Source organism: Contarinia nasturtii, unplaced genomic scaffold (genome assembly GCF_009176525.2).
Source record: "Contarinia nasturtii isolate CC-2019 unplaced genomic scaffold, AAFC_CNas_1.1 Cnas_scaffold_1964, whole genome shotgun sequence".
Lineage (NCBI taxonomy): Eukaryota > Metazoa > Arthropoda > Insecta > Diptera > Cecidomyiidae > Contarinia > Contarinia nasturtii.
The window spans coordinates 121,377-351,000 of NW_022199294.1; the positions used below are offsets into that span (position 1 = coordinate 121,377).

The 229,624-nt window shown below is 34.3% G+C and overlaps 21 protein-coding genes and 1 long non-coding RNA gene across 34 annotated transcripts in view; 10 read left to right on the top strand and 12 right to left on the bottom strand.

Moving 5' to 3' along the window:
* LOC116347614 (cadherin-87A) overlaps positions 1-12,281 on the top strand; it is a 127,499-nt gene extending 115,218 nt beyond the window's left edge. For all 4 annotated transcript variants that reach the window (XM_031778289.1, XM_031778290.1, XM_031778291.1 and 1 more), the window contains 16 exons: positions 57-806; positions 936-1,129; positions 1,249-1,378; positions 1,892-2,015; positions 2,384-2,444; positions 3,794-3,924; positions 4,145-4,572; positions 5,887-6,055; positions 6,413-6,652; positions 8,895-9,085; positions 9,269-9,673; positions 9,759-10,611; positions 10,680-11,346; positions 11,459-11,543; positions 11,610-11,828; positions 11,900-12,281. In XM_031778289.1, the coding sequence (XP_031634149.1) occupies positions 57-806; positions 936-1,129; positions 1,249-1,378; positions 1,892-2,015; positions 2,384-2,444; positions 3,794-3,924; positions 4,145-4,572; positions 5,887-6,055; positions 6,413-6,652; positions 8,895-9,085; positions 9,269-9,673; positions 9,759-10,611; positions 10,680-11,346; positions 11,459-11,543; positions 11,610-11,828; positions 11,900-11,983 (4,731 nt within the window). In that variant the 3' untranslated portion in view covers positions 11,984-12,281. The remainder of the gene's footprint in view (positions 1-56; positions 807-935; positions 1,130-1,248; positions 1,379-1,891; positions 2,016-2,383; positions 2,445-3,793; positions 3,925-4,144; positions 4,573-5,886; positions 6,056-6,412; positions 6,653-8,894; positions 9,086-9,268; positions 9,674-9,758; positions 10,612-10,679; positions 11,347-11,458; positions 11,544-11,609; positions 11,829-11,899) is intronic.
* Positions 12,282-12,827: 546 nt separating this feature from the next.
* On the top strand, positions 12,828-13,970 carry LOC116347606 (mediator of RNA polymerase II transcription subunit 8). The gene is made up of 4 exons (XM_031778268.1): positions 12,828-13,083; positions 13,168-13,330; positions 13,406-13,458; positions 13,545-13,970. Exons 1-4 carry the CDS (start codon positions 12,919-12,921, stop codon positions 13,884-13,886), a joined length of 723 nt encoding a protein of 240 aa, XP_031634128.1. The 5' UTR covers positions 12,828-12,918; the 3' UTR covers positions 13,887-13,970.
* LOC116347605 (tyramine beta-hydroxylase) lies at positions 13,957-22,184 on the bottom strand. Its single transcript, XM_031778267.1, has 9 exons — positions 21,323-22,184; positions 16,695-16,924; positions 16,466-16,600; positions 16,132-16,328; positions 15,604-15,995; positions 15,336-15,502; positions 15,037-15,219; positions 14,593-14,780; positions 13,957-14,393 (listed from the first exon to the last, which is right to left on the bottom strand). The coding sequence occupies exons 1-9, from the start codon at positions 21,390-21,392 to the stop codon at positions 14,090-14,092; spliced, it is 1,866 nt and encodes a 621-aa protein (XP_031634127.1). The 5' UTR covers positions 21,393-22,184; the 3' UTR covers positions 13,957-14,089.
* Positions 22,185-25,036: 2,852 nt separating this feature from the next.
* LOC116347619 lies at positions 25,037-26,625 on the bottom strand. Its single transcript, XR_004201700.1, has 3 exons — positions 26,356-26,625; positions 25,320-25,592; positions 25,037-25,246 (listed from the first exon to the last, which is right to left on the bottom strand). It is a non-coding gene; the product is annotated as an uncharacterized LOC116347619 (long non-coding RNA).
* A 167-nt stretch (positions 26,626-26,792) lies between these two features.
* LOC116347546 (probable ATP-dependent RNA helicase CG8611) lies at positions 26,793-41,340 on the top strand. The gene is made up of 7 exons (XM_031778166.1): positions 26,793-26,974; positions 27,044-28,911; positions 29,027-29,111; positions 30,368-30,558; positions 30,685-30,839; positions 40,611-40,800; positions 40,894-41,340. The coding sequence occupies exons 1-7, from the start codon at positions 26,924-26,926 to the stop codon at positions 41,066-41,068; spliced, it is 2,715 nt and encodes a 904-aa protein (XP_031634026.1). The 5' UTR covers positions 26,793-26,923; the 3' UTR covers positions 41,069-41,340.
* An 11,604-nt stretch (positions 41,341-52,944) lies between these two features.
* On the bottom strand, positions 52,945-54,540 carry LOC116347579 (protein seele). The gene is made up of 4 exons (XM_031778230.1): positions 54,051-54,540; positions 53,787-53,954; positions 53,564-53,718; positions 52,945-53,479 (listed from the first exon to the last, which is right to left on the bottom strand). The coding sequence occupies exons 1-4, from the start codon at positions 54,187-54,189 to the stop codon at positions 53,315-53,317; spliced, it is 627 nt and encodes a 208-aa protein (XP_031634090.1). The 5' UTR covers positions 54,190-54,540; the 3' UTR covers positions 52,945-53,314.
* An 8,827-nt stretch (positions 54,541-63,367) lies between these two features.
* On the top strand, positions 63,368-66,076 carry LOC116347596 (atlastin-like). Of its 2 annotated transcripts, XM_031778257.1 has the most exons (7): positions 63,368-63,448; positions 63,515-63,902; positions 63,965-64,744; positions 64,807-64,962; positions 65,042-65,170; positions 65,249-65,404; positions 65,508-66,076. In XM_031778257.1, exons 2-7 carry the CDS (start codon positions 63,630-63,632, stop codon positions 65,991-65,993), a joined length of 1,980 nt encoding a protein of 659 aa, XP_031634117.1. In that variant the 5' UTR covers positions 63,368-63,448; positions 63,515-63,629; the 3' UTR covers positions 65,994-66,076. The 2 variants fall into 2 exon arrangements, with proteins under 2 accessions (XP_031634117.1, XP_031634116.1); XM_031778256.1 differs by having other exon boundaries at positions 63,377-63,902.
* A 6,553-nt stretch (positions 66,077-72,629) lies between these two features.
* On the top strand, positions 72,630-77,981 carry LOC116347559 (homeobox protein B-H1-like). The gene is made up of 3 exons (XM_031778195.1): positions 72,630-73,186; positions 73,399-73,630; positions 77,229-77,981. Exons 1-3 carry the CDS (start codon positions 72,868-72,870, stop codon positions 77,743-77,745), a joined length of 1,068 nt encoding a protein of 355 aa, XP_031634055.1. The 5' UTR covers positions 72,630-72,867; the 3' UTR covers positions 77,746-77,981.
* Positions 77,982-99,841: 21,860 nt separating this feature from the next.
* Positions 99,842-139,303, bottom strand: LOC116347617 (homeobox protein B-H2-like). The gene is made up of 4 exons (XM_031778297.1): positions 136,566-139,303; positions 111,024-111,258; positions 101,878-101,930; positions 99,842-101,673 (listed from the first exon to the last, which is right to left on the bottom strand). The coding sequence occupies exons 1-4, from the start codon at positions 136,903-136,905 to the stop codon at positions 101,213-101,215; spliced, it is 1,089 nt and encodes a 362-aa protein (XP_031634157.1). The 5' UTR covers positions 136,906-139,303; the 3' UTR covers positions 99,842-101,212.
* A 24,184-nt stretch (positions 139,304-163,487) lies between these two features.
* Positions 163,488-168,341, bottom strand: LOC116347572 (glutamate receptor ionotropic, kainate 2-like). Of its 3 annotated transcripts, none has more exons than XM_031778223.1 (14): positions 168,201-168,341; positions 167,655-167,801; positions 167,119-167,591; positions 166,854-167,063; positions 166,626-166,793; positions 166,263-166,553; positions 166,093-166,190; positions 165,983-166,016; positions 165,827-165,911; positions 165,596-165,734; positions 165,190-165,526; positions 164,362-164,569; positions 164,006-164,295; positions 163,488-163,917 (listed from the first exon to the last, which is right to left on the bottom strand). In XM_031778223.1, exons 1-14 carry the CDS (start codon positions 168,271-168,273, stop codon positions 163,786-163,788), a joined length of 2,685 nt encoding a protein of 894 aa, XP_031634083.1. In that variant the 5' UTR covers positions 168,274-168,341; the 3' UTR covers positions 163,488-163,785. The 3 variants fall into 3 exon arrangements, with proteins under 3 accessions (XP_031634083.1, XP_031634081.1, XP_031634084.1); XM_031778221.1 differs by having other exon boundaries at positions 164,362-164,593; XM_031778224.1 differs by lacking the exon at positions 163,488-163,917 and having other exon boundaries at positions 164,125-164,291; positions 164,362-164,593.
* A 154-nt stretch (positions 168,342-168,495) lies between these two features.
* Positions 168,496-174,373, bottom strand: LOC116347535 (glutamate receptor ionotropic, kainate 2-like). The gene is made up of 19 exons (XM_031778146.1): positions 174,214-174,373; positions 173,596-173,742; positions 173,393-173,455; positions 172,896-173,326; positions 172,643-172,828; positions 172,414-172,584; positions 172,082-172,347; positions 171,613-171,673; positions 171,424-171,531; positions 170,971-171,070; positions 170,756-170,894; positions 170,671-170,684; positions 170,274-170,596; positions 169,769-169,850; positions 169,587-169,711; positions 169,262-169,286; positions 169,120-169,185; positions 168,861-169,057; positions 168,496-168,780 (listed from the first exon to the last, which is right to left on the bottom strand). The coding sequence occupies exons 1-19, from the start codon at positions 174,296-174,298 to the stop codon at positions 168,586-168,588; spliced, it is 2,784 nt and encodes a 927-aa protein (XP_031634006.1). The 5' UTR covers positions 174,299-174,373; the 3' UTR covers positions 168,496-168,585.
* Positions 174,374-174,590: 217 nt separating this feature from the next.
* Positions 174,591-184,290, bottom strand: LOC116347513. The gene is made up of 34 exons (XM_031778109.1): positions 184,061-184,290; positions 183,759-183,905; positions 182,734-183,407; positions 182,516-182,668; positions 182,200-182,450; positions 181,933-182,122; positions 181,784-181,867; positions 181,581-181,720; positions 181,287-181,503; positions 181,059-181,204; positions 180,929-180,987; positions 180,738-180,860; positions 180,621-180,644; positions 180,290-180,561; positions 180,002-180,203; positions 178,766-178,912; positions 178,641-178,703; positions 178,144-178,574; positions 177,891-178,076; positions 177,652-177,822; positions 177,327-177,589; positions 177,145-177,205; positions 176,968-177,081; positions 176,766-176,865; positions 176,562-176,700; positions 176,484-176,497; positions 176,296-176,419; positions 176,038-176,236; positions 175,853-175,937; positions 175,674-175,795; positions 175,541-175,565; positions 175,402-175,467; positions 175,141-175,337; positions 174,591-175,080 (listed from the first exon to the last, which is right to left on the bottom strand). Exons 1-34 carry the CDS (start codon positions 184,134-184,136, stop codon positions 174,901-174,903), a joined length of 5,445 nt encoding a protein of 1,814 aa, XP_031633969.1. The 5' UTR covers positions 184,137-184,290; the 3' UTR covers positions 174,591-174,900.
* Positions 184,291-186,345: 2,055 nt separating this feature from the next.
* On the top strand, positions 186,346-190,167 carry LOC116347536 (neprilysin-2-like). Of its 4 annotated transcripts, none has more exons than XM_031778147.1 (11): positions 186,346-186,443; positions 186,510-186,602; positions 187,029-187,522; positions 187,613-187,789; positions 187,885-188,261; positions 188,324-188,739; positions 188,864-188,908; positions 188,994-189,080; positions 189,145-189,263; positions 189,345-189,531; positions 189,860-190,167. In XM_031778147.1, the coding sequence occupies exons 1-11, from the start codon at positions 186,401-186,403 to the stop codon at positions 190,009-190,011; spliced, it is 2,190 nt and encodes a 729-aa protein (XP_031634007.1). In that variant the 5' UTR covers positions 186,346-186,400; the 3' UTR covers positions 190,012-190,167. The 4 variants fall into 4 exon arrangements, with proteins under 4 accessions (XP_031634007.1, XP_031634008.1, XP_031634009.1 ...); XM_031778148.1 differs by having other exon boundaries at positions 187,032-187,522; XM_031778149.1 differs by having other exon boundaries at positions 189,897-190,025.
* Positions 190,168-190,569: 402 nt separating this feature from the next.
* LOC116347538 (microsomal glutathione S-transferase 1-like) lies at positions 190,570-191,383 on the top strand. Its single transcript, XM_031778153.1, has 3 exons — positions 190,570-190,793; positions 190,974-191,056; positions 191,118-191,383. Exons 1-3 carry the CDS (start codon positions 190,653-190,655, stop codon positions 191,359-191,361), a joined length of 468 nt encoding a protein of 155 aa, XP_031634013.1. The 5' UTR covers positions 190,570-190,652; the 3' UTR covers positions 191,362-191,383.
* A 518-nt stretch (positions 191,384-191,901) lies between these two features.
* LOC116347537 (GTP-binding protein SAR1b) lies at positions 191,902-194,852 on the top strand. The gene is made up of 5 exons (XM_031778151.1): positions 191,902-192,053; positions 193,077-193,240; positions 193,787-193,906; positions 194,011-194,312; positions 194,441-194,852. Exons 2-5 carry the CDS (start codon positions 193,198-193,200, stop codon positions 194,555-194,557), a joined length of 582 nt encoding a protein of 193 aa, XP_031634011.1. The 5' UTR covers positions 191,902-192,053; positions 193,077-193,197; the 3' UTR covers positions 194,558-194,852.
* Positions 194,853-195,786: 934 nt separating this feature from the next.
* Positions 195,787-201,489, bottom strand: LOC116347534 (glutamate receptor ionotropic, kainate 2-like). 3 transcript variants are annotated; one of them, XM_031778143.1, is made up of 20 exons: positions 201,379-201,489; positions 200,640-200,812; positions 200,164-200,577; positions 199,853-200,081; positions 199,605-199,789; positions 199,271-199,519; positions 198,803-198,941; positions 198,696-198,738; positions 198,599-198,626; positions 198,452-198,523; positions 198,365-198,377; positions 198,128-198,293; positions 197,955-198,065; positions 197,683-197,887; positions 197,383-197,611; positions 197,271-197,324; positions 197,125-197,186; positions 196,896-197,045; positions 196,141-196,287; positions 195,787-195,995 (listed from the first exon to the last, which is right to left on the bottom strand). In XM_031778143.1, the coding sequence occupies exons 1-20, from the start codon at positions 201,455-201,457 to the stop codon at positions 195,816-195,818; spliced, it is 2,928 nt and encodes a 975-aa protein (XP_031634003.1). In that variant the 5' UTR covers positions 201,458-201,489; the 3' UTR covers positions 195,787-195,815. The 3 variants fall into 3 exon arrangements, with proteins under 3 accessions (XP_031634003.1, XP_031634005.1, XP_031634004.1); XM_031778145.1 differs by lacking the exon at positions 196,896-197,045; XM_031778144.1 differs by lacking the exon at positions 196,141-196,287.
* Positions 201,490-210,782: 9,293 nt separating this feature from the next.
* LOC116347533 (glutamate receptor ionotropic, kainate 2-like) lies at positions 210,783-216,828 on the bottom strand. Of its 2 annotated transcripts, XM_031778140.1 has the most exons (21): positions 216,790-216,828; positions 216,499-216,713; positions 215,679-215,851; positions 215,191-215,607; positions 214,762-215,125; positions 214,617-214,682; positions 214,288-214,397; positions 213,997-214,221; positions 213,632-213,838; positions 213,496-213,566; positions 213,420-213,433; positions 213,279-213,355; positions 213,138-213,213; positions 212,994-213,051; positions 212,857-212,922; positions 212,584-212,774; positions 212,302-212,522; positions 212,202-212,235; positions 212,030-212,145; positions 211,194-211,340; positions 210,783-211,060 (listed from the first exon to the last, which is right to left on the bottom strand). In XM_031778140.1, the coding sequence occupies exons 2-21, from the start codon at positions 216,629-216,631 to the stop codon at positions 210,884-210,886; spliced, it is 2,943 nt and encodes a 980-aa protein (XP_031634000.1). In that variant the 5' UTR covers positions 216,632-216,713; positions 216,790-216,828; the 3' UTR covers positions 210,783-210,883. The 2 variants fall into 2 exon arrangements, with proteins under 2 accessions (XP_031634000.1, XP_031634001.1); XM_031778141.1 differs by lacking the exon at positions 211,194-211,340 and adding an exon at positions 211,619-211,765 and having other exon boundaries at positions 216,499-216,790.
* A 625-nt stretch (positions 216,829-217,453) lies between these two features.
* LOC116347626 (aurora kinase C-like) lies at positions 217,454-218,662 on the top strand. Its single transcript, XM_031778305.1, has 2 exons — positions 217,454-218,255; positions 218,315-218,662. Exons 1-2 carry the CDS (start codon positions 217,526-217,528, stop codon positions 218,587-218,589), a joined length of 1,005 nt encoding a protein of 334 aa, XP_031634165.1. The 5' UTR covers positions 217,454-217,525; the 3' UTR covers positions 218,590-218,662.
* Positions 218,663-219,039: 377 nt separating this feature from the next.
* LOC116347646 (kelch-like ECH-associated protein 1B) lies at positions 219,040-227,470 on the top strand. The gene is made up of 6 exons (XM_031778334.1): positions 219,040-219,765; positions 224,634-225,206; positions 225,275-225,957; positions 226,023-226,145; positions 226,223-226,315; positions 226,376-227,470. The coding sequence occupies exons 1-6, from the start codon at positions 219,736-219,738 to the stop codon at positions 227,436-227,438; spliced, it is 2,565 nt and encodes an 854-aa protein (XP_031634194.1). The 5' UTR covers positions 219,040-219,735; the 3' UTR covers positions 227,439-227,470.
* On the bottom strand, positions 221,510-223,261 carry LOC116347648 (BAG family molecular chaperone regulator 2). The gene is made up of 3 exons (XM_031778337.1): positions 222,966-223,261; positions 222,529-222,671; positions 221,510-222,469 (listed from the first exon to the last, which is right to left on the bottom strand). Exons 1-3 carry the CDS (start codon positions 223,055-223,057, stop codon positions 222,111-222,113), a joined length of 594 nt encoding a protein of 197 aa, XP_031634197.1. The 5' UTR covers positions 223,058-223,261; the 3' UTR covers positions 221,510-222,110.
* LOC116347647 (DNA-directed RNA polymerase III subunit RPC7) lies at positions 223,435-224,511 on the bottom strand. The gene is made up of 5 exons (XM_031778335.1): positions 224,272-224,511; positions 224,180-224,195; positions 223,985-224,116; positions 223,710-223,910; positions 223,435-223,628 (listed from the first exon to the last, which is right to left on the bottom strand). The coding sequence occupies exons 1-5, from the start codon at positions 224,403-224,405 to the stop codon at positions 223,500-223,502; spliced, it is 612 nt and encodes a 203-aa protein (XP_031634195.1). The 5' UTR covers positions 224,406-224,511; the 3' UTR covers positions 223,435-223,499.
* A 148-nt stretch (positions 227,471-227,618) lies between the features above and the next one.
* On the bottom strand, positions 227,619-228,774 carry LOC116347649. Its single transcript, XM_031778338.1, has 3 exons — positions 228,425-228,774; positions 228,240-228,353; positions 227,619-227,909 (listed from the first exon to the last, which is right to left on the bottom strand). The coding sequence occupies exons 1-3, from the start codon at positions 228,548-228,550 to the stop codon at positions 227,700-227,702; spliced, it is 450 nt and encodes a 149-aa protein (XP_031634198.1). The 5' UTR covers positions 228,551-228,774; the 3' UTR covers positions 227,619-227,699.
* Between the last annotated feature and the right edge of the window lie 850 nt (positions 228,775-229,624).

Here is a 229,624-nt window from a genome sequence, read left to right on the forward strand (position 1 = left end):
CGCGAAAGGGTGAGCATTTTTGAAACTGAAAAAACAACATTTCTGTTTATTTAAAGATAATTGCGGAGGAGACAGAGACCGTACAAAAACTATCATCAACAGCAACATTGACTGTGACCGTTACCGATGCAAATGACAATCGACCGATTTTTGAACAAGAATCGTATTCGTTTGCAGTAAGCGAAACCGCACCAGTAAATCATTTGATTGGCACTATAACGGCCAAAGATTTGGACTCGGCACAATTTGGCACAAATGGTATTCGATATTCATTATCCGGTGCTGGTTCCGAGCTATTTCGTGTTAGTAATAATGGTGCAATAACAGTTGCCGAGTGCCGAAATCCACAAAATGGTCACAATACCGAAAAGGAGTTGCATCGCAAAAAGCGTGAAATAAACAAACCACTGACAAATGCCAAAAAAGTGAATTTAACGATTGTTGGTGAAACGGGTGTAATTGATGTTGATGATGATGCGACAAGCAGTACCACTGAACTCTATTATCCATATGGAAATGTTGAAGAAGTGACATTTCGACCGTTTTTCAGCGTAAACGATGATTACATGGTAATGAGCGATGACAGCGATGAAGAAACCACAACCACCACCGTTGCCGCATCCGAAACAATGCACGAAATCGATGAAAATCATTCAAATGAATTGAACAGAATTGATGCACAACACTCGAGAAAAACAATAAAACAAAACAGCACATCGACGACAGCACACGAAATTAATGTGGGTGCTGGGCACGCACCATGCTTAGATTATGAAACGCAGCCGGTCTACTTTTTAACGTATAAGGTTTGTTGAATTGCATTCATTAATTTTAATCAAGCAAGTTGTACGGTTTTATTTTCGTCTGAATTAACGCTCCATTTGCGATTTATTTCGGTTCCATTTGCGTAATTCCATAAAATGTGAATCGTGTAGGCCACCGATGATAACGGCCTTGGACAAACATCTGTTGTTTCATTGCGAATAACGCTAACCGATTCGAATGATTCGCCGCCAGTGTGCGAAAGTGCGCTTTATCGTGCTTCACTTGACGAAGGTGCCATTTTCTTCGATCCGCCGCTATTCATTAAAGTTCGTGATGCAGACAGTATATCCGACATTAGCTTCAGGTAATAAAAACAAATTTGAAAAACACCATCGAACATTTCCATTGAACATTTAAGCGCAAATGCGATTGAAATCCATTTAACAATACACCAGAATAACAATTGTTGTCAATTTAATTTAGGATTCGCGGTAATGACAACGTTCTCGATTTATTCACTATCGACAAACATACGGGTCAATTGTTCATCAAGGATACGGTCGCATTAGATGTAAACCATTTGAATTCGGAGAATATATTTTTCAGCGTTGAGGTAATTTACAAATTTGATTTCAAACATTTCATGGAAAATGATTCGAAGCGAATTCTTTCGACTTCAATTAATTGAAAAAGCGAACATTCTGCGTGACCAATGGTACCGAAAAACAATTTTCACATGAAAAACGGTTGCTGCTTGTATTGGTTTCATTTTCCTACCAAAACTAATCATTTTAACTATGGGAAATTCACGTTATGGCAAAATGAAATTTCATATTGATAAATATCCGTGAAACAATTTTTTTCTACGCTTACAAACTATTGCATCAGAAAAAATATGGGTTATAACTTCAAATGAAAACATTAAATTACATTTTCTCGGTGTTTTTCAATTAAAAATGCATTCTACGCATATTCCAACAAAAATGAGTTTGCACTCGTAGTGCACACGCAGCTGCTGGTAAAAATGTAATTTGCACAATTTTCCCAGCCAATGTTTCGTGTTAACAAGCATTTTTTTTATTTTTTTCACATATATGGTTTGTTTTTTCTCTTGGCTTACTCACAGGCTGATGACGGCGTATATTCCACTGTTTGCCATGTAAATATAACAATCCGCGACGTAAATAATCATGCACCAAAATTCGTTCGCGACAATTACATGGCAACTATTGCAGAGAACACAGCAATCGGTAAGTGTGCAATGCGTCTATTTTAGTGTATGTTTTTACGCAGATCGAAGCAGTGGTTTTTTGCTACATCTTTCTCTTTTATTCCGGCTGGCAGTCAGTTTCGATTACTGCCACAAAATTGCGTTCACATGGCTGCGAGTGAAAAAAAAATTGTATTCCTCTCTACTCGCACGAATCTTTCTGTCAATACAAAATACTTTGTAATCAGTGTGGTTGTGGAATGACTGCTCTTCAGCTTCCTATCTCGAAACAAATTCGCGTTTCAAGCAAATAAGTTTGTGTTTTTCAAATATAACACAACATCAACTCGCATTCAGTGTAATCGGTAATGATACTTGATTTATACGGTTTTTTGTTTCTTTTTCCAGGTACTATTGTGGAACGTGTTGAGGCAACCGATTTAGATACTGGAATTAATGCGAAAATTCGGTAAGGAAAATCGATTTTTTTTATTATTCACACTTACTTAGTTTGCATTGAGATTACGAGGTGGATTTTATTTTTCGAATTTTTTTCCTCACTCACTCCTCGTACACGGAGTGGGAGAGAAAGGTATTGTTCAATGAATATACACTTATGAAAGTGATATGAAGCAATCAGAGATAATAATGTAATTTATGAAGTGTTAATCAGCAGTAAGTTATTACTGTTACATGTTTTATGCATATATTTTATTACATTGTTTGATACACAATGAAGATTAAAGTTTAATTTTAAAGTAAATTAAGTCAACGTCAACCATAACATAATAAATATCCAAAACTGTAGCGTGCGAGGTCAGATTTCTAGGGAGGATGATTTACAATTCGTGTAAAATTCTATGGTAAAACTCCAGAATTGTGCAAATACCAGAGTGGTAAACTCCACTCCCCCATCACCCCCGTTCGCACAGTACTGATGCAAAACAAGCAAGTTAATACATGAAACGGTATCACGGTCACATATGTAAACTACAACAAAAGTGACAAGTTCGTATACTTGTTTCCTTAACATAAATGGACGATAAAATCAAGGGGACCGAAATTGTTACATTTGATATTTTATGTGTTTGTATGAATTTGAATACGGGAAGTGCTATTTGAAAGTTTGAATAGGACGCCCTGTTTTTTATGATATTTGGCCAAAGCTCTCACAAAGCTTTGAAACATTTATTGCCTTCGAATGAAATATTTCCTTGAAGAAAGTCTGAAATTTACTGAAAAATCAACACTTTGAGAAAACATCATGTTTGTTGATTGCTTCAATCTTACAAAGTCAATACATTGCATAACCCGAAGCAGTACAAGCAGAAAATAAGTTTTTAAATCTCAAAATTTTATACAAACCATGTTGTTTGGCTATCGCTTTGAACTTTGTGAAAATATCCTGCAACTATGTTTGGTCCATATTATGCAAAACAATTTGAATTCAGGCCAAAATAATGAATCTATCCAGTGAGATGCGATGGAAAATATAATTTAAATGATTTAACCGATAAATGGTGCTGAGCTATTCATTGATATTACCAAGTGTGCTTATATAATCTAATTCTCTTAAAATAGTTTACTAAATTCAAATTGCATATTAAGCAATGTTATGGACATTGGACACGCTGCAAATCTCTTACTAGTGACTTAATCTCCAAATAGATATTTGATAATCCATTTACTGGTTTAAAATGACAACCAAAAACCTCATCGTGTATTATGGTTTTTTGGTCCGTTGTTGCAGCGAGCAGGCATTTTCATTTTTCAACTAACGTTTTTTTTTTTATATTGCGTAACGAATGTCCCGGATAGGTACCGGATTCAACAGGGGAGTTTCGATGATTTCACCATCGACAACCAAACCGGATTAATATCAATCGCCCGAAAATTGGACTACGACAAACGGGAAAACTATCGCATTGAAGTGGTCGCATCGGATTTGGGTAATCGAATTTATATAATCAACTCATTAAAATTGCATAGAATACAACAAAATTGCATAAACAATATCTCGATTCTCTGAGTTTTAATTGAATCAACTATTTATATAGCCTTGTGTTGCTCTTGCATGATTTATGCATTTTAATAAGTGAAATTAAATATTTGTATGATGTATTATTCGAATTGATTCAACAAATACGGTAATAAATTGGCATTTTGCAGGTATACCAAGTCTATCGGGAACGGCAACAGTTTCGATTAATTTGATAAATAGTAATGATAAAGATCCATTTTTCATTCCGGCCACACAACGAGCTGAAGTTCGTGAAGATGCTCCGATTGGTAAACGAATTTATCAATTGGTCGCTCATGATCCAGATGTTGCATCAAATGATGTTCTTACGTATGAAGTGACCGAACCAATAACAGCTGTCAATAAAAATGGAAAAGAGGTCACCGACTCGCAAACATTCAAACATTTATTTGCTGTCGATCGATATGGAAATGTCACCGTCAATGGTTTATTGGACCGTGATTTCTTTGCTGTCGTTCGTCTTACGGTTGTTGTAACCGACATCACCGCACCCGAACTGCAGCAGGGCAAAGGGATACTCATCATTACCATAATCGAAGTTAATGAAATGCCACCGGTGAGTGACGTGCATTTTTGACTGTGCATTTTTTTTTTCTTTTTGGCTATAATTTTAAATCAAATTAGAATCAGACATGAAAAAAATCAACTTAAATTGTCAATTCGGATCCAAAAAAAAAAATAATCGTCATTCATTGTCGCATGTACGAAATATTGATTTTATCATAGTGAAATTTATCATAACGCATTTAAAGAACAGATATTCTGTGTTCTGAATGTAAATGCACGTTCCATCATGATTCATTGAAATTCCGATCAAATATTAATGCATTTATGTTCCTGAAAAAATCGATAGCTTAACAATTGAAGCCTTTATTTATGGGACTATAACGATCGTAACGAAAAGAATTCATTGGCATTTTCGCGTTTATAATCCGTAAAAAACGGATAGGTTCAATAAAACTCAATAGCCAACAGATACTCTCAGTTTTCGACTTTTTTGGAAATATTAATTATACTTTCATATTTTGGCAGTATTTTTAATTTCGATGTGGCAGGTTTTCTACCCTGCAAACAAAAAACAAATAGAAAGCCAGCGAAATTTTTAATTAAATATTTATAAAAAATGACAATTTAAACTCGAGGGCTTTGGTTTATTTGACATATGATTCGAAAGAGTCGGAGCTACAGTAAGAAGAATACATGTTTTTATGTGAATAATAGACACACTAATACCATGAATCGTAGTGTACAAAAAAAGTGACTGACTATTTTGGAACAAACTGACTGACTGTTGACTGTAAAAACAAGCAACCTTAGTTAAATTTATTTAACTTCAATCAATTAAAGTAAGCTATGGCTAACTGCAACAGCTAACTATAGTTGACAATAATCATAGTCACCCGATAGTCAAAACGTCCCAAAATAATCGCCTGACTGACTGAGTAACTATAGTCGATTGTTTTCCATACAACATTTTAAAATTCATGAATATAGCTAACTATAGTCACTTACAGTCAATAGTAACTTAGTCACTTTTTTTCCAAACGGGAACTAAAGGAAAATGACTTATTCATAACCTTATCAATTTTAGAATGTCAGACAGTAAATAATCGTACTGTATAATTATGGAATGAATGATTTTCGGTTGGATTAAAATTTAATTAAATATAAATATCCAAAATAATGATGGAATGAGAATTCTATGGACAAAATTTAATCAAACATTGTAGCCATATGTGTACTCGTGTGGTTGAGTATAAATTCTTGGAATCGAATGGTTCATTTGTGCTTTCAAAATAGTTTACTTGGAATTTGGAATTTCATTTTGGAGTAATGTTTGTAAAATAATGTTATTGACATCGCTTTGTAGGTATTTGCTTTGCCATGGACGCCATCAACGCCGAAGCTCATCTATCAAATGTTGGAAGAACAGCCGATTGGTACAAAATTAACGCAACTTCAAGCAACAGATAGTGATTCAAATATCGAAGCATATCATCTGTCGGCGAATGATTATCTTGAAATAAATAACCTTACAGGTAATATGTCTGATAAATGAGAGAATTGTAGTGCGTTTCGTAGAGAAACGGTGCGTAATAAACACATTCATCATTCTGAATGACGTCGGTTTTTCGCATGAATGGAATGAAAAAGAAAATGAGGGGCTGCTTTTGCAAAGGCACAGCATCGAATGCTGTCATTAAACACATTACAAGTCACTTGAGCTGTGGAATCCCATTTGGTTGCTATATGCACACGCACAACCACAACATTTTGCACAATTAATTTCTCCTGAAGTGAAAAACGTTATATTTTTTGCTGGTTATTGTGTTCAAATACCGGGCATTAGTTTCAAAGTAAATTGATCGTTGTGCTTTTCTCATTTCTGTTTGCAGGCATCATTACAACAAAAGCTCGCATCGATTATGAATCAATAAAGCAAATTTATGTGAATGCGTATGTGACGGATACGGGACTACCGCAATTAACATCCACCGCTGAAATTATTGTCGATATTGTCAATGCAAACGATAACGAACCGCACTTTTCACTGTCAGAGTATCGTTTTACAGTGGCTGAAAATTCACCGAAAGGAACGTACATCGGTGAAATCAATGCGAAGGATAATGACGATGGTAAGTTTGAATGAACGAGAAAAAAAAATTATTCCACAAGCAGCCACAATAAGCATCTGTTAACAAAACCGCCGAGAATAATGGAAGTTGATTTTATTATTTATGCGGCTGTGCATGTTGTAAATCAAAGACAGAAAACGTTTGTGATAGTCGGATATACAAATGGCATGTAATTGACTGCAACGTAGCTAAAATATATACATATCTATCTCTCTTTTGCAGCCGTGTATGTGTTCGCTATCAGAACGGATATACTTTTGCCTATTTTGGTCGCAACACGTTGACATTTATCAGCTTGTCAAATTCATTTATTATAAATTTATCTCAACATAAAAGCCACCCACTTATACCAAATGATAGTGATTTTTTTTTGCTCTCGTCTTGAGTGCGCGTGACTTTGTCTCTTTCACCTTGTATATCTCAGTAGAAAAAATTCAATACATTCAATTGCAGAGTATGAAAAATGTGACAGAATCACAGTGTAACGATGTTACTAATGATTTAAGCCCATATGCAAATGTGTGTGAGAGGAAAAAAGTGTCGTTTACGCACAAAATACCTGTCATACACACCGAATGGATGTGCGTAACGACATTTCAGGAAGTAAAATTGCTCTTACAAGGTACAAACTCTCAACTCATTCACCAGCAAGCAATCTTTGCCCGCAAAAGTGTTTCACCGAAGTTTTTGCGGACAATGTGTTTGCATCAAGTTCATAAGTACAAACAACGTTGTATGACATCCACGCACGCATACACGGTGCACAAAAATGGAATTATATTACCATTTATTTGAGAAGTTAAACATATGAAATGACATTATTATTTTTTCTTTTTTCGTTTTGAGTAAAACGGGAACAAAGTCACAATCTTTTTCATCGTGCATCTGTGTCAAATAGTACCTGAACGAAAGTTGTCTACAACAAAATACGTTATTTGAAAATTTACAATCATGTTCGGTGTAACAAAATTTTGCACGAAGCGCTTTAAGACGAAAAAACCGCACACATGCACTCACATACATTTAACCATAGCAATGAAATTATGAAAGCTCCTATAGCCTTCATAATATCAACTTTACATTTCAAGCAATAGCATTTCCAACAAATTCAAAACAATTTAAAGTGATTTTTTGTGCTTTTGCTTGAGTTTTTTTTGGGTTCAAAACTTCAAATTTGACAGCAGAAACATTCGGTATATGTCAAACAATTTATTTTTGTTGCACTAATGAAAATGAGGCTTTTAAAATTACAATTGCGGCAATTGTAAACCTCAACCCGTCACTCAAACCGTTTTGTTCCCGTACAATTTTCGTGATGTGAGTGTGTGTGTGTACGTGCACCGAATCTATGCATCAATTCCATTGCTGGCGGGAATTTAATTAAAAACCCACAATGCAACCAGTTTATTTCATTAATATTAACTTTTTAAGATTGATCCAAATGCTATGTTTATGAAAATGGGGAATTTTGTTCAAATTTCACTTCTTTTTGTTAAAATTTTTTTGTTATCGGAAATTATGCGATTCAATAATATAATCATACGATTTGGATAGATATCAATGTGGAAAATCCTCACATTACACATCAAATGGCGTTGTATTTTCAATAATGTCATAAACGAAAATGATTTCGTATGTCCGAGAAAACAAAAATAAATCGACAATTTCCTTCGCATCAATTTTTTATATATATCGGTCACAATATAAAGTTTATTGCCGATTTTCCATTTCAAAACTTTTCTATTGAACGGTTGTTGTTTTTTTTTGTCTCGGTTGATTTCGCCTGGTCGCAATCTAAGCATATTTTTTGTCATTGTAATTTTTCCAATTCAACAATGTTCGATGGGTTTGTTTTTATTTTTATTGCTGTCGCCACCGCAAAGATAAAATTGATTGCAAATCAAATAAAAACCAAAATGAAACATACTATCTCTCCCTGCTCCCTCTCCAGAGCTATTTCGATTGTTTTGCTTCGCACCAAGAACTCTTATACCGAATGAACTTGAGTGTTTCTCGATTTTTGTTTTATTACAATTCAAATATTGTACGAAGTACGTTGGTAGTAGAAACCATGGTTTGCAAGCATTTATTACATTCAGAATTTTCTTTGTTCTATCGTCTATCGTTTTTATTGCATATATAATGGGAAAAAATGGCAATTTTATTTCAAATGAACAATATGCAAAGAAGTTTTCATTGTTTTTTATGAAACGTTCTTCTTTTGTTTGCTTTCGTTTTGCAGGAATCTTCGGAAATGTAACTTACTCTTTGATTGGAGACCATAGTAATAACTTCAATGTGGATTCCATATCGGGGGTGATTACCGTGCAGAATAGTTCATTTTTAGATCGAGAACGGTTGCCAGAAGTAAGCTTTTCAGCAGTTGCCATTGATAAAGCACCAATCACCACAAGACACTCAACTCATGTTCCGGTATGTATGACTGTAACCAGTTTTGAATCAAGACTCTTTTTATTCGCTTTCTTACTCTATTTTTCTCTCTCAAAATTCACTTTAATATTTTCATACGTTTATGCAAACTCAATTTAATTTTCATCAGAATGAATTCACTCCAACATATATAAATTCTCTTTCTCTCCATTTCGTACACGTTAGATTTACATTACTGTACAAGACATGAACGACAATAGTCCGGTATTCACACAAAAAAGTTACTATGCTTCCGTGGCTGAAAATGCACAATTAAATCCACCAGCAGCAGTGCTCCAAGTGAATGCCGTTGATGCCGACGACGGCATTTTTGGTGAAGTAAAGTATGCTGTTGTTGGAAATGACAATATGATGTTCCAATTGGATCCAAACTCGGGCATTTTGTATCCGTCCCAAAGTCTAAAAGGCAAAACGGGCCAATACAAACTAACTGTCGAGGGCCGAGATGGCTTGGGTTTCGGGCCAAATGCCGACAAAGCGGATGTTGTGATTGATGTACAAACTGTGAACAATTATCGACCGATTTTCATTATGCCAGCACTTTCGAATGCGTCCGTTGAAATTCAGGAAGTATGTTCATACAATGTTTTTCTTCTCTTTTTTTAGCAACGGAAATTAATGTTTTTTTCTTTTGAACATTTTCGATGCAATTTAGAATCATGCAACAAGTAATTATCTCGTAATGACAGTAAAAGCAAGTGACGAAGATACCGGCGATAATGGTTTGGTCAAGTACTATTTGCAAGTGAATAATCAAAATGTATTGGAAACAGATGAATTTAAAATTGACGAACACACTGGCGAATTGGCATTGAAAAAGGATTTGAATCGTGAAAAACAATCAAAATACGAATTAGTACTGGTTGCCAGAGACCAAGGAACGCCATCATATTTCGAGAGTTTACGTTTTCTAACGATTTTAATCGTTAGCGTAAATGAAAATAAAGCCGAATTTCCGGACGCTTCAAATCCATATAAATTCTTTGTTGTGGAGAACAGCGACCGTGGCATTCGTATTGGTAAAATTCAAGCATATCTTCGCGATAAAGATCCACACACACATGTCTATTACTATATGCTATTGGGCAATGAGAATGGTGCATTTTATGTGGATAAAAAAACGGGTGATGTGTTCACGAATCGATCGTTAGACCGTGAAGAAGTGGATACGTATCATTTGTACATTTTGAGTAGCAAAAAATCGGATTTGCATATTTCTCGGCGCCAACGAGATGAACTATCGATTGAGCAACTAGAACGTGATAGTACCGTTGCAAAAGTACAAGTTAAAGTGAACGATTTGAATGACAATGCACCGAAATTTGAACATGACGTTTATTATGCTGGAATAAGTGCTGAAGCAGCCATCAATCACTTGGTGACAACAATTAATGCAACAGATGCGGACATGGGAACAAATGGCACATTTGACTTGATTATTGTCGCATCGAATTTATACAAATATGGATCTAGTCGATCGGTTGGTTCAATTGTACCGAGCCCGTTCAGTAAGTTTCAATAAATTTGACCCCCGTTTTTCGTAACTTATCATGTGTTGTTTATTGTTCATTTATAGAAATATCAAAGGACGGCCGGTTAACAACGGCAGCATTTATGGGTGAATATGACCAAGATCGATTTGAGTTGACAATCGTTGCTAAAGAAATCGAACATCCCGGCCGTGAAGCATCGACAAAAGTTGTGATTTGGGTAATTCGACAAGAGCAATTGGTGCGTGTAATTATGTCACGACCTCCAACCGAAGTGATGATGGAGCGAGAGGAACTTGTGTCCGAACTACGAAATGCGACCGACAAACGTATTGTTGTCGATGAAATACGGCATCATGTCAATAGCATGGGTCGCATTCGAATGGATTGGTGTGACATGTATTTTCATGCAGTCGAACCAGATACCAGTTTAATTGTACCCGTTGACGATGTACTGAAAGGCATTGACAATAATTATGATTTTTTGAAAGATTATTATGCTGGATTTGCAATCGAAAACATTATTCCGGCCCATGCTAAATTCGTTGAAGAAGAAATTGATTTGGCATTAGTTGGATTGTTGGCACTTTTAGTGGTGTTATTCATTGGTGCGATAAGTTTTATGGTGCTTTGTTGTTGCTTGAAAAATTGGAATATGAACATACCACCGCAGACACGTCGCAAAGAAGCACTTATCAAAAAACAATTTATTGATGAACTCAGCACAACCGAAAACCCATTGTGGATCGAACAGTAAGTTCAATTCTTTTTCATCGACATTGTTTTCATTCAATTGAGTTTCCATTTAATTTTGCTTGCATTATCTTATGTTGATTGACTTTTTTCGATGTCATTTTGATATTAGAAAAATGAAAATGTACGAAGAACAAGAGCTAACGATGCAGGTGTTCTCCGAACCGGAAATAGCGACCAATGAAAGTGACGGAATTGTAAGTTAAAATAAATCCGAATGTTTTTTCATCTGTTTTTTAAATAATTTTCTTTCATTTTATTAGCAACCGGCATCTCCGTTTGGCCGTCGAGATTCGTACGAAGTATCTCAAATGGGTGACAATACATATGCAACCATTCAGCCGCGACACGCAACACACTCGAATGGCAACAGTACTGGACCACGGCTACGTAATAGCAGTTCAGTGTCAACGATTGGAAATGGAGAAATTGCTGATTACGCCACACTTAGAAATGTTACTAGTGTGCATCCTCCATCGACGGTAAATCTATTTCACTCAAATTAACTCAATCGAACGAAATTAAAAGAAAAACTTTCCATTTTTTCATTTAGACGCCACATTATGAGTTTACTGGTTCCACGTTCCAGGCTCTATCTCACAATGATGACGGCACCTATGTGGCCGAAATCATTTGACATCAAAATGCTCAACTGAGCGATTTTATCGTTTGGTAAACATCGACTCAATCAGTCACACGAAATCGCATATACAAAGACGTAAATCTATTGCCAATAAAAAGAAAACAAAACTCATTTTCAATTTTAATCGTTAGTGAATTTTACAAAGCATACTTTTTATGTAATGTTAAGAGTAAACTGATTTTAATTTAATGACAAAATGATGATGATTGTATGTAAAAAGTAATGAAAAAAGACAATAATTAAATGGAAAAAAGAAATAAAAGAAGAAAAGATACTGATTTTATGTAATTCACACTATGAATGTTACAACACTCTATCGAGTAGTTTTTATTTGTCATTAATTATCAATTCGATTTTATTTATTGTTGACAATTTTCCAAACAAAAAAAAATCACGAAAAACAATTCTGTATTACAAAGAAAAAAAAATGATAAGCAAATGTGTATAAAGTTCTTTATTGAAAGAAAATAAAAAAGAATCTGATTTGATCCGTTTTCGATCTTCTACGAATGACATGAAAAATTAATAATAGATGATTTTCCATATAGATAAGTGTATTCGAACAATTGTCTTATAATAATGTAATGTAAAATACAGTAAATTATTTTAAAACTAAATTTTGCGAAATTCTTATTGAAATTCTGACAGGAAAAAAAAGATTTCTTTGCTTTGACCAAAACTGGAGTGGACAATTTTTTTAACGAGAACTTCAGATTTCTCTTGAAGAACAACAACGCCATCTGTTATCACCTTGGCGAATGCATTTGCTGAATTCAAAGCAATCGAACTTCAACAAGTTTTGGGGTTGCCATTTGCACTGTGTCAATTGTGACAGCTGAAGAAGTAAAATTGTTTACGGATTGCAATAAAACACCGCCAGTGAGAAGTATTTTTGATATTTTTGGTTTTTCAACACGTAAATAGTTGCAATGCAACGCGAAGAAAAGCAATTGGAAACATTGATTGATGCGGTTTTAAGTCGATTAAACGACTTAAAACTTTCGATCGGTGCAATGATTCATAAAATTGAAACCGAATATGAAGTCATCAATTGGCCAACATTTTTAGATAATTTTGCATTGATTTCCAGTCATGTAAGTTACATACAAACCCCTCTCTCAAATTATTTAGCGATGTGTTTAAAACAATTGTTCTTTTTTCTGTGTTTGGATGTGTAGTTGACGGGATTGTCGAAAATTCTTGCACATGAGTTGGGTCCGCCGCTTCGAAACCTTACCGTTCTTCCACTGCAACTGTCTCAAGAGAGAGACGAAGCCATTTTTCACTTGACAGAGTCGCGTATAGCAATTTTTGCGCATGATTTGGTTCCAGACTATTTACGTATGTTTAGATCTCATATCCATATGCCTTTTTCATATCGATTCAAGCTTAATTTCATTCATCTCATATTTTTAGGCACAAAACCAGAACCAGCAGCTGAACAGCGAATGCTCACACATGAGCAAAAAGTGAGTTTGTTTACCTCAAAGTTTCTGCAGCATATTCATAACAAAAATACCCCGAACTTATTTCAAATCTTGATTTTTCGCCGTAGGCAAATAACATGGTGCCTGACACAGCGGCAAAACAAGTCAGCCAATTCACAAAAGTGATTTCACATGTTTACGATATGGTGAATAAAGCGCGAGAAGAATGGGACGTCGAGGCTTCATCACGGGCCGGTATTCAACAGACAAGTAATATCGGTGACACACATGCGCTGGTGGCCGCAGTTGGGATGGGCAAAGGATTGGTACCAGACAGTGGAAGTATGGTTCCACCAGTACGGCCAACGATGCCAACCGGTCCGGCGCCGGCCACACAAACTGGCAAAGCACCTTCTGCTATTAAAACAAATATTAAATCGGCCAATCAAATTCATCCGTATAGTCGTTAAGTAGATTTTGTGTGAATATTACACGCGTGAATATTGTTTGAGGCGGAAAAAAATGAAATAAATTTTAACATTAGACAAACGAAAAGAAAATTTCAACAGTGACTTTATTTGAATAGATGGTGCTTAAATGTAGATTTAATGTGATGGAATTTGAATTTATCTTAAAGCTAATGGTAAGCATGGCTTTTATTATCTTCTCTGCTCTAATAAATACATTCGCCTAAATAACCGCATTCGCCGAGTTCAAGCGGTATAACGCCGTAAGGATTGTAATTTTCACAAGTTTCAAATCGTCGTAACGCCACTTGAATAGTCGCTTGTGTAATGGGTGCACCTTCCCATTCAAAACCCGGGAAACGATGGCCGTCAGACTTATTGCACTGCATACTTAATGGCTCCTGTACATACATTCCATATAGTTCGTCAATGTGTGGTTTGGTCCATTCAATTGAACGATAATTTTCAGAGCGTGCACCTCTTAGCGACACTTTATGCTGATGCTCGCGCCTTTGTTGAATAAAAGTGTTCATAATATAAACGGAAATATGGTAAAAAGAAACATAACAGAAAGAAGAAAAATCCAGAAAAAAATATATAATTACTTTTTTCCTCTCACAAAAACAATTTCTTTCTTTGAATTTCTTTATATCACGGAAGAGCCGAGAATAGGGTGAAGAAAAAAAGAGTACAAAAATTAATAGCATACCGTTTCATATAGAAGAAATAATCTTCTAAAGTTTTCTCAGACACAGAACTTTTGCAAACTTCAAGTTTTGTAGCTGGATAATATTGAATGTAATTCACACACATTTCATCGCTTATGGAAAAACCGCCCAGAGTTGTGTTGTTGTAGCCTCGAGTGTCATAGTAGCAAGTAGTAATCAAAGCATCTCCCTTTGCACAATAAAGAAAATGAAAATGGATAGATGGATGAGAAGAAAAATCAACATTTTCACGAAGATGGAAAAGTGGGAATACAATCGAGACAAGCCATAAAAAGAACACGAAACGAATGCACACAGAAACTAACGAATTCACAGCGATGCGAATTGAAATGTTTGCAATGTGTGTGTGGTGCTCAGTGCAAGTGAAATATAAAGTACAAAAACGAAATACATATAATAATGAATGACAAAAACTATCAAATTACCGGATAAACTTTAACTTGATTCCGTAGGTAACGAATTTCTTGATAGTGATGGCTATAGTAATCGTCTCGGTTTAGTTCTGGTAACTCGATGTCGTCACGAAAATGCCGTGTCAAAACTCGAACACCACGAAGATGTGTATGCAACTGCGACCCAAAAACTGTGATACCAGATTTTGGCAAAGCCTTCCATATACCATCGCCAAATAGTAAATCGCATCCAATAACACACATACGCACGCATTAGATATAAAATGTAAGATGAGCCAACGGAAAAAAAATGGTGAAAAGTCATAAATTACCGTTTGTGTGCATTCAGCGATGCAGTAACCACTCAGAGGAAATCCTAATATTCCGGGCGGTATAGCCATCTTATCCGAATACTCTAATCCAAGTTCCATAATCGCAGCGTCGTGTTTCCTAAGCTTTGACACCATTCTGATTCGCATGCCCGAATGATCGATTAAACCTATATCCCATAAGCAAGAAAAAAAACGAACGTTTGAAACACTACGCTATGTGGGTTGTTTATTTACTTGAAAAATGTTGGTTTTAATGAGTTTTTCATACCGCTTTTTAATTCGGGATTATTAAAGTGTACTTCTAAACGAATGAATGGATTATAATTTGAGCCACCAATTGGTAGTCCAGCCTCTTTTGGATATGTGAATGCACTCGCACCCATGGCCCACAGCGATATAACTCGATTACAAATTTTCGCTTCTTCAGGCAATTGATTGCAATCACCATTGTACAACGGTATCTCGGCTTCAACATTCGTTTCACAGTGGAACACCTCCATGTGATGTACAATGTCTTCATTTGTAATGAGCGGTTCGAATTGCACAATGTGATGTTTTTGTTGGATAAAATCGCCTAGCTTTTGTATGTGACACCAATAAGTGGTTTCTTGTGCAGGTATCGTAACCTCTTTCAATGTAACATCCACCTCCATGATGTCCCTGTAACAAAATGCAAACATACGTTGAACATAAATAAATTTTTAAACGAGACGACAAAAGTGGCTGCAGCACAGCTATACATTTTTTTCAGAGACATAGACGATGGCAGAGAAAAAAAAATAAGATTTATATTTACCTTTCCGGAATGACAAGTTTATCAGCACGTAACATTTGCGCCATCACCAAACCATCGTTGGCACCATTTCGATGTGGCGATGAATGCGAATGACCTTCGCGCTTGTGCCGGTGTGATGATGTTCCATTTATTTCGTATTCCATTGGGAAGTTAAGAATATCCGCACCGCGCGACCATAAAATGAACATGGTTCCCTCCTGTTAGTAACGATCAAACACAAATTTAACACATAATTCCGTCTCAATAATTTCTTTTTCTCCATTCAATTTATTATTATTGTTGTCAGTGAATCGACAACGGTGTGATTTTTAAAGTATCAATATTGAGTACTAACATGCATGGCGAAGTCTTGTGGGTCACACGTATCAATTTTACGTTTGAATGCCACTGAGCGATCGTCTATACGGAGCAATTCACAATCTTGTTGTAAGTCTCGGTACACTTTTTTATCGCTTCCGACGTACGTGTCCTTCGATTTTTTGGCGGATATAATAACGTAAATAGAACGAAAATAAACGGTAAACATCATTATTCGCCCGTTAAATATATACACTGTTACTTACGATTGCTTCATTATATGATTCATCGTCGTAAATGCTTTTGACAAAGTAGCAAACATCGGATCCTTCGATTTGACCACGTTGCGAAAAGCCAAAAGAAAACCAATCGGTGTCATCGGTGAATGCGTCATCAACATTAAAGAGGACTTCTTTTTTTGGCCAATCGATGTACCACGTTAATTTCATGCTATGATGATCCAACATAAGTGTATGTAACTTGGTACTTGGTAGCTCTTCATAGTCCAAGTGCAAACAAGACCAGCGATGCCAATGCCAACGACAACATCAATAAAGAGCAATTTGTTATTGCAATTGAAATGAAAGAAGATGAAAAAAGTGAGAAAGAGTCAAAATGGGTAAAGCAAACAGAGTAGCTCACAGTACAGTGTGCACAGACATTATTGAATATGTATGATGGAAATTCGTTGAAATGGCTTTTGCTTTGGGGCCTTTTACTTTTGTTTACTTTTCACAATAAAAGAGGATATTAATTCATTACATATGTAATGCTATTTCATTTTTTTGCCCATAGACACATACACGTACAATATTTGATTGCATATTTCATTTGCTTTTCGATATGTGCACGCGCGAGTGTGCGAAATAATAATAAATAAAATCCAAATAAATATAAAATGACATTTTATCTCTCGCTCTCAATGTCAGTCTCTCTCTCTTTCAATCAATCCAATTGTTGAAATTGCTACAATAGTAACGAAAATGGTGAATATACACTGTTGATAAGCAGTGGGAATAAATGTTCATTTGATACGTGTTAGTTTTTTTTTTTCATTTTGCACTTGCTCCCAAGCGTCGAGCATTCTAGTAAATACATCGCCGTTGAAATGCGGTGTCAAAGCTTACAATGTGAATAAAAAAAATAAAATAAAACCGAATAAAATTATCGTCATAACGCAAACACAAATAATCCTTTTTCCATATTCACTTCTTCGAGCAAACAATGCAGTTGTTACCCGTGCTTTTGTCTATTTCTATATTTAACATTCCCATCTTTTTTCTTCCCACTCTCACTCTCAACACTTTAGCAGCCATATATTTTCCAACTCGTTCATTTTCATCGAACATTCAAGACAAATATCATAATCGTTTCGTTTACTGGCACAAAATGTTGTGCACAATTTTCACATTTTCAAACGTAGAACAATCGGCATCCGTTCCATTCATGCTGAACAGACAAAAAGAGGGACGAAGAGAGAATCTGAGGAAGACACATTCATTCGTGTCGATCGTGTGGCACGTTGAAATAACGAATACAACGGAGCGAATAAAAAAAATTATTATAAAATTCAGTGGCATTATGATGTGGCTCGCTACAAACACACATGCCACACGTTCGCCTCTATTATATGTGCTTATGAGTAACGATAAAATGTGATGGAATTTCTTTCTCCAGAGTCATATTTGCTATTGGTTATATGTACGGTTGCCGCCACCGTGTGCGCTCTCCCCCTGCTCTTTTTTTCACAACGGTTGTTGCCGTTTGGTGTTTGTCATGACCCTGCTCTTTTATTATCTCTCCGCCATTTTTCGTCATTCAAACGCATCATTTTGTTGGGAAATACTTTATTTGTATGATGTGTGTGTGTGTGGTGTGGTGAGTTGTAGTTCATATTTAAAAGGAATTTATTGCTTTTTCTTGTTTTTTTCTCGCAACTCCCTCTCTATATATATATCTATCTACGTGTTGGCTCCCGAACTCACATTTCATTTTCAAATCACCAGTTCGTCATATCATTTTCACTTTTACTTGGAATTTGTGTGTGTGTGTTTGTCTCTTATTCATAGCTCATCGCCACTTCATAAGCGGCACACTTGGAATAAATTGCACCCGAATAACGTGTAATGGATAGTAGAAAACCGCGAAACGAACAAAACACCATCATTTAATGTTGGCGAAGGCGATAGAATGGAAAAATATGAGATGGAAATAGAGAACCGTACGGTTCGAAGGTCTTAAACCATAGACATATTTCACATTCCCATCATATTTTCGGATAATAAGACAATCGAATGAAATCGATAAAATATGCAAGCACGCATCGAATATAAGCACTTTTCGAACTCATTTACTATGGACGGCTGTATGTTGGGTATGTTGGGACTCGTGGTTACCCCATGTCTATCTGTCTTTACACCCATCTATCTACCATATACTATACATTAAGCAGGTGAGCACGTTGCTTCGAAATTAATTTTGTCATTACTTTGGTATTTGCAATTTCCAACATCCTGACGCACGGACCATTCGATTTATAGTGTGATTTAATCCCAGCTATTGCTCTTCTTCCATGCATCATACATAGCAAACAAGTGGTGACGATGTTTTCGAATATGGTAGAGGAGGAAATGAAGCAAAACCACTGCCAAAATGACGAATGGCCGAACAAAATCAGGGTTCAGGCCATCGTCGACCCATTTTGTTATAGCTTTAATTGCAAACTCTCTTCTCTCGCACACACACACAAACACATTTCGGAATTTTTTTTATTATCTTTCAAATGATGAACACAACAAGGGCAACCGTTCGATAAGCAAAAGCAATTCCGAGTTTTCGGTTGCCATGTGTTGCAATGTTTTGTTGAACATTTTGTCATATTGGTTTCACTTTCTTCATCTTTTTTTCATTCTTGTCTGACTTAATCAAAGTTAGTGTTAACTAGTTGCATTTGTGCTAATGCGCCTAACTTTGTTTTTATGGCTGTTGCTTTTCGCAGCCACGGTTCATAATCATAATAATTACTTAATGTGTTAGAAGTTAGCCCATTACCCAGGTTTTCTAATCAATGTGGCGGCAACAACACAGAATTACATAATCGTAACCAACCAACCCGCATATGTTTATGTTCGGGTCAGGTTTTATACGTGTACATTTATGTTCTCTCTCTCTCTTCTCTCCTTGTATCGTTTGCCACCGATTTAATTTTAAAATATTTTCAGTTTCATGAAAGTTTGCACGAAGCACGATGCTCCGAACATACACACATACAAATTCGAAATGTGGGCAAGTGGCGTGATTATACATTTGGTGTTGTTATTCTTGTTGTTTTTGTTGTTGTTATTGTTGCCTTTGAATTGCGTCCCATGATTCAGCGAGAACAACAGAGAGGATGCCTCAACATGTTGAATATACATAATATCTGTAGTGCAAGTGCACATCTACTTCGGTAAATTGGGTGTAAGATAAGCGCACGTAAGGTATTGACAGACGATGGAGTCAAGGGATTGTTACAAACAAAATTATATTATAAATGATTTTATCGCCAACGGGCATGGTACATTGGTTAAAGCATACACATACACACACACCAACACACGCTGGAATGAGATGAGTTTTGCTGGCTTAGAATCAAAGGTCGACTGAGAGAGAGAGAGAAAGAGGGAGCAGGAGAGTTCCGCGTGTTATAATCAAAGGGTTTTTGCTTCTATTAGTTTATTTATTCGCTCCAAGAATCTTTTGACGTCGATATAACTTTGTAAAAGAATCCTGGTTTTGATCACATTTTCGCTCAGTCTCTTTTGACTAGCTGTGAAGTATATCTATATTTTCAAGCGATAAAAATTATTTGTACGATGAAAATTAATCGTTTGCCATCATACGTCATGCTCACAATCGACAAAAGAGCTATCAAAGGAGCTAAGAATCGACACGACAACAACATTCTTTGGCCATGTAATCGATGTGCACCGAAACAAGCTTATATTTTGTTTGCTTAAATTTCGATATTATAATTAATCAAGTTCTACGTTATCTTTGATCTCCAAAAACATGCATTTCCCCATTCGGCCCGGCTGTCTTCTCTCGGATGAGCAGTATTACCGACCATTAATTTTTCCACTTTGTCCAATCCATCTTTCTCGTTCAATTAGCACAAATCCAAACAGTGTTATCATTGGCCACAAAGCACTCGCTTGCTTTTGCACTCATGCCACCGCCATATTCACTCACGAATATTAGTGTACGGTAATTCAAAAATCAACGAAAAATGAGTCGCACATAAAAATAATTCAATTCAATCAAGTAAATAAATAACGTGCCAAATAAGAGCACAACGATGGTTTGAAATTCGGGACGGGCGAGTATCGTGTAAATTTAATAACGTGCCTCTAATCAAATTTAATAGTTAAAATGAACACCAGCAAAATATATACACATATATTAATGCTTTTTGACACATATTCTATTGGGTTTTGCGGGGCAAAGCAATAATCAAGCTACGGAGTGAAAGAGAAAGAGAGAGCGAAAACTTTTTTTTCACACCAGTAATGGTGTTCGCTTTGTATGTGTATGTGTGTAAAACATTTGTTGTTTTTCTGTTGATTTAATCGAATATGCTGTGTCTATATGTATATAGAACAAACTTTATCGCAATTATTTTTGTTAGAGAAAATTGGAAAATTTCAACCACCATTCCACCACCATACACGGTTATATTAATGATAATATTTCGGTTGATTTTTCGAGTCAATGTATTCATTTATTATATACAATGTGGAATTTATTACAATGTTGGGAAATTTTATTATTATCGGGTTGGAAAATGGAAAATAGCTAATTGATATAATTTTTTTGTGAAACATACCGCATTGAATGTTAAAAAGTTTCAACTTACTTTTGGTTGCTATCACAACACCTACAAACATCTCCAGCGCAATTATCGTGTAAATGGTGAAACATTTCATTTTCCCGCGGATTGCTCAATTTTCAATGTGTACAGTATCCGACAATATTGTGTCGGTTTCGCTTTAATTAGCAATTTATATATATTTTGTTGATTTGACTGCAAAGCAAACGACTATCCTTCTTTCTATAATGCACTCGTTTTTTCCTCCATAGAGCGTTGAATTTGCGCCGATCTCCCGCGAAGTTGTTGTTGTTACGCCAAAAAAATATTTGTCTCAAACAAATTGTGCTTTTTGTTTACATTTCATTGCACCGAAACGAAAAAAAAGAAGGAAATCTTTCCAAGCTTTGAATAGCTCACAATAGCACGACGATGATAGTAATAAATATTCATGAATTTCCGTAACTTTTCCAGCACACCAAAATATGATTTCGACGTGGTAAAATAAATATAACTGTTGTTTGAACAACTCTTACACACACAACTCCTTAAAATATATTTATTTCACTTTTATACTTGGCTCACAGTTTGGCGATACTGAACATTCTGTTACTTCAAACATGCACACACATAGACACACAGTCGCACATAGTCATCTCAATGGAAATAGTATTACGAATGAAATGTGTTTTTTTTTCTCTTTTATTGTTTATTCGATTGCACGTTCGTCGCTGTGTTTTCTTTTGAAACTTGTTTATGTCGCGGCCTTATTGAATTTCACATGGAATTTGATACTTCGCATCACGGCACCATTATCATGCGGGCACACCAGCTCGTCTTTTTCATCACTACCAACGACTTCGAATTCAAAGTGAGTCAGTTGCTCTGCAACATGTTGTTGAATGATCGAGTGTCCTTAAACGATTAAAACGTTTTGTTCGGTGTACGCTCCTTTTATATCCATCTCCACTATGGTGGAGCACCGAAGAGAGAGAGGCGCGCGAACGACAAGTTAGCGCTCGCTGTCGATGGCAAAAAGTGTTTGTTTTCATTTTATCATACGATAGTACTTAACGACATTCATGCAGAAAATAATAAATGGTAAGCCGATTCTACACCCGAGCAATTTGCACATTGTTTATACAATATTTCTGTTTATGATTTCAATGTAAAGGAATTTTTTTTTTCATTATTTATTCACATGATGCTAAAATTGGGCATCGCCAAAAAACCGAGGTCGCTGCCATTTAATTCAATATAATAAATTACAAATGTTATGATAAATCGAAGCAGCTGCGATAAACGTAACGTTATTATCGAAAAAGTTAGTTTTATCGTAATGCATTTTATTTGTTTGGCACAAAGTTTTGCCTCTCACATTATGTTTGGTATCGTGCGTTTCGTCTCAATCGAATATGATTGATAATTGGTTGGAGGGGAAGAAAGGATTGAAATTTGAACTTTATCCAATGTCTACAACGACATCTAGTCTTTCGGATAACAACTAGGCGCGAAAAGTTCACCGGTCGAAAAAAATGGGTCTTCACAGAAAAAAATCCAATTTAAAGATGAAGCCGAACTTTCGTTTCGTTTGTGACGGTTTTCGCTCGAAAATATGATTTTTCAATGACAATTTAAAAAAAAGATTAAGAATTTGGCTTACTTTGAATTTTGCTTGTATTGACAAACAAATACATATATATTTTAACCATATGAAATGACAAGCAGTGATCACAGTTTGCATTAGAATTCTGCTCACATTTTAAAGTGTCATTTGAAAAATAGGTATTGCATTGACATTTACATACCGGAATATTTTACGCATTAGAATTTGTAGCACGGTGCAGCTTGGTTGACAGTTCACATTTGCAACAGCATTTGATTTGCTACACATTCAAACATTGTCACATAAGTAAATCGATATAAGATTAAGAGTTTAGGAATAAAATTGAAAAATTTCTATCAAAAAATGTCATCAAAAAATTATCGACTGTTGAAAGGATCGACTGCCACCTTTTTTCTCAACGCAAATAGTTTCCGTTTCGATGTTGATTTGTTGGAGACAATGTTTGATGTTCAAAATATGGGTGATTTGTTGGATTCAGCGCAAACACGTGACTATTTGGAAACGATCAAACCTCACAAAAAAGAAAAACCGGCGGTCAAAGAACCCAATAAAATAATCCCGAATGAGGTAAAATGGGCGGTGAAAGAACAAGTAGAAAAGAAGAAGTCGGCCACCAAAATATTAGCAAATGATGTCATGAAAGTGTCAACTATCAAAAAAGATGTGCCCATTTTCGAGGTCGAGGACGAGCATATGTACGATGCAAAAGATCTATCACCACCAGCAATGCAATTTATGTATTTCAATAATGAACTAACGGAGGTTTATAAGGAACCCGAACCTCGATTGAAACAAATATCAGATGCCGCTGGTAAAAAGATGCTCGTCAAAATTCGAAAGCAAAAGCAAAAAGAAGGTCTTGCAACGGAGATAACACACAAAAAACGGAATTGGAGAAAACAACCGCTCGAAACCATTGATCCACATTTGGGAGAAATGTTTTTCATCATATAATCACCGTAAACAACACAAACATCATCCACTTTGGCGATAAGAAATCAAATTAGGTAGATAAATGAAAATCTAAATGTAATGTCATAAAGAAGGTGGACAATGATTGTGTTGTAATTGTTTGAAATATTTTTTTTCTTCTATTCAAAGCGTTTTCGCTAGTCAAACGAAATATAGTATTAAATGAATTACACAAAAACTAAAATGGCCATATTTCGAACGTTGATTTATTTTTATGGATCAATTTCGATGGATATATATGGCATCGTAATGGCGCCTTAGCGACTGTATTTTATGTTAACTATGAATAATTTTGTGAATAAAAGAATTATTTTTTACTTTGGCTTAAGAGAAGACGATTGCCTTTTATTTAACGATAGATTTGTCTATTGTATGCATTTTACAAATGATTCTGCGATAACAATGCACAACTTGAAATGTAATCGATTCATAATAACAGTTTGAAAACATTTTTGTGTTTCGCTATGCAAACCACATTTGATGCGATGAAAGTTTGAGGGGACATTTTATTGCCAATCGATGAACAATTTAAATTCTTTCGGATGCGACAAATGGCAACAAAAGAAGAAGCGAAAAACCATCTGAAACGATGATCCCCACGATATTTGGAATAAATATTCTTTTGAATTGCAAAGCATTCGCTTACAAATTATTTCATTATGTATTGATAATAACAGTTTTTGAAAGGGAAATTGATCTTTTTGTCGACGATACGACGAAAAAGTTTTTTAAATTTGTGCCATTGTTTGCGATTGACAATTTTATCGCTTAACAGCTGGAAAGGATTGGCATTTTTTTTCGCTCATCTTCGACTGTTGTAAACTATAAAGTTGTTGCAAAGCCATAAAAATAAATTCATCAATGTCGATGTCATCGTTTAATTGTTTTCCGTATTTAATAAATAAAGTAGAACTGGTTCAGAATGGCTACAATGTACTACAAACGAAACAAAGAATTCAAACAAAGTATTTTCTCTCTTTATTATTTAAAACTATATGTGCCGTCCATTTGTCCTTTCCACACCATTGGCCGACGTCCATTTTATTATCGGAACAAATTGGCCCACACAAAAACAGCACATCAGTTTTGCTTTTCAAAAAAACGTCAAAAATGCATCCTATTCGCATTACGTATTCCTATAGAAAATAAAATGCTTATGGAAATCATTGGAAATTGTTTATTTTTTTGGTGTGCATGTGTACATTCGTCGACCATTGGGCCATTGTGTGAATATGTGAAAATTCAATATAACCTCCACCATATCCGAATCAATTTTTACAACGGATATTCATATTGGAATGCATAAATGGTGAACAAACATAAACCAAATCAAATCACACAAACATTTGCAGCCTGTTTGGTGCGCTGCGAATCTGATGGTCGAAAAGAGAGAATAAATGTAAATGCATAAAGCCATAAAACATAATAATTTTTATATTTCCTTACAATTTATTTATTGCCAGTGTTGTCGTGCACCAGGCATTCGTCCATTGTTCGCATCTAAATGAATTTTCCCATTTTCACAATAAACTGATTTCTGTACACAATTTCCGGTTTTTCGCTGTGCTCGTCGCCGTCGTCGTTTGCCATTTATCGCATTTTGCCCATTTTGCTCGATTCAACCAGACACACACACATGCACACCCCTCCTTGTCTCCGTCCGAATTTTTTCTCTCTCGTCAGCTCTATTCCAAAGAACTCCATTTTTCGGCAATTCATCTGCAAAAGAATCATTTCGATAACAATAAAATAAATTTATTCATTTTATAAATATACACAACAGAATGGAAACAGATCGGTATTTTGAACGCAGTACACAATATATTATTCGTAACGAAGTCTAGTGAATCGCAAACTTACACAAAATTCAAATCGATAGTTTGTTTTTTTATTTATTTGAAATGAATTTTGGTTGTTGTTTACACACATTTCCGGTATTTATTTCCCAACGAATCGCTCGATTCAAACAGGATAATCATATAAATGTGCACGCGTATGTTTCTGTATTTGGAGGAGAGAGAGAGAGAGGGACAGAGTGAATAAAGGGTTCTTTTGTTGAAACATCGAATTAAGGTCAATTCGTAACCAGAAGTTTTGTTATTGCCACTTTTCTTTTCACAACAAAGGAATTTATATCATAAAAATTGCAAATAAAAATGTAAAAAAAGAACTAACGCAGTCAATATAACTTAAATTATTATTGGACGATTGCGCAAATCAATCGTGAGATCATATAGATTTCCATCAAATTTGATTGTAATAATAAGTTATTCAATTATGTGAACTCCAATAAAAATCGGAACTTTGATGCCTAAAAATAGATAAAAAAATCAAACCATGAACAATATTTTTATAGCAGTAAAGATTTTTCATAATTCAAGACCGTTGAAACAAAATGTTCGTAAATCATCATCCATTGACAATACTAGCAGTCAAATAAAAAAAGTTTAATTTCAATAAAAAAAAATTATGGTTCACTTACAAAATAGCAATTCAAACCCCCACAACATTTACGCGTACCGAATTTGTTGTCATGAGAATATATCATGTTCTACATCGTCGATGATGTTTGGCAACCTCGTGAATATACTGTCTATAAGCATCGCGGTTCTGTTAAGAAGCACACCAGACAATGGCGATGGTATATCTTTCACTTTCAATGAATTTTCAACGATAGAAGCAAAACCAAAGACAAATATGTCCATTTGCGGTATGTGACTTGTATTATGAAAGTGATAACGATTTGAATTGTTTGACAGGTGATTTATAAACAAAAGACGATGTTGTTCTCACGTACAGCGCGTCCTCTAGTGATATTAGTCAGCAAGCATATGACGGTTGTGTACGCATGTCAGCAATTCAGCATATGTTTTTCGCTGCACGACAAACATGTGCGCTTGACATATGACGAGTGCTTTTAAAAATGTAAATAGTGTGTCGAAACCACTGGAATTTTGCCGAATTTTCTTGTTTTTCGTGTTTTAATTGAATTGAAAAATATCAAGTTGCTCTTTTATGATTTTAATACATTAAATATTACAATTTAAACCATGGATCTGTCATTGAATATATCAACATCAGCGAGTAGTAGCAAGTCAACTGTAAGTTGTGTGTTATCAACACGTTTTTTTTCTTTCTTTTACTCATTAAAACATTATGTTTCTCCGTAGCCAAAACTAAAACTACCGACAGTGGGAACGAAGCGAAAATCGAATATTGGTGGTTTTGATTTTAATTTCGTGAAAAATGACAAAGTCAAAGCAATCGTAGCTCGAAAACGACCGCCACAATTATTGTTGGCCAAGAAATCAGCAGCAAATAAAGCGTCCACTGAGAATTTGATATCGAAACCCATTCAAAAACCGGTAGATAATTCAAAACAGACCCAAAACAAAGTGAATACACCACAAAAATCAACGCCAAACAAGAAAAATGATGATATAGATTCACTTTTGAGTATGGCCAAGGTTAAACAACCAGAAGATGAGGCATCGTTGAGTCTGAATATATACACCAGCTTTGATTTGACTCAAATGTCAGCGAAAAGGTTTGGCGAAAAGAAAAAGAAATTATCACGAAATGAGCGCAAAGAGCGAGTTATGCAACGACGAATCGACGAAGCTCGTGGTAAGCAAGAGAAGAAAACACCAAACGCGTTTGCAAAACAATCGAATGTCGAAGCTGGCCCAAAAATAAATCTTCAGAAAAATACAGAATCAACTAATAATGTGGAAAGAAGGCCGAAAATGTTTGAGAAAAAACCCGAAAACAAACCGATGCGAAAAGCAGAAAATATATTCAAAAATACTCCAGATGTACCTGTAGTTGGACAGCGTTTTGTTAAACCGGTCAATGAAATTGTCTTCACCGGGTTGCCAATGAGTTCGATTGGTTTACATCCACATTTGGTGAAAACACTAGCAGATTTATTTGGAATAACTGAACTAACGAACGTTCAACAGCGAGCCGTTCCTATCGCGCTAGAAGGTCGTGATATTTTAGTTCGATCACAAACCGGATCTGGCAAAACACTGGCCTATGCTTTGCCTATTGTACAGCAACTACAAGATATCAAACCGAAAATAAATCGAAACGATGGCATTCTTGCGTTGGTTATCGTTCCAACTCGCGAATTGGCCATTCAAACGCTCGAAGTTTTCATCAAACTTCTGAAACCGTTCACATGGATTGTGCCGACTTATATAACGGGCGGTGAAAAGCGAAAATCAGAGAAAGCCCGACTTCGAAAAGGAGTCAATATTTTAATTGGAACACCCGGAAGGATTTGTGACCATTTGCTACACACTGAATCATTTAAAATAGATAAGGTCAAGTATTTAGTATTGGATGAAGCCGATCGACTGTTCGAATGTGGCTATGAAAAAGATGTCAAAGTCATTGTTGACGCTCTCAACAAAGAACCAGAAGCGAAAAATCCATTCGCAAAATCCAATGAGGTTGAAGAACCACAAGTAAAACGAATATCAAATGTACAAACTTCACTGTTGTCTGCGACTTTGTCATCGGCCGTTCGTCAATTAGGGAATTTGGCATTGAAAAATCCACTTTTTATCGATACCAGCGATAAGAAGGACATTGAATTACCGAAAACAATTCCGATTGCTGGCCAAAGCGAAGACTCAATTGAAGCGATCGAAGAGAGTTTGGCCAATGAAAATATTGTTATTCCAGAGAAAGTCACACAAAAATATATTTTAGTGCCACCAAAACTACGTTTGGTCACTTTAACAGGATTGATTTCGAAAGAAACATGCGATGGCAGTAAATCGTCAAAGATTTTAGTATTTTTGGCCACCGAAAATTTAGTCGATTATCATTATGATTTAATGACCGAAACATTGACCAAGAAAGTGGTCGACTCAGATGATGAGGACGATGGAGACGATGATGACAATATGGCACTTCCGGACGGTGAGAGTGATTTGGAGGATGAAGATGGATTGTTGGATAAAGTAAGAACAAAATCGAAGAAGAAGTTCAAAGAAAGACCGTTGCTAGCTGATGTGAAATTTTTCAAGTGAGTTTACTTCCATTTTCACACCGATCTGATTGAAACAATTTTTCTTAAGCAAAACTTAAAAAAAGACAAAAAGTACAAAAAAACACATAAATTGCAATGCTTTTTTTTCCAGACTTCATGGATCGTTGACACAACATGAGCGCAGTGCCATTTTCAAAGCGTTCAAAGAGGCAAAATCTGGTGTATTGCTGACAACGGTGAGTTTATTTAGATTTGGTACATTTCCAATCGATTTTGAATAATAACATGTAAATAGCCGTACAAAATGGGCATACATGAAAATGTCATGGAAATTGTTTTCCAGCGCGTATCGCTCTACGTGAAATCAGGTCAATTCCCCGAAAAGTAAACATTCTATTGTGCTAGTTCAACATTCTTGCTAAAAATGTGTTTTAAACAAAATACGTGTTTCCCACGAGTCTCGTTCTAATCGTGAAAAAATTATAATCACGTACCATGACACATATGTACTGACTGAGGTGATTGAAGACTGTATTAGTAAAACCGTAAGCAAAATCGATTTCAAACCATTTTATTGAGAAAGAACACATGAGTGGAGAACAAAACTAAAAGTCATTGTCCGAATCGCAATTTTTTTTTATTTATTATTCATTCTTTCTAAGCGTGTCATCTGTTTCTCAAGACAGAAATTGCTTTCAGAAAGTCACAGAAAAATGGCCACAGTTAAACAATTCCAATTACAATGAGAATATGTGAAAAAATTATTTTCTGGTTACGCCAATGAAGCGAATGAAATCAACTTCTTCAGCAACGTGATCATTTTTGTTTCACACGGATATATCGTTCGTTTGTTTGCCTCGTAGAAGATTCTCTCTTGAAGAATTTCGATTTTTTTCTCTTTAACATCGAAACGAATGATACGCAGTTTGTCAATTTGTATTGACACCAGAATAGTTTCTAAACGACCTGCAAATCACACCGAATTTTCGGTTGAAATGTGACTCATGCTGAGCAAATGATTGGCTGTTTTGGTGGTCAAAAACGCACTTTTGCCATCGTTTAGTCACAATCGATGGAATTCTTTTTGGATATTTTCGATCAAAGACATTCCATTCCGCAGGCCAGAGAAATACTCCATTCAGTTATGAATTAACTTTAGATGCTACTGGTGTTCAATTACATTAGATTAGATGGATATCTTTGGAGAGTGAGAAACGAAGTGAAACCACAAACTGTGTTTATGGTTCGATTGCTTGAAAGAATGTTCACATGATACATGTTCACAAGGCAATTAAAATTTCTTTATTAATGACCACAACGATTACTTAGCATTATGGGTACGATGAGTTATATTGTGGGCCACTTGAAATGACGGTAAACAACCTGCTGTGTGAGCCTCTCAACAAATGCAATGTCATTGTTTTGTGTCGCATTCCATTTCTTGGCAATATAAATAAAATCACTCATTTTTCATGATATCTTTGGAATGTAGGATGTGACCGCACGTGGAATTGATGTGCCGGCGGTAGATTTGGTGGTTCAATTTTCATCGCCGCATAAATTGGCCGATTACGTGCATCGTGTTGGCCGAACAGCCCGTGCTGGACTAAGTGGGCGCGCCATACTATTTTTATGTCCAAATGAAGTCGAATTCATTCGAACACTGGAATCAAAGCGGATTAGGTAAGTTCCGAAACATCCTTCCCTTTTAATGCCTCCTTAGCTGAATAAAATCGTGCCGTTTAGTAATACTATGAAGCCGTGTGATTTCATTCTTTTTTTAAAACTTTTTTTCTACCATTTTTACAGAATTGCCCAAGATGACTACAAAACGTATTTAAAAGCCATCCAAGATAATAGCGAATTAGTGACGGGAACATTAGAAGAAATGGCTTCTGAACAACAGCGTAAATTCGAACTACTAGTCGCCGACGACAAAGAAATCTATGAGAAAGCTTGTAAAGGTGAGTATTTTTTTCCATTTAAAACTAAAGTTTTGTCTGCCATCGTGGACACAAATGTTGTGTTTTTGTGTTAAATAATAGTCATTAAGCGAGCAGCAAAGGGGCCATCAAATAACATGAGCTTGTGATCACGATATTTTTAAAGCTATTCTAACTGTAATTAATACAAAATCGATTGGATTTTCCTCCGACGTTTATTCAAAAAGCGTTTGAAACAGAAGTTGTAAATAATCTCCATCCACTTGTATACAATTACTTGCCTTAGATGGTGGACAGTTTCAAAGAAATTATCGCTTACACTCGACCGCTTTTCTATTGATACAAACAAAGCCACTGTGTTTAAAATGTAATCCCGACTAAACAATAACAAGACCATATATTCATATCATTCCGAAGCACCGAAGAATATGGGGAGGGGGGTTAGAAAAACAACCATCACGATATTATTGACACAAAATTTACGGTTTGAGTGAAATGAAATGCGTGAATTATTGGTCGAAATATTTAATTAAATGTAAACCGAAGAGGTGTATGATTTACTTGAACAATTCGATTTTCTTTGGAAAATTTAATTACTCTCGTTTCGTTCGTATTGAAAATTCTTCGATTTTCCATTGTAATTGCTTTGAAATGTACACCACGCCATGCCCACATTGAATCGTCAAAACAAAACACCAAAAACAAAGAGCTACGTAATGAACACTTTGAAATGGAAAACAAATCAAACAATGTACTAACGAAAAATGAAGTAACAAATTTCCCGTAATTACATTTCTGTATTTCTTGTGTGGGCTTTCTTTTTTTTATTTCTGTCGTCGTCGTTGCCGTCGTTGTTGTTGATGTTGTTTTCTTTTTCGGCTTCTTGTTGTCAGTTTGCCGTATAATTTTAATTGTGATACTTATTGTGGTTGAATTTGATATGTAATCATATTAGGATGGCATTGTCTGATGTGAATGGATAATGACTTGATTCCCGTCCACACTTGTAATATATGGTTCAAATAATGCAATTGTGTGCTCCCTGTGCTTCAACAACCGCACCAAACTCGGATTAATTTCTATTTTTGCTTCCATTTTAAAATGTTGTCATACTTAAATTCAAACGAATATATATACAATTTGGCTGCGTTTTAACTTTGTTCCTAGTTTCCGTTTTTTGCTACGACAATAACATTTTCCTGTGTGGTTTTATGTACATAAATTGTTATCCATTTACGCAAGTAAATACGATGTAATGCATACATAAAGAGCGACTTTGTATTCATTTTTGTTTCTGTTGTTATTTTATCCAAATTGAAAATTTATCAAATAGTAAGTTTTTCAATGTGTCGGGAAATGTGTATATAATACACATTGCTGTCGCAACTGTTGGTAAATTGGATTACCGTTAAAACGTAATTGGTTTATTACGAACTTTATGTGCACATACTCACTCACTCACAGAAAAAAAACCCGAAACGCAACGAAGTAAAACACATTTTGAAAACGATCTAAATGCCACATTCAACGCCAATATTTCACATTCTGGGTGTCTTCTATCGTCTTTTGAAATCGAGTTAAAACCGTATGTGAATCGTGTGTGCGTTTCCAAGTATAAAAATAACTTTCGTAGGTTTCAATGTTTCTTTGTATCATCGCGTTTACCCTCTCAAATTCCCCCGTTTAGAATATTACTTCGTGGTTTTCTGCTTTCAATTTGGCTAAAAATTGTGCACATATTACTCATTCAATTATAGTCGAAATTTCAATCACAAACATTCTTGCACAACGGATAAAGAAAAACTTCCGTGATTTACATTGCGCACGGTATAATTTCATCATAAATCTCTCGTTCTCTATGTCGTTAAGCATGACCATATTTTTGGTCATCAAAACTCAAGTTTAACGAAACAAACTTTTTCAAAAGAGCGTTCCAACGATAGAAGAGAGAGAGAGAGAGAGAGAGAGAGAGAAACACATCGGTGGATTTAATTAACATGATATTTCAGTCTGGCTTTTAATTATTTTACCTTTTTTGTACGCATAAACGGCACGACCACTACATCAAACCATATCTCACAATCGAACATTTGTTCGTACCAAAAACAGTGTAATTTCGAATAAAGTCGATTTCGTCAATTCGAATTTAATTTGTGTCGTTTATTGTGAAACTTTGAAAAGTTGCTTTTAACCAGTTCGGTGTGCCGTGCGCTCAACGCAGTGAGTTAAGAAATAATTTATCGATATATACAATCGAATTCGATTCGCCGCCCATTTTCTGTCATTTGCTGTCTTAAATGACGATTAAAATGTCATTTCCTCGAAACGTAGGTGAAGGCAAGACATTTTATGTCAGTGTTTGTGTTCAAAACAGTTTGTGATGTGTGTTACCGCCTCTTCGATTTAATCCCGCATTTCTGCCTCTGACGAGAGGAAAAAAATATATTTATTGAATTTTTCTTATGAGTGCCCAACTTGATCGCGGAATGAATAATTAATTGATTCTCTCCTTTTACGTCAACGACAAATTCATAATTTATTAGATTTTATTTGAACGTCGATGTCAAGAAAGAAGAAAAAAATATATATAATGGAAACTTTTAATCATCCAAACTGGCCAATTTTGGAACATTAGCATCGCATTCGAATTATATACATAAAATACTTGAACTTTCTTTAGAAATAACAACAGGGAAGCAAATTGTATACTTTCCCATCTATTTTATACGGCTAAAAGGTAAAAGCGGTGACGACTGTTTGATTTATTGCTCCTGAATGATTACCGATTATCTTATTATGTACTAGTAGTATGGATAATGGTGCCGTATGCCTATTTTAAGGATAGTGAAGGAAAAACGTCATTCGTTTTCAATTTTCTCATCGTTTGCTCAGCACGCCGAATGGTGTGTGTGCCTTTGTAACCAATAAAATTGCCTAATTCATAATTAACCATTATTATTATTTTGCGGCGAAAAGTTACAATTAATATTGTTCACAAAACGAGCGTTTCTTGAGAGGGTTTTTTCAAATTACCGTTTATTTGTGTTGGGCATGACATTTGTTTTGGATTCGCGTTTTTTCTCTATAATGTTTGCATAATAATTGTTCGGTAATCGTGAATTAAAAAAAAAGTCACATGGAAAACGCAGTCCGAGCATAATCACCGACGCAAATGAACAGCGAATCTAAAACAGTCCATAAAACTTCAAACAGAATAAGCATATTTCGATTGTTGTTCACATGAAAGCGATTTGTAACATTTATTACACGTGACTACTTGACTTCCTTAAGTGCTTGAACCTTTTTTTCTTCAATCCAGCTCTCTCTCTCGCCCCGCTATTTTTCTGGCCGTTTTTTGTCTAATGGTCTTTAATGGTAACCCCTGGAGGCATACGGCGAACTTCCATTTGTTCGACTTGAATTATCATCGATATCGACATCGGTGTGGAACGACATTAGCGTACATTATGGATTCGTTGGCTTTTCTCTCACAGAACCGCCCAGCAAATACAAAACCATCGACTAATATTCACTTAACTCATTTCCCCCTCTTTTTTTATTATTCAGCCAACGCTCATTTCAATCGTTCGTTTTTCATTTCTACTCTCTCTCTCTCTCCCTCTTCTCATAATTTTTCTGCAATAAATCAACAAAAATTTGTGTCGCTAGTGGACCATTTCCATATTCATTGTTAGGCAAAATTGTACATTTTCCGATTTGATTTTTCCTGCTCTCTCTCTCTTTGTGTGTGTTTTTGAATTTGGTGAAGTGGTGACGATAAGCGCATTCATTTGTTCCACTTTTCAAACAACAAAACAATCCAAATTGAACAATTGCTACAAATGTGTGCATAGCAAATGCTCCCATAATTTGACGATGTTGCTGCTATTGTTTTTTTGTTCAGTAACAAAATGCCAAGCATGTAATTAAGAGAAAATATCCTTGAAAACAATACACATTTTGCTCTTTTAACGATCATTTCTCTTTATTTTATAATGTTTCATTTTTTTTCCCGTGGCCTTATGAATTGGACGAACTAATTCGCATGCAAAACGAGAACAAAATGAACAAAACGGATTGGAATTTTAGGCGCAATGCATGCGCTTCACTTTTGTTACAATTAACTAAAACAAGCCAAATGAACAAACGAACAAATAAAAAAAAACGCAACCTAACAACGCGGATGGCTGGAACAAATGCGAATGTGCAGCACACACAACGAATGTGCACTTCGATGGGAAATTGAATTTTAATGCGAAAACAATGCAATGCAAAAAAATAACCACTCGACGGCGTTAAAAGGACACTCATTACATTACCACTTGAATGTAGTAGTGGCAAACACAGCAACGCTACTTGGCTCAAGTGGTTTGCTGTTTTCTTGCAATAATATTTTCCTTTCGTGTTTCTATTTATTTGCCATTTCGCCAACCACTTCAACCACCACAACCAGCAAATCGCGCGCTATAAGCACATCACTGTGTTTGCGAATGAGTGGAACGCACATTTGTGTTGCGGTTGTGCATTCTTTGTGTGGTCGCTTTCGCTCTCTTCCGTTCTGGCAAAACCATAAGTGAATATAAAATGCTCAACGCAATGAACACTGCACGCAACAAATACAAAAAGAAATTACAATTTCAGATATCAAGTACAATTAAATGCGAACTAATTGCATCTCACTTAGTATTTTCCCCCTTTTTTTGCCCATTGTGTGCTGGACGACGCGCTCACTTAAGCTTTCACATTTTTATTCGTTTAGTCACACGACTCTTTGTTACTATTTCGAATGTTTTTTTCTTCGAGAAAAAAAATACATTTTTTATATAGAATCTTTGTTATTGAATTTGGCTTTCGAGAGAAAAACAGTTCAAGTACACTTTTGAATATATCGAATTGAATCAATACGAAAATGAAACAGTCTAGCAATTCATTGTTTGAATTGTGATTTTTATGCTACGGAAATACGATGTATGGTGTCGGGGTTTAGCGAAATATTCAGACATTAGCTAAATAATTTCGTCTACCACGTTGAAACTTTTTAAAAATAATCGCATATAACACACGATGGCCATAGTTGAATGAGTCTGTCTATTGGTATAAATCGAGTTACCTCCTGCTAAACCTTACACGACGACGCATCAATTGAATATTTACCAACTGCATTGAGTGCACTATATAAATGTGACTGCATTGGAGTGTCATACACTGCACGCGTGTACCTAATAAATCTTTCCGGCATTCGTTCGATGTTTACAGCGTAAACTTAACGCTCGACCGATTGAATAGTTGTGCAGTGTAGTAGTTTTTGCTGATTGTTTTCACCCTCATTTCATACGCTTCAGCGAAATTGAATCAAACATGGTTGAATGTAATTTGTTGAGTGTCGATTTTAGTTATTTACCACTTGGACATAATCAATATGAATTGTTGAAATGGACAGCACACAATGTGACAACATTTCCATGGGAAATACGAATGATTTAATAGATTTGAAAATGCATTGCACTCATCATGCCAATATGTTTAATGTCGATAATTGCTGAATTGACAATTTGTTCAAATGGATTGTTTACGACATTGTCGACGGGAATTTCAATTCAATTATTTCAAATTTTACTTAAAATACACCCGTCCGTGGATAGATCCGAAAAAAAAGACTTACTTATTCCGAGCGCAAAGTGTTAAAAATTAATTTTCTTTCATTTGTTAAACTAGCTCTTCTCTTATTGAAAATTTTTCTCACTGTTCCTTCGGCAAATGAAGGAGCTGTGTCATTTAAATAGCCTGAAACCAAAATTCAAATTGGTTGGCCATTGTTTGGGCTCATTTAAATTTTGCACTTCGTTAGTTCGAAAGCACGAATTATGATTCTTTTCACATATTTTTTTGTCGTTCCTCTCCTCATTTGGTTGGCGTTATAATTTTTGTTGTTTCATCTGTGCGTGGCAAAATAAATATTTTAATATTAATGGCTGAATGGCGAATCTCATGCGATGCGTGTTCGTGTTCAATGATTTCAGTCAGGCGATATAATTCGTTATAACAATGGCAATTATTGTCGTCACTCAGTGGCCGAAAATGTGCATTAATTGCTCGTGTGTGTGAGTGTGTTTTTTCAAATATGTTCATTGGCGCATTGATGTGTTTGTATGAAATGAAATCGACATGTGACATTTTACTGCAGGATAAATTTGTTTATGTTCACTAATAAAACGATTTTTGTTTTTTTTTGCCTGTGGCAAACCTTAATAATTGCCAAATTATCTTCCGGAGATATGAAGAAAGAAAGCGTAAAAGCAGGAACCCCCAGCTGATTTATTGAATATTTTGATATTGTGATCAATGCGATTTCACATTTGGAAATGGACCAACCCAATGCATTACTCTCAGCATTACTACTATATTATGGCAATAGTCAAGAAAAACGAAAACAATTGGTAAAACGAAACATTCGGTTGGTCGTGCACGCGCCCCTTTTCTCTCTCTGCATATGCACAAAGGCAGCAGCAGCATCAAGAGAAAACTCTTGGTACTTTTTTTTGGAAACTTGTTGGCAAATTAAATCGGCTAATGTTCTATGTATTTTCGTAACATGCAAGAAAAATACTCGAAATTGGCTAACGATATTACATTAACGGTTCGTTACTCTGATTTAATTATCCACATCATTCTGTTTTTTTTTCATCACCGACCGAAAGTCCATGTATATACATTCAAATATGGCATTTCATTTGTTTCTCGACAACAAAACAAAAGCAGTTCGATTTTCGGAGGCTACAACGATTCATTTGATGGAAATTGGCTTTTATGTTTCGAATAATGATATAAAAATCGAGTTTTGAGATAAATCGAAAAATATTGCTCATTTTCGTATTCGATTTGGCTACCGTTTTACATAAATGCACACGGATCTTTGTTCTAACTGTAGGGTTTCGAGCGGAAATCTTTCATTTATTCGAAGCCAATTTGTGTGGCTAAGAGATACTCATTACAATGGAATCAAGTCTGAAAATGAGCTCATACATTTCCCTGCACGAACGAGAAATAACAATCGTATTTACGCTTCAACGCGCTTCTTTTTTCATTTCGATTGGTATTTTGTTCTTCTGCGAATAGCATTGGCATCAAACATGATTTCATCGTTCACAATAATAGGATTCATTTCTATCATTTAGATCCCTTTTTGTGATGAAATGAATCGCACCAAATGTATACAGTTTTTTTTTAGTTTTCAATGAAAGAGAGCTGCTGTTCCGATTTTACCCTAGGCTGAGGAAGATAGAAATTACCCGTTTTTTTATAATCATAATTAAAGTCCAATTAAATTTTTGCATCAACGAAAGAATTCGGGACGGCAATCGTCATTTCCAAAGGATTTCTCTGAATCGTTTTAATGCAAAAAGGTCTCGCAAAGCGCCATTAGACCGAAACTATTAAAATAAATCCCCGATGAACGTTGTAATTATCAAGTAGCAACCGCGAGAACATATGTAAACAGTTAAACAACGTTTTTGCGATTGTTTTCGTTTTTCTCGTTCAAACCGATTTTATTACTTAATGATTGCACGTGAGTTAGAGGAAAGAAAAAACGAATCGCGAATTAATGGTATGCCATTTGCACAACCAAATCACATCAAAACGATTCTAATCGCCGGCACAGCAGCACTCGGATCCCTTTCGGCATTGGAATTCAACCTTGCAAAACATTTTTATTAAAATTTAATTGGTCTAGCTACCTCACAACAAGGATTCGAAGAATCAGCATGAAGTCATAAAACATTTTTTAAATTGTTTTGTAGCTTTTGAAATTGTTGTTCTTTTTGTAGTTTTCCGTTAGTTTTCTTACAAGTGTAAAAAACTTTGTCTCAAAAATCAATATTCACATTGACTCGTGCAGACAAAATGTTCTAAATTTATTCAATAGTTATAATTTCTGTCGATCATTATTGGTTTTTAAACATATCTATTAAGGTTATATGAATTTGATGTCGATCAAAATCAAAGAGATAATTACAGTTTGAGGAATTTTGTCATTGGTTTGACATTCAATCGTGACGCATTTAATTGAATCGAATCAGTCTATAAATGACTTAATTGGAATCACTTTTTGATTTATAATATCAATGATAAAAACCGAGATTCAAAGAGTCTTAACACTCCAATCTCAATTGGATGGCATTTTTTAATAAAAACTTTGTCTCAATATCAGTTATTGGTTTTTAATTTGTTTGATGATTATAATTCAGTCACTTTTTCGATTTTTTTTACCCTCTGGTCTCATGAATTCATCAATGCGTAGCCATTGAGTCACCGAGCGTCTGAATGTTCACTGAATGCCACAGTTCAATTATAATAATTATCGAAAAAAAAAAAAAAATAATTACAATTGAGAACTCGAAGACAAGACTAAAATAGAAGTCGCGACTGAAGAACGTATTCGTGTGTAATGATAGCAATTTGTTGGAATTCAATTTTGAGCATGTACAGTTTTTCTGGCAATTATTGCTTTAGTGTCATTGAGTTTTGTTCCGTTTGACAGCATCGCGAATAACACCCAAAAACTAATGAGATATTCAGTTGTTTCGATTAAATTTGAGCTCGATTGGTGCGTGTGTTGTTTTTAAATACGGGTTTTCTTTTCTTCGGTCTAATTGCCAAACGTCTTTGACTCTGTCGAATCGACTGCGGTGTGTGTCATTTGTCGCATTCATCATTTTAGTAACCATTAAATAATGTCAATTTGTATTTCTTTTCAATTGGTGTGAGCATGAGTAGTAATTGATCGAATGGTGCCAAAAAAGGTGCAAGTATTAATATTCCAAACGTTTGATACTAGTTTCGACGAGAAAAAACCCGGCCGGACGTAAATAAAAAAAATAGAAAAATCATTATTGGTTTTTAAGTTGTTTTTAATGGTTTTCTCTTGTGTAAAAAATAATGTCATTTGATCGGGCTGCTTTGGACTTGGTGTTGGTCGTCATTCTGTCATGTGATTGTCCGTTTATACAAATGTGTTATGATGATTGCCGCGTCTTTTGATGTGCTCTCGTCGCATTTATAGTCTCATTTTGTCTTCGGATTGCGCCAAGTGCTCGGACTACAATGGTGAGAGCATCTGTTGATGCATTTCATTCACAATATAAATGCAAACCAATAATTATATTACGTCCTTCTTGAATTTCCGATTTTATTTCTTCTTTTTTTTTATTCTTTCGTTCATTCCAAATGGAAATACTCAGTTACGATAATAAAGTCAATTGTTTTAGTTATACACTCCCTCTTGTGTTTTGTGTGCATTTGAAGATGCAACATTGTGTACATGGCGAGAAAGTGAACAACACCTTGGAAGATTGTCTTTTATTTTCTTTTTAAATAAAATAATTGGTGAATATTCTTCTTCTTTACTCTTTCGGTCGATTCAAATGCGATATACACTGTGCTGGCTCGAAGCACGCACAACTGATGATAGATTGAGGCAATGGAAACAACATTTTCCAAAATATATATCAACAAACCGTCTCATTGTTGACGGTGTGAATACAGAAGGCTGTGAAACACTATTTTTCATCATCGTGTTACTCGGATGATTGACTTGTTCCTCTTTTTTTTTCCTCAAAAACACAGACTTTCGCTCTCTTTTCTCTATCCCAGCCGTGTCTCTCTCAAATGAACGTTATAATTTTTTGTTATGTTTTCAGTCACCAAATTGCTACCAAAAACACAACATTAATTCTATTAAATTTATTAAAACGAAAGCATAATTTCCGTTTTTTTTTTTATTCTCATTAACAGCATTCGTGTCATGGTTACGTTATATATCATCGTTTCCAAAAGATTTGCGACACATTTTCAATGTGAAAAACACACACATGGGTCATTACGCAAAGTCGCTTGCATTGCGCGAACCACCAAAATCATTTACGAAAGAGTTTAGCAAACCGAAGGCACCGTTGCCACAGAATCGATTAACCTATACGGACAGGTAATTAAGCAACATAACTTGAAATCACAAAACGATCTATTTAACAAGATGAAATTTCAATTTCCTGTTTGTTCTTCTTTTGTTTCCATCTAGATCGACAACGAAAAAATCGGAACGAGTAACTGATTCAAAAACTGTGAAAAAGAATGGAATGAAACGACCGTCAACGACTATGACCGGTCTCGGCAAATTCGTATCCAAATCAATTAGTTTATCAACATCGGAATTCGACAGTGGCTTACCGCCGATGAAAAAACGAAAGAACTAACCAACCGAAATTAATCACAACCAAAACCAACAATCGCATAAACAAAAACGTTTTCTTGTTAACGGAAACATCGTTTCATTTAAACAATTCGATATAAAAATTGTTGTAATTGATTTTGACTGAGTTCTTTTTTTTCACTCCTTTCATTGTTAAATAAATAAAATCAAATAATTCATTTGAGATTGTATATGGTATGATCCGTTCAACTCGTTGATACGATGAACACAAATGCATAAATAAATTGACGTAAAAACAAACGATGAATGATTTGATTTGGTTCGTTTTTTATTTATTTTGTACATACTTTTCGTTCTTTTTACGGTAGTCATTGTATTTATTCGAAATTCAAAGTACCTTTCCATCGACGATGTTATTTCGGTCGATTGTTTTCCAATTATCGCCAAGAAAATCAAGTGGAGAAAATCGACTGAATGCTCGAAAATAAACAAGACCATTTTTTGTTTGTTTTAAATTGAAATTGTTTTCGAAAGAAAGAAAATGGTGTTGAACGATGATAGAAAGTACGGGTAAGGCACATTCGGAGAAAATCAAAATAATTGAAGTGAAACTGCAGTTTAGTCTGAGGAAATAAAAGGTGAGTTTGAAGGCCAAAAAATGAAGAGAAAACAAATAAAATCATTTTTGTAGCTTTAAATTTAGCAAAAGACTGAAATTGATTGAATTTTCAAATGGAAAGAAAGGAATATTTGCCAAATCTAAGAAATAGATTCGCCGAACTCAAGTTTCCTTCAAGCAAAACTAATTAAAACTCATCTAAATTACATTGAAAATTAACAAAAAAATTGTAAATTCATATGGGTGTCGCTCATCATTGGCTTTTATCCAGTCCTCGTTCCGCTTGATTGCCAGTACAATAGACTCGAGTTTGGAATCAATAGAAAAATATTAGAGTGTGAAAAATTTCATTAAATTGCATTTTTCGAGATTTTATCTGTAAAACGGTGTGGAATTTTCAAAATCGGGTGCATACTACATAAAGCACCTTGTACAAAAGATCCAAATAATAGTGATGATGAGATAGCAATTATGGTAAGAAAATCAATATCTACGACATTGTTTATCAATGGTATACCGTGACAAAGTGCAAACAATGCGATACAAAACTGAAACACACACCCAAACCACAAAATATTAATCATAATTACAAGCTGAATATAAATACACTCGATTGTATGTGAATAAATGTGAGTATATGAGTATGTGCGTTTGTCAAATAATCTTATTTAGAATCCACTTTAGACGAAACGACAACCAACGAAAGAGAAGAATATCTTTTAAATTGCACAATTATATCGATATATTCACACAATCAAATTCAAATTATGTATCCATTTGAACGTTTTCATCCTGTTTAATGTGTCGTCTTTTATCGTTAAAATGTCGTAATTTGAAATTCGGTTCATTCATTCGTCTCGTTTTGGCCATTCAAATACATTTTTGTCCATATTTTTTCCCACTGACAAAATTCGAATGAGGAAAAAAAGAAGATAATGGGTTGGTGGACAGAGAGCGCAGAAGATACAGCAAAATGAAAAAATATTAATTTGAATGATTATGCTGGATTCGGTGGATGCGAGAGAAAGAGAGAGGGAGAGAGAGAAGGTGAATGATGGTGTTTCTTTTTTGTTGATTTTGCGGCGTTTTCTTTGAGTTGTGTGTTTTTTTAATGATGCCGTTTGCCACACCTCTGGTTAAAGATACGATTGATGCGAGAGCGGAAAATCATATGTATATACTATATGTGCGCCGGAATCAATCTGATGTATTCGATGAGATAAACTTTCGAGTTAATCTTTGTTTTTATACATTTTCTTTTGTTATAATGAAATGAAATCTGATTTTTTTGTTCTCTTAACACAATTCGAAAATTGATTCGTTGAAAAATAACCGTGCGGCATTTTTTCTCTGTTGTCTATCGTGTCCTCAAACGTACTAATCAATAGTCGGACTAAAATTGGTTCGTTTGTACGTCTTGATTTGAAAATTAAAGGCTTCGACGAGACAACACAAAAAAAAAACCTTCAAATAGACAAACTCATTGTGACGCGTTTAATATTCGTTTAGATCTCGAAGGCAACCACTTGAATTGCAACTTTAATTTTTCAATGGAAATCCTCCTTTTGTATTTTCATTTAAACAACCAATTTCCAGACTGTAATTGAAATAATAATTGTTGTGTATGATTTGCGTCTTTTATCTCTCTCTCTTGTTCAATTGATTAATGAAAAATTCAAAATCAATTTTTTTTTCTGCGCTGTGCATGTCGGCAAATTAAAAAACCCATCCAAACCCGTTGTTCTGTGTGGTAATAGTGGTGACGCGGAAAAGAAAGACATCAAAAGCCACACATCGAGTGACCCAACTGAAAATGGCTTGCTTCAGACCGCTCAATCTTGTCAAATGTTAATGAGTAATTTTTTGTTGCATTTATATAGTTGTTCAAAAACTTCAGTCGATATCTTGTTTCGAAAGCCGCCGCTCAAGATAAAAGAACGATACAATCGAAACAGGAAACTATATGCATCTAGAGCGAACAACATCGTCCAAAATGAGAAAAATGTTAAAATTGATTTTGTTGATACTTAAGAATGGTAATTGCTTATCAACGCTTTAGAACATGTTTTCCAACACCAAATCTCGCCCGATTACTATACAATCGAATTGACTTATTTTATACATGTGTGACTTTATTTGGATTTGACGATTTTTATTGATTTGTTCGGAGACACTGCGGCTCTGTTGTTCTAGTCGATTGATCGTAATGCTTCGACAGCCTCAGTTTCAACGACAATTTTTTATTACTTTAAACAAACCATTAAGAAACATTTGACACCCAAATCGTCGCGGCACAATATGACCCTTTGGCGCTATCGCATTTGATCGCTGATTGACAACATTAATCATTGTATCGAAATGCATTAAAGTCGATCTTAGATAGCCGCATGTGATGATTTTTCGATACTTTTCAGGGAAAATGGTAAAAAATGAAAAGAATTACACGAAAATATAGGCAAATTCACTCGAAAATGTTCATTTTTCAAAAAATTTGATGCAATTTGCACGTTGATTCTACCCCAATTGTTTGTTTTATAATTGATAGTTTCATGTTGATGATGGTAATGGCTTCTGTTGAAGATTCGCTTAATTTTGAACAAGGTATTCTCCACAGGACCATATGTGCTCAAGTTTTTTTGTGTATCGAAAATCGAATTTTTATTGATCAATTTGGTGATTAATTAAAATCAATTGAAAGTGTGAAGAATGTTCTTTTCTCTTGTTTGAAACAGAAGTGTTTTTTGTCTTGTATGACGGAAGCTTAACGGTTTCGTCATCTGTCAGCTGTGGTTTTTTTTCTTCATTTTAGTAATCTATAAATAATCGATGATTTGTGCGATTCCCAACACCAAAAATGTTCGAAATAAAAAAGACCAAAAACTCGGTTAAAAAACTCATTGTGGCTTGTTCATTTAATCGAACAAAAAAATATGCTCGAAATAACACGACATATTTAAATCCTTCATTTGTTTGTAATGCATTTCTTTTTACGAATATTTGGTAATGCGTGTGTGATTCATTTAATTCAATTGTTCGACTGAATGACAAAATACGTTTTTCGAGTTTCATCTGTCAATTTATGATTCTACCATTCACAAGTAACAACCATATGCCTGACAAAAATCACTCAATCGATGCAAAGCAAATAAGTGAACACTAAGTGAATGTTCACGATTTCGTGTCTTTTCGTTCCTGGTGAATTTATGCCCTTAGGTTTTGCATTTCGAATGCCTGTGTTTTCAATTAACAAAAAACCCAAAATTACTACTTACATTGCCATCAAGATAAACGAAAAACATTTGAATTTCGATGTGTGTGCATACACAAAATATGTTTTTGTAAATGCTGAATGGAGAGAAAAACAGTGTCATTTATAGCTTTAAATTAAAATGACGTGAAATGAGCAACAGATGCATTCAGCGCGTTAACGTAAAAATACCGAATAAAAAAGCCAAAGCGTTGGCGAACGGTCTTTGTCATCGTACAGCAATTGCTTTCTAATTACAGGCTTTTTTCATAATTACAATCGAAAGAAGGAAAAAAAAGTATATATACATCGATGAAAACAACAACCGCAAAACGGTTCCTAGATCATACTATGCACTCCGATGGCTTACCGGCTGCCAACAGTTGGTAAATACAAGGCGTATATTTTGATTTTTTGATGACAATTTTTTTTAGTGTCGTCCAAAGATAGAGAGGGAGAAAGAGTGAAAGGAGTAGAGTGCTTTGTTCGATTTGTCATATGAGCATTTCAGGGTCAGCAATTACCGTACGCTGATATAATGCATGGTCTTATTGATATTATGTGATTGATCTACCAGTTGGCTGCCAGACGAAATATGAACTGTTGTCGTTTTGAACGATTTCAAAACCAAGGATAAACGAAAAAAATCCGTTCAAAAACAAGTCGGAACACTGTGATCTCTTTTTTCTGATATGTGACAACGAACAATGCAAGAGTAATTACTGAAAATACTCGAGATCGTATCGATATTCAAAATATGATTCACACACAATGTATATTATACATGAGATCGTGAATGTTTGAAAGAAGAAAATTGCAGTATTGCCTCATGCTATCATAATGATCGTTCGTTGATTTTCGGATATAAATCACGCAAAATGTTAATTTGTTGACAGGCTGCTTATGATGCCATATACATACCAATTCCCATATTATCCTGAATGAAACTCAAAATGAACAACACTCAAAAGTACGGCATTGAAAATATGGCTTTCTTGTTGTCTTCTTTTCTGTGGACGACTTTTGCTGGACGTAACCCTCATTTGCATGCAACAATGCATATAACTCAATTTATAAAATTGCAATTCTTTTGTTTTCACTAACGAACAAATTAGTTGACTATATGGACACTCGCCCAAATGTCGGACTATTTGTTTGAATTTTCAACTTCAATTTAATATTTAACATTTTTGATTTCATGAAAAAATATCACTTTATACACAATTCGATGCAGAATTTAATTGTGCTTCATTTCACGTTTCTCAAAAGATAGTAATTTCCAAAAATGTATTATTTTTTTCCATTTTTTCGTCATAACATCGAAAATTCCAAATGTCGGATATTCGTCGTCCAATTCTCGGCTCCCTAATCTCGACATATTTCATGCATTTTCACTACGAAACTTGTAAACTTTAAGTTTTGACAGCCCATGAACGCACTATTTACATTGAGGTAAACAATACAAAATATTGGAGTTAAAATTATTAGATTGATATATTTTTGCTCCATATTTTATTTTACTTATTTTTCTATAGTAAAGTGGCAAAAATATTTAAAAATATTACGTTATTTCACTGATCTAGAATATTTTTGGTTTGAATTTCACAATGATCCAAATACGACTTTAACTGTCACATCTGTCAAATCCAAAGTGTTTCACTTGAAACTTCGGTGCTTTATGTGTCGGCAATTGGACGATTTATTCCGGAATAATATTACAGTGAAAAATGAAAAATAAATATAATTGTTTTTCTTTATATTTTCAAAATTTCTGTTCAATAATTAAATTAAACTATCTACAATTCGCCGATATAATTTTTTTTCCAAACTAGTTATTTTTTCATATAAAAAAACGCATTTTACCGGCTTGTCTCAAAATGACATAGTTTAACTTTTGACGTGAAAAAGTGATAAAAATGCCGAATTTTTTTTGAACGTAATTTGTGAAAGCAATAATAGATTTTTGATTAAAATTTGGATTATAATAAAGAGATTTGATATTGATCTTTCATAATTTACTTTTAAAAATGCAATTCAAATGAATTTTCAATTTTTAATTTCAATTCACCTCTCGGTATTCCGACATTTGGTCTTGTGTCGACATTTGGCAATCTACTGTACTAATTTTGCATTCATACGTTATAATTTGGTTGCTTGATGTCAGCCGGAGACCCTCTCACCACCAACTTGATTATTAAAAACAATTGCTATCATTTTTTAATTTATGACATATCGTCACAATGAATGTATGTCACATTTTATTTACTTTGTCGTGTTTTTTGTGTGAATTATTATTGCCGGTTTGGTGTGTGAAATTCTTTGGAATTTCCGTTTTTTTTTTTGTTCAACACCACAAAATTCAATTAAATGTGACGTTGCAAAGACATGTGCTGCATGCAAATTAATTGATATTTGAACGCAAAAAAAAAAATGAGAAAAACAAAAAAAAATGGTTTGGTGCTCAAAAAATATCGCCATGCATCGCAATTATTCAGTGAAATTTAGTTATACAGATTCACAAAGTGGCACAAGGATGCAATAAAAGAAAGTCAGACAAATTGAAAACCGACCGAATATAAAAAGTCAAACGTCCACTTGCACAATACCAAAAAAAATCATGTGAAAAGAAAAGTTTTTTTTTCAATCCTTTCACTGAATCAAAAGAAATCGAAAAAAAAATTCCAAATGAATGAAGGAGAAAAGAGACGACATTCATTTCCTGTGTGGATTTGTTCATCAATTCGCTTTAAATCGGCAAATTATATGCTTTTCATCCGTGAATTAATACGATGCCATAACATTTCATTTGGACCAAAATGCTTTCAACAGACTTAAGCCCAATATTCTCTCGTTGGAACCGAGTTTCTCAATGAATTTTTGATGGTTTTCACATGATGAGACACGGCTGTCTTCTGATAAGTTAGATGTTTAAACGATGTATTTTCATTGCATGATCCTTTCTCATCAGCATCAGATCGATGCTGGGAGAAGTGGTCTTTTCATAGTTCATCATCCGATTGAAATTATAACAGAGTTCATAAATTGTCATTTAAGTTGTTTGATTGTATACAATTTGTATCGCATTGAAAACAGTCTGCAACCATTTGGAGTATATCGCTTAAGACATGTCGATCACAATAATGAATAAGATTTATGTGGAAGAGAAATGAAAAATGCCCGATCATTAGCGAGTAGGATAAAGATAAAGAAATATTGAATTAATTTGCTGGGTAGAAAGTTGTGGCTTTGCATTCGAAATGGTTGGTGTGCAATTTTCCATTGGATCAGACACATATTGGATGGACGAAGGCAATTTAAATTGGCATTCATCACGATTTGATAGAAATTCGATACAGCCCAGCAAATCATTTCATTTAGGCGCGCATTAAAATTGTGAAAGAGCACTCAAATCCTTGTCCGCTCCATATATTTCATTGCCGTCATGGGTCAAATTGCAATATATTACGAGACGAATACAAAAGAGCTCTACACATGGATAAAAATCAAAATGTGGAAAATGATTTTAATTTGAACAATTTTCATCGTGATATCATGAATGTGGCGTATAACCCATTTACATTCGAAAATAAAAACAAATTTGTGGTTGCAATCATATGTCCGGCAATTTGACTTGGTGATTTTGTGTTGTTCGGCCAATGACGAGCGACCAATTCAGAATGCTACAGTAATTTTCCGATTGCAGAAAACGTGATTCTTTTCTCATTCGATTGCAATCGTTGGCAGTAAGGCAAAAAAAAAATCGCGTCGATTTTGATTGAACCTTAAATATCAACATCGTTCATTTAATTTTCGATTTGTGGCACACCTATTTATTATATTTATTAAATGCGAACGCTACGTTGATTGGTCCAAAATGATCGATGATTATATGGATGCAAGCATCGATGTGCGAGCAGCGATCTGAGAAACACAAGACAGAGAGAAAGAGAGAGAGAGAGAGATATGCATTTGATTGCAGTGAAAAATTGCCAATCAATCGCTCGATGTCGATGCAATATGCCGGGGAAAACATAGACTCGCGACCTTTTAATATCTACCGTAAAGTAGGAAAACATGTCTTTAATTATGATATATTCGAGTCGAAGTCGTAACTGAAAATGCTGTGTATTGCTTTTTTATAAATGATATAAAAAAAACCTGATACGATTATTTCACATACGTTTGATACTGTTGACCAATGCTTGATATCGATACGATCACGTATTTGAATCGTGAATTGATTGCGTTCGAATGTGAAGAGAGAGAGAGAGATAAAAAAAACATTCCACGGCGATTATCCAAGTGAAGCAAATTACCCCAAGAACTATGAACGTACGCAGAAAACATGTAAGTCAGTTAAATTCAACGGCAATTAAAAACATTTAGTTACACATCGCAGAGGCAATAAGACGGTTGAACATAATATCTGACTGATATTTAATACGAGATCGGTGATGTGGAGTGTGAGCCGTGTATTTCAATGGGGATCTTTTTTCTTTCATTCGTAATACATAAAGGATCGTTTATTTGCCACCTGTTGTTTTTCACCATTCAAAATGCTGCTGAAAACTCAATGAAATAAAGTCACATCTTAGTACAGAAATAATCGGTTGCTAGTGCATGTATATGACTGCGGCATATTTTGACTTTGTGAATTGTTGATATTATCCGAATGAATTGATGACTAATGATGATGCATGCAACGAAATTCAAAAAAGAAATTCCATACCATTGTATGCCATGCATTCAATAGACCAACCATACGAACATTCTTCGTTCTTTCTTATTATTTTCAAACGCATACTGTCCAATCGAATGGTGTTGGGTGCTGGTTTTGTATGATGTATGCGATCGAGAGCAAAGATTCGATTTGACGATTTTTCAACCGATAATTAATAATATAATAACCGTTTTCATCACATTAAACCACCATCTATTGAGCGCGGCAATGCATTTCCCACAACTGCATTTGCATCGAAACGGGCAAAACGAGAGTCAGTCACACAATATGGCCCGAAGACGATGTGGCTGATACAGAACAGCAGTAAACGGCAAACCGAAAACCAATTAAGACCTCCTATTGAGGCATTAATGATGTCATATTATCTCTTTGATTCATTTATCAGAATATAAATTTATTATTTATGGCTGCTGTTGCGGTATGTCGGTGTGCCGTTTTACTACCGATCCGCACAAAGTGTTCGAAAATACATTTTTCATAATCAACACGCACCTAGACAAAACAACACCCGAGCATTGTTCATGCGTGCAATTGTTTTCGGTAGTGTTGTATCGAATAAGAACATAATCCAAACATACGGCATGTTTCTATTTGTTAATGCGCTCCCGTAAAACTATTCATTCCTTCGTCGAGAAATACACCGAAAATATTCCACTCGCCACTTTTTTATTTAAGAAAAAAGTGTTCAAACGGCAATTTGATTGACATTTGAAGGCTGAAAAAAAACGGCGCGTTTGTTCTGCTTTGTTCAATCACTCTATTCATTTATTGTCGAATCGATTCAAACAATTTTATTGAAAATAAATAGAATTATAATTCCATTGAATTCGTTTTTCTTCATCTTCTTTTGCTCGTTGTTCGTGGACTATTCGGTTCAATTTTCTTGTTTGTATTTTGAACGGTGTGCTCTTTGAACATTTGATAAGAAAATTCGATTCAATGGTCTGGAATCGAATGATCATTAGGCAGAAAAATGATCGTGATGATGTCCGTTCATCAATTTCTTCTTTTTATTCTGTATTTATCGGAATGAAAAGGAAGTGGTGAACGCAACGATTAAAAGCCTACTGATTTCTAATTCATTCGATGGCATTCGATGTTGATGCATTTTTATCCTATCCGACGACGGTGTGTTCACTGAACGATTCGTTTTGTTTTCTTTCAACATCAATACAAGCACCAGAAATATGTGGAAATTCCCATTGAAATGGTGAATAAAAATGCATCGACAAGAAAACCGCATGCCGGTTGCCAATGCACGTAGCAAATGCTTGCACCGCAGGTTTTAATTAAATTAAAAAAAAAAAGAAATAATTCACTTCAATGCGCACAAATTCCAACGTGTTTTTGTTTGAGTCGATACATTGTTGAAAATATTTTACAATAAAAAAGGGATCACATTGAGTGAGGGGTTGAAAAATGCTAAAATCAGCGACCACCCACACAAGGAAATCGTTTCGTTTTATTATGACCAAAAATGTAATTAAAGTCCAAGTAGACAAAAAGCAGCACTTTTGAATGAGGTGCCATTGACTAAGCAAATATTATTTTGACTGTCACCTTGCTGTGGCCAGGTGCACACGCTTCCAGCAAATTATTAATGTGTCAGTACAGTGTTGTTCAAATTGGTGAGGGATTGAAATGAAATGCCACTTCATGCAACATTAATTTTGATTACATTTCACCTCCACAACAGAGCAATGTTATTTAGCGAACGCACAACTCACGAATATGTATGTAATTGCAACCCTTTTACGAATTGTTTGTGGTCAAATAGAAAATATAATTGTCGCATCGAATAAAAGCCCATTGAAGAGTCCATTACGAGCTACATCATTTTACACATACGTAATCGTCGTTATCATGATTTAAACACATCGTAAATATGTCGCGACCGACTCAATTGATTCCAGTGCCGATCTATATATCGAATATGTCACAATGACTATGATTGATGACCAAAACATTACCTAATGGATTCAAAGTTGGACATTATACTCAAAAACATTGGTAAACCCATATAGGAACTAAATTCAAATAAAACATGCATGAACGAAAGTTTTAACGACAAAAAACCCAAATTATCAGAACTTTTTTCCTCTGTTGACGACATGATAACCATAATTATAACGAATCTGTCCCGTCAATATGCTTCATATATCAGTTCTTATTATTGTGAATTTCCCGATTGTTTTGAATAGTTTTTAATTTTATTTGTTTATCCGAAAAAAGGTCTAACAAAATACTCCTCGTTGCATTTTGTTACGATTGTTTTTTTTATATTAGTTGAACGCATCATCGTTTTCAGTGTTCTTTATCGGCTGTTTTTGGGATTATTCTTTACCCATTTTCCTAACTCATTGCCTTTCTTTTGATCCTAATTGAATTAAATCACACAATTTAGGCGAAGAAGGAAGACAATATTTGTACTGATAATGAAAAAAAATGATCAAAAGTCAAAATAAAACATCATTTCGGTTCATTACATTTATAAATTCAAATGCTGAATACGAAATTTATAAATCGCTGACTCTTTTTGTCAGTTGAAATGCCTTCAATCTTTCTATTCAATCGTATTTTCAGCGGTATGTTCTTCGGATCATATCAATTTATCACAAATGGCATCGAAAAAAGAGCAAAGATGCGTCCTTTTGTTAGCTGTCACTGTTGCATCAACGTTTTACATTTATAATGGTCTTTTTTGTTGTTGCTTAGTATTGTTGAGACCTTTTTTAGCTCGACGATTTTTCAAAGTTCACTTAATGCAGGAGAATTGATTATGGACATATGCGTGAATAATTGTTTGATGCTTGAAATATATAAGCGATGAAATATAGAATATGATATTTATAACGATTTCCAAATGAAAACAAAATCTCTTAAAGAGACCAAATGGAGAGAAGCTAAAGAGAAAGAAAATGAAGCTAAAGAACAAAATATAGTGATGCGACTTTTGTCGTATTTTAGCATATAACATTTAGCGAATGCAAATACATTTTAAATGCAAATATCTTTTGTACACGTACATCGGACTTTGTTCTTGATTAAAACGCATTCTCAAAAAATACACGTAGCAATAAGCCATAGTCACGACAACCTATCGATACCTAGTATACTGATACCTGTTCAAATTCAATCCAAGTAATAGCTTCTCACCAAAGCACAACGATAATGACAGCTGGTCGTCTAATTAAGTAACTCAAATTTGTCTTTGACATCATCGTACTTTGCTTCTCACCAAAAAAAATTTTGTTATCAATTTTTACGAAATATTGAGTAAAACTTTTTTCAATTTCAAATAAAATTAAACCATTTTTTAATTTAAATTAAAGCACATTGTGCGCCCTAGTTTTTATTTTTAAAAAAATCGTTCATTGTGTCATTCATTTGTTTCACATACATAATAATTGCATTTACTTTAATGTTTAGAATATTGTATGAACCGTTTTCTTTAAAATTTAACATTTTGATCGATTCAGTTGGATGGAATTTAATGATACATGTATGTTATAGGCATACACTGGGTTGCTGCAAAACACGTATCACTGGCGCCCTCACTGTATTGCATAGTGAAGTAACTCAATAGTACGTGTGTGAAATGTGAAGATTTTTTCTCGCACGAACTAGATGGCGCTAATAACTAAGTGTCTTTGCAGCAATGGTGTGTAGGCATATGTTGCGTTCAAAGCTCTTCATGTTCTTCAAGTACATAGTCATTTTCTGGTAACACGTCATCACAGTATTTGGCCGCTACTGTACACACTTCAATGTCAATGTCATCGGAAATTTTCTCTTGCATCAGCGACTTAAGTACATCATCTTCATTATCTTCTAAAACCTCCAAGCACTTTATCACACAGAAAACACGAACAATTAAACCAAATGCAAAAAAAAAAATCCAGTCATTTATTTATTGAACAGAGTTACTTACAAAATGTTTCAAGCTCTTGTTCAAATCACCATCTTGAATAAAATCAACCAAGCTCATGTTTGGATTCATGCCACCGTCTGGTGTAGTCATTTTTATTAAAGTCAGTGTACCATTCGTCTTGAATCGTGCCTTTGCGTAGTCGTCCATCTTATCACCTATTGGAAACGAATCAAATTAATAAGTTTTCTCCACATCATCATTCGATAATGGTCGAAATACTCACAAATATTTTCCATTAATTCAGTCAAATATGTCTCGGATTTTGAGAGTTTTACGACTTTTTTTAGGGCATTTCCCTTTGAATCCAAACGATAACCACCAATTTCGACCGTTTTCTTTGGATCAACTTTATTTACAGTCGACAGCATTTCGTCTAATGTTGCCTTGCAAACTGTAAACAAACAAAATCAATAGCAAAACAAGTTTATGGATCGAACACAGAATCAATTAACATTCAACAAAAATAATTTCGTACACATCAACTTACCTAAACATTTCACTGCTCTTGAATCGGTGATTTTGAGTGTTTCATCCAAAACAGGTGGATAATCCATTTGTGCGGAAATCAATGAACATTTTAACAAAATAAATGCTATGACCGATGAATAGGCAATAAATTTTCTCATTTTGATTATAGACGGTTCAACAGAAATTTAAAATTTTAACAAAGTAAACGTTGTCACCGAAAAAACGGCTATAATTCAAATGATTTAACCGGGCACAAAAACTGAAATAAATAAAATGCAATACTTGCACACTACTTTATTGTCGTCAATGCAAAATGTAATCAAGTGTAGAAATGTTTTGTTCAAATGGGTTTTTACTCAACTACATGAACAAATACACTCACTCACACATAATTGTGTTCATAGTTGGACAAATAAAAATTAAACACGTTTCACACTTTATATTATTTGCGATAATTTTGAGCACAGCTCTGGGTTTTCTTTATCTCTAACATTTGAAGCACACGTCATACATATTAAAATTGTTTCGACTAGTCGCTGTCACAGTAAACGTCAAAAAAAAATACACGCACATAGAAATAACATGTTTTCATAAGTGTGTATATGTAAGCTGGTTTTTATGTTCGGGTTGAGTGTGCTTTGGAGTTGTCATACATGTCGGTGAATTCAGCATGTTTTGATGTGTGCGTGCAAGCATTTGACGTTCGTTCTGACGAAGAAGAAACGTACACGGAATTGTGGATACAACAACAATTACTATGAATTCGCCGTAACGACTTCTTAATGTGAGACCGAAGCATTAACGTTGGTTATATTATAGACGTTCTACGTAAACAAGTCGCATTTGTACGATGTTGTTGTGCGGCGTAAAAAAACGTCTATTGGGTTTTCAATCGCTTACTTTATTATTTGAATTTGAGACATTATTTTACTTTTATTTTAAAGAAAATTGTAGGTGTTTCTAGGAAATTTGACGGTATAGAAAAATTGTATGTAAATCGATTGCCAAATTTCATTTGGTTTCACTGCTAATAGTTGAATAATAAAAACACACATACAAAAATGATAAGAATTCCCAAATATGATACGAACAAAATGAAAGCATGACGTGTTTTTGAGATGGCTCGGAGTATTGTGTAGAAATTGTGAAGCGTTTATGAAACTGCATTGAATTGGGTAATTCTTGACTGAAAAAAAGTCATGTTTTTTCCAATTCTATCATTGTTGAATGAACTGTTTTATTTCTGTTAAAAGAACGATTGAAGATATTGCTTGATAAATGAAATCGAATCGCTGATCTCTTTTCAAGGGGAAAAATGTTTATTATTTGCACTGAAATAAAAAAACCAAATAATTACAGTCCGATCAGCAATTTTCGCCACCTAATGTAAAAAATTGCGTCTTTGGTATTTTCGGGCGTTGTTCAAACGGCGCTTGTGATCGAAGCATTGACATTATAATTTCTCATTTATTCAACGCAAATCACCTTTAAATTAGTAGTCCCTTTCATAATATATAAAACATTAATCACACTGTGAGAACCAGATGGAGTAAACTTTGCAATCCACTTTCAGTCTTTTTGTGATCTAGTTAGCCATTGGCTCGAATTATTATCGTTGCCTATTCTTTTCTTCTTAAAAAAACAAAACTGCTGTAGCGATTAGAATCAAAGATATTATATGCCATTAGTAAGAAAAAAATTAGATAATATAATTCATTGCGTCAATTAGTTTGTTTGAGTTTGATTGGGATGTGGAAAATGCTTTGAACGTCCATAATATAATTTCTGTGTAAATTCTTCTGATCTTTTGATGTGAGAATTTCGGCAATCGTCATAATTTGTTTATTATTGTCCGAATGGACCCAATACAAAACGAACAAAAGTACAAAACGAAAACCGAAAATGATCATTGGCGCAACTAACAGGAAGTACAATTTAAAAGTTTTTCTTTACTCTTTCGTTTTGACCATTACACCCATTACAGGGAATTTCTTTTCTTTCCTCAAATTTTGTGTTCGCGTTAAAGTATAATTTTGTTGTTCAAACAAATGAAGTGTAAGCATATTTAGAAGAATTTAAATACACATACGAAAATTATTCCATACATTAATTTTGTTGGCGGCAAGGAAAACATACAAATACGTTCAGCGGAACAATCAATTCACATTCTATTTTCTCTGTTTGAATATTTCTTTGTTTCAATGGTGGAAAAATAATAGTGACAATGTGATTTTGGTTCGAATAAATTGAGCCGTTTGAAGATTCATTGTCACTCTTTTTTTTCTTTTTCAAAACGATTTTATTACACGATTTGAATCTCATTTCCGGCTGATGTAATAACTCATTTATTGAACGAATTGGTGTGTTAAATGGTCAGAGAAGAGATGAATTTCATTATTTCACCAAAAGTAGTAAGAAAGTTTGCAATTCTTGACACATTTGAATCTTCGATTTTATGCGCAAATCTGAAAAGATAGTTAGTTCAAACAAATGGAGTAAATTCATTTAATTTCTCAATGAAATCGAAAAATATTAAGCTGGACCGGCAAGTCTTTTTGACATAGATCTTCGGTTACTTACTTATTTGATAATAATTAAATACAATAGGAATATTTGTGTTACAACCAGGCGATGTTTTTTCACACTGAATGTTTACTTTTTCTAGGAATTTTTTCGCCAACAAATCATAATAAAAAATGCTTCGACGAGAAGTCGGAAAAACAGGCACTCGCTTAATTTATGAATGTTGAGAAATCATGCATTGAAAGGAGATTCTCATTTGAGTTTTGTATTATTCTCTTTGTTAAGTTAATTAATTAACAAGTGTTGATTTGTTTGAAAACACGTGATTGTGAGTGCATAATCGATTAAGTAGTTTTGCATTGAGTTTGTGTGCCATAGAGACGTCTAGAAAGCTTCAGAAAACATTGTGTTGTCAAATTCTAGATCCGAGTGTTTACTTCTATTTTTATCAATATTTTATTGAACACAATTGAAAATCAAATTGACATATTTGCTCAAAAACAGTTTTTCCTTCTTATTGGTACATTTAAAATAATCTACGACACATAAATTATGAAGTATGATACAGTCAACAGACAAAGATGCATCGTTTAAAATATATATGTAAATAAATATGTTGTGCTAGTGAGTATAATACACATGACTTAATAATATGATTTTGTTTATTGGCATAGAGTGTTCTGATTTATTGCGTTTAAGTTTGGATTTTCGCTAAATTAGTTGTAATAAATTTTGAAAATAAATAAATAAATAAAATGAGATCACTGACAGTTTTTGTGATTGTAGTAGTATTTGTGCTCTTCGATGAAGATGAAGACACTGGTGCACATTATTACTACGTATTGGAGAGAGAGAGATCAATGTAATCATTGTTTCTATTAATAAAAAGGAGTTTGCGTTTACTTTATATTTGCGTTTATTCAAAGTTTTAAATGAGTTAGATTTTACAATCGTACAAACAACTTTTACAAAATTATTCGCGACGGAGAATAACTATGTTGAAAGTGCGTCCTTTCTTAAAACATTTTATTTTGAAATTTTTTTTTTGAAAATTCACTATGAAATTCGTAGTGATTGGCAAATTTGTACTATCAATTGTACACTTGTCAATTCAAGGCATCATTCTTTCTATCAAGTTAGTAGCATTAAAGTAATTTTTGAAATAAATTGAAAATATTCATTTCGTTACAATAAGATCTCAAAGGAAAGTTCAATGCAACAACAATTGAAAAACAATTTGTTGAGGCAACAACCGAGCAACAAAGACAAGTTAGTATTTTGTATAACTACATTTAACACAAAATGCCATTGATATTTCCATTCTTTTATTCTGTAAAAAAACAATTCAACTTTTTAAAAATATGCCTCAGAGATGTCAAAAATGGTAAATTTAATTCGTTGTTGGTTAATTTTATATTAAATCTACCAAAATTGAATAAAAAATACCACATTTTTTCTTTCTGTGTAAGACAACTGAATTATTTCAATTTTTTATAATGGATTCAAGCGAAATTGCACGAATTTCTCGGTGAAAGATCCATCGAATCCATTTTCTGAATATGTTCTGTGCAAAAAGGCAATGCTACAAGACAGCGCAGAACTTCCGATCCTCTCCATTCTGAATGATTTTGAATATTTAGGATCAAGGGTAGAAGAGCATGAACTTGATCCGAGACTTACAGATGAGGAAGGATATAATGACATGACTGATGGGCCTGATCCAAATAAAATCTTTTTCGTCGACGATCATCTAGAACATTACGTAACTTATTGGGATAGAGTTAAATACTCACTAGGAATAAATTGGTTATTGGGATGGTTTGGAAAATGAAAATAAGTTTTCAGTGAATTTTCTTCAATTTTATCAGATTTTTCTTGACGATTGATTGAATTCATAAATGGGGATAAAAATGCAAAAAAAATTAAAAAATTCCGTTTCAAAATAAATAAAAAATGTTGTTCTTTTAATGCTAGTTCACAACAAATTCATAACTTATTTACGCAAATACTATTATTTCAGTCCAGTCAACTTCTTTGAGAATATTAGCACGTTTTAAAACATGAAACTCATTGTGCAGAAATTCAATCTTGTGTAATTCAAAAATGGATTTCTTTTGATCTCTGACGAAACATGTTCCGGTGTTCAAGTTTACATAAAATAGAATTCAAATCATCCATTCAATTTACGTGTGAATAGTACCATATGTATATGGGTCTTCTTTTGATTAGCGGCTGTTTGGAATTTGATGTTCAACTTACATTTGATATACGAAAACAAACAGTGCCACACTTGTTAATTTGCTTCATTTAAAGAGATCAACATACGGAATCAACATAGAAAATGTTCTCTCTCTTCGACTGACCATGGATCCAATTAACGGTTTCAATTTGAATTGATTGCGAGATGGTTTTGGTTCTTCTTTTGTTCGTAATTTGATCGAAACGGTTTGGTATGTATTCTTCTTTTCATTGCGATTGAAAAAACAAACACGAAAAAAAGAACAGTTCATATGAGCACAAGACTCATGATGTTCATTTCGTTTTACATGCATTGTGGTTGTTGTTGTTATTGGCGGCTTAAAAGCACAAAATTGTATTTCAGTCGATGTCTTCATTCATTTCGTAGTATGATTAAACATTGTCCACATTTGTGGTATGTAATTCGATCACCTTTAAATAACTCAATATTTGTTTTGGGAAAAAAGCAAAATGCAACAGTGACAGTCGACTATATGCCGCACAACTACGATACATACACACATGATGTATTCACATCATACGCTTGATTAATTTCGAAGTTGCTGGCTTGTGTTTTTTCTTCTTTGAATTAATTTTTAGCGTTTATATATCGATTGTTAACTTGTTATTACTGCCCCATTGAAATACTATATTCGCTTCGTTTTTGGATATAAATTTTCTTCATTCACATTTTAACTGGCGAATGAGAAACTCTTTGCAAATCGATCAAAGAATTTAAAAAATGTGACAATCAGATGCGTTTCTGTGCCTTTGGGGTACGTCGTGCATGAATTCACTCTTGAGAAACAATTTAATACATGCTTCATAATTTAAGGTTTAAATTACTCACGATGGCCCATGAAACACACAATGACATTATATATCGAATGATGCTGGACGAATGGCCACGAATCCAGTTTGCATGCAACGTGAGAGAGATGGAGAAAAAAATGCAGCGATTTGATATCGTGTAATTCAAACCATTAGTGAAATGAGTTCATAACACTTGTTGTGCAAAAGTTTTGTCATTTTTTTGCTATATATTTTTTTCTGCACTCTTTTTTTCTTGAAGCCCGTTTCGTTCTCATATTGATTTTTAATGCCTTTTGAAACGGCATTTTCATTCAGATTCGGTGCCAAAAATCTGGTTTGCACGAATCGGTGGAAAAAAATTGAGCCGTTGACAAAAATGCTGTAATCGATGTGATATGGAGTGCATCACTGATACATGTATTAATTTCGGGATTTTTGTGATCAGTTTTTTGTTGGTTCGGTTGTCAATTTTGATCAGTAGTATCGCAGGTATCATAATGTATTTAGATGAGCAAAGTTGTGAAAATTCATTGTTCGAACATCTTTTCGAATGGAATTTGTCACGAAAAATAAAGAGACAGGACCACCTGTGAAGTCACTCGAATTTTGCCGCCTTTTTGTTCCATTGATATCGTATTTTGAACGAGTTTTGAATTCGTTAAATTCATGAGTATGGAATCTTCGCATAATTCTTGACGAAAAAATCGCATTTCATCGGAATTCTTCATTTTTTCTGTTCATTTTTATGAAATGATTAAATCAATTACGAATCCAGATTGAGTTCGGTCGTCATTTAAACTCATAATTGTTGTCAAAATGAACATTTTAATCGAAAAAGTTTCGATCGGATCAAAAGAGGATAAATATACGTTAAATCTTGATATGGTAAAATGGCTTGAATGGTTGGTGTGTGGTTTTGTTCACGTAACTGAATTGCAAGCTGATATGATTTTTCCGACCTCACTTTACTAACAAGCCTCTAAAGTGAAATGCCGCCTTCTGGCAATGGGCAAATTAGTAAAATAAATAAAGATTTTTCAGTTCATAAATTTTGTGAAAATGAGCAAAACTCTGTTGTACACGTATATATACGCTTCAAGTGTCTCCCTCCTCAGAGTGTGCTGTGAAATGGCCATAATCGTAGAAAATTTAAATGAAACCACAATAAACGAAATGTGTTTTCATCACTTTTTTGGCTTCGAGTGATTTTTATTGGATTTTTACACGCGAGACAACCATCATGTTGTATGTATCCCGGAAGCCGCAAATTCGACTCTACATTTTCAACCACAACCATTTTTTTACCATATATATATATTTTTCGGAGGGAAAATTTACTGCACCATCGATTTTCTAATTGAAACGATGATTGATTCGAATTTCGAAAGCCACGAAAATAAAAACTCTCAACATCGAAAGATAATTGTCACGGTTCTGTGTTAAAGAAGTAATGAATTGAAATCGGATTGAATTTCACCTGTGGTTTGGTGCATTGTTTTTAATTTGACACCGCAGGACACAGTCGTGTATCTTCCACATGCACAACGAGCAACTTCCATTTCGCCCAAAATCCCATTGAAGGCGGACAAGAGAAAGAAAGGCAAACATACAAATGAATAATGCGCTTCTGTTCATTGTTTAAATTGGCCCCGCGCTCCAAGTACCGAATTTAATACTGATTAACACTGATTTAATCGAAGAGAAAAGGCATGTAGTGAAGTGATATTGTGTTTGAAAATTCTTTCTTTTCAGCGCAATGAATGAATGAAATTGAATTGAATAAATTACCATAATGATGATAATTGTCGATACATTTCTCTTAAATGAGATTTCGATCAAAGAGAAAAATCCTAGAGCGTTAAGTAGCCAACACCTTTTACTTGCTCTGTATTTTTTTGTGTGTGTGTGTATTCAAGTCAGCCACTTTGGTTGAAAGAGTTTCATCAATTTATCATAATTCATAAGTGTTGAACCGCATTTGATCTCATCGTACTCAGATCCGACAGCAAAGATTTTTATCATCATCATTACCATACCGAACGCATCAAGTAGGAAGCATTCGAAAACAGCTTATGCGATGACATGAAAAGAACATCATCCAATGGAAATCTCCGCTCAAAGTAAGAGTTCGTCTTTCTATCATCACTTCATTCAAAATGGTTTTTAAAGAGCCATAAATACATATGGAAATCTTATATTTCGTTGTGCGCACTCTTAACAATGACACATGTAGAGTACGAGTAATCCGTTTATTGTATTTTCCAATTCTGCTCTCTTTTATCGGGGAAATAGAATGAGAGGTGTTGTTCGTGCGCCCTACGCATCATAAGTATTGCCATTGTTGCTGCTCGGTTGCTCGCTGTTTTTGTATGCACACGCTGAATGGAGGAAAAAAAGCCCACTTCATGTATTCTAATGATGTTGCCGAGACTTGAGTTCGGAAAATGTGGCAATAAAACCATTTTGAAAAAGCAATAAGTTAGCCACTTGACTGAATGAAAAGCATTTTATGAGTTAAACCTTTTGTCCAGTCAAAGGCCAACGTGTACCGGACCCAGAAAATCCGTGGGATTAAATACTTGCCAGACATTCGAATGGACAAGAATGATCTTGTTCTTTGGAAAGTAATTTAATGGAAAATCCCCACATAATGGCAACCAATCATATTGCAAACAAAAACCCGACCTCACATCTCAAAGCACGTACAAAATATTTAAAATACTCTCGACGGAAAGTAATCTACATTAAATAACAAACGTCATTTTAAATAATTGCCTACCAACAAACATGTGCACCTATCATGATAGGTCAATTTGAAACATTCACAAATCTATGTCACTGATATGGTTTAATGACTCAGTGATTGTTGACTTTTTATCATTTTACAGGCTCAAGAGCATATTGTCATCGTTTTAATAATAGATGACAAGTGATTATATCGCATAGAAAATGAAATGCTTTTTAAAATCCTTATCGATTGGACATTTTTTTTATTACTCTGTAGATTTTTTTGAATAGTCGATTTAAATACTCATTGTCAAGATATGTTTGATGCAAAGTTTTCAAAATTATCCATTTCTTGAGGAATGTCTCTCATCGATCGATACTAGGGCGGTTACAGTCAAATACAGTGTCGCTGAACTAAACGTCGGATCGACAAAATAAAAATAAATTGAAAACAGCACTGAGAACGGTTTGAATCAAAGAGGTGCCTTTCTTCAATCCACGACAAAAAATTTATTTGACATAGGCTTGTAATAACGATTTCATTGTTTGTTTTTAATTTAAAAAATCATTTACAATGTGAATGTTGATGTTTTATTATTGAAATGAAAGCTAAATTTACTACGGTAGTAGTATTTCATACAATTCAGCAATTCTAAGGGGAACAACGACCAAAATTGACACAATTTATTTTTAACTTTTTCCGTTCTTCAAGTCAATAATATAAAAAATTACACTTGGCTTCTGTTTTTGTTATTGTATTCATTGTCATATAAACATAATATAAACTTGACTCGCTTTTGAACAATTTCAATTCAACAATTTTTTTTATCGATAATAAATTTGAAATTTTTTGTAACGAATATGTGTTGATTGTGACGAGCGCCACATTGGAATGGTTAGTTTGTATTGAAGTGTTGGTTTCAATGGAAGAGTCATAATTCATCAGTGTTATTGCATTTACATACAATTCCGTGTAGTTTCAGTTCGCTTATGGTGCATATTTGTATTCACTCACTTTTCGACGATTAAAGAGAAAACATTTTCGTTGTTCAGTTAAATTAAGTTTTATGTGCAAAATTTGTGCAATAAATTGTGTCATCGTTTTGGCCATATAAAGTGATTATAATTTTTCAGTTCGTTCTATAGTGTCCAATTTTGTAACTCTATGCTTGTTTTTTATAGCAATTCTTTAAAAAAAACCACTGTGACTATCATTAATTGATAACTAAGAAGTATCAATACAGCCGTTTAAATACTACAATCGGCATTTCAGTGATACAAAAAGTGTTATACCAACATGAAATCAACCTTTGTACTAGTTGTTATTGTGTCAATCTCCGTTGGCCTAATTCGCAATGTTGCAGCTGAAGATTCCGATTCGGTGGCAGGTCCCATCCAAATTATAAGGCCCGTTAATCATACGCTGCAACTACAGTTGGAAGATTTAAAACCAATTCTCGAAGCAGATGACATAAAAGATCGACACGTTGTGGTCGTTTCAATTGCTGGTGCATATCGCAAGGGAAAAAGTTTTTTGCTCAACTTTTTCATACGATATCTTGATGCGCAGGTAACAAATTGAATTTTTTTCCTGGTGTCCATCACTTTGATATCCATCTTTTAATTTAACAGTATAAAAAGCACGATGTCACCGATTGGATGGGTGAAAATATGAATAATAGTGTAGTAAGTGGTTTCAAATGGCGCGGTGGTAAAAAGATCGAAACAACTGGAATTTGGATGTGGTCGGATGTGTATACGCACGATTTTGATAACGGCGATAAAGTGGCCATCATAGTTCTAGACACTCAGGGTATATTTGATGGTCGGAGTAATGTGCAAGATTATACCCAAACGTTTGCATTGAGTATGATGCTATCGTCGGTTCAATGTTACAATATAAAGGAACAAATTCAAGGTGATAGTTTGCAATATTTGGATTTATTCACTGAATACGCTCGATTGGCACTGGAGCAACTGGAGGAAAAACCATTTCAATCGTTGCTTTTCATCATTCGCGATTGGCCATTTCCGTATGAAAATTCATACGGCTGGCAAGATGAAAAACTTATTAACGATTTAATGAATGGAGACGAAGAGCAAACCACCGAAACGAAAGAATTAGTGAAGAGGATTCGGTCGAGTTTTAATAAAATTGACGCATTTTTAATGCCACATCCAGGAATGGCGGTCTCAAGACAGCAAAATTTTACAGGCGACTTAAAACAAATTGACCCGAGTTTTAAGAAGTACGTCAAAGAGTTGGTGTCCACTTTGTTCGATCCCAAAAATCTCGTTGTTAAAGAAATTGATGGCCGCAAAGTTAGAGCACGCGATCTATTGAAATATGTGCAAACTTATTCCAATATTTTTAATGGAGGAACATTGCCATCGCCGAAAACTGTCATTGATGTATGTATAAACAAATCAGTTGGAGTTTTCAGGAAATGTAAATCATTTTTCATTTAAAATAGGCTATAGCTGAAACGAGTATTTTGATTCTGTACAACGATTCTCTAAGTCTTTACACCGAATCAATGCGAGACAGTTTCGATAAAGTCCATCCATATTTCAAAGAATCAGAGCTGCTTGACATCCACACAAAGGCCAAAAATGAATCATTTGAAATGGTAATGGACTCATCTTTATTTTTAGATTATTTCATTTGAATATAAAATTTCAAACTTTTATTCCTCAAATTTTGAGTAGTTCCAGAATAAACGGAAGTTGGGCACTGATGAACTGAAATCGACCTACCTACAAAAACTTGACAATGCCATTGAAATTAAATTCCAAGCGTACCAAAAAGAAAATAATAATACACGAAATATATTTGTGGTAAGCATTTTTTACAATCGATATCAATTCATTGATTTCAATTGAAAATTTAATTAAAATTATGTAAAATCACCGTAGGAAAAGGCCAATTTATATAATGGAAAAATTATCGCCGAAATTCGAATGGTATTTGAAAGAAAAATACTGGAAAAAACTTCCAATGAGGATCTAGAAATGACTGCCAAAGAGTTAAACGCACTATTTTCAAAAGCCAAACAATGTGCACTTGCTGAGGTGAGCTGTCAACTTTAATTTGACTTCTTTCTCTATAGAGTTCGACTCCATATAATTGAAACAAATAAAAAGTATTTATTTGATTTATTGCAATCTCTTACAGTTTGATGCGAAAAAAATGGGCGATAGCGAAGTTACAGCGGAAATTCGCAGAAATTTCAAACAGGATCTAGAGGCTTATCAATCGAAAGTGGCTGAGAAATGGACGGTTTCGTTTAAAAAATATGGGAAATTGACAATTACTTTTGTGGAAGCGACAGCAGCGTCCCATGCTGACGGCAGTCGGTGCGATATGGCCTCTCCATGCGATTCATATATAAAGCTTTTTATCGACAACAAAATGGTGTATCAAACAAAAACCATTTGGGATAAGAAACATCTGGTTTTCAATGAAACATATACAACACCGGACAATATAAATAAAAAGGCACCGATTACCATTCAATTGTGGGACTTTGATAATTTATCCAGTCATGATCCGATTTTAACTTGGGACACCAGCGTAAAAGAACTACTTAAAACAAAAATTAAACACGGACATGGAGAAAACAAAATCAAAATACGAGCATCGTGGAAAGAAAAGAAGTAATAAGCAATTTTTTTATTTAAAAGCAATGTTTACTCATATAGGCCAGTTGTTTGTTAATCAATATTTCATTTCAGAATAACCTTGCCAAAAAATGTAATAACTTTAAATAAATGTATGTTCAAGCACAAGATATATTTTTTCGCCCAGTTTTGTGGTTAATTCGTACACATTTTTAGCGGTTTATAGAGTTGGTCCTCCAGAAGTATTATAAGACTTTACAGAACAACTATTTTTGTAATAAGTAAAAAAATTGAAAGAAATGTGAGGATTTTTTTGGATATTGTTGACTTTTGGATGTTTGTGGTTAACTTTTCGATTTTGTATGAAAATACAGTATAATACTGTCAGTATTTCGTGACCATTGTTCAAAATTGCCCAACTTGACGTCCGTACGCCCAAAAAGCCTTACGCTATTCTCTATTGATGGTTTTTCTATTGTTTGCACTGCTACTCACTGCTACTTCTCTTGAGTGTTTCGTTTATTTGATTTTTTCCTCATCATTTATTTTCCAATGTCATTGAAATTTCATCTATTAGGCCTATTTCTTCAGCATATTGTCATGTCAAAAGTAAGAAGACACCGACTCGAAACGTACGATTTGCGCGAAATGCTCTATTATTTATTTGAAAGAAATGAACGTACGCATTTGAGATCGTTAATCAAGCATAATTGTTAAGAAATGTTATTGTTGTTCGAACGTAAATGTGAGGTTTGTTTGGTTCACCGCATGTTCGTAACTACTGTAGAATCACCGTTTTTATTATATATTTATCTTGGTTATTTGGCATTTGTGCGTGTTCTCTCGCTTCTATTGATATGCCAAGGTAATCGACCACAAAATGCCCGCGATCTCAATGTATATTTATTGATGCTTTTTGTCAAATCAAATCTGCTTTTTCGCTGATCAACATGCGTGAGCATGTTTGAAGTTAGATTTAATGTAAATTAACTCGATATTCTATTTATTACTAAATTTTTCTTTATAGTCATGAATTAAGGTTAATTTTGAGTCAATGAACACCTTCTGGGTGTGTTTGATCTGCTTCTCATTTTATTTATTTCATTTCGATATTCACGGCAATTTTTTTTTATATATGTACCGTTGCCATTTACGAATGTAATGAATGCCGCTCGTGTGGCTTGTTTCCATGGGCGGACGTTTCGATTTATGCTTTATTTATTTCAACTGATCGGTTTTTGATCGCCTTTCAGCGCAAAACGACCCAGCATTACCATTTCAAATGACCACTCAAGAACTGAGAGCCCCAATGAAACGTTTCCTTCTCTCTCTCTTGCTCTCGTCTTTCACATTTATTGCGCGTTTGTTAATTTGAAATCGACATTTTTATTTCTGCCATTTTAACTCGTTTGAAATGTTCTCATTTTTTTTTTTTTCGTTTCGTTGCTTGACGTGCAGAAATTTTGCTCTGTTCAACATACGTAATTATATTAATTTAACATCGAACCAAACGCGAAATGAATCCGGCCAACGCAATTCGAATGACGAGCACAAAAAATACAAACTCTTTAATCGCTTGAATTGAGACAATTTAAATTCAGATAAGTTGCATTCCATTAAACAAAATTACATTCATTTCAATTTTGAAAGACGATAAAAAACAACGAGAGAAAACAAAAACTTAAAAAAAAACGCACACCAAATACCTTCAATGCCCAATTATGTGCATATATATATTCTATGCATCATTGCTATTTCAGTCTCATATGGAATAAAAACATCTTCAAAACACTTTTATTGCCTTCCTTTTCGACAATTTTGCAGACAATGACGAAAAAAATGCGAAATTATCGCAAATCATTGTGGTGAATGAACGAAATGAATTGACTGCGAAATGAACTGACTAAAGCAAAAGGGGCTTTTTTGTAACAGCGACAACTCATCTTTCGTGCTGGAAGATATTCAACTGTTTGGCTTAGTTTTTTCTTCATCATTTGTAATAAAAATGCCATTTAATTCTTAGAAAGGCGAATATTTTTATTGCGATTTTTTTTCAAAGTAGGTATTTGGAAAACGAAGATCAAAACTTGTAATTAATATTTTAATCGTCAAAAAGCCGTAAATTATGAAATTAATTGAATTAAAGCGATTAACATACTACGAATAGAGGTAATAATATGCATAAATTGATAAAGGCCATAAAGTAATAACTATTTTTCCGTAGAGTGACAAGTGTCATTCATCAATAAAAAATTGATGTAAAAACATCTGACATAGACTCATTCAGCGATCTATATATACCCAATATGTTCTTATTGCTCTTTTAAGTCTCTAATTAGTTACCTCCAATTCTGTCTGTGCAGAGAGAAGAAACCAAAATTGTCGATTTAGTGCATTAAATGTGAGTGTCTTTTTATGTCCTTTTGTCCATATTTGATTCATTTAATCAAACAGCCGGTGATTTAAAGTTGTGTGTTTCAGAAAATAAATGAAGCGACTCATTCGTTCATTCATTTATGGTTCAATATTTAGCTGCACTTTTGTTCGATTAAATCATCTCTTTTTCGTTTGTGTGCTTGGCATCGTCTCTCTGCATCTGCTGTCCATTCAAATGGATTGAACAAACGACGGCGACGAAACAAAAAACTATATAATATATTTGTGTGTGTTGGTTGAGCATTTATTTTCCTTTTTAACGCGTAATTGCTGCAGGCAGATTGTAATTTTACATTTCTGCAATTTTTATTATTCTTCGATAATAAATAAAATCGTTTGTTATGGACAGAAATTCGTTTTATAATTTCTCGAATGAAATCAAAGGGCTTTTAGAATCGAAAGCATTAAACTTTCATCAATGATGATGCACACACACCGTTCAACACACACTATATAAATGCGAATCTTCGTTTTGTTTGGCAAAACCGAGAGAAGAAAAGATTCCGGCAAAATAATAAATTGCCGGTTGTCCGTGCGCTTCATCGTCTTATCATCCGTCCACTAAACATTCATTAAAAGTCGGCGGAAAAAAAATGGCCGAACATTTTGCATCCGTCACAAATATTAATCAATGAATTCATCATTTTTACGTTGACATTGAATGCGGCCGTTTGAACTTGTGTCTTTGCAATTTTCAGTCGCTTATATTTCATTCAAAAGAATTCTGATGTTGCGAGAAATAAAAATCGAAAGCGATCACAAATGAATGGAAGAATAATGCGATTTCATTGTTTTCAAATGTTTCTGATTTTAAATTTTATTTTTATTTCTTTATCCTTTATTTGCCATCAGTCATTCGAACGTCAACATTAACGTCTTTTGATTGTGTGCCATTGTTACACTTTTTTTTGATGTTTACTTCATCTTAAAAGTAACATCTTTATCGTGAATTTATTCTGTTTGGGCAGAATGAATTGACTTTATAATCCAATTTTGATTCTTTTGTGCAAAAGTTAAAGGCATTTTTGCCGGCTTAATTCTCAGCTACTATTTTGTTAAGTGCCGCATTTCCAAGACTTAATTGCAATAAATGTAGAATGAAGTTGCATTTTCATTGCGAATAAGGGGAGATGGTTTTTTTTCTCTCGCTCGATTCTTTCATCATTAATCGTTTCAATTCATATTGGCCGTGAGAAATTTATTAGCTCGCAAAAAGCATCGATTTAAATGTACATTATAAATTCTTTTTATAGTGTTTATTATTTGATGGGAATTAAAGGCCATTTATGATTTCCTGCTGAAATCGGTTTTGAATCCTTTTACAGTTTGATTAACAGCAATTTCAGCGTATATATTTGTGTGTGGGGTTGTTGTTTGCCAGTGCACTTGTTTAGATTTATTATTATTCATCAGAAATATCCACAATGTCAACACGTGTCACCGCAATTAATATCCTATTTTCTAAAAGCGGGCATTGCTCTTTAAAAGCCAAAAAAAGGTTGCGCGTGATCGAAATCGAATTGGTCTTCAAATGCAATTCGATTCCAAAACATATAACGTCGCCCAAACACATCGCACCAAATCACCGTATCAAACATCATTTTTCCGTAATGCGTGTATTAAATTCGACGTACGCAGTAGATTAGTTACGGTATTTGTTGCAGATTATTATTCATTTATTTATTTCATATACTATGTCAACAGTTTGAGCCGATGACAAGTCGAACGATGAGTGCTCTGCCACAAAAAAAAACATCAGCAAAAATACCATACCTTGGGTGTTTGTGTGGCGTATGTTTCATGTCAATCGTTTTGATTTATTGGTTTCGAGCGTGTTATGTGCCGAAATTTGTTAATGCGGAAAAGAGACACGAAATATGAAACAAAATTCCAGAAAAATGCGCAACGGAAGAGAGACGAAAAAAATCATAAAAATCTCTCGGGTGATGCGAAAAATTAAAACGAAAATTGACTGTTTTTTTCTTGTTCTATCGTCCTTTTTATTGGATGACATATACTTTGTCAAGTGGTTTCTTGACGGTTTAGTCGGTGTTATTCATTCATAATTCGAGTTTGGTTTCATGAAGAAATGTCAAGAGAAAGAGAGGGAGAGAGAGTGAAAGAAAAAAATTGTGCGGTTTACTGCTTGAGTTAACATCAATGTATTTATGTTCATAATCTCAAGAGCAAACATTTATTTTATATTTGTTCATTGTGCGCGCACAAATTCATGCTATTTTGATTCGACTACTTTGATCGATTAGATATGTTTTATTCGGTGACACCACATCAACCGATTTACAGACTAAAAGAGCAGCACGAAAAAATCCCATATACTGAAGAATTGAGCTGTGTTTTATGTCTCCCAAATAAATATTTCATGTTATGCTATTATGACGCTTAATAAAGATGAGGATGAAAACAAAAAAAAAGTGGCGGTAAAAAAGGCGAGGAGAAAAATTGCGTTAAAAAAAACGATTATAAATGGTAAGCTCAGCGAAAAATTGCTCTTTTCACAGAAAGTCAAGGGAGACGACGATGGCCTTTTAAATAAATATTATTTGTTCGCTCGTTGAAAATGTAGCAATTTTCCGAACACGTGATAACGTCATTCAGAATTATCGCGCTTCAATTACACATACACAATTTTTCTCTCTCTCTTCGTTCTTTCAAGTGTAAAAATTTAATGCTTTGCCGACCTAACAAGCAAAATTCTTACAGACAGAAAAAAAAATCGAATTAAAGAATTGACAAACTCATTTTCTTGTTCGAAATTTTTTTTGTGAAAATCTCTTTTAATGGAAAAAATATATGAAATAAACGTCATGTCAATGCGCATTCATCGAGAAGTCGGTCGATCAATCGATACACAGTTATTGCTATCGATTGAATCGCGACTCTTCCAAGTAAATTACTTATTGAATTTTAATGTTGCATGCAAAATGTTCACATTACTAGTTTTCTATACTCGGTTACATTTTTTCATTCGTCTCTGTATTACTAGAGCAATATCGAAGAGCCCAAGAAAAATCCAATACAAAAAGAGTAACAAAAAAAATGTAGCAACATCTCAAAACGGTACATAATGGAAGAGAACAAGCGAAGGAAGTAAGAAGGGAAAAACGGATGGCTCGATACGCATATTTATCCAAATGCATAGAATTTTTCCACATAAAACAACCATTTCCTTTTCCATTAAATGAAATATCAACCCAAGTCTCTGAATAGATGAAAATACTGTAAAAATAGCATTTTATATTTGTATATATAGATGGAAGATGTGGCGTAACTTCTTCCTCTCGTTTGCCATCGCTCACAAGCATTAACTCGCCACTTGCGCTCCAAGAATATCATCGAAAAAAAAAGAGTCCAATACAATGTCTACACTCTCACCGTGTGCTATAGGGTAATATTCTGATGGATTTCTTTGCTCTTACTCTCCTCTCTCCCCTCGATATTCTTCTTGTTTCGCTGTTCGATGATGAAAATTTAATAAAACGATACTAAAGAAAAGAACAAACGAAACGACAAACGATGAAGTTACAACAAGGAGAGAAAAAAAGAACAAACGCAACTAAAACTAGCTAACCATCCACTTATCTGGTATTCGAAGGCAATTCAACATTATGTTCGAAATCAACGATACAACATTGCAGCGCGCACCAAACGCTTCGATCAATTTCGCGTTTGGTTCGTGCGTTAAAATTTAGTATGCAGTGCGCGTTTCAATCGACTCTATCTCTTTTCTTTCGTTTATCGCATTATGTATATATGTGCGTTTGCGTTTATTACATAGAAATAACGAAATGGAGGGAAAAAAGAAATCCATGCAGCAAACACCCATTCTACGCCAAACAAACAACTCATTGAAGAATATAAATGCCAAGTAAATAGATATATTAATAAATATACGATGCCCTGGAGGCGGAGCCCATATTCCACTTGTATATTTGCTTTGCCGCAATGTTCTCGATTCGATACAACAACAATGTTACGCATATATACATAGGTATTGCATATGCGTATGTTGGTGATACACACACTGGTCCCGCAAAGCAAACGAATCAAGGGGAATGAGGCAGAATTATTGTTAGCCGTGTTCGTGCTAGGCAATTCACCACTACTTTGCTGCACATATATCCAACGCACACATTGAAAGCAATCATTTCATTTAGTTCGTTGTTCGTAGCATTCGTTCGGCTCTCGTGCTCGTTCTTTAGTCAGTATAAGTTCAGAATTGGTTGGGTGATGTTATAGCGCATTTATTCTTCGGACGAATAAAAAAAAAATAAAACATTTATTTCTCACGATTTAAGTCTTTATTACAACCATTAACATTTTGTGCGTGCACACACTTGATCTCATCAATCACAATACACAAAAAAGAAGAAAAGAAATCGTTCTTCGGTTTTTTTTTTGTTCGTTTCGTTCATAAACATTTATTGAAGTGCAAATATATAAAGTTATAAACATTGAAAATGACAGTGTATGGAAAATCGAATGAAAATAGCAATATGAATGCAGCACAAAGTCGCAATTTAGTTGCTAATCGACCGAGTTTTATGATTACTGACATTTTATCGAAGGCTGCTGCCGTTGAAAAAATACCGCCGTCAACGCAAACATCACAGTATTTACAACATCTTGAACGATTTTCGGCAATGAACCATGGCTTTGGCATGATGATACCAGAAAAAATACAATCAACCCAGCGAAAAGATACATTTTGTGACAGTGACGACGATGATTTTCATGGATCCGATGATGTTGATGGACACAGCACTGATGGAAGCAATCGTGAGTTTACATTACTTTATTTCAATTTTTGAGTTTTTTTTTTTTTTCAAAAATTAAGTCTGTCATTTTTATGTGCATAAAAGTTCTTTAAATTTTTTTTTTTTTTTTTTTTTCAATAATTTCTTTCGCTAAAATTTCGGTAATTTTTATAAAAAAGTGCTTTCGACTTAAATTTCATGTTATTTGTGTGTTTTTTGGTGATTTTTTTCTAGATGGCAAAGATGATGATTTAAATGAATCAAATCGAAGTGGCTCATTGCCATCAGATCGATTAATTCATAAAAAACAGCGTAAGGCTCGTACGGCATTCACTGACCATCAATTGCACAGTATGGAGAAGTGTTTCAGTCGCCAAAAATATTTGAGCGTTCAGGATCGAATGGAATTGGCGAATAAATTGGGCATCAGCGATACACAAGTGAAAACATGGTTCCAAAATAGACGGTAAGTGATCTGAATTCAGTTATGTTTTTTTTTTGTTTCAATTTTTCTTGTCTCGAATAACATGATTTACGGAATTTATTGTATTGAGCGTGCGAGTGCGCGCGACCGTGCGCGATTGCTCACACGTATGAGAGAATATAATATATTATGAACAATGGCAATCTATGATGCGTAGTTTTGCGGTGATTCGGTTCGGTTATTATCTTTTGTTGTGCAAGTGGGAGCAAAATAAATTGTTATTCAATGGAAATTAGTTTATTTGGTTTGATTTTCCTTGTGGTTGGAAGAAAAAAAAACAACCTCCAACTAAAAGTCGCTGAAATGAGTCAGCCACTTTTGTATCGCTTATCGGTTAAAGTGGCAACAACAAATTCTGTTATTCGCATTTCGATTCAGTGCAGCACAAATTGGTATTAACTAAATGATTCATATTGACGCCTTTTCAATTACGGGCAAACCGTCGAGAGCAAAAATAACGAGCATAATGCGACAAAATGTCGAACAATATTTTACGCTTGGCAAACACGAAATGATAAAGCTATTCAACTTTATACATACACAGGCCCATGCATTCATTTATTGAATGCGTTCGCATAAATTCGTGTCTATGGTGAGTGTAATTTCTCGAAATATGGGTTCATAAATCGACGCTTTTTGTCTATGGTCGTTCATTTCGTTCTGCCACTTCGAAAGTTATTCACCACCATTACCATTTCAATAAATTAGACACACAAAGTGTGTAAAACACTCAATTCCAATGAGCAATGAGAGGGATCTTTCACTTTTTCAGCGGCAAAAACGCGACGCGACAAAATAATAAAATCATTTTGGTTTTTCGCATGAGCGGATTTCTTCAAAAAAAAAAAAAATGTTATGTGAAAGCGTTTGTCGCCCAAACGAATATTGGTATAACAGTATGAAATCGAAATTACAATTTTCACTTACAACAAAATGTGACAAACGAGAAGAAAAAAACTCAATTATAAACTCATTCGATTGACTGAGTCGTAAATCTGATAAACAATAATTTCGCTATTCGAGAAAGAGATTTGCGGGTCTTAATGCAAATAATAATTTTCTTATTTGACCACCCACGAAACGATTAAGATGAAATGTTTATGGCATCAAAATGTACACGCATACCATGCCATTTGCAAGTCGAAAAACCAAAAGAGATAACAATAAACGAAAAGGTGTGACACTCTCACACCAAATTTCCGTTATTTTATTGGATTCTCTTTGGCTTCACACATCCTTTCGCATTCTTCCTTCCCATTTTGTAATCGCATTTCGTGAGAGTGAGATTGCCCAAATAATAAAGAAACACAAACGAACAAATGACACAAAGATCAGATACAGAGAGCATCCAAAAGCGAGAGAGTCAGGCAAGCGCATCGAAGGTGCGTAGATGCGTTGAGGTGCCAAAAATCATTTAGACATAAAATAATATAATGGCATTTAATAAGGACAGTTTAACAAACAAAACAACAATAGAGATATGAAATTTATTTATGTAATCCCTCTTTCTCTGCCTCTGTCTCTCTTTCGTCTCCTGCTTCTTCTTCCTTCTCTCGTTGTTTTTTCGGCAATATAATTTCTTTTATTTTCTTTTGGTTGGATGCTGATTTTTTTTTTCGAGTGGGAGTTTCATCTTTTATGCAATTGCCATTGTTGAATGCACTTCAAACCGCAACACAGCGACGAAAACAATTCAAAGCACCTCTATTTATTTAGATAGAGATTATGAAAAACTCTTAGACAGGCTAATGTACGAATTTACAGAGGTTTTTCTTTCTCTCTCTTTCTCAAATCTCAATTTCATTCTCTTTTCATGTTATTTCGTTGTTTTTGTTTCTCGGTCGCTATTTTCGTTCTCTTTCATCTGTTTACCTGTGCAATGCACAATTTATGCGACGTGGCGCCTGGCGCTCGACTCTTACCTCAAAAAGTAATGCACATTTCTGTTATTATTATGATTATCTATTTATGTTTTGAGCCTTCCTTTTTTTTCCTGTGCGTTTTTGGTCTTTCCTCAAACCACATTTGCTTTCATCATCATCATCAACAGTGTTGTCATTTATCTGAAAATGAAAATTGCCGTGCGCAATGTTTGATATTCCCTTTGTTTCGTTCCTTTTTTTTTTTCTCTGTTTTCATATTTGGCATGAGTTCATGTTGTGTGCATTGTTTTTTCTCTCCTTAATTTTTCTGTTCGAGATCAACAAAAGCCTATTTGTTTTATAATTTGCTACGCATTGTTTAAAAGGCATTTTGTTGTTGGCAAGAAAGAATCTTTTTTTTTTTTTCAACTCTCGATGTCGACTTGCTGTCGATGTTTCAACATTCTTCGATCACTTTGAAGAGTACCAGAAATGTGTGCATGATTGATTACTCGAACTTGGCAGAAACACTTCTCTCATCGATCCTAGGTATACAAAGTCTGAAAAAACAACTGATTTCGCATTTTGATGTACACAAAATTTGGCACTGGAGACATCGAAAATTACGGAACGTTTTTCGGTTGGTTTGGGCGCCTGTGTTGCAAACCTACTCGACAGGTCAATGATAATTAACTATGATTGACGGTTTGATGCGAAAATAGTCAATTGACGCACTTATAATAGATAAACGAAACGGACATGGCAGGATAATTGCTTGATTTTGGATTATTTTTCTGCAACAATTTTTTTTTGATGAATTTCACAAAAGAAAAATGATATTTGCTCGAATTTTGGCGCCGTTCGGATGTGTGCATATTGTTCATGTTGTGCAAGTGTATTGGCGCCACTCGATCCGGATATTCGTTTCATTGATATACCTTACACATTCATATAGGCATGGACAAACAATTGCATCGTGTCCATTTCGAAATTCAGTCCGTTTCGGTTACTTATTATTGCTATAATTAGAGATAAATGAAGATTGGGAACGGAACAAAACCAGCGGCTGCAAAGTCACAACCGAGCCATTGAAAAGAGAGAGACAGAGAGGGCATATTGAAAAGGAACAATAAAATACCAGAAGTAGAGATAATAATTTTAATTTCTTTAAGACAAAGCTCTTAAACGACCGAATGGTCATAATTAAAGACTTCGAAATAGAAAAGAGAGGGAGAGAAGAGAGAAAAAATATGATTTGTATAAAAGACCAAGTTACCGCTACCTGAACGCACCGAAAACCTTTCGCTCTGTTTAAGCTCATGGTTAGCACTTTATTCATATTATTAATAAATCGTTTTGTATAAATCCGCTGCCACTATTTCAAAGTTTTATCGCTTTTTTGCTTGACCGACTTCCAATATAGTGAGTGTTTCTTTTTCATCTACTGTTTCTACCTGTTTGCAACTCCGACACTTCCATATTTCGATCGACTCCGATACCCGGATCTAAAACCATTCTTTTCTCTTCTCCGCTTCAGTTTTGCTGTTGTCATTCATCATTTCATTTCAATTTTCGAAAATCACACGCTCGATACGGCTATAAATTCGATTTTCTATCAATGAAATTGACTATAAAAACTTGAACCTAATTCCTTTTTCTTTATATTATGATTATTTATTGATCTTAATTCGATTTTGTTATATTATTTATGATTTTAGAACAAAATGGAAGCGTCAAACGGCCGTCGGTTTGGAATTGTTTGTTGAAGCGGGCAATTATGCGGCCTATCAACGTGCCTATGCATCACGATACGGTCAAATGGATGGAATGCCATCGTATCCAGGCAATCCATTGATGATGGCAGGTGCTGGTCATCCGATTATGCCGCCATCAAACCTATCGTCCGTTGAAAGTTACTATCAACAAATTCTTCAAGGTAGCATGAATGGAATGGCAGCGCCAAATATGTTTGCAGCACCACATCGACCATTGCCAATGGTACCGCAAATTCCTGGTGCCGCTTTCTTACCGTTAAGTCCACCAAACAGTTTATATTCCGCATCGCGATTACCGAGCACATCACCTTCGCAACGTCTTAGCCCGCCAGAACAACCACGACCGCATAGTTTGAGCCCAGTCAACTCAAGTCTGCCATCACATTCGCCAAAAACATCATCGCTACAACCACAATCAACACACAATGCAACAGACGATGAATCCGACATCGAAGTGTAAATTTGAGTTTTATTCTTTTAAAAGAATTTAGCTGTATTTTTTTAGAAACTCAAACTTTGGAAAAGTTATAATATAAGCTGGCTTTATATGTCGTTCGTAACGTTAAGATTTAAGCAAATTTAACCATCATAATTATTTTGTATGTATTTCGAATTTATCGTTATTTTTTTTATAGAAATTATTGTGTTTAAGTTGATTTGTGAAAACATCGATTAAAATTCAGTGGATAATTTAAACTATGGTGTTTTTTTTATTTTCTTCATTCATTCACTACAGAGAATTTGAATTGAAAAGAAAAAAGTTTAGAAGAACAAGTGAAGTCAATACAATTGAAAAAGGTAAATGTATAAAAGAAGCCAAAACAAATCGAAGGAAATTTCCTTTATTTTGAAGTAATTTTTTTGGATTTAAGAATTCTTCGAATTATACAATTGACTGGAAAAACTATTTCCTTGCATGGTATATTTTATTCGTTCATATTTTTTTTCGTGTTCTGAGCTTGAAAATTCAATTATCGTGTTATTTTATGATTTCATTTTTCCATCGATTCGATTTAATATTTGACGTTGCAATCCCTATATAAATGCGAGCATAAATCAAATGCCAAACATCAAATGGTCAAGTTAATGCGCTATCGCATGATCTGTCAAATGTCTTGGTTTTGATTTTCGACGATTTTTCTATAAAAAAAATATCAATATTGAATAAATGCTATATGGACACACGTACGATATATGGATTCAATTTAATCATCAAATTACCGTCTGTTTTTCAAACCGACTACGTTGTAAATGCTGGTGCATTTGATTGCTCGATATCCAAATAAAATATTTAGTCCAATGCCAAATGAAACGAATTATTCGAATCAAGCATTTATTTGTTGGTGCCATGTTAAACGTTACATCGTTGTGCAGTTGGTTCATTTGATCGAAGTGATTAGGTTTTATGTGTCGACTCTGCGTCATAACGAGAATCCATAAAAAAATGTACAGAACTGAACAAACAAAAGCCGCGTTCACTTCGCATGCACAACGAAATGCAATGAATAACCGAAAATGCATGGCACCAAATGAGAATAACCGAACCAATTGTTCCTTTTTTTGTATGAGCGCTGCTATGGCGGTCGTATTAAACATTTCCGTCGCATACACAAATTATGATGATCTAATATTTATTATAAATGTTTGATTTGGTCTATCACGCAATCCTATCATCTGTTATTCAACGGACTGAAAGCGAAATGGACAACAAAAAACTGAGACACAAACAAACTCAAATCAAAGCCATTGCCTTAATAGCATTTTTCTTGTGAATGAATCCAAATTACGGTTTTGTGTAGTAAAAAATTTTGAGAAGATTTTTTTTTTGTGTTAATTCGCGAAACTGACCGAAAACACTATGATATAATTTGTTTTGTTGTCTTTTCGAAAATTAGACCGAATTCTCTGAAAACCTTTTGATTTTTTGGTGTATGCTTTTTTTTATTTATTTTTGCACTAATCGAAGCGGTCCGAAATTGGAACCTTGGCGCACACACACATTCGAAAGGGAGTGAGAGATAGATACTAATTTCTGTGCCATTAACATTTTTAATTTGAATTTTCGGACCACGGACATTCAAGTTTAAATTAGCCACAAATTATCCCTCGCCAAACATGCTAACGAGAATTTCGGCAAATGGGGTTTGCTTTATGCGGCTGATGGCACTAAAATATACTTTTATTACAACGTGACCGAATGGAAGAGAACGAATAAAAAAACGAAACATTCGAAGCAAAAGGACGTGCATTCAAGAGAAGAAGAAAAAAATGACTTCAAAATACGATTCCATATGTTGGTGTAAACCTCATTGCTTACAATGCCAGTCTTAGCCCCGAAGAGAAATAAAAAACCACAGCATTTTTCAAAATGATTATTATACACAATTGGATAAGTACATTTTCGCTTTTCCATATACAATGGTCTTTCTTTTTCTAATTGCATTGAAATACCTTATTCTTCACCTATCTATCAAACCAAATTTGTGCTCAGTATCAATATTAATTTGACGTTCAAACTGAAACAAATTTCATTTCTTTCCCGTTCACACACTCACTCTCTATTCAATTCATTTCGTTCCCCCTTCAATAAAATAAATGTTTAATTTTTAATTTGACTTTTGTATTTTACCGTGTGTTGAAGCATTCCATTTGTTGATCGAATTCATTTATTGCCGTTGTGTCAATACATATAGAATACATTTTACGCACGCATATGAAGTGCTACTCATGTTTGTTGAGATGGAGAGCAACCAACAGTTGGTTTTTTTTTCCTACTTGCACTAATCATTGATGTGGAAACGACAAAATTTACAATGTGCTAGAACATTTTACGCTTAATCGCGCCACTCACTCTCTGCTCCTTTTGTTCACCAAATTAATTAAGGGAAAGAGAAAAAAATTGAATTTTCTCCGATGTATATGCATTGTATTTGATCAAGGTGTGTATCAGCAGTGTATTTGATATATTTATTGACAGTAGACTAATTTGAATTGTATGTCAATTTGTGCGTTCGATGTTCAATCAGGCGTATGAGTTAATTTGATTTTGATTTTATGACAATTTGTGATTGAATTCACAAATACAGCGGCAGCAAGAATGTTGATAAATTAAGTGGACGTCGGTGCCCACTTTCATTCGATTAAATCGCTTGATTTCGGTGTCAAAACAGTGAAATTTATTCATTTTTTTTCTTTCATTCATTCAACGATGACACTGACCGGCATACATTAAACACCTCTTAAGTCAATCGATCCTTATCAGACACTGACTACATAAACTCACTTGCCCAATATAATTCAATTTAAATTTGTTGACAGTGTTTTCTTTTTGGTGATTAATAATAAAACGAATGCTAGTGGGATGCAATGGACATGTGAGATCTGATAGCAGCACAACTAATTAAAAACACACCGAAAAATAAATTATCCTGAACTTCAATGTATGTATAAGATCTCAAGTATGTAAATTGTTTGATTAAGAAAAACCACAAAATGAAAAAAAAGAAGAAGAAGAAGAATGCAGCACAATAAACGTCTTGAGTGCACACAAAATGCTACACCCCGAGCAATAAAACAGGTGCAAGAATTGCACACATTTCATCCATGACACATGCAAAAGTCGAAAATTTCGAAAATAAGCGCACACATGTGTGCGCGCGAGAGAGTGATACTTTTATGGCATCTTAAATGTTTCATTGCTGTTTGTTTGTGCATAATTCTTTTTGAAATGTGGCCATAAAATGAAGAAACTGTAAACATACATTTGTGTTTCGATTTGGGATTAAGATCACATTTTTGTGGTGGCAAAAATTCATTGATTTTTATCGTAGCCATTTAGAGGTGCCAGAAAGCGTCTAGCATCGAATCACTGAGAAAATGGTTTCCAGGTATAAATCAAATGACCAATTCCAATTTCACACCCTTTGGTCTAGCGAACTTCAAAATGTGCTCTGTCGCTTGCCGATATAGCGAAACGGAACCACAAGTCAAGAGAAAAAAGTATCAAATCAAAGGGAAAAAAGACGCAAATCTGTTGTTTTCAAACGAAACGAAAACAGAGGAAAAAAACACAGATTATTAAAGGTGTAATCAAATAAATTATACGTATTTTCTAATGAATGCAACTGCATACACCGAATGTGTGCACTAGACAAAAATCTAATTGATCCATATCTATTTTATTACACCATGTTTTTCTTTCTCCATTCATTTGTTTCCTTCTTTCATTATTTTTTCTCACTTTTCACAAAACTGCGAAAATGCCGAAGAAAGAAATAGTTTCATATCGGTTTTGTATGTGTGACTATGGCTGACGGTTTCGGTGAAGATGTGAGAAAAATGCAACAACATACGTACAAAAATAAGTGATTTTTTTTTGTTGTTGGTTAGCCTAGTACCCTTATTTTTTGAGATGTGTCGATGCACGAAGAAAAAGAAAGCCAAAAAAAAAAAACGGAGATTGGCGTCACTGGAAGGAGTGTGATGTAAACGAATCGCTGGCGTCAAACAAAAACAAAACAACAGACAATGTCTACTGGTTTTGTCTTTTTGGTATATATTTGGCCCTTTCTTTCCACCCGACATCGGCCACATCAAGCCCATTTGGGAGTGTAATCATATTGAAAAGAATTATAGCAAATTATATCGGATTATTTTCATTTGCTTCACATTTCCTCAATGTGTCGAATATGTCGGCTTCTGAATCCCAACGCTTCCAATTCCATTCATAAAAAAAATAACACGAGAGAGCCGCACGGCACGAAACAGCAATCACAGCGAAAATTATTATTTATTTTACCAAAATTGACGGAAAAAAAATTTAGATGAAAGAGAGTAATCAAACAAACATATCTCTCATTCGTACGATTTCCTTCATGGCAAAAAACATGAACTGGATCACAAGAAGAAGAAGAAAAAACGCATTGCACATAATTAACTTATGCAATTTCATCTAACTAAATTGCAATTAACTAAAACAATGGAAACAAACATGCGACTTAACGCTGCGATAAAGCGACGATGGTGAGAAGCTGGTGTGTACGGCTTGCGCATTTAAATTGTGTATGTAACATATTTATTTGATATTTGAAAAAGTGGTACACACAACAAGCGTTTCAATCATTAGTATTTTTATTTTTTTTTTACCTTTTAGTGTGAGTAATTGAAATGTCTTCTTCATCGTCATCATCGTTTTCACGTCAAATATAATACAGCTTGAGGTTTGCGATGTGGAGGCACGCATAGAGTTCATCATTCATCCATATTCATGTTGTTTGCACAACTACCGCGTATTTAATCGTACAATTTCTCCTCTCTTTCGGTGTTCAATTTCTTTCTTGTTGCACTCTTTTTTTTTATATGTACGATCATTTTTTTTATTTGTGCTTCACGTTGCTCAATCGACTCGATTGCCGTTCATTACACAAATTAAACGAAATTCTGCAATTTTTCGTCGGCAATGAAAAGCAGAAGCGAACGAAAGAAGGCATCACAACTCATTTTAATTGCATATTATATTATCTGTGTGCAAGTGGCAACGACGCGCCATGAACCACAAAGTGAAAGATGAAAATGAAATAATTATTTTGCTATCACACAACATATGCATAAATAGATTTTACTTCTCGCGCACTTCGGAACGAGTTATTATTAATTGTTGTTATTTTAATTTCGGTGCTTGTGTAGCGAGCGAGAGATGGGGAGAAAGAGCGCGTAAGAAAAGAGACCAAGAGAGAGAGTGAGAGCGATTGAGTTAAAAGAGTACGTGCGTCGAATCGATGCAGTTCTCACGGCAGTAATCTTCCCTTATTATTTAGATGTCTGCTTAACAATTCATATCAAATGGAATTTGAAATAGATTAATTGTTGTGAGCGATGAACAAAATGTATGAACAAACATCGAAGTCGATGGTGTTTGTTCTGGCGAAAACATAGAAAGGTATCCATGGATCTTTTTTTAGCACGTTCTACATAAATACAACGATGATTGAGCAGAGAAGAGAAAAAAGATGATTGGTGTGGTGTATCAGTTGGCATAGATCTTGTCTTCAGTTGGGATTAACGGTGTGCGCCCTTTAACACAACAACGCTACATTCACAACGGTAATTTAATTGTTCGTAATTGTTTGCACTTTTTTTTTCTTCGCGACTATGCATACACATATTTTTAGCGAAAAGATGAACAACAATGCGAATGCGAATGATGCTTTTTCAGAGCAATTATGTTGTTTTTGTTTGTCGAGAATAGTGTCGAATTCAATTAAAATGCACACCTATAGCAGGAAAAGAACTAAGTCATCATCAGCAAACTATTTATCAATTTCATCAACGGAATGCCACCAATTAAAGCAGCTACTTACTTTTTCGTTCAATACATATTTAATTGGAGCTTGCCATGAATTAAAAAAATACATTCTCCATCTCATTTTGTTGGCTGCTTTCTCTGTGCGCACTTTTCATTTAGACTCATTTAATGAAAAAAAGAATAATTGTTGCTTCGATTGTGCACCGACAAATATTCATCATCGTTCTCTGATATCAAAACTTTGCTTAGAATCAATTAGATTGTATTGCTATTGTTTTATGCAGCAGCGCAGCGGCAGAGACGCGCACATTTAGAGAAAATAAATCACACAAATGCTGTTGTTATAAGCATTTCTGGTATGTAGTACATGATTAGTTCGTGTTAACTAAGACGAAAAACAATGCACACCAGTCGAAGAAAGAGATAAGCCAATCTGATCTCGATATTTAAAACTTATGTTTGTCTTGCACGAATTCGCAAGACATCTTTATATTTAAACACAATTTCACATAACGATGCTTTCGATAAAAGTGAATTTAATTCTATTTCCATATGCGCGCGCATTCACCATTTAATAACAACATTTTTTTTCCACGCCGTTGTTTGTTTGATTCAATTGCCGTGTTTTTTCTTTCTTGCACTTTTTTTGTGCGCATAACGAACAAAAACTTGCGAACAACACAAATGAATGGTGTTCAACTTGTTATTTATGTGAATTCAATTTTACAAATGAAAATATATGTGCCAGTTTCCGTTTTTCCACAATTTGATTGGCATAATTCTTGTGCTTGCATATTTTTGAGTGTTTTTCTCACTTTTTCTCGTTGATTGACGATTTCCATGAAGGAATTTCTTTTGCATGAGGAAATGTTGTGTGTTTATCAGTGTTGTGGCGTACATGGAGGAAACAATTCCAATCAATCTTTCTCTTGTTTTAATCTCGTCAGTTAAAATGACGAACGATTTTAATGAGACGTAATTAGTGATTTGTTTGTCTAACCATCAGGTCCGAATGCTGTTTCCGATTCAAATTGAATACAATTAAAATAAAATCAGAAAACAAAAGCGTAAATTGTAGCGATGCCGCCAGTAATCATTCAATTCGAATAGGAGTTGGTCGAAGTTAATTCGAATACCATGGAATGGATTCAAACGATTCTGATCGAATTTTATTATTAAAGTAAGCCGAAAAGTGTACCTCATTCAAGCAATTAACAATTTAATAAAAGAAAATTACCGAATTCACACACATACACAGCCCATACACAATGAAGACGAACAAAACATTTTCAATTGCCCCGGTATTGAACGGTTTTTGAAGTATTCAGCTCGGCAGAGAGGCAATTTAATCATTTGAACACCGTTTTACTCATCTTTCAAAGACTGCCCATTTCATTCAATTTTAAAAGCATAAACGACCAAGTTTGCTCGTGGCGATTGAGTTGCGTTGGTTATTGAAAATGATTTTTTAAAAGAAAGATTGACCATTTGATTTTAGCCGCAGCAACCGTTTCCGGTCAACAAGATGCGCCTTTTGTTTTCAAACTTGATGAATCCATTCAAACTTTTTTTCGTGTTCGATAATGTTCGATGCATAATCGAATTTCTCAGCCATAAAAAAAATCGAAAAGATAGACCAAAAAGGCATAAATCTTCGGCATAACTAGAGCCGATTTTGAGATAGGTATTTTTTTTGTTGTCCATGTATCGACAGTAGAGATTTGATAATTGTTGACGGTCGATAAAAGAAACGAATCATTCGTTTTCATTTCACCTCTTTCAGCCCGAGAAAAGGGTTTCGGATAGTCCAATTTATCTAGGTTTTATTTTATTCTAATGATAGACACTCAGAATTTGGTTTTTCGAACGAAACAAATGAAATTATTAATAAATTAAAATCAAATCAAATACAATTTCGGATTCAGTGTTTCCTTTTTCATGATTGTTTTGTTTTCGGGGATTGAAATCACACTCGAAAAAGAGGAAGTTTTAATTTGATATGTGTTTGATAAAACACGAGCTTCATGTTTTCGATTTATATACGTGACGATGAGAGAAGGTGAAACGGAAAAGGTCGATCAATGATTATGATGAGAAATGTGTGTAAAATGTTTGAAATATAAAACCGTTTTCGATTCGAATCGGTGACTGGCGATGAAACCGTATTTAAATGATATTTTTTGATTGACACATTCATCGAGTGCATTTTTCCGCCGTTGAACCGACATTGTGTGTTTGTGTGTGTGTATTGTTCTGCTCAACCGTTTGGAGAAATTGGATAAATGTTTACATTTAATGTGTGCTTTCTATACTGCAATTACTGTTTTTGACCAGTTTGTTGTAATGCAATACATACGCTAATACAAATACATATACTGGAATTATAGTGACTGTGCGAGGGGCGATTTTTCAATGCAAACCAGATATCGTTCACAATTATTTATTGACTATATTCCGATTTTCGAAAATTGAATGCCACTAAATTATATTCGCCTCGAATTGGTTGTTACATGTACACACGCGAAACATACGTAAATGCGTCCGATTCCTTGGGCCAGTGGTTTGTGTGCACGTATATTTAGGCGTTCATGTTTATTGGTGCATACATAAAAAGTATTCTAACCACTAAATAACCACTTCCGGAGTCTGCGTTTTGGAAAATTGCTCGATTTGGCCGCTCGAGACAGTCAACAAATTTTTCAAGTTAATATACAATTTCTATCCTCTCTCTCTTGATGCGGTCAAACTCCATGACTGACATATCGCCCATTATAATATGCTAATGCTATTACACACTTACACACACATACGAAACGAACAAAAAAAATCGTTTCCTTGTTCTGTCTGAAGAACAGAGAAATCGGACAGTTTGTGCATGTGCGAATGCAGCCCTTTGGCCTTTATATTTTATCCACTGCACATATCAAGTGCACATTTATAAAGTACGAACGTTTAATTTTCGTTTTACAAAACATTGAAATAATTACATAGCATTACATACTGAATGGAAATGAACAGAGCAATTTGAAAACCTCAAATTTGTCCAGAATGAAATAACAAATCATAAGCAATTATATGAAAGGAAATAGCTTTTTCTAATAGGCCATTTGTTGTAAGTATTTTCAACGCGATTCGTTTCGATTTTAAATAGATCATTTTGTACAACACAGAACAGTACCACAAAGAAGGAATGAATCCAAACAAAGGAGTCAAGTCAAGAAGAAATTTTGTGCAAACGCATGACCCCTTCGAAATGTACAATTTGATTGAAACACACAGAGACCACATATCAATTAATTTAGCGCATAAAATATTCATATGAAATAACACCAAATATTCCGAGATGTTATTTGTGGTAATTGTTCATTGCTGCTCTGGCTCTGGCGGCTGCGAAGAAATGTTTAATGAGAACTAAAATGGTTTTATTGCGACAATTCGGATGATGACAAATGACTCCGAAGGGTTGAAATAGGTAAATGAAATATGCTACTATAATACCATTTCGGTGTCTCTCTCTCTCTCCCGCTCACTCGTTTTTGATTTCTGTGTATGTGCGACGGTGCTGTTCTTCATACCAAACATAAAAATATGTTTCAGTTTCACTGATCTTCAAGTAAGATTAATGATTTGATTCTCATTTTGTTACATATTTCGAATGCATAAATATTTTATTGGTCTCGATGTTTATTACACACGTTACGGCACAATTTGAGAACTTTATCCTGTCAGCGCGGCATTCATAAATTAACCAATTTATTTATTAATTGAATAGTTTTCCTGCATTTTGAACATACAATTCCATTTATCAATGGAAATGCGTAAATGTCTCCGTTTTCATCCACACTTTATTCGTTGGATTTGCTACAACGACAACGGTCTTTTTTCGGTATTTTTTTGATCCTTAATAAGTGTTTGTTTTCCATTCTTTATGTTCAGTGTCATCGAGCGCAGCATTTTTGTCAATTTAGTATTGTGATTGACAATTACATCGCAGTACCATTCAAGCGATACCTGAATGCGTCGCATCAACCGACAATCCTGTGTAAATCTTAATGATTTTCATTCAAGCGATGCTTTTTGAGCGGCAACAATATCTCTAGACGAAACAACAATTAATCATTATGTCATCTTTTTGTTTGAGTTTAGTTAAGGAGTTGATTTTCATTTTTCTAAAGGAATTACATTTCAGAGACAAAATAAAAATTGGACAGAATCATCTCGCGAATAGTTGAAATATTTTCAAGTTATGAATGAAAATTCTTGAAATTTGAATTGTCTTGTCCATACTCAGTCATTCAACCGAATACAGTCATTTGAACAAGTTCATCCGCGATTCATAAAATTCCAACATTAATGAATGAACTGGACGGCATGCACTCAAACTCTGCCAAACAAATTACAAGCTAACCGCATGGCATTAATCTTGGATGGGGTTTTTTTCTTTCGAGAGAAAAAAATGAATCGATTTACCGACACCAAAATTGGACCATAAAAAACGCCATCGTATTTCATCTTCATTAACAAACGCGGCTCCACTCTTTGAGCTGGTTGAATGTTGCGCAGCAAATGGTTCACGATACGAACCATTCACGAAACACACACTTTTTATATCATCATCCAGCAAATGATTATGATTAAAGAATATCTGAAGATGAGTTAAGACGTTCCATTTCATGCATTAGTTTTTTTTTAAATGTTCATTTTAGTGGCTCCAATACACATTTTTTTTTGCTTCAAGGTAATTAAATAAACAAATAGCCACCAAATCGACTTAAATTCGTGTTTATCGGTACATTTTGACTCTGATTACTTCAATTCAAACAACAAACAGCATTTGATTAACCATTTTCATGTGTAACGCAACATAATTACAGCTACGAGCAAAAGAACATAGTAATAATCAACGCCTGCCATTTTTTCATGCTTCATGACAACAGCTTCTGTTACATTGTAACGACCATTTCCGTTTTATGAAAAGGAATTGCTCATTTTTAGTATGTTATTTTTGTTCTGATTCCAATCACGATAGACAAGTGGTCAAGTGATATTATAGTGATTTTTCATCACATGCAATCTGTAATATTTCATTTTGAAAAGGTTGAGAAATGAAATACATTCGTTCGACATTGTTCCATTTGGAAATTGATATTTATTGTAATTGTTCTAAGCCAATTAATAATAGTAAACATAACTTTGTTATATTAATCATCAAGTGATATTTTTAGTATGCGCACTCAATGACACACGGGAATTGTTCAACTACTCAGTCAACCTTGATTGGCTTTGTTTTAATCTCTGATTAAACCATATCACACTCGACAAAAGTTCCGATATAGATTACCTTTTTTTTGCTTTTAATGTTCCCTTATTTTACTAAAATTAATAGATTTCAATTGTATATTTGAAGCGATTTTTTTCAAATGCAAAGATTTAACTCATTCAGAAGCATTTTTTCGTTTCAGATTTATAAATTAAACAGCGTACACAGCAGTACAGCCGTTAACACACGCCTCAATGCTGGGTCTGTGTCACAAAATGTGTTTTATCGCTTGCTTCTCTTTCTTGAGTATTTGCGTTTTCGATTCAATCTCTTATGTTTCAACACAGAAATAAACATACAAACACACATTTAGAATATATATAAAAATATGGCATTCTATAATTTCTCTATTAATGCCAATGACCAATACATATCGAAATTAGTATGTTTGATATTTGTATTGTTCAACTCACATTCGCTTAATTTTGCGAAAAGTTAACAGCACATCTCACTCTTACATTCATAAGAGTATACAAACATCGTGGAATGTCGTATTTGATCCAAAGTCTTTATATGCATTTGTACTTTCTGTGCATGTTGTTCATACAGAAAGAGAATTTAATTTTTCAATAAGCATATTTCATTATGATTCACTAAAATAATGTCGGTAAGTATTTTGTACAAATAGACTTTGATTCCATAAATTTTCAGGTGTTCGTTGCTATCTCAGTTTCAGTATCTTCGATGCTATAACCTAAAATGAATGTTACATGTGCATTGCAAACTTTATAAAGGTATACACTTTGCAGAATGACTGTAGAAACAAAATTGACCATCATTTTTTTAAATATCAAAATATGTATCGAATAATTGTTCTAAATCAATCAAAAGGAATATATAAATCCATTTTTATGTCATGATGATATCTGCATTTAATAAAAAAAGATTTTTCAACAGTCGAAGATCGAACTCGGTTTTTTCAAAAACTCCCTTGAATAATACATTCTGTGTTTTCGTCACATCTTACTGCGACATTATTCTTGTTATTGCTTTTATAATTTCTTGAGTATTGAATTTTTAACTCAATATTTTCGGTTGCCATACACAAATAAACAGAATGCGGTATTAAATAAAAACTCTCTATATGTATTTGAATATTTTTCTACTCTTTTTTTTCTTGTTCAGACTGAAATCGTTAAAATGTGTGTTTTTCAATTTGTAAATTTGCTTATAATTCACTAGAATAATGTCGGCAAGTACTTTGTACAAATAGACATTGATTTCATACTATTCGATGTGGTCATTGGTTTCTCAGTTTCAATATTAATGAGTCTGTTTTGGAAAGAGCGACCAGCCCCCTTACTATTAGCTACAGTATTGTGCAGGCAGGACAATCATGACAATTCTACTGCAGAAACAAAACTCGACCACCACCTAGGTGATATTTTTTTCCAATGTCAAAACATATTTCGAATAATTTTTCTAAATTACCAATAAATCAAACGAATATTATAGATGTTTATGTCATGATATCTGCATTCAATAAAAAAAAGATTTTTCAACAGTCGAAGATCGAACCCGGTTCTTCCAAATACTCGCTTCAATAATACGTTCTATGTTTTCGTCACATCTTGTTGTTACTTTTATCTCTCCTTGAATATTGAATTTTTGACTCAATATTTTCGGTTGCCATACACAATTAAACATAAAATAGAATGTGGTATTTAATAAAAAGTCTCTATATGTATTTGAATATTTTTCTGCTCTTTTTTTCTTGTTCAGACTGAAATCGTTAAAATGTATGTTTTTCACTTTGTAAATTTCCTTATAATTCACTAAAATAATGTAGGTAAGCATGTGATATAAATAGACTTTGATTCTATATCATTTTGAAGGTGGTCGCAGATTTCTTAGTTTCGCGAAAACAGACGTGTTTTCGTATAGGAGTGGACGTCCATCCGATATTTGTTGGAAAGGAGTGGAAAACCCTCCGATAACAAGACTTAAAAATAGAAATTGACCATCTTTTTTATTTGAATAATTTTTTCAATCATACTATGTTTGATTTTTGAAATGTTTTTGTATTTGGTCAACCGATGTGGCTTAGTTTTCGGTAGACAGTGGAATTATTGTTATTGTTGAAATTTCACTTGAAATGAGCAAGTGAAATCATAAGTGGGCCCAAAAAACTCTATTGATGAAAATGTGTACAAAACGTTTTGGCCGTTTTCAAAACAAAAAACGAATTAAAACGTCCGGAAATGGTTTCGAGATGAATAAAATTCGAATTTCGATGAAAAAGTGTGTCGAATTCGAAAAGAGTGAAAATGGAAAAATGATTATTGTATCCGGAGATATGGAAAATATTTTGAACAATGACGAAGTTTCCGTTTTTTCAAGCCGAACCATTTTTCAAACTACTTGACGGCACAATTTAAAACTCTTTTCATTGTGATGTTAAACGTTTTCACGAATCCAACAATAGTTTCCATTGAATGTGACCAATGAATATATATATCTCAATGCATCTCTCTCCCTCTCGACTATTACTTGCTTCATTCAATTTCGGTGGACAAAAACCTGAGCGAATTAAACGGTTTTTGTTTTCTTTTTATTTGCATTTCAATGTCGATGGCAATTGTGTGTCTCGGTCGGACTCGGCAGACATAAGTGCTCCGAGTGAATTACATTAAACGCGCAATATGTATGAAGTTCGTCATTTGTTTAATGAAATAAACATTGTAGTGACTGTATAATTGGAATTAGTGCATGCTAAAACGTAATTAACTCATTGTCCAGTGATTTCCGGGATTTTTGTGTGGCAAATATGGAAACATACGGAGAGAAAAACGCGCGGCAAATGAATTTTAATTTAAACACCATTTATACAGTTTCATTTGCGTTGATATTTGATGACGTGCGAGTTTGTCGCACGAAAAATGTGTTTAAATTTAATTTTCCCATTTTATTATAATAATTTTTTTCAATTTAGCTATTGAATGTGAAGTTTCATGGTTTCATTGTTTGGGTGATATCGAGATCAAAATAGCTGCCTTCATTATGAGCTCTATTGTTTGTTCTCGGGTAAATTTCATTGCACAAGATACAAAACTGTGCCAAAACATGAGCACATTGTCATTTAATTTATTAATTTAATTTTTTTTACCTCTGAGTTCAATTTTAAAAATTCTCATGGTTGAACAATTTTTTTGCTTTTTTATTCACAAATTGTCTACCATTTTATTGCACGCACAAAAACTCAACCATATTCGATACACCAAAAATTGATTAAAGAGGGCGATAAACACCAATTTTTGTTTGTCATATAAAAATAACTGTTATGACGTTTATGGCCAACAATTTTTGCCCATGACAAGTCACCAAATTTGCCGGTTCTATTCAGTTTATGTGGATTTATTTCTAGTCCAAAATTCACGGTGAAAAAAAAAACACAAAAATTATGATAAATGCGTTGCGATTTGTCGCTTCCAACCGTCTTTGGTGTTGAGCAGGTGCTACATTATCATTCCCAATCAAAAATGAAATAGTGAACACAAAAATGCTGGACAATAACGAAACCCCTTCGCTTACACACTCTTAAGTATAATTAATTGCTTGGCTACTAGATTTTTTTTGTTTTTATTTTTTTCGAACAGTGGCAACATTTATATGTTGTAATGAACAATCGTTCATCATCTTAGCGTTTAGCTGTACATTTTTCAGTTGTTTTCTTGCATCAAAAAACCGCTTAATGACTTTTGACGACTGTGCAAGTGTGTCTATGGTTATGGTGGTGTTACGAGTTTCGGTTTTAATACGGATAATCGAGTTATATTCAAATTCGTGGCAAGCAGCCCGTGTAAATCGTGGTCTTACTGTTAACCTTTTAACATGAAAAATCATATATTTTATCATAAGCCATTGTTCAGACCGAAAGCGAAAGAAAAAAATGTGAATGAAATGCTAGATGAAATGTAGTAACGCTCCTTGGCATGTGTTTGACTGTGTATACCTTTATTTGTTGGTTTCGTTCATCAATAACCGTGTGTTTTTTCTTCTTCAACTTTTTATTGACCGTTTAGAACCTCATTGTAGGCGAACGCAAAAATGGACGAACATAAAATTGATTCATTAATTATGTTCAGCGTGACGCTTAAAGATCAAGATGTTTGAAGCACTTTTTTTTCGCTTAAAACCCATTCTTTGACACCATATCCACATGGCAATTAAAACGATCGCTTAATACAAGTGCCGGGGCGATCTGGTGCGTTTTTTTTTATAGTTTCGTTCAAATGAAGTGAAAACTCATTAAAATCCTTCCGAATTGCTGCTTTAAAGAAGTGAAAACCAGACGGTGGAATTCACGGGAAAAAAGGTGTTTAAATTGGTTTAAGCTGTTTTTAATTGATCAAATATCGCATTGAATTGACTGGGCAATGTGAAGAAATTAGCGCTCCAATTTGCTTGGCATCTGTTTCTGTGCCTGTTTTGTTGCGTGCCTTGTAATTGTTTATACTCAATCAATTCAATTGAGATCAAATGTGAATTACATTCAGCACACACATGAATTGGAAAAAAGTGCAGAGTAAAAAAAATAACCGACCATTAAAAGATCGCGTACAAATCGTGAAACTCTAATAGACGATTTCTTTTGATAGAGGTAAGAGAAGTGAAATAAAAAAACGATGTTCGTTATACGCGACGAGCGATAAACACGTTGAAATTCAATCAGATCAAGTCGTTGTTGTTCACATTAACTTTTTGATAGAGTTTTTCTCTTCACTTACCTGGCTGGACCGCAAAAGATAATATTTGTTTAACAAAACATAAACTGATCCATCATTCGATCGATTTCGAGTGAATAGCGCGCTCATACACACACACACCATGTATACGCACAAAAAACCGATCAAATTACGACGAAGCCGCCAAAATGATTGTTTTTAATGGTGACGCACCGTTTCGATTCGAAGGAACGAACAACATCAACAACAACAACAAAAAAATGTATGCAAAGCGTAAAACAATCCCGTAATACCTCATCTCGTAACCATATGCTTTGTTTAACCACACGTAATTGATTTTTGAAATCACAATTTGCCATTCAACGGCAAATATGAAGATCTCGTTCAATGCGCTCAACATCATTGGGCAAAACTGATGATTTGACTTATTGCGAGAGACAAATTGAGATCATGCATGCAACAGGCGATATTTACTCAATTATCAAGACTGTGTAGTTAAGGTAATTATCAAGTATTGTTAAGGTAAAGTGATGCATTTTATGCAAATCGATCTTTGATTCATTTCTTCACATCTTGATCTCAATAAAACGCACTTAAAGTGCCTTTTTATTGGATTCAAACCAATTTTCGATAATCACAATTCGAAAATTACAAGTGCTAAGCTGTACACACCTAAGACGAAATTACAACGAATGAAGTTATGAACGCCCTTTTTCTGATTGATTCAATAGAAGTCATTTAGAAGTTTGCAATATGTTCTTGTCGGGGTATAATACATGCAGCATGTCATAAATCAATCAAAATTGAATTTTCTCCCTATAATTGATGGCTTGATTGACAGAAAAACCGCGTGCATTTGCATTCAATTTCATAAATATTCGTTTAAATAAATTTGTCATCGATTCAAAGTTGATTAATTAGATCTTGGTTATTATTTTAACACAATTAAATCGACTAAATGAAAATCACTTGAAATGCTTTGTGGTCGTATGAATATGTTTACGATATATTCGCTCGGTGCAGTCGACCTAAGGCTGTAAGGCCTTTTTCATTATTATCGACCATAATATTCCAATTGATTGGGTTTCATAATTTTATGGAAAGTCGTTTCTCATACAAATATTCAATTTCAAATTGACGTAATGAACAAGCACTAAGTCTAGTCACTCCATCACTATCCTCGATCATCGAATCGTTTGCGCGATTTTGCATGCACCTAAACGGGGCTTTTGTTTTCAATAATAATTAACCACATCTATATGCAGATCCATGAACGTATTCATTTTCTTAGAAACCAAAATCTCCAGGTTAATTTCAACGAGCAGTCAATGGAATAATCAAAGTCATTTGCTAAATGTCAATTTAAACAAACACCGTTTACTATGAAAATTGAGAATTTGTGGTTTAAAATAAAACATATATATAAGCATCTCCTCTCTCTCTCTCTCCCTCTCTGCAGCAGATGTAATCAGTCTTGCGAATATAATAGCTTTGTTTATTGAAATGAACAACTTTGTTTATTGAACGTGAGACAAACATGAATTTAAATCTATTTTAAACACAGAATAGATTTCATACCAGGGCTTTGAAATCACTGGAATATCATCACAAAATTTCAAAGCCAATCATAATTATCGAATATTATAATACATACCTTCTGTGACCATAAGGAAGAAAATTTGATTAATATTTGATAATTTATTGTCTAAAATACAAAAAAATAGTTGGATATAGCTATTGAAATGAGAAAATTCTTTTTAATTTTCATCTCTGTTCAAAGTTCTTTACATTCATCCATTCTTTCAAAGGTTCCACTTTAGCACAATTTCAGTCGTACACACTCATCATGCTGTAAAAAATCGCGATTATAAAGAAAAACCTGTATTCCAGTTCCATGTGTTGCGAATTCTTGTTATATAACACACTTTTTTTACATTTCATTCTTTAGTGATTTTGTTTCATATACATTTGAGCAGAAATTTAGAACGAGGAAATTGATATAACACGACCCCTTGTAAATGTATATGAATGCGATCAATCAACGTTGTGCTTTGAATTTTGTTATTTTACATGGTTGTCGCGTTGCATTATGAATCAAATCACAATCATCGTTCATAACTGGAATGGATTATTAACGTTCCGTTTTATAAATAAAAACTTCAAAGATGTACAAAGAGATTGAACTTCTATTCACAGCCATTAGTGTTTTGCTCTATTATAGAAGACACGGTGAAAATGCAGATGATGCGCAAAGAACCAAGTATGAACAAACATACGGTATTCCGTTTTTCGTTTCATGAGTGAATCAGTTACACGTATAAAAGTTGATGCCTGATATTGCTAATAAAACATCAATACCGAGTGACAGGACCACCAAAATTGAATAATGTTGGCGCGGTCAGTATGTCATCGAGTTTTACTTGTAAATCAGCACTTTTATGAGCGCAAAAAAAGGAAATCGGATAGCTTTTGAACGGTGTTGATAACGCCATGCATATTTGATGATGATGCAGTATCAATGTCTTCACTCGATAAAACAGGCCGAAAAAAGTCATGCTCATCTTACCAAACGCAGTTTTTCTCATTCACAAGAAGAGAGAGAGAGAGAGATAGAGAGAGAGGGAGAAAGAGAGAAATTTGCTCAAGATTCAATATTTGCTTTGGACTACATAAAATGTAATGATGAACCGATTTGGGTGAAGAAAATAAATAAAATTCGATACGCATGTTGCCAATTCTTCTTCCATCATGTTCGTGTATGGATTTTTTTTATTCTTTCATTCGACACGTTAAACAATGATTTATATGTAAACACTTGTTTGGGGTTATGAGTTCAAATGTGAAGAAGAGAGGTGAAGAAATAAAGTGGCGAAACGAAATCGCATTCGACTTTTAGCAACCTGATTCAATATTGCAATAGCAAAGCCATCGACTGACCGAGACAAAAAGATATGGAGAACGAAAAGTGCGATATTGAATATTATCATGGGAAACAAATCTGAATACAAAATCATTGAGCAGAAAAACTAGAGACAATCATCGTAAATGATGTTCAGAAAAAAGTAGGTATCCATTTATGTGTGATCTGACCCGGTGTTAAGGTTGAGTACCAATTTATGCTATGAACGTGACACATTTATTTTCAATCATAAAAAAAACACATTGCATTGTTTCGTCGAAATATACCTGACGAATTCATTTGATATCTTTGAAGTTTTGAATTTTAAATATTCATGTATATTTGTCACTGAACCGAATGAAAATCAGTTAAGTATCGAAATGCAACACTTTGACCGGAAGCGGCATTCAATTCACGAATCGCTCGTGTTAAAAACATGATTTAATAATAATATTTTGTTTCAAACGTTGGGAATTCGAACTCATGTCACTGCGGATAATTATAATACATGATCGTGTGGTGCTTTTTCTTCATATTTTTTTGCCCTGTGATTATAATCATTAGACAACATTCAAAATGTGATTTCAAATGGCACTTGCCATCGCTGAAGGTTCACGAAATATCATTTTCATTCATTGAAATTTAAATCACAAAAAAATTATAATTAACCGTTGTAATTAATTCCATTTGTATTTTCATGTTCTATTGTTGGTGGCCATTGTGTGTGTATATGTGCATATGTTACGAGCACATCTTTGGATAAAATTAAAGGCCGCATTACGTTCCGATCACAAATCAATAGAATCACAACGTTGTTGTGTAGGGCACCGATTTTTGTTCCTTTTGTTTACGGACAGCGATTGATATTCCGATTCACCCGCAAAATTGAAGTGTATTGTTAGTGTTTTGTCATCATCCCTTTGTGATTTGATTTCGACCGGCCACAAATGAACAGAAGAACAATGATGAAAAGATCATAAACAGGTGACACTCCAATTTAAAATCCATCACATTTTCACAGTTCAACAATTGGGCCGATGAAACTATATCATTTTCTTTTATTGAAGTGGAAAACAATAGAATGACACATTGGCCTCGTAGTAAAAAAAACAGAGAGGGTTGTACCGATTGTATTCAATCGAATTTTAATTCGAGGACATTTGACAAATGCAACTATTCATCAATCGACAACCGATTCGACCTCAATAACCGCAACGAAACAAAATGCAAGTTAATAATTGAATTTTAATTGGTTCAGATTGCACCCTTCGTCCGAAAAAAGAAAATTTTCCACCCGAGTTTCGTGGTTGTTGGTTTTTTTTTATTCGAAACACAATGAATTCGATCACAGTGAATTTCGAAGGCGAGAAAATCGGTTTTTCTTCTAAATCAGATTTGTGTGATAATAATATGTCGAAAGAGCGAGTGGCGCCAAGCATCTTCCGCAAACAAAATGATATTGCGGTTTTCTGGTGCATCATCATTTTTCAACCACGATTCCGAATGAGAAAAAGGTGCGGCTGGAAAAGAAGAGATGATATAAAAACCATCGAGCATTGCAAACAAACCAAATCAAACAGATTGGGTCGTTTCGCTTGATCGATCGAAAATCGTCGATATGCAATAGCACAACAAATTGATTTCGTGAAATCATTTTAATCGATCACATCACAAAACTGATGAAAATTGGGTAGTGATGTAACCGATTTTGATTTCTCTCTCTCTCTCTCTCTGCCTTCAATACGATCGAGCGTATCGAGCATAACAGGAATTTCAAGTCGCAATCAAAATAAACCGCCTCTTTTTCTACTGTTTCAATTGCTCGCGAATTGGTTTCGTGTGCATCTCAGCTTTCAGCACAAACGAATGAACAAAATGAAGAAAAAAAGAAGGTAACTTCGTTGAGTGCGAAACGTTCCGTTGCGGCAATCGTTGATTTGGTTTTATGTCGCTGCGATTATGTAATTTAAGCGGAAAAATGTAAAAAAGTTCAGGAAGCCCGAATGCAATAACATTTTTCAAATTCGATTCATTTAGTGTATGTTGTGTATACATTGTTCCGTTGTTTTGCCAATTGAAACCCGGTTTTTTTTTTGTGTCGCCTCCTTTCCATATTATCTCATCCTCTCGGCTTCGACCGTTGTAAAAACAAAAAGACCCAATAAAAACGATAGCATGCCGAATGCAGTTGCGGCACGGCAAATCAACAATCACAATGATAGCAGCAACCAAGCACATTATTAGCGATTTAATTACCTTTAAGTTTAATTTTTTTTCTCTTACCTTTTTACTCCGCACACAATTCAGTGCGATTTTGCTCTCTTTCATTCTCGTTCGTCGATAGGAATAGGTCGTTTAAATTTTCGTTCCTTCAAATTATAAATGCGTACTTTTTTTATTATGTGTACGTTGTTTCAAGTTTGTTCAAATTGCCAATTGGATGTGATGTATATACAACTTTTACATACATAAAAAATCTAATCCAAAGTTTATTGCATTTAATTGTTGTTTGTCATGCAAAATCTCATTGAACCAGCAGTTCATCCTGCGATTACAAGTGTGCGATTACGTGCTCGCCACATCCAATACGTAAAGTGAGCGAAAAAAGACGAAGCGACAAAGAGAGACAGAGCTCAACACACAGAGAGACAGAGAGCAAATAGAGAGTCATGAACACTATTTATTGCATATATATATCCAATGTATTTAATAGCGGTTTTAATTGAAACGGATTTGCTTAAACAAAAGCTCGTAGATTAGATTAAAATCTTTGCAATCGTTCGTTGGTTGCTGAAAATTATTCCAATCAACGGTAATCGGGTAATCGGTAATTATTTAAACAAAGAGAGTTTTTTTTGTTCAGATTCGAACGTGAATCGAAGGCTCGCGGGACTTGGGCTCTTAATTTTTGCATTATCGCTTTTCTACTCTTTCTTCTATCGTCATGCATTTTTTCTTCTTTCTACCGTTGTTGGTGCTGCTGCTGTTTTGTATGCATTGCAAATCTGATCAGATGTAAACGAATGCTAATTCATGGTTTGCACTCTGCAGCACAGTTTAATGGTTCCTTGAGAAGATCGGCGCATATACACAGTGCATTGGGTGAGTGTATACGAGCGAACAAATCACTGACGGAAATCAAGCATACTTACTTAAATGCCAAAACATTGAGCTGTCACCTCATTAGTTCCCAAGCAGATTATAACCAGCGCACAACGAAACCACATCCACCTGAATAATTCACAAATAATCGAAATAAAACTCGCTTCACATCTTTTTTTTACTATCATGTAATTTTTGTTTTGCTTTATTTCATAATTGTAATAATAATTTATAATTTTTCTTTGTAAAGTGTGTTATTTTAAGAGCTAATATCTGTATGTGTATGCATATTTATTTTTCTTTTACGTTTTTTTCAATTAAGTTTATCAATATTCCATAATAATTATGAATTTCCATAGTAATTTGAATTTTATAGTAATACATCAATATCGCTTCCTCTTCCAGATTTTTTTTTAATTTCTTTCAAGCGGTTTTCACTGCCATTTCTATTTCGAGCGAGACTTTTTTGTGACGTTCTCTGATTTCATCCGAAAAATCTTTCGAAATCAAGCAGAAAATTCAAGATTTTTTTAATGAAATAGATTTTTTCAGATCGCATCATTGAATGTTGAAGATTTGAATCAGAAAACATCACAAATCTCCTCGTACTGAAACAAATCCTTTAAATAATATACATTACATACATTTAGATTGATATATTCAACATCGATTTTTTTTTTCAATTATAGTTTCTTAGTCATATTTTTTTTAAAAACCAATCATTTGCAAAAATGGGCAGAAGAAAATAATGCTATGAAGATTTTTTTTGTGTGGGATCTGAATGAATGGAATCTATAGATTTTTTGGCGTGTTCATTCACCAGAACCGTGGAAATAAGGTTATTTTGTATTTTGTTCCTAAACCTACACATTAAATTGTAAATAATATTCATTGAAATATCTGGAATGTGTTCAGTTTTTGAAAGGAGAATCATTTTTTCATTGATTTTGTCTTGGGTAATTAACTTAAATCTATTATAACATCTAAACAACTACAATATTTAGATCCAGTTTTTGGAGTGAACATTGCCAAACGGGATGGTGAACAATGATTTTGTTCGAATCGTCGTTTATACAAAAATGTTCGTTCCGGATCTTATTTACAACACAAATTTATACAAATTGTTTTAATAAAGATTTAACCGTTTGAATTGTTGCTGAAAAGTGAAATATTTGCCGAGAAAAAAGAAAAAAATGCAGAAAATCCCGAGTATTCTCTTGATTAAAATAAATGAATTTTATAGAATTTTTGCAAATTTCCTCACTTACTTCGAATGTGTGTGTGTGTTTCATATTGATTTGAACATTAAACCTACGATAAAATCATAGAAATTCTCCTTACTTTAGCTACTTTCATTTTTATATATTGAAGAAAATAAACAATTACAATCAAAACTTGTTGTGTGTGTGTATCATTTTAATGAATGAACGAAAACTAACAGCACTTGTTATAAAATAAAATTACAAAAAAAAACCACTAAATAAAATTCGATTCAAACCATGTTTGAACTGAATAGATTAGCTTAAAGGAGGATGTAGTTAATTCATTTGTTAAGCATTTGGGGGGAAGTGAGAACCAAAGAGATTAGAATGAAATAAAAATGAAACGTTCATGTACTTAAACGTTGATGGTGCTGTCTTCATCGTCACTGGGTGGTATGCTTTGAGCGCGTCGAGCTGGCGGGCTGCCTGGATTGAGTGGTGGGCTCGGTGTTCTTCTTGGCGAATGATCACTGCTACCACCATTTGTGGTGTTACCGTTGGCGGCCGAACCATTTAAGCTATTATTTGCCGAATTTTGATAGTAGTTGCTGAGCGACGATAGTGAACTTGATGCCGATAAATGGGAAAATGGTGCTGCCGGTGCCGGAATGCCTCCCAATGAGCCAAGCGTCGGCATTCCCGGATACAAACGATATGGTAGCGGTTTTTGTAATGCAGCGGCTGCCGCTGCTTGTCTATAGTATAAATCTGCTGCGGACGGCGGTGCTGCTGAGGGACCTTGACCGGCAGCGGCATAGGGCCATGCACCAATATAAGGCGGACCACCATACAATCTTTGGAATGCGGCATAATTACCTACAGGAAAAAAATCGTAAATTTATTTTTTTTTCTCTAAATTGAACATTTGCACTCATTTTGATTAATTTCATTGGAAAAATAATAGAAACTTAGTTTTTATTCTGTATAAATAATGTAAGGGCATAATAAAAACTTTTACAATTTCGTAGAATTTATTTATACTATTCTTATCGATATAAATACAAGGTAGTAAAAACTCACCAGCTTCGGCCAAAAGTTCGAGTCCAACAGCAGTTTGTCGTTTCCATTTTGTTCTGTAAAGGCAACAAAAAAAGATGGCAAACGTTAATTAAACTTCGATTTGGTTTGGAATAATGCTCTAATAAAATCTGTATGCTGTTTGCAACACACAACAAACGCGATGAAAGAAATGTGCAATTATCGTCGTTTACAATTTTACAATTTTGTACTGGATGAAATTGCACTTAATGCATTTGGAAAGCATTTGCAAATGGGCGCGAGCGCCTGAATAGTGGAAAACGAAAAATCATGATCGCTTGGGGACGTTAAATCATCATCACGAATAAATCGTAGTTTTCATACGGTTCAACCATTTTTCGTAAGCAGCAATTACAAAACACAGTTGCATTAAATCGTTCGTTACCAGCCATGGTTGGTGCTGCTTTTATTCAGGCGCTTCACAACATTCAATGCAATTTAACCATTTAAAATGCAAAATTGTGCACATTTGGTTAATGGTAATAAAAATATGGACAATCGTAAATTTGCGCCCGGAATAAGATTTGTGCGATAAAAATCAAAACGCAAATTTTCCAATGATGGATATATGGTTAAGTTATTGGATGCATCAGCCGAAAGCGGTACAACCGTCACTGCTGATTGCCGACATACTTTTATCGAACGGTTATTTAATGCATAACATCGCGTATGGCGAGCAATTTTGCAAATAAAAACTCCAAAACTGTGTACAACACAAAATGCCAGTCCGTCCAGCAACAACAGACAATATACGATATGTATAATTACGGAAACGTTTATTTGAGGCGGCTCCAAACATTTACCATTTCCAAACAGTCTCTATCTCTCACTCCCTGTCTCTCATGCACGCACACACAAACAAATTATGTACCCACACTTGGCCAACAACCAATGTCGGCTTATTTGCTCATTTTATCGCGAATTTTTGTTGTTGTTGTTGTTGCTGCTCTTTCTCATGTTCGTTTGCTGTTCAACGCTCAAGTCTTTTACGTAATAGTTTTCCGTCAATGCCACAACAATGAATGGTGGTTATTCATCGATTGTGCTGGCAAAAGAAAGAAAACAAAAATTAAGCATAGTTCTTTTTTCTTTGTCTTCATTCTGTTCTTGGCTCTTTCTTTCGCTTTGCATGCCATATAATGATGGATTGAAAAGCGAATAAGATCAAACAGCGATAAATCGCCACCACATCGCTCCCGCACACCATTCGACCGCGCACTTCAGCCGAAAAGACAAATGAACACGAAAATGCATAAACGCACATTTGCAATCGTTTAATTCTCATAGCATTTACGTGTTTTTACCAAATTATAGGCCAATTATTGTTTAACATTGGATTTTCATTCGGATTATATTTTGCGATTGTTGTTGCTTAGTTTAGTTAGCTTGTAAACGAAGAAACGGTGGGTTTTTTTCGGCGAATCCAAGTATATGTTACGACTTTCCGTTCATTCCTATTATATTTTCGCCCGGTTTTACATGCATGGCAGTAGTTCAAACACCATTTTCGATGATTTCAAAACATTACAGATGGTTCCGTTAATTTGCGTTGGTGTATTGTGTGTACGCCAAGCTGCCGAATTGCATGTGAACCGAACGAACACCAACAAATAATTTGCATACACCGCACACTCTATTTTTTCATCCATTTCGTACAATTTCCACAATTTAAACGGCCATTGAAACTAGGACATGAATTAAGTATAAAATTATCGACACAGTTAAATGTTACAAGGAAACTGTAAATGGTCAAATATAGAACTAATTTTTTTTCATGCATTTTTATTTAAAAAGTTAAAAAAATGGTGGAAAATTCAAAAAGAAAACAACAGAAAAGTAAAAAATAATGCGCTAAAAATGCACGTTGATTTGATTGCCATTTGAACAATAAGTCATGCTTAATAGATTCTCTTCATGATATCCACTTGGTTTGACACTTTCTACCTCCATTCCAAGTTCTAAAGCAAAGAAAATAAATCTAGTTTTTGCATACTTATATTGATTAACTGCATTTAAGTGGTCGCGCACCCAGATGACTAAGTGGTGGCGATTCGGTCACCACAATATGAATTATGGCGTGGAAAATGGTCACAGTGTAACACGACAAAACATGCCGTGAATTTTCTAGATTAGAAATAACAAAAAAAAATTGTACTGTTTGTGTATGTTAAATTTTTAGTGCTTGTCGACATTTGTTGTTGTTGTTCTTTGTGGGTTTGATTGCATTTCACATGAAAGCATTTGTGCAAAATGTATTAGCGAACACGAAAGCCAATTAAGCTGTTTGATTAAGTCAACTTTCTGTGGATTTTCATTTTATGTGAGTTTCCGTGAAAAGGCTTTGTTTTTATAGCCATCCAACGGCAACGGTTGTTGGGTGTTAGTTGAAAATTTTTCAATGTGTATTCAATATGAAGTGAAAGTTTAAATTGTTCATTGTCGCAAAATGGGGTGGCAAAATCAAGGGAAAACTTCAATCCAAACAATCTAATAAATAATCTATGTGTTGTATCCGACAAAAAGTTTCAAGGCATGGCACAGAGGCTGAATGAAAATTGGATTGCAACCGAATATATACACGGAATAGTGAATAGTTTACGAGTTTGTTTTGGCAATCAGAGAGAAAGAAAGAGCGCCCACATACAATCAAAATGGAAAAGAAAAAGAAAAACCAAAAACTGACGACGGGCGCCAGTCTTTAAATTTCGATAAAATGAATAAAGCACATCCCATTTGCTCATACAACGTAGCAATGCGAATGAATGAATTTTTCGGGGGTTGTGAAATATCTCTTACATAAACAAAAAAGAGGCATTAGGCGATAGAGAACGAAGAGGAAGGAGGAAGAAAGAGAAATATAATTTAAACAAACTTAAATTGAGTGTTTTGGTTGCAAAGCATGGCGCCGGATATTGAATCAGCAGTTTTCTCTGTTCTATACAGTGTACGCGCCCATCCACAGCTAAATAGCTCTTAGCACACATACACAAAAGCATAAGAGCCGCCACATTGCGGCCGCATCATTCAATGGATAAAAGAGAACAGATTGCGGTAATTAAATACCATAATTAATAAATAAACCAACACCAATATTTTATTTATTCGATTGCCGACCGTTTTGAGGCATTGAGAGAATGTATGCGCGCAAAGGGTATGTATACTATATGCCGTCTACATTTTGCTGTCTGCCTTATCCGCCAACCTTCTATAGGATAATTTCTCTTCATCATCCCTTAGATTGCCGTTTAAACTTTTACAAAATGAATAATTGGAACATGAAAAGATAAAACAAGATGCGCTCTAAATACCACTTTACACAATCCGTTTATCGGATCTTTCTCATTCATGCTGTGAGTACCACATATAGAAAGAAAAAACTGCTCTGTGCAAAAGTTCTATTTGCAATTTTCTTGTCTTGCGTATGTGAGACGACGACGGTGAGGGTCGAACCGAACACATTTTCTTCCATCAAATATAAATAAATGACTTAACAAATAGCATATTTCTTGCCAACATATTGGCAACAAATTGTCAAAAAATTCACATAATTATACGCTTAGGGCAAAAAAAAACTTCAATGAAAGTGGTCGTTTTTCCTTTTTTCTACTGCTTTTGTCCAACCATAGTATTTTTTTGCCGATTTCTGACCACTTGGTATCCCAGTGAGAAAAACAAAAAAAAATTACCGGCTTAGTGTACTTGAGAGTTTTAAAACCAAACACAGACTAAACGTTGATCAAGCGCGCAAACCTTTTTCTCTCTCTTTTCTGTCTGAACAGAGAGAGAGTTGCATTGGTCGAAATTATTCGAAAATGTAGAGAAAAAAAATGTAATCCTGTTAAAATGCAATTAGAGCAAAAAGGTATCATGCCGAGACATATCATTGGTCTAGATTTGGCTGGTTTCGAAGCGGATCGGCTCCAGTTAATAATTTTCCCAAGCCCTGTGCACAGGGCTCAGCACATATTGATCACGATCTGAATAGTCGCAATGATAATGAAGATTGTTTTGTGGCGCAAATACCAATGATATACACTAAAGAGGTGTGATGAATAGTTTGTTGTTTTAACTATAATTTACCGTGGCGCAAAGAACAAAAGGATACACAAAGTCGACGGCATCAGTCCGTCGAAAACTCAATGAAAAATGATTGCACATAAATACAGACAAAATCGAAAAGAATGAACCGAACAGTCAAAGAATAATAATAATAATGAAACGGTCGAGCGAGAAGGGATATCAAAAGAAATTCAATGATGATCTATTTCAAATTTTTGACGAATTTTCTGTTGTTTTTCTAAATGATTAACACAATGGAGGAAGAGAGGCGAGATCGTGTCGCGTCACTGTGTATTAACACACATAACTCGATCGAAATTGTATAAACAATGTTAAGAAAAGAAAGCGCTTAAAATCCGACATGAAAATAATAGAAAATCACCATTTTTTTATTTATTTTATCCCATTGAAAAGAGATTATCGATTGATTTGTGCTCATTCGATGTATTGAAACAAAAAAAAACAGTCAAAGCAGACTCACAGAGAAAAAAAACACTTCAAAATGACTTGGCAGAAAAAGCAGTGGAAATAAGTAGTAACAACAGCAGCACCAAACAGAAACACCAGAAGGATGAGAGAGCGATGCTTGCTGCATTTTAGTTAACAATACGCATGATGATCAAGATTATTTGAAAATAATACATGTGAAAGAGAGTAAGCGAATCTTGTTTTTGTTGCTCATTAAAATCGATTATTTACTTTTAACATTTGTTTCGTTCCGAAAAATTTGAGTACTAATCAAATGATTCGTCTTGACGATACGAAGAGAGGAAAAAAATGCAGACGAATTTTTTTTTTGCTGTATTCATTTTGGTGTAACCTTAAACAATCAATTTTTCTCTTCACCCTTTTATCCACATATATATTCGATCAATTGCCAGCGATTACTTTGCATTTTGATTCGTATCCAATGAGTAGTTGAAAGTATGAAACAATTATCGGTAGCTCGTAGTTGGAGATGCGAGAGTGAATTAAGAAAAAACAACCGAACCGCGCACCGCTGTAACGAAATATGAAATGTTTGAGCTTCTGTTTGCGGTATGTGCCGACGATGTCTGATCAGTGTTTGTCGGCATGTTATATATCACTTTTTCGCTTCTGAATCGGTTTTATTGGAAATCGTTGGATTTTCACTCTTTCTTCACTTTATGGCTGCAAAACTGTGTGCTCATCTTCGCCTAATAAAATGGATGTCGGTTGCTGTTTTTTTTTTATTAAACTTTGGCTTCAATGAGCTATTAAATGAATGATTATATAGTACGACAGCGATAAAACACGAATCAAGTATTGGTTTTGAATTGTGGAAAAATGATTACATGATTATTCGAAGATGGTATGAGAATATGGCCAAATCGAGTTGAATACAATTATCGGCTTTCTCTCTCGCTCCTCTGTGTGCATTGTTAAATAAGTGGTCAATTTTCGATTGTAATCACAAAAGAGATTTTGGCCTCTCTACGGTTCAAAAGTAGAGTGAAAAATGTAAAATAACTGAAAAAAGAACCCATGTACATGTTCAAAGTATAAATGTTACTACTAATAGGATCTATTAGTAATTTCGATGGAGCAAATACTGCTTTTTTCAAATCCATATAATTACGGGGCACAAAACTGAAATATTAATTTTTTTGACCGAGAGAGAACAAAAAAAATGTAAGCGCAGGTACTGAGCTCATGGACAAATTATATACAATGTAAACGAAAAGTTTAGCTAAAATATATGGTATGATGTTTAAAGCGATTAACCCGTACCATTGCCCACTCTTTTCACTCATTGCATTCGATATGATCAATAACTTTCGGTTCATTAAAATATGCCGCATAGTTTTATGGGTGCCATAGTTTTTTTCCCCAAATACACACAATGCGGATGTAATTGGCGCCCTTCGAAACTAACATCCAACCTAATTGGACAAGTTCCAATTTGAAATCAATGGATGAAGAGATGGAGAGAGAGAAAAAAAAGTCCACCGATAATTAACTAATAGTTTTTAATTGAATGAAAAGGCGCGCATAAAATCGAACACAATCGCAACACACCGAAGTTTTTCCAAGTGGCAAGTGAGCACGAAAGAGAAACACGAACGTATTGTCATGAATTATAGGCGTATTTGTGGACGTTTTTTTTTCTGAGCGCTTTTTGTTGTAATAAAATAACATCAAGGTAACCTTTGCACACCCGAAAAACTTGAAATGAAAAAGATTAGCTCATCTCATTTCTTTGGAGCGTTCATTCTTCAATTGAATACAAATCAATTAATTTCGAAGCGCTACTTTTTTTTGGTCGCTTGTTTTTGTTTGTGCTACCGCTAATAACAAAAAAATCGAAATTGATTACGTAATTCATGAAAGATTTCATTTTAAACGGTTGCAAAACGGTTTGATTCAAGTAACCGAAGTCAGATTCTTAAGCTGGAAGATTGAAACATTTATCGAAATCGCCACATTTACGAAGATGACGTCGTATTTTTAAAATATCCATCCCATTAAAAACTAATGAAATAAAAGGTTTTTCGATATTCGAATTGATTTTTCTCATATAATTATGAGATTTGTTTGTGTCTCAATTATGCAAATGGCAACAAAAAAAAACTGGAAATATTTTAAATCAAATTCAATTTTCGGCCGAAAAAAGATCGAATTAAAAATGGACGCCCTTTTAATCGAATGCATCGGGGCAAAATTGACGATACATTAATAATATCAAAAGGTGTGAATTTTAAACGAAACTATAAAAATCGGTTTTTATAAAGGGATTCATAATATTGGGAAGAGAGCATGTGTTTGCAAATGGAAAATAACAATAAAGATAATTTTAATCGCCATCATCAACGTTTCCTCTGGAATTATTACACACACAGACGACGAAGAGAAAAACAATCAAATTCATATTGGTTTTTTTTATACAAATAAAAAAAACCCTGTGTCGACTTTTGAGTATCCATGTTTACCGCTCACGAACGTGCTGCATCAAAATAGCAAATTCACCAAAGTGTTAATAATTTATACAAATGAACCACAACGGCACAATAAAACGCGCCGAACAATTATGAAAATGTGTGTTTGGTTTTCTATTCCAAATGGATTTATTAGCACATCGTCACCAGCGATGCGTGTTGTCTATGCCACAACGATTATAATAGGAATTTTATTGGCTGCATGATTTGTAATTTGCATACACACACAGTGGATATAATAATAAAGATATGAAATAAAAACATGCAAATCATATTTAGAATCGCCGAAAAAGAATGTCTCGCGCACACACAAAGAGAAATGAGAAGGATGTGCCCGAAATCCCGAAATGCCACTTTCAACCCGATACATGAGAATAATTACAGTAATTTAATTTTCATTTTGAGCTTACTAATGAATTGATTTATTGTAAATTGAATGATGAATGAAATAGTTTGTATATGCAAATGAAGCCATTTGCTCGCGTTCAACCAAAAAAAAAATATGAATGAACAAAATAGAGATATCGTTATTATTTAAACTCCTTTTTATCCATTCAATGTCGGGGTACAACTTTATGATTCGCTTTCTTTTTTTTCTTGCGCCGTTGCTGTGCTATTGTCGGGGCATTGGCTTGAATTAGACTCTTGTTTGTTTTATTGCATGTTGAGCTCGTGCAGACATTGTATACGCCAAATCTGATATATTTTATGGGTTCCATTTCGTTTTGTATGACGAATTTTAAATGCCATTCCGAAACGATTTTCCAAATATATCCATTTAGAAATGATATCGTTTTTTAAAAAGCGTTTTGCACAGCAGTACAACGGCAACATAAAATCCGATTCACATCGTAATACACACACACAGAGAGAGACACTCACAATGGCTTGGCAAAGAGTAAAAATCCGACCAAAACTAAAGAAACCACCATAAATCATAATATTGCTTTTTTTGTTGTTTGTTTGTTTGTTGCCGTTGTTATTCTGTTGCTCTTTTTCACTCGCTCAAGTAGTCATACTTGATGCGCCCGTTCATTCAATGTTCTTTTTACAACATTTTAACTGTTTGTCGACTAGTAGCTGCATCAGCAGGGTAGCATTCGACTCAACGGTCGAGTGTTTAAGTGGCAATCATCGAGTGTTTTGAGAGCGTGCAAATCTTTCTATATATATCATCACCATCGTATCCGAGTGTGAGTGTGTGCGTTTGTTGACTTTCTCTCACTCTCCTCGGTTGCCGTGCCCCGGCAGAAAAGGAGGACAAAAAAATTCGCGTCATCGAGTGTGAGAAGTCAATAAACATGGGTAAATCATGTAACAGCAGCAGCTCATTTGCTGTGCTTTGAGAGTATCATCGTTTATTTGGAATTTATGGTGAACCATGCGACGACTGTTTTGCTACTGCTTTTTTTTCATTCCATTCGTTTCGAATGTTCCCTATGTTTCATAGTTGTTCAATTGTTTCTTGATGTTGATTTTAATATTAAAACGGCTACCAACCACGAATTGGCTGGTTTTGTGCGCTGGCATTATTTCTTCTTCACTTCGTTATATTTGCATTGCATGGCAAATTGTTGACAGCCGCCACATGATTTATTGGAATTGGCTTTGAATTTTGCATCTTTCGCCAAATGAAATAAAATGTTTCATATGATTGTTTTTTCTTATTTTCAATTTTCAAAATGATTATTATGTGTTTTTTTCCACTGAATTTGTTTGTGTGAGGTTTTTTTACTGTTTCTTCAGCAGCTTCTGACACTAGTTTTTATTCCGCAAGCATGGCGCAATTCTTCGTCGGTTTTTTGCGCGTGACCACAACAGAAGCCAAAATGATTCACCACACAATTTCGATTTTCAACGCGGTTCACTCTAAATTTATTTATCTTACATTGTATGTGTGTGCGTTTGATGCTTTTTTCCATCATTTTCGCAAATTACTCTGTTTGTTCTGCTCTCGCGCAGATTGCTTGTTAGCGTGCGTGATTTTGTGAAATGATGATGGCTCTACCGATACGGTCTTTTGTAACATCTCAATTCAAATTGGAAACACGATGAAAGCAAATAAATCGGAGATAAAAAGAAAGAAAAGATGAAAAAGGAAAAGAGACTCACCTTCGATTCTGATACCATGTCTTCACTTGTGTGTCGCTTAAGCCTAATTTATTCGCTAATTCCATGCGATCCTGAACACTTAGATATTTTTGTCGTTCGAATGATTTTTCGAGCGTTTGTAGCTGATGATCGGTGAACGCTGTTCGGGCTTTTCGTTGTTTTTTGCTCAATCCAGATGATCCCGATAGACTTCCTAAGCCACTTTTAATACTGCCACCGTCATCATCTTTGCCACCTGGAATTTTTTACATAAAAGAGAAAATGAGAAAAAAATGCATACAAAGATCCGTGAATTGTTGTAATAAAAGAATTCAAAAGTAATTAAAAAGGCACGCACATTGCCAAAGGGACCAAATGCCCATTAAACACTCTTAATAATACACACAGCATGGTTTTTTTTGTGTGTGTAAAATAAAAATAAAAGAGAGTGAGAGAGAATGGCATGCCGCACAGAGTCACCCTTAAATGTTTATGTGAAAATAGTTATTGATTATGCGTCGGATGACATTGCAGAAATATTGAATAGTTGCGGATAGAAAAAAACGGTTCCACTTCACATTGAAATAATTACGATTGTATGGTTTACTAATGTGACTGGGGGCTGTTTTTTCCTTTCGCTTTCGAAAGTTGATTTTTGCCATTGTTCAACATTGTTTATTCAATATTCAAAGTTTCTATTTACTCATTTTTCTCTCTTTCAGTGTTTTTTTTTTCTCAATGAACTTGTCTTATGCATTGTCATGTTGAGTGCGGCAGTTTTAACGACAATTTTCACATTTTATTCCCTGGTATTTTTTTACGGACGGAGAGTGAGAGAGAAGATGCCATTTAGACTCGATTAAATACAGGAGCAAGCAGCTTTCATGGGAAGCGAAGAGGGAGCGTGTGGTGCAAATAGGCTAAATTATGTGATTATATTGCTTTTAATGACATTCAAATACACCGTTAAATAATCCTGTACATGATTTCATTTAATTTTCTCTCTCTCCGCTTCGTTTTTTTTACATAATCCAATGAATAACTGTATCATTTTTGTGGTTCCTTTTTAAGTGTGTGTGCGTTTGACTGCCGATTTGATGAATAATTGAACAGAGTGGCTGGCTCTCGAAACGAGAAAGTTAATGACAAATACTGTATATTTCGATGTGCTTGAGTCTATCAATTATGATTACATAGCAGTTTTTTTTTCTTCAGTCGGTTAAGCGTTATGCCTTCAGCTGTTTACATTCGAGATAATTTGGTATTATTTTCAAATAGCGCATTTTGTGTGCTTGTCATCGTCTATGGGAATGCAATTTAATGAATATGTCAATGGAACAACCGAACGGCAAACGGACAATCGAAAATGATTATTATTGGAACATTTAACACAATTTTTCATTCTTCCGCTTTCACCGTGCGCTCTGCACAAAGCCCATCAACAATGGTAATAGAATTAAAAGTGTATAGTTAATGGGAACAATGCCACTGTAATGACATTCGGTAATATACATGTTCGAACAATAAAACAACTGACAAAAAATGATTATCCATATTTGATATTCGATATTGTTATCTCTTGATGAAAACGATTATTTTTTTGTTCATGAATTTATTCGGGCTAATTTTTTTTGTATCTTCATCGTTGTCGACAATTTGTTAGTGGCCCATTGAAAGCTGGTGAAGAAGAAGTGGTTATTGATGAAAATATGGTCCGTTGTTCCGGGCTAAAGCGTATCAAATTGAACCATTACGACGGCTATTGTTCTTCTCAAATGCACATAATTCTCATTGAGAATTCCTTCAATGGAATGCCATATTGTGGTCGCATTGTCTATTTCTTTTGACGCGCACAGTTTAAAGATGAAATTCTTGCGGAAAAAATTCGCTTTAAAGTTGAAAGACACTAAATTCTTGTAAAATGTTTCATCATCATATTTAAACGGAATTGTGACAAAGCATAAACTTTCATTTTTCCATGAATTTGGTCAATTCGCTCGTGATCATTCACCGGAAAATTCACAGTTTAATAATCAAATCAAATGTTAGCTGAAACAAGATAGAAGACAAGAAAAAACTGCTCATGAACCAAACACTGTGTAAATTGCCATTTTTCGGAGTAAATGAAGTGGCATTTTTCCATCGATCGAATAGAAAAATGCGGAAAAAACCGAATCGAACCTCTCAATAAATCTCAATCGATAATCTCAATTATTTTCTGTGTAATTTTACGGCATTTCCATTGTGTAAAATCATTAAAGCGATACCCAGATCTATTATAATATTTCGTACACAAATTATCATAATGAAAATGATAATTGTTGCAGTTTTTTTTTACTTCAAAAGTATTTTTGGTGTCGGCGTATCACAATTAACTTAATCGACAATTTATGCTCCAAATAATGATATTCGGTGTAAAGTGAATTGATGTTTTTAGGAAGTTGAATGGCCACCAATGCTGGTAACAGTTCATTGATGAATGGTGTCAAGTGGATTTTGCTCTCTTTGTGAAAGCCACAATTGAAAATTAAATTTTGAAACGGTTTACATTGAAATCTGTTTAATCAGTCCGCACAAAAGTCTCATTTCATTTGTTTGCTATCATCGCGATCTAGTTCGTAATTTCAAATGAACAATTATCCAAAAAATTGTTGGCATGTTATCACTCGCTTGAAATCTCTCGTTTTTTACATAAAACATTTGAAGTGGAGCAATTATGTTGTGGCAGCAGCAACAACGTTGACTTGGGTTTGTTCATATGCAGTTGTTTTTTTTGTTATGTTCTTCCACACACAATTTCCCACGGCAATTGGCTTATTCATGTTATGTGCGCGCACAGCGTCACCATTTTCACAAAATGCTGCGCTTTACCAATGAACAAACGAAATAAATTTGAGACTAATAAACGCATTTAATTATTCGTAGATTTCTTTTCCAAAGAGTCACTGATATGCGTCGACGAAAAAAAAACAAACGACGAGAAATTATTATATTTGCCGCAGTGTTTTTTCTTCTCGATTTTTTTACATTGTTGAACAGATGGATTTTCCGTAGGTTATGCGTACATTGATCGCTGTTACTTTGTTTGTTTGTTCGTGTTCGATGCATTCAGTTCTTTGCACCAAGAGTTTAGCATTTGTGGCAGTGGTGGTGGTGTTCATTTGCGTGTTTATTTTTGTAATCTATGCTTGTGATCTAGAAATACATCGGAACCTGGTCGTTTGTTTGCATTCGTAACTGCATCACAAACTGACCATGGCCGAATCGTGGAGGGTTCGTTTTTTTCTCTCTCGATACACCAAACGAAACTAGACAAATGGGAATATTCATTTGCGGGGTAAAACGTGTAAATTTGATTTGATCGACGCTTGAGGTAATTTAATGTAAATTTTGGTTTGCCATACGAATGGGAAAAATGTCGGCTCCTCGTTATGGTTAGAGCATATTTTATTTTTTCGCAAGCCAAAAATTTAAAATTCATCAACGATAAGAAAGAAAAATCCACCTTTTTTTTTAATTCTTGGATTGATTATGTTGGCGGAAACTCAACATCGCCAACCAAGTGAATAGACCAATAAATGCCTATGGACACGTACATATATTTGCGAAAATACTACAGTATGTGCACAACCTTATGCATGTTTTTTTGGTTCAGTACGCAGTGGGCGAAATAGAAAAGGCACCGTTTTTCCACCGTCGACGCAATTAACTCGGTACAAAACAGTTTTTCATCTTTAATGATTTCGTTTTTCATTCTCTGTTTATTCGTTTGCTTATTGTTTTCGATTTTTCTGTTTTCTTGCTCGAGCCAACCGTTGGAATGCACCAAGAATAAAACATAGAACGTAACAAAAACAGAAATTTAAAAAAAACCATGCAAGAAACGTACGAACAAAATGATCTAATTTCATATTCTAATTGATGCGCTTTTAACTCGGAGTAAGTTTGAGTGCATTTCAAACAAAATGCTGCTAAAACGACCGACTCTAAAATATCCGATTCAATTGACTGACTTTTTCCCAATTCCGTTCTTCCTTCATTCCACCAGAAAGAGAGTATGCAATGGTCGAATCGAAACGAAATGATTTTCGTTTAAGATAATGTAAATCTGCCGTTGGAAATGTTCATTCAAATTAAAACGGGGGGTGAAAGCCAAACCTGACAAAGACAGTGTAAATTTATTATTGGTTTATGTGCGCATTCAAAGTACACGATGCGCACGTTTGATCTGCATATTTCTCGCGTCTTCGGTGTGTTCTTTTTTTGTTGTTTTCACAAAAGAATGAAGATTGCTAAACAATAGCGTGTGATTGACTAAGCTGGAAGAGGCTCACTTCACCGAAGTAACAAGAACCCGAAGAAAACCGAATGAAGAAACAAAAGAATAACCAGAATAAACGCACATTTAAATCTTCTAAGCAACTCGCTCTCTCTACATCGCTCTGGTCAGAATTGATACAATAAAAATTATAATTATTGCGCGCTGGTGTGTAAACTTTGTGTGTAAAATTAAGAATATTTAACGAACGAATGCTGGTTGTGCGCACGAAGAGGAAAAATACGAGAATGTTGTATTATCGTTTACGGAAGAGTAGCAATGCTGTGGTCAAACTCGCGCGCTTTCGTTTCATTGTGAACCATAGCTACGTCGATGTGTATGTGGCAACTGAGCAGAGCAGCAGAATGTGATAGTCAGATCGTTTGCTGTGTAATTTTGTTTAAAATTAATTTACATTAAAACTCTATTAATCTTTTTGTTATTTCACCAAAGTGACGGACATACTGTTGGTTCATTACGTGATTCGGTGTAAACGAACAAAAAACTCAAAATTCACTTCAGCATTTGGCCGTCAAGCGTGCGCAAGCACAAAGGAAATGGATGATAAAGAATTTAACCAAATAGAAAATTATAGAGCGCACGTTTATTTGACGATAATTTTGAAATGCTTTGCGATCTTCTCATATTTCCTGAAAACAATTCTAAGATTCATCGATGCCCCGGCCACATCAAGATTCGAATTAGATTGTGTGCACTGTGTGTGCTAAACGCAAACAAATGACCATTTATTTAAATTTATACAAAATTTATCGCCAGTTAATTAAAACTTAGAAATAGAAATTGACGATAGAATTGAGTGAAAGAGAGTTAAATAAAAAAGAATCACATTGTTCTGGTCTGATCGGCAAAATGATGTTCGATACCAAATGTATGTGGATTGCGTCTTTTCGGATCGTAATCATTGCTCTTAATGACTCCGTTTGTTTACAACGATCGTCATAAATTTTCAAACAAATAACGTTATAATTGGTTGTGAAAACACGGAAACTATTATCATTATGTTGATCACATGTGATAAACGTGGCCAGAGAGTTTCTTTTCATAGAGTTGTCAGCAAACCGAAGACGTTCCGAGCACAGTATCCGAAGCCAAAAATCCAACGCGGCCACCTTTTGTTGGACAAAGAGGAATTTTTTTATGTTTGAGAAAATGACCCCCCGAAGTGGCATTTAAAAAATAAAAATTTTTTGCTTCCGTGTAAAAGTGTGCTTGCGGCTAAAAATCAAGTTTACATTAAAAGTTTATGTAGTTTTTATTTTTATTTTTTTGAAATAAGATCCACATTTAATTGACTCCAATGGTAGCATTATTTTAACGCTTGCTACTGTTATTGTCGCCATTGCGGAAGAAACTCAATTTCGAATGCAAATGCAACCGCTTTGCGCAAGCAAAGTATTGAAATTAAATCCTCATTTAATTGCCAACTGTAACAATTTTCTATTTTCACTGCTCTCTTGCGTTAATTTCCATCAAATTTCTTTGTTTCACCCAATGTGCGCTTTTATGACTTGATACGAGCAAAAACAAAATAATGATTCATTAACTGTTTGGCTGACTTTAAACGGCTCCATAGCATACTAAATGACGTTGCATTGTTTTTTTTTTCGTATTATTTTCTATTCGTTTCTGCATATATGCCAAAGAGATAGCTCGACGATTTGCATTTAAATATGCTTTTGTGTGTGTGCGTTGCCATTGGTACATGTGTATTTGTGCGCTTTGCGGATGTTGGAGAATGTTTAATACTGTAGTGCACAAAATGGTACAGCTAAACAATGTATGGATGCAAAAATCCGTCAGCAATTGCAGCAGTCGGTGCTTGGTTTAGTTCTTTTCACGTGTTTCGTATTGTTTTGACTGTGTGTTTTTTAATTGGTGTTATGCATTGTTAAACGGTTTTGTTTTTAATTATGACATGCCATGCTATTGCGTTACATTGTGAATTGTTAGATAATCCATTTGGCTGTTCGTGTCTATAGTCTCTCTCTCTCTTTTTAGTTTTTTTTGTTGTTGTTCAGCTTTTCGTGTATAATTTTGATGGCTGAATTCTATAATTTCCTTTTATTTAAATTCACTTTGTGTATACGATTTGCGTTTGTGATCCATTTTCTTTTCTGTCTATTCTTTTGTGTCTGCCAACCTAACCGAATTACAGTGTTGTATATGAGCATGCGTTGCGTGTCGTGCGTGTTTTTAGCGAATTGAATTGATAAGCAACCAATAAAATTGGTTGTGTCATTTACAACGGTTCACTGTTGCAATTAATTTAAAGCTTAATCGCACTTTTTCAACAGTTCGACTCAATTGTTTCGTTCAAATTGCACGAATGACGATGTTCACAAAATTGCAACTAATGATTGATGAAATGAAGAAAAAGCAACAACAACAACGATTGCATCTCTATCAATCTCGTCATTAACGGATGTTGTGAACATAAACACATTCCCCGAATCGATGATAGAAATCAGCGGCTTCGCTGCTGCTGCATCAACGTCAATCGAATGAAACAGAAACAGCCGAGAACATGTTGATTTCTTTCAATTTTTATGTCTTCCATTTAAAATAGATATCTATTCGGCTCGTCTTCATTAGAACACTTTAGAATTTCTAATTACAATTTATATCACGTAGAAAATGCAGTGTTGCAGCTGCTTGCACAAATTCTTTAATGCGATTATTAAACGCAAAATTTAATCGCTGTTGAATAATGACAGAGTATAAAAAAAAATAACACGACGGCAACCACAACGTTGTTGAATCAAGAATTCACCATTCATAATTCGAAGTACAAAACGCGATTGCATAGCGTTTAGGTGGGTAATGAACTAATTAACAGTATTAAATGGATGCGAAAGAACACACGAACGCAAAACCTGCTAGAGCGAGAGCGAACGAGAGTGCCGATAGAGAGAAGGGGGAGAAAAGGAGCAATTTGCAAGCAACGACACGAAAAACAAAACAAAAAAAATGCACATAGTGAGAAATTATAAATACATAATCATAATCATAAAAAAAGGAATCCATTGCACATTAAATGTTACCGCGTTAGCGAATTGCGACCAAATACAAAATGTGACTCGAATGTTGAGCAGAGTGAAAAAATATATATGAAAAACAACAGCACGGCCACACACACAAAAAAAAAACGCAAAACGGAACACAGGTAAACGCATGCAGAATATTTTATATATATACATTTTTGTATCATAAACTATGCGGCAAACGAATACGATTTCTAACTGCCATTCTAATTGCATGTTGATTTGCATGTTTTGCTCGCATTATAACATCAAATGAAGTGGACTGCTCTAAGTGCAGTAATTATTTATTTGATTTGAATATATCGCATTTTATGTGCAGCCAGCACACAGCACGGCACAAAACGCATATCAAAAACCATTTTAAATTGTATAATTTAGATTAGCCAAACGAACATAAAAGAGAAAAAAAAAACAAACTCAATCCAAATTGCATGGAAAATATGTGGAACCCAATTTTTCTCTCTCTCTCTCTCTCTCTCTCTCTCTACTTCCATCTCCTCCGCTCTCTTTCTTTGTTGCTTTTCTTGATTGTGACCAGCCACAAAAACACACAATTGTTCACCTCGCCACACATAAATTCTGTGCGGCTATAAGGTGTTAATGCGAAATTGTACAATGGGAATTCTTGGCACATAAATTGTCGATAGTTAAGCAAAAATATAATAAACAAAACAAAAAAACGGAACGAGAAAGTAAATTTATTCCGTAAGGGTTTATTTACAATTAAAGTCTAAGGGCATTTTATTAATTGATTTGTCAAATCTGGAACTATGTTTCGTACTGTTTTTGAATATATGTATACATTTTTTTTTTCATCATAATTTCAAGTGTTTGGCATTTCTTCTGGCCCATTTTTATTGATATTTCGGAGAAACAGAAGAAGAAAAAAACACGCATATTTTTTATGTGAGTTTTGATGAAACGAACAAATGCAATCAAAGCCATTTAGCCAATGGTTGCTAATGAAACCATTTCGTCGAAAATGTTTATGACGAAATGGTTTGCGGCGGTGGACGTCGTCGTCATCATTTCCAGGTTATCCAATGTCCAGATAAAGAGAGCGAGAGAGAGACACACAGAGAGAGAAAATGCCCAAGTGAATCACAATAAAACCGATAATAAACGCTACAATATAATTATTGCACGCAACCCGTAACGGGCGCACTGAGACAGTGGACAACAACGGTGAACACACACTCACACAGGCCGGCTGCAAGTGGCGCGACTGAATTTCATTCGAAATGCTGAACATTTATAATTCTCGAGTAAAATTAAGTGGCAACTATAAATGACTGTTGTGGAGTATGAAGTGTGGTTTTGTGTGTGTGAGTATAATATTTGTTGCTTGATCGTAATATGACATAAAACACGTTACGAATGATAAATGGTTCGTTCTAGTGTTCGATAAAGTAATTTATATAAACTGTAATGCACACATTTCTAGCTTGGCATTTGATGCGGTTCGACTTTGAAATGAAATGAGAGAGAAAAAATGACGTGCCGTGTGTGTGTATGTAGAATGTGCATTAGAAAAAGGTAGATAGAACAAGAAAACAACATTGTATCGCGCGCATATATTCTTTTTCCAATAGGAAATTAATTTTTATACATATAGTATTTCAGGTGGTTGTTCAACTGCGAACTGCGTTCACTTGCAGTTGGCTTAATTTACCGGAGCACTGCATTTTACTATTCTTGTCATTCTGTTTTCTGCTCGTCTCCGCGACCGCAATTCAGCGCATGCTCTTTCTCTCTCACTCTCTCCTCGTGCATTCAATTTACTTGCGCGCACTTACATTTTATATTACACACATTTATTCATTAATTTCGTATTTGTTACCTTTTTTTCCGCTAATGATGGCAAACAATTACAATTTCTGCTGTTTCTTCTTCGATTCATTCTCATTAAATCGCATTTTTATGCGCTAAACACCAATTGCCTTTGAAGTTGTTCTGACTCCAGAAATCTTCGCTAAAAATTTGTTATGTAAAAAGTTTTTCTATTTTTTGTTGTTGTTTTACTATTAAAACAGCAAAGCAATGAACCGAATGTGCTCACGTGCGCGAGCGTGATTCGAGTCGAAGCGACTGGATTAGAACGAAATGCGCTCGATGTGTAAATATGGAAGTGAACAATAACAACTAGAAAAAATGCAATGGAAAGAGGCAACAATTAAAATACGTGGAATTGTGCACATTTTGTTACATTTATGCAAATGACTTTCGAACGAAACTTTCAAAATACTTTGTTTCAATTTGAGAGAAAGAGAGCCAAAGTGAAAAATTCATTCGAGCATTCTTTCTCTCATTTCACCCGTTCTTTCTTTCTCTCTGCACACACACTCTTGACCGTGTTTGTATTTTTATTGCAGAAGTCGAAGAGCTTCAACCATCTGGAAAATTCAACAGAACTTGTTGTAACTCAACGTCGACCGATTTTGAAATGACGTGATGACTTCAGCGCAGCGTGATACAATGTATTGGAAGCAATTGAAAACGGGATTAATGAGCATACACTTACACCTCGTGCAGCACATTCGCACTCGCACAACACAGAGCCGCTGCTCTCTTGCCCATATTCATAAGTGTAATGGTGAATTTCCTCTTTTTGCGACGAATTGCCGCTGGCTACTCATAATTTATGTGCGCTGCCGTGTCAGCTTTCATAGCCCGTAATTTCGGCAAAAATGCCTACAAAATATGTCACGCGAAAACGATGAAGCGTATACAATTTCGTTTAAATCAATAGTTTCTGAATAACAAACACAAAAAAACCGGTGTACATGGCCAAAGTCAACCAATCAATTTCACTTTTGAAGCACTTTTCAAGAAAAACAAAAATGCAAATGTGAATCGCGCGATTTTTTTCTCTTCACGTAAAAGCAATCTGAGCGGAGGCAAGATAAGTGATTTTTTTTTGCTGCTCGGTGAAATGACTCCGCCTTTCTTGTACACTTCAAGCGGATAGCTATGATTATTCAAAGAGATTTGCTATTTTTCATATAGAGAGCAACAACTTATGTATTTAAACGACATATTCCGACTACACATCACCCATATATAGCGACGGTACACTTCGTGAGAACAAATTATCCATGTAATGTGTATGCATTTGCAAACGGAGAAAATTGATTTGAATATAATACACTAATGAATGCCAATGAAATGAGTTAAATTGTGTTCAGCCAATTGTGATATGTTTGCGTCTAATGACGTGCGAGTCAATTGGAATGGCAATGGTGGCCTTGCATTATATCGCGTACGCATTGAAACGATTCACAGATCGTTATCGATTGTGTCGTTTGTTTTAAACATTATATTCTGCATTTGATTGCACTTAATAATGTTCATAAGTTGCTTGTTTGCTCGTTTATTTCTCTCTTTTTTTGTCCGCCAATTTCAATATAATCGAAGGTTGGACGAATGGAAAACAAGCATGCAATTGGCAATTTTCTGTATGCGAATCGAGTCGATCTATTTCAATTGAATGTGAATTGTTTCCTTGTAATTTTGACACATTATTTGCCCAAACATTTGAATGGAAAAGGCGCGCGCACAATACCACACCTCTATTATGGTGATGACGGCGACGACGACAATGACGATGGGCATGCAATGTGTTTAATCGATGTTTGTTTTAAGCGTTCGAACTCATTTTGGTGTTGCTACTTCCAATTGTATGTCAGCATTTGCAACGCATCGTTCGACTCTTGTATTGGTTGGAGTGTTTGTGTCAGCGTGTGTCTATTTCACGAATGATTGATTTCAATTTCTCCATCCGTTTTTCGTGTGTGCGTTTGTGTTCGCAAAACTGGTGGTGGCAAAAGAACTGTTGCCCTCGCGCGCATGATCACACTTATATCTTTGTTCTCAGAATCCTAGCGTCAGAGAACAAAAGATGTGGCCCGCTAATTCTTCTTTTTTTCTACCGTTCTTCGTCGAGGCCATTCATAAAACGAAAAATTAGCTGTTTCGTCAAGCGGATCCGTCACGATTTTTCGAATAATTTTCGAATCAAATATGTTCATTGTTTGTGGAAATGTCCATCGGTCATTGGATGAATGTTATAAACTCCGGCCCAATAATTATTGCAAAGTCGTTTAGAGCCAATTTAAATAATTATGAAAAAAAAGAGCCGGTGAATTGACTTTGTATAATATAATATTTGATGGATTTATGGAGAAGAAAAAAAAGGAAACCAACAAATAAAAGAACACACAGACCTAATTAGAGTGTTGAATATACCAACAATCAAACAAATTAACTATATATGACATTTGGATTTGCTGAAGCAGAGACAAAAAACGAACAAGATCTGATATCAAATTCATGATATTTTTTGTTGTTGTTGTTGCTGTGTTTTTCGTCAATTATCATCATTTAATAATATGGTATATAAATTCAGGCTGCTTTTTTCCACTTTTTGTGTCCGCTCTATAAACCGTAAAATCCCATCAATTCAAAAACACAAAAATTGTGGATAAAAAAAAAACCATTCACATTGCGAAAGAGATGCAAAATGCAAAACAAAACAAAACAAAACCAAAGAGTATTTAATAATGATTCTAGTTTATGAACGGATTTCGATGTTTCTAGGTATAAAACGATAAAGTCAAAACGTTTGGTTTTTGCAAATATAAATGACCAAAATATGACAACAACAATGCCAAGACCATCAACCACACACATGCGATAGACATTTTAGTCTGAGCTGAATAAACAATTCCATCACCAAACCTACAACTATCAGATAGATAGAGAAGAAGGAACCCAAACGACTTGGTGCAGAGGAAAAAAACACACGAACAGACAAATGATACTTCCGCCAACCTTTCTGTTGTTGTTGAATCGCTGGATGAGTGTGTGTGTTGCTATTGTGGTTTTTGACGTAATTGCATGTTTTCATACCATTGCATTTGCACACTCCGGTATTTATTGCAGAACCCATATAGACAATCGCCGTTTGTTGCCGACGAAAATCAGCGGAAAACCAGAGCGAAGCAAAAGAGAAAAAGGCATTTCCATATCAAAATTCATGTAAGTGCGTGTACGTTTATTAATTATTAATGTAGATTATTTAAGCAATTAAATAATTTTCAGGCAGTCAGAAGTAAGCTTCGAGGTCTCTCTTGTACTGTCTCTGTTTTCTTTTCGCTCTCGTTCACACACTGGCTCGTATTGTCGTTTTTCTTAGGCAATCTTACGCGTGAGTGTGTCGGTTCCTGTATTTTTTTTTTCAACTCCATTCGCCTACTGAATTTCACCTATATCATCCTCGTATGTAACCATAATCACGACCAAACGCTGCACACGCTGCTCACTCCAAAAACCGCACATACAACTTCGACTCATTGTTGTTTTCTTCGTTTTACATTCATATAATAATAAATAAAATAATTTTCATGTTATAATTTTTATGCGCTTTGTTATTGCTCACTAATTCGTTGCGATTTCGTTTTCGTGTATGTGATTGTGTTGTCTTGCTTTGAACTGTACATATAAATAAAAATTTCAGACATAAACAACTGAAATGAATTTAAATGCCAAGAATTTAATGCTTCAATGTTCATGCAAACAATGGGATTCTATGAAAAAAAAAAGAGTTGATGTATAAGCACACGAATCATTTACATGAATCAATTCTAGATCATTTAACGTCGATCCCAGAGTTAAATTATGATTTTTTTTCCACTTGCTGCCGTGAGTTTTTGATTTGGGCATTTTTGAGAGAGAGAAAAGGTGTGCTTTTCAATTGCTCATTCGGTGTCGAGAATATAAAGTCGAGATAATTCGTTTTAATAATGCAATATATTATAATACATGGGTTTAATTGATTATTTGCAGCAATTATTCAAATGAGATTGGCATCAACGGCAGCGAGAAATCAACACTTTTCAAAAATGGCATGATAAATTGAAAACTTCGGACAGAACACATAATTTGGTAAGAAATCGTTATGTTCAATGTGTGGCACGTACGGTTCGCCAATTTTATACTCTAGTGATGGTATTCGACTTGTTGACGTCTCTTTTAGTTTTCAATGTGCCATTCATTGCATGTCACTTCATCGTTGGTAAATTCATCACCAGCACCGAATAAATGTGACTCACATGTGCGCAACGATTTTCGTCACTCACTTCTCTCGCTCTTGTTTGCAACTTTTTTTTAACTGTGTTTCCACCTCTATTGTTAAACATTATCATTTCATTTAAATTGGATTTTAAAAAAGGAGATCCTTCATCATCCACATCGTCATACACAAACGATGCGTGCAAATTGTGAGTGTTGCTGGTTGCCGCTATTGTTGTAATTCTCGATAAAACCAATTTATGTCGTGATAGCACGCGGACGAATAAACAATTCACGTCAAAAAACATCATAAAATGGGTATTCGTAGTCGACACACAGGTACCAACAATTGTTTGTGGTTCATCGTTGTTGTATGTTTTTTTTCTTCGTGAAATTGATACAAAACGCTCGCGCTGAAAATAGAATCTGCGGTCTGTTAATGATCAATGAAAACAGTTTCAATTTGCATAGTAATCAGTTGAAGTGATGAGAGAGTGAGCGCATGTCCATTGTTTGCGTTCATCAGAAAATGTAATTTTGTGTAATTTCGATAGATCGCAAATAATATCCGGAAAGGAGCGCAAATAATAAAGAACAGTTGTGCGATTTAAGCGATAACAAAATGCGCTAAAAATTTTATGTTAAATTAAATGTTAATTATGCATATTTATTTTATTGCGGTATGATCTCAGCGCAACTGTGCAGGGCAACAGCCGTAGTAGACGGTGATGGTTTTGCTATTTACGTCAAAACTAAGTAATTTTCTCATTTTCGTAGGAATGCTAATGTAATAATTTTGCAGCAAGCGAGAAAAAAAAAACCAACAAAAAATTAAGTCATAAATACGCATCGCAATCATTGTGCGCTGCAATGAATGAGAGAACAAAGTGATCACTAAACGCACACTTTCTCACTGTTAATTAGTTGCATTTTTTCGAATCGCACAATGCATTTTCCGATCTTATTACGTTATAATGTTGTTTCTCTCTCTCCCTCTTGGATAGAGGGCCTCTATCACTTAGTACGGCGACTAATGCTTTTGTCGGATTAAATGTTTTCTTGTAGTCCGATTTTCCGACGCTGCATTTTGTCTGTATGTGCACAAAATGATTGTGTATAATTTTAAACTGCAAAACCAGAAAAATGGTAAGTTTTGTATGGAATAGAAGCCATAGAATGAATTAAACAAAAAAAAAAACAATAATAATAACGATACACGCACACACGCATCAACCGTGTACAGAGAAAAATGCAACGAACCGTAAAACCGACTGTGTTTTTTCAGCTCTCTCTCTATCCCTCTTTCTCTTCATTCATTCTATGTGGTTGCACTTTAAATTTACAACTTGCAGGTGAGTTCATGTCTGCGATCATCCAAATTACAATCATATGCGCGCATATAAAAGTGTATGCCTTTTCTCCCCCTGACGCACAAACAATGATAATGATAATAATTTATTAAGAGTAAAATATTAGTGTGGCCACAAGCAACAAACCGACATAAATGTTCTAATTTCCAACGCGTTTCTATGCACCAACATGCCAAGTGACAAAAGTCAATAATTTTTCAAATGAATTAAAATATTTTCGTTTTATGATTTAAAAATGTCATAAATTTGAGCATTAATGAAGACAATGCACTACTTCCGAAGTCGCATGTGTGTGTGTGAAGCGACAGGGGAGAAAATGAAATTCATAAGAAAAGCGATTCAAATTCAGGCAAATGTCATGTCTTCAGTAATTAGGTAATCGTAATTACACATAAGCATCGTGGATATTCCGCATTATTCGTCTTCTTCCTCCATGTGTGCATGTGTGATACGACAAAAAATGGACTATTGTCTTTAAAACATTGTTGTTCTTCGCATCGTTGAGGAAGACGGTCTTTTTTTTTAATTGCCACGCATCAAAACTAAAATTACCTAGACAAATATGTTAAACAAACGAATAGCTTTAAAATGCTACACAACATTTTCCAATCGAGATGCATTGCAGTCGTCGTCAAGAACGTGTGCATTAAACCAACTCAACGAGAGCGAGAAGGAAAGCAATGCATTCGAAAGCAATTAAAGTCAGTAGTCAAACAAAGTGTTGCACTATACCGATCGCCTTACATTGAAGTCTTAATTGTTGCCGTTTCGTTTATGATTTTCTAATAACAAGTGTTTTTTTTTTCTCGTATCTGAATTCATGCAACAAACAGTGTACAACATTGTTGCCAACCATTATTATGATCGACTTGATGAACTGGATAATTTATCATAAACGAATTCGAATGTGTAGCAGAACATTGATTAATGCATGTTTCCAGCTCTTGACTCTTATTCATTTGGCATACAATTCTCCGTTGTGAGCACAATGCACATAGTTCTTAGTAGTGTTTTTTCTTCTTTAGACTTTTCGCTTTGACCATTAAATCGTTTAGTTATGTATATACTGTTCACGCTCGGCTCGGTGTATTAAATATTGATTTTAAATGGCCGTTATGCACTTTATTTAAATATTAAATAGCTTGGATTATTCGTGTTCATGATCATTAAAAAAGTCGTCACAAGCACTCAGACATCGAGCAATGGAGTCAAAGAAACACTATTCTTCTTTTTCTTCTTACTATTTTCGCTTTGTGTGCGTTATTCAGTACGACAATAAACAGAATACAGGCTAATAAAGACATCTATCCGGAGGAGTAGATAAGAAATAAAAACTAAGCTGATGCGCGAGGCCATTTTTCCATCGGGGCTAATTTTATGGTGACCATTTTTGCTTAGGCACTCTCGCACAATTTATAATAGATACAAAATTCTTGAGCATATCATTAAAATGTTGACGGTTTGCGTGGCAAATGCGAGCCAAATAATGCAAATAAAGCCATCACGCATGTCATTGCTAAAAAGAAACCATTGTCGATAAAAAATACCAATCAAAATATCATCGCTCCATGTATTCTCACAAGTGCCAATGTTTTTGATGGCTTTTTGACTCTTTCGCACACATGCACGCACAAAACCCATTGACCACTATTTTCATAATCTCACAAATGTTAAACGCTCAATTTTCATTCGAATCAGGATTGTTTTTATTAAGTGAGATAAAAGATGATAAGACGTTTCATTATGGATATCATCGGGTTCGTCCATCGTAATTTGCACTTTTCAATATTATAGCCATACGGCAATTATGATTATGTGACTGATTTGAATAAAACGCTCGAAATGATATTCTTGATTTTGAACAAAGCACAACAAAATAATATAATCCGGTAATGAGGGGAGAAAAATGGAAAGCATTTAAACAAAATTTTTATTACAAAAATCAATTTAATCAAATGGATTCTTGCATACTGATGACTGACCGACTGGTGAAAAGAATGTGGCTTCTTCAGCTCGTTGTGGCGAAATCAGCCAGTTTTATACGGTGAATGTGATGATGGGGGTATATAATCATCGTGCAGGCATTGCCTATCGACTGAAATTCAATTTGTTTTATTTTTATGGGATCTCTCAAATTGAATGTCGTTGATAATGAGTGTTAAGTGGAAAGTGTGCTTAAGAGACAATTTCTTTCATGGTACTTGATGTGTATGACGCGACAACAATCACCGAATATATCCAAATGAAAATTGAAATATCACAACTTATGTAAATGCGTGTCAAGCATTGCCATCGTCGTTGTCATCCTCTGTACACTAGAAATTCCGTTTCAAAACATCGATTTTAATATTTAATTTCAATCAGACGCGTGTTTGTGCGAGAGAGGGACAGAGAGCACCAAACACTTTGTCGAATGAGAATATATGTGCTGTGTATACCAATTTGAATTGATACCGAATGACGCGAGTGGTGACAACAAAACCATAATAATAGCAATAAACAAGTCACCTATCCTATCAATTCGTACATAATATGTTTGTTTTCTCACTTTGTTGTTTTTGTTATTGTTGTTTCCACTTTGGTCTGGTTGTTCGTTTATTTTATTTCAGTTTTTTTTGCTTTCATTCTCGCTCTCTGGTAAGTGAACGTTGTGTTTTGTTGGTTTTGCTTTTTTTTTCTCTTGTCAGATTGTTAGTAAGTTAGTTCCTTTGCATGTAAATGTTGATTGTCACGCTTGTTTTTCATCACCTCTCTCTCTCAATCTCTTGCTGGTCTTGAAATGACCAAGAGAGAGAGAGAAGGAGCCAAAGAGTGAGAAAGAAAAAAGAAAGAGTGAGAGAGATAGAAAAGTAAAAAATCGAAGCAATGCAAGCCAAAGAGATCGAAATAACGAATAATATTTAAGTTGATTAAACGATATGCTAATTTTATGAACGAGATTTCATTTAATTTTTTTTGTTTCTCTCTTCGCTCTTTCTCTGTGTTCAAATGTGTGTATGTGTGTGTGTGTGTCATTCTGTGGTGTCGGTTGTTATGGTGTCGCCGGTGATTTGTAGTTATTTATGTCATTACGCAAGATCTCCGATCTTCAGCGACATTCTGTTAAATGGTTCATTCAATAGTTCATTACACAAAGTTCAACACATTTACTCGTTCGAGATCAAATGCTGCGTTGTGTATATCGAGATCGCAGCATTGTGGCCGGTGAGTATTTTGCTGTTTGGTTTCCTGTTCTGTGGCGGCGACACCAACAGATGCACATTCGGAAACTATCAATTTAGTTGAGAGTGATTTAATTTGGTGTCGATATCGTTCGGCGTTCAGCATCACCGTCGAACACACCTTTAAGCCGTTAATTCTCCGTCGTTGTTTTGTTTTTGTTGATTTGAATTTAATTGACGCATTGACAAATCTAAATAATTTAAAGTCAGCGACGAACCGCGCACGCGTTTCATGCGATCCAGTTTTTTTTTGTCAGTGTTGGAATTTCGAATGGCGAAAGTAGAAATATGCCCAATGGGTGAATGATTCGTGCTATGGATTTTATTGTTTCGCCGTTTTTTTCTTCTTACCATCCATATAGTATTGTTGATTATTACCTAGACCCAACCGTCTCATACACTGTATTATATATATAACTTCAATCAATTGCAGCAATTTTTTTTCTTCTTCTTCTTCTTCTGTTCAGGCAACAAAACTGAATAAACACGTTAAAATGTGAAATCATATGTGGAGAAAAACGCAAATGATCTTTTTTTTCGCTGTTCAGTTTTTATCTCTGCTCAATTGGATGAGACATTCTCTGTTGCTTTCGTGATTTTGTGCACGCTCGTGCTTCGCATGCTTTTTTTCGTATTTTGCCCATCTTTTTCTTATTTTTCTTCGCTTGCCGAATGAATAAAACCAATTTATATGCAATAAAATTCCAATGAGTTTATAATTTAATTTAATATTATTATCATCTCAACAAATTTTCTTTTCGTTCGTTTGTTCGTTCTGTTTGCTTGAACATAAAATCGAGAGATAAGTTTTTTTATTGTAATTATTTCCTCCCAATTGAATTAAATCGAATATGGTTGAGGTGTCGAATGGCTTTCTTCTTTTAAGCTTAGATTAATTCTCTCTTCCCTCCATCGCCCTCTCCGTCTTTTTTATTGCCTTCTTAGCTGTTGTTGTTGTTGCGTTTTGTTGCAAACCGATTTAGGATTATGAAAACGTTTGCAGGGTGAACGTTAGATAGAAAATATATGCGACCAATTAACCCGATGCAATTTTATTTCACTGCGATTATTTTATATTGTACGATCATTTCATAGAGATTTTTCAAATAATTTCACCTCAAGTGCAATCAGTCTTCGGTTTGCCAAGCTTAAAAAGGGAGAACAACAAAATGAGATGGAACATGCACGAGCCTATCTCAAATCGATTTATGATTTAACTCGAAGTTTTTGTTACTCAAGATTATGGATTGGCCACGTTTCATGTATAGTTTCAAAGTAGCAGAATGTAGACACGGTGCAACAGGCAAAATAGTTAAAAATGAAACTTTTAGTGGTTTCAAAATTGCTGTACCATTATTATTGGTTCGAATGGCTGGCAATTGAATTGAATTAAAGAATTTCACCTAGAGAATGCCCGCAAAAAGCCGGGGATGATTTGTTCTTTATCGAAACAATTAATTGGCCCAAAGTCTTTTCACAAATCGATTTGATCCTTGCCTCTTTCAATAAAAAACCGATTTTTGTTAAAGAAAAGTAATGAAACACGATTTTGCAATTTATCGGAACGTTTGTCTGGTTGTAAGTTAATCTTGATGCGGATTTCTTTTTTTTTCGGGCATTTTATTTGTGTATCGTGATAAAAAAAATGTGCGCTCTCTCGCCCGAATGATCCGCGCATGTAAATAAAATCGGTTTGCGGTAAAGAGTTTAAATTTGTTGACATGTTTGGTTGGTTAAGATAGCGTGTGGGTGAGCAATAAAAGTCCAAGCAGCTCAAGCAATAAGTCGTTTTCTGCTTTATATTTTGCTCGATTTCATTTGGGCTGTGCCATTTGAAAAACACAAAAGGCTAAATCATAAAACATGTTTTACGGGTCTGTTTTCTTTAGTAATTATTTAGTTAGTAATTTGTGTCGTGACATTTTCCTTAATTTCGTTTAAAATTAATGCTCAATCTTAAATGCTATTAAAATAAAGAACTAAATTCCTGCAGTTCTGCCGTCTCTTTTCGTCCCATGTGCGTTCCGTTTCGTTGAATAAAGTCGTGTTAATGTGCAAAGAAACAATGTACGAAAAGCAGTAGGAAAATTATGAAAAAAAGAGACGCAATCACCATTAATTTATGGTTACTAGCGAAATGTGGCCCTCACCTCGCCGGTTAAAACTGACTGCATGATATGGTTGAGAAGAAGTGTTTGGCCCAAAAGCTAAATTTCATCGCTTTACGCTTGCTGTAATTTTTCATTTAATGTGACTCAAATTGCGCATTTTTGAAATTGAAATATTTTCAACTCACCGAATGGTTTTTGCTTCGGTCAAAATTGGACATCGTCAGTTCATTGAATTGAAAATAATTTATGCACCCGGTTTGAAGTACACGATGCTAACTGATCACCTTGTAGGTGTAAATTGTTACCGCTTACCTCCACTGTGATCATTTCAATTGTTGATCGTTTTTTATTTAAGAACGAACATTGTCCCAATCACGAATTTGATCTTGTCAAATGCCCGTTTTGGTATCAATTTTTATCTTTCAATTCGAGCCCATTTGGAATGCCATTCACCATTCACAAATAAGGTGCAATCGATTTGCGTTTGTAACAAGGCATTTTGGTTAAACTACACCAATTCAATTATCATGTCGAAATGAGATCGACGCTCATTTCATGGCATATGCATGGCACTGGCACAAAGTCAACGCCGTATTGAAAGACCAAAGTGATTAAAGCTCAATAAAAAATTCAATAGATTTGTTTCAGGTGGACATAAATTATGAAAATGTGGCACAATGCTAGTTTATTTTTTTTTCTTTATCGGTGCCTTTGTAATGTATATACACACATGCTTAAGGTTTCAAGCACATCGGTTTCTTTTCATTTGTCATTTACATTTATACAAATTGAAAGCAAAATTAGCGAAAAAAAAGAACGTCCATTACAACAAAAGGTAATAAAAAATGAAACGAAAAACGCAACCATTTTGAACAACTAATTGTGCACACGCACTCAACATGAAAACGCGAAAAATCTGTGGCGATTTTTTTTATTCGCAACAATTTAGGTAGAGTGATTAGGTGTGCACAAAATACAATAAGTTTGGAATTGATTCAGATGTGCGAGAGCGGTACGCGAACACAATGCTCAAGTCATAACACGGTGTTAATGAAATTCAAATATTTTGTCATAATTAGCCGCACATAATTGCTTCTCGAACGAAACACGCATTTTCGGTCCCTTCTCTCTCTCTCTCTCTCATGTGGTCTCCTTGTCGTTTGATTCCTGTTCCTCGGCGGAGGTGGGCCGCTATTTTGTTTCTTCGCAGGCAATTGACCAAATCACGTGCGTAATAAATTTTATGTCGTTCAAAATCACAATTAAATTGGATCAAAACGAATTTAACGTTGTTCGGACATTTGTACGTGTTTGGTTTAATTTTGTTTCGCAGTTTAGGCTGAAATTGAAATATATTTAAATGGCGAGCTCGCCTATGCTACAAATGATGTAATTAAATCGTTTCGAAATTGGGAACAAACCGTCGAAAATATATATAAAACATTTAAATACACATAAAAAGCCTACGGAATAAACTGTAATTTCTCGATCAGGAAACTATTGACCGCGCTATCGTGCAATGTGGTCGAGTGAAAAAAATAAAATTTTTAGGATATAAAAATAGAGAAACCCAAAACATACACGCCGAGAAAATAAAGAAAATTATTCACATTTTAATGTTCAGCCGGACGAATGTCGTTAAATAAAAAAAGAAACGAGAGAAAAAATTGTATATTCGTATGAAATGGAATTGGTGTGTGACAAAGCACACACTCTTTGCGATATACTTATGATAATGTTAATAAATGGTCAAACAAAATGTGGTCAACGGGGCAGTTTAACCATTAATTCTGTAATTTTTATTTTCGACTCTGTTGTTTTTATTTTATTTTAAATGCAAACGGCGCCATGCGCTCGTTTAGTGTGTATGCGTGTTTTTTGTTCTCACAGCATTTAAGCCATATTCACATTTGGAATAAAAAAATAAGAGCGCTATGAAGTTTAGCACCCCGTTCTTGCCACCTGTATGCGTATGGTTTGTCGATTCCCTTCATTATGCCGATGCCGATTATCGTTCGTTATATGTTTATGCAAAAATGAAATTATTTTGTTGTTGTTGTTGATGTTATTAGTCAAGTATAAGCAGAAAATAAAGTTTTTACGGTTTGTTCTTTTTTTAATGTGACCAACAATGGAATGGCTAATAGAGAGAGAAAGTAATTTTAGTTCAACATTCAGGAAGTACTCGAACAAATAATGTCGCCGACGCCGCCGCTATACCATGTAACATGTATTATGATTCGGCAAACAATGCCGATGAAACATTTTAAATAATTTAATTTAATTGTGAATATTTATGAGAGGCGCACACAACCAAATGGTTCTTATTGTGCACTGAATGCGTGCAACATTTTGTAAAATGTTTGCATTTGGCAAAAGGATGTTAAACATTGTAAATGCGAGCAAATTTTTGCATTGTTGCCGAAAAGAGTTTTTCGAATGCATCAAAAGAGGTTTCATTTAACCGAAATGAGCAGCGAAAATTGGCTAAACAAATAGCAAAATTGAACAAAACCCCATGTCATTTAAATGCGACTAAAATTAAGCAGGAAATCCGCGAGAAAGACCGAAAAGCAAAAGGTGGAAATGGATATGAATTAGTTGTAAATAAGATTAAAAGTGGAACTGGTGACATCGTCTACAGCGACGGGTGGTATTTGGTGGAGATTTTCACAAATCGAATAAACATTTACGCGAAAAACTTATGTATACAAAAGTGGTTTGTTAATTGTCTTATGTTCACCACCAACAACAATTGCCAATTGCATTCTATTTTCTTAACAAAACGAATTACACATTTTTCTCACACCACCGCGGCCACATCGACTAACGGTATAGGCTAAAACCTGAGCGGAAATGCATGCCCCAGTAAAGCATGACACGCAAAAAAAGAAGAAATATCAATTGAAGATAATGCTAAAGTTTGTTGCTCCAAATTTGTTTGCGTGATTTCTTGACTTCGGACAAGACAGCGTGGCTGTGTGCAAAGGGCCAAACAACAATCGGTATAAATGGCTTAAATCACAGAAAATTCAAATCAAATATTCAGTAGTTTCCGTTTACAATTATTCAAATAAAACGAAAAGACAGTCGATTCCGTTTGTACATTTTGGTTAGAGTTGCTTAAATTGCTCTTTAAATATTTGATGGCGATTAAATCGGAGTTCGTCAATCAATCGTTGAAGTTAATTGTACGCGTGATGGCCAATGACTATTTGCATATGTAATTCGCGGCGAGTATGCTTTAAGTGAATTTAATTTGAAAACGGAAAATGCCAATGCGTGATGATTTTCGTGTTTGGCATCAAGAAAACCCTATCGTTGAAAATGTATGAGATCGATTCGTTTAATATCAACTTGGCTTTGGTTTGAGGTTTTTTTATTTAAAGCAGCCGACTAGGTAAATTGACGAGAAAACCTCTTCTTTGCATCAAAATTTCAAATGGCACTCACTTTATCCACCATGGTGACCATCATTCAACACAGCCAATTTCATGTAAACGAAATGATTTCCAAAATAAATATATCATTTTCTTTTAACGACTCAAAATCGATCATAAATTTATTATTAGATAATTTGTGGGCGATTGGCTTTTCCATGTGGACAGGCAATTTTGAGGGCAATATGCGCGCGATTGGATGATTTATGCGATATTCACATGAACACTTTTTGTTTTGGAGAAAAAGAGAATGGAAAACCAACAAATGCCGAAAGAAATAAAATGAAATTATTGTTATTATGCGCTTTGATTGTTTGTTATACGTAAATCGTAGGTAAGCTTTCATTGTGACGAGCACGCATATCGTTTAGTTTATGTTGGGGACGACTAGAGCCGTTTTATCGCATGGACATTTGTGTGGCGGTTTTTTGTTTCGTTTTTCTGACAATAAATAACATTAATTGGTTTTTCTTCGTTAAGAAATTGGGCACTCACTTAACTTCACCGATGAATTAAAACCCACCGATATTAAAAACAATTCAATCTCGTCTTATGACAATGGGGGCCGCGATCGTGCTTATAGACGCGCCATTCAATTAGCTCATAATTGACAGGTAAATGCACACACTGCGATAAGACCGATATTCACTGACTTTGAACTCTTTAATCACAACCTTTGATGATTTATGAGCGTTAGCGCGTTAGTTAAATTGAACATTTTTCTTTGTAGAAACACAAATAATAAGTGAATTTTGAAATCATCAGATTATTTAAATCCTCTCGGTTTTAAATAAATTCGTTCACGAAATGCCATATGAACTGGTCAACCATGCAGCAAAATTACGATTATAATTTGATATTTTTGTGTTTGTCTGGATGCAACGAACATTTGAAATGGGAACATTTTCCAGGTGAGAGATTTGGATTGAAATAGTTTAATGTCAAGAATGAAGCGTATATCCGAAAGAGACAGAGGATTCATATAATCGCTTGACTGGCCCAGAAACGAGGTTATACATTTTGCTTCAAAAGATTTAACAAAAAAAAACGAAACGATTTCCTCGTTCGTTAATCGTTCCAACAAAATATTTTAAATGGAGCGCTGCTAAATTGTGATGACAAATTCTTTTCATCTCGTTCGTCGGCCGATAAAGTCATTGAAAAATTACAACAGTTACATGTTAACAAAGGAAACGACGTTTTGGAGGGAATAAAAATACCAACGAAACGGAACAGCGAAAAAAAATGCGACGAAATATTATTATGTTGTCACACACACACATGCATGAAACTGGTTGTTTGCTGTATCGTCTTGTTTCAAAATTCGTTTTTGGCTCTGTTTTCTTCTATTTTCCATACGAAATATAGCGTGGCTTTGTTCTTTCCGTTTTTGGACGACAACCGCTCATGACTGTAAGAACGTCGTCGAACAATCATTTTGATTAAGATTTAATTTAGTCTGTTTAAATATTTGAATTCGTCCATACATGTTTTTATGATGCCAGTCACACAAAATTCAGTTTAAATATAATCCGATTATGCGATTAATGTCTTTGACTTATCAAAATTGTGATTGGCCTTAAAATTATATATATATTTTTTTTTAAATGCGCACTCAAACACAAAAGCAATGAAACAATCTTATTCGATGACAGAAAAGACGAAGAAATGGTTTGTGTGTGCATGTGAACGGTTGGAATCGGTGAAAAGAAAAGGGTCGTTCGATTTGTCGCGTCAACAATACGCACACACACACACATCTATAAAGAGTATGAAACGTCTTCGAAATGAAAACTATTAAATGCATAAATATATTTCAACAAAAGAAATTCTATTCACGAAAAGAGAATGAGTCATTCGGTGACAATTTTCCGTGTTGCAGCTTTTACGATGTTTTTTTTTTCTTGTCTGTCGACGATTTTGCAAAAACCAGCTGTTTTATTTTCACACTAATAATTCGAAAAAAACTTACCATTGCTACAAACACTGTTATCATCATCAAGTGGTCCGCTCGAATCGCTGTCCTCGTCATGCCGATGCAAATGATTGTGTTGACTCAAATGATGATGATTAAGACCGAGATTGTGATGCAAATGATGTAGATGATTGTTATTATTGTTTGCGGCCGATGCGCTTAGATCGCGTGGATTATCGGGTGATGGTGATCGTCCACCATTTTCAACATGTTCACGGCTCAAATGTAATGCGGCGCCAACATTTGCAGCACCACCACCGCCCAAAATATCGGTGATCATAAAACGTGAGCGAGACGGTAGAACGGCCATTGATCCACGTTGCATCGGAACTGTCATAGTCAAACCACTTGCAGCTGCTGCTGATACACCGTTTGGTGATAATAAATCAGCGGTGCTCGTAATTGTTGATGACTTTGGGCTCACGCCCGTTGAATGCCACTGGAGTACGATTTTGATAAAATTCCGCAAACTTTATTGGGGAAAAAGATATATTTGGCCAAACACTTTGTCTCTGTGAGAAATTGCGTCTTTTATGCTCAACTCAAAAATACAAACTCTTTGATTTGCGCGCAACGCTTTTTTTTCGTATGGTTTTAACGAAAAATTGTTCTATTTTAGCTGTAACTGTGTTAAATTCAAAATAATGGGGAATCAATTTACCACGCAAAGATAATTCCGAAAAATTTCAATTAAAACACTGGCATAATAAACTCGTATCATTTCCTTATCATATGTATGTCTATTCATTAAATACGTTTATTCGTTCGCAAAATGGTTACGTCAATCGCTACAACAATACACCGTGGATTGATTCGTGTGCATAAAATATGTCTTAGTTTTGAACAGGTAAACAACAACGAAACGAACAAAAAAAATCAAAATTTTCAGTTCCTCAATCAATGCACGTAATAAATAGTCTATAAACACAATTTAATTTGCAAAGAGTCGAAAGAGTGATCGCGCCCGAACATACGCACATCTACACGCATACACTCAATTCAAATTCAACACAACTGATGGTTCGGTTTTTGGTTGCACTTCGATTCGTCCGCCGTTTGCAACTAACGCAGAAATAAGTTAATTAATGCAATTAACACCAGCGAATTCATTCAATTGTTTTCATTGTTTCGACTGCACTCTTTTTTTCTTTTTGCATTTGCCTGTCTTACAGATATATATTTTGTTGCTGCTTCGTTTATTCTTTCTTCTTCTTTAAAAAAAAATGGTGTAATACTTTCTTCGAATGCAAGTGTTTTTTTCTGATATTTAAACGATCAATTTTGCGCACACAAGTTAACTTCAGTTGAACAACAAAAATCAAGCGGTGTGTAAAACATTCACTTTATTGCGCGTACTTTTCTTCTAATTTCTTTACGTTTTTCTCTCTCTCTTTCTTTTGGCGATGGGGTCTATGTATGGTGCATATTAGACGAATTGCGGTTGCATAATCGGCGTGTGCAAAATGTGTGTAACATAAACTAATAATCACTTTGAATTGCACCTAAACACACTATTTTTGATAAAGAATAGAAAACTTTTACTTTCTTTCGTTGGCTGGCTGAAAAATCAATTCCATTTGAAATTAGCAAACGTTTTTTTTTGTTATTGTTACTGTCTGTGAACGTTTCAATCGCGATTGATAAGGTGCGCATATACATAAACACGATGTTTCAGTTCGTTGTATTTGGTAATTGGATGTTATTGTTTTTCAGGTGAATTTGTACTCTACTGCCGTTGTTCGTTTTTTTGCATTAACAACATTGTATTAAGTAATCAATGCCAATGTGGAATATGTCACAAATGAATATATGATGTGTTTGTGTTCGGCCGTCGATCAAGAAAACTAATCACTTTTTCATGTTTTATAGTCCGCAGTCGAGCGATTCTTATTTTCCGGATCAATTTAACCCCGTGTTTTTATTCTTTTGCACATTCAAAATTTGTCGACCCGAAAAAAAAAATTGACCGAAATTGGAAATTGTCGGAAGTGTTCAATTTTCTTACAATTCTCTTTCTTTCAAACTATCATATAAGAAAAGATCTTTTAAAAATCGTCTTATCAGATTTCACGTCAAAGTTTCTTCAAGTTAAACTAGTTCCGTCGGCTGCAGAGAAAAAAAGTCGCCTATCAGATTTCCAAAGATTGAAATCACTCGTAAAAAGCACAGATCAAAACACGAATAAAAAAATGCTCGTTTTAGTGTCTCTTACACGTACAGCTAGATCTGTCGTGTTAAGTGCTATGTAACGTACTGACGAAATGCGAAAACAATAATTTACTAATCACTTGAACTTCGGATCATTTTTTTTCTTCTCTTCTCTCTCTCTTCGTAATTCGGGAGGAATTCACTGCGACGTCGAAACAAAAATAATACACAATGTATTTGGAGATGTGTTTCGAATGATGGGCGAGATAGATTTTGTTGGTTTTGGCAGCCGTCACTCATACAGAAGCGGTTCAGTAATGGTTTCTAATCTCTCTGTGTTCTTGTTGTTCCTTCTCCAATTTGTGATACGGAAGAATGACGTTGCCACGCGTTAACCACTGAATCTACGGGATATTCGAATCAATCTGGATACATAAGCGACGAAAAACTCTGAACGCAGACACGAGAGATGAAAACGTTCGCGTTCTGTTATGTTGTTCGGTTCGTTGTTGTTTTTTTTTTTTATTCTCTTTTTAGTTGTGAATCAAACGAAAACGCAAAACACACAACACACCAAGCGTCTCAAATCGAAGTCAAACGAATACTAAACTGGCAAAATGCTCATGATATTGTATTAACGCCGTTTGTAATGTACAACTGCTTGCATGCACACACCACCAGCAACAACAGTAACAGCAGCACGGAAACAGGGCACACACACCATACACACTCAGTCGAATCAGCTTGTACGAACATACATCGAAGTCTTAGTCGTCATCGTCGTCGCGCGCGTCAACTCTATTCGCTCGCTTGCTCGCACACAATAAATAATCGTCATATGTATTTTCAAACGAGGAAAAATGCTGAAATGAAAAATACACTTAAAGGCAAAACGAGGAGAAAAAATGAAGAGAGAGAAAAAAACAACAACAACTGAGGCGCACACACACTCGGACACAATTGGAGCCAAAACCAATCGACTTGTATGCTATATATTTTATTAATTTTCCTATAAATACGTGAAATAACAATAATAAAGTAACAAATGGTAAACAGTGGTTTGAGCTTTCTCTCGCTCTCTTTCTCTCGTCCATTCCTTCGATCATATATATACATATGATGCGTCTACATGCCGTCTGTTGTTATGTTTTCATTGCTAATTTTCTTCTTATTACCTCCATTCGTGCACATTTTATTTTGTCCATTCATTTCATTTATCTGCTTCTCTTTTTCTCCATTTCATTTGTGTGTATTTGTTGGATGATTTTTTTTGCATTCGCATGCGATAAACACTTACAAGTGAAGTCATTGAATTAATCTTTTTTTTTGGTATTGGTTGAGATCGGAGTAAATCTTGCGTGGAGCAGTTCGATTGAATTTTATGTGAGTACATACACACAATTCAAGAATATTATATACACTTAATCTGTCTCTCTCTGTTTTGCTTTCGGTTTGATCAATGCGGCGAAAAAAGGGCATTAGCTGATAAAAAGGGTGTCTTTTTGAAGACGATTATCGCATCGCTTTTTTGCCCTTCGTATTGGATCATGGAGCGAACAAAAAAAATTTTTTGCACAAAAGACAAGAAAAAAACGGAGCAATTTATTTGGGCTTTACTTTTATGAACGATTTATTTTCGAATAACACAATCTGGATTCTTTTCATACTTTATTCGATGTAGACCGCCTCAAGTCGACTGGCTTACATAATCAATAATAAAGTAAATAAAATCGAACAAATGCTCCATTAGAAAAGGGTTATCGCATTACTCAGTATAAAATATTTTTCCACGTCGAAATGCATTAAGATTGAAAAATAGACGGATTTTTTTTACTTTATTTTAGTGTCCAGTGGCAAAAACTCTGAGTAAGTTGATGCATTTAACCCAGGCGAATGTATCGAACGATTGCCGTCGCGAGTGAGACAAAAAACCTCACAGCATCACATAGACGGAGAAGTGCTGCTTATTGATAGAGAAACCAGATCATTACACACACATTTGGCGGGTGTCGCGAACGCGAGCGTTTGCATACATACACACACACTCACTTCATATGCAGAGCAGACCGACAGATGCAAAGAGAAGGGAAGAAAGCATAAACAGTGTGATTAACACGCAAGCAAACAATCCAAGCATAACTCCACCTCTTTGCGATAGCAAAAATCTTCCCAAACGATGACACAAAGAGAGAAAGAAGAAAAAAACTCTCTAGAGCAACAATAACAACAGCACACGTATTCTCTCTTTATATATAACCAATCATACGCTGTTTGGCTACGAGATTTGTATATGTATTCTACATTTTGGGCTCTATTATCGTTGTTGCTTGTTATCTATCACGTCGCCAAAGTCTTTGTGATAAATGAACAACATGCGAACGGTATAGAATTTAGAATTAATGATTTCGATGCGCATCAACAATTCGATCGATGCCAAAAAAAGTGCAACTACAATACATATCGTCGCAGATGTGAATTGAGATTACAAATACCGCGTCCGCAATGGCAAATGGTTAAATGGACACGAAAAATAAAACAATTTGTTTTCGAATGTTGTTTTTTTATTCTGATAAAAATCAATAAACTACATTTTTGTGTATTCTATCTAACAAAATATATGAGAGGAAAAAAAAGAGCGAATATCTTTTGCGCCATTTTATGCGGAACGAAGACAAATGAACAAGTTATGTGTGAAAAATGTGAGCAATTGAGATACGGCAGCACAAATCAGAAGAGGCGGAGCTTCATCACTAACGTTGATAACGCTGCGTTGCGTTCCGTTCAGAAAGAGACGGATCGACGTGAACAGTGCGAGATGGCATGACAAAAGAGGGGCAAACATTCGAAAACTTTGTATTTACAACCGCTTTTATATACAATTAGCCGTCTAATGCGTTTATGTGTCAATTTTTTTTATTCAAAATATAAAAAAATGATGAATAGAATACGTTCAGAACATGGATAATAGCTAGTGGCAAAAACCAACATGATATACACCATAAGAGTAGTATAAATTTCAACAGCATGAACACCATCGAATACGAGAGAGAGAGAGAGAGAGAGAAAAAAAACTTTGTTTAATAGCATTAAAAGAGCTTTTAACGAAATGACGATGCTTTGGATGTGGCCGGGGTTGTTATTTTCAAAATATAGCTGCGGTGTTGTTGTTGGCTCCGTTTTATATGTACTGCCAAAAGTCTTTTTTCGAAGCTAAACGAACCACTTTAGATGGTGCATATAGTGTTATTCAACTCATTCTGTTTCTCTATCCTAATTAACATTTCCCTTTGTAGTTTTGCAGAGTGTCGGTTATTTTATTTTTTATTATTTTTTCTTCTGCTGCCATTTCGTTCTTCGCATTTGAAGGACGATTTTTCTTTAGTTTTCATTCAGTTTTAATTTGCTTTGGCGTTTGTATCAAACAGTGTCAATTCATGTAATATTCAGGCCGTTGCCACTTTCTAGTGCGACGATAACAAGCTCGCTCATTTTTGCTCAATGATATGCACTTGAAAACGCCATTCTTTGTGTATGAATATGTTCTTTATAACATGCAATTTATTTTTGATGAAATTTTCGCGCGACAAACATTAATAGTTTTGTCTGTGCAGTCAGTCAACACCACTCTTTCTATCTATATATCTTTGTCTCTCTGGGAAATGAAAAGATAAGCGTAAAATTGAAGTCGAGCGAAAGAGCGAGAGCGAAAAAGAACGATAGAGAGTGAAAGAGAGTGAGAGAGAGAGATGGGGAGAAAAGAGCTCATTTGTGCCCCGTTGATGATGGTGGCGGTGGTGGTGAAAACAAAGTGCAAGAGAGAATGAAACGTGCATGTTTTAAATTATGTAAAAGTAATGGTGATGGTAATGGATATTGGCATTGGCATAATGATATGACACTGTCAGTGAATGTAAATGCAATTTCGTTTTTTTTTATATTTTGCCTTCAGGTCATGAGAAAGAGCAACAGCATCAATGGCAGCAAAAGAGAGTGGCAGTGAGCATCAATTGCAATGAACAGCTCCGCCTAAGCACAGTTCAATTTGCAATGAGTGCGCGAACGATGTATATTAAAACATTGCCGGAAATTGCATGCATATTGACACCATTTTCCTCGATAAAGATGATAACGATGGAATTTTGAAATGAAAATGGCATCTTCAACAACAACAACAGCATCAGTAAGTGTTGGGTGGAGAGAAAATTAAATCTAATTGTCACAAGTCGACAACATCCTATGTGTTTTTCATCTCGTGCTGTAAGTGGTTAAAGGTGTTGTCGAATGACAAAGCGGGTGGCACATGCTAATCCAACGTTGGATCGTAATTTTCATTTGTGCGTTTTTTGCTCTCTCTTCTCTCTCTCGTTCTCTGTTACTCTCGTTCTCGCATGGAAATGACACCACATTTTTATTCAGTGGCGGTGGAAGAACCTCTTCCTATATTGAAATGTAGAAAGAAAATGTAGCTGTGACGCGAGCGAACAGAACGGTAAATTCCTTTAATTTGTTTCTTCAAGTCGAGTCATTTGCAGCGACATCGTTATATTAAGAATTTGAATCACCATTTTCTTGCAAACATTATCACTTAGATTGTCGTATGCGCGAACCTCGCTCGCCTTTTTCCACCAACACCGCTGACATGGCCTGAATAGCAGAAACCCGTGGCAAGCTTTTAGAAAGCATTTTATATGTGTAATTTATTTTTTGTTTTTGTTTTCTCTCTCTCTCTCTCCACATTTTCTTTTTTGCATTTCTCTATTTCACGCGCACGCTCTCTTTCCCTTAACATTATTTGTTTGAAAAGTACTTTGGTTCTTGTTTTAGAAATAGACTTTTTTCGACTCTGATTTCATTTGCTCGCCTTTTTCCTGTGTTTGGCAAACAACTAAACAACTTTTCGATAGGAAGTTTTAATGTTGAAAAGAGTTTCTTCTTTTCTTTTCATTTTATTTTCTCTGGTTAAGTTTTTTTTTTCTCTCTCCCGTTTCTTCTTCATACTTCTTTGCACATCGTTTTCCTTTTTTGTGATTGTGAATGTTTCTTACCACTTTGAATTGGGACGCGCGTATTTCCGTTCAGCCCTGCTCAATATGGTTTTGGTGATGGTCGTTTTTTTCTCTTCTCGCCACGCGCATTTTTCTCATTTGAACACAATGATGAGCAATGAGCATCGAGTTGAAAGAACAAAAACACCACCGCCGATTAGAATGGCAACTTTTAATTTTTCTCCGCTTGCCCGCATTCGTACAATTTATTCATGTCTTTGGCACTCTTTCACTCACACTCTCCGGCTCTTCCTTTCCCATTCGGCATCGCGAATAGAAAAAGCGACAAGCATATAATAAATAAAAGTACGGAAAACTTTTAGCTACAGTCATTTCATTTCGTTTCGCCATCACTTTTCGATTTTATTCGCTTTTTTTTCTTTCTTCGTTCACTTTCGTTGTTCTTCTCATCCATCTGGTATGGCGGGGAAAGGAACTCCATCCTGTTCCAGCAATGAGCGCCCATTTGACTTTGTGTTTGATAAAACTGAAAAGTGAATGCTTTTAAGAAACGATTGCCTTTTTAAGGGCACTTTGGAATTTGTTTGCTACTTTTTTCACTCTCGCATCCTTTTTTCCAACTGCTGTGAATGTTTTTTTTTCTTCATTTGCTGAATCGTTTTCTCATTGGCGAAGAAAGTTTTTTTTTCCGTTGAATTCGTCGTCTTTTTTTCGTTTCAAGTTCCACGTAATTTGCAGAATAAAAAAAGCCAGTAGAACAATATTTAATTGAGTATTTGGTTGTGAAAAACAACGGTAAAGTGGTATGATGACATAAAAATGGCGCTTTAAAGAAATCGCTTGGCGAAGCGCGTGAGGCATGAATGAATCTCTTCAAACAATTTTTGAAAATTTATTCACAAAATGAACTACGACGTACAAATACAGAAAAAAAGAACCAAAGAAATGAAACACAAATCGACATTTGCGTTGACGGTCTTTTGTAAACACAGGACAAGCGAGCCAGTAATGGATTGAATGCAATAAGGTGGCAGGTTTATTTGTCCATTAATTATATTGACGATGGTGCGTCGGTGAGTTAATTAGAAAAGTTTAGATGCTTTTCATTTGTTCAAAGGACGCGATAAAAATGTGCTTCGTTAAAAAGAAAAATCAGCCGCTTTTATTATACGCAAATTATTCCAATGAAATAAAGTGGCTGATTCAAATTAAACTTATATATTTTAAATTCAAACGCGACGGAAAAAACATGAACTTTTTATTAGGTGATACAATGATAAGACTAATGGCGTAATAATCAATCGTTCGACACTTTGCATTCACTACGTGATTTTAATGACATTGAAATCGGTCAGGGAGAGAGAGAGAGAGAGAAATGAAATCGGAAAATGCGGGTTTATGCACACAGGATTCGCATTTAAAAGGTGCTTTCAAAAAACCAATTGGGTCCTCGCGGTTTATTTTCGTAATTTGCACGATAAAAGAGGCACATTTTCCCCCAAATAATATAATAAATCGGCACTCGCTTTTATTTATCGAATGTTGGCTCACTTCATGGTAAATAAATTTTTCAACACATTTAAATGGAACCATGTCATCATCATATAGTTCACATTCACACAGAATCACATACGCCAAGCACAATATGAAATTTGATTAACTATGATGGGTTGGCCAAGCATTTCTCGGAGCCAATCCATTTGCAATTAAATGAGCCTGCCAAAAACAATGAATAAATCGGTTAATAATATGTTTTTAATATTCATGGTTTTTTTCTCTGTTCGCTCTCACGCGTGGAATTTGCTTGAGAGAATCACGTGCATGTACAAAATAACTTTAACTGCTTTGTGAAATGTGGAAAATTTACATCTTGAAACCAGTAAATCACCTAATTTGCAGCAAATTAGTGTACAATGATAAGTCTTCAATGCGCTCATTTCATGGGAGATCCATTTGGATAATGTTTGTTGTTGTTTTTTCTGTACAAATATAATTGTATTATTTCCTTCGATGAGAATGAAATTACACTGCCCGATGAAAATAGTTAAATTGTTAATAAAAACAAAAACCAGTGCTCGTTAGCATCGAAAATGTGCGCAAATTGGTTGGATAGCAAATGAGTGCGTGTGCGACAGAGAGAGAGATCGGGTGATTTGAAAAAGAGTTGGCAGGGCGTTCTCACATCCGTCGAAAATTATAATTTGGATTTGATTCTAATGCTAATGATGATAATATTAATCAGCGCAAGCAAGAGGGAATGAAAGAACAAACGAAAAGCCACATCCGCATGGAACTCACGTTCGCCCCGAAATCGGCGCTAAATTTTGAATTTCAAACCTTATTCTAACTAACCGAAACGAATATTAAATTAATCAAATCTAACCGAACGAATACTCCGCGTTCCAAAAACTCACAACATTACTTCGAGAATTTGGTGCATGCAAAGCATGGGCGTGCATATGTGTTGTGTGTCTTCATTTTCATTCAAACTCATTTTGACTGTGATTATTATTTGTGGGATAATTTATGCGAAGCCACACAATTCAAAACACACTGTGCCACAAAATAACTGAAAAATATTCCCATTTCGATTTAATATATCTAATTAAAAAACAATTTGATTGTAATTTGACCTACCGTTTACGCTACCATACACTGGCGCACACACACACATTCTTCGCATTCGAAAAAGCGCCATACATTCGATGAAACCCACTCAAATGGTATTGTTCTTTTTATGTATACACGGAAAATGAAATTTAATTGAAAAAAAAAAATCCGGAGCACAAGATAAGAATGTGACACAATACCACACAGTAATGTTCATGATGACGCGCAAGCCGAATCATTGGCGTGTTCGACATGCAGGGCAAGAGAAAGAGATTTCCGTCTCTATTTATGAAAATTAAAACAAAAGCTGATTTTCCAATTCCTGTTTGGTGTGTATGCGAAAGAAAGAGAGAGAGAGAGAGAGAGAGAGAGAGAGAGAGAGAGAGAGAGGTAAATTTAAATATAAGGCAACAAATAATTAAGTTCATTAACATAAAAATAATAACATTTTCAACACAATCACAATCGAAAACAAAAAAAAAACAACAGCTACAAATTCGAGTAATTACTCGACATATTTTCGTTGATTTGAATGTTGGTGGCTTTATGTGTATCTTTCACTGTGTTTGTTTTGATTTGTCTATGATATGACCCAAACTGAATCATTTTCACGTTAAACGTAACGAACAGTTACACGAAGTGCTGTTAATGTCAATAGCTATAAGCACATTAAACAGAACACGATCAACGATTACAATCGAAATGGGGACTTAAGCGATGTGTGTGTGTATGCCTTTATCCAACCAAAACTCTTTATTTTGCAAATAAACGAGTTAGAGAGTGCTGGGAACGAACGAACGTAACAACAAAAACTGAATTAAAATTTTCGTATTTTGCCTTCATTAAATCAAATAAAGGTTAATTATAATGCGCTCAATCTCAAACGAGAGAAAAAAAATCCATGAACGAAAAACATTAAAATCTAAACACAATTTTGCATGTTTCCACGTTTTTTTTCTTCGTTGGTATCTCTCTTGGCCGTAACTGTGCGCACCACTTTGCATATTTTTCCATACATAAACTACATCACAGCTCAGGAGCTGAAGTTTGTAAATAATTTAAAATTAATTTTTTTTCTCGTTCGTTCGTAAAGTGTGAGCTCATGAATTTTTTCGCCATTTTTTTTAAAAATCCGTTAAAGTTGGCAGTGCAAACAAATTAAATGAAAATTACACGATGAAATTGATGAGAGAATATCGCAATTTTATTCAACTTTTTTCTTCATCCCACCAGCCACATGATGAACAGTAGTTTTTTTTCGCTGTCTGCATGGCAAGTGTGTGTGAGGAAATTGCCCATTATTCCAGTGATTAAAAGATCTTTGCACTAAATCTGTGTTTCATAAATATGAAGACCGTTAAATTTTCCGTAAATTTCACGCTTTAAGCGATGATTTGAGTAGCAAATGTTTATGAACACAAACGAAATGATCCAATCAAATATTATGATGAAGAGCTATAGACAATTGGAAAAATCAACACAGTGGCAGCAAGTGTACTCGACTCTTTTTGTTGCTCTTCCCTCGCTCGGCAACCATAATAAAATCGATAATCAACCGAAAAAACCAAAACACACCGACCGGAAATGATGTTTATAATATTTTCTCTTCACGTTGAAATCGTTTTAACCGCATTCAAAATCATCATCTCTTTCAAGCTCGCGAGAGAGAGCAATCCACTAATCATTTCATCAATTCGTTCAATCAACAAAATCTTTGTTGATTGTCGACGATTTTGGTTGTTGTTGATTTTGTCGACCAAAAATGTCTTGGTCAAGATTGTGAAGACAGCCAGAAAAGCCTCACAAATTTTCGTTGGAGCAACGAAAAGAGAACGACGGCAAACATCACAAATGAATGAATAAATGACTGAACAAATGAAAAAAAGGGAATATAATGCGTTTCGCTTCTATTCCATTGAACTTTATCCACGCTTCTTTACATATTTATTTCATTTTTATCGTTTGGATATATATTTATTATCTGATGACGATGATCCAACTTTGATGGAGCATATAAAAATTAATTCATTTCGTCATTTTATTCTTCTCCTCTTCATGCACCAAGCGTCAACCGATTAAGTGGACGGTTGAAGAAAAAAGACAGAACAAAATCAGCGATGCATTAAAATTCTTAAAGAGCATTCGTTGAACAAATTTTAAAATCAGCGAAAAAACCAGTTGTACGGACACAAATAAAGCACACATTTTATGAATGAGTTTGAGCGTATTTTATGCGAAATATGTATAAAATCGAGATGAAATGGGCATTTGAACACCGAATCAAGTCCAGCCAATTCTTATTGCTCGCAATAAACAAACAAAATCAACTAATGCAAATTGATCAACGAAGAAAATGTTGTATGCGTTTTCTCTCTCTCTATTTTTTTTATTTGTGTGGCAAAATTGTGTGGATAATTAGTGTCTAAGCGAATTTAAATTTAACGATAGCCAAACACACAAACAACATCCATACAACACTCTTTCATGCGATTAGCGAAGATAAATTAATATCAAAACAACAAACACACATATCGAAATTGATAAGAGGCTTGCATTACGCGTCACACGGCACGGCATGCCGTACATTTTATTAGAAATTATTGGCGACCCGTGTATAATTTATACTGCAACGTATTATTGAATGCCAAGGATGTGAACAAAAAATAACATCTAACATCTCTGTAAGTGTTATCGCTTGCGATATAAATAACAAGTTTTGAAATAGTCGTCCCTCTCACACATTCGTGCTTGATCGGCAATGATGAAGAACGGCGAACAAAAAAATAAACTGCTCCAATTTGTAGAACGCGTTCAAATTGGTCGCGAGAAGATGTTCGAGAGAGAGAAAAAAAAGTGATGAAGTAAGAGAACGAGCAATAAAAATGAAAGCAATCGCTTGAACAGCTGCACCATAAATAAAAATCAAAATAAAAGAAATGAACCTTTTGTGAGCCGTCGTGCAATGTTGATTGGTGTATGTGTTATTTAAGTAGGTGTTTAAAATTCATATGTTTCACTTATCTTAATTACTCGGTGCCTGGTCATAGAAACGTGTTTATCTGAAACTTTATAGTCCATCGTCGTCGGTCCTGTTCACATCGGCATGGCCGATCCGTTGGTTGGACAGAGATGAAAGTGACACGACCGGCAATTAATATTGCCGACATCTATAATAGTGTTAACATTGCAATGAGACTCAAAAAATGACCACAGAGAGACCTACATGTTTTTTAGTTGATCCAATGGTGTCTACCTACATCATCGTTTACACAAGTGAACGCTTCTAATATCCTAAATCAGCACACAAAACACGAAAATTTATTTTGATTTTTGAACGAGTCAAAACAAAGCCATTTTTTGGCATGCAAATTCATTTTTCACACTTAAACTTTCTAATGAGGCAATGAAAGCTCACAACCAAATTAATTACATTCGTGTTGAATTTACACGAGAAATATTTAATGAAACGAAGGGAAAATTACCGACGAAAAGGTCGAAAAAGAGCAATTGAAAGCGGAAACACGATGAACTGAGGAGTTTTTTTCTGCATTCGTCTAAAAAAAAGTTTTGTTAAAACATATTAGTGATTTCGTTATCGATGAGCCATATTTTAACAGTCAAATACAAACAACAGCACGTACTAATCTAAAATGTTTGAACAAAATCCTTCGCTCTTCACATTCATTCGATGCGATATTCGTACCGTTGACTGTACAGAATGAGATAGAGACAGAGAGAAATTAAAAAAAAAACTCGTTCAAGCGCTCACGAAAATTGATAAGCTTGTTCGACAATTTGCTCGTTATAAAAGTGTAAATTTCGCTGATGCGATGACGATCGGTCTTTTGTTAAACGAAGTCAGATCGAAAAGAAAAAAAACTTAAAACATTAAATAAACACCGCATCAAAATCAATGAATCGAAAGATTTCATATGCTTCATTAGCATTTTGCAATGTTTCATTCTGGCCAACACACGATGCAACAACGCAAAACATGCGAAACGAAAGAGATGAAACTGGCAAAATGAGGCATATTGTAATTTATACAAAATCGTTTGGTTGAGACATTTTAAAAGAAAAAATGTGTTTAACAACATTTTAATGGTGCTTTATTAAATATAAATAACATAAATTTTGTATTCTGTATGCAAAAGATTTTGTTCAGTTCAGGAAACGTGTTCGTATATAGTACGAAGAGTAGTTGATCGAAAAAAAATGGAAAAAAAGATATGTTTTGTGTGTTGACGACCACGATTTGTAGCTGCTCTCGAAGCAGCAAATGATCCAAAAGGTGTTTGAACTAATAAGATTTCCATTTCAGTTTCAGAATGAACATGAAAAATATAAGCTATTTTGTGGTTTTGTGAATGAGCCGAGCAAAGAGTCAAATGTACCGGTTTAGATTGGCAGCGTATAGCTTTTGTATGCGCGTGTTTATGGCAAACAAAATGCGCACCATAAATAAATTATTTGATTTTAATCACAACCAACGAAATATTTATGTAGATCAGATTAAAATTGGCTCTCACTCTCTGTTTGTTTTGTGTCGATTCTCTCTTTCTCTTGCCATCCAGTTTGTTTCGTGTGTGCATTATTATTTTGTATTCACATTCACACTATGCTCTCCTATTTTCAAAACGAATTAGCGTATTTTAATAAATAACACCGAAAAAGGTGCAAGAGATAAACTAAATGTTACTTTCTGCATGAATTTTATGTTGAAATTGATTTGCATTTATATCAATACAACTTTTAAAAAAATATATAGCTCATTTATGAATGACACAAGAAATGCACTCCATAAATTTTAAGTTTTTACGTTTATTTTTGGATAGACGATTGAAATTGCAATTATCATATTCAAATCACGTTCGATGGCCAAGCGAAAATTTGCTAAATCACGGACTAGATGACAATGTTCAGTGTTGATGGTTGTTTATAAAATGCGGAAAAGTCAACCCATGAATGCGATACGATGAGCACTAAGCATTAGTATCATCAGTGATGATGATGATGGTGGTACAGTTGATGTATGCAAATGTTTGTATGATGAGCATTTTGTCATCCTAAACAGCATGGGGTGAGCCATATAATTTTCGATTTAAATATTTTAAAAGCTTCAACACTTCCAGTTAATACAATTTTAAAAGCTTTTTATATTGCTTGTTAACAACATCACCCTCATTCATAAATTAGCATACTGCTGGCTGCATTTATGGTTTGTGTTTGTGTGTGTATGCAAGCGTTATGATGTAGATAATAATAATTTGTGATTCAACATTAAAAGAGATGGGACCCATTACGTTTGAATTTAAAACGAAACGATGAAGAAAAATTTATTAACACCCTCGATATGGGTGATGCAAAAAAAAGCGGTAAGTGGCACTTGAAAAAATAAAACACCCATCCGTGTTGAAAGGAATGGATATTTTACCCAGCCAATGGCATCCGTAAATGAGCATCCAAGAAAATGAGACGTTTGAAATGAGTGAGCGCCAAGCCAGAGAGAGGGAGAGAGAAGCACTTTTTTCCCGAATACATCACGTTTACCTCTGTATAATGCAAATGACAGTGTTTATGTACGAAAAATGATCCTGATGAATAAAACATAAGAATAATTTATGCGAAAATTTTAACATCTTTTTCATCGCATTTGTGAGGTGGCGAATCAGAACCATTTAAATTTCACTTCAAACAGCATCTCATTCGCTGTGCTCATCTTGTTAACAGCGTTAAAATCACATGAAAATATACGCGAGCATGGGAAGCGGGCGCGTAATATTTCTTTTTTCTTTCTCTTTCCATTTTAGCAACTGAAAATGGAAGTTTTATCACTTCCATTAGATTCAATTATTGTCATTAAAATTAACATGGAACACACGACACAGAGAAAAATGCACGCTATTTATTTCCGCCTTTTTTGTAATAATTTTTTATTTAAAAGATTTTTATTTCGTTCTTTTTTAGTATTTTTGGATGGATTGAAAAAGATTTGATCATTTACATTGGTGAATAAAATAATATAAAAAACACTATTTTTTATGCTTATAAAACGTGTGTGTGAATTAAATAAAATGCATATAATTTTCGATGAAATAATGAAAAAAAAAGATTGTCAAGGAAGTTTGACGTTGGTTTTTCTGATCGTCAGCTCAACTCATGAATAACATAAAACTCCCGGGAATTTTTGTTGGCACTTATGACAATTTCATCATAAATTTCGGTTATCTAGCTGTAGCTGATTGAGCTCGGTACGTGTCGCTTCCCTGAAGGTTCGATTTTTGACGACAGCAAAAATGTGTGCAAATTTTAACACTCACATACATACCAAAAATGCAAAGTGTTTCGATTCTTGTCAATATAGAATGGTTTTTCATCATCAGATTTCGATAAATTTGCAATCAAATTCAAATTATTTTACATGCATATCATCGCTTTAATTTACAACTTGTCGCCATACATATCACTCTCCCTTGTCGATTGCGAAAATGATTGGAATTTTCCGATTTTTGAATTCGTTTCGAAATTTATACATATCACAACATCGAAAGCATCCATCATCATTCAATAAAAGCACGCAAAAGGATGTGATTGAGTAAACGTGGAATGTACATACGTGATGAGTTTATTAAAAAAAAAAAGCACATTGTCAAACAAAAACAAATGCCCGATTCGGATTCGAAATGGAAAATTCTTTGCATAAATTTCGTGCAATTTGATTGCTTTTACATGCAACATTTCGAGAAATGTATTTTTGTGCTTTTCATGTCAATCACGATTGGCATTCGGTGCAAAATGGCATCACATCAGATGCTCAAGTATTATTATGTATTACAACGGTAAAAATAGCATTCGGAATTGGCATGTCCTACACGTGGCTGTATTTTAATAAGATTTTACATCGCCTTCCATTCGTAATAGACCGACTACCTCATTCTGGGCCAATTCATCTGTTTCTGAATCCAATCTTTCTTTCTGCCGCTTTCACCTCATCAACCAGCCACTGATTATTGTTCGAAAGAACTATTTGTTATGTTATTAATACATATTCACGATGGGATTTTTCCTTCGGAGAAAAGAATTCCTATCTTCAACCATATAGTCATGACTTATAAACAAAAGTTAAACCATACACACTTTTTCATTTCTTTCCACTCGAAACTCAGCGTTGGAAAAAAATAATCTGAAATAAAACAAGACTCTGGGCTCATATTCCGTTATAAAACGTGCGCGAAATCAAAAATGTTCACTCTTTTTTCTGTTGCTAACATAATAATGAGCTCTTCATTACCCATGGCACTAACAAGTTTTACGGACTTTTGTTCATGAGCTTGTTTCAAATGTAATTTTGTAATTTCAAGTATAACCCGTCATCTGGGCAATACGGCAGATTAAATTCATTTTGATATATGCTATTCAGCTGAAAATTATGCACTTCGTACAGTAAATCACGGTTCAAAATATGTAATACTGATATTAACTTTAATTTTTGTTATTTTCGAAATAGTTAATAGTTCGTAATATGAATTTCATTTCAATCGTTCTTTTAAAATCATTCTCTATTTTTTCAATTTGAAGCATGAATCATAATCGGAGAATTTAAAATGAAACAATGACTCATAAGCTACATGTTTCGCTGAAAAACCTGATTTTTTTCCTTTCCAAATCCGATAAAGTGTGATCCGTCACCGGATTTATAAAAAATTGGACATCACATTAGAGGGTAATATGATACCAATATGGTCTACTTAGTACCGAATCATATTTATCGCGCTCTTTCTCCTACTTCGTTTTTGCGCTTCTCTCTCCCTTTTCTATATTTCTCTTTCAATGTAACATATTTGATTCCTTTTTTGTGCATTTTTTTTCTCAATCGGATAATAAACTGTCAACTGATTCAAACGATGGACGAACTGTTAAAATTTTAAAAATAAAAAAATGATCCGTCATAATTTCAATCATGATTCAATTTGAAAATATAAACTATGAAAAATCCTTGGAATTTGTTTGCAACTGTAAAATTCATGAAACCGAATCAGTTTTGAACAATCAAATAAACTAAATCCTATTGTCATATCGAGCAATTTACAATCCCATTTAGATTTGAAAATGGCATGTTTCGGTGTATGTAATGGATTTCCATTTGAACTACGATTTGAGGGGTGAATTATTGTGTTTTAATGTTTATTGTTGCGACGATTTATTTGGATTGAGCGATGAACCGTCACCAGACACATCGCTACGAATTGTAATCGGCTATGTATACAAATATATCAAATTCGATAGAGAGTGTACCAAGTGTTGAATACGTGACAATTGGACGAGGGTGATTTAACGCTATGATACACTCACAGAGGATAAACACGCATGTACGAACTTGACTCGGTACTTATGTGTGTCGAACAGCAACTGAATGAACCAAAAAGGGAACTAAGTAGTTAATAAATGCATTGATTTAATCTACAAACAAAATAACATTCATCTCAATTGCAATGAGTTTTTTTTCTTTATTTCATCAAATAGCAGCAGAAGCATCAAGGTTTGTTTCAAATTTCAGTTTTTCTACGAAAAATCGTGCACATTCGAATCGATAACAATGCTAATTTTGTTCTAATCGGCATACAAATTGCAAGCAACTACTCAAATGCACATCATAAATGTAGTCGTGGGATAATATGCCATGAATCCGATTTTATTGGTAACAATTGCAAAGGGATGGAAGTGAAAACAATAATTTGAATGGCTTTATTACTCGATTAGGATAGTATCAGCATCACGACCAACCGAATCATTTTGTGGGGTCGATTGTATGGAGCGAGTCAGTCTTGTGTAAATTAGATCGCATTTTCAATGGTCGCCGAAGTGGAGTGTTAATGCATGTAAATACACAACGATAGAATGCGAGAGAGAATGAGAGTGAGAGCGACGTTAATATGTTTGCACCGCCTAAGCAATGTTAACCGCATATCAACATCGACAATATACTCGACACATTTGATAAATTGATAGCTTTTAGAGACCGCTTTTTTGACTCCCCCGTCAACAACGACAATGCACTACAGCATTCCGAATTGATTTTGCGGTGAGTAAAATAACATTTGGTTTCTCTCTCTGCCGCGCTCACTTCCATTCGTCCTCCGAATGAATCATTACGCAATAATGAGTTTGAAATGGTACTCATGCCATTTCATGACTTTTCGACCGCATACGAATGTCAATTCGATTTGTTTCATTAATCATTCTCAGGCTGTGTGTATTTTCATGCGTCCACAATATGCTATGTGCGGTCTGTATATGTCAAGAGCTCAATGGATTCAAAATGAATATCTAATTCGGTTATTTGTACGCCACAGAGGCAGTGTTTAGCATAGAATTATAATCTAAATTGTAATTTTGAATTAATAATTTGAATTTTATGTGCAACAACATTTAAATTGCATTTTTATGCTAAAATTTGTTCATTTTTCAGAATTATCTCTCATTTTCGGCCCATTCAACTGATCGCTGCGGCATTGTTTTAAATTATTGCTTGATAATCACCTTTTTTATATTAAATTCAAAACTTTGTACCGCACACAGACGCTATAAAGTGAGCAATTCAATTGAAATGCACGCAAAACACTGCACGTTAACCGTATATACGTATAATGTATGCGATAATTATTGTTGTGTTCGTTTAATGAAATTCAAATTCCATCAAATTTAAGTAATTTTATCGTAATAATGTCGGCAAGTAGTTTGTACAGATTAAATGACTGGCGAGGGGCGCACAGACAAATGTGACGCTGTCGAACGCATTTCATTCACTTTATAAAATATTTAGCATATTTTTTTTATCTTCATTCAAATGTGTTTTTCATTGCGCTCGTTCATAATGAACAGTTTTCGTCGACCGATCAGAGATTTCCCATTTGGATTTGCTTCGGCTGGGTTTACTCCCTGCTCAACTCGTTCCTTATCTCTCCTTCGATCTTGAACATACCTCTTTTACAATAGAATGATAATAATAGAAATAAACGCAAATAATGTAACCGCAACAATAACACAATCCGTATACAACCATGGCCCAACAATCAAACACACGAAACGGAAACATTTTGTTAATTTATTTAATTATTTTGCCATTAGCAAGACTTTATATATTCCGTTGTCATTTTTGTTGTTTGGAGATTTTTGTTTTTCTATTTTTATTGTTTTGTTTGGCCAAATCACAGTCTAAAAAAATGATTCTATTGTCATTGTATGGTCAAATTGTACCCATTTTCAATCGTTGTATGTGTGCAAAGAACAAAGCCACAAACAGCATTTAACCTAAAAAAACAATCCGTTAATTTGTGCATAATTCTTTTCGAATTTTTCCCCATTAAAAAAAAAAACCTAATTTCAATCCATTTTTATGCGAAAACAGCATATTCAATTAGAGATTCTCAAAACTACGAACGGAACTTGCATGAACCAACAATTGTTTATTATTATTTTTTTCTATTCTACCATCTAATTTGGTTGCGTATCTTTGAAATGAATCAACAATTAGATGACAAAGACACCAATTTGGTGCACGAATTCGACAATGTTTTTGTCGTCGTCTCTTTGATTTGTTTTAAAACGATTCATCATTTTCAACTAATTTATTTCATTTGTTTATGATTTTAATGTGAAAATGAAAGAGATTTATTATTGAAATGAAAACCGTGTAACAACTCGTCCACGACAATTACGATGTGATGTGATGTCGAACATTTCATTGAGCTACCACATTGTTTGATGATTTTACTCATTAAATTTTCATTGTCATTTCTAAACATGTGTGATTACTGCACCGAACACTGCACACACACACACTCTCCCGTACAGGTGTTGTAAGGACAGAGCCATTACACCATAATTTAGCTAATAAATAAAATTTAAATCAATCTACTGTGACCGAAATCTTAATGCAATTCCATACGATTGTTGTAATTGAGCATCGTTAGGCCATTAGATACTGGTGATGGGCGTCTTTAATTACGTGATTACAATGAATATAATTGGGCGACTTGTTTTGAAATCGATGACGGTGCAGGGTGAACGATGTCAAGTTTTCAACTTCTAATGATCAAATCAACGGAATCAATGAATAAAACATTTTGACGACAGAAAAGGTGGAACCGGCTAACCGGAATCCAGAAACAATTTGCGATTAACTACACTGCATAATGTCAAGAGGCCGTGAATTTTGCCACTATGATTGTTTTAAATTAACACATTTTGTAATGATTTCGTTAATCACATTACGAAGTGATGCTTGAAGGCGATTCGATTTTTTTATCTTTTTTCCCAAGTTTTTAGATGTTTGATGCGAAAATTGTTGTCTATTGAGTAAGTAAAAAAATAACGGAAATGTTGTGTATCATAGAAGTACAACATATGGTTTAAAAATTATTAAAATGTTCCATATGAGCATATTCAGATTCCCTTTTTGATTTCAAGCATTGATAAACGCTTTGAAAGTGTGTACAAACAACTTTTAACAATTGCGTAATCCGAAACCCATTTCCACTGGCTTTGCTTTTAAATCAAAAACACATCGATTGAAATGCACATCAGCCTTATCAGATCAAAATAGAGTTGTGTGAGCACATGCTTTTTGCGGGTTGGTGATAAATACCATCGTTGTGTGCGATAACAATCGAGCTACTTATGAGCTATTAGTGTTGTGTGTCCAAAAAAAATTGTGTCACTTGAGTATTTGTATCACATCTAAAATATTACGCATTCATTTTCAAATCCGAACTCATTCTAGATTGTTGTTTTATATTTAAAAAAAAAAAAGAAAACAGACCGTTTCAAGATTATCAAACGAATTAGCTTTTTTTTTTGTATAGCTACATCAAAAGTGTGTTTGGATTTTTATCATTGAAGATTAATCGAGGGAAATTTGAAAAAATGTGAAATTTGAGTATTTCAGGGTTGACTTGTTATCCGATACCCAACGCACGGTGATACCATCGAATAAATTTGTCACCGCGCACAGCACTGACAATAAAACTGCCTTTCATCTTGTTGTTCGACATTTAATTTGCTTAACATCGTCCACAACTGTTGTATTTTCATTCAATAATTTAATGGTAATAACATCAAATTAGCTGGGACTCATGTCTATGCCACATCCTAGTTTTGTAAGATACAGGGCGAGCCGGGGCGAACTAGAGAAGGAGAAAAGGAAAATCATAATAATTTACGGTATATTTCAAATTGGTAAGTGGGCAATAAAGTGTGCGCTTAAGCCAACGAATGCCAATAAATAAAAGTCGATAAATGGTCGGTTTATGGTTGAAAATGCCAAGAAAATAATTGTTATCGGCTTATAGATTGATACGAATTGGAAAAGTGTGCACCTGCATTCTGTATTATAATTGTTGATTGCAAACGACATTTTTCCGACACCAACAATTAAGAAAGAGACAGAGATAGAACAAATGATATAATAAAGGACAATAAAAGTTGATAAATGTGTGCGCGGGCCGATAATTTTGTTCAGATGTTCTTCATTTTTACTTTAATCATTGCATGGAAAATTGGATGTAACGGTAAGGTGTAATTTCAACATTAACCAATGGTTTTAATTGGTGTTCTTTTAAATTGAAGCGGAGTCAGAGTTTTACGGAAATAAGTAAGAAATAAACATTTGTTTCTGGTTTTGATGTTAATCTTGATTTCATTTCCTCCACATCAATCTTAATGATTTTGTTGCAAACGATCGATCGATTTAAAGCCATTTGACCGAAAAATCTCAAACACCGATTGCATTCCGCTCGCTTGTTCGACCTTTATTTTGTGCTTCATTCATTCGGACCGCTTGAATCGATGAATGAAAAATGTGCATTGAATTTTGTATTTTTATTTTATTTTATTCAAAGAGAAGAACCAACACTCAAACGAAACCGGCCACGTGACCAAATATTTAATCCGATATCATCGATACTTTGCGCACTTTAACATGAAATCACTTTTAAATTTCCTCAATTTAATGGTTTCTTTCATTCTCTATCCATTTTCGGATTTCGACCATTCTAAATGCACACGAAATGCGAGAGATACAGAGCGAGAGAGGGAAGTCGAGAATGCTTCAAGGATTGTGAGATATATGGGTTCATCGTGTGTGTCAAAGTCAAGTTACGGCTTTTATCGGCACAAAAGAAACAAAATAAAAGAGACCATCGTATTGTATCTACCAATAAAGTGTTGTGAAATGCACCAAGATTACCAACACACCGAGCTCCGATATTGAAAAAAAAAATCGAGACAATCTTAAATAACGAACGAAAACACAACAAACAAATCTAAATATTTCATTAAGAGAAATTAAATCTTTTAACACTAAAAACATTTTGTTTGACTAAATGGCAATATAAATTAAATAACCAAAAAAAAAAGAAGAAAGAACAAAAAGTACCTGAAGACTTTATGGAAAGGCGCAACATTCAAACGCATTCCTGTTTTGATATCAATTCACGTCGTCTTTCGTTTTTCCTTTCGTGTGTTTTGCATTTGGTGCTGTTCCGATCAGGCGCGCGCACCGTAAAACATTCGCGCCAAGTGTGAAAGAACCATATTATAAAACATTCAACCACAAACAGTCCGTTTTGGGTTATCCGAAGCTAATATTTCGACATGTAAATAATTAATTGAGATAGGAGGCAAATAAATTTAAATATATTGTCATTACCATTGCTTTTGAATCAAGAATGGAGAGTTTCATTAAACATTTCTTTGACTTTGTATGGTAGTTTAATAATTCTTACTATTTTCAGAATGTGCGATCAAAACAAAAACGAAAATTCAGAGGGAAAAGGAAGTGAATTAAATTGTTTTCTTTTTCTTCAATTGGAACCATTTCTCTGCTCTTATCTCTTTGAACTGACAAAAAGTAATGAAAAAGAAATAGTCGAAAATAGACTTGTTTTGCACTTTATCTCATTCTATCTTATCATCATTGGGTCGAATAGAGAGATTCTTTCATTGACCAAAACCATGTATTTTTTGTGGTCTTCTTTCGACAATTTGAATGAAATTTCGATTGGAATGTCACCTTATCTCACATCGAATACCAAACTATCAAAATTATATCCGAATGGTGTCGCATTTAATTTAGATCTCGTTTTGCCTTATTTTTCGGTGTTATCTTTTAACGGGCCATTTTATCGTTTTGGATTTGTTTATGAGTGAGTTAATGTTTCGAAATCGGAAGACATAAGAGGCGAAATGAAAAATGCATAAAATATCTGATCGTCGATAGATTTGGCCAATAAAAACCAGACTTAAGTCACTTATAACAACTTGAAGCGAGATGAATTCAATAAAAAAATGATTGAATTGTTAGATAAAAATCTCCATTTTAAGTGCGATCGATCTTTGCTTTTATAGCGTCGTTTGTTTTATATCGATTTCTATTATAGTTTTTGACTTAATCAAATGCGCTGGTTTTTAGACAAATCAAAGCATCGGTCGGACAATAGAAAAATGGACATCGCACAAGTTTTGTACAGCTTTTCAATTTTTACATGACTTTTCAAAACCATTTTCTATGGGTTTTTTTTACGATTCCCGACTATAAATGAGTTTATGGGTTTTACCAAAATTGGTACTCTAATGGAGTTGCTCCTCTTTAATTGACTCTATAATGGTTTTTTTTGCTCTCTCTCTCTTTCGTAGAGAACATCGATTAATTCATTCTTTTATTCAAACGTCAACAATGGTATCTATTATTATTTGCAAATGCAAAGGAAAGGCTATTCAATCAACGACCAACAAAAGAACCAATTCAATTCCATGCCAAACACGAAGGATTCGATAAAAATAGAAACCACTGTAACCGTTACAGTCATAAATCTTTGAATGCAATAAGCAATGACATCGTCCAACCCATTTTCCGTACGCGAGCGCGTTTGCTTTGCGTGTGTCTATTTTCCGAACCAAACATTGAATTGGCCAATTTTATGGTTAAACATGAGACGAAGAGGAAAAAACACAGCAACAGCATCGGCATCGGTGTCGGTGTTGCGATAAAACAATAGATAAATAGCATGTATGTCTATGGCGCCACGCTCTTTGAAATGTGTCAGACTGCGGTTAGCTCTCAATAAACATACAGCCCACTCTGTTCTCCTCTCCCGCCTGTCTCTCTATCTCTATCATTGCACTAAGATTCACATTTTCGAAACAATAGAAGTAGACACATTTTCTTCTCAATTGTGCATTGTTTTCGAACCCAAAACAAGCGCATTGTTCGCAATTTTAAAACCATCGATAAAATTGTTAACAGTAAACAACAATTCAACAAAAATCTCTTTCGTTTTATTCTCAACCCCCTTATTTTCCACTTCAACATTTCACCGAATGCCAATTTATTTGGTTTGCATTATATGTTTCTACACTGTTTTTGTGGTTTTTCTATCCTTTTTAAAAGATTATGTTGCGTAAACCACATACCGTCGTTGCATTTACGTTTTCATCAATGTTAGTCCTTCGTTAGAGTGAATTTTGAGACATTCAAAGTATACCGAATCGTTAATTTAATATTACTTGACTGAAACCGTTCATTATCGTCGCTGGTCGCCGAATTCTCAAATCTGATATTGATCTATGGACAGCTTTAACAATGAAAGGAAAACAAAATCCATCGAATTAAGAAAATGGTTGTGATTGCATAAACTGATTGTTATAGAACGTACATTTGAAGAATTTGGTTGTTGAAATAACGCCGAGCGCAAGTGCCATTTCAAAAACTACACATATGAATTCAATGAATGAAATAATAATCGCGCGCGCGCTCGCACATCATTCCGTAATTGCATTTAACACGCATATAATTGTCTGTCTGTACGTTTATGTCCTTTCTTTCGTCCGCTCAAAAGTTGATGTGTTTTATTTTTCGTTGAAACTGAAACAATAAAATCATTCTATGTTGCATATTTGAATTGACAGATGTAATATTGTGTTTTTTATGTTTCACGTGTGTGTTTCCGTCTTTGATAAATGTGCTGTACAAAAGTAACACTATCTTGATGCGTTGTCGATGTTGAAAATTTGAAAAATGAACTCGTCGTCTGCAAATAATTGCGTTTAAACGAAACATCGTACAATTTTTTTTAATGTCGAATGTGTGTTAATTTCGTATTACAGTGTGGCCATTAAATTATTGCATAATTGCTATTTGAATCAAACAATAAAAAAAATTGTATCGCCAATTTAAAATGGGAGAAAATGTAATGATGAATAGAGTTTCGGGTGCAGAACGAATTAACTGAAATAGACTGAATATATGATGAGAACATACAATATTGCAATAAAAATGCAAAATATACATACATTCTTCAGCATTTTTGCTTTTGTTTTAAGTCGTAATAATGTGAATGCATCAATTCTTCATTCGTCATGAGGTTGATTGTCGGAATTTTGTTGATAAAATACAAACGAGCAGAAAGAAATTATAAACAATTTTTGCACCTACACGACTGCAGCGAGAAATAAAAAGACGACATAAAATATGATATAAAAATGTAAAACGATAATTAGTCCATCCATTTCGCTTGGTTTCTCTTTTGTATAATCGACAATCATTTAGATAAGCAGAAACGCAGAAAATGAATTATAATCTTGAGTGTCATTTTATTTTCGTCGTTCACAAATGTTCGCTTGTGGTGAACCAAAAAAAAAATCCTATTCAAATGTATCTTTTGACTGAGACCAAATATATTCAAATTCAAATCCATTTGTGTTGTTGACTTCAAATGCATTACAGGATATGGCATCTGCAACTGGATACAAAAGGGGTTAAAATCACGCAAAAACGTTATGGTCCTTAATATGACAACAGAAGCCGTTTTTTTCACCGTATTCATAACTCTCTCATTTGTGTTTAAAAAAAGGGGTTCATAATTCTTATCAGGGCATTTTTATCAAAAGGCATTACCATGCACAAGAGTATATACAATACAAAATCCGTTTGATTTCAATAGATAAAAGTGAGTCTTTTTCAGTCAGTATATTTGGATATCTCCTTCACTCTTTTTCGTTACTAGGCCCATTAAAAACAATCATCATTGTCGATTCACTACATGAAGTTTCTCCATTTAAAATTGAGCGAAATATATAAAAAAAAAACACTATGCACTATGCGCCTATCTGTATCAATTTATTCCGTTTTACATTTATTATTTGTTGTTAATTTTACATTACATCCGGCAATTATGTCGTTTGCATTCTTGATTTCATGTTCGTCATTTCGGATTGTTTGAGCGCGCATGTTGATTTTTTATATGTATTTAATTGCGCGCACGGTGCGTTGCTTGCCACATTTCATGTATGTTAGTGCATTGCGTTAAAATATCTTTAATTCAAGTGGATTGTATCATTTCAAGTTAGCAATGGGCAAAATAAATAATAATTTTTATTCGAATTTGTATCTTTTTTTATTTTTTCCCTGATGAATCGAACGATGATAACGATTGCGATTCTTGTTGTTGTTCCAAGACCGGCTTTCGGCTCAACCATACTTTGCATGCAAACAGCAATTCTTGACGAAACGCTTCGGATGGTGTGATCTAAAAATTGAATATTACACACACGTAGAAGATTGCAATTAAACTAATTAGCATTTTGAAATCAATTCAACGCCTCAAATAAAATTACCTTTAATGCAACTGATACTTTTCGAACGTTCCACAGAAATTCCAAAATGCCAACGAAAATCGCAATCCCAATGCCAGACATTAGAACGATAAACACGCCCAATATATGTTCTACGTCAAGATCTGGGTCATCTGAATCATTCGCCTCTTCCACGATCGGGCAATTCAATTTTTCACCATTTTGTTCCTTATAGTTTAGTGTTTTCCACCATTTTTCTTTTAAATTGTGAATTATACGACGTTCCTTTAGATCCAAAATTGCCTCATTGAAATGGTCGCGGAATGGGCTGGCTTTTAAAGATTACATTTTTTTATTTAAATTTCAATGCAAATCGAATAAAGTCGTGCAGTACATACATTTTGGCATACCCACTCCGTATTGTGCCGAATTTAGCAAACCGCCAACGCGTATAAGTTTTCCACACTCTCTTTGTACCTCATAGTCAATGGTCGCCGATTCCATCAGAAAAGCATAAGAACCTTCACTTTGTTTCACTCTCAGAACTCCCTTATTGTTGGTTTCAACAAATACATCTGGGTTGTGCTCCATTCGTGCCCACATCTTCTGATAGATTGAATCATTTGAATTCTTGAATCAATGGGCGAAAAATATGACTAATTATACTCTGTTTTTGTTTTTCGCCGTTTTCCGGGGATTTCACTAGATAGTGTCACATAACCTCATTGTTTATAGGTACTAAAATGTGTGTTTGATAGAACAAAATACTCTTCAATTAAAATTACAATTGATTTTTGATTCAAATTAGAGATAAATAACTTGATCATCCAAAAAATACACGGAGACAGAAGATTCAACGCTTCCGATTCGCCTATGAAAATACAATAAATGTTGATCGATTATAAACAATGAGACTATGTGACACAATCTACTCATAAACTCCATCCAATATCACTCATGGAACCGCATGGAACCAACTATTAAATAAAAAAAACTTTTAAAGCATGCAATTTATCCCATTTACACATAAAAACCGACTGAAACAGGATATTGTACACGAGAACGAATTGATTGGGGCTATGTTTTCGTATATTTGCTTTGAAGTTGATTATTACTCAAAGATACTGAACAACTTTCAAGCTAGTTCTGTAAATGTCATTACTACTGTTGCACTGGGATGCCGTTTTCGGCAAAGAACGACAATGTCATAGCAAAAATCTACTTACTTTGAAAAATTCCTCGGTACTTCCGCCTGACATGAGACCATACTTAATCTTCGTTTCTTTTGCCAAATCAGCAACATTTTTAAAACTTTCCTCCATTTGTTGTTTGGTTAAGAAAGCCGCCATATTTGCAGTATATGAAGAAGTCACAATCAAAGCAAAAAACCACCATGACGCAGTTGCTAACCGGCTTGGAATTCCTTTTGGCAGGATATCACATCCTTGCTGCATAATTGATCCCACAGTTAACCATATACAATTGTGCATATTCCAAATATTTTCCAATTCTTCCGGATCTTCGTCGCATGGATGAGGAGCCAACCAGTCAGCGCTTGTTATCCTGTAAAAGAATATTATCCATTGAGAATCCATTTGATAACAAGGATATATTCGACAATTTTTTAAATACTTGGCCAGAAAGTAGGCTGCAATCGATACACATAGAAGAGCTGTTAACGTATAAAGCCACACTTTCGTAGAGAGAGGCTGCAAAAAATTCAATAATCCAGGTGCTTTGTCTTCTTTCTTATAGTACAATATACTTATACCTGAGAGCAAGAGAAAGGGAACAAGGACAAAAACAATGAGAAATAGAAGCGAGTTATGTAAAAATTAACAATTGAAAAAATATGCGTCAAACCTAACGACATGAAAGGACTAGAAAAATCTATGGCTGTCATTCGTTCGTGTGTAATGGTAAAATCGCAAATGGCGAATTGGGCTTTCTGAAAACAAATAGAAGAAATTATGACTTAATAGGCATAATAATCTTATTGAACTTGGTTAATATGCTCACGCCGCGCAATAGTTCACCAACGATTCCATCCCATCTGCGTCCGCCAAAGAAAAAGTGATCAATTATAGTTTTACAATCGGTAGAAGGTTGAAATATTTATCATGATTTACCTGCCGGTGATGTGATTATGTTTGCCATGTTGGTTTCCGGGTGATAAATACAGTTCATATGTAAACTTTTTCGTGTTTGCAATTTCATCCATAAAATCCTTTAAGATTATATGAGAGAAAACGTCAATGAATACGACAGCCAAACATGGTGAAGGATGAAGAAGTAATACCTTAACAAATCCTTCGTAACGTTCATTTCCTTGATGAGTGCCTTTCTTTACAGTCAAATAGGGTTCAACTTCGACGGTGACAACACGAAAATGTTGACCTTCCATTTTTATTGGTTTCACCACTTCATTTTTACGAGGTTCCTTCAGTCCTTCAATTGCATTCCATCCATTTACTCTTTTGAAGCTATTTTCCGATTGACTATACTCAACGATGTCCATAGAGAAATCTTCGCGCGTTTTATAATATTGATCAAATCTTATTGGACCCGTTATTCCCATGGCAATTTTGTTCTGCGAAAATGAGATGGAATCGAAATTACTTCGGTTTAATTGAATGTAAAATACTAATTGATCACTACATACGTCAATATTTTGTAGAAGTTCACTACCGTATTGCCAATTTTGAGCAGCTCCATAAGGATCGATTAAATCACATCTTGTTGGTGGCTCATTTATTTTTCGATATAATTTCCTCTCCTGCAATGCACTGTATACAACTGTAATTGCGTCTCTAATCAGAGCTGCCTCAAGCTGAAAATATCACGAACATAATCATATCATGATGAAACTCAATGCCTTAAAATTACTTACTTTCAATTTATTTGGTGCATATACTTGTTCTGCAGCAATTGACTGTTCGGCATTAAAATATTTTTTAGTTTTCTTCCATTGGTCAATGATATTCATTGCTTCAACATCTTCTGAAGCCATCAATCGTATGGCCCTTATGTTGGATGTATTATAATTAACCAATTCAGGTATATTTATTGTATGACCATCGGGCATCGTAATGAAAAAAAACTAAAATAAAATAAAAATCTAAGTACATGACTTTCATTGAGTCCAACATTCATACCATGTGCTCGTTCATTTTCACGTCTAATCCTTGTTTGAATATTTCGGCGATATTTTCAATGCTGCAATCAATAATCACATGACTTTCCATTGCCTTTGTGATGTCCTTTAATATATGTTTGATCATATCTTTGCCGGTTAATTTATGCACTGTCACTGATTTTGCAGCAATTGTAAACATTTCCAAAATGCCATTCAAACGAATTAAAGCTTCGTCACTGTCATAAATGATAGCAAATCGAGTCCATTGATAATTTTGCATGGTATCGACTAGTGCTTTTGCCAATAATTTTGTATCTGGATGAATATTACGCGTAAACATGTGATATGGATTTTTATTGATTTCTGGTGTACGATGATAGCTCACAAGATGTGGAATGTTTAGTTCATTACAAATTGACGCAACTACATCAGCAATTTCATATGATTTCGGACCGATAATTGCAACAGCACCTGATTCAACCATTTCACAAACTACAATGCAATCAACGAGATTAATCAAAATGATTGATTGTGATTTCAAAATTTCATGATTACCTTTTTGTTCAGCCTGAAATCCGTCAATTGATTCAATTTTTTTGATTATTGGTTCCAAACGAAATTGCGTATTGAATGCATTTTGACGCAAAATTGCAATGTTAAACAATTCCAACGACTCCACATCGTTCGCATTGAGAAATACACCTGTTTATCAAGGAAAAAAAGGGAAAGTAAAAAAATAAGATCAGGGAAATTGACTGAATCATTCAGGGTAGTTCATTGACGTGCGCATCACGTTTTATTTAGAAACAACTGTCGCTTTTTTTTTAAAATAGCAACAAACTTTCAAAATAACCATAGCAAAAACAAAGTGAAAAGAAAACAACGAAAATCGCTTTTCATGTCACACGAAAGAAAAATTATGTTTTCTATAACCCGGAATAGTGAGTAGTAGTCGGCAATACAACTAACGAACGACGATTCTATTTTTATCGCAAACACAGACGAACTTGACCGAACCCACAATTTGAATGAAATATTTTTTTGGTCACATTTTCTCTTAATTTTCTACGCAGAAACGCTTTAAATAAATGTGATTCTCACCAAATTTGATAATTTTTTGCGCTTCAGAAGAATTGATTATTGATAAAATTATTAGAAATGTACAAAAAGTCATTTTGTACGGATAAAAATTGAATTGAGGTTAATTGGAGATGAGACAGCAAAAGTTCTGTTCCCAGTTCAACGGCTGACGATCGACTGACTATTCTTTCAAACGATCGCTCATTTTCCAACCGACACATGTCCAAAATGGAACGATCTTCGAAAAAATCACGTCATTTCGCGCATGCGCCATACAAAAATCGGTTTCTATAGAATGAAAATAAACAAATAGTTCTAATCTGTCACCGTAATTTTATTAGTCTATAAAAACAGAAAATATACAGATTTTACAGCAGTAAAATGAAAACAAAACAAATATTTTAGTTTAATTAAACCCATTTTGTTTGACACTTTTGAGTGAACTCAGTGGGACATCTTCGTCATTCTCGTCGTTTGATTTATATGAACGCGTCAAAGTTTCAGTACTTGACCTACTTGACATACGTGCAACTGGTTTACGAACTTTCCACACAGACACTGCAAACTTTAACTCCTTTTTGAAGGCTTCATATGGTGTTATCTGATATAAAAAATAGAATGAAAATTCATCCAAGTAATCCAAGTAAATATCCAAAATAAAATGCTTTGGAGCCACCCTACCCTTTCATCGATTGCTGTTCGCCGAACGGACCAAATGAACTCGAGAATTCCAACGAAAATTGACAACAGTAAACCAACGCCCAAAACCATAAATATGCCACGTAATTCCTTGACGTCCAATTCAGGAGTGTCGCTTGGTTCTTTGTTGTCTTTGTTCGTTTCATCTTTTTTATTCTCCCACCATTTTTCGATTAATGCTAGGAAAAAGCCAACATAAATCGGTTAATAAAATAAAATTCAAGCCATAACATTATTTTACCATCAATATTTCCCGACTCTTTCAAGAGCAAAATTTCCCTACTAATTGGATCTCTATATGGCGAATCTGGGGAACAGAATATTCAATTACATTGCAAAAATAATCAAAATAATAAAGTATTGTAATGCATTAGAAAACTCACTTAACGGCATACCAATACTATATTCCTGTCCAAGTAGTGTGTGATTAATTTCAACAAATTTCGAAAATTGAAAGATTAATTTTGATTTTAGATTCACTGTTCGCTCATCTTCTCTACTTCGTATTTGAACGCACCGAGAGACAAACAATGAACACATATGCAAAAATGCATTTCGCGCCAAACGTACACATGATCGTCTCTTAGCGCGTATATAAACGACCACGAGGGGGTATATTTAATTGAATTAACTCTCAGAAAGCAAATGGTCATCAAACGGAAAAGTTAAGAAGTAGAGCGACTAGAATTAGTAAGTGAATTCAAATACCTTGGAATCTAATAAATCTCCGATTTGCACTAAACGTTCCTTATCTCGTTGAACTTCATACTTGATTGGCGCTGATTCCATAAAGAATGCATAATTCTTATTACCGTTTTTAACTCGTTGAACACCTACAAAATTCAATGCTCAATTTATTTCTCATTTTTATTGGATATTTTGCATCAAACCTTCTTTATTGCTTTTTACAAACACGCTTGGATCTTTTTCCATAACCGACCACATTTTTTGATAGGTGGGATATTCTGAGTACTAAAATAAAATTCTTCGTGAATATGTTTTGGATAAAGCACATATTAATATAGATGTGCCAAACCCGATATGTTAATACAATTTTATTATGATAATATTTTATTAGGATTGTAAATGGCACGTATTTACTTCGGTACCATAATAATTGATACTCATTGTAATACGTCGTATTATGATCGATCTTAATAAATAATACTCATGTTGATACGCGTATTATAATTGGTCTTAATAGTTAATAAAGCATTCGTGAGAAGTAAGTATTAAGATATGTTAATGGGACGTCTGAGAGGCTGAGGGCAAAAACAGCACGTCGCATCCCACCTCCTTCTCTTGCTTACAGAAATTTCCGTAAGTGAGAGCAAGAGATGAGATGCTCTCTCATCTATACATTTTAAAAGTTGCTATAGTTTTGTGAAAACAAACCTTGAAAAATGCTTCTGTGGTTCCATCTCTTACCAATCCATATTGGATCTTACTTTGTTTTGCAAGATCTTCAACGCCACTGATACTCTCTTCCATTTGTACCTTGGTCAAGAAAGCCGCTAGATTTGCCGTATATGAAGAACTGACGATGAGAGCAAAGAACCACCAAACGGCAACAGCCAAGCGAGTGGGCACACCTTTGGGAAGAATATCACATCCTTGTTGCATAATAGAACCGACAGTCAGCCATATGCAATTATGCATGTTCCAAATATTTTCCAATTCTTCGGGGTTTTCATCACATGGATGTGGATTTTCCCAATCTAAAATTAAAGAAATAAAATTGCTCCGTATGTATAATTGGTAGAAAAACATGTTGCACCTTAAAACATCTTACCATTTGCGGCCATCCTATGAAAAAAAAAAAAAAAACAATAAATAATTAAAAAAATGGTAAGAACAAATAACAAAAAAAAACTGACTTTGCCAGTAGATATTCTATAATCGAAATACACAGAAAAGCTGTGGCCACAGTAAACCAAACGTTTGTTGATAATGGTTCCATAAATGAAAACGGTCCAGGTTCTTGTTTATTTGGATTGGCGTACAAAATGCTGATACCTATGTACAAAATAAACACGGTAAAGTAATTTCATATAATAATGCTTGAATCAAGGCATCAAAATTATGCTCTTGCCTAGCGTCATGAAAGGCTGGCTAAAATCCATTACGTGTTTGCGGTCAGAAGTAACGGTTATATCACCAATTGCGAAGTCAGCTCTCTTCTCAATAATTTCCTAATATAACATTTTTTTAAAAAGTAGAGCTGTGTAAAATCACCGTCCAAGCAGCATTATTTTAGAATCGAAAACTTGTACTAAATATCAATACATTTTAAATAGTGATTTAGTACTTCGTCTCAGTGTAAGTTCTAAGATAATGTCGTCTGTAGACAACCCCTTTATCATAAATTAATGGAATTATCTTCGAAATAACAATTAAATTTCTTAAATTATTTTCATGAATAAAGGAGAATGGGACTTTCTCATTTTTATGTTGGCACTGACATTATTTCCATTTGTTTATATGTGAAGTGCTACCAATATAAAAGTGACTGACTCACAAAGTCCCATCCTTTTCAATTTATTACCCTAACGATTCCATTCCATTCATTATTTTCGATTTTACCACTTGGCATGTTCACAACCGAAACTGTGTATCGAAAGCCACACTTCTCCGAAATGTTTTTAATTAGCTCCTTTGAATAAGAACAAACATGAATAAGATGAAACATTTGAACATTAAATAAATACAATAAATGAATCTGAAGGTGTTTTACCAATGCAAAACCTTCGTACAAATCGATGTCACTTGCATTTGCAGCCTGAATCAAACCTTGTCTGAAAAAGGTAAAATTTTATTATACCATGTGTATTCGACAAGCGTACTGCCAAGTGCAGCAATCATGCGAGAGAGAGAAGGGCTAGGGGATTTTATGTTCAAACTTGTACTACTTTTAATGTAAATATTGAAATATTTGACGTATATTTCGCATCTATCTCGTATATATTTCGTGCATGGCATATTTTTTCATTTTCTTTTGTGCGGTCTTTCTTCGATTCTGTGAAGCTACACTGTGTGTGTACACAGTGTACTGACAATCAGTATAAAATACGTATTATTTGGTGCAGATCTATTCACATATATGATGAATAAGACGCGTATATTGTGAATATTTGTGTATATTTTGTAAGACGTATAATCATAAAACCCCCTAGGAGAAGGGTAAAACTTATTCATTGAATTACCTTTTCCTAGCAAATGGCTCTTCATTGCGAATAATTACTTTCAATTCTCTGCCTACCATCGATAACGTTGTTTCTTCAGCAACAGTTGTAGAATTACGCAACAATGTTACATTATAATTTCTTGAGTCGTAAACAGCAATATTTTTGTAGTTGTTATAATTATCACTGGACTCATTGCGAGATAGTTGAAGCACCTCAATATAAAACAAATCTCGTTGTCCGTCTTCATTGAAATGAATTTCCTCGGTTAATCCTCGAACGGTATTCTGAAAATCAGAAAAACACATTCACAGTTTTTTCATTTTGAAACATAAAAAAATGAATCACAATACTTCATCGACTTTGTTGAGAATATCTCTGCCGCTGTCATTGTCGGATTGATTTTCATCGTAAGTGGCGTAACAAGAAGTTGGACTCATATTAAATTGTTCGATAAATGTTCTATTGTCGCCAAAAGCCTCCGAGAACACCGTCACAGCGTCTTGCATCAAAGCAGTTTCTGTCTGAAATACGAGTTGCTCAAATTAATAGCCCTTTTTCATTCAACAATAGTTTACTTACTGTCATTGAATACGGATTGAACATTGGTTTGTAATTGCGATTTCGCACGAAATATGGTTTGATTTCATATTCGTAAATGTCAGCATTCGTTGGATTTATGAAACGAATTGTTGTGATGTTTGCGCTCACATCGGGCAATGGCATCAAATCAAGCAAATATCCATCAATACCCGTAATAAAATAACTCTGAAAAGAGACGTTTTGACTCATTTGAATGATCTGTGTAAAAGTTAAAGTTTCCAATAAAACTAACCACATATTCACTCATCATTCCAACTTTGGAACTTTGTTTTAGAATGGAATAAGTGTGTTCCATTGTGCATTCGATTATAATTCGATTGTGGCCTGATTTTGATATGGATTTGAGCAAAGGCTCATAGTTGTCCGAATCGGTGGGCAATTTATAAACGGCTATGGATGGATCACCAGTAGTATCCAATCTTGCAATGTCATTGAATGTATCTTGAAATTTTTCCAAACTTCCTTCCGAATCGTAAATGATCGCAAATTTCGTCCATCGCAAGCTTTTCACAATTTCCATCATGGCTTCGGAAAACTTCTTCGCATGTGGAAATAAGTTTCGAGTATAGGAATTGGTTCTGTTAAAATTGTCGATCTCAATTGGCTGAAAAAAGGCTGTGAAATGTGGAATCCGAAGTTTCTTACAAATCGATGCCACAAGACCTAAAATTGAAAGTGAAAGAAAAACTTTTACAATCAAAAAAGGTTGAAATATTTATCATAATTTACCTGAAGTCTTCAGAGAATTTGGACCAAAAATTGCTGCAACATTTTGGTCAGCCATGTCACAAACTATAAAAAAAATGATATATACAAGATGAATAGCCTTTTTTATATTTGAATACTGCTGATTGTGATAAATCATACAAAATATTCTCAAAAGTTCCTATTCTTTCACAGCCATACTATCTATAAATAACAAAAATACAAACCAGCCTTTTGCACTTGAATACTATCGTTTATATCGACAGTGCTAATAATTGTTTCCAATTTGACCGTCTCACTAAATGTATTTTTCGTTTTAGCTATATTTTCGAAGGATTCCACCAATTCATTGTTGTTTTTCGGGAAAATGCCGCCTAGTGAGAAAAGAGAGAAGAATAGTATATTTTAAAATGTTGTTTTGATTGTGACACAAATGTATTTCCCATTGGTGACTCTTTTTGAAAGATAATGAATTAGCAAAATGACTAAAACGGACACGAGTTTATTAAATACACAAAGTCACAGAGGTTTATTTTTAGTAAATGGTGTCGGCTTTCAAGTCGAATTCCAAATTTTGCAGTAACGATGATATTTCTTCACACTTGATGATTCTGCGCACTTGATACATTTGTCACTGGTTTGGCTAAAATTTGGATTTTTCGTATGAGAATTTTCATCATTTTATGCCATTTTTTCTGAATTTTCAGGTTTAGTTTTTAGTTATAAACACTGCATTTTACGAATTAACTTTGAGATGCGTAAATTTGTGGCCACGTTTCAGATACAAATAGCGTACACGTGTCACTTTTTCACTTCATAGAAAAAAAAATCGCATATAAACTTACCTATATTAATGTATTTATATTGTTGCGTTGATGCAATCTCAAAAATGTGCAGAACACTTATTGCGAATATCAATGAAAACCTCATTTCTGATCGATTTTCAAATTATTTTCGCCGATGAAAATGTGTTATGCAAAATGGAGCACAGCCTTTACCCGTTTGATGTCAGCAACTGACTGACAGTGATCACTGAAAATAACTTCAATTTTAAATCGCTTATTCCAACGGAGAGCATACGCACGTCTTATTGGAAAGATGTTTGAATTTTCAGGATCACAACGAAAATACGAACGGAGAGTATGCTCGGAAACATCTGTGCATTTGTTGTCGTATCTCTTAACCGCGTATAAATACGATGAAGTCAGTAATACAAAATATCAACATTGCAAAACCACCTGTTTCGTCTCTCATTTGATTTATTTATACGCTATTTCTACAATCAAAATGTGAGTGTGCAAAAATAAACTTAGAAACTGAGAGCTGTAAAAAATTTAGCGTGAAAACGTGAAGCTTGAAAATACACATCTTTGGCCACTTTTGGATAGCGTTCCGTTTGAAGCGATATTTTATTTAAAACGGAGCAAAATATATAATTAAGTAACATTTAAATAAAAAAAAATAATGATGATAAAATCTTCACGAGTTAATGTCATATGAATGTGATTAATTTTTAAAAATCATCCAATATTTCAATTAATTCCATTCAATCCTGTTCGTTTAATATTTCGAATCGAATCCATTTGGATGTCATTCGATATACTTGACCGAACCGAACTTCCAGCACTTGACACACGTGCCACTGGTTTGCGAACTTTCCACACAGAAACTGCGAACTTTAACTCCTTTTTGAAGGCTTCATAGGGTGTTATCTGAAAAGAACAAAATGAAAATTCATCAAAGCTATAGAAGACTGCTTTGGAGCCCATTACCCTTTCATCGATTGATGTTCGCCGAACAGACCAAATGAACTCGAGAATTCCAATGAAAATTGACAACAGTAAGCCAACAGCCAAAACCAAAAATACACCACCCAAATTCTCCATGTCCAATTCAGGAGTGTCGCTTCGTTCTTTGTCGCCGGCTTCACAATCAACATCTTTACTCTCCCACCAATTATCGATTAATTCTATGAAAAAACCAACATAAATCGGTTAATAAACTAAAATGTAAGCCCTTATTAATTATTTTACCCTGAATCTTTCCCGACTCTTGTAGGCGCAAAAGTGCCTTACTAATTGGCGTTCTATATGGAGAATCTTGAGAAAAGAACATTCAATAAAATACCAAAAATAATAATCAAAATAATAAAGTAATGTGAAAAAAACTCACTTAACGGCATACCAATACTATATTCCTGTTCAAGGGTGGTAAATTTAAAAAATTTCGAAAATGTAAATAAGATTAATTTTAATTTTTTCTGTTCGCTCATCTTCTCTACTTCGCAGTGAGTGAATTCAAATACCTTGGAATCCAATAAACCTCCAACTTGCGTTAAATTACATTCACGATGAATTTCGTACTTGATCGGCGCTGATTCCATAAAGAATGCATAATTTCTATTACCGCGTTTAACTCGTTCAACACCTACAAAATTCAATTCTCAATTTATTTCTCATTTTTTTTGGATATTTGGCATCAAACCTTCTTCGTTGTTATTTACAAACACGCTTGGATCAGCTTTTTCCATGACCGACCACATTTTTTGATACATGGAAAAATTTGAGTTCTAAAATAAAATATTGTTCATGAATATGTTTTGGACGATAAAGAACATATTAAAAGTTGCTATCATTTTGCAAACCAGTTAATTTGGTTTGAAAACAAACCTTAAAAAATGCTTCTGTGCTGCCACCTCTTTGTAATCCGTATCGGATCTTATTTTGTACAGAAAGATCTTCAACGCCACTAATACTTTCTTCCATTCGTTCCTTGGTCAAGAAAGCGGCAAGATTTGCCGTATATGAAGAAATGACGATGAGAGCAAAGAACCACCAAACAGCAGCAGCCAATCGAGTAGGAACACCCCTGAAATTTACCATAAATGAGTAATGACAACAAAAAAAGTCAATGCAAATATGTCATACTTGGGAAGAATATCACATCCTTGTTGCATAATAGAACCGACAGTCAGCCATATGCAATTATGCATGTTCCAAATATTTTCCAATTCTTCGGGGTTTTCATCACATGGATGTGGATTTTCCCAATCTAGAAATAAATTGCACAATATATATAGGTAGGGAAATATGTCGCAACTTATACAACATCTTACCGTTTGCGGCCATCCTATGGAATAATTAAAAAAACAATAAATAGTAAAAAATAATTACAAATAGCAAAGAGAACTCACTTTGCCAGTAGATATTCTATAATCGAAATACACAAAAAAGCTGTAGCCACATGTAGCCAAACATGCGTCGAAAGAGGGTCCATGAACGCGAAATATCCGGCTTTTTCTTTGAATGGCTTTGCATATAAAATGCTGATACCTGTGACGTAAAAGCGTATTAGAGCTATTCTCATAATCATTGAATGATGTAGTCTTTTTCTTTACCCAGTGTCATGAATGGCGTGCTAAAATCCAATACACTTTTGCGAGCTTGAGTAACGGTTATATCTCCAATTGCCAAGTCAGCTCTCTTGTCAATAATTTCCTAATATAAATTTAAAAAAATATATTATAAATTATCTTCGAAATAATATTTTTTTCTAACTTAATCCATAATAATTGAATTTATTAAACCAATTATTATTACCTTAACGATTCCAGTCCATTGTCCGGTGTTTTCGTCGATTTTACCATTTTCAATTTCCCTAACCGAAACTCTGTATCGAAATTTACATTCAATTGCAAGGTTTTTTATGAGATCCTGCATTTAGGCAAATAAACAATTACTTTAATAATAATTACTTTATGATTTTGAATGTCTTACCATCGCAAAACCTTCGTACAAATCGATTTCAGTAACATTTGGACCCAAAGTCACACCTTCTCTGAAATTGAATAATAGCACATATCACAATTTTTAAAACCCAAATCAAATTCTTAAAGGCACAACGGCAATTTGAAAGCCGTTACCAAAAAGCAGGAAACAGAATATGATTGTTAAATTACTTTTTCCGCACAAATGGCATGCCATCGCGAATAATAACGTCAAATACTTTGGCTTGCATCGATAACGTCGTTTGTTCTTCAACAGTTGAAAAATTACGCAACAATGATATTCCGTATCTTGAGTCGTAAACAGCAACTTTCTTGAAGTTATTATAATTGTCACCGGACTCATTGCGAGATAGTTGAAGCACCTCAATATAAAACAAATCTCGTTGTCCGTCTTCATTGAAACGAATTTCCTCGGTTAATCCTCGAACGGTATTCTGAAAATCATGTGTATTCACAGTTTGTTCATTTTGAAACATAAAAAAATGAATCACAATACTTCATCGACTTTGTTGAGAATATCTCTGCCGCTGTCATTGTCGGATTGATTTTCATCGTAAGTGGCGTAACAAGAAGTTGGACTCATATTAAATTGTTCGATAAATGTTCTATTGTCGCCAAAAGCTTTCGAGAACACCGTCACAGCGTCTTGCATCAAAGCAGTTTCTGTCTGAAATATGAGTTGCACAAATAAATAGCCCTTTTTCATACACTTTCATTCGCCAAAAGTTTACTTACTGTCATTGAATACGGATTGAACATTGGTTTGTAATTGCGATTTCGCACGAAATATGGTTTGGTTTCATATTCGTAAATGTCAGCATTCGTTGGATTTAAGAAACGAATTGTTGTGATGTTTGCGCTCACATCGGGCAATGGCGTCAAATCAAGCGTATATCCATCAATACCCGTAATAAAATAACTCTGAAAAGAGACATTTTGACTCATTTGAATGGTCTGTGTAAAAGTTAAAGTTTCCAATAAAACTAACCACATATTCACTCATCATTCTAACTTTGGAACTTTGTTTTAGAATCGAATAAGTGTGTTCCATTGTGCATTCGATTATAATTCGATTGTGGCCTGATTTTGATATAGATTTGAGCAAAGGCTTATAGTCGTCCGAATCGGTGGGCAGCTTATAAAAGGCTATGGATGGTTTGCCACTAGTATCCAATGTTGCAAAGTCATTGAATGTATCTTGAAATTTTTCCAAACTTCCTTCCGAATCGTAAATGATCGCAAATGTCATCCATCGCAAGCTTTTTACAATTTCCATCATGGCTTCGGAAAACTTCTTTGAATGTGGAAATAAGTTTCGAGTATAGGAATCGGTTCTGTTAAAATTGTCGATCTCAATTGGCTGAAAATTGGCTGTGAAATGTGGAATCCGAAGTTTCTTACAAATCGATGCCACAAGACCTGAAATTGAAAGTGAAATAAAAACTTTTACAATCAAAAAAGGTTGAAATATTTATCATAATTTACCTGAAGTCTTCAGAGAATTTGGACCAAAAATTGCTGCAACATTTTGGTCAGCCATGTCACAAACTATAAAGGTGAAGTACACAATTTAATAATATTTTTTTGTTCTATTTAAAAATAGTACAAACCGGCTTTTTGCACTTTGAAACTGTCGTTTGTGTCAACCACGGTCACAGTTGGTTGTAATTTGACCATGTCACTAAATGTGTTCAGTATTTGAACTGCATTTTTGAAAGCATTCACCAGATCATCGTTGTTCTCCGGAAAAATGCCACCTTTTTCATAAAAAGCAGAATTTAAAGCAAGAATTTATTTTTAAACATGTAAATGTTGTTTTGATTGTGACACAAAGAAATTTCCCGTCAACGACTCCCACGAAACGTTGTTTTATACACATAATCAAAGAGGAAAAAAAACATGATGTTTTCGTCGACGAAAACAAACGTGCATACGAGTTTGTTTAATACACAAAGTCACAGTAGTTTATTTTTAGTACATGGCGTCGGCTTCAGAGTCGCACAGAGTCAAACTGAGTCTGACTGAGTCACATGCTTTCACACCAAACAATTTTTAGCACTTCGTAACGACATTATTTCACTGTTTGTGATTCTGCGCACTCGATATTTTTCACTCTCTCTTCTGATTTCAAATCGAGTTCTTCTAGAGAAAATCTCATTTATTTCACTGCATTTCATTCTCAATTTCCAAAATAATTTCAAATTATTCAATTAATCCAACATTTCTTTTGAATTTATAGAAATTTTACTAAAATTTCCAGAATTACAAATAGCTGCGTAATATGTATCATTTTTTAAAGGGATTAAAGAAATGTGTCCAAAACTTACCAATGTTGATGTATTTATACTGCTGCAACGATACAAAATTGAAAGTTTGCAGAAGAAATACCACGAATATTAATGAAAACCTCATTTTTGGTGGATTTTTACATCATTTTCTCAGGAGCAAAAATGTTGTGTATAATGGAATACAACCTTCTGCGTATGATATTATTTACTGACTGACAGAGATCACTGAAAATAAATGCAGTCTTGAGTCACTTATTCCAACGGAGAAAACTCACACGTCTTATTGGAAAGTTGTTCGAATTTTCTGGAAGGAGAGAATGTTTTTGTGTTTGCTTCCATTTAAGTGTATTTATATAACGAAATGCGAAAGCAACGTTGAAAGATATATATCAACATTCTCTAACCACTTGTTTATTTCACTATTCGATTTATTTACATATGAATAGAAGCTACTTTTTTCACAATGAGAATATGTATTATTCAGAAAAATAAGAAACTTAGAAGCGTTTCAACTATCAATCTTTTTAAATAGGCAGAAAGTGAACACTTTGAAAATTTAAACTCGATCGAGTTTTTCACTTCCGGCTGTTTTCATCGTGCCCTTGGAAGTGGCTGATTTTAACGAACGATCCGATTTAAGTGATCGAGTTGAACCAGACGATTGAGATCCTTCTTCGAGACCTTTGCCAACTGGTTTCGTTGTTTGTCGTATATCAATGACGAATTTTAATTCGCGAATAAGTGCTTCATACGGTGTGATCTGCCAGAGTTAAAAATTGAATCAACGTTATTTCAATGAACGTAGTATTTTGACTTGATTCATAGAAAAAGTTCATCGTAAATTACCCTTTCATCAATTGAAATTTGTCGAATGTTCCACAGAAAATCGACGATACAAACGCAGACTGCAACAAATAGTCCAAAACCGAGAACGAAGAAAATGCCACCAACATTATCCAAACCCATTTCTGGTGTATCGCCACCGCCGCCACCACCATCATCACATTCTCCAGATCCTGGATTGTTTGTAATCCACCACTTTTCTTTGAGTTGATGTAATGTTCCATTTTCTTGCATCTTCAATACTGCTTGACTGATGAGCGTACGATATGGAGAGTCTAAAAAAGGAACCCATTTTGTTATCTTAACTATAGATGACATTGATGATGGTACTCACTCACGGGTAACGCGATTCCATAACCTAAAATTGGAGGAAAAAACAGTTGAAGCAATTAAAAAGCGATATTGTACAATTTATAGGTCGGGGAGTGTGTATGAGACGATCTATCCATACCTTTACTGTCGAGGAGTCCACCAACTTGAGTCAAATTACAATTTTGTTGTGTAAAATATTCAATTTGACTGGATTCCATGAGAAAAGCATATCCTCCTTTTGATTTTAAAACACGATCAATTCCTATTTTCGACAAAAAGTAGTCGTTCATAAATTGTTGTTTCTGACTCTTTCTTTGCTTTGTTGTTTACCTTCATTATTATTGTCCACGAACGGTGATGGGTCCATCGATTCCATTGCAGACCACATTCTAGATCAGAATAAAACAATCATTTAACTGCGAGAACGGATGCGGTCGAATATTATTTAAAATCAGTATACTTTTGGTAAGTCGAAAAATTTGAGTTTTTGAAAAATTGCAATGTGCTGCCTCCAATTACGGCTCCATATTTGATTTTTGTTTGTTTTGCCAGATCTTCAGCATTTTCGATTGAAACTCCCATGCGTGACATCGTTAAAAATGCGGCCTATTAGAACCAAAGTAAAAAATGGTGGAATCAAATAAATAAATTTATTCTAAACCGATTTTATTTAAAAAAAAATGCGAACCAAATTGGCAGTGTAAGACGAAATGATGATGAGAGCAAAGAAAAACCAAAAACTGAGTGCAATTCGAGTTGATGCGGCTTTTGGAAGAATGTCACATCCTTGTTGCATAATAGAGCCAACTGTTAGCCAGATACAATTGGGCATAGACCAAATATTTTCCAATTCTTCTGGGTTTTCATCACATGGATGTGGATTTTCCCAGTCATCCGCTGCCATTCTGTAATTATTTCAATCTTTATAATCGACTGTTATATTGTTTTGTTTAAATAGATACAACCATAACATTTTACTTGCCTTGATAAAACCAAAAGTGCATGTGTTATGATTAAATATGCTGTAGCCATGTATAGCCAAACCTCAAGCGATAAGGGGTCCATGAATGCATATAAATTCGGCGGTTCAGCTTCAGGCTTTGCATATAAAATGCTAATCCCCTATAAAATAATGTATAATTATCAGATCATTCTGTCTCCAAATTACCTTTTTAGTCTGCCAACCACAGTCATGAAAGGTGAGGTAAAATCCACGGCAGATCGCCTCATATACGTAATAGTTAAATCACATATAGCCATGTCAGCATTCTTTAAAAAGTAACATCCATTAGATTTGCTAAATATTACTTCAAATTTGTTAAATTGATACTCACGCGATCAAGTAAATCTTTGACCAGTCCGTCCCATTTTTTAGTGTCTTTGTTGTAAGCACCGTATTTATTGCCCTCGGTCAAATGGAATTCATACTTAAAACCCAATATATTAGAGATTGAATCAATGAGATCGTACGCATACCCTTCTAGACAATGATTTCCCTCACATGGAATTCCCTCATATTCGGGCCTTTTTCAATGTAAAAAATAAAAATGGGACTTCCATTGAAAAGAAGAAAGAATAGGAAAATCCAAAAAAATACTTGCTTGATTCTCATGTAAGGCATTCCAAGACGGGTTGTCACAATCACCGTTTTATTGTGCAATGTCTGTGAGATCTGTGCAATAACTTCTTCCGTTGTTCGAAGCATTTTGATCTTTTGCTTGGGATCCCATGTTGCAATTTTTTTCATATCTCTGCCTTCAGCAATGGAATATTCTATAATTTCCAGAACAAAAAAATTTCTTTCTAACTTCTCATTGAATGTAATGCGACTGGTGATTCCTTCATCTTCTTTCTAAAAGGCAAAAACATCACAAATTGTCATACTAATAAAGTTCTCCAGCTATTGTTTGGACACACCTGATCCAAAAGTTTCAGAATCAGTTCACCCTGTTCCCATTTTGTTGGATTTGTGCAGTCCAATTCGGCAACTTCAATATCAGCATTCAATGAAAAATCACGCAGCGACGCAGAAAATATTTTGACCGCATCATGCAAAAGTGCTGCACCAGTCTTTTGGAAGAAAATTTTGAAAAAGTGCTTGCGTTTAATTTGAATTTTATTCTTCGACAACTCACTTTAATCTTATCGGTTGAAAAGCTCGAACCTTCCCTTCTCCTCGATGCATCCTGTTTCCAATCATGCACAGCCGTTTCAGCATCAACGCTGCCCGGATCGATAATTCGAAAAGTTGTAATGTTCGCTCTACTACCTTCCACCGTTGAATAATCAAGTATGTGTGCATCGATTGAAGTAATGATATAATTTTGATACTCTTCAAGCAGTTTTACCTTTTTGGCTTGCATTAAAATCGGTATGACCTTATCTATGCTACAGTCCAAGATAATTCTTGTTTCACCGTACTGTGCGATTTCTTTTAACATCGGCATATGATCTTCACCTTCATCAATTTTACGAACCATAATTGGACCTTTACCGGTATCATGATATTGAAGAATATCGTGTACACGCATCAAACCATAAATATCTTCATAAATAACTGTAAATGAATTCCAATCGTAATCCTCAATCAAATCGGCTAAGGCGCGAGAAAAAACACTTGGACTTGGGAAGAAATTTCGTGTAAATTGACGAAATGGCCGTTTATAAACAGGCAACTCAGGTGTCCAATGGCCCATAAAATGCGGAACACCAAATTCATTTGCGATGGATGCCACGATGCCGGTCTGTTTATACTTCTCATTTGATGATTCAAAGATTGCAGCTACACCTTCCGATAACATTGAACATACTTTCGAGCGTAAAGTGACAAAACAGATATAGAATTAACAAAGTTTTACAATTGTTTAAGTGAAATCGAAAATTGCATTGGCCACAGAAAGCGTCAATTTTGACGAAAATGATCACCGCTTAGTTTATTTTGGCTGCGTGCCCAATGAAAAGAGCGATCACTCAATCCATCAGACAGATTTAGATGAGTGCCAAAAGAATGCAGATTAATGCAAATTCATGCGTGAAATGCTCAAGGAAATGCCTAAGCAAAAACTATTATTAGAAACATCTAAATAAACACAATGCAAAGAGCAATATATGTGAAAGAAAAACACTTCGTTTAGGGCATTAGAATTTTGGCTCAACATACCCGCTTGTTCGGCCTCATAAGTATTGGTGGCATCGATGTTTTTTATTATAGGAACTAAATTGAATTTTGCTCCATACATATTTTCACGGAACACGGCATGTTTAAATGCAATTTCTGCTTCGTCATTTCCAATATCGAAAATTGCACCTAAGATTGATTATATTGGTTGATTCTTTTTTTCTATTGAATAAATGCACACTCATTTCTTATGTTGGGACAAATTAAAGCAAAAAAATCCAAACTATTTCATAATTTTTTCTTCGAAGTTGCGTAATCACTCATTTTACAAGGGAATATCTCACCGATTGAAACTTGAACTCGTGCACGCACTACTTTAATTGATATAAAATAAATCAAAATCCATTTCACACACCACATTTTCGTAATGATACTTCAAAGTATGCCAATAGAAAACCGATTTAGATCAAATATTCGATCATAAAATCCATTTTAAAACATAAGCACCAGAAAATTTGTTTAATTACACATTTAAATCCCGGCCACTTAAATTTGAAGTGTGTGATCGACACGGGAAAATGTTCACATTTGACTATTTTACTAGCATAATTATGCGAAAGCAAACAGCAACATTTAATTAGAGATCGTAAGTTTGGATCTATAAATATTTCGCCGCAGAACGATAGCCAAATAAACTTTAAGTAGCATGAGCGATGTAATTTTTGTTTTTGAACATTATTTTATTGCACATGTAAAATTAAACTGAAGACAATTACAAACAAAGATTAAATAAAAGAATGAAAATAAATTTAAAACATATTCTCGTTGTTAATACCAGTAATTTACATTCAAATCAATCGAATGTATGAAAGTTTTCGAAGAGAAACAAATAATGTACGGCACCTCCATTAAGAAACCGTGCTTACATTTCTCTATTGAAACGATTGAATTATTTTTATGGTGTTTTTTTTGTCATTCAATATTAACTAGCACTTTTATGGGGTTGTGTATTGAATTTTATATTAATTGACGAATTGATGTGTATTCAAATGTCCGGTCATGTCACAATCGAAACTTGAGACTAAGTCTAAACAATTGTAACAATTGTACCATACCACCTAGGGGGTAGACACATGGAATAGTATTAGACTTTTAGTGTAAAAATTCGAGAAATTAAAGTGGAATAGACGATTGAATTGAATTCAGTAGCTGGATTCACATGGATTCACTAATCCCATGTATGGAATAGCGAAAATGGGTTAGATTCAATGTTTTTGTAATGAATAGTACAGAATTTGATCAAAGCATTGAACTTGTTTTGAGATAGTAATTTGTTCTTTTTTGAAATATTTTTTAGTTCACAAGTCGATTACAAATTTACAAAACAATAGATACACTTTCTCAAAATTTGATTGATGATAAAAATATTTTGAATTATCAATAACAAAATGTCATACTCCAATGTCGATAAATAAGTTTTCAACAAAGTGAATAGCGGCGAAATGTGACATCATATCGGACAATGAAATGACGGATTGGTGGAATAGTAGGATTAGTGTTTATATATTGGAATCATGGTTTAATCGTTTGTGTCTCCCCCCTAGCATACCACACATGTGCGCTGGGGGGGTTTTCCGGTTTGACCCCCACCTGAGGCAAATTTTTTAAAATTTACCCCCGGGTAAATTTTTAGGAGATTTACCGGTTTGACCCCCCTCTGAGAATTTTTTTCTCAGATTTGCAATATAAATGTATAAACAATACACTGATTTTGAAGTCAAACTTGCAAAATTTCGGCTCGCTTCACTCGCCAACACACATTTTACCTTGTTTCTCTCATGCAAAATTGTTATTTTAGTTTTCCATATAAATACCCCCTCCCCACCCCAGAACAAAGTCAATTTGACCCCTCTGATCAAAAAACCGTGCGCATGTGTGTACCATACTCGTTTGGATAATAATTGAAGTTCAAATTTCGAGATATTTCAATTTTCCCGTAAACTGACAAAAATAAAATGATATTTTTGAAATTTTTATGATTGACTTTTAATAATTGTACCAGGCATACAAGCGCCCTATGCTTTAACATTCTATAGAAATTTTCTAATCTAGATTGACAAAAATGAAACTCACTGATGTTTCTGATTTTATTATGATTGATAGAAATTGTACTAAAAAAGTACTTAACTTCCTAAAAATGTCAAGATGATCGCATCAAAAATGAGTATGACTCCCATACAAAAGTTAATAGGTCACAATTGTAATCAACAACATTCATATCAGCTTATATAATTATAAGCAGTGCTAGCGCTTGGCCCAATTGGAACATAAATTTCGTGAACAAATAATTTTTTTTAATTGAATATACGAAATTATCGCTCCTTTGAATCTCATCTTCGTTTCTATATGTATTTTCGTACATTTTATACCCAAAAGGGAAAGCTTTCAATAATCAGGCATTAGATAGTTTTGTTTCAACTTTGAGGTAAGTCGAAATACGGAGACAACATTTTTCTATAAAATCAAAGAGAAAAGTTTGAAATATTTCTTTAAAAAATGGAGTTTAATTTTAAAATTAATCAGATCTATATAAGATTGAACAAAAATACACATTTGAACATTTCCTCTTGAACTTTATGTGATAGTCGGGGAAAATTTGAGGCAAATAATATTCGGAAATAGAAATGCAATTGAGCTTGTTGGTGATTGTGGCCCTCTTCGGGATTGGTATAAAATATTCAGTCTTCTTACAATTACCATTAAGTTTTGACATATTTTGTTTCATTTTCAAAGGAACTATTTCATGCAACTCAATTCACAGGACATTTAGTAACATTAAGTTACAAGCGGATGACAGTGAAGCTGCTAAAAAAATCAATGAAAAGGGTAAATTTTTGAAGATTAATAAAAATACGTGCAATAAAGAGAACGATTAATCGAAAGATTCGGATCAAAGTCATAGGACGAGCCTAAAAGTGTCTTTTACATGTATTTATATGCAAACGTCATTCTCTGAACTTTAGAAGAATCCCCCTACACTAATGTAAGAGGAACTAGAAGAAATGGTTTGTGCATTGGATAAATTTCCACTATTGTATATTAAATAAGACATGAACCACCACACATTTTCATTAGTTCGATGTTTATATGATAGATACAGCGCCATTCAATGTCTGACAACTATACTTGTCCTATGATCAAAGTCAATGACATGTTTACATGTCTTAGCTGCTTGTTACTTTTAAAATGTGCCTTATCTCTTCAAGATAGAAATGAAAATACGCTTTTGTCTTTCTTATCTAACATTATCAGCAGCCGCCAATGCATTTAGTTATGATGTTTGTTCAACACCTGCATGTATCCATGAAGCGTCACGTATTCTTAGTCAGATGGATGAAACAATTGAGCCGTGTGATGATTTCTTCAGTTACGCGTGCGGCGGTTTTGTGAAGGAGACTGTCATTCCTGAAGAAAAAGGATTAATCACCATATTCTCGGCAGTTTCCGATAAACTTCAGGAACAGTTACATTCATTGATTAGCGAAGAAATCAATCCAAATGATTCGGCACCATTCAATTTGGCAAAAAAATTGTACAGATCGTGCATGAACAAAACACTAATTGAAGAACGTGGATTGCAGCCATTACGCGACATCACCGATAAACTCGGCGGTTGGCCGGTCGTCAAAGGTGATCAATGGGATATGAAAACAGAATGGAGCTGGTCTTGGGCTGTTAAAGAATTGCGTAAAATTGGCTATAGTACCAATTATATTTTTGACTTATCTAATAAGAGAATTATTAACGTAGGTGGTATCATTTTATTATGGATTTTTCAGTCTTTGATAGTATTTAAGTCTTTACTTACTTCTCACAATGAACACCGTATTACGTAGATTGATCAAGCGGGTTTAGGTTTACGTCGAGAATATTTGATCAAAGGATTTGAGGATAAAGTTGTAAAGGCATACTACGAATACATGGTTGACACAGCTGTTATTTATGGTGCAGACCGTGGCCTTGCTGAAAGGGAACTCAAAGAATCGCTTGAGTTTGAAATGAAATTGGCCAATGTAAGTCCTTGTACACAGAAGAAATAGGAAAATACCTTTACCGTAAACGAGGTGTGAGGAAAAATGAATTTAACTTGATTTGAAAACTCATATAGATTTCGCTGCCGAGTGAAGAACGAAGAAACTACACAGCCCTCTACAATCCGCACACATTGCGTGAATTACAGCAGAAATATCCATATGTTCAATGGATTGAATACATAAATGCGCTGTTACCGCCAGAGTTGTCAGTCGAGGAAAATGAAATCATTGTGATTCTTGTGCCTTCTTATTTTGAAAAATTGAGCCAATTATTGCAAGACGCCCCAAAACGGCAAATTGCTAATTATATGATGTGGCGCGTTACAGCCGATTCAACAGTCTACCTCACAAACGAATTGCGGAATAGGAAATTACTCTACGACAAAGTTGTCAGTGGAGTGCAAGAACAAACGGCAAGATGGAAAGAATGCACTGATATTACGAGAGAGAGGTAGAAGATTATTTCTTACCAGAAATTAAATGACATGAAAATTGTTTCTTTTCTTTGTTTAGTTTGCCAGTAGCTGTTGGTGCATTGTATGTGCGAAAACACTTCCGACAAGAATCCAGAGACATCGCTCTGGAAATGGTCAATGGAATCAAAAAAGAATTTGAAGTCATTTTGAACGAAGTTGAGTGGATGGATGAGGAAACACGTGAATCAGCTCTCAAAAAATTAGGAACAATGTATTCGCATATCGCTTATCCAGATGAATTCATGGACGATTCCGAAATTGAAAAATACTACAAAAAATTAGAAATCGATGAAAACAACTATCTGTCGTCCTTTTTGAATAAGAATATCTTCGGCACTGATTATGCATTCAGTAAACTTCGTAAACCAGTCAACAAAACCGAATGGGTCACTGGACGGCATTCATATGCAGCCGTTGTTAATGCATTTTACGAACCAACTGAAAATAGCATACGTAAGAGTTTTACACATGATTTTATTAAGCCATTACTCAGAATAACATACTCTCCTATCAATATATTGAATAGAAGTAGTATATGCAAACAAAAATTGATTTTAGTCAAATTAAATATTTACAGAATTCCCGGCAGGAATTTTACAAGGTCATTTCTTCTCGCCCGACCGTATGTATTTTTGGATCCTTTTCTGTTCCTTCGAAATATTTCACTAAAATGCATGTCACCTGATAATTTTTCTTTTAAATGAAAGGTCCGCGATATTTGAACTTTGGAGCAATTGGTATGGTCATTGGACATGAAATCACTCACGGCTTTGACGATAAAGGAAGTCAATTTGGTAATTTACAAACAAAAATATCAATTTAGTATCTATATTTTTTTTTATCTTTATATTTTCGTAGATCTCAATGGCAATTTAGTTGATTGGTGGCAACCTGAAACGAAGGCTCATTATTTGGAAAAAGCAAAATGTATCATTGAGCAATATGGAAACTTTACTGAGCCTATGACTGGTTGGAAAGTAAGTGATATTCTTTTCCCCTTTTTCAACATATTTCTACAACGTTATTGTTATCAATTTTTTAAAACTGAAATCAAACAGTTGAATGGCATCAACACGCAAGGAGAGAATATTGCTGATAATGGAGGTTTCAAAGAATCGTATCGCGCCTATCAAAAATGGCAAAAAGAAAATGGACACGAACCAAAATTACCTGGTTTAAATTATACGCCACAACAAATGTTCTGGATTTCTGCAGCTCAATCATTTTGCAGCAAATATAGACTTGGTATTTAATATCAATTTCTATTCATGTTATTCTGTTTGAAGTTTTAACCAGTGACCGGTTCGCGCATATTTCTATGCTTGCCTAAATACGCTAGGTAGCATAGATATGCCAAGCATAGCCGCAAACGCAACCGACGCATCGCCGTTCACTCTATATGAACAATACACATGTTCGTTTATGCAGACGACCGTGCGCATACAATATAGCTCGAATCGAATGGTGACGGGTGCGTTGCGGCTTGCGTCTCCGCTATGCTTAGCATAGCTATCAGGCATAGAAATATGCGCGAACCGGTCACTGGTTTTAACTTTCCAATTTTGATTTTTAGAAACCTTGAAAATGAAGATTGCAACTGATCCACATAGTCCAGGACCGTTTCGTGTACTCGGACCATTAAGTAATCGACAAGAGTTCGCCGATGATTTTAATTGCAAACTGGGCGCTCCGATGAACCCTGTTAAGAAATGTGAAGTTTGGTAGTTAACTAGGTTAATTGCAGGGATTCATTTATATAAATTGCCTTAAAATTGACGAGACAAAACACAACTTTTAAAGTTCAATTTTTTAATTGATTATCGTGTTTAAATTTAACTAAAAAAATGTAGATGGAATAAATTGTTAGAGTTTAAAACAAAAGTGACAAAACCGATTTTTATTTTCTGCAATATAATGATTTAGTTAAATAGTTACTTCTATATGACGTGTTTGAAACGTTAAAGTAACGTTCGCATTTGAAAGTTTTACAGGAACAATAATACGTATACATTATTTTGATATTTTAATATTGAATCTTTAAGTTTATATTCGTCCATAGTGCACTTTTTTTAAACTTCATAGTGAACATCAATGCTTATTTTTATTAAAACGGGTTTTCATAATTCATTCACGTCACGTTAAGTAAAGATACTAAAACAATGCAAAAAATCAAGGTCATATGGTCAAATTCTCACTAAAAACCTGTATGCATATAGAGACTCATTGATCACAGTTTTTTTCTCTACTATCCGCGCAGTAAACAAAACTATTTGGCGATGCAAAGCAGTAATAAGTTGAATGTTATTGCGTTCACATCATTTCAGTTGGTATTTTGATTTCTAATTGAATTTTATTCGAAATAAAAAATGAGTGCTGGGAAATTGTCGTATCAGTTGCTGGATAAGGATAATCCTGTCTTTAGTGAATTTCTACTGTGGAGCAGTATTTTGATCGTAAAGTTTCTTCTCATGGCACCATTGACTAGTCTTCATCGGTTCAGAACAAAGGTAAACAAAAATAAAACTATGCATCGTAGTGTTTTTTTAAATCAATGTTTATTTCGAATGTCGACCGAATGGGAAACATATTTGCTTATTTCCTTGAACGAAAACTACAAAAAGAGACTATTTTTTATACATCGATCAGATCAATATTAATTATAATTCAAAAACATTTTTATTTCATAGTCAGCTGCCAATCCAGAGGACATGATTGTTGTGCGAGCGACTGAAATGGGTGCTCCAAATGAGGATGTTGAACGTATTCGAAGGTATTTTTATTTTCAAAATGCATAACAAATATATGTATTAATTTGATTGAAATATCCGCAGAGCTCATCGCAATGATATGGAGAATATCTTACCGTTTTTGTCAGCTGGCCTGTTTTATGTGTTAACGGATCCAAAACCAATGCTTGCAATTTGGCTGTTTCGAGTAACGACAATGGCTCGTTTTCTACATACATTTGTGTATGCAATTTACGTTGTTCCACAACCAGCCCGTGCCATTTGCTTCTTCATTCACTTTGTAATCACTCTTTACATGGCATTTATGTGTATTTTATATTTTATTTAAAAAGAATAAAAATTATTAAAATTTAAAATTTAGTTCTATTTTATACTTTTTAACGTCAACCAAACGTGAAATTACTTATTAGTGTAAATTTATTTATTTTGGATCAACCACTTTTCGTACAACACAAAAATGCCTGCTTCGAATGAAAGTCTTGCTGTGAAACGAAAGATTTTAAAATAATGTGCGGCACCTCCATCAAGACACTGTGCTTGACTTGACGTCTTTATTACTTTGTGAGCTGGCATTATTGCACAATTTATAGAAAAAATGTAAAAATATTAAATAAATATAATTAAAAATATTTTTCAAATTTATTTTCATTTTAAGGCGAAAAAAAAAGAGGAAAATATTAAAAACATTAGTAAATAATGAGATTTATTATTCAAAACGAATTCCACAAATGAGCTTTGCCACATCAGACACAGCGCTGTAAGCGTGAACAAATGGTTGCCCAAAATGAAACCACGGCGTATATGAACTACGATAAAAAAAATGACGTGCGTACTGCCAACCTTATTTAGGTGACGTCTCTCATACAACTTGGCCAATATAACTTCTCTTTGAGCGAAAGTCATTTAAGCTGCTAGTGTTTTTCTGTTCCGTATTCGCTCACGAAAGATTTTTGTTGTATAAAGAAAAATTCACGGTGTATACCTGCATTAGCTATATTAAAATTGTGTTAAAGAAAAACGGTAAATTGGAAATCAATTGAAATTATCTAAATATTGTGTTTTTTATGTGAACAAAAATTTGTGTGATAATTCAGTGTGAGTGCACAAAGTTCAATTTGGTTTGCCATGAAATTATTTCAATTTCCCAATAGAAATGTGAGCGTGGAGCGGGGATTTTTAATATATTCATAGCAAATAAATTAGATATTTTGTACACATCGATCTATGGACGAATCTGAAAACAATGCGTGTTTGAATTTTCCAAAGCATTTAAAATTCCATAAATAAATAGTTGCGTCGAAACTGAAAATTTTTTTCTACATTTCATTGTGTAAACAATAATATTTTATCAACTAAAATTGGTTAAAGTTTGTGATAAGGAAGACGAAAGTAAAATTGAAAACCCATAAAAATCATTTAATGTGTAAATGTGGAACTCATTGTCTGTCTCTCACATCGTTGGCACGGCCACAGACACGCATACATTCGTTCACACACACACACATACACATGAACACGCTCGCTCACCAACGCGCCGAATGATACCGCACTCACATGAATGCGCTGAATGTTATTAAATAAATGATTGCATATGATTAGCTGAGTCATGAAAACTTGTCAAACGGCACAAAACCATTGAATTGTTAAGTGGACATTGGTCATTTGTCAATGTTGTTGTTAGCATTTCTTTGTGTATGTTTTTCGCGTTGTTTCTTTTCTCAATTTCTTGTAAACTCTTTTTAATTTTTAAGGCGCACAAGATAGGTGACTTTAATGCGAATCAGAGTCGATTGCCGCAGACGTGACATTTTATGATTTGCAAAATTAATCTATATAAATAAAATTGTCATTGTCCAGTAAAGTGACTATAGAAAAATAGACAGTAATTATATAGCTAGATTGTGTATATGTGTTTTTGCAATTGAGTTCGACTGTTTCATTCGATCGTTGTGTGTCTCATTCAATTAGATGTAGTGTGAGCCTTTGTTTTGTTTGCTGTTTATCTTTAACCATAATTTCGTTCTTTCTTCTTTTCTTTTACAGATTCTAACATACAAACAAATTACCCAAGTGAACTTAAATAAAAACACAGTAGTTTCACTGTTTTAAAATAAATTTTTTGTACCCTTTCACACAAACATATATATATACACCACATAAAAACATGTTTCTTTGGGATTGGTTCAGTAACGTTTTAAATTACCTAGGTAAATATATTTTTGCATAAATTTATTTTCTTTCTTTATTAATACCGATTACGTGTGATCCTTTTGTACGGGCACGCTTGTGTTTTGCGTTGTTTTCATTAAAAATAGTAACACTTTTGCTGAGCTATTAACAGCTCGGTGTTTTCTAGTTTGAAAAGTGAAGATCGAGATTTCAAAGTTATTTCGTAGCATTTTGTTCGAAATTTAAATCAAGGTGACGTCGACTTTTCAACAGCTGTTGCACATAATCTGAAAAGCAATGACAATACGTCTTATCTTCGTAACACGTACGATCATTATCGAAATGCAACGTAGCTCCGATCATTTACAGTAGATAAAAGAGTGTTTAAGACTTTGATAATTAATGCGTGCAAATCACATACGAAAATCAACATATTTATTCAATTATTGAACGTGTTTCTTTGAAATTACGATTATTTACGTTAATTAGTGTTGATTTAACTCAAATATTAAATCGAATTAGAAGCAATTGAAAATGTATAATATGTTATTGAATTCGTTGTTGTTTTTCTCCTCTCCATCTAGGCTTGTACAAAAAATCCGGTAAATTGCTGTTTTTGGGGCTAGATAATGCGGGTAAAACAACATTATTACATATGCTTAAAGACGATAGACTGGCACAGCATGTGCCCACATTGCATCCAAGTAAGTTAAACAATCATTGAATTAATTAAATCACCAATTTTGCCTTTTCCCCCTTCATCAATCAACTAATGTACAAATTTCTTGTGTTTTTCTTTTCAAATCAGCTTCGGAAGAATTGTCGATTGGTAATATGAGATTCACAACATTCGACTTGGGAGGTCACACACAAGCCCGTCGTGTTTGGAAGGATTACTTCCCGGCTGTTGATGCAATCGTATTTTTGGTAGATGCCTGGGATCGTTCACGTTTCCAGGAAAGCAAAAACGAATTGGATTCATTGTTAACGGATGAATCGTTGTCAAACTGTCCCGTTCTTATCTTAGGCAACAAAATCGATAAACCAGGCGCAGGCAGCGAGGATGAAATCCGTAACTTCTTCGGCCTATATCAACTAACCACCGGAAAGGTAAATACATTGCACACTTTTGACCATTATCTAACGATCGAGCTGAAAATTAGTTTCAAAATAAATCACAATCTGTATCGTAATCAAGATGTTTATTAACTAGTCTTTTATTTCTTTCACTAAATTAGGGTACCGTCTCACGAGCTGAACTTCCAGGCCGCCCACTAGAGTTGTACATGTGCTCGGTATTGAAGCGTCAAGGTTATGGTGAAGGTTTCCGCTGGTTGGCTCAATACATTGATTAAATCGAACTAAAAAAGAATTCCGCCAACGCAACCAAAACAACATACCCCCCGGGATGCAACAACTTTAAATACCAAGCATTCACCAGATGTATTAAATTTACAAATTGCAAACAACAGTAAAACAAATGATAATTATTACCGAATATAAGAAACTGATGAAAAAAATCTGAACCACAAACAACTTGTTTGTAACAAGCATGCCGTCGATATTTGAATGAAAACCAACAACAACAATCTTCACTTGAAACACGATGATAAAAACAAAAAGAAATAAAACTATTTAAACGATTTAAGACATTTCCACTTTTTATTATGAAAATCAATTCTTTTTTAAATGCGACGAGAAACACCCGATAACAACACCACGACGAGCAATCGATCACAATAGTATAATCGATTATGAATTTTATGGTATTACCTTTACGATGAACGTTGATGTCTCACAACAAATACAAACAATATCTTTAAATCAAATACTAGAGTTAATGAAATTGACATACAATACAAAATGAATTAACTCAAATGTTTTTCTTTCCAATCATTTTGAAAATAAAAAAGAAATCATTTATAAACCAGAATATGTATCAAACGAAAAAGCAAGAAAATAAATTGAATCGTTCTTATGTTTGACATCTGATGAAATATTGGGTGTATGAATAAGTTTATGGATTTTCTTTTGGTTAAAAATGAACGTATATTTAATAGCAACCGTACATTTTATTCAAAGTACAGGCTAATATTTCCACTGATCGACCTATTTTTCGACTTTTTCAAAAAAAAAAAAAATTGTAGTGCTGTTTGAAATCGGTGCATAGTATCGATTGAAATGACTGGTAATCGAAAAGGGGAATGCGGGTCTAGTTTGTCGGTCTATTTTTTAAACAATTTTCAATGATTTTGCAAAAGTGAAAAAATTCACTTTTTTTGGAACATTAGAAAATTGGATTTTTCGTAGCATTGGATTTTCTGCACCAAACCATACATTTTCTATTGGAATGGAACGGAATGGAACGTAATGGATCTGGATAATACATCTTTGATTCAAGTGAAAAAAAATTACTGTAACATGCACCGATGTGAAAAAATATTAAATTTATTATTTCTTGTCAAAGTCCGGAAACTTATTTGTACACCCAATAAAAAGGTTAACCTTGCAATTTGTTTGAAATGAAACCACATTTGTCAGCGCAAATCAGTTATTTAGAATATTGTTTATTTTTTTTCTTTGTTATACATTTATTTTAACAACAAATGATAATTATCGCAATCTAAGCAATGCATTGGATCCATTGGTATTTTCGCTGTAGCGTGATTGATTTGACTGATTTGAAGTGCCTGAACATTGAGATTTGGAACCTTTTCGATGGCGCACTTCTTTTACACCTTGACACGTCATTAAGAATTTCAATTCGGCAATCAACTCTTCTTTAAACGGTATCTGATATGGTATTAAAAATAAAATAAATAAATTAATAATTTGATCTTATCCAGTTAAAAAATCACATTCAAAGCGATATTAAGTTTCAATGAATAAATGTGAGTAGCATGTTCAAGCAAATAAGGTAGGGAAATAAAAATCATACCTTTTCGGTTTTGGCTTTTTTGTAAATATGGACTAAAGCTTCTATGCAGCCGTAAAACAATGCAAATATACTGCCACCCAATAAAACCCAAAACACACCCCTCAAATTTTGAAATTTAAGCTCTGCTGCTTCGCTTTGTTCATCTTTCTGCATTAATGCATATAACACACAATTCAAATAAATGTCCATTGTAAAATATGTACTAAATCTACCAGTGATTTTCTACGGGATGCTCAGTATCAGTATTGACTGTGTATTTACATGTATTGTAGTCTATTCCGAATGCAAATACCATACATGCAAACATACTCAACGTATGCAGTGAACGCTTGTGGGATTCTTGCGTTGCTTAGTTTTTTTTCCTGATACTGCTCATCCAATTGAAATTCACTGAAATCTACAACAAAATCGGCGATCAACGATCTACAATTCAGGAAAATGTACGGCGGCCATTACAGAACTTTATGAAGAACTTTCCCCCAAACAAAATGAAACGCATTTTTAAGCAATAAGGACAGGTTTGGGTAAATCTTCTACTAAATGCTCTACGGAGAATTAATTTTCAAAATGGAATAGGGCAAACATTGCTAAAACAAATTCAAGATTCACACAATTCGAATAACTACACAGAAACGGGATAATATTAAAGAAGAAATGTATTTTAACTAAAGGGAAAATAGAACGGCGATGCGTTAGGGGTAATATTTAGTAGGATTCTGCAGGTGGTGGAGCAGAAAGCGAAATTGCTCACAAACCTTATGTCTTTTTGCACGAATATGAATTTCCATAATTAAACCACAAATTCCGTAGCATATTGCAAATATTGTACCAACAATCAAGACATAGAATACACCCGCAACATTTGCCATTTCAAGTGGCACCGCCTGTCCGTCATCAATGTCATCCTTTTCATCGCGAATGTTCGTATTATTTTCCACAAACAATGGCAACATCAAAATGAAAAAAATAGATGAAAAAACTCACCGCACATGCTCCACCACCTTTTCGTTCTTTCCACCATTTTTTTTGCAACTCAGCCAATTTACCTGAAAGAGTGAATCACATAGAAATGAATGGATTTAATGGAAATTAATAAACAAATAATAGAAAGAATGGATCAGCCAATCTACCCTTTTCCTGTAATTTTAATATTCCTTCGCTCAACTGCGGATGGTATGGAAAATCTACGGGAGAAAAAAATGAATGAAAATCAAAAGAGTCTTTTAACAACAAATATTATACGTTTTCGCATTCCAATTCCGTAATTCTTATCATCGATGGGATCGCCAACTTGGGTTAAATTACATTTCCGTTCGATTTCATATGAAATTGACGATGATTCCATTAAGAATGCATAATGTTCGTCTCCTTTATAGACACGAGCAATACCCTGCACATTATCATCAGTCAATAAATATTCATTTGTTTCCATGTATTTATACATATCTTGATATTGTTGATTAGTAGATGACTGCGACACAAAAACCACAATTTATTATTATCTCGAATAAAATCAATCAATACTCAAATTTAATGATTTACCTTGAAAAAATTCAACGTAGCTCCATTTTTTTTGGCACCAAATGTTATTTTACCTGACTCATTTTTCATTAAGTCTTCAACACTATTGATTTCGGGTTTTTTATTTTCAATAACTAAAAATGTTGCCAAATTTGCCGTATAAGAGGCGACCATGATCAATGTGAAAAACCACCAAAACGATGAAGCAAGCCGTATCGAAGCAGCTCTGAGGAAAAAAAAGGCGATTGAATGAACAAGAATCATAGTTATAGATGGATTACTCTTGAACATACTTGGGCTCAATTTCGGAACCTTGTTGAAGCAAAGCACCAGCGGCAAACCAACACGAATTGTTGAGCGTAAATTGATTTTCTAAATAGGTTGGTTCTTCAATGCATGGATATCTATAGCAACATGGAGAACAGGAATTATTAAACGATTTTCTCTCAAATTAGATTTAACCCACCTATTCTCCCATTGCGAAGCTGAAATCCTACCCAAACAGAAGAAACACAACGATACGGTTATGTATGCAGCCCCAAGCAACGCCCAAACACTCATTGAAAACGGTAACATAAAAGAAAACGTCTCCGGAGCTTCTTTTATTGGTTTTCGATACAAGAGAGCTATACCTAAAAAGTCAATAATGGAAGAAATTGATTATCCTTGATTTTTTCTTCCATTCATTTTCATTTCTTTTTACCTAGATTCATGAACTATATTTAGTAAAATATAAGACGAAAAAATGACATTTATTAGCGATATTTTTCTAAATATTAAAATTATTTACTGAAGGTGTGAAGTCTATTGCAGTAATTCGTTCACTGTTGATAGTCAAATCTGTGATGGCCAAATCTACGCTCTATATAGAAAATTTAGTAATTAATACTTGAATCTGTTCAATATACAGATGAAAGCTTCTATAATCTTAACTCACTCCATTTCTTAATGCACCTATCATTCCGCTGCAATAAATGATCAAAATTAGTCAAACTCCCACTTCTAAACTATTATCGAAACGTATGTATACTCACTTCCATGTTCCTGTCGCGTTATTGAAGTCTCCGTAGCCTTCTCCTACATGTACAAATATTTTTTTATAATCATTAAATTAAAGTTTAGACTACACAGAATAATATACCTTTAGGCAACTCTTTAAGTTCGTAATTGAATCCAAACTCTTTTGATAATTCATAAATAATATCAATTCCGAAGCCCTCATATCGTTCATTCCCTTGTAAACCAACAGAGGTGTCTTTCAACATAATATATGGATCAGTCTAAATAGGGAATAGTTTTCAATTGAAAATTGGATATAATTTTTTTGAATAAAAAAAAAATGCTTTTAATGAGTAAGAAAATGCAGAACGGATGCAATCAGTTGGTAAGCGAGAAAATATTTTTTTTTACTACAAGTGTCAGTACAAATGAACTGAAAGTGGTAAAAGAAGGCTATTACAACTTTCCACAGTTGTGTGTGGATTTCAAATGTCAATTATCCGTCGATTGAGTGTAAATAGGCAGTGCCTTATAATCGGCTGATGAATAGGGGCGAATTCCGCATTCGAACATAACATTTTAGAATGAGAGAAAGTATGTCAATATTTACCAAACCAACCAACACTGTAAATGTCATTTCGCGGATTGGACGATATTCATTCGGATCGGTGGCCTTTACTGGTTTCGGTAAAAACACTAATTGATTGGTACTATTTGGATTGGCAGTATTTTGATTGTATATGCCAATCTTATTGAGTCCATTCCCATCTAGTGACATTAAATCGATTTCAACATCGCTTCGAAGTCTTTTTCTATCAAATACCACCGATCTTGTCAGGGTTGTTTTTGTATAGTTAATCTATTAAATTTTAATTAAAAAAAACGTGGAAAATATTTATCCTGATCAGTATGTAATACATTTGTGTGATTTTAGTTTAATTTACACTTGTCATATAATTTGTGATTGTGGATCCTTTGCTCCAGGTTGATTCTGGATCACTACAATCAATTCGATTATCATTCATTTGTAAATGTTCGAAGCCGATTTGTTTTAATGCTTCCGCCAAAATCATAACTGCGTCATAAATTAATGCTGTATTAGTTTGCAATACAAATGGCGGGGAAAGTTCTGAAGAAAGAAATAAATGGTATTTTTAAAAGTGTCTGAGGTCATTATATTGTATATAAGTACCTTCAAATTCCGCGTCCGTACATGGTCTGATAATTTTACATTTATCTCTTTCATACTCCAAATAGTCATCAATATCTTTAAATTCTTCAATTGGAAAATCTCTATCAATTATTCGAAATATCGTTATATTTGCTTGTGTATACTGGAATTTCGACAAATCAATCGTTTGTGCATCTAAATTGGTGATTATAAAACTGCGCTCTGGTCCAAATAAACCAACTTGCAATGCCTATAACCAACCGAAAAAAGATTGAACATTTAGTATGACCACACAGGATAATTATTTTGGACAGTGTTTTTGCATTGCACACCTGTTCTAATATTTCACTTAAATGTTCAATGGAACTTTCAATGATTATATTACTACTTCGGCTGCCCATATCTTTAACCTTTTGCAAAATATTTTGAAAACTACCTCCAACTTCGATTGGTTGTACAGTGACGGTGCCAGGTTTTCTATTACGATCTTCGAGAAATGGTGAAATGCGTTTTATATACGATGGCGCCTCGTAAAGTATTAGAATATCTTTCCACTCGTATTTATTTACGACTTCAATTAAGAGCTGTGACAATGTTTCATGACTTGGATACAAATTAATGGTGGATGTTTTTGCTTCGACATCCATGTATGTGTCAATGTATGGGATTTCCTTTGCATCACAAATGTTTGCAATATGTGACTTCGATCCAAGCGACTTTGGTCCAATAATCGCATAGCTTCCAGACTGAAATTTTGACAATATTTCACATTAAACTCGAAAAATCTTGTAAAATTGTGAATTATTACTTCAAATAAACTGCACACGCTTCTGGCGGCTTCAAATTCATTGCCATAATCAAACGGTTCAGTTAAGGTTTTCAAAGAAACTTCGGCTTCATTTAAAATATTTTTATTCGCCCTTTTAACGGCATATTCCAATATTGCTGTATTTAATCTATTGTTATAATCAAACGCAGCGCCTGCAAGAAAAATAATGAACATCAATTCGGAGAAGGAAAATGTTTCATATTATTTAGCGTTTTATTTTAAACGATCACAGACTGTGTGCAAACTGTGCCAGCGCACACATGTGCCATCGTAATGTGAAAAACCCCGTTTCGCAAACAACGAAAATGAATCACACAAAACAAATGACTGAAGAAAAAAAACGTCGACGAGAAAAACAGCGGAAAAATGTAAACATTCACTTCACGCTTGTATATTTGAGTGAAGAGGAATTTTAATGCTCTTTCGAGAGCGACAGTGAGAATATAAAAATAAAAGAAAACACACACACTCTTCAATAAAAAAAAGCAGCACTCAAATTAAACGCTGAGTTCTAGATGAAAAACGACTTGCTTTTTTATGTTCTTCATGCCTTGTTTGCTATTAATTTTATTTAAATTGGCATCATTTTGCGATATTTGCTTATCGTGAATTATATCAATAGTTTCGCACACCACGTGATCACATTGCAATCGCTTGAATCCATTTAGTTTCAATAATGGACTCATATGAGTTTGTAGTCAATAAAATAATCACTAACCAATCAAAAATACGCCGCCGTAACAATATTTAATTGGAAATACTATTAATATTAAATAAAAATAAATGTTAATATTCATTTTAAATTATAGTCGAATATAAATCCAAGTGAAAAATTCATCAAAGCGAAATGTTTTTATTTTTATTTTCGAAGCACCGGAAAACACTATTATTTTCATTTAAAAAAAAAAGAATTCAGAAGGAATCGATAGAACAAAACATTTTCTACATCAAACTCAGAATACCGACTAATTTCCAATGGAAGAAAATTCTCATGTCGACATATGAAGAAAATGAAAAAGGAAGTGGGGAATATACACGAAGCACGTACTGAACAACGATCTGAGTAGTCTATTTTAAAATTTGACAATTTCGGTGTTGTCATGAAACACGAAAAGATTTCCACAGCACTTTCAATCTCAACCTCATGTTAAAATAGTTAAATTAGTCTCTGACACATTCTATTTATAATTTTAAATGAAATGCAATGAACTTTTCAGTTCTTACAAATGAAAAACATCAACTATGCGAATACAAATAAGAAACACAAGACAATGATTTATTTTGTGTAACATCTGAATTTCAACATTAAAATTAATTTCCGTTTGATTTTTAATACAATTCATTCTTAGTTTTTTCTTGCGAAAAAATGATTTTCTTTTCGATCAAAGCGTTTTTTTCGGGCAAAATACACTGAAAACATTATGGGAGGCTATTCTAACTTCAAATACGATGCACTTTTTCATAGCGAATCTACGAATTTAGGTCGTGGGAGTACTTTTTCTGGTCTTGAAATTCAAAATTCAGAGCAGATCCCGTGAAAGGCTTGACAATTGACAGCTGAACATTCAAGATGAAAACTATTTTGTAATTCTTCATTGAAATTTACTCTTCAAATGTAATATCATGCTAATCTATCACTTCATAATACGATTTCCATGGTATTGAAAAAATGACAAATATTTTATAACTCATGATTTTCACACATAAGACTCAATTCAAACAGCCACATTTTCATACACGTTCATCTCTTTGGAGTTATTCACGAGTAGCATGGGCAGGGTGATAGTGATGTTCATGAAATTACAAATCTGATTGCATTTATAAAAAATGACGAATTCAGGAGTAATGTCAATTACAATATCAGTTGCGTGTTATGATAAAGGTACGATACACTATCAATGAACAATTGACTTTATTGATCACACCACATGCAAAAAAAAAATACTTCGTGTACATTATAGATCCGGAATGATGTTCGGCAGATGTTCGGCATATATCCTGCGAGACTATCTGTTGTGAAATTCATAAATTACAAAGGGATTGCATCATTCATATTGTCACCAATTTAATATTATGACAAAAATCGCGGATTCGTTAAAAACCACAGAGACCACATATGTCGCTAGTAAAGGTTTGATAAACAAAAGGAATGTATATTTTATTTATTTATTTCTATATTCACCGCCTGACCGCAGACAAGTTTATGTTCAATTTACACAGCGTTTCGATATGACGTACGTCATCACCACAAGTTAACATGAGTTTAAATTTAGTGTGCATGTATGTATATTGTATATATGTGTAAGTAATACTACGTGTGTAGTACAGCCTGTAAATATGTGATACATTTTAAAAAATAGTGTATTGACACAAATCAACTAATTCTATTTGTTTGATTGTGAGTCACATAATAGTTCACACTAAATTATATATTATTAATGCACGATACAAAAGCAACGATAGGAATGTCAACATAATACGACAGTTAGAACCCGGCAGACATATGTTTTGTAACTAAATACAGCCATTGTTTTACGAATGTATTGGTTTCTCCATTTTCCCTGCACGCTTTCTTTCTTCCCGCTTGACTTATTATATATTACGCCTTGTTGTAAGTGTTTGCATGCTGTCTCCGATTTGCAACTTATCACCATATACATTGTTTTTCTTTTTCGTTTTAAGCAGTTGACTCATATACACCGTAGAGTGCTGAACAAGTTTTCAGTTTTACTACTAACTATCATAAGTTTTCAGTGTTTACATTTTTTTATCTTTGATATTGATTTCAGTGTAATTTCAGAAGTAAACGACAAACAAAACTGTTAAAATAGTCTGAAAGAAATAGAAGACTGCCTGACCTTGACTTTTCGTTCATTACACATTCAGTGATTGAACATGCATATGCATGTTTATACGTTTTTAACGCGTTTATCTTCGAACTCTATTTCGGATATGAACTTGAATAAATTTTTGTGATTTTAACCAATGAGAAGTTCTGTGATTCAAGTGGAATTTGATAGTTGGACATTAAAAAAAGCAATCAATGAAGAAATATATGAAGACTAACAAAAAAAACAGGATATCGCAAAGCAAATTGTTTTATTTTTTTTTTTTCAACATTTTTATACATGAATACTATTACAATAACATATATGTAGTATTGCCATTTTCGTGCCCCTTCTCCTCCATTTTTTCTCCATTGCAAGTTCAACATTTTACCGTTGAGTGGATTTCGTAGTTGACATTGACGCTAAATGATCACGAAAAAAAAAAATTGAGGAGAAATGAAAAAACGGTACCAGACCAGATTTTATTCGTCATTTAGTTGGCCACGTGCTTTTTTCTGCTGATAATTAAAAAAGACTGAACATTTAAATAAAAAATTGAAAATAATAAAAGAAAAGTAATCATAAAATCATTGAAAATATATCATTAATTATAATGTCGGACAGCCAACCAAGCTCTACGTCTTCTCAATCGACCGGTCACTCAAGTGATATTGAAGATGAAAATAATGGACGGCATGAGGAATTAATGAATCTCATACGAAAAAATTCATCTAAAAAATCGATACAGGAAATTGAAAGTTTTTTATCATCATACACAATTGACATCAATTATCGAAATAAGAGCGGTGATACTTTTTTACACTTGGCTGTACGAAATCCAACGCCGACAATTGTCCAACTACTCATCGAAAAGGGAGCAGACGTTACCATTCGTAACGATTCAAAAAAGACACCTTTAAATTTGGTTAATAAACGGCTTAAAAATAAGCAACCAAATAAGTGCAAGATATTAAGAGCGATTAAAACAAAATTAAAAAATGCACAACCTGACCCCTGGACAAAGCCAAAAAACTTGCTTCCAAAATCAATACCGAAAATACGTAAATCAAAAATTCAAATATTACCCGGTCAAACATCGATTCCCAAATACTTTGGTTCAGAGAGAAAGCCGAATGTGGACGAATGTACATCTACATCCACTCAATCAAGTGACAATGAGCAGCCATCGACCTCAACAAGAGATTCTGGAATACATAGTGGCGTTACATGTTCAAATTTATCTGACGATAATGATAACATAATGTATGATTCAGACACAGAACAGGGATTAAACACATTTCATAACCAATCCATTGATAATGATCAAGGTAAGTTACAACTAAATCAAACCAATTCGAGGCTCTATGTAAGTAATAGTGTGAATATTGTTCTAGACTCTGGTGTTGTCGCTGGTACGTCCACTGCAGTTGATAGTTTTCAAACGTTCGGCCGACAACCTCGAGATGAAAAACGGAAGTCATCTGAAATTGATAGATTCACATGCAAAAGAGCAAGAACGGATCCAGCCCTAGATATTCCGCCCACCTATCCAGCGTCAGGTGTAAAAAGAAGTTTACATGGTACTATTTATCAATCCAAATTATTGGCACTATTTGTACAACGTGCTGTAAAGAAACATTATGATTTTCGTTTGGCAACTGAAATGGATGCGGCTGAAAAATTCGATGACGTCGTTTTTAAGTATAAGGGAGCAGATGGCAAATGGATTTGGCGATTTTTACAAGCCAAACATAAATTGAATATTGCAAAATCAAAAATTAGAATTAATGATTTATTATCAACATCAAATGATAATGATTTCAGCTTACAGAAATATTTTGTATCGTTTTCTAAAATTACAAAAAATCAGATATTTAAAGATTCTGTTTTTAGAGATTTTACCATTATTACCAACACCGACTTTGATTTTGACGAAAAAAATAAGAAATATAACGAGCTGATCAAGGAGTGGAAAGAATATTTCGAGGAAATCGAATGCTCGGAAAATGAACCATCAGAAGATTTAGATAACGATGAAATACTTCATGTCTGTGAACCATTTAAGCCAAAGAAATTCAAATTCAATGACAAGTTAAAACCGCTTTTAGTCGAACATTTTCAGTTTACTTTATTAAATAGTGCCTTAAAAAGTAAAGAAATAAATTCATTTTCTGCCATAAAGGCTAAATTTGAAATGAAGAAGAAAATTCAATTTAAAAATCAAATGGATCTTGCAAAAAAATCTTCCGAAAATATTGGCGCTGAAATGAAAAAAGCAAATCCCCGGAAAACTGTTATTCAGGACAAAGCGAATGAATTTATAAAATCAATGAAAATAATGTCAACCGATAAAGATATTGTAGATTCCCAAGATGTAGAAAATTTAACAGATTGCGTTAAAAATTTGAAGGGGGCGAAAGGACAATCAAAAGATGATAAAGCAAATTTAAAGCCACTTTATGATAATTTTATTGAAAAAATTGAAGATATTATCAATAAAGCTGAAGACAGTATGGGCAATTTAGGCGATGAATTTAATAGATATAGCGAACCGAATACGCAAGAATTCAGTGAGATTGAAATGGAAACACAACAGTTAGATGAAAATGAATGTGCCTTAAAGAAAATAAGGGAAGAAATTTCCATCATGGAATCACTAGACTTGGAATGGATAAAAAATCAAGTTAGTGGTGAAATGTTGGCGAGCAGAATATCAAAAACTTCTCTAGACAACATTCGAAAGAATGACAATTTCGATGATGTCAAAGAGATTTTGAATAAAACAATTGAAATTTCGCTGTCTGAAATGGCGATTATACGCGTAGCACTATGCGATGTTACACTTGAAAAATCTATTCGTGATTTTTTGGACGCATTCCGTTTCATAACCAATTATCCAAATGAAAAAGAGTTGGGTCAACTCATAAAATGCGATTTGAGTACAGATTTTAATATTCTCGATGCCGATTTGGTGTCCAGTTCGTTTGAACAGGAAATGCTAAATTTTCTCAAAGATTACGAAAAAAAGAAATTCACCGATTTGTCTCATGAAAAATCTAGATTTTATTCATGGAAAGATGGCGATCATTTCTTCGATAAATTGAAAATAAAAATCAATGTGTTGATGGCTTCTGGTTTGAAAAAAGCTTATACGGAAGAACTTTGTGCTTATGGAATACACTTTAAAGTGAATGACACTTTGCTTGGATTCATTTCTAATGAGAAACAGGTTTTGCATTTTTGCACTTCGTATACAAGATTGGGAGCGATCAAAGTAGTTCGGCATATGAATAGTAAATATGAAAAAGATGATGGTTTTATTTTTATTCGCTTCAAGACTCTTTCAAAAACAACGGAAACGCGCAAATATATTTTGAATGCATTTTCTGGGCATCGGTCATGTAACATCTGCGTAATTGAATGTGAACCGAACGATGATGAGTCGATGAAAGAAAAAATATTTAAAGAAATTTCAGATATTATCCAAAGAAATTCTTTTAAAAAAATCATTCTAATTGCAAAAAATGATGACCAATTGGCCAAAATGTTTCATGAAAAATGTCAATGTGAAATCGATGAATTTGAAGACTTGACGAAATTTGAAGACTTGATTGAAACTTCAAAAGAAAAAGTTTTAGCTAATGAAATCATTTATCAAGGTGAAATGATAAGATTCAATGAACTGATTGATACAAAAACGGCTGACAAAGTCATTGACCAAGCCAATTTATTAAGACTTTTGGATGGAGAAAAAATCCGAATTGGAAATGAGAAATCGTTCAATTCTATTGGCTATGTCACAGATTACTATATTGATAGAAAATTTTACCTTCAACAAAATTCAAAAAATAAAGCGAAAGACGTTAACGAATTGGAATTAATTAGATCTAATGAAAAATTAATAATTGTAGCAAACGAACCGGGAATGGGAAAGTCAACAGTATTGACTAGTGTGGCCAATAAGGTTAAAAAAACTGAAACTGGTTGGATTTTGCGATTCAATTTAAATGATTTTGCAATTGAAAAACAAAAACCGCACAGCCTTCACAATATTGAAGTCGAAAAGTCAAAAAAGCCTAATGTCAATGAAGCTATTGAATTTTTATCAAAAATGGCCTTTTTCGATAATAATCCCGATAAAGAAATACAACGTGAACTCTTACGCATGAGTCTAGAAAAAGACAATGGCACAGAGTGTAAAAAACCAAAAATAACAATTTTGTTTGATGGTTTTGACGAAATTAGTCCTGGATTAAAAAAGACAATAAGTTTTATAGAAAGATTAGGGGACAGCAATGTTTCACAGTTATGGATCACCACTCGAACAAATATGCAAGAATATTTGGAAAAAAATCTAAAGTGTTCCGCTTATCAATTACGGCATTTTAATGTAAACGAACAGAAAAAGTTTTTAAATCATTTTTTCAAGTGGCATTTGAAAAACAAAATGAATGATGGCAATGTTTGTGACAGAACCTATGAAGAAATGATTGAATGTTTAAGGAGTATTCAGCTGGAAAACTGTCCCGACAAACTCAAAGATGATATTACTAAAATCAGACGAAAATATACCATCAACGATGTTGATAAAATTGACCAACTTATAGAAGAGATCGACAAATTGTCATTCACTGTATATGCCGGTCAAGTATTGAAGAAATCATTGTGTGTGCGAGACAAGTATTTCACTCGTGTTCCATTGCATCTAAAAATGATGACTGAAGTTATATCGGCGAATAATCTTAAGATAGAAGAAATGAGTTTATTGAATATTTATGAAAAATTCATAAAAATGCAGTTTGATCTATTTTACAAAAGATATTATAAAGAGTGCTTAGAAAATGTTGGTGTGAGAGAGTCACACAATATTGAAAAAGATGATATACGTAAAATTCATAGTGAAATAGCTGTCAAGCAATTATTCCGCGAAAAATACGAAAAAAGGTCATTGCCAGGCTTGGATCATTTTGATAAATTACAAAAACCTGTAAAACAGATTGATGAATTCCAGTCGAAGCTCATTCGAATGGGTTTAATCGCTTTACGAAACGAAAAACTCGAGTTCACTCATCGCAGTTTTGCTGAATACTTCTTTATACTTTATTTGAAAGCAAATATGAAAGATGTGAAAGTTCAAAATCTCTTACTTAGTGAAATTTTAATGAAACGTGAATATGATTTTATTCGACGATTTATGAACGATGACTTTGAGAAATATAGCGAAAATATTAAATTAAATCTTATTAAGGAAAAAACAAAGGATAAAAAGATGAAAACTCTACTTACGAAAATGGCGAAGGAGGGACATAATGAAATATTTGAATTTGTGTTGAATTACATCCAGGAAAAAAAGAATTTACATGCAAGTCTTGTGACACACGGTGCCTTTTCCACCGCCTTACGTGATTCCATTCGATATAACTACAACGACATAGCCAAGAAAATTATAGATGCCAATCGACATCTTCGAAATTTTAAAAATAAAGTCCTTCAAATTGATAACGGACTTATGGGAAGCGAATCATCTTTTCGGGAGGCAGTGAAAGGAAATAACATTGAAATGGCAACATCTATATTGGATCTATTGTATGCCGAAGATCAAGAAAATCTAAAAGAGGAATTGTTAAAAAAAATTGAAAAAGGTGCAAATGTTTTATACGTTTCAACAGAATTAGGAAAAGCAGAGTTCGTTAAGATTTTATTGGATTGGGTGAGAGGGAAATTTGAAAGAGATTTTCTTAAAAAGTTCATATGTGCCTGTGATTATAACATCGAAAATAAGTATTACTCAACAGGGAACATGGGCTTACATCATACAATCCAATCTTGTCATATAGATATGACTTTCAGCATACTAGATAGTGTAAAAGATAGCGTGAATGATTTCATGGATATAATGTTCTTAACAGACCATTTTGGAGCGACTATTTTACAAACACTCATTCAATCGAACAAAACTCTAAATAAAAAATGTGGAAAGTTGTTGAAAAAAAAAAATTCCTGAATTTTCATACGAAAACATTGAGAATTTGGGAATATTATCAGTATATGGAGACGCTCGCCAAAAACCTGCCGAAATTATAAAAAAACTTGTAAATGTTTTTCCAAATAAAAAAAGTACTGACAATCAAATATTAGATGAACTCAAAAAAAATGTTAATGACATTGAACGAATGAGAGCTTCGTTGAATGAGGCAATCAATAATGGAGAATGTTCAGAAGTTCGAAGAATATTGGGTTTGAATTTGACAAAGATTGATCCAAAATTTCGAAAAACTATCAAAAAGCTTGTATTAGCTCATGATGAGTCTGGATGTACTGCCTTACACAAAGCAGTAGACTGTAAACAAGTTGAAATAGTTGAGATGTTGATGGAAAGCGTCAAGAAATATCCAAGAATTCTTAAGGCATTTTTGCTTAAAATTGAAACGGTTTCAAACGAAACGGCCTTGCATCTAGCCGCTCGCCACGGCTACGATGAAATCATTTTTAAAATATTAAACTTTGTACAGGCCAACCAAGAAGATGCCTTGAAGGATCTGATGTTAAAACCATTGAAAAATGGTCGCACAGTTATAAATGCGGCAAAGGATCACAATCAAACTGTTGAAAAACTAAAAAAGTTTATGACTGAACATTTACCTGATATAGAAGACGAATTTTTTGAACAGCGCAATTTTTACTTCAACTAATATTATTCATTACATATCTTTCCACTGTTTACATGACCATATTTGGCCAAAAAAAAAATTTCGTAAATCATCATCAAAAATATCTTGTTCAAAATATACCAAATACAATTTAATCGTCTCATGGATGTTTCCAAATGTTGTGATATTCAGTGACCGGTTCGGGCCTAGGGGCTTTTATCTTCAAATGTATACGATTTATACTCTAAATAGTGAACTATATTGCAAAATCATCTGTAATACGCGCAAATAAATGTGCATAACTGTATATTTCGTGTATATTTCGTATATATTTCGTCTATGGCATGTTTTTTTGCGTATTTAGGCAAGCATAGAAATATGCGCGAACCGGTCACTGGTGATATTTAACTTCACATGTAAACTTTTTCTAAAGAATTTATAACTGAAACCAGAAAAAACTCACCGCCGTCCTCATTTTATAATAGTATTAATTATCAGATTTTAATTCGTTGAAATTGATTAAAAAATCCGGTAAGATAGTTAAATATTTTAGTTTTATTACGATTTTGTAAACATTCAAACAATTTTATAGGCTAATATCAAAATAAATGTCTAATGTTCCAAAACATATATTTTTTCAGTTTCATTTTCTTTCATTTTGTTTTACATTGTGAATAAATCATCAATTTTTTTAAATACTGAAATTGATAACTGATCAAAAAATAATGGCAGCGTCATTGTTTCCTCATTTCGAACCAGCAGACTTTGCCGAGTGGTCGATTTCCAATTCGTTCGATTGAAAAGATGTGATTGAATGCTGTGAATCAATTGACTCACTTTTTCGATGACGTACTACCTTTGTGTTGCCTTCGAATTTCAAGATGAATTTCATTTCAGCGATAAACTCTTCTTTGAATGGAACCTGCAAAGTGAATAACAGTGTGTTTTGAATTTGGTTCAACGAAATTGAAAAAAATTAAAGTAAAAAACAGAATTGCATAACCTAAAAATGAATAAAGTGTCAAACAGTTAATGAGATGATAACAGTTAAGTACCTTGGCTTTTCTAGCATTCTTATAGCAATTTATGCAGAGATCAATGTATCCAGCAACGATTGAAAACACACAACCAACGAACACAACTATGAAAACTCCATTAACATTTTGTATATTCAACGGTTGAGCATCACTCGCTTTGCCTTCCTGATGTTTCGATAAATTAATGGTATTAACGGGATAATTTTGGGAAAAAAGTGCTATGATTGGTCACTATTGGTAGATGGACGGTTACGAAAGATAAACTTGAACAACCTAATTACTATTACTATATTTGGGTAGAAAATATGCACGGAAATCGTCAAAACTCATGAAATGCAGTGGGAAAGACTTTGATATTTCAAATGCTGGATCGTTGGAGTAAGTAGTGAAATTTTAATTCAATTGAAAGTAAGTGCATTCGCAGTGAATTAACACAGACAAACCTTGTTCTCTCTACAAACTTTCCACGTATCTAGAACAACAGCGATAAATGCAAGAAACATTCCGAACATTACACCAAAGCTTAAGACATAAAAAATGCCAACAACATTGGCCATCTGTAAAGGCACAGCACCTTCGTCTGACTCGCCCTTTTGCGATTGCATTTCGATAAGAGATTTTATAGATTTTTTTTGAGGCAAAATAAAAAAAATCATTCATCAGTTGAGAAAATATCTATGCTAAATTGTTTGAGAGTAGGCTGTGCTATTGTTTTACTCTGTTGAAATACTGTTTTCAATTTTTTAAAAGTCAAAGTCATATCCAATTGTCAATTAGTCAAGCAATAGCACCAGTTGTACTTGATTCGGCCACATAAATCACTGTTTTTTGAGAAAAATGTTGAAGAAATTTACCGAGCATGCTCCGCCACCTTTCTTTTCCTTCCACCACTTCATTTTTAGCGACGCAAGTTTGCCAGACTCTTGCAATCGTAGAACGCCCTCACTTAGTGCATTTCGATACTCGGAATCTGAAAAATGATTTAAAAAATCAATGCAATGCTCTTCATAAATCATCTTCGCTTACCTTTCTTCATAGCAATTCCGTAGCCTTTATCGTCCTTTCCAATTTATAGAAAATTTTTATTTAAATTTGAAAGTTTTTATTTTCAAAAAATGATTTATACCAACAAGCCTCCAATTTGTGTGACATCACAATTTCTCTCGATAACATATTCAATCGATGACGATTCCATTAGAAAGGCATAATCATTCGCAACATCGCTGGCCATATCGACACCGACCTGATTATCATTTGGCATCAATTCTGGATGTCTTTCCATGTACTTATACATGCTTCGATATGTGGGACGATCAGAGTCTTTGAAAAAATTATACGTTGCACCACCTTTAAATTAAGAAATTTTATTCATTTTTTTAACAGTTGAGTAAACCTTTATAGAAATCACCTTTCTTCGCTCCAAATTTAACCGGACATTCATCATCGGAGTTGCCACAATTTTTGAGATCATCTACGGTTTTAATTTTTTCAAAAGGCGTTTCAATTGTGAGAAAAGCGGCCAAATTTGCGGTGTAAGATGAAACCATAATTAATGTGAAAAACCACCAAACGGCTGCGGTGATACGAGTTGCGGGAGCTCTATCAATGTTATAGACATTATTTTATTGACTCATTTTTTGTTTTATATTCATTTTTTTTTCTGTAGTAAAGTAGAACTTACTTTGGAGCGATTTCAGATCCCTGCTGTAAGAGAGCACCGATACAAAACCACATACTGTTTGCAAATCTGTAAGATAATCAACAGTTTTTATAAATCCAATCGATTCTACTTTTTTTTAGTTAAACAAATTAACGAACGAGAATTGATTTTCAAGTTGTGTTGGTTCTTCAATACAAGGGTAAGGGTTATCCCATTCTTTGGAAGAAAAACATCAAGAAAAATAGATATTAAGTATTTTCTCTTCAAATAACGAAAAATCGGAAGCAATACTGAGACATTACCTCCTGGACTTAATCTCCCCAAAACAAAAAGACAAAGAGAAACTGTGAAATAAGCAAGAAAAACAGAGAGCCACACCTGAAAAGCGAAAACACAATAACAGTGTTGAAAAATGGCAACGATGAATCGAATGTGATGCTCACGGATTTAGAAAATGGAGCCATGAAACTAAAAGTCGATGGAGGTTCTTTTGTTGGTTTTAAATATAAGATTGAAATTCCTAAAAGAGAAAAACCAAAGGATTTATGCTGCAACAATAGAATGGTACGCCAGAAGATTTTTACCCAAGTTCATGAACCTGCAAGAGAATTTACAAACGATTAGAGATCAATTATGATTTCCAACAAAATCAATATATACGGCATTGTAAAGTCTGCTCCACTTTCACGTTGCGATGTGATTGTGAGATCGGTTATGGCCAAGTGAGCGTCCTGTGTGTGCAAAAAAAAAAGAAATTGAGAAATTTGTGAATCATAAGTGTGAGAATTCAATTTACTTCATCTCGTAGTGCCCGAATCATGCCTGTCCATTCTTTTGTCACTTTATTTATTGAACCATAATCTTTGTCCTCTTGCAAACGAAATTCGTATTTGAAACCCAACATTTGAGACAACTCAAAAATAATATCTATTCCAAAACCTTCAAATCGATCATTCCCGGTAAGCTGCATAGATGAGTCTCGCAACATTCCATAAGGCGGAGTCTTAATGATGTTTTAAACAACATTTGTTAATCTCTTTCTTCAAAAAATGGAGATATTCAGCAGTGCGTATATTTTGGATGGAAAGACTACCTAACATTGCGATAAAGATCCATCCAAAATACATGCACTATTATTTATATTATCGAAGATAAAGTTACCAGAGCAGTGAGTACTATGAATGTTCGATTCCGCAGAGACATCGCTGTTGAATCACCGACAGTTTCAGGTGTACTACTACCCATCTGTTTGATACCATCATCGGAACTCCAAGTTGCTATCATAATAGGACCTTGTGTAGTCAGTTGAAAAATCTGCAATTCGAACTCAGAACGACGACCATTCTCATCAAACTTCACATTTTTGGTCATTCCATCGATTAAAGTCTACAAAAAAAAAAAAAAAAATAAAAATTGTGTGGAAATTCGGTGAAAAGTGTAAGAATAGCATACATTCCGCATAAAATTGGAGATGCTCAATCCTTTTTCCCACATCGTTTCATTTCCATTACAAGCTAAGGATGCAGGTTGAATCTGGTTGGTTCCAAGTTGCTTGAATGTTTCTACGCATGGATAAATTGAGTTTAAATTTTCAAGAAATTTTTCAAGAATTTCGTTAGCAGTCATTAGTCCCCAAATCCATTCATCCATCTACTAGAATGAACGGATAAACGGTTTGATGAATGGATCGATCATGGATGTTGGTTGGATAATGTTTCGAGTGAATGGATGGATAATTTTGGGAACTAATAACTGCTAGTCGAGAATTTGATAGATATCACCTGCCAATAAAAAGACTCCGTCATATATTAAAGCTGTCTGCAAGTGCACTGTATCTGCGTTAAAACCTACAAATGCAAGTCACAGTTAAGAATCAAAACAAATTATGTTTGAAAATACAAAGAAAAGTTCAGTTTTATAAAGTACCCTCCTCTTCTTCTTCTTCGGCCTTTTCTTCGCTCGCGGGCGGTTCGCTTGGTTCAGCATTTTCATCTTTATTTTCATTTTCTTCGCCTTCTTCAGGCTGCTCTCCCTCTTCATTGGGACTTTCTTCATTTTCGGCGTTATCTTCGGGCTCACCGCCATCTGTGCTGCTTTCCTGTTCTTCTTCTTTACTTATTTTCGTGACATATTTCGCGTATTCAGCTACAGGATCACTTGATGTGTCTACCATTCGAAGAATAGTGACGTTTGCACCGCTATACTGATAATCCTCCAAATCAATAGAACTTGCGTCCAAATTTGTAATAATAAAATGATATTTATCGACCATTAGTCCAATTTGTTGTGCCTGTTTGTTACGCAAGATAGTAAATTTGGACGAAGAACTTAGAAAAATAAACAAAAATATCTTGCCTGCTTTAATATTTCGCCCAGATTTTCAATCGAACATTCGATTATGATGCGAAAATCACCTGACAACTTGACATCTCTCAAAACTGATCGATAATTCTTCGTGTCCAGTCCAACGTCAACACGTCTTACCGTTACCATATCCCCTTTGGGGTCATACAGTTCGAGTAAATGTGCAATCCGTGGCAGCCATTCTGGATTTTCGTACAGAATAGTGAAGCTTTGCCATTCAGCTGCTATCACCAAATCATGAACCGCTTGAGCAATGGCCTTTGGGTCGGGATACATATTCACAATTGGAATGGCCGAGAAAAAATCCCAACGTGTATCAATGTATGGAATTTCTTTGGTATCGCATACATTTGCTGCATGAATTGCTGATGTTTCATCGTCGGGACCGAAAATTGCGGCCACCCCCTTCTAATAAAATTCAGCGGAACAAAGACAGAAATTTTAAAAATTGTCTCATATCAAATGAAGTACAAAAATACCTCTAACAATGCACAAACACCCCGAGATATAGTGATTTCATTTCCATACACTATTTCGGCCAATTCACCTTCTAATCTAAATTCTTCAGTATTCAATAGATTCTCATTGGCACGCTCAATGGCATACAAAAACATTTGTTTATTTTCATTTGCATTCACATCAAATAATGCACCTAATAAAAGTAAACAAACAGCACAGAGTTAATATTCTCACACTTAAGACCAATCGATGTAAGCGGTATATAAATAATCTGTTTTCGGATTTTGATCAGAATCTGATCTCAACACAAAATCGATTCGGATCAAATACGATCTTTGACTAGGATGTTTGATTATTCAGTTCATCGATTTAAGAAGAGTACAATAAACAAACGGCGCATTGCCATTGAAAATAAATCTTCCGAAACAGTAAACCAAATGTTTGTTTGTTTTTTAATTTTAAAAAATCGTATTTTGTTATTCAAATGAAATCACAGAAGTCCTAATAACCTAATAAAAAAATTGCCAGTCTGTTCAACGACATTTACATATACATCAATCTAAAAATATCACATTTAAAGCTTGAATCGAATATGAATGAAATTCCATTACATAAGCTGCGAAACATGTATTATTGTATCTAGAGTATTCACCTCTCATAGGTGACCTATGTATAATTAGGATTTATTTCTATTTCGTTGCAAATAACATCAAAAAACTAAACTACGCGTTTTATGCATTTTTTGAGGAGCACATTTTTTCAGGGCCTAATGTAAGTATGATTTTGGTTTCTTTTCGCACACTTTTGAAGCAGAATATCGAAATCATGAAATTTACTTACCAATTTTTATCATAGCCGGACCAGAATCAACTGGCTCTTCAGTTTCAGGCTCTTCAGCGAATTCATCGTCGGGATATGTTTTTGATACACACAGAATTCCAAGAACGAATAATATGAAAACCGCTTTTTTCATTTTCTGTTAACGTTCAATTGGTGTATTTTTTTTGTTAAAAACCAAAACTCAAGTAATTGCGAATGTCGATATGTGTTAATATCTATTGAAAAGTGAATTTAATCAAGTTTTTTATTCGAATTGATTGGCAATGATTAGTATCAAAATACAAGCCGAACCTCTACTGACCGCAAATTTGTCACTGATTTGTCTACATACCAAACGAAAACTGAAAAGAGATAAAAATAAATGCATGGGTTGCACTGTCATTGCGTGTGAATGTAAGTCTTTGTGTTTGCATTGAAGTGGTAATACTAGACATAACATCTATTTGCTCTTAATTTAAAACATTGAATTATTTTATGTGCAGCAGGGCCCTCTTTGACGTATTGGTGCAAAACTTTTATGTTTGCCGTTATTTTGCTCGAAAATTACGCTTTCAATAAATATATTGGTCACAAAAATGGGGAAAATATCAATTTCAACCGAAAATATTTAAAAGTTTAATTTCTGTAGTAATGAAATCAAGACGATTAAGAATGATTAAGAAATTAAGTTGATGAAATTCTGAGCTTTGTATACTGGACGATTGTGTATGTGAAAGCTGCCAAAAAACTCGGCACATGTTCTCCTATGTGCATTTGCCATTTCGTTTTAGCCTAGGTTGTAGCTTAATCGTTTCGAAATCAGACACGGAAAGCCTTCTCGTTAATTTATTTAAAAGTATCATTTTGTCGTGTACGATCATGAAACGATTCAGAGCACATTCGATTGATTGATCAATCGGCATTTTATCGCGTCAGCTACAAAAGAGCACAAAGTAAATCAGAAACGCAAATAAAGTCAAAATGCAAGTGATGTAAAATTTGAAAGTCACCTTTTGTTCAGTGAAATAGTGAGATACAAGAAGAAAAAATGTTCAATTTTGTAATTAATAAGTTGGATTCACCAGCAATAGCAAATCAAGGTGATGTAGAGAAGGTTCGAGCGCTTAGCATAGATGTATATCCAAAAGAAGTGTTGAAAACCAAAAGTGTGCGCCAAATAGCAGACGTTGAAGAGAGTGGATGCGTCGAAAATGAAAAACCTACTGAAACCAAAGGTGACGATGAAAAAGAAGCTCAAAATAATGATTGGAAATTATCTGATTTTCAAAATGAGAAGCGATTGGGCTATGGACGATTCGGCAAAGTTTATTTAGTACATGAAAAAAGCACGAAATATGTTTATGCAATGAAGAAGCAAACTCGCGATCCAATGACCGAAATTTTAGTGTGGCGTGAGATCGGAATACAAAGGGAATTGTGTCATAAAAACATCCTACGATCATACGGTTATTTTTTTGAGGACGCACAGATTTATTTAATCTTGGAATATGCACCATATGGTAATTTGCGTAAGAAATTAGATAAACAACCATATAAGCGATTCGATGAGAAATGTGCTGCTAAATACATTAATGCATGTGCGGATGCGCTTAGTTATCTGCATGAACGGGACATTATTCACAGAGACATTAAACCGGAGAACTTATTGTTGAGCTACAACGATAGACTGAAAATCGCCGACTTCGGTTTATCTGTAAATGCTCAAAACCAAAGACGACGAACAATTTGTGGAACTCCCGATTATTTACCACCCGAAAGTATGTATTGATTACAGTTTTTTTATGTAAAAATTGCTAACTTTTTTGTTTTACCTCAGTCATGAACGGTGAACCTTATTCGAAAGAAGTTGATTTGTGGAGTCTCGGTGTCTTAAGCTACGATCTTCTGGTTGGCGAATGGGCATTTTGCGGTTCTTCTAAAGAAAATATTTACTGGAAAACAATCAGGGCAAAATTCAATCCATTTCCCGATTTTCTTTCACAAAGCGCTGGAAATTTGATTAAAAGACTAATTGTTGTGAATCCAGAGTGCCGTTTAACGCTGTTCGATGTACAAAATCATCCTTGGATCATAGCTAATAATATGCCATAATTTTAGATTGTTTTTTTCGAATTAGGCTTTTGTCACAAAATTTGTATCCCACTTTGAACTATTTCAGGATAATATGAGGTTAAAGAACATGCTTGTATTGTAATATTTTATTTATAGCTTTAAATAAAAAAAATGAAATAAATCTTTAAAAAGTTGAACATTTTGAATTCAGAACTAATCATAAATTTCTGCGCTAAAAAAAGTATTTGAATTTGGTGCTGAGTAAACAAATTCTCATTCGTGTATGGAATTGAACGTATCCACTTGTGTGTAATAAAACGAGCGTATGTGGGCTTACTTCAACTGTGTTATCGGGCGAAATGTCAAAAGCTCTTATGACTTGTACATATGTGTCATACATACTTGTACATACGATAGTCTGTAGTTCAGTTCGTCAATTGAACACAGGTAGATTTTTGGTCAAACGTTAGAATGTGTATGTGTGTTTTGTTATTGTCGTGACTTATTTGATTAGGTTGTGACAAGCAGCGTACATTCATTGCATAAAGTAGTGTGTAAACGAAATTACAAACGAATTTAATATTTATCATTTTGACACGTTCATCAATAATTTCATTCAAACGTTGCGTTCGAACTGATTTGTGTTGTTTGAAAATTGAAATGTTGCCTTAACTGATTTGATACAGTACCTTGTGATTTTAAGTGAGAGTACATGTGAACTTCTGTATTAAAATGGAGTATAATTAACTTGTGAATATTGTTTTCTTGTTTAAAGTGCATTCAGAGATCAGAACTAGTTTCGTTCGAAATCAGTAAACACAATAATAAAAAGATCAATCACAAACGTGTGTATGTGTCTGTGTGTGCGTCTATGTGTTGAAATATGTATCTCAACATTAACGTAAATTAAAGGCGTGCGTAAAGATTGCCTTCGAAGAGATAGTTCGTTGAAAATAAATGGACTTTGTGTCGAAAGTTAAAGAGAATTGTGTAAACAGCAAAAATTATCCACAAAACGTAAAATGTCCAATTGTTGACTGTTATCAAAACCGGTGAATGTGTATTCAAATTTTATGCAAACTAAAGCAGATAAATCCCACAAATTACGTCAATAATCGACGTTAAAAATAAATAGAAACTAGTTTAAATGTGAATGGCATTAACCCGTGGCGAAAATTTGAAAAAATGAATGAATTGCAAAGTCACCATGTGTTGGTAAGTTTCGCGTATGTCGTGCTCATGCCGCTGTTTTCTTTTACTGTTTTGTGATTCTAAATCGTTTTTTTTTTTCAATACTGACGTATTTGTATACTGTGATTTTGAGACAGCCTTTACTTACTACTTTCGATTTTATCAAGACGATTTCTCAACGATGGAATTGTGTACATTTAATTAATCAACGTATTTAACAGTTTTAAAGATAATAAATAAGTTTTGGGACATTTGACTCAATTAAAAACAATATAAAATGACATAAAAACCATATAACGACATATAAAAGTTATATGATCGTGGTTATAATAAATAAACGGTCTCTGGCGATAATCAATTCATTTTTTGAAAGCGATGCATTTTCTATCAGATTGTAATTGACATAGGTCAGTGCACTTTTATTAAGTAAACTATGCAAGTTAACATGCAAATCTCAAGTAACATATCGAAATCAAATTGTGAAGTGAAGAAAAAAAACGATTTCTCTTGGAGTTTAAAAAAATATGCACACGCGCCTGTTGTTTATTATACTGTTTTTTTTCATGTGATTACCGCCCTCATGCAAAAACATGAATTAAAAACAAAACTGTTGATCTCAAGATGTATGTGAAAAATAAAACATTGAAACAATAAATAACTCTTAAGAAATGTGAACATGATTTAAAAAAAAATTCCTATCTAAATATTCAATCATCAGTTGCTCTTTTAAGAGATTAAATCCGATAAACTACTGCCAAGTCATTGTCAGCTTTATAACCGTCACACAATCGTTGTAGAATGATTAATCAACCTTCAAAAATGATATTTTTTTCGAAAGAAACGAAAAAAACCGTCTGCTTCAGAATTGTATCGTTGTGCATATCAATGTTAAAAATACATGAGACATAAAAAATTGAGCAGCAAAAAAGAGTGTTGATGTTATATCGTAAAATATCTTAATCTAATATAAATTTTGTGTAAAATCGGTTGATGTTAATTAAGAATGTTTCGAACAGCTGATAAACATTATTCGCTAATTTTTTTTCTTCTCACTACGCGCTCATTCATTCTACAGTATTGAGTCGACTTCATACGTACATATGTTTGATGTACGTTTGTGTGTATTGTATGGTTTTCGTTTTCTTATCGCAACACAGACCCAGATCGTTTCACAAAAGAGACAATCAACAACAAGTTTTATGTACGGAACAGTATTGTAATCACCAAAATGATTTGGATTTCCACCAATAAAATGGTCAAACGATCGCAAAGGAGTGTCGTCGACATGTAATCTAAAAAACGATTTTTAAACGATACGGCTAATTGTCATCGCCATGAATGTCGTTTGTGTTTTATTGTTCCTGCGTAGGAAATGAATTTCACGATGACAAAGCAGAAAAAATTCAATCTATTTTATTGAACAAAACGATTTGCAATGTAAGACACATTGTCCACATAAATCCATGTCATTTTTGTTTTAAAAAAAAGGTCTCGTGTAGCACCCAAGTACATTTTTACTATTATTTTTTTGAACACTCCGGTGATAAGTAGAGGAGGAAAAGACATAGTGGCGAGCTACTCAAACACGACGTTGGAGAGACCAATAAATTGCAGATCTTATCTGTATTAATTATGTTCACTCTGCAATTAAAAAAAAAACATCACTCACGTAGCCATTACACGTTTTCTGAAGATTGGGCATTGCTTAAAATTGTTGTACATTCACTGCCACTTCAAATCATAATATTTAATGAAAAAAAAACATCGGTTTTGGTTTGCAATAATTAAATTTATTGTGTAAAATTAGTCTCTTTATCAAACTGAGAGAGGTAATCAAATGTTGTTGTTTTTTTTACAAATCACTTTCACTTAGCTGTGATTTGGTTCTCTATGAGTTATGGAAATATTTTGTTTACATTTTGGAATAAGAAAACATACATTGACGCATCGTCATTTATATATATATGTATAGTTTTGACAGCCATTTAAAACAAAATTCAATTGCATCACTGCCTTATGAACAAACTTAAACAGAAACCATGTGATAAAAATGCAAAATCAAAATCTAAATTTGAGTGTTAGGTGAATTAGTAAAATTTGGCTAAATGTGATTATTTTGGAAATTGGTACTGAATCATTATTGCCAAAAACGTTTGTTCACATGTGATGTTCTAATAAAAAGAAGTAACATCATTCAAAGAGTAGATTTATATGAATTCACATTAATTAGGTTAGGCTCTTTTTTTTTGTTTTTAACAAAGCCTTGGTTAGTAGACAGCAAATGTTATTGAATAGAAAAATGCATTTCTTTGTATTGTTTGTTTAACAAACCAATTGCCGTGAATTTCATTCTAAAAAAATGACTTAATCTACTCCGTTACAGTTTGCTTATTCAAATAGGCCATTAGAGCCTGCAAACGTTTTTTGATTGTTTTTTGATCGTCTAGTGTGCAACCCAAAACTGCAGTTTCAAATTTTTTATCCACAACCGGTTCGACTTCTGAAATGTTCGTTGAATCGTCGTGTACACAGCATGCATTCAAAAATGTTTGGCACCGTTGTCGTGCCAACACCCGATCGCTTATCGTCAGCAAACTATCGATTAGACTATTGACTTGGTGTAATGAATCTTCCTGTGCACAATCACGTACGGTCTTCACGCTGATTTCAATCGTTCCCAAACGATTGCTTATTCGCTGCGCATAACAGTTCACCTCGTCTAACTCGACTGTGAAAATTGAGATTTATTATTCTGAGCGAAAAAAATGGAATGAAATTTAAGCTTACATTCATTTAAGCTGCTCAAGAGTTCGTTGTGTTTGAGTATATCCATCGACATGAGTAATACGTCACGTTTTTCCGTCAGTGTCATTGCTTCTTTTCGCAATTTCTCGACGCGATTATCGAGGTGGTCCAACGCATTTATAAACCTAGCGAATAGAGAAAAAAAGCGAACATACGCAGTTAATAACACTGAAAAACACATCTCACTCATTCAGTCTCATAATAGATTTAGGTCCATATATGGACTGTCGAGCGCGTCTTCAAAGCGCTGATTCAACATAACGATAACCCACACACTGTCCACTCATTTATCGATTCAAAATTTACATATTTTTTCGTGTTCGCAGCTCATTGTAATGTTTTTATGTATTATAAATTTCTTGGTAAACTTGGTGAAAACAAGAAAAAAAAATTCGTGAAAAATCAACGCATTTTTTTACCTTTGATGTACGGGCACATTTTCATCGTTTGCTTGTTGAAAATCGACCGATGATATATCCATCGATGCGGTGTCCAATTGGTCGACATCCATTGTTGAATCTTCTGCTATTTTTCCGAGTGCTTTTTTGAATGAATCCAGCTTTTTCAAATTAATTACGCAAAAATATGACAAGAATATGATAAATTTAACAATGAATTAACACAATTGAAAGAATTTTGGTAACAATTTTTAAGACGAAGTTTTCTTTGCCGATGTCATTCAATCTGTTGTGAGTGAAAACAAGTCAATAATGACACAGATATTTGCTGCCAATTACGATGTTCGTGTTGACACTTCAACACAAGCAAACATTGATTCTTTAGCAGCTAACTTCATATCAATTGACGTTTCGAAAGGCGAACTGTTTTTTTCTAGAAATGAATACATTTTTCTAGAAATTTCACGACAAAAAAAAGACTTTTTTTTTTAAATAAAAATAAATGAATTTATTTTTGTCGAATATAAATATTGTAAATTAACAATGGAATGGTATTTAGTATGTGGGGCCGTCGTCCAAATTATCTTCATCATCCAAATAATTACCACCATCATCGAAATAATTATTGCCATAGTCATTTTCGTCATCCATCTCTTCGTCTTGTTCTTCGTCTTCCAAGTCCTCCTGTATAAATTGATAATTTAGCATTTTGTATTATATTCAAAATTGAATGTTTGGATATTCAAAAAGACGTAATACACATACAGTTTCACTTTCTTTATCTTCATCATCGTTTCTGCCAGTCTTTTTGTTTTTCTCTTTTTGTTCCAAAGCTTTTAAAGTCTCTTCAACATTTACATCTCTGGCCATTTTTCTATTGACATCTTTGCTATTTGCTTTTCGCTTCCAATTTGGACGCAGCTCAGCTGGCATCATTGACCAATTAAATGCACCGTTGTCTATTTGCTGTTGTGACAATGAAAACGAAAATTCGCAAATCAGTAATTCGAACTAAAAACCAAAGAGCAATTTTTGCATACCGAATTTTCAAGATAGAATCTGGAATGAATGCGTTTCGTTTCATCATTTGCGCCCGTGTAGTATGATGAATTTTTCAAATATGATAAAAACGTCTCTTTCCATTCGATCATAAAGTCGCGTTCAGGACTTTTCTGCAAATATACACGAAATTAGTTCGGTTTTCGTAGAGAATTTGGTACAATGTTTAAAATTACTTCAAATAGAGCCGGTCTGAAAAGTAAAAAAATAACATTATTTATAACGAAGTCCGATTTTTAAAAAAATTATTCATGCCATAAAAATGTACCTATTTAGAAGAGGTGGAAATGTTGGTGGTGGTGCAACTGTTGAGCTTGGCATATCTTTTCCCATGATACCCATACCTTGTAGTTGTTCTGGTCGTAAAGACGATGAAGCACCCTTAAAACCTCGTCCCGCCATGCTGAACGCAAATTGTTCGCCTCCAAAATATTACAATTCTATTTCACGATTAATGCTGGTTCCAAATCAATGTTGATGTTTTGCAAAACGTTTATGAACACATGGAACTGTCAAAATAAAACGATAGTCATGACAACTACTGTCGTATCCCTATCGAAAGCCCATGACGGTTTAAATCAGTTTTATTTACATTTTTGTTTTGTTTTTTTTTTTTTTTTTTTTTTCCAGTGCAATAATGGTATCGGTCCAAATGATGAATTCCTCGATTTTGCCGACAATAATAATGGAGCGTATGGTTCAGCGGAAGGTGCTAAGGAAGACCAAGGTGATATGTCATTTTGTATGAGCAATTATGCGAGAGAAACAATGAAAATGATGTTTATGATGCGATCACATCACATGCTCACCGACGTTATAATCGAAGTACAACAAGAACTCTTCCATGCTCATAAAGTTGTGTTATCAGCTGCCTCGCCATATTTTAAAGCAATGTTTACGGGCGGTTTAAAGGAATCGGAAATGTCACGTATTAAACTGCAAGGTGTTTGCCCCACAGCAATGAATCGTATTTTATATTTTATGTATTCGGGTCATATACGCGTCACTGAATTGACAGTTTGTACTTTATTGCCGGCGGCAACAATGTTTCAAGTGTCCAACGTGATTGATGCATGTTGTGCATTTCTTGAGCGACAATTGGATCCAACAAATGCGATTGGTATTGCCAACTTTGCCGAACAGCACGGTTGCACGACACTCAAACAACGAGCAAATCAGTTCATCGAACGACACTTTACACAGGTATGTATCCTCCTGGAACTCACCGCTCTTTCCAGCTAGACTAATGTTTCTTTGTTTATTTTCGCCAGATTTCACAAGAAGAGGAATTTCTTCAGTTATCTGCAATACAATTGATTCAGTTGATTCGAAAGGATGAACTAAATGTGCAGGAAGAGCGTGAAGTGTATAATGCCGTGTTAAAATGGGTGAAATACGATGAGGACACACGATATCCAAAAATGGAGCATATTTTATATGCAGTTCGATGTCAATTTTTAACGCCAAATTTTCTAAAAGAACAAATGCGTAATTGTGATGTATTAAAAAAAGTGCCCGCATGCCGTGAATATTTGGCACGAATATTCAAAGATTTAACGCTGCACAAGAGAACCGTTGTACGTGAACGAACGCCGAACACAACTCGCATGATATTTGTGGCGGGCGGTTATTTTCGTCATTCTTTGGATATTTTGGAGGCTTTTAACGTGGACGATAAGACATGGACCACTCTGCCACGTTTACGTGTGCCGCGATCTGGTTTGGGTGCGGCATTTTTAAAGGGAACATTTTATGCGGTTGGAGGAAGAAATAATTCACCAGGTGCCTCATATGATTCAGATTGGGTCGATAAATATAATTCAATTACGGAACAATGGCGCCCTTGCAGTCCTATGTCAGTGCCCAGAAATCGAGTGGGTGTTGCTGTAATGGATGAACTCTTATACGCAGTCGGCGGATCAGCCGGTTCTGAATATCACAATTCTGTTGAATAGTAAGCATTTAAACGTCACATTTACGCCCTTCATTTGTTTACTTATTTAAATCATTCTTTTTCAGCTACGACCCCGATGAAGATCGTTGGACAATAGTTCAGCCAATGCATTCGAAACGACTTGGAGTTGGCGTAGCTGTTGTTAATCGCTTACTGTATGCTTGTGGTGGATTCGATGGAGACGAGAGGTAAATTTTCATTCATTTTTTTCTCTTAATGTTGTTTTCTTGAAAATGTACCATTTTCTTTCTAATTCTCACGATAGACTTGCTTCGATTGAATGTTATCATCCGGAGAATAATGCGTGGACAATTTTACCACCAATGAAAACAGGACGATCAGGTGCCGGTGTTGCTGCGTAAGAAAACAAGCTCTATTTTTATCATCTTCCACTAACTCTTTATTGTCTCATTATCAGGTTGAAGCAGTACATCTATGTGGTTGGCGGTTTCGACGGGACAAGACAATTGGCAAGTGTCGAACGATACGATACAGAAAATCAAGTATGGGACTCAGTGGCACCAATAAAAATAGCTCGAAGTGCCTTATCTCTGACAGTTCTCGATGGGAAATTGTTCGCAATGGGCGGTTTCGATGGGCATTCGTTTTTAAGCATTGTCGAATTTTATGACCCGATTCAAAATAAATGGGAGGAAAGTACATCTTTAACGAGTGGCCGCTCGGGACATGCGTCGGCCGTAATTTATCAACCATCTTGTGCGAACCAATACATGGACGGTGTTGAGGATCAGCTTCCTCGAAACAGAAAATCGCCAGACGATGAAGATAGCAAACCGGGACCATCAAATCCGGGCAATTACCAACCGTCGCAATCATCGTCTGGTTCTTCCAATCAATTGCACGCATTCTCAGGGAATCGATGCACCCACTGCGATGACATCAAACCGGATACAAAACAGGCACCTATCGAACGAAAAGACAGCCTTTGCACCGAAGTAAAAAATGAACGAAAGTGTCGCGATGCAATTTATCGTCTATTACACGTTGATCAAAAGAAGGAAAGTCAAGAAGAACAATGTAATAAATATAAAAGAGGCAACAGTGTTATAACGAATATAAAAATGAACACTTCTAGCGACGACGAAACAGATAGTTCCATTAAAATTGATAATCCGAAAAAATTTCGGCGAAAATTATTAGAGCCGGGTGACAGTGAGATGAGCATCGAAGAAAATTCAAAGGATCTTGTTCAAAAGCAACTGAATATAAAGCAAACAGAGACCGCTCAATGTTCATTAAGTAAATTCAAGTGCAAAGTTCGTCAAAATTTAAGTGATTATGTATTTTGGTCACATAATAACCGGCCATCAATAGCACCATTGCCAAAAATCATTCCTCAGGATTCAAGTAGTAATAATAGAAATAATTTATCATCGAACAAGTCGACGGAGGTGCGAAAATGTGATTTACTGAAAAAATATTATAAATGCAAAATGAAATATTGCAGCAATTCCAAATAATTCCGTATTTTAGGTAGTTAGTTCATTCAAATATATCATTGAATATCGAATAAAACACATTTTGACAAAATAAAATGAAGAAAACAATAGCATTTTTTCCATTTTTAACAAACATTTCAAGGTTAACCAGATTCAGTGAGTTTGGCGTGTGTTTATTAGGTAATATTTCAAAGCACAGGGTTATTTATAAATTTCCAACACATTTTATTGAAAAAGTCACCAATAACATTAAAATTCTTATGAACTATTTACAGAATTCTATTATAAACCAACAATTTTTGCGCCTACTACATTCAAACCATCCGTTATTTTTTGTGTAATACTTCTCGCAAATTGTTTGGGTGTCTCAATGACATTATTGACAAAAACAGACACTTTTTCCAGTGTGTTTACGATGGCTCTATCCCAAGGGCGATTTCCATCGTTTCCATATTTCTCTTCCTCTTGAATTGTATCAACGATTGGTTCGGCCTTTTTTTCAAACCAAAGAAAAAATTAACAAATCATTTTATTATAAGCAAAAGAGTAAAAAAGCATGTTTTATTATAAATGGTCGTCTTTATAAAAACGAGAGTTAAATGTCAGTCCAATTTATTTAACAACCGATTGCTTCTTTTCAAAATTGTATTGAAGAAATTGCAACATAGTCTTTATTGACTCTCATCGCAAGATTTCTTCACACTCATTTGAATACGGTTATGATGGTATTTTTTGATTACTCAATTTCATCTCATCATATTTAGGTTGAATATTTTAAAATCGTTAACATTTTCCACTATTTTTTTATTCACAATCACTTACATTTGTTCTTAAAATGTCACCGAACTTTTTTTGACTTTGATCATAAATCGATATGCCTTTTGATGGAATGCCCTCATACTCCAATTGGCCTGTTCGTTCTTTTTCAACAATCGGCTGGAAAACAAAGAGAAATAATTGAAAATATTACAAAATCATCAATCAATAAAACGATTTGTTGCAATTACCAGGTCATCAATCTGATGTGGTGCGATGTAATTGATTAAAGGTCGATCGTCATTGTTTACATCAACTGGTTTCGCCGTTACGATTGACGCGCCAATTATCACATGTAAAATTAAAAAGAAATTCATTTTTTTCAAGTCTCGTTTTAAATTTCAACTGATTGATTGGTGTGATCACCAAGTTGTAACTCTTTCAACTAGACCTCAATGTATTGTCTGTTGCTCAAAATGTTACCATTTCTCCCTCTTCATGCGGTTTTCATGCGACTCGTTATATGACATTATGAAAAACACACCGAAACCATAACATTGGTTTTTTTTTTCTTTGTCCAAATGATATAATACCAACTCGATGATCGTATGTACGTAAGTGTCTGCGTGCAAAATAGCTGCAAAGATATGAATAATCTCTCGACATCAATACTATTCACGCCTTTCTATTCGAACCAAAGTCGCATTGCTCGGTGCATATTCGATTGACTTTCATTTTTTGGCAATAAACAAGTTCTCTTTTTTTTACTCCAAACGTGACGATCGAAGCGATTGGACGTTTACATACAATAATTCGCGACGAATGAATTGTTGAGAAAATTTGATAATTTTAGCATGTGTAAAATCATGATAAAAACGTAGTATTGCGCTAAGTGATTTATAGTGGTGCGATATGGGAGTTTTTCATTGGCAAAAATATAACAATTCAAGTGCTTGGAAATAAAATCGAATAGAAAGAGGCTATTTCGAAGAGTTATATAATATGTTTTTTTTTCTAATACACGATGACACCACGATGCATGATTACATAAGCCAGAATTGAATCATAAATAATGTTTGATGGAGCAAAGTCCAATGAAAGAAAAACTAAACAAACACATTTCTTGTATTCAAATGTCTTTTAATCAAGGTGACCTAAATCTTAATTGATAACTAAAACTGGTTAATTTTTTGGGCGCTCTTAATCCCAAATCTGTATTTTTGTTTTTTTCTTCGTTTTTTTTTTTCATGAAAATAATGCATCCGAAGTTCATTATAATGAAGTCATAAGAAAATTATGCAGCCAAAAAGGTGCAACTCTCCCGCGCTCATATGAATAAAGTTCGTTAGCCCTACAGTTTTTCTAGCATTTTCGAGAACGCACTCGAAAATTTCGCAGCGTTGAGTTCATTTATCAATTTGATTAGAATATACAATAGATTAATTTTTGGC

Coding starts and splice junctions, on each gene's coding strand:
- LOC116347605 (XM_031778267.1), bottom strand. CDS start 21,392: ATGAAATGTTTCACCATTTACACGATAATTGCGCTGGAGATGTTTGTA. Junction 16,601..16,694: donor AATCATATAATGAAGCAATC/GTAAGTAACAGT, acceptor AAAAAATCGAAG/GACACGTACGTCGGAAGCGA. Junction 15,220..15,335: donor TCGCTGAATGCACACAAACG/GTAATTTATGAC, acceptor GGTATATGGAAG/GCTTTGCCAAAATCTGGTAT.
- LOC116347535 (XM_031778146.1), bottom strand. CDS start 174,298: ATGAGGTTTTCATTGATATTCGCAATAAGTGTTCTGCACATTTTTGAG. Junction 172,585..172,642: donor TCAATCCGTATTCAATGACA/GTAAGTAAACTA, acceptor CTCGTATTTCAG/ACAGAAACTGCTTTGATGCA. Junction 168,781..168,860: donor GAACAGCAATCGATGAAAGG/GTAGGGTGGCTC, acceptor TTTTTATATCAG/ATAACACCATATGAAGCCTT.
- LOC116347606 (XM_031778268.1), top strand. CDS start 12,919: ATGCAACGCGAAGAAAAGCAATTGGAAACATTGATTGATGCGGTTTTA. Junction 13,331..13,405: donor TTTGGTTCCAGACTATTTAC/GTATGTTTAGAT, acceptor TCATATTTTTAG/GCACAAAACCAGAACCAGCA. Junction 13,459..13,544: donor TGCTCACACATGAGCAAAAA/GTGAGTTTGTTT, acceptor TTTTCGCCGTAG/GCAAATAACATGGTGCCTGA.
- LOC116347646 (XM_031778334.1), top strand. CDS start 219,736: ATGAATGAATTGCAAAGTCACCATGTGTTG. Junction 225,958..226,022: donor TATCACAATTCTGTTGAATA/GTAAGCATTTAA, acceptor ATTCTTTTTCAG/CTACGACCCCGATGAAGATC. Junction 226,146..226,222: donor GGATTCGATGGAGACGAGAG/GTAAATTTTCAT, acceptor TTCTCACGATAG/ACTTGCTTCGATTGAATGTT.
- LOC116347536 (XM_031778147.1), top strand. CDS start 186,401: ATGCAATTGAGCTTGTTGGTGATTGTGGCCCTCTTCGGGATTG. Junction 188,740..188,863: donor ACCAACTGAAAATAGCATAC/GTAAGAGTTTTA, acceptor AAATATTTACAG/AATTCCCGGCAGGAATTTTA. Junction 188,909..188,993: donor TCATTTCTTCTCGCCCGACC/GTATGTATTTTT, acceptor TTTAAATGAAAG/GTCCGCGATATTTGAACTTT.
- LOC116347647 (XM_031778335.1), bottom strand. CDS start 224,405: ATGGCGGGACGAGGTTTTAAGGGTGCTTCATCGTCTTTACGACCAGAA. Junction 223,911..223,984: donor GATTCTATCTTGAAAATTCG/GTATGCAAAAAT, acceptor TTGTCACAACAG/CAAATAGACAACGGTGCATT. Junction 223,629..223,709: donor AAGATAAAGAAAGTGAAACT/GTATGTGTATTA, acceptor CAATTTATACAG/GAGGACTTGGAAGACGAAGA.
- LOC116347626 (XM_031778305.1), top strand. CDS start 217,526: ATGTTCAATTTTGTAATTAATAAGTTGGATTCACCAGCAATAGCAAAT. Junction 218,256..218,314: donor CGATTATTTACCACCCGAAA/GTATGTATTGAT, acceptor GTTTTACCTCAG/TCATGAACGGTGAACCTTAT.
- LOC116347579 (XM_031778230.1), bottom strand. CDS start 54,189: ATGAGAAAATTTATTGCCTATTCATCGGTCATAGCATTTATTTTGTTA. Junction 53,955..54,050: donor AAGAGCAGTGAAATGTTTAG/GTAAGTTGATGT, acceptor GTTTGTTTACAG/TTTGCAAGGCAACATTAGAC. Junction 53,719..53,786: donor TGAATTAATGGAAAATATTT/GTGAGTATTTCG, acceptor CGTTTCCAATAG/GTGATAAGATGGACGACTAC.
- LOC116347649 (XM_031778338.1), bottom strand. CDS start 228,550: ATGAATTTCTTTTTAATTTTACATGTGATAATTGGCGCGTCAATCGTA. Junction 228,354..228,424: donor CACATCAGATTGATGACCTG/GTAATTGCAACA, acceptor TTTGTTTTCCAG/CCGATTGTTGAAAAAGAACG. Junction 227,910..228,239: donor GTGACATTTTAAGAACAAAT/GTAAGTGATTGT, acceptor TTTGAAAAAAAG/GCCGAACCAATCGTTGATAC.
- LOC116347537 (XM_031778151.1), top strand. CDS start 193,198: ATGTTTCTTTGGGATTGGTTCAGTAACGTTTTAAATTACCTAG. Junction 193,241..193,786: donor TAACGTTTTAAATTACCTAG/GTAAATATATTT, acceptor CTCTCCATCTAG/GCTTGTACAAAAAATCCGGT. Junction 193,907..194,010: donor TGTGCCCACATTGCATCCAA/GTAAGTTAAACA, acceptor TTTTCAAATCAG/CTTCGGAAGAATTGTCGATT.
- LOC116347538 (XM_031778153.1), top strand. CDS start 190,653: ATGAGTGCTGGGAAATTGTCGTATCAGTTGCTGGATAAGGATAATCCT. Junction 190,794..190,973: donor TTCATCGGTTCAGAACAAAG/GTAAACAAAAAT, acceptor TTTATTTCATAG/TCAGCTGCCAATCCAGAGGA. Junction 191,057..191,117: donor GATGTTGAACGTATTCGAAG/GTATTTTTATTT, acceptor AAATATCCGCAG/AGCTCATCGCAATGATATGG.
- LOC116347648 (XM_031778337.1), bottom strand. CDS start 223,057: ATGGATGTCGACCAATTGGACACCGCATCGATGGATATATCATCGGTC. Junction 222,672..222,965: donor AATGTGCCCGTACATCAAAG/GTAAAAAAATGC, acceptor TCTATTCGCTAG/GTTTATAAATGCGTTGGACC. Junction 222,470..222,528: donor CTTGAGCAGCTTAAATGAAT/GTAAGCTTAAAT, acceptor CAATTTTCACAG/TCGAGTTAGACGAGGTGAAC.
- LOC116347596 (XM_031778257.1), top strand. CDS start 63,630: ATGAAATCAACCTTTGTACTAGTTGTTATTGTGTCAATCTCCGTTGGC. Junction 63,903..63,964: donor TACGATATCTTGATGCGCAG/GTAACAAATTGA, acceptor TTAATTTAACAG/TATAAAAAGCACGATGTCAC. Junction 64,745..64,806: donor CGCCGAAAACTGTCATTGAT/GTATGTATAAAC, acceptor CATTTAAAATAG/GCTATAGCTGAAACGAGTAT.
- LOC116347513 (XM_031778109.1), bottom strand. CDS start 184,136: ATGTGGTGTGTGAAATGGATTTTGATTTATTTTATATCAATTAAAGTA. Junction 180,861..180,928: donor CGTGGACAATAATAATGAAG/GTAAACAACAAA, acceptor TGTCGAAAATAG/GAATTGATCGTGTTTTAAAA. Junction 176,866..176,967: donor AATGGACTGGAATCGTTAAG/GTAATAATAATT, acceptor AATTTATATTAG/GAAATTATTGACAAGAGAGC.
- LOC116347572 (XM_031778221.1), bottom strand. CDS start 168,273: ATGACTTTTTGTACATTTCTAATAATTTTATCAATAATCAATTCTTCT. Junction 167,592..167,654: donor ATTTCAGGCTGAACAAAAAG/GTAATCATGAAA, acceptor ATTGCATTGTAG/TTTGTGAAATGGTTGAATCA. Junction 166,554..166,625: donor AACTTCTACAAAATATTGAC/GTATGTAGTGAT, acceptor TCATTTTCGCAG/AACAAAATTGCCATGGGAAT.
- LOC116347533 (XM_031778140.1), bottom strand. CDS start 216,631: ATGAAAAAAGCGGTTTTCATATTATTCGTTCTTGGAATTCTGTGTGTA. Junction 215,852..216,498: donor TCCGGCTATGATAAAAATTG/GTAAGTAAATTT, acceptor TACTTTTATTAG/GTGCATTATTTGATGTGAAT. Junction 214,222..214,287: donor TCTCCAATTTTATGCGGAAT/GTATGCTATTCT, acceptor TTTTTTTTGTAG/ACTTTAATCGATGGAATGAC.
- LOC116347534 (XM_031778143.1), bottom strand. CDS start 201,457: ATGAATATTAACATTTATTTTTATTTAATATTAATAGTATTTCCAATT. Junction 198,739..198,802: donor ACTTAAAGAGTTGCCTAAAG/GTATATTATTCT, acceptor TTGTACATGTAG/GAGAAGGCTACGGAGACTTC. Junction 197,612..197,682: donor CTACGTTGAATTTTTTCAAG/GTAAATCATTAA, acceptor TTTGTGTCGCAG/TCATCTACTAATCAACAATA.
- LOC116347617 (XM_031778297.1), bottom strand. CDS start 136,905: ATGACAGTTCCGATGCAACGTGGATCAATGGCCGTTCTACCGTCTCGC. Junction 111,259..136,565: donor TAACAGTGTTTGTAGCAATG/GTAAGTTTTTTT, acceptor AAAAAATTCCAG/GTGGCAAAGATGATGACGGT. Junction 101,931..111,023: donor ACATGGTATCAGAATCGAAG/GTGAGTCTCTTT, acceptor TTGCCTTTACAG/AACAAAATGGAAACGACAAA.
- LOC116347546 (XM_031778166.1), top strand. CDS start 26,924: ATGGATCTGTCATTGAATATATCAACATCAGCGAGTAGTAGCAAGTCA. Junction 29,112..30,367: donor CTGGTGTATTGCTGACAACG/GTGAGTTTATTT, acceptor TTTGGAATGTAG/GATGTGACCGCACGTGGAAT. Junction 40,801..40,893: donor CGATTAACCTATACGGACAG/GTAATTAAGCAA, acceptor GTTTCCATCTAG/ATCGACAACGAAAAAATCGG.
- LOC116347559 (XM_031778195.1), top strand. CDS start 72,868: ATGACAGTGTATGGAAAATCGAATGAAAATAGCAATATGAATGCAGCA. Junction 73,187..73,398: donor CAGCACTGATGGAAGCAATC/GTGAGTTTACAT, acceptor ATTTTTTTCTAG/ATGGCAAAGATGATGATTTA. Junction 73,631..77,228: donor ACATGGTTCCAAAATAGACG/GTAAGTGATCTG, acceptor TTATGATTTTAG/AACAAAATGGAAGCGTCAAA.